Below are 210180 nucleotides of genomic sequence, written 5' to 3'. Positions count from 1 at the left end.
GAACCTAGTGCCCAAACATAGGCAAGCGGGAGACGACGATGTGTATGCCCATGCAATAGACAAAATATAGTTGATTGGGACCAAGGGGAATCTTAAAGACCATGCTCCAACATGTTCCCTAAACATATATCACTAACAATATATTGGAGGGTCTAGCGCACAGTGTGTTCTCACAGTGTACCCAAAAGAAACAGCTTCAAACCAAATGTATCAAAGAAAAAAGAGTCATCCCTACAGTGATCAAGGAGGGATGCCCATCAGTCACCACACGGAACCACCCTTCATCATTTGGGATTCCACCAAGGCCATTGCTGGGATAGCCCACCAACTGTCACGGTCTGGGGTCCTGATGTTGGGAGGAACTCCACCGCCGGGCAGTAGGGTCTAACTGGGGTCTTGCTTCTCAAATTATGAGGATGTAAATATCAAACGAGGTGGCAGCTCCGAGATTCCGTGCGGGTCTCTTGGCAGTAGCCAGCTGGCTTCGCACCAACTGCCTCCAGTTGAATGCCACCAAAACGGAGGTGTTGGTTCTAGGGAAGCACGCTGAGCTATGGGGTAACCAGTGGTGGCCGTCAGAGCTTGGTGTCACTCCTATTCCAGTGGCTGGAGTGAGAAATCTAGGAGTCTGGGTGGACTCTGCGCTCACCTTCAGGGACCACACCAAGAAGGTGGCTGCCACGTGCTACGGAATATTGCGTGGTATTAGGCCAGTCTTAAAGTACTTTGATCCCCCTACCAGACAGCTTGTAGTTCAGGCCTCAATACTATCTCGGCTGGACTACGGCAGTTCACTGTTGTTAGGGGTGAATCAAGCGGAGGCCTCTAGGCTCCAAAGAGTACAAAATGCCGCGGCACGAGCCATTGTGGGCCTTCCCAGACACTGTTCAGTGTCTGGTACCATCACGGCCTTGCATTGGCTCCCGGTCAGACAGCGAATCATGTTCAAGGCGCTGTGTCTGGCCTTCAAAATTCTGAAATCTTCTTCGCCACCGGCACTTGTCAATCTACTCACGCCCTATGTGCCGTCGAGATCCTTAAGATCTGAGGGGCTTCATCTGGCTGTCTGTCCACGCTTTAAGCTGAGCAGGATGGGTGGCCGTTCTTTTAGGGTGCTAGCGGCAGGCCTATGGAACTCGCTCCCAGTACACATTCGAGCTCTTGAGGATGTGTTCGCTTTCAGGCAGGCGATTAAAACTTTCCTCTTTCCAGTGTCCAGCTAATTCTTTTCTTTATTGTGTGTTATGTTACAGCATCTGTCAAAGCGCCAGGACGCCCCTTTGCTGGGGCAGCTGCGCGCTATAGAAATATAAATAACATAACATAACATAACATAAACCCTGGGGGACTGATGTTGCAGTGCTCAAAAGGTGTGAAAAAATGAACAAAACTGGTGAGTGTAAAATAGGATAGGGGGGTACTTATAACTTTATTCTGGTGTTACCCTACCTTCCAATATTAGTAGTAGTTAAATGACAGTCAGAAAAGAAATAAAGACCGTCTAGATGTAAGGTGTGGTCGCTGGGGGTCGCGTAACTAGCGAACCAGCGACCACACCGGCGGTGGAGTTCCTCCCAACACCAGGACCCCCGACCGTGACAGTTGGTGGGCTATCCCAGCAATGGCCTTGGTGGAATCCCAAATGATGAAGGGCGGTTCCGTGTGGTGACTTGTGGGCATCCCTCCTTGATCACTGTAGGGATGACTCTTTTTTCTTTGATACATTTGGTTTGAAGTTGTTTCTTTTGGGAACACTGTGAGAACACACTGTGCGCTAGACCCTCCAATATATTGTTAGTGATATATGCCCATGCAATAGAACTGCTCAACGAACATTACCGACCGGCAGTATGTGTGTCAATAGACCGCTACAACTTTCAACAGCGGAAGCAGGAAAATGGCGAATCTATCGACAAGTATGTGGCAGCATTAAAAAAGTTAGCGTCCACGTGTCAGTATGGCGCCCTGAATGATGATTTCATCAAGGACCAAATAGTGATCCACACAACTATGAAATTAGTACAAGACAAACTATGGGCATGCTGTGACGCCACATTGAAAGAGGTGATTGCGATAGTGAAGAAGGCGGAGTTGGCGCGGAGATGTGCGGACGCAGCGAAAAGAGAAATAGCGGCGAAGCCCATGGTTAACAGGATAGAAGAGGAAGAGCCCAAAGGAGGGAACAAGAACATGTGTGCGACCTACAAAGGACCAAACAAGTGGCAAGGGAAGCCAGGAATGCCAGGGAAGCAGATGAAAGGAAGTAAGAATTCATGTTACCGTTGCGGCAGTTGGGCCCATGAAGCACATGGCAAAAGATGCCCGGCCTTCCGGGCTAAATGCATGTTCTGCGGAGTGATGGGACATTATGAAAAGGTATGCCGGAGAAAAGCGGGCCGCAACACAGTGAAATACGTTGACATAGACCAAGAAGACAGGGAAGGAAGATACCAAGAGGAAGAGGACGAAGTGCTATGCATAGAGGAGCAAGTTCTGAGTGTGGGCACCAGGAGATCAAACAAACCGGTGTTGGACATGCTCATAGGCGGCGTGATGATAAGCACCGTGGCGGACTCAGGATCGCCATACACGTTGGTACAGAGAGCAGTATGGACGGAGAAATTCATGCCACAATTGGGTCCGAAATTTGGAACCGCCAGACATCAGACCAGTCACGTACCTGGGGGACCGCATCCCCATAGTGGGATTTAGACCGTTGACATTTGAATTCAGAGGACGCAGTGCTGATTGCAAATTATATGTACCGGAAAAAGGCCCGTCAGTACTAGGCTGGATGGACCAAGGAGACCTGGGCATCAAGCTGGACCCTGGCGGAACAGTACAGGTACTGATGACGAAACCAGAAAAATGGCCAGACATAGAAAATGAAAAGAGACTTCCCCAAGGCGTTCGGCGTAAAGGTCAGGAAATTGGAAACATTTTCACACAAGATTGTCCTCAAGACGGATGCCACACCGGTATCACACAAAGTGAGGAACGTGCCGATAGCAGTGAGGGAAGCAGTGCAACAGGAACTGCGTGAATTGGAAAGGAACGGTATAATTGAGCCAATCACATGTGCGGAGTGGCTGGCGCCCCTGGTGGTGGTCATGAAACCCAATGGCAAGGTCCGGCTGTGTGTGGACCTGCGAGAACTAAAAAAAAATATTGTGGTGGAGAATTTCCCGTTGCCCCACATCGAGGAAATGCTGGCGAAAACCAAAGGAAGAAAATGGTACTCCACCATTGATTTGACGTTGGCATACCATCAGTTAGCGTTGCACCCGGAGAGCAGGAAACTGACGTTGTTCATAACCCCCTTTGGGTGTTACCAGTTCTGCAGGATGCCTTTTGGCCTAGCGTCAGCAGCGGCGGTCTTGCAGAAGCTAATGCATCGCCTCTTTAAGGACATGGAAGGGATCCAATACTTCCAAGATGACATTTTGGTCATTGGAGGTGATCAACGAGACCACAACACCAAGTTGTCCAAGGTGCTGAAGGTACTGGAAGATAAAGGTCTGACTGCAGAATGGGAGAAGTGCCACCTAGGAATGGCTTCTGTCACCTATCTGGGGCACGAAATTAGTGAACAAAGGATCACACCAAAAAAGGAGAACGTAAAAGTAATATATGACGCTCCACCCCCTGCCAGCAAGGAAGATGGAAGGTCCTTCTTAGGTATGGCCGATTATTATAGCAAGTTCATACAACACTTCACTACCAAGACCCACCACATGAGACAGCTAACAAGAGAGAAAACGGCATTAGCATGGACGGAAGAGACTCAAAAGGAGTTTGAAGGTGTCAAGAAGGATGTTGTCCAAGCCATACCCCTACAAGGGTACGATCCACAGGGTCAAACAGTGGTAACAATGAATGCCAGTGACAGAGGACTGGGTGCAGTTCTGATGCAAGACAGGGGAGGCGGAACAATGGAAACGTTAAGCTTTGCATCCAGGGCCCTGACGGGCACTGAGAAGAAGTTCAGTGTCATCGAAAAGGAGATTCTGGCAGTCATATGGGCAATAGGCAGGTTTCGTCAGTTCTTGTGGGGCATGAGATTCCAGCTCAGAACGGACCACAAACCACTGGTGAGAGTTCTCACGTCCATTGGGCATGCGAGTGCCACTCCCAGAATAGCAAAAATGACCCTAAAACTGTTAGAGTATCGATACGATGTAGAATACATCCCGGGCAGCAGGAACAAGGTGGCAGACTACTTGAGCAGGGCGGCAGCTATGGACATTGCGGATGAAGGAAAAGAAGAGGGGGACAAAATGGTGGCATTGATGGAAGACCCGGAGAAGGTGATAAGCAACCAAGAATGGAAGGACGCATACCAAGCTGACAGAAACATCCAAGAGGTGAAAAGACACATCATAGGAGGTTGGCCTGAACAAAGGCATTTGAGTGGAGACATGAGGAAGTATTTTGAGGTATGAGAGGAACTATCGCCGGGCGACAAAGGAGTGTTCATGTACAGAGGGGACAAAGTGGTACCCCCAGAAGGGCTAATCCTGAGGCTTCTAGCAATATTGCGCGAGGGTCATCTCGGCATTGGGAAAACCAAACTGAGGGCCGAACAAGGATACTGGTGGCCAGGCATGGACATACAAATGGAACGTCACGTAAGGGAGTGTAACCAATGTCAACGAGCAGACAAGACAAAGACACTATTGAGGCCGGCCTTAGGAAAATTCGACACCCCGAAGAATCCGTGGGAAGAGCTCTCCATTGATATATTGGGACCAATCCTGGATGAACAAGGGACTCCGAAATATCTGTGCGTCCTGGTAGACAGATACTCTAAATGGCCAGAAGTGCACATCAAAGAGGAGATGGACACGGAAACTATACTAAAGTTCCTTATGGCTACCTTTCTCAGGGAAGGCTTTCCCAAATCCATATTGAGCGGCAATGGTCCCCAATTTACTTCAGACAAATGGCTCAAATACATGGAAAGGAACGGAGTCACCTCCAAACACACATCCATATATCACCCCGCAGGGAATGGACAAGTAGAACGATTCAATAGAGTCTTAATGGGATCCGTTCAGGCAGCCATCATGATGGGAAAGGACTGGGAAAAGGAAATCTTACACATGATTTGGGCATATCGCATCACCCCCACAGGTACGGGGTACAGCCCTTTCCAGATTCTTAGAGGGAGAGACCCGTTCACCAAAGACAATTTGGCATGGAAAGAGCAGTAAAGGGTCTCCTGCGATAGTACGAGCAAATTTGGAAAAAGCTCATACCATATACTCTGAACACTACAACAAGAGAAGGAATGTAAGGGACACACAATTGGAAGAAGGAGAATGGGTGAGAGTCAAGTTGGAGGTACTACAGAGAAAGGGGGACAGCAAATACAGCCGACCGCTCCAAGTCAAGGAGGTTTTTGGCCGAGCAGCACGATTGAGTGATGAAAATGTGTGGTCCCAGGATCGTATGGCTCGATGCAATAAGATAGTACAATACTCCGGAAGATCGAGAACCAGGAGTAACGGATCAGAGCACATCAGAGGACAAGCTGGGCACCCAGGAAGGAAGCATGGATGGTGTGGAACTCGGGTCGGTGCAAGGAGGCAGGGAAACTCCCCGGGCTGAGACAATAAGGCAAGAACGGGGCGAGTCAGCGGACAGAGAGAGGTCGTATGTTCAAGAGGGTAAAGAGGGGGAGTCCTTAACGCCAGTAGGAAAAGAGGTGACGTCCACCCGGTAAGATGTACGAGAGGTGGGCGATTGGTGGTGAGACCCTCCAGGTTTCAGAACTATGACATGGGGGATGGACATTGACACCCCTAAGACTGTGTTACTCTGTTTGGACAAAAATGGGGAGATATGTAGAGTCGCCGCTCTAGTGGTTCACGCTACGTCATCACGTAGCGTGAACGGCGGCCATTTTGGGATCGCGCGTCCGAGCGTGATCAGTCGGGTGCCGGAGCAGTGCAGAGGCAGCACGCTCGGCGCTCCTGTGCAAATAGTGATTTAACTAAATAAACCCCTATAAATATACACAAAGGGTACTGTCCTTATTCACAGCAGCACCATCATTACAGGATTATGCATAATCTTTCTTCACTTTATTCACAGCAAGTTCAAAGATAAAACAAAAAACACTCCTTGAACTACATAACCCAAGAACCTTAGCGGTAGCCATGGAAACCAAGTAACCAATCACAGTCCATAAACCAAGTCCATATAAGTATTCTTCCAGCGTAGTCCTTCCTCTTTCGCTGCTGCAGGAAGTTAAGCCATCCGCATTCTATTCCGCTTTGGGATCAGAACCTAGGAGAAGAGAAAACACTATAATCTCCAGACCCAGCAAAACTCATGTATGAAAAAAGCAAAGGACTATCAGGCAGAAATACCATCTAAACAAGAATACAAGCATAAATGAAGTACCCAAGAACATATTTAGGATTCTAGCAATGCATAAGGAGAACAAGAACAGTAAGGCAAAAGCTCATTGTACAAAAAAACTGAAAGCAAACAGTCAAAATACAAACAGTACTTCCCTGATACGTAGAAATGTATATCAGAACACCCAAGAAATCAGATAGATAGTCAGGGTGGGAGGCAAATAAAGATTGCCTTGGGGCGATAATCCTTGCCTCCGCGTCCTTAATAGAGTTGAACCTTTCCTTCGTGCTAACTAGGAAATTTCTCATTCTATGTCAGGAAGCGGAGGCGAGGATTATGTTTGTTCAAAGCTTACTTACCACCAACGCTGCAGCTTCGTATATTGGTTTGAAATAAAACTTTTTAAAAGTGGATTCCGAAGACCAATTGGCCGCGTTCATAATGTCTTCCAACCTGCCACCTACCTGGACAGCCTTGGAAGCCATAGCCCCCCTAGTAGAATGTGCACCATAATGCCGGATATCAATGCCGGATTCCGACATAATCCCTTTGACCCACCTAACGATGGTCGGAGAGAATACCGCCTTAAACAGTTTCTTAATGGCAATCAAGAGTTGCTGTTCACCAGGAGGCCTAACCTCCAATGTCATATCCTCGTATGATTTCAAGCATCTGACTATACACAATTTTGGAGAATCAGGGAAAGCAGGATAATTTACTGACCTTGTACTATATTTAGTTCTCATGGAAATGGTAAATGTAACCCCTTCCGGGGTAAAAATCCAAGCTGAAACGTCAAGCGCTCTGACGTCTGTCGCTCTCTTGTAGGAAATTAGACAAAGGAGCATAGCTAACTTAGCCGATATCTCTTTCCTGGAAAGAAAGTCATTATCTTGCCATTAAGTCAGCAAACAAAGAACTAAGTTAACATCTTAGAGGCCCGCATAACGGGGCTCTGGGGGTCGAGAAAGTTGAATACCCTTCAAAAGCTTACAAACCCAGGGATGTTCACCAACTGGGGCACCATCCACCAAAGAATGACCTGCTGAAATGGCCAACCTGAAAGAATTAATGGTGCAATAAGCTAGTCTCTGATGAAAGAGTTCAGCCAGGAAGTTTACTACTTCTGCAATGCTGGCGCCCAAGGGATGCAGGTGTTTTGCCACACACCAACGAACCCACCTTCTCCAGGCGGATCTGTATCGCTTGGTAGTACCCGGGGCCCAGGCCTGTTGGATAAGGAATTCAGCTTCTCTCGAAAGCCAGACGTCAGTCCATCGTCTCCTGAAATCCTCCATGCCATGAGATGTAGATGGCCTAGGAGAACCAAGGGGTGAGGTTGACTCGGGGGATCCAACAGGATTCTGTGGAATGAGGGCAATCGAAGCGGTCTATCCTAGGACAATTCCAGAAGGGACGGAAACCAAATCTGGGCCCGCCAAATCAGGGTAATCAGGATCAGAGAGGCTCTCTGTCGACGGACCTGGGCTGCGACTCGTTGGATGAACAGGAAGGGGGAAATGGCATAAGCAAGGATCCCTGACCAATCCTGAAGGAAACCGTCCACAGCCTCCGCTCCCGGATCCGGTCTCCAACTGAAAGATCGGGGAGTTTGGGTATTCCATCTGGAAGCGAAAAGATCCACTAGAGGAAGACCCAAAGGCTCGCAATCCGAAGGAACACTGCAGGGTCCAGCCTCCAGTCGCTAGCATCCCTGAAATGTCTGTAGTTCCAATCCGCCACACAATTCTGCTCCCCCGGGAGATACTCTGCCGTCACCGAAATCTGACGCTGAAGGCAATAATGCCAAAAATCCTTGGCTAGCTCCGCCAGGATTTTGGAGTGAGTACCCCCCCAGACGGTTGATGTATTGCACCACCGTTGTATTGTCCATTCTGAGGAGAACACAACAGGAGACTCTGTTCGTTGTGAAGGAGCGAATGGCAAAGGAGCCTGCCAGGAGCTCCAGACAATTGATATGAAGAAGTTCATCCTCCATCCATGTGCCTCCCACAGAGATATTACCACATCTGGCTCCCCAGCCCAGACGACTGGCATCCGACTATCACCAGATCCGGACGGGAACTGAAAATCTCTCTCCCATTCCAAGCCTCCATGTGGTCTATCCACCAATGAAGTTCCGACCTGGCTTCCAAGGTTAGGGAGATCAATTCCGAGTAAGTGAGGCCCTTCCAAAGATGCTAGGCCTTCAACCTCTGAAGAGCTCTGTAATGCCTAGGCCCCAGAAAAATGGCTTGTATCGAAGACGATAACAAACCCACAATCCTGGCCAACTGGCGTAAGGAGATTCTGTCTCTCCGGAGAACCTTCTGAATCTCCTTTTTGATCTTGGAATTCTTCGGGGACGGAAGATTCAAGGTTGCATCCCTCATGTTGATGCGAAAACCCAGAAAAATCATGCTCTGTTGGGGGACAAGATCCGACTTCTGAGCATTGATGGTAAAGCCCAGATTCTGAAGAAGTGAAACAGTAATCCGCAAGTGGAGAAGAAGCTGGTCCCTGGACTAATCCATCAAGAGGATATCGTCCAGGTAAATAATCAATTGGATGCCCTTTGTCTGGAGGTGCTCCACTACCAGTCTGAGAAGTTTGGTAAAGCACCAAGGTGCTGAGGAAAGACCAAAGGGAAGAGTTCTGAACTCGAATATCCGATCCTTCCACTGGAACTGAAGGAACCTGCGATGTGGAGGAAAGATGGGGACCGACAGGTACGCATCCTTGAGATCCAAACGAACTAGCCAATCATTTTGGAGAAGGAGGTCTCTGAGGAGGTGGATCCCCTCCATCTTGAAGTGACGGTAAACCAGCCACTCGTTGAAGGACCTGAGATTGATAAGCTGCTTAGAAAACCTCGCGGATGGAGACGCAAAAGAGAAACTGCACCTTTGGACAGAAGATCATGAACCTCTTGATCTATAAGAGACTCTTCTAGGGCTGAAAAGACCAAAGGACGTGGACGGAAAGTTAGAATGGGAGTGCCGTAGAACTTTATGTGAAAACCTTGAACTGTCTCCAACACCCAAGGGTCTGAAGTGAGAGATGCCCATTCGGCTAGAAAAAGAGAAATTCTGCCCCCCAACCGAACCGGAGAGAGAAGATTTAGGTTTACCATTGTATCCTCTAGAATTGTCTTGGCCTCCCCTACAGCCTCTGTTCTGTCCTTTGCCGCCACAGGAGGGGTAGAAGGTGCCTTGTCGACCATCATTCCAACCGTTGTTGCGTTTGGCCTGTGCTCTGTTGGGGCCTTGATTGTATTGGCAGCCAGAAATGCGACCCCCTATCTCGTCCAGCCCCACAAAAAACCATTTTGGGAAAGATCTTTTTCATAGAAGCTTGTGCCTTGTCCAAGGCTGAAAAGGTGGCAACAAACTTTCCCAATTCCTTAACAAAAGGATAGCCAAAGAGGGTGCCCTGCGCCACTGGAACGGCCTCAGAAGAAGACAACTCCCCAAGTTTGGGGTCATCTTTAACAAAAGGGAGCGGCAACGTTCAGCTGAGAGGGCGCAGTTGGCATTGCCTAAAAGGCACATAGCTCTCTGCGCCCACCCGGCGCCATCATCCGTAGGGAGAGATTGTCCAGATTCACGTGACCTTTCTGCCAACTCAATAATCTTCGTGAAGGGACCAACAATATCCTGGAGCTTATCTTGACAAGCCCTCCAAGACCTATCAATGCCTTTTTTAGGGTCTTTCATATATTTTGCAAAAAAGGTACATAGCTTAGGATCAATCTCAGGGGTAGCTGTGACACCATTAGAAAGAGAAGGTCTAGTGCACTCTGACCGGAGACGGGACCTAACTTCCTGGTTAAGGGGCTGTCGAATTTTTGCAGCTACATAGTCAGCCCCCTTCTTGTCAGGGACCAATTCCACAGATCGCGGACGAAAAATGCATGTAGGGTAAAACATGTCAGAAGGAAGTGACTCCCCTTCCCCCATATCCAAGCAGGAAGACTGGGTGCGCCAAGACTTGCTAGAATCTTGTAAATCATCAGAGGAATCATCTTCGTCCTCAAAGTCATCACCCTCTCCGCCATCGGAAAAACCCGTCATCAGGGTCAAAGTCTGGGGTGACCTCGTCACCAGTAGTCCCGGGTAACTCTTCCGCCCGGTAGGGTGCGCTTCGCAGCGTGCGCGCACTCTTATGGAAGACTTCAGTCAGCCGACTGAAGCCTTCCAGGTGCCCCGCGTCACGCTTAACAGCCCTGCATGCCACTAGGCCCAGCTCCTCCGTCACCTATGGTGCCAGTGCTAGACTGAAAGACGTGTGCAGATAACTTGTTGACACTATCCTGCAGAGGTGCAAGCGCCTGGGCAATGGCCGAAGAAAGGAGCTTGGCTGCATTTGAAGCGAGGGGCGGGCACCCGTAAAATTAAAAAACACCGTGATAAAATATGAAAGCGTTCCGCCTTCACCAGTGCCCTTTAATGGAAGTGCTCAGTGAATTGCCTGCCCTTGAATTGAAAGAAAACAAATATGTACAGAAAAAGGGCTAAGCCCATCAATCTTACCGCAAAGCGGTGTCAGGTCAAGTGGGGAGGGACATAAATACCCTGGAATGAAGCGCTGCAAGTCCCTGCGCGTTCCTACCATACGCGCACAAAGGGCGCTGTGGAGGAACAGAGAAGCGCCGGCAGCGCGGGGCGGCACCACACACCGCACTCGCGCGCAAGTCAAAGAAATACTCGGGCCGAAGCCTGCCGCGTTAAACACCCAGTGGGTGAACAGCCCGCATACAAAACAGTCACAATAAATATATATACGTCGAATAATGAACAAATACCCCACGCGTCAAATCCCCAAAGGCAAATAAGTGCGTGAAGGGACTTAACTGACGGGGCAGCAATGAAGAAAGAGGAAGGACTTTGAACTTGAACTTTGAACTTGCTGTGAATAAAGTGAAGAAAGATTATGCATAATCCTCACCTCCGCTTCCTGACATAGAATGGATAAACTCTAAGAATCACATAGGAATGGTAGTGAGTACAAGGGTCTACTTCATATACTAGGGGTTAGAGTTATCTCTATATACATATATATATACACATAGATTTTTTCAGGATTTTTGGTGAGGGAAGCAGCATGCTGGATATAGGTTGTACTGGGCCGAACCAAGTAGGCGGAGACTGCCAAGGTTAACATGGGGGCGGCCAATGCTCTCCCCCCTCCGATCCCTTATGTTTTAGATAATAACCACACCAATTGCTTCTCAGAGGGGGAGGCTTCAAGTGCGCAGATCCAGCACGGGCGTGCAGTCGCCATTTTAAAGCCAGGCATGTTCCAGAGATAATGTAGCAACTTGGCACATGTAGGGGTGCGATGACCCTCCCACCAGGGGCAGCAGTCGTCACAGGGGCACGGCCGCCTACCTCTGCACAGTGAACAGAGTGCTCCGGTGTTGTGATGCAACTCTCCTCTCTCCCAGAGGCAGCCGCTAAGTCCGACAGGCGCCATTTTGGAACCAGGCATACCCGAAGGACTATGAGAGACAGAGCCTGGCTCGAGCCCGGCCCAGAGAGGGCTCCCTCTGGGCTGCACCAGAACCGTGTCTAGGGAGGGCTCCGAGCGGGTGAGGGAAACATTTTCTAGCTTACGTGTTATGAATTTTCAATTCTATGAGAGGACCCGGAGGCCCAGATTGTGCTTCTCATTTCTTTACTTCAAAATACAGCAGTCACTCATTAAAAAGTAAACTAACCTATATTACCCATAATTGGCATATATCGCATGCCCCAATCACAATAGGACTTCCCATATAAGTACTGATGTTGTCATTTTGTGTCCGTTTCTTTACAAGATAGTTACAGATCACTCCAACGGAAACAAGGTTATAGTCACCAAAGTCAAAAGTCATCCAAATGGATCAAACAGATTCCCGGCGATCCAGCAGGGATGTCGAACGCCCAAACAGGCCAACGGCAGACCTCCAAACTGGGCCTCCAGGAATGAGGAAGGCACAATGAACCTCACACGATGTCCACTCGTGTGGGTTGAATCAACAAATCCGAAATTGAAAATTCTTGACACATACGATAGAACATTTTTCATTCTCTGTCAGGACCTGGAGACTCAGATTATGCTTGTTCAAAGCTGCAATATCACCACAGACGCTACACCTATTATAGGTTTATAATTACATCTTCAAAACGTAGATTCAGTAGACCAATCTGCCGTCTTCATAATGTTCTCTATTCAAGAGCCTAACGCATATGATTTAGATGTCATGGCACCCCTGGCGGAGTGAGCACCAAAAATAGAGATGTCAATGCCTGCTTGCGCCAGTAACCATCTAATCCATCTGGCCATGGTGGCTGAGCACACTAGTCTAAATGTTTTTTGCAAAGCAACAAGCAGTTGTCCACCCAAATCCTGTTGAACATCACAAGTAGATGCCTCGTAGTCCTTTAAATACTGAACCACACACAACTGATTATTTTCAAGAAAAGCTGGGTAAGAGACCAACCTAGTATTTGCTTTGGAAAAAAAACCCTGCCTGACAAAATTATATCCCTAACATCTGATACCCTTTTACTAGATTTTAGAAATAACAGCATGGTGAGCTTAGCCTATAGCTGTTTGTGCAACATATCTCTGTTCGCCAATGCTCCAAAAATCAGAAAAGGGATGATTATTTGGGTGTTGGAGTATTGGACATTCAAATGCCTCTCATTGACTTGCTGACCAAAGGATGCTCACCCACTGGTTTGCCCTCCACCGTGAGGTGTCCTGCAGAAATCTCAGGCCTGAAATTATTCACAGTCCTGTATGCTAAACCAGACGATGCCAATTCTGAAAGGAAATTTAGGACCATACAGTACTCTGCCCCCACAGAACCAACACCCCGTTCGTTGTACAAAGCATGCCATCTCCAAGCTGAGGCATAATGTTTGTTGGTCCTGTTTGCCCATGCCTGTCTAATGAAAACTGCAGCTTGTTCCGAAAGTGCCGGGGCATTCCATCTTTTCCTGAAAGCATCCAAGTCATCAACTTGAGTTGACCGGATAACACTAAGGGATGAGGAAGACCCTCCAGGTCTAATAATAGATCCTGATATGACCAGACTTGAATTGGAGGAGCACTCGCTAGAGCTAGGGCTGCATGGAACCAGGAATGAGCCCCCCAGAACGGAGTCACAAGAATGATCTCCAACTTCTGACATTGGAGCTACGCCAGAACCCTGGATATTATTAGGAAAGGGGGAAAGCGTAGCCCAGGAGAGAGACCAGTTCTGAAGAAACTCATCACTAGCCAGGGTTTCCAGATCCGGACGCCAACTGGAGAACCTCGAAAGTTGACGATTGAGACGAGATGCAAACAAGTCTATCCTGCATGGTCTGATAGGGCTGCAACTCACTTAGGATAGTAAGGGAAACAAGTGGCCTGGGACAATGTTGAAATCCACCCTGGACACTGGGTTTACCCACTGAATCGAGGTGGCAGGCTCACGCGAGCTGACCTGCTGACTGATACAGAGGACAGCTGCTTGCTGCTAGAGGGACAGGCTCAATTCCATGGGCTGAAGCGACCGGAGGCACAATCGTTCGACTTCAGAACTGGATAAACTCGTACCGCAGACCCAAATTGACAGCTTCTAATCCCATTCAGGATTACTTCAATGGATGGAGGAGCACATGAACAACCATAAATACTCAAAACTTTATATGGTATGAATTAATTGTTTCCAATAATTCAGTACAAGAGTAATAAATAATTCCAAGGTATTAATTCCAATAAAGTGCATAGAGTGCAATCAAAATAGCTAATGGGGAGGCATGAAAAATAAAAAAGCAGAGAAACTTATTCATAGTTTTTTCTTTCTTTTTTCTTTATTCTTAAGTTGTAAATATTCCATCAAAAGTATGTACTGCTTGATATAGATCCAATACAGCCTACTAGTTTCATCCTTTTTTCTCAGGACTTCTTCAGGGCAAACAAATCATATTTCATGCAGAACTTGTCCAGTCCCCAGTTACCCTTTGTTAGACCTGACATCATTGGCCTGAGTCTCTCCTCCATTTTTTTTCTGTTTGCCTCCTCTGTTTATGATGTTTTTGCTGGTATATTGCTTTGGGCGCTGTGCCACTGCTGATCAGTGCCACAGTGCAAGCGCTCCCTATGTGAAATTACTAAGACTCGAAATGGTTCTGGGATACCATAAGAGCCCGTAATAGGCCAGATAGCGATCTGATAACCTGTAATATCCCAAGCCAGGCGTGGGTCAAACATTTTTCCAAACTTTACACCTGTCATGGCGATTCTGATGAGGGCGGGGTGGTTCTACCATTGTTCACTCCAAATTATGTTATCCGGCCTACTGACTTTGACTTCACGATCAAGGAAGTGGAATATGCAATAAGCACTATTATTCCACAAAAAGCGGCTGGTCCCGATGGCATTCCTGGTGACCTCTTAAAGTCTGACAGCGAATAATGGGGTAAACTGATTTACTCTCTCCTTGCTGCCATCTGTAAAGGTGCCCCTATTCCCTCATCGTGGAAAGGGGCCGAGGTGGTCCCTATTTACAAAAAAGGATCGAGGGATGATCCATCCAACTATAGGCCGATCAGCTTGTTAGACATTGGCCAAAAAGTAGTCGGCAAAGTCCTGTTAGTCAGAATTTTAAACTGGGTAGAAGAAAACAAAATTCTTTCTGACTATCAGGCAGGTTTCAGAGTGGGCACTGGGACGATTGAGCAAGCCTTCAGACTTATGATGGTGTACTGGAAGGTAGTGGTCATAGGCAAAGGCAGGCTTTATCTCGCGTTTATCGATCTAAAGACTGCCTTTGACCTTGTACCAAGGGAATCTTTGTGGAAAGTACTCACCGATATGGGGCTGTCCCTACTAGTTAGGTTGCACCAAGATAGCTTTGCCCAAGTCAGGTGGGGCCCTGGGGGGGAGAAAACGGGTAGTATCCCGGTTGAGAGAGGTGTCCGCCAGGGATGTGTCCTAGCTCCTACCCTTTTCTCTCTTTACATCAATGGGGTGGTTGAGCACCTTCAGAAACATCCTTCAGATGAACCATCCCTGGCTGGTGAACGCATACCTACCCTCCTCTTCGCGGATGATACGCTTTTAATCTCTAAATCCCCAATGGGCCTCCAGAGACTTTTGGACAATTTTCAATCCTTTTGCACCAAACGAGGTCTGGTAATAAATACAAGTAAAACTAAGTACCTTGTGCTGAATCCTCCTAAACAACAAGTTCGCTCTCCCACTCTGAATGCCGAGCTCTTGGAAAGGGTAGAGGTCTTTGACTATCTTGGGATACGCCTATCGCACAAAATGGAATGGACCCCACACCTGGATAAAATGTTGATGACCCACAAGAGGATTACAGGAGCCCTTTTGAAAGAGCAACGATCCTGCACAACAAGACCTATAGCTACAGTCCTCGAGATCTACTCAGCTAGAGGTGTTAGCTCTGCCCTCTACGGGGCCGAACTTTGGGGTTCACCCATTACTGACGCTCTGCCGAGATCTGAAAACAAATTTTGTAGAGCAATTATGTCCCTCTCGCAGGGAACCCCTACACTTCCTTTAATGCTGGACCTAGGCTGTTGCCAGATTGATGATGTTGCAAAATTTCGTCCATTATTGTTATGGGCACGCATCTGGCGGGTGGAAGAACTAAGTGGATATGCCAAAGGTCTAGCAGAAATCATGTCATCACCAAGTTGGCACAAAATCAAATGGCTGAGAGACATGAAGATCTTGCTAACAAAACTGGGCCAAATTGAATCATGGTCGAATAGAACTTCACCCCCGAAGCTAGTCCTTAAAAAGTTTTACTGGGACTGGATTCGCTCGCAGAGGAATACTAGTACCACCTTGGGTAGGCTCACGGGGGATTTCCTGAGGTTCAAAGATCGTCCTAGACGGAAATTGTATCTTGATGTTATTGGAAAACCTTTTGATAGGGCCTTGTATTTTAGATTCAGAACAGGAACCCTTCCTCTTAACTCTTTCACCTCACGATGGAAATCTCATATGGAAATGTCAGAGCTATGCCCAGTATGTCTCGCCAAACCGGAGACATTGGCACATTTTATGTTTGAGTGCAGCGAGTATGCAACACCAAGGAGGGTCTGGCTTAAGAACTTATGTCGCCAGTTGGGTACTAGGAGCCATGAGGCGGCAATTAGGATACTTATATCCGATAGCCGTGTGACCTATGCTTGTGCCTTAGCTAAATTTTTATCATGGGCTTGGTCCATTCGAGCCAAAAGGCTAAAATCAACTGTTTAATTCTATTTTAAAATGTCTTAACTCAATGAATTGCCCTTTTTGTCCCGATTCTCTAATCTGTAAAAACTTAATCAATTAATTGGCTAGTTTTATTTGTGCAAACAATTATTACAGAAACTGCTGTCCTTTTTATTCTTAAGTAGACAGGCCAAAAAATTCTTTTTAGTTTAAACTCATATCTGCTTTTAATTGTACCATGTGATTTGTTGTGTTGCTTTTATGATAATTGTTTTATCGAAATAAAGCTTTTTGACTTGACTTGACTTGACTTGACTTGAAATTACTGTATTGATTGAATTCCATGTTTGGCTTATTTGGTTTACTGTCAGTCCCTAGTCTAGTGCACCAGGAGTGCCAGGGCTTGTAAATACAAATGCTGCTCGTGGGCTTGCAGCACATGTTTTGCCACCCACAAGAGCGGCCTAGTAAAAGTTTGTCTAACGGTCTGCCATTGCTAGACCTTCGTCTAGCAATGGCATCGCCATAGCCATCCCGGACACCTACAAGATAATCCGAAAAGATTGCACCAACCAAACAGGAGGAGGCATCGCCATTGTCCACAAGAACACCATCCGCATCACGACCAGTTCCGACGACAACCTTGCTACCGCCGAACACCTTCACTTCCAGATCCACACCGACCCCAAAACCACACTCAGAGGAACCCTCATCTACAGACCCCCAGGACCCCGCACACAATTCAGCAAAGACATCGCTGACTTCATCAGCCCACATGCCCTCCCATCCGAGAACTACATTCTACTGGGAGACCTCAACTTTCACCTGGAAAAGAAAAACGAAAACAACACCACCACCCTCCTGGACAACTTGGCCAATCTCGGACTCAAACAACTCGTTGACACCCCCACCCACTCTGCCGGACACACGCTTGACCCTATCTTCACCTCCAGCAAGCACATCTCCTTCGATCACACCACAGCTCTCCATTGGACGGACCACAGCTGCGTTCACTTCAACTACAAAAAGCCCACGACCCACAACCCCCCACAACCCATTCCCCGAAGAAATTGGAACAAAATCACCACCGACCAGCTCTTCACATCGCTTCACCAAAACCCCCCTGCCAATTCATCGGACCCTAACCAAGCAGCCACCAACCTCACACAGTGGATCACCCACAGCGCTGATGAACTAGCACCCTTGAAAAACCATCTAATCAAGCAAGGCAGCAAAAAAGCCCCCTGGTTCAACGATGACCTTAAAAAATCCAAGAAGTTCTGTCGTACGCTCGAGAAAACCTGGAGAAAAAACCCAACCACTGACAACCTAGCCACCTTCAAGAACGCCACCCGCAAACACCATCAACTGATCCGATCCACCAAGAAATCTGCTTTCAAGGATCGACTTGACAACAATGCCCAAAACAGCAAGGAACTATTCAACATCGTCAAAGAATTCGCTAACCCCTCCGCCGGCACTAACGACATCACTCCCTCCCAAGACCTCTGCGACTCTCTAGCCTCGTTCTTCCACAACAAAATCGCCGAAATACATAACAGCTTTGAAAACCAGTCCGAAGACCAGCCCACTCCACCCACCTCTGAACCAAAACCGCACTCTAACAACCTTTGCGCCTGGAACCCAATTACCACCAAAGACACCATCCGCCTGATGAACTCCATCCACTCAGGATCACCAACCGACCCATGTCCCCACCACATTTTCAACAAAGCAGACTCCATCATCGCACCCCATCTCCGCGATGTCATTAACTGTTCCCTCAACTCCGCTACCTTCCCGGAAAACTGGAAACATGCCGAACTCAGCGCCCTTCTGAAGAAACCCACGGCAGACCCAACCGAACTTAAGAACTACCGCCCCATCTCGCTCCTCCCATTCCCTGCCAAAGTCATCAAGAAAGCTGTCAACAGTCAGCTCGCCGCCTTCCTCGAATCCAACAAATCCCTCGACCCCTCACAGTCCGGCTTCCAAGCCAAACACAGCACCGAAACCGCCCTCATCGCTGCAACAGACGACATCCGAACACTACTGGACAACGGAGAAACAGTCGCTCTCATCTTACTTGACCTCTCCGCAGCCTTCGACACAGTCTGTCATAGCACCATCATACAACGCCTCAGCAACGTCGGAATACAAGGAAAAGCACTGGACTGGATCATCTCGTTCCTCACCGGAAGAACACAGAGAGTCCGCTTCCCCCCTTTCAAATCAGAGGCCACCGAAGTCATCTGCGGCGTACCACAAGGATCATCACTCAGTCCCACCCTCTTCAACGTATACATGAGTCCCCTCGCCTCCATCGCGCGCCAACACAATCTCAACATCATCTCCTACGCAGACGACACCCAGCTAATCCTCTCCCTCACCAAAGACCCAAACACCGCCAAAACCAACTTACACGAAGGAATGAAAGAAGTAGCCGAGTAGATGAAGAACAGCCGCTTAAAACTAAACTCGGACAAAACAGAAGTCCTCATCCTAGGGCCATCCCCCTCTGCCTGGGACGACTCATGGTGGCCTCCGGGCCTCGGAACCACACCCATACCTACGGACCATGCACATAACCTGGGCTTCATCCTGGACTCCTCCCTCTCGATGACCAGACAAGTCAACGCCGTCTCATCATCTTGCTTCAACATCCTACGAATGCTCAAAAAAATCTTCAGTTGGATCCCCACCGAAACAAGAAAGACGGTCAACCACGCACTGGTCACAAGCCGACTGGATTACGGAAACACCCTCTACGCCGGAACCACAGCCAAACTACAGAAAAAACTCCAACGCATCCAAAACTCCTCAGCCAGACTCATTTTGGACATCCCTCGGCAAGCTCACATCTCCGGCCACCTGAAAGACCTCCACTGGCTCCCTGTCAACAAGAGAATAACGTTCCGTCTCCTCACCCACGCACACAAAGCCCTCTACAATCAATCAGTGACACTTATATAGCGCGCTACCTACCCGTAGGGTCTCAAGGCGCTGGAGGGGGGGGGGGGGATGCCGCTACTGCTCGAACAGCCAGGTCTTCAGCTTCTTCCTGAAGGAGAGGTGGTCTTGGGTCAGGCGCAGGTCGGTTGGGAGGGAGTTCCAGGTCTTGGCGGCCAGGTAGGAGAAGGACCTTCCTCCTGTAGTCGCTCTTCGGATGCGGGGGACGGCGGCGAGGGCGTGGTTGGCTGATCGGAGGTGGCGTTTGGGAGCGTAGAAGTTGATTCGGCTGTTGAGGTAGCTCGGGCCCTGGTCGTGTAGGGCTTTGTGTGCGTGGGTGAGGAGGCGGAAGGTGATTCTTTTGTTGACGGGGAGCCAGTGAAGGTCTCTCAGATGTCCGGTGATGTGGCTGGTTCGTGGGATGTCGAGGATGAGTCTGGCTGAGGCGTTCTGGATCCGCTGGAGTCTCTTCTGGAGCTTGGCGGTGGTACCGGCGTAGAGGGCGTTGCCGTAGTCCAGTCGGCTGGTGACGAGGGCCTGGGTGACGGTCTTCCTGGTCTCGGTGGGGATCCACCAGAAGATCTTCCGTAGCATGCGTAGGATGTTGAAGCACGCCGAGGAGACGTTGTTGACTTGCCTGGTCATGGAGAGGGAGGAGTCCAGGATGAAGCCCAGGTTGCGTGCATGGTCTGTCGGTTTGGGTGCGGTGCCCAGGGCGGGGGGCCACCAGGAGTCGTCCCAGGCGGAGGGTGAAGAGCCCAGGATGAGGACCTCCGTCTTGTCAGAGTTCAGTTTCAGGCGGCTGGTCGTCATCCACTCGGCTACCTCTTTCATCCCTTCGTGCAGGTTGGCTCTGGCGGAGGCGGGGTCGTTGGTCAGGGAGAGGATCAGCTGGGTGTCGTCGGCGTAGGAGATTATGCTGAGGTTGTGTTTGCGTACGATGGCCGCGAGGGGGCTCATGTAGACGTTGAAGAGGGTGGGGCTCAGAGATGACCCTTGAGGGACGCCGCAGATGACTTGGGAGGCCTCTGACTTGTACGGTGGTAGGCGGACTCTCTGTGTTCTTCCGTCGAGGAAGGAGATGATCCATTCCAGCGCCTTGTCCTGGATTCCAGCGTTGCTGAGGCGCTGTACTAGGGTGCGGTAGGGGTAGGGTAGGGGTCGGGTCCTACAACCTAGGACCCGAATGCCTCAACACGCATCTATCCTTCTACACCCACTACCGACAACTACGATCGTCCAATCAAGCCCTCACCTCAATCCCGCGCATCCACAGATCCACCATGGGGGGAAGATCCTTCTCCTACTTAGCGGTCAAAACCTGGAATTCTCTCCCCACCCACCTCCGCCTTACTCAGAACCACCTCTCCTTCAGAAAGCAACTAAAAACCTGGATATTCGATAAATAAATACACCTCCCTCCCCCAAGCGCCTTGAGACCCTCTGGGTGAGTAGTGCGCTATACAAATTCTGGAACTTGAACTTGAACTTGTCTCCAAACCTTCCCTTAACGTCATGGTAGTCACCCCTATGGTAGGCCCACGGGCAGGGTGCGTTGTAAACATAAGGTAGGACAAGCCAAGCCTGACTAGGTTGGCATTTCCTAATAGTGAATTACAGCCATATTCGTTTTTCACTATTGTAAGGTTACCTGCTCTCCATAAGTTATAATGGGCTGCCAGGGTTATTAAAAGCTATAATCCTAGCTGGCTCGGGGAGCATGATACAATGTCGAGTTTGGTGTCCCTGAACTCAGGGTTTAATAACGCATCCGTTTGTGTGGATGGTTTTTGGACTCTGGGTTTGAAAATAGCACTTTTAGAAAGTGGCTATTTTCTTGTCTAACTATTACTGGTTTCTGCTGGGGCTGGGTGGCTCCAGAGTTCTGAATGAGTCAGTGTGGGGTGAGTGGGACATTTGCATTGAGAGTAGGGGAAGAGTAGCTCCTGATAGCCGGCCCTGCCTGACACAATGCTGGCTCCACCTCCTGCCGGGCGACTGATGGCTCTGTCCCTGCCAGTGACACTACTGGCTCTACCTCCTGCTGGGCGTCTGAGGACCCTGCCCTGCACAGTGAATAGGCCAGGTGCCTCTGCCTGGCTACACCCACAACAAACCCCGGATGAGGGGAATTCCCCTGCATGGTCATAGGGATCAAAGCAGAAAAGGGGTATAAGAGAAGGACCCCTGAACCAAGAATTTAGATCACTTCTGACAAGGGAACCTGAACCAAGGACAAGAAGCCTGCTGATCCAAGGACTTGCCTACCCCTTCTGCCAGTGTGCTGTTTGCTGGGGGGAATCCTGCAGTCACTTCTTTATTTTTGCCAAGGAACCAGGAGAGAGGAACTGTGTGTATACTCTCAAACTTTGCTAAGGAAAATCTCCAAGGGTTGGAAGAGTGCCAGCCTCCTGTTGAAGTCACAAGGCCAAAGGACTTCATTTATTTGCTAAAAGTGCTTGTTGCTGGAACCTGAAAATCCAGCACCTCTGAAGAATCCAGCAATCTCGACGCCGACGGACGCCGCCGAATCCAGCTCGACATCGTGAGTAACGGCTCTAGTGTCCCGCTTCCTCGACGCCGGCCGCCGGGCCCGATCGACGCCAGTAGCGACACCAGTGAGTAGCGAGTTCGGCTTCAGCTCCAAGTGACCCTGTGTTGACGCCGCCGCTGATCGCATCGACCCGAGCCCTCTCGACGCCGTGAGCGCTGCTCACTCTTGCAACATCATCATCGACATCGACGACGACACCGTATCCTGCTTCACCTCGTGAGCGCTGCTCCTGCCTGACATCTGTCGACGCCGCTGCAGATCGCCCCGACTCTGAGGCCCGATCGGTGCCGAAGACGCGACGCCGGACATCTCGACGCCGCTGATCATCGTGTGCTTCGCTTTTCCAAGGTACTGTGTTGTGGGGGGTCCGTGTGACTCCGGGCTCGACGTAGCGCTCCCCACGGTCGACGCCGAACATTTGGATTAACTTTGCCTCGACGTCGTGTGACTCCGGTGTGGGTTACATTGTTGCCAAGAACTGTGATTTAAAGAAGAAGAGTTGCTTTTGTTACTAAAGACTTTGTGCTAAGAAGAAACTACGCTTGAACTATTATTTTCCTTCCAAGGGTATTTATTAAGATTGTGGTATATTTTTGTCATTTCTTCTTGTCCTAAGCCTTATATAAAAATCCTTATTTTTATAATACTACTGTGTCGTGTCCATTTGTAGTGTATTCACTTAATTACTGTATGTGGTCATAAATGCCTAACTCACTGCCTCTGAGATAAGCCTGTCTGCTTTGCCAAGCTACCAAGGGGGTGAGCAGGGGTTATCTAAGTGTGTGATCCCCTTGCCCTGACTAGAGGAGGTGAGTCCCTATTTGTCAGAAGTGTATACCTCTGCCAACTAGAGACAGCCAAGTCTAACATTGGTGGGTCAGCGGTGGGGATTTGAACTTTGCATTTATGACCCATGTGCAGTGATTAGTGTGTGCTACATAGTGAAAGCAGACCATAGCGCAGCCACAATCTATTTTTGGTAGGATATTCTATTTTTTGTTCTCCGCTTTCCTGGTGCTTTATTTTTTTAACATGGCCAGTTTTGACCATGAGTGATGCCGGAAGCACTACCCCTGTTGTTGTGGAGGAATTTGATAGAAGTAAGATCAAAGATTACAGCAGAAAGCAATTGGACCATTATTGCAAGCAGTTGAAAGTTCCTACCAAAGGCTGCAAAAACAAAGGGGAAGTTCTCAAATCTTTGGAGGCCTGGTTAGCGGCCTGTGATCCCTCTGATGCGGTGGTGGTAGCGCCAGGGGAAGGGGATGAGGAGGTGCCAGTGAATGGGCCCGCGTCCTCTCCCGGTAGCAGTGTGTCCTCTAAAGGTCTTTCCCCTGAAGAAAGAGAAGAAAGGGAGAAGGAGCGAGCATACAACATGGAAATGGCAAAACATAAGATAGAAGGGCAGTTGGAGTTAGAAAATGCAAGAGGCAGGAGAGATGCTGATATGGAGATCAAAAGGTTGGAGTTTGAAAGAGAAAAGTTAGCTTTTGAGCGTGAGAAAATGGTGAGGGAAATGGAGCTCGAAGCTAAGAGTTTAGAATTAAATCCCTCTGGTGGCAGCATCCCATCTGTGCTTGTAGAAAGTAGGTTTTATTTTCCCAAAGATGTGATCAAAGATTTTCAGAAGAATGAAGATATTGGCCAATGGTTTAAAGCATATGAGTTAGCATTGTTGGCCCACCGGGTCCCTGGGAAGGATTGGGGAGCGGGGTTGTGGGGTCGCTTTGTGAATGAGGGGAGAGATACCCTGTTGGACATTCCTGTGGAGGATAGGATGTCTTATACTCATATGAAAGATGCTTTAATGTTGAGGTATGACCTAACCCCAGAAAAGTACAGACAAGCCTTTAGAGAATGTAAGAAATTGCCTGGTACTACGTGGGTTGAATATGTGTCATTTTTTTGCAGAGCCATGGATGGTTGGGTAAAGGGCAGGAAAGTGGAAAGTTATGATGCCCTTTATGATTTGTTTGCTTGGGAGCACTTGTCTAATAACTGTTTTCCAGAACTGCGCCAGCACCTTATTGATAGCAATATATCTAACCCTAGAAAACTTGCTGAGGATGCGGACCGTTGGGTCAGTACCAGGGTCCACAAGGGTCCAGTGGGAGACTCAGCCAAAGGTGGGCAGGGTCCCCAGCAGAAGAGTGGGGGGGGCAAGGGTAAACAGAGGGTGTTCCAGAAAGGGCCCCAAAGTAATCCCCAAGGGAACCAAGGGAAGGGTTCCCAGCCTCCCCCTGTGAAGAAGTCAGGGGCCCGACAGGTAAACCTGTTCATAGGGGCCCAATGACAAGCTACGTCTGTAAGCAGGTGGGACATCGTTATTATGATCCCCAGTGTCCCATGAGGGACTCTAATGCACCACCACGTGCACCCCCGTCAGTTGGCGAGTGTAGCCTTGGGAGGTTAGGAGATGGTTGCCCCTGGTGGGAGGGGTCCCACAGAAATGTCCCTGGTCTCTTTAGGAGACATGGAAATGGTCCCTCCACCCCCTCTGCCTAGTAACACTAATAAATATAGGCAGTGGGTGACTATTAATGGCCATAGAGTGGAAGCTCTCAGAGACACCGGAGCAAGTGTGACAGCTGTCAAGTGTCACTTGGTGTCCAGAGAGCAGGTGGTTCCCCACACATTCTACCCTGTGATAGCTGCTGACAACTCCCAGAAAGAGTGTGAGGTAGCTCAGGTTCCCTTTGAATGGGGGGGGAGTTTCAGGTACTCTTCAAGTTGCTGTAAGGCCCGCCATGCCTGTTGATTGTCTCCTGGGCAATGATTTGGAAGACTCCCCTTGGGCTAAGGTGGAGCGAGAGACACATTTGAAAATGTTGGGTGTGTCAGAGTGGGTGTGTGCAACCACTCGATTGATGACAGCAAGTAAGGGTGTTGATGGGGTCCCGGAGCCTGAAAGTATGGCCCAGGACCCAGCTGTAAAGAGAAGAGGCAGGGGGCGCGGGAAACCGTCCCCCATAGTTCCCGTGGTCCAGGAGGAGGCAGACCTCGAGGGGGATGCCCTGGAGCCCACAGGGGAACAAGTTGCTGAACTGGGAGACCTGCCCGAGCTGACCCACTGGCAGCAGGATAGTGGTCCCTCCAGGGAAGAATTTTGTGCAGAACAGAAAGTGTGCCCTTCTCTTGTGGGTATGAGGCAGCAGGCCTCAGCCCAAACAACAGGTGATCAGTCAGGGTCACATTTTGTCTACTGGGAGAACGACCTCCTGTATAGCGAGCCTAAGGCTGCTGAGCCTGGGTCAGCCCATGTGCTGGTGGTACCCCAGCGCTTCAGAGCCTTCCTACTGGGTTTGGCTCATGACGTTCCGTTAGCTGGACATCTGGGGCAGGACAAGACCTATGACAGGCTTGTCACCCATTTTTATTGGCCTCAGATGAGAAGGGATACAGATAGCCATTGCAAAACCTGTCAAACTTGCCAGGCAAGTGGGAAAAGCAGAAGGAAGCAGAAGGCTCCCCTCCAACCTTTTCCTGTCGTCAGTACCCCCTTTGACCGGGTGGGGATTGACATTGTTGGGCCCCTGGACCCCAAGACAGCCCTGGCCAACAGGTTCATCCTGGTCTTGGTGGACCATGCCACACGGTACCCGGAAGCCATCCCTCTCAGAACAGTGACGGCCCCCGTGGTGGGACGGGCACTGATGGGTGTTTTCTCCCGCATGGAGTTCCCCAGAGAGGTGGTGTCAGACCGGGGCACCAACTTCATTTCCAATTATATGAAGTCTCTGTGGAAGGAGTGTGGGGTAACCTACAAGTTCACCACTCCTTACCACCCTCAAGGTAATGGGCTGGTTGAGAGATTCAACCGGACCCTTAAAGGCATGATCATGGGTCTTGAAGAACCAATGAGGCGTAAATGGGACGTCCTCTTGCCATGCCTGCTGTTTGCTTACCGTGAGGTGCCACAGAATTCTCTAGGGTTCAGCCCCTTTGAGCTTTTGTATGGACACCCGGTAAGAGGACCTTTGAGTCTGGTCAAAGAAGGCTGGGAGCAATCTCCCAGGAAACCTCCCCAGGATGTATACAGTTACATGCTGGCCTTTAGGAACCAGACTCGGCGCTTCAGAGATCCTGCTCAGGCAAATCTGGAGGCCAGCCAGGAAGAGATGAAGCGGTGGTACGACCGGAATGCCACTCTGGTCGAGCTTCAGCCTGGTCAGAAAGTTTGGGTCATGTCCCCTGTGGAACCTTGTGCGCTCAAGGACAGGTGGACTGGACCATTTGAGGTTGTGGAAAAGAAGAGCGATGTCACCTACCTGGTGGACTTGAAATCTCCCAGGAACCCCTTGAGGGTCCTGCATGTCAACCGGTTAAAGCCCCACTTAGAAAGGTCCGAAGTGGGCATGCTCCTAGCTACAGATGCTGGAATGGAGGAGGAGAGTGAGCCTCTTCCTGACCTCCTGTATGCAAAAGAGCAAGATGGGTCAGTGGATGGTGTTGTCCTCTCTGACACACTGACCCTTGAGCAGCAGCAAGATTGTCGCCAACTGTTGGGACAATTCCCTGATCTGTTCTCCTTGATTCCTGGTGTCACTCAGTGGTGTGTCCATGATGTGGACACCGGGGACAGCACTCCTGTGAAGCATAAGGCCTACAGGGTGACTGACAAGGTCAGAGCTTACATCAAGGAGGAGGTCTCCAAAATGTTTGCCTTAGGGGTGGTGTAATGGCTGGATTTTCTGAGTAGGTGGGATCAGCCCCCAGGGGCCCCTCCAACCCAGCCAGAACGTACTCACCTTCCGTCCCCAGGACCACCTATATCCAGGCACCTGGTACCTACCTGAAGATGGGGAACTCGCAATATACAAGCTCATATTATCAAAAACACCACTAAATCTATAGGGATACTAAGAATACTCACTGATTACTAGGGATATCCATACCCTACACCACACTTATTCACATCAGTTGGTCTCGCGGCCACTCTGACCCAGACCGTTCTACCCTAGGGCAGATCTGACACACAATCTGGTGCGTCTACACACGGGCCTGCAGAACCCAATGCTCCCTTTTCCAAACTGTTCGCGATCCTGCGAAACTTACACACTAGTTCAACCACCTAGTGCTCTCATTTACTCAAGCCACAATCCTGTGGGTATCCACACTGGTTCGACCCCCCAGTGCTCTCATTAACGCCGCATATCAACGACGACCACATTCCTATGAACACCTATACATATATATATATACATATATTGGGATATTATCTCAGCTGTCTACTCGGGATGAAACTACAATAATAACTTTGAATGTGGTTCCAGATTATTGTGTATTACCTGCTCTTGGCATCAAAGGTCCACTCACTCCCTATTTATGTGATCACCACTTACCTGATTGGGATTACTCATCCATTCACGTGCCTAGCAATTACCTAGGAGGTACATTTACCTTCAGTGAACAAGAATAGGGGCTACACACCAGTTTGTTATAAACTGGGGATCTTTTATTATAGTAATATAAACATTTATGCAAATCTAACAAAGGCTATAGGTAAAACACACCGCTTGAAAGAGAAGGATAAAACATAACAGGAACACTCCGCTGAAAGGGAAAAGATTAGCAATGCAAAAGCCCAGGGGATAAAGATAAGATTAAGATGCAAGTGTAAAGTAAATTAATATAACAGGAACGCCTTCACCTTATTAGTGTGTAGTCTTGTTCTAGCTGTCATCTGGGTTCCTCTCTCGTCTGTGCCTTGGGTCATCTCAGACTCTCTCTCTCTCCTGCACTGCACTCTTGGGTACACCTCTGCGCTGATCACTCGGTCTCTGGACTCCTCTCCCCCACACGAACTGTCTCTACCTTCCGTCTTCAATCTTAATGGTTCCTGCCGCTCTGATCACCGTTCATTCCACTAGCTTATTCACTCTGTCTCTGCGCCAATGTCCAATTAACTCCATCTGCTTCCATAGGTTAGTCCACGAGCTCTCCTCTATCTCTTCTAAAAGGCATTACTTCAGACTCCAGCTATTCACACCTCCTCCTGATAAGCAACTGCTTCTGACTGCTTCCTTCAGTTCCAGCTCACTATTCAACTCAGCTCTTCTCCAGATTGAACCCTCTCTCTCTCTCTGCCAACTCCACTCCACTGCTGGACTCTCTGCTGGACTCTCTCCTCGACTGACTCCTCGACTCCCCTCTGCTTGACTGACTGACTCCGCCTCTGCACTTCACAAATATAGAATGCTGTTTCCTCATGGAAAGTTCCATCCATCAGCCCGCCGCTTACCAGGTCTCTGCATCACCTCGCATCAAGGACACACACCCAGCCGGCCGGCCTTTTGTTGTGTCTTCTACACAGAGAATAATACAGCCTACCGATAAGGGCCGGCCCAGACCGGTTCTCTCCAAGTGAAAAACAGCCTTAACTATAAACTTCGCCTTTGCCCTAAAAAGCCTCCCTGCTTCCATCAAGATGGAGTCTCTCTAGCTTTAGACCTGTAGGCCTGAAAGGGGTGAAATGCTCCTTAGCTCTGTCAGAATACCTACATAAACCATACCAATATGTCTAATATGTCAAAGCCAATAGGCAATAGACAGGTTAAAGTCAAGAATAAAAGTATATTAAGCAGCTATCCTCTTCTAGGTCTGGAAAAAGGGCTTAAAAGGGCCAACACAGGCTAAGAATACCTATACTAAATGCGAGCAAGATTAATGATCTATATCACTTCTAAGTAAAGCCAAAAACTCTGCCATAACAGGTGGTTGAGTCCTCTAGCAGTCCTTGGGCCAGCCCGGTGGTGTTGGTCCTGAAGGCTGCAGTGCCTGGTGCTTCACCAGAACTTCGGTTCTGTGTGGATTACCAAGGACTCAATTCAGTCACCAAGATTAGGTTAGGGGCTGCCCGGTACCTTAGTACGTTTGATCTAACGTCTGGGTACTGGCAGATCGCCTTGACTGATGGGGCAAAAGAGAGGTCTGCATTCTCCACACCAGATGGGCACTACCAGTTCCGGGTTATGCCCTTTGGGATGAAGAATGCCCCTGCCACCTTCCAGAGGTTGGTCAACCAGGTCTTGGCTGGACTGGAGGATTTCAGCGCCGCCTACCTGGATGACATAGCAGTGTTCAGCGCCAGCTGGGAGGAACACTTGCGCCACCTCCAGGAAGTGTTGTTGGCCCTGCACAAAGCAGGCCTCACAATCAAAGCCAGTAAGTGCCAGATTGGGCAGGGTTCAGTGGTGTACTTGGGGCACCAAGTAGGGAGCGGCAAGGTGGCCCCCCTGCAACCCAAGATAGATACCATCCTGGCTTGGGCCCCGTCCAAAACCCAAACTCAGGTGAGAGCCTTCTTAGGTCTCACGGGTTACTACAGGAGGTTTGTCAAGGATTATGGTAACATTGTGCACCCCTTGACTTTGCTGACTTCCAGGAAGCAGCCACGAAATGTGATCTGGACTGACGCCTGTCAGACGGCCTTTGACACCCTGAAAACTGCAATGTGTACAGCACCCTTACCCTTATTCTTTCTAAAGAATTTTTTGTCCAGACGGTCGCTTTAGAGCATGGCGTGGGGGCTGTTCTAGCTCAGGTGAATGAAGAGGGCCGAGACTTACCTGTAGCCTTCATCAGTAGGAGGTTACTTCCCAGGTAACAGAGGTGGAGTGCGATAGAGCGAGAAGCATTTGCTGTGGTCTGGGCGCTGAAGAAGCTAAGACCCTACCTGTTTGGGACTCACTTCCGGGTTCAGACAGACCACAGGCCCCTCAGATGGTTGATGCAGATGTGGGGTGAGAATCCAAAGCTGTTGAGGTGGTCCGTTTCCCTACAGGGGATGGACTTCACCGTGGAACACCGCCCTGGTACAGATCACGCCAATGCTGATGGTATGTCCAGATTTTTCCGCCTTAGTGATGAGGACTCCCTAGGTCAAGGGTAGTTCTCCCCACCTTTCAGCTGGAGGGGACACGTGTTAGACCTGACATCATTGGCCTGAGTCTCTCCATTTTTTTTTTTGTTTACGGTGTTTTTGCTGGTATATTGCTTTGGGCGCTGTGCCACTGCTGATCAGTGCCACAGTGCAAGTGCTCCCTATGTGAAATTACTGTATTGATTGGATTCCATGTTTGGCTTATTTGGTTTACTGTCAGTCCCTAGTCTAGTGCACCAGGAGTGCCAGGGCTTGTAAATACAAATGCTGCTCTTGGGCTTGCAGCACATGTTGTGCCACCCACAAGAGCGGCCTAGTAAAAGTATGTCTAAAGGTCTGCCATTGCTAGACCTACGTGCAGTCTGGTGCTGTCACGCAGACTGCGCAAGTACACCTACTTGCCAGTCCCTACACCTTCCCTTAACGTCATGGTAGTCACCCCTATGGTAGGCCCACGGGCAGGGTGCATTGTAAACATAAGGTAGGACAAGCCTGACTAGGTTGGCATGTCCTGATAGTGAATTACAGCCATATTCGTTTTTCACTATTGTAAGGTTACCTGCTCTCCATAAGTTAGAATGGGCTGCCAGGGTTATTAAAAGCTATAATCCTAGCTGGCTCGGGGAGCATGGTACAATGTCGAGTTTGGTATCCCTGAACTCAGGGTTTAATAACGCATCCGTTTGTGTGGATGGTTTATGGACTCTGGGTTTGAAAATAGCACATTTAGAAAGTGGATATTTTCTTGTCTAACTATTACTAGTTTCTGCTGGTTTGGTGTGTGTGCGACAGGGGCTGGGTGGCTCCAGAGTTCTGAATGAGTCAGTGTGGGGAGAGTGGGACATTTGCATTGAGAGTAGGGGAAGAGTAGCTCCTGATAGCCGGCCATGCCTGACACAATGCTGGCTCCACCTCCTGCCGGGCGACTGATGGCTCTGCTCCTGCCAGTGACAATACTGGCTCCGCCTCCTGCTGGGCGTCTGAGGACCCTGCCCTGCACAGTGAATAGGCCAGGTGCCTCTGCCTGGCTACACCCACAACAAACCCAGGATGAGGGGAATTCCCCTGCATGGACAAAGGGATCAAAGCAGAAAAGGGGTATAAGAGAAGGACCCCTGAACCAAGAATTTAGATCACTTCTGACAAGGAAACCTGAACCAAGGACAAGAAGCCTGCTGATCCAAGGACTTGCCTACCCCTTCTGCCAGTGTGCTGTTTGCTGGGGGGAATCCTGCAGTCACTTCTTTATTTTTGCCAAGGAACCAGGAGAGAGGAACTGTGTGTGTACTCTCAAGCTTTGCTAAGGAAAATCTCCAAGGGTTGGAAGAGTGCCAGCCTCCTGTTGAAGTCACAAGGCCAAAGGACTTCATTTATTTGCTAAAAGTGCTTGTTGCTGGAACCTGAAAATCCAGCACCTCTGAAGAATCCAGCAATCTCGACGCCAACGGACACCGCCGAATCCAGCTCGACATCGTGAGTAACGGCTCCAGTGTTCCGCTTCCTCGACGCCGTTCGCCGGGCCCGATCGACGGCAGTAACGACGCCAGTGAGTAGCGAGTTCGGCTCCAGCTCCAAGTGACCCCGTGTCGACGCCGCCGCTGATCGCATCGACCCCGAGCCCTCTCGACGCCATGAGCGCTGCTCACTCTTGCAACATCATCATCGACATCGACGACGACGCCGTATCCTGCTTCACCTCATGAGCGCTGCTCCTGCCTGACATCTGTCGACGCCGCTGCAGATCGCCCCGACTCTGAGGCCCGATCGACGCCGAAGACGCAACGCCGGACATCTCGACACCGCTGATCATGGTGTGCTTCGCTTTTCCAAGGTACTGTGTTGTGGGGGGTCCGTGTGACTCCGGGCTCAGCGTAGCACTCCTCGCGGTCGACGCCGAACCTTTGGATTAACTTTGCCTCAACGTCGTGTGACTCCCGTGTGGGTTACATTGTTGCCAAGAACTGTGATTTAAAGAAGAAGAGTTGCTTTTGTTACTAAAGACTTTGTGCTAAGAAGAAACTACGCTTGAACTATTTTTTTCCTTCCAAGAGTATTTATTAAGATTGTGGTATATTGTTGTCGTTATTTGGTCTTGTGCTAAGCCTTATATAAAAATCCTTATTTTCATAATACTACTGTGTCGTGTCCATTTGTAGTGTATTCACTTTATTACTGTATGTGGTCATAAATGCTTAACGCACTGCCTCTGAGATAAGCCTGTCTGCTTTGCCAAGCTACCAAGGGGGTGAGCAGGGGTTATCTAAGTGTGTGATCCCCTTGCCCTGACTAGAGGAGGTGAGTCCCTATTTGTCAGAAGTGTATACCTCTGCCAACTAGAGACAGCCAAGTCTAACACCCTTTGATTGTAGAGATTTCTCCAGGTAACCCGTGCAGTAGTGTGTCAAATCTATGTATGTTTTTGTAAATCTGAACTGTACATCATTTTTTTCACCATGCCTGAGTATAGCACAAGGTTATTTTTTTCCTTTTCTTTCCTTTTGAAGCCGTAATCTGGTATAGTGTCCTTTAGTTCACCTCCTCAGAGAACTCCCTGTTCTTTATCCTTTTAACTATGACCCCCAAAGGCTCAATCTGCATTTTGGATGCTCTGCCGCGTCCGTGGCGGGGCCTACTCCGGCAAGGTGTATGTTCTGCATGAAAAAATATGATTTGCTTGCCCTGAAGAAGTTTTTTATAACAGTTGACATAGAGAGTGAGCACATTGTTGTTGTGAATCAGATGCCAGAGTGCAGACAATTTAATGCCACAACCGTTAGCCAGTTTTTTGTACCATTCAGGATTCCCACTGGTTAGCCCCTACATTTCTACCACCCAGGTCATGGGTCGCCTGCGCTATAATTTATTCCTTTCAATTCATGCAAAACGTTGGCCATAACATTGGCCCTGTCAAGACTAGACTACGGCAACGCCTTGTATGCAGGGATCCAAGCCCAACAGCTAACAAAACTCCAGCGTCTGCAGAATGCTGCTGCAAGGCTGGTCCTCGACAATCCCAGATCTGAACCAGTTGGACATAGACTGAGGGCCCTTCATTGGTTACCCATGGAAAAAAGGATTATGTTTAAATCACTGTGCCTGGCCTTTAAAGCCTAGCATGGATCAGGGCCACAGTTCTTGAGATCACACCTGAATTGGTATGTGCCGACCAGAAGTTTGAGATCAGCCCACTCAAAACTTCTACAAGTTACTAAGTTTAAGCAGGTGAGGTGGGGCGGGGGAAACGTTTTGTTGTGGACTGACAAAAACTGGAACCTCCTTCCTATCGCGATAAAAAGCAGTCTTTTGCTTCTGCATTTCAGAAAAGCCATAAAAAGTGGCTTTCCACCTGTTAAAGTAGCACAGTTTTCTATTCAGTAATCCTCTGTGCATTGGACCTTGCGCCAAGACGTCTCCGGGCAATCGCGCGCTTTATACATTTCAAAATCACATCAAAACAGATTTGTGCCAGCCCACAACACTTCCCAAAACCTCGGACTTTTTTTAGGGTACCTACATTCTCCGCAGTTCAGTGGCCCTATTCAGGATGTTTAATACTTGATTTTGAGAAAAGCCTTCGATTTGCTGGAATGGGAATTTCTGTTTGCCATACTGCCGCTATATGGTGTCAGGGGGAGTTCCTCTGCATGGTTAGGCTACTATGTAGGGAATCAACAGTGCGGATACAAACAGGCCCTTATGTCTCTTATACAGTCTGGGTGGCCCATGAAACTCGGCAGGGATGCTCCCTGTCCCCGCTCCTTTTCTCTTTGGTTTTAGAACCCTTTACGGTGGCCTTCTGGATGCGGCACCCAGGATGGGCATCCCCCTGGGAGATGGCACGCTTGTAATATACATGTATGCGAACAACCGCCTCTTGTACGTTAAAGATATAACATCTATTTCCCCCTTACTAGCGCAAAAGTTAGGGGATTTTGCTGTGCTATTGGGCTGCAAGAGAACTCAACAAAATCATGCCTATACCCCTTTGATTTCAAGTGCCCAGAACCGGCCTACACGCCTTACGGAATTCCCACAGCCTGGCGAACTGACACCTTTTGCTATCTAGGGCTAAGGATATACTGTCAGCACGCGGACCTGTTAGATTGTCGTGTAGTTCCTATAAATCTATATAGGATATGTGTGTTTAGACAACATAAACTATGGGATTGATGTTCAGACCCACCGGGTATGTTCACCTGTATACTAGCTAGCTCATAGTGCCACTGTAAACTGCTCTTACTAAGGAGAGAATTGTTTCTGGCAACTATTGAACATGACAACCCTGACCCCTCAGGGACTGTGGAAACAGTATAATATTTTTCGCTCAGTCACTCATGCTCACTCTGTCTCAGAGAGATACACAGAATAAACGGTAGGGAAGTTTTTCAAAACGCATTTATTGAACCAGTGTCATTCTAGTCTAAAATATCTGCTGAAACAACCATAAGACAGAATCATATATAAACAATCGTAAGCACTAGAAGAGTAAATGGATGGTAGATTTCGACCATAGTGCTAAAACAAGGAAATATATTCAGGCATAAAAATACATTACAGTACTACTACGTACTCCTACAATGCAGACCCTAACTAGATGCACCCAAATGTACCTAACATGTATGTATGTGTATAGCCAAGAATCCCCCTATGATAGAACCAACCCCATTACCTGGTGTGAGAGATGAAGGACCTCATCTTGGTCTCTAGATGGACACGAGGGATGTCAGACCACTGCGTGTTGGAGTGTCTGCATGCAGGAACCTCAGCATCTTGCATTAGTGTGTCAGCATGGACTTCTTTTTCCTCTGCTTACCCCAGCAAAGATATGTTGTTTATATACCTAAAAAGGTACCCTCAGGGGTTCTACCTTGCTATGTCATGTCGACCGAGGATGACGAAAGGGATGACCCTTATACATAGTAATTATGCAGAAGATGGTAATCCTGCTGTGATTCTGACTGAGAGTCCTAGTGCATAATAAATGAGGCTAGTTTTCGGGGGGAAACCACAAGACGTTTATGCAGCACCTAACTAGGCAAAAAGTCAATACCAAAACCCGTTATGTAGTACAATGGCAGGGAAAATGTCAGTGAAAATATAGGGGAATACCCAGGCATACATTGGGGTACATTACAAATCATAACAAGATGGCAGCCTTGGGAGAGCGATGACAGCTATTTGCTCTCAGTTGTATTTTTGGGGAATTCTTCCATTGGCGGTCATGGGCCAGATGGCCCTAATCAAAATGGTGGTTCTGCAGAGACTCCTTTACTATTTTACCAATCTACCCCTTTATATCCCACCTCCCTTCTTCTGCGTACTTGAAGGAACCATCAGAGACTTTCTCTGGGGCAGCTCCTGCCATCGAGTATCCATCAATAAGATCTACCTGCCAACAAACCAGGGTGGCTTGGAAGTGCCTAATATGGAACAATACTATCTCGCTGCTCAGCTTCAGTGGGTGGCCAGGTGGATGGCTCCCAATACCAAGAACAAAACCTCAAGAGTAGCGTCTCTGACCTGGATGCAAACAGATCCAATTTAAGAGTCCCAACATCTCTTTCAAATTTCCCAAAACACTCTGTTTTGGGAAAAACACAGGTTCTGAGACAAAGGAAAGTCTCTGCTCAAGCAGTCTGTCCCTGTGTTGTCCATACCATTGATGTGAACTGCTACAATTGTAAGGAGATGCTCCGTTGCCGAAGATGCCAGTGAGAAAGCTATTCAGTCCAGTGATTGTGAATCCTGGCTTAGTGGTTGGTAGAAGTGATTGTGACTGTGATGTCGGACCTAAGAAAAATTGAAGAGGTAGAGTTGTGATTCGAAGTGACAAGTTCTGGACACAGCCATCATTTCTCTCCAGTTTGACATCTTCTATGATTTTACCCAAGTGAACTTTGTCCTGACTGACAGAGTTCCCACAGTAGCGCCTCAGTCTAGAGTGCTTGCATGCGTTTTCAAAATCTGAGGAGGATTCGGGTACACTGAATCTCCTTGTTCAGCTACCATTAAAGATCCATTTTGATTTTGAGACTACAGGAATTTTCCTCTTCAGGTCTCTTGCTGGTAACACCCCATCAAAGTGGAGGTTCTGTAATAATGGTTTTATGTGTAGTCTTGTGTAGACTTGTGCCGGATTTACTTGTTTGACTGTTTCACCTCGGGCTCAGAAAGTCGGTCCGCTTTCTTGTCAAGTCAGGACAAGACTCATGCGTGCAGTTACCTTGGGAGCACATTGCCTCCCGATGGGTGCCTTGCACCCGCCTCTCTGACTGTAGTAGAGAGGGAAAGGGGAGTGAGGACGTGCATCTGGTAGATGCGCAATCCTCTTTCTAGATTCATGAGCACGTGTCCCGCACATGCACTGCGGCCATTTCTCTGCCTTTCTTTCACTTGAAAGGCTTAAACGAATGCTGGAGCAGCGTAAAACTGCTTGAGTGTCCCAAACCCTTGTGTTTTGGGCTCCCAGTGACGTCCTTCAGATTCAGACCTGCAGGGCTGTATAATATTTGCATAGGCTTTGCCTAGAGCGGTGTGGCAGGCCCTTCCTCCACCTCATATCTTTATTATATTTGGATTGCTTGCGGTTTCTCCACTTCCCCTTGATATATTTTTGCTCCTGTTCTAGGGCATTAACCTGCATACTTGGTCATCGGTCCTCCTTCAAGTGTGATATTACAGCTGCACTGCAGTTTCTCATCATGACAGAGCATTACTGCGATTAGGAATATTTTGATGAAAAACCCTCAGGGTCTTTGGAGCAGGATCTTGTTAATGCACTAGATGCAGGGGGGCAACATTCAGTTAACAAAGCCCTAGAGTGAGCCATAGAGCCTTTGAAACGCCAGCTTTGTGGCAACACTCAGCACTGGCTCCCTGCCCAAAAGCCAGTGGGAAGGGCGTCAAGAGACCCCACGCTGCAAACTTCGCCAAACTGGCCATGAGCATGACCATTGAACATGATTATAACGTCCCTCCTGCCGAGGCGGCGGCGACGGAATCCTTCCACAATGACGATTGGGATACCTCATCATGCCACATGTCTGATCACGAGGAAGTCCCTAGACCTAGAAAACGGTCAAGAAAAGTGTGTCATGCAGATCCCCCTTCACAACCCAAAGTACTTACCTTTGAACCAGCAGAAATCCTACACCCCAACTCCACAGACTGGTTACCACCTCAGGAGGAGGCAGATTATGTCCATACTCATCTACACCAGGCTTTCGACAAAGATGTTAGAGCGAGGTTACACTCTGAGTGCCTGAGATCAGACCTGCTGGGTAAGGTGGCTGAGACCCCTGAAGTGGACCCCATTGTGGGGATTTATCTAAAGAAATATACAAAGGATCCCAAGAAGGGTATAGACAGGGCATGCCGTTCCTGTCAAGACAAACTCCTCGACCTGACAGGCCCTCTGACAAAGATCTTGGAACTGGGTTTTAGGGCAAAGGAATTTGCCTTGGCTATAGACCCAGAGGAGCTTATAGGCTGGGCTCAACTGGCTATATACCAACTAGGAAACATGAATTGCGCTACGTCCAGTGAAAGATGGTGCTCCATCCTCGTAAATTTGGACACTAAAATGTCAGAACTCTCCTCATTAGAGTCCGGTCTTTAGCTCAAGGCCTGCTTTTCGGACACCCCTTCCTCAAGGAACTCACCAGGTTTGCTGTGTCTAGATAAGGCACAGGGGTCCCTACGATACGCCTTCAGACAGGTTTTCGGCAGGGCCGAACGATATAGAGGAAGCTTGTTTGGCCTGGGTTACCAGCAAGGTGCCCCTCGTGGTCAATACCACCAGCAACGCGGGGGATATCAAGATCCCAACTCCCCTTCTTTCTACCCAACCTGACGTTCCAGTAATCGTTTTAGGGTAGCTAGATGAGGAGGAAACCAGGATGCCGGAGCCACAGGTAAGAGTTATTGTATGTTAAGAGGGGATGGTGGGGGGGGGGAGGGGCAGGATCCAATCCTTTCTGTAGGCATGGCTCACAATCTCACAAGATGCTTAGATTCTAAAGACTGCAAAAAACACAGTTGATGGGCAGAATGCAGAACAATGTCTTACATTCACCCCAGTACAAATATCTGGGCCTAAATCCATCGTTTTTTTGCACTCCACACCACCCTAGGTCAGACATTGGCTATATGCAAATCAGCCTTGACCCTGTGCCTCATGGGAACAGTCCAGCTCAAACTACCAAGCCATGTCTTTACCAGACCGGAATCAAGCATCCAAGGACTGGTTTCTGGTTATCAGCCTTCTTCAGCCTGGATAGCTTGACTCCAGTGATGTGGAGAGCCTGGTACTCTAGTCTGTGCATATCCAGCCCACTCGGGGTGAAAATTGCAAAAAACACAGTTGATGGACAGAATGCAGAACAATGTCTTACATTCACCCCAGTACAAAGATCTGGGTCTAGATCCATCGTTTTTTGCACTCCACACCACCCTAGGTCAGACAATGGCTATATGCAAATCAGCCTTGACCCTGTGCCTCATGGGAACAGTCCAGCCCGAACTACCAAGCCATGTCTTTCCCAGACCGGAATCAAGCATCCAAGGACCGGTTTCTGGCTATCAGCCTTCTTCAGCCTGGATAGCTTGACTCCAGTGATGTGGAGAGCCTGGGACTCACGTCTGAGCATACCCAACCCACTCGGGGTGAAAATTGCAAAAAACACAGTTGATGGACAGAATGCAGAACAATGTCTTACATTCACCCCAGTATAAAGATCTGGGCCTAAATCCATCGTTTTTTTGCACTCCACACCACCCTAGGTCAGACAATGTCCATCACCACCCCCTTTTGTACCGCTTTTGGCCGCCATAAGTGTGGCAGGGTATGCTCAGACGTGAGTCCCTTGCTCACTTTGCCACTGGATTCAAGCAAGCCGGGCTGAAGAAGGCTGTAATGCCAGAAACCGGTCCTCTGTAGATTGTTTCCGGTCCAGGGAAGGCATGGCTTGGCAGTTCGGCCTGGACTGTTCCCATGAGGCACAGGGTCAGACTGATTTGCATATAGCCATGTCTGAACTGGGGTGGCAGAGTGGGCTAAAGAACGGGATGGATCCAACCCAGATCTTTTGACTGGGTGTGAGTGTTTGATTGGTTCAGATGCTCCGTCCATCACCACCCCCTTTTGTACCGCTTTTGGCCGCCATTAGTGTGGCAGGGTATGCTCAGACGTGAGTCCCTTGCTCACTTTGCCACTGGATTCAAGCAAGCCGGGCTGAAGACGGCTGTACTGCCAGAAACCGTTCCTCAGTAGATTGTTTCCGGTCCAGGGAAGGCATGGCTTGGCAGTTCGGGCTGGACTGTTCCCATGAGGCACAGGGTCAGACTGATTTGCATATAGCCATGTCTGAACTGGGGTGGCAGAGTGGGCTAAAGAACGGTGATGGATCCAACCCAGATCTTTTGACTGGGTGTGAGTGTTAGATTGGTTCAGATGCTCCGTCCATCACCACCTCCTTTTGTACCGCTTTTGGCTGCCATAAGTGTGGCAGGGTATGCTCAGACGTGAGTCCCTTGCTCACTTTGCCACTGGATTCAAGCAAGCCAGGCTGAAGACGGCTGTAATGCCAGAAACTGGTCCTCAGTAGATTGTTTCCGGTCCAGGGAAGGCATGGCTTGGCAGTTCGGGCTGGACTGTTCCCAGGAGGCACAGGGTCAGACTGATTTGCATATAGCCATGTCTGAACTGGGGTGGCAGAGTGGGCTAAAGAACGGTGATGGATCCAACCCAGATCTTTTGACTGGGTGTGAGTGTTTGATTGGTTCAGATGCTCCGTCCATCATCACCCCCTTTTGTACCACTAGATTCTAAAGACAGTACAGGAGTACAAACTGGAATTGTACAGCTCTCCCAGTCAGGTTTCCCTCCCCCCAATGATGGCTTTATCCCTGCAAGAACAAGGTTTCATCTCCTCTGAAATGTAATCTCTTCCGAAGAAACGGGCCTTAGTAATCACAGATCCTCACCCAAGAGGATTTATCAGCAATATTTTCTTGGTTGAGAAGAAAGGGGAAGATCCAGACTTGTGGATGGGTAGTCTATCGACACTTCAAGATGGAGGGCATCCATCTTCTTCTCTATCTTCTCCTGGAGGGGGATTGGATGGTCCGCTTGGACCTCAAAGACGCATACCTTTCAGTTCCCATTTTCGCGCTACATCGGTGCTTCCTACAGTTCCTCCGGCAAGGAGTTCACTACGAATACAAAGTTCTTCCCTTTAATCTTTCTTTGGCACCTTAGTGCTTCACGAAACGCCTTCGATTGGTAGGAGAATCCTTAAAGGTTTGAGGAGTACGTCTAATCATCTACCTGGACGACATATTAATCGTGGCACGTTGTCCACAATTAGTGGTAACCCATCTCGAATGGTCGATCAAGCTCCTGCAAGAGCCTGGGGTTCCTTGTGAACTCACAGAAATTGATCCTGACACCGACACAATCGATTGAGTTTCTAGGGTTTGAGATCGATTCCCCTCAATGCCAGTTACTCATTCCAGCACATAAAGTCAGATTGATCAAGAGAGAGTTGAGATTGATTCTGAGCAGGCAGACGGTATCATTGAGATCAGTAGCCCAGGTGGTGGGTCTACTGGCCTCTTCGATACAAGCAATTTTTCCAGGTCCCCTTCACTATCAGGAGCTTCAGATAATCAAAATTCTGCATCTACGGAAAGGGCTCTGTTATGCAGAACAGATTCTCCTCTCAGAGGAAGCGAGGTTGGAGATATTGTAGTGGTTAATTCATATGGAGGCTTGGAACGGCAGGGCCATTTTTGGTTCCACTCAAGAAGTAGTGATCAAGTCGGATGCCAACTTTTGGGGTTGGGGAGCCCGTTGCGGACAGATCTCCACAGGTGGTCGCTGGTCCCAGGACCAACTGTCTTCACATAACTGCCTGGAGATCCTGGCAGGGTCATTTGCGATTCGCAGTCTTTCACCACGAAAGTCAAACTGTTGTATCTTACTCTGCATGGACAATCTCAGCAGTTCGATATGTGAACAAGCTGGGGGGGTGGGTGAGGTCCTGGGTTTTAGCGGAGATCACCAAGGGTTTTTTGCATTTCTGCTTACAACACAGAATTTCTGTAGTAGGGTTGTAACAACTCATTGGCGGATTAGCAATCCCGCTATCGACAGGACTTCAGCGACTGGAGACTCCATCCTCGGTTTTTACAAGTGCTGAACCATCTATGGGGTCCTTGCGACTTAGACCTTATTGCATCGGGTCCCAACAGACAAATCCCAGCCTTCTTCAGCTGGCGCCCAGATCTGGAGGCAGTTGTCACGGATGGTTTTCTCCAGGACTGGTCAACATCTCTGGGTTATGCGTTCCCCCCATTCATGAGGATTCCCAGAGTGCTGGCGCGAACTCATTGTCAACGGGCAGAATTAATATTGATTACCCCACTCTGGAGAGCGCAGGAATGCTTCCCAGTACATCTGGAAATGTTGTGTGCATCCCCGATCCTCTTTCCACATCCTTGGAACCTATTACTGGACCCGCAGGGATCTCCACATCCAATGATATAATCAGAATAACACTCTCTGTTAGCTTGGCGGGTTTCCAGTACAGATGGAGTGTCCCTGGACTTTCGACACACGATGACAAGTTTATCAGTGAGGCGTGGTCAGCTAATACCCACAAGCGATACTCATCAGCGTGGAAACAATGGTATAGCTGGTGCAGTGAACAGGACTTCAATCCCGTTAATGCACACTTTTCTCTAGTCATCAACTTTCTATCCTCCATCGCTTCTTCAGGAATGGCCTACAGAACTGTAAATAATTTTCGGTCGGCTATCTCGGCAGGCCATGATCCGGATGATTGTAAACCGATTGGAGAACACCCCTTCTTGTGCAAGCTTCTTAGAAGTATCCGGATGGTCAGGCCTCCAGGTCCGAAGTACTCTTTTCTATGAAATGTGGCCATTGTCTTAAAATTCTTGTAATCATGGCCTTCCAATAAGTATTTATCGAGGAAACAATCATCGGCCAAACTGACCATATTACTTTGTCTTATCTCAGTAAAAGAGTGTCAGATGTCCGCACTTTGGATCAAGCGGGACATAGATTTTCCCTGGTTGGAGTTAATTTTTCCATTTCAAAACTAACTAAATGCACTACCTATTCAGTATCCTATCTGGCTTTTCCGGATTATCCTAAGCTTTGTGTAGTACAATGCTTGAAAGCGTATGAGGTGAGTAACGCTAAATTTCGTGCACATATGAGGGTTCAATTATTGATTGCACTACAAAAACTTTTCCGCCCAGTGAACCCAGCCACCCTGATGAGATGGGTACTTTGGCTCATGGGCGAAGCTGGCACTGATGTGTCCAAATTTGGAGCCTACTCAGCTCGGGGGGCTATGGCCTCGAAATCTTATGCCTCGCAGACATCATGAATGCAGCTGATTGGTCAACTGAGACTACTTTTAAAACGTTTTATTACAAACCAATTGTTGATGTGGTGGCTAAGCTTTAAACAAGCATAATTGGAGGCTCTGGTCCGGATATAGAATTAGAACTTTGCAAACATTTGTGACAAGAATTTTCAATTCTATTAAGGACACGGAGGCGAGGATTATCCCACCCAGACTAAAGTTGTTTACAATGTAATAATGTAATGAATACATTTTCTTATGTTTTCCATCCTCTTTCTTTTGTCATGATTGGTGACATATGTGATGAGACCAGTGTTACAGCCTTCCTTTTCAATTCCAGATGCAGATGGCAAGTGAAGCGCTATGAAACTGATGTTTTCTACGTTTACACACTGCAGTTAGTGGAGAAGAACGCCTTCTTAACGCCAAACAGTCGTTGGACTTTGTTTTGTCCAGTAGAGAGATCCAGAATTGAGCACCGTTGAGCTCTGAGTTGGATCCTCATGGGAAAGATCTCCAGTGAATGCTGGATCAACATTTTCAAGTTTCGTGGTTGGCACTGACTTAACTGTTGGACTTTACTCAAAGAAAGAGGACTCTGTTACCTTAGAAAGGGTTTATATAGGGCTGTGCTCTATGGTTGGTCATGTGACATGCTGGTGTTCATGGAAAACGTAGTGTTATTGAAACTTTTCTTTCATTGGCGGCTCTGAATAAAGTGGTAAAGAAATGAGAAGCATAATCCTCGCCTCCGTGTCCTTAATAGAATTGAAAATTATTGTCACAAATGTTTGCAAATTTTTAACTCTCCTGCATCTTCCGTCATGGGTGGTGTTGGACTTGGCCCTTCTGGCAGGTTCACCCCTAGACTTTTTGCTTCTAATGGTAACCTGGTGATGGTGATTTTTGGGTCTGCGCACTTTCACTGTGTCCCAGTGGAAAGTGCGTGCGCACTCTGAGTGCATGTGATGAGATAGGCCTGCCCTCCCATAGGAATGCATGGGGAATGTATGTGTCCCTGGTAGTTCTGAAAATTATTGTCACAAATGTTTGCAAATTTTTTACTCTCTTGCATCTTCCGTCATGGGTGGTCATTGGTCTTATGTGCCTCTTGGTCACTCCTGAGTGGCACAGACTCTGTCCCCTCTACTTGCAGGTACTCCTCTTCAAGAATCCACCCTTGGTTTCCACCAGGTTCTTTCACCTCCTTCGCCAGTGGCATCTTCACTGAAGTCCTCCATTATGGTCTTCAGTGGTTTCCGACGTCACTTCACACCTATGCCCCCGGCTTCCCTGGTGTAGGTATCCTGATTTCTGGGGTATCCACAGGTGGGGAGACTCTCCAACCTCCCATCTTCCATGAGGGTTCTTCAGGGTCCTCTGGGAAGGGTCCTTCTTCTCAAAAACTGCAACCGCGATTTACCCATTGACTTGCATTGAGTACTTGGCTGCGTTTCCATTCTGCACACGGCCTCCGTGGTGTTTCTGGGTACCTACCTCGGGTGGTTATTGGGTTGTAGCTCTTTTAAGTCTTCTGGGTCAAGTCTTGACTTCGGTCGCAGTTCGCTTTCCACATTTTTTAGTATATGGTTTGGTCTCCCCTTGGGGACCACTGTGTATTTGTGCTACTTACCTGTTCTCCTTTTGAAATATTGTGTATTATGCTTATATCTCCATTAGGAGATATACCATTGTGTTAGTAAGTGTTTATAGTATTTAGAACTTTTTTTATAACTACACTATATGGTTATTTTTCAATTAACCTACACTACATGATTAGTACTGGTAAAACAAGCTGCTTAACACTCCTTCTGGACTAAGCCTGAAGGCTTCTCTCCCCAGCTACCCCTTAGGGAGCTTTCTATGTTGTCTGAGACCACTAAAATCGCTATAAGGGTTGTCTGGATTACTGCGGGGTGCTTCATTTAATTAAGTGTGCACCATGTACTAAGACAGCCTCCTACAATCCGTAACAAATTGATGGATAGGAACATTAATACCAGCAGGCTTCTTAATTGTCTCAGTACTGTATCTTTGGACAAGCCTGCTATTTCACCCTCTGGAAAAGCCACGTTCTCTTTAATGTGCCCCAATAATTCAGGTTGCACATCTCTGGTAATATATATCTCCTTTTTATGATGAGGCGGAGTGAGGGGAGAATTGCTCCATAAATCTGAAGCAGAAAGTGCAGAATAAATGCTTTGTTGTCCTGCTGCTTCAGAAACTTCTCCCTTCTTCCTTTATAAAAAGACCAATGTCTCTAAAATCAGTTTTGTGATCCTTTCATCCTCTACAGAGGATTTGGGCATTTTAATGGGAGGGCTATGTGAAGGCCCCGATCTATCATCTGATAACAATCAGGAGGGAGAACAGTGCTTCCTTTTATGCATGTGTTTTACTGGTAAGTTCACTTTCAGACTGGAAATAATAATAAAATGCCATCAGGATTTTAAGATTGTATAAGGGGCTTACTGCTAGCACCCAAGGAAACAGGTTCACTCTCCCTCTGCTGCTACCAAGGGACGAAAAAACATAGAAGACTAAGCTAGCAATGTGCTTGCTCTTAGTTCAGTCATACTCTCTGCGCTTATGTGGAAAGCAGATTTCACTGAGCTGAATGCCAGTATCACATACAGCAGATAATTTCAAGAAGAGGTAACAACGGTTTTCAATGTACTGCGAGTCAAAATCTTCAGGTGGTTAAATAACAAACAGGCAAAAAACGAGTGTGCCATGTTATGGCTCACTTATCATGCATACCTCAAGAACAAATGCTCCTCTGAAAAGCATAGTGCTCCCATGGTGACAATCACAGTTATCCCCTGCTCAGCAGGGCAAGAAACTCTAATGCAAGCAGGAGGTTGAAGCCCAGCGGCAACCTCCACATTCCTGATCCTCTTCATAAGAGAGGAAGTAAAAGAGGGTGTGCTGAAGGTATGCTGTTCTACTATAGCACCCAGCTGAGGATGGGGTTAGTGAAAGCATTTCCTGTTATATTTGCGTCTCAGGATTGGTGATTATCCTCATGGTTAATGATTGGGTTGAGGGATGTAGAGGTAATTATTACTTCCTGCAGCATCTCCTGATAATTTGATTTATATGCCGAGAAGCTGCTGTGTCTCTTGACGTCTTCGTACTAAGCTGTCATCAGATTCTATTACAGGACCGGAGGCTTCAGGTTATGCTTCTCTATCTTTACTGCAAAAACACAGCAGCCGATGAAAATGCATATTTTCTTTTACAAACAGTATAAACAACTACATTGCCCATGATGCAAACATATTAGCCACGCCTCCATAGTCCATAAGAACCCTCTGCGTGGTCCCATCATCCTCTTTCTTTGCTGCTCACAGCAAGAGTTAAGTGCACATTCTATGTTCCTCACTCTGCCTTGCAGGGGGGTTTATTTGTGTTATTGAGTATGTCTCTGATGTACATGGTTATTTTCATAGCATTGTTAGTATTAAAGCTATGGTTACACTTTTCATTGATGATATTGTACCTGTGAGGGACGCTCCGTTTCAGGCTTTCTTTGGGTCCGGAGCGTCGCTTCGTTTCTGGCGCTTTATTTCCCTTTCCTCATTGGGGCATTAGAGCGGTGTTCTCCCGCCTCGCTGACCGCGACGCTCCAGTCGAGTCTCTATGCACGGTCATTGACCGGCAGGGCGGCAGCCACTGATCTCACCGGAGCCTTTGTTCCCAGCATTGCGCACTAGGCGCCGGCATTGGGCCCCCTAATAGCCCTCCTCCGCCGCACACGCCGGGTGGCTCTCGGCCGATGCGCGCGCCTAAACGCTGCAAATTTGGGCTACTTTTGGGCGTTTTTTTGATAGCGTTTGGGCGGTTACCTCAGCGCGAACCCCTGCTTTGATTTAAAACGCATTATGGAGCGTTTTTCTTGATCGGTTGCCACTCTGTTGGGTTCGCCTTCACAAAAGGTTGTAAAATACTGGCCATAGAGTGGGCACGTGCTCTAAGTATCATTATTTGGCCTAGGTTACTGACCTGTTGGATTACAGCTTTGCTGATGGGGCTATAGGAGTACTTGCTTATACGGTGTGCTTGTGGGCTGCCCCCCCCCCATTACCCCTCCTGGTGGTTGTGTTTGCTGTCAAAGCATCAGAAATTCTTTTGGCTTGTAGCTAAACCACTCCACCTATAATATGGATGACTGGGTTAGATACCCTAATGAAGATGAGGAAAAGGAGGAAGTGTATGAAGGTCAGCAGGAGGCTGTCCTTGAGGATAACCTCGTAGAAGCTTTGGACGCCTCTGTCCAGTCCTCTGTAAGCAGAGCAATGGAACACACGGTCCCTCAGAACATTCAACAAGCCCTTGCGGTAGCTCTGCGACCTATTAGGAAGCAGTTGGAGGGTTTCGCCAGAAGACATGGTTATGATAAGAAACCGCAGAAAAGAAAGTCAGAAGCCTCTACTTCTGGTGAGGGCATGGTTGCCCCTAAGCAATGGCTACATGCCCAGGCTCTATCAACGCTGCCCGCCAGTGGGGCTACAGACCATTCCTATGCAGGGACTAAATCCAAGGCTAAGCTAAAGGCCTATACGGATACCGATACCACCACAACCAACGCCGACACCGACACTGACACCTCGGAGGAACCTCCTCCCCCAAAGAAGGTGAAGATCTCGCTAGCCTCAGCGGAACCTTCGAATACCCCGTTCACATTCGACCCCTCCGAAATCATGCACCCCCGATCTTCGGACTGGGTACTGCCTCCCGCGGTCTCTGACTACCTACACGACAACTTGAGAAAAGGATTTTCCCGAGAGGTGCGCAATCGTCTGAAGTCAGAGTGTCCACGCCCGGACCTGCAGGACTAAGTGGCGGAAACGCCTGAAATCGATGCTAGCCTGTTGACATTCTTAAAAAAGTTCTCCAAGGACCCCAAACGTGGATTGACCGCGGCAGGCGCGGCTGCCAAGATAAAATGCTCCACGTTGTGGGCCCTTTGGCCAAAATATTGGAGATGGCTTGGGCGGCCAAGGAAAGCACGACGCCAATAGACCTGGATATTCTTGCGGGCTGGACCCAACGGGCCATATGCCTCATTGGCAACGCGAATTGTGCGATCTCGTCGGAGAGGCGCAAGTCTCTACTAATCCGGATGGACAGCAACCTCACAGAGCTGGCAGACGCCGAGCCGGGACCCTTAGCAGTGAGTCAGCTCTTCGGAGAGCGCTTTGTCAAAGACATTTCGGAATACGTCGGTCCTTTTACATCTCTTGATAAGGCGCAGACAGGAATAAAAGGAGTCTTCAACCAGGGTGTTTTTAATCGGGCCGGACGAGGCGGGTTCCGCTCATCAGGCCGAGGATTCCAGCAAGGTTCCCAGAGAGGCGACTTTGGTCGCGGAAGAGGCGACTGGGACTCCACACGTGGGGGCACCTTTTATCCTTCCCGCAGAAGATTTAACAGAGGGCGTTTCCAGTCCGGCAACAACAGGGCGAACTTCAAGGCCCAACAATCCACAGGTGAGTGTGGTAGTCCATTCATTTCTTCCTTTGGGGGGTTGTACTCGGCACTGTCTACGGCAATGGCGGGATCTAACTCAGGACGCTTGGGTGTTGCAAACAATTCAAGGTTTTCAGTTAGAGTTTTACTCTCCTCCGTTTCAGTCAAATCTTCCCGCAGATCTCCATTTTTCCCTACAAGATCACAATTTTATAAACGAGGAGATCGCAGAGTTGCTGCAGAAGCACGCGATAGCACCGTGCAACGAGGGACCTCACGGCTTCTGCAGCAACATCTTTATTGTACAGAAGAAAGGGGGTGGGAACAGGCTTGTTCTGAACCTCAAAGAATTCAATCAGTTTCTCACATACAATCATTTCAAAATTGAGGGGATCCATCTTCTAGCGGACTTGTTGCAGGAAGGGGATTGGTTAGTCAGGCTGGATCTCAAGGACACCTACCTCTCCATCCCTATCTTCCCTCCACATCGCAGGTTCCTCCAGTTCAGGTGGAACTTGCGATGGTACGAATATTTGGCTCTTCCTTTCGGGCTCTCCTCAGCTCCTTGGTGTTTCACCAAGGTGATGAAACTGGTGGTCGCCCATCTCAGGGAGCGAGGGATACGACATAATATATTTAGACGACATCCTGATCATGGCACAAACTCAGGCCTCTCTCCTGCAGCACCTGGGTCTCACGACAACGGTGCTTCAGAGCTTAGGGTTTGTAATCAACCTGAAGAAGTCGGTGGTTGCTCCGACTCAGTTGATAGATTTCCTCGGGATCACGATCGATTCTCGGTCGGCTCAGCTTTCCCTCCCCAAGGCGAAGTTGAGGGATCTCAAGAAGGAGGTCCTGGCGCTGTTGAACAGGCAGACGGTCTCGCTCAGGGCCATTGCCAGAGTAGTAGGAATTTTGGCCTTGTCGATTCAGGCAATCTTCCCGGGTCCTCTTCACTACAGGGCTCTTCAGCGCCTCAAAATCAGACACATTCAGAAAGGACTATCCTACGCGGACACCATTCCTCTATCTCAGGAGGTCAGGACCGAATTGCAGTGGTGGCTAGGTCACGTAGACGCCTGGAACGGCAGAGCAATCTTCGGTTCTCAACCCGAAGTGGTTATCGAGTCCGACGCCAGCCGTTGGGGCTGGGGCGCACACTGTGGAGAAATCTCCACAGGCGGCTGATGGTCTCGGCAAGAGTTATCCTTGCACATAAATTGCTTGGAACTGCTCGCAGGGTCCTTCGCAATTCGGACACTGTCCCCGAAGCAGACCTCTTGTTGAATCCTCCTCCGCATGGACAATGTGTCAGCGGTGAGGTATATCAACAAGTTGGGCGGCACGAGATCGTCTCTACTGGTAGAGATAGCCAAAGACTTTTGGCATTACTGCCTCACTCATCAGATTTCAGTGATGGCAGAGTACATCCCGGGCCAGTCCAACCAGGTGGCGGATTGGAATTCCAGACACCTAAGGGACTACAGCGACTGGCAGTTGCTTCCCAAGGTTTTTCAGTGTCTTCAGTCACTCTGGGCTCCCTTCCAGATGGACCCCTTCGCTTCCAGACTCACGTGTCAGATTCCTCGATTTTTCAGCTGGAGGCCGGATCCAATGGCACAAGCGACCGATGCTTTTCTGCAGGATTGGTCGGGCGCGACACAGTATGCATTTCCCCCATTCTTGCTGATCCCCAGGGTGACGACTCAGGTGATCAGACAAAGAGCTAGTCCTAGTGACTCCGTGGTGGACGTCTAAACCGTGGTTTCCAAAATTGTTACAGTGGAGCTGCGACCTCCCCAGGTTGCTCCTGCAGTCGAGCTCGTTGTTGCTGAGTCCTCTTCAGGGGCGGCATCCCATGATTCTGGACGGGCGGCTCACGATGATGGCATGGAGGCTTTCACGGAGCAGTGGAACTTGCCAGGATTTTTGGACAAGGCTACTGAGTTTATCAGACAAGCCTGGGCACCTTCCACCAGGATAGCAATATTCCTCAGCCTGGAAGAGCTGGGTGGATTGGTGCTTGGAATAAAAGAAAAGAAGTCCCTGAGCATAAGGATATCCCTTAAGTCGTAATACAACCAGCCTCAAAAATATTGTGGAAGGCCGTAATCGACCCAAAAATAACCGTACGATCCAGTTAGAACTATCTTCGCTCACTAAATTTGAAAATAGTCACAAACGTCAGTTTGGGAACTCTGTACAATAAATCCATGCAACAATTAAGAACAATCCACTATGAAAAACAGTTAAAACCATCAGTTTATTTCTTAAAAGGTAATAACATATCAAAGCTTCAAAATCAGTACATAATTCAGACATTTGATCAAATAATTATACACAATACAAAGTAAAAAAAACAAGAGTCGACGCGGCGTTTCGGTGTCTTATGGGGATGAGCACACCTTCTTCAGGAAGTTTTTTTTAAATCACTAAAAAGAAATACGACAATTAAAATTCACTTACAACAGAGTACTAATGTATCCTCACGTTAGTAATTACATTTTTGCTTCTAGCGTATCATCATATACAATCACATATTACAGCGCCTATAGCGTGCAAATCTTTAAATTTAGACAATATCATTACATCATTGTCTGGCAAACGAACAAGAATTATACTCAGCTAATTGATCACTGTTTTCTGTAAATGGCCCATGTTATATTCTGTACCATTTATACATGTCTCATTCCTAGCAAGTGCATTTACTTGCTATTTCACCTTATACTATATGTCTCTTTATTATAAGGCATTCAATGTCACAACATACCTCGAGTTTTGAGGGATTTAAGGTAAAAGATAACACATGGATGATACGGCTTCTTATTCTTTTAGCGACGTATCTTGCAGTTTTGGTGATGTTTTTTTTTTTAATTTCCACCTAAGGGATAAGCTGTGTCAAAGCGTTTATTCAAACCCCTGTTTACAAATGCTTCCTATGACAATAAAAACTTCTATGTCAAGATGTCAAGTAAACCAAAAGGCATCCTACCTGGGTCAAAATGTTGCATTAACGTGGATAATTGCTGTACCAATAGGTACAGTCTTGAACGTGACCTTCAAAGCTTCTTCAGAAAAGTAAGGCTAAATGCCTACTTTGAAGGTAAGCCTAGAGCCCCTAGTGACAATAAATCTGGCCTTAAATCTAGATCAAAATGGACCCCTCAGGCAAATATGGTTAAAAAAGATATATAATGATCTTCGAACGCTGCGTAGAGAAGAGTATATAAGACCTTTTAGATAAAAAAAACTGGGTAGATCAAAATTTTACTAAAATGGAAAAACAAGCATTGAAATCCCTAGAAGACGATCTCACTGTTACAATAAAACCAGCAGACAAGGGAGGCAGTGTCGTGCTTATGGATACTGTGGATTATAATGCCTGTATGTACTCCCTTCTAAATAATGCGGAACATTACTGCCTCTCCAATAGAGATGAACTTAGTTCTCTGTCTGACAAAATCACAAGATTACTGCTATTAGCAAAAGAAGATGGTATTATCTATCAAGATGAATACTTTTTTCTTCATAATGAAAACCCTACCATACCAGCATTTTATGGATTTGCACGCTATAGGCGCTGTAATATGTGATTGTATATGATGATACGCTAGAAGCAAAAATGTAATTACTAACGTCAGGATACATTAGGACTCTGTTGTAAGTGAATTTTAATTGTCGTATTTCTTTTTAGTGATTTAAAAAAACCGTCCTGAAGAAGGTGTGCTCATCCCCATAAGACACCAAAACAGCGCGTCGACTCTTGTTTTTTTACTGTGTATTGGGTATAATTATTTGATCAAATGTCTGAATTATGTACTGATTTTGAAGCTTTGATATGGTATTAACTTTTAAGAAATAAACTCATGGTTTTAACTGTTTTTCATAGTAGGTTGTTCTAAATTATTGCATGGATTTATTGTACAGAGTTCCCAAACTGACGTTAGTTACTATTTTCAAATTTAGTGAGCGAAGATAGTTCTAACTGGATCGTACGGTTATTTTTGGGTCGATTACTGCCTTCCACAATATTTTTGAGGCTGGTTGTATTACGACTTAAGGGATATCCTTATGCTCAGGGACTTCTTTTCTTTTAAACTTGTTTACCCTGTCCCTTATTGGTTCAGAGGGTACCTCCCTTTTTGGTTTTGGTGCTTGGAATGACATTTGGATCCCGTGGGGTCAGAGTTACCCCACATGTTGAATTTCTTATCAGACAAAGCAGCTGAAGGTCTGGCTTATCGCTCGGTCAATAATTTTCGATCGGCCATTTCAGCGGTCATGCACTGGTGGATGGCAAACCGGTGGGCATGCACCCGGTGGTATACAAACTCCTTAAAGGAATCAGGGTTGCTAACCCACCTAAGCCCAAGTATTCAGGTCTGTGGGACGTTTCCTTAGTTAAATCATTGTTCAACCGTTGGCCTGTTAATACTCTCCTATCTCGGAAACAGCTTTCGGCCAAGTTGGTTATGTTGCTGTGCCTGTCGTCGTGCAGACGTTCATCGGATGTGAGAGTACTCGACGTTACAGGTAGAGTATTTACCCCTGAAGGGGTTTCTTTCAGTATTACCGGACGTACCAAAACATTGTCTTGTCATATTGATTACAATGCTTTCCCAGAAAATGAAAAATTATGTGTGGTACAATGTTTAAAGACGTATGAGGAATGTACAAGGGTCTTGAGACCACAAGGTTGTTCTCAGTTGTTGATTGCACTGCAGAAACCATTTAAACCAGTGACAGCTGCCACTATTGCCAGATGGCTTCGATTTGTAATGGAAGATGCTGGTATTGACACCCAAATGTTTGGTGCTCAAAATCATACATGCTGGGTTCTAACATTCAGGACATTATGCGTTGTGCAGATTGGTCCTCTGAGTTAACTTTTAAAACGTTCTATTATAAGCCGGTGGGTGATATTACTACTGTGGTTTTTAATGAGCGTTAAACTAGCATAATCTGAAGCCTCCAGTCCTGTAATAGAATCAAAAATGTGCTAGCATTCGAGCCAAGAATTTTCAATTCTATTAAGGACACGGAGACGAGGATTACCCCACCTGGCTTTTGTTGACAGTAAAAAAGCTCTCCCCCCCCATGTTCACTGTTATGACATTTGGTTTATACAGTGGTTACGTTGTCTCATTTCCTTTTTTTTTCAGGATCAGACAAGAAGTCTGACTAGACGAAGATGGTTGGCACGAGCTTTCACTTGAAGACTGGTTTATTCTTCCACGTTGGAGGAGATGTTGGATGTATTCATGTTTATGTTGGACTTGCGTTCTCTGCAAAGAAAGAGGATGGGACCACGCAGAAGGTTCTTATGGACTATGGAGGCGTGACTAATATGTATGCATCATGGGCATTGTAGTTGTTTATACTGTTTGTAAAAGAAAATAGGCATTTTCATTGGCTGCTGTGTTTTTGCAGTAAAGATAGAGAAGCATAATCCTCGCCTCCGTGTCCTTAATAGAATTGATAATTCTTGGCGCGAATGCTAGCAAATTTTTGATCCTTGGGCCTACACCGGTGTAGAATGTATGGGGTCTTAAGTATCCAGAATCAATGCATGAATAGAGTAGCGTCCTACCAGCGCATAATCAGCACACCCAGAGTAGTTAAACATGTCTTTATTCTGCTGCGTGTAAGTCACAACTCAACATCCGGAGCCTGCCTTCACCTCATCTCTCCAACCTTTGTCCCTCTTCCATTTTTCCTTTGCATTTTGGGACCTGCAGTCCTGTTTTCACACCACAAACTCAACACCAGCTGGATAAGCAAAGCCCGGACTGTAGGATCCGCTACTCCCCGTGAACCTGGGCCCTCCCGAGCTTGTGAAGTACCCAGCGGCTGTCCGTGATCCATCACCTCAGCTTCTGCGGCTCTTCGTCCCATTCTTCCTCTGGGGAGGGGCATCTCTGTCCTTCTCACGGTCCGGCAATCGGGGGCACCGAGGCTCTTCGGCCCCTCGGGGATGGGGGTCCTCGGCCCTCCTCACCCCAGGGGGGTGACAGTCAGGGGTTTTAAGGCTTTTGGGCCCCTGACCCCCGGCTCTTTCTGCGCATGCTCGTGCGACATTTGTCACCACCCATGTTGATCATAGAGCTGGTTCGCGGAAGTCAAGTGGCCGACGTCAGTTCCGGCTCATCGCCTGGCATGGGGACTAGTCCTACTTCGTTGGTTTTGGCCTCCTGAGCTGGGAGCTCTCTGTGGCATGACCATGCCTAATGTCCTTCAGCTCTGCGCATGCGTATTGATGTGTTTCCCGGTCTGCGCATGCCCATTGATTATGTCTTCTGGCTCTGCGCATGCCCATCGATAGTGTACACGACTCTGGGCATGCGCATTGGTAGTGTTCTCCTGCTCTGCGCTTGCGCAGTAGATGCTCACACCAGCGGCGCTGTCAGAACTTCCTTTGCCCCCTGAGATCTGCCACCGCGGGTTCTTGTGGAGACTTTCACCTCGCGAGGGATCGACTGAGGCCGGCGGCGGTGGTACCTGCGGAGCCCGGAGCCATGTCTCTGAAGGAGACCCATGGGGTGAGTGGATGTGCCGGGGTCCATGCTGCCAAGGCTTGAGCCTACTCATGCGTGACATTTCAGTGACTTCGGGGTGTTTATGCGTGACAGTTAAATTACTTCACTGTGCTTATGCGTGACATTCCAATGTCGTCACTGTGCTTTCAATGTGCTTATGCGTGACATTTCAATCAATCAATCGTAACATTTGTAAAGCGCACTACTTACCCGTGAGGGTCTCAAGGCGCTAAGGGGAGTGATGCTACTGCTCGAAGAGCCAGGGCTTGAGAAGTCTTCTGAAGGTCAGTAGGCCTTGGGTCAGCCGTAGGTGGGTGGGGAGGGTGTTCCATGTCTTGGTGGCGAGGTGGGAGGTGTTTATGCGTGGCAGTCCATTGCCACTTTTTTTGTCAATAAAACCAAGCCGCGCCATCCATGTAGTGGTTAATATATCACAAGGTGCTCTAGAAATGGCCATTTAACAGTTGCTCATCCCTGAAGTTCTAATGGAAGGCCACTGGCCTGCTTACCTATTTTAATTTGAGCGTCCCGGAACCCGTGGCACCCATAGATTAAGTAATTTGTTAATTTTAGTGCCCAGTCAGCCTCTACTGCCAGCTTTCAACTGCTGCTCTGTGCTGAAACAGGGTTAGCTTCTCAGTGTTTTGTAATGTTGTGTTATTAGTATTTTTTTTAAATCTGTTTTTATTGCAGAATTAGAAACAAAGCAGCAAAATAGGTCAACCATCTCACTCTTGACATTCCAAGGCACATTCTTGTCAATAATATTGCACACAGCCATTCAGCCCACATCCCGGAGGTTGGGCGGCGTATTCGTATTTTCCAGCAAAGACGTCATGGTGGCCATCTCATAGAGATGTCTGGTCAACAACACTATGTAGTATCTGCATTTTTACCCTCCAAATTCCCCCCCCCCCCCCCCCCAATTCACCGCCAATTATAGTCGGCCCGCCATTATGGGAGACACCAGTAGCATCAGTGCCCGCACTATTCGGTCCCTTCTAGTGCCCTCCCTTGGTGGTGTGTTCTGGGGGCCATCGGTAACCAATCCCTGTGTTTCCAAAGTGTTGTGACCCAGATATCCCTCCTTTCAGTAGTAACTCCAGTTCCCTTCTGCGGGCACCCCCTCCTGTCATTACTGCGGATCCCCCCCCTTACCCCCCCTTCCTCTTCCTCCCCCCAACTGCTGCTGATGTGGGTTGTAATTGTAGGGACTGACTCAGGAGGTCGCCACTTCATTATATGTATTCGTTCTTGCAAGCCCCATGGAACCCTCCTCTCCGGATGTCACTACTCTTCATCCTCTGTCATGTAGTCTTTCAGAGCCTGCACTATTGTATCCCAAGCCCTCGCCATCTCCAAGCTCTTATCGTTAGCAGTCCTAGCAGCCTGCCGCAATCTAATCACACTTTCACATCTGGACCATTTCAGCAGCTCATTCATCCATCTCCTAATTGATGGGCCCTCCTTGGATTTCCAGTGCCAGGTAATCTCTCTCTGGGCTAATATGAGTCCTAGATCAATACATTTACTTGTAATTTTCGTTCTAGTCGTGTGAGGGAACCAAAGCAGTAGGCAAGTCGCCATATCAAACTCCACTTCACGGTCCGTAACTGTGTTCAGAAGCTCCCCCACCTCAGGCCAATACGTCCCTAACTTCGGACAACCCCATAATAAATGATCAAGCTCTACCTCAGGTGCTAGGCACCTCGGGCACACTGCATCTTGTACTCGGAAGTACCGTCTAATCTTTCCCGGGGTCAAATAGGCTCTATGTAGTACAAAGAAGTGCACCTGCTGGAAGCTGGCTTGTAATGTTGTGTTATGTGTATTTGTGTAGCCCACAACTTATCCAGGACGGTATCCTGGTACTGATACAGCAGCTGTTTGTGCCGAGCCAGGGTCGGGCCACATGAAGAGCCAGCACGTACGTTTCTTGTGGAATTCAAGAACTCAGGAGGCAGCTCTGGTGTGCAGGTCAGGTTGCTCCAGTCTTTAGGAGTAAGGTAGAAGGCACGATTACCCAATGTCTTTCTTTGTAGCCGAGGTATGTGCACGAATAGGAGTTCGGCTGAGTGGTGGTGTCTGGTACATTTGTGGAAGTTTATGTGGTCGTTGAGGTACCTGGGGCCTACGTTGTGTTGTGTAATGCTTTTTATGTGTACGTGTTGAGTTTGAAGAGTGCTCATTTGTTGATTGGAAGCCAGAAGAGCTATTTGAGGTGTGTTGTGATGTGAGTGCGGGGTGGAAGGTTGAGGGTGAGCCTGGACTCAGAGTTTTGTGTAGCCTGGAGTGTTCTGGTCAGTTGAGCGTTAATCCCAGCATAGAGTGCATTGGCGTAGTCCACCTAGCTGGAGATGAGAGCTTGGATGATGTTTATGCGAGGGGTCTGAATCCATTTTGAGTGGGGTCGAAGAGGTAGTTGTCAGTGAGATAGGTGGCTAGGCATTTGTTTATCATCCTTTTCATTACTTTTAATGGGTAGGTTATCCAGGAGATAAGTAAGTAGATGTCTAGCATCTAATGGTTTGCTGGGTATTTCTTTAGGATTAGGAGTGCCATGGCATTTTTTCCAGGCATCTCAGTAGGTGGCTGTGATGATTGATTCATACAGGATTGGGGTGAGGGCTACGCTAATGGGTTCCAGTCCTTTGATGGCGATATGGTGAGGCCAGTTGTCAGAGGGTGCTCTTGAGTGTATGAATTGCATAGACGTTGGGGTTTCTAGGGTGGTGATGGTGGGCTAACTGATAAGGGTTGATCTCTGGGTGTTGGTAGAGATGGAGAGGAGATCTGGGAGGGTGAGAAATCCAATTGGGGCTCAAAATATTCTTAGATGCTTGGGATCTTGCTGCTGAAGAACAGGGACAGCTAGGTGCAGTGGTCCTGAGGGGTGCTACAATGGTGGCACTTGCTGCTGGAGAGGTGAAGTCTTAAATTACAATAAAAGTTTACCTTGGTGCCATTGGTGCTGCTTTCGATGCAATCGATGAGAGCAGAGCACTTGTTTGTTCTGATTTGCTAAGGGTGGATTTGTAGGCGCTTTTGTCCTTGTTCTGATTTTGTCTTCGTCTGCGTGCAATTTGCTTGCTTTGGCATTTGATGAACCTGAGTTCTTCCATGTACCACCTTGCTTATTGTCTTATTCTTTGTTGGCTTTGAGAGCAGCCTGGGTATCTGCCCAGCCGGTGATCCACGCGTTGGACTTAGAGATGGATTTTAAAAGGTTTCAGTGGTGTTAGAGTACAGAACACTAGGATAATTCTGAGGTCTTGTCCCAGTTTTTTTGTGAATATTTATTGATGGTTTCTGAAGTGGTGTGGGATGGGTATGTTGAAGTTGATGAGGTTGTCTATTATGATGTTGCTGAAGCTGGTGATAATGGGATCCAGTATGTGTCCGGCAGTGTGTTTGGGACCTTCCTCCTCACTGGGCTAGTCTGAGCTTGAAGAAGTCCTCCAGGAGGTTGGTCCTGTTGTGATGAGTGAAGTCTCTCAGGTGGTAAATGGGGTACAGAGGAGAATAAAGGAGCTCGGGTAGAAGAGCGGGGTGACTTAAGTCTGCAGTAGTGCTGCCGAAGTTGCCACATGGTCCCGGAAGATGGTAGTCAATGGTTCTGCTCAGGGTGTAGTTGGCGGTGATGAGGAGTTTAAAGGCCAGGTGTTCAATTTTGCTTCTGGAGCTTTCCGAGGTAATGAAGAATTGGACGGGTTCTTTGAAGGTGATGGTGATTCCGCCTCCGGGTTTGTTTATCATGTACTGTCTTATGATCTTGTATCCAGGGAGATTGCTGCAGCGATGGCAGGGGACAATGGAGTCAGACAGTTTTTAGTCAGGGAGAGCAGGTCTGGTGAGAAGTCGTGTAGTAGACCACAAATTTTGGTGGCGTGCTTAGTGGGAGAATGAATGTTGAGAGAAATCCAGTATAGGGTGTGGTGTAGTGGGGTGTGTATGGTCTTGTGTTGAGTGTGTGTGAAGAGTTTAGGGGAAGTGTGGTGGGCACTGGAGGGTACATGTGAAATAGCAGATGGTGCAGGAGAATGCACCTCTAGGGTTGGGTGTCGATGCTCAGTAGCAGTGCTGAGAGATTCAACTGGGATCAGGGTGTGGACGGTTGGGGTGTAGTGGTGACTGAGGTGAGGTGGGTGGGAGGAGGATCTGGGTTCCTGCATAAGGCACTGATGGGGCAGGGATGGATACAGACAGACTTTCCTTTGGTGCACCAGTGGTGCACCCGCTACGTGTCTGTCCTGCAGCCTTTATTACGCGAAGACATTTTTGGTGAGAAACCAGTGATGTCAATTTCTGTGCAGGTGGAGGATTGGAAATGAGTCCTCTTCCTATGCTTATTTTTTTGAAAGAATTAAAAGAAGAATCTTATTTGTGTCTGCTGTGCAGGACAGCCCAGATGCATCCCACAGGCATGCAGCTTCTAAAAGAAGAGCATGCAGGCACTGGTCTTTTACCATCCTGCCAATGTAGATATTTATTTGGCCCTGACTGGCTACAGTCCGCTATTCCTCCCACCTGTGCAACCTACGAGGGAAGCGGCCGTTGCACTGCAGTTCTCCTAGGGGCGAACAGAGTGCTGTGCGGTGAGCGATGCAGCCCGCGCGGCCCTTATCCTGCATCTGTGTCCTGTCCTGGACTTGTGTTTGGCCGCTGGGATTCCATGACTGTGCCGCCTGTGGAGATTGCTGTATGGGGTCCCATGTGAGTGCTGCAGCTGGGTCCCCTGCAGATGCCAGGATAATCCTGTTTGGAGGACCCACCTACACCGGCTCGCTTCTTGCTCTGGGAGACAATTTGGCAAGTGGAGATGATTGGCGGGGGACCCAACGGGCTCTCCGTGTGGGGCTTTTGATCTGGTGTACCAGGTTCCCTCTCCCTTGACAGCGTGGGGCGGGAAAGCATGGAACTACCCTTCAAGGGGGGAGGCCTGAGGGGACATTGCTGATGCTTGGTGTGGAGTGCCAAGGGGCCAGAAGTCACCAAACCCGGACTACCTTTGTGATAGCAACTGGGATTATGGTGCGCTCACCGGGGAGAGCGTTGCTTCTGCATCTGCATATGCCGAAAGCTTCAGCTCCAGAGCAGGGGCGACGCTTGAACAGCTCTGTGGTCTATTAGAGGACGGTGTAGTCGGAGGAGGCCCTCACAAGATGGGCCCTTGTGCCCTCCGTTGTGGGGCACAGAAAGAATGCTTGCAAAGACCTGAAGGCGCCAAACTGACCAATGTGGTAGAGTGGCACATAGCTTGACTGCATGAAGTGGAAGCACTGGCAAGGTAGGCTCTCTCACCCAGGGTGACTGGTGCTGGGGTGACCTGGAGTTGTGGGGCCCTCGGTCCAGCTTCGCAAACTGTGTTGAGTGATGGAGCCTTGAATCCTCCCCAGGCCTTACAGGTTCAGTACTGTCTATTTAGGAATTGTTACACTTGATGCCTTTCCCCACTGACCCTGTTAGAGGTTTGACTGTCCAGGACAGTCTTCAAGTAGGTTTTCTTTCACTCACAGCGGCTGTACCATAAAGTCTGATGCTTGCTGTCCTCAGGTATGCTATGTTATTTTGTAAAGCGCGCTCACCTGCAAGGCCATCCTGGTGCTGAGCAGGTGTGAGCCTAGCCCTGTCTGTAGTTGGTTAGTTAATTGAAGTCAAGAAGAGAGTAGGAGGCTCTGATCTGAAGTGAGCGGACCTTCCATACTGTAGGAGCGATGTAAGAGAATGCTCGTTCTGATCTGGTTCTATGTATGCGTGGGATGTTTGCGAGTAGGAGTTTGCAGATCTGAGGTTCTTGAGTGGATGGTGGAGTGAGATACACTGTTCAGGTGTGTGGGGCCGTGTGTGTGTGTGTGTGTGTGTGGTTTGAATTGAGTGCGTTTGTGTATCGGGAACCAGTGTAGTTCTCTGAGGTGTGGTGTGATGTCATTCTTTGTGGGAGGTTGAAGATGAGTCTGGCTACTGAGTTCTGGATGTTTTGTAGCCTTCTAATGAGTTGTGTGGGAATCCCGGCATAAAGGGTGTTGCTAGAGTCCAACTTGCTCTTTAGCATTGAAGGAATTGGAGCTTTTTGTGCTGTTCTTCAAGAATGAACTGGTGGGTTGGTTGCTTTGAGAATAGAGTGAGGTTGAAGAAGCTGTATTGAGGGGGATTGTGGGGATTGATGGGGTGAAGTGTTGTTTGGGGCACCAGAGCAATTTACTGTAAATGCTGCATTCACACCTTTATTTTGACGGTTCATGCACTTTATCTAGGTTCTCACAATGGCTTTTCAGTGACCACTGCTTCATCAATCTCATGTAGTTGTTGACAGGAAACTGTACTGGGGTAGTTACAGAGGGCCATGTGAGAAATACATAGGGTGTTGGTGGGGTTTAAACATTGGTCATTAGAGACTATTCTCTCCTACACTTTTCTCCTGATTTTGCCACTAAAGACTGCTACTTCTGTTCACTTGTTATATAAAAATTAATGCTGGCACTTCTGAAGACTGCATGAATAATCTTCCTGCTGTTTTCATGTCTTTTCTAAAGTCGTTGCCCAGCACACAGCTAATAGTCATTGTACCCTGGGGCACTTTCTCTGTACTCACCGCGCTTATAGCCTCTGTCCATATTGAATGCTTGAGTGAGTGGTTAAATTGTGGATGTTGTGTTTATCACGTCATGTGGTACAGGCGCCAGTACTGATATTATCACAGCTATTGCAGTAGTTTTTATTGGTTATGGGGCTAAGGACTTGCTTATGGCTGTATCGCTCAATCACATTGCAGGTAGCACTGCCACATTTTTTTGCCCTCACGTTTTTAATGATACCTTTTTTATAACCGTACTCTAGGGATTGAGGTGGGTAAGAGAATTGCCTGTACATATTGACATCTTTAAGATATAGGGCTGGTAAGCCTTAAACCTTCCTTACATACTCAACACTTTCTCTGCAATATTCCAGTCATCAGTCCACACTCCCATCACCTCCTTTGGATGTACCCCATGGACATTACCTTTTTGATAATACTCAGTAGACACCAAATAGATCATGGGTTTGATCTCCGAATATGAGTGTTGGGGAGGGATGGGGGTGTGAAAGGAATCCTGCAAAACATGCAAGGGACTGGAACGCCAACCCTCCTTTAACCATTAAAAGCAGCCCTTTTCATTACTTTCTTCCCTTTTCTGGCCCTTCCTAAATAGGGTGCTATAACCTTGAAGTGACCTTAACCCGTCTCAGTGACCGGTGAATTGTATGTGAGAATGATGTGTTGCCTGCTGTTTACTGTGCTCGTAGAGTAAAATACTGAATTGAAGGGTAATTCATCCTTAGTTCACGGGAGGTGTGAGGATTCCTATGTATTGAGGATTAAGGATTTCTTCACCACACCTCTGGAATCAATTTGAACAGCAAACTGAACTACACGTGTCCTACATGAGCCCTAGTGTTTTTGATGCCTTTTGTAGAGGAGTGCTCCACCACCTTTAAGTGTCAAGTAAGTTGGAGCTGAGAAATGATGGTCCTCTTCAACACACTCACATACTAGTCCCAGGGCAGTGCAGGTTTGTGGCACTCCAATAGCCTCTATGGGAACAAACTTGGAATTGGATGTCGACCTGGGTGAAAGAGAACAGGCACCATCTTCTGGTATTGACCAAAGCTGCTCAAAGCCTAGTGAGGGTGCTTAGTAGGAGCGTCCACTCTCCCTTCAGTACAACTCCCCCTGTCTTAGAGCATCTCCTGTCTTCCTGAGATATCTTTTTCAAAGACGTATCTCACTCAACATCTCAATTTCTCTCTTCACTCTCTCTGCTTATTTCACTCACAAAGTCTCTGCCTCTCTCCTTCTGCCTCTCGCTCACTGCATATAGCTCTTTCTTTCTCTAGTCTCAAGGAATTTCAGTGTCTCTGCTTCTAATATCTCCTGTTTTGTTTCTCTCATCTGGAAGATCCTGAACAGTAACAACTGCTCTGCTTTGAACAGGGCAGAGGAGCTGAGTTTGTTTATTCATTAATCAGAGAAAGAACAATCTTTGCTAAATGGAGTCTTGCTCTGTGATTGATTAGTCTTCTCTGATTGGCGGTACTGGGAAAGTGATTGAACCTTTTCTGTCCTTGCACAGGTCGCATTCCACGATGCCTCCGCCTATTTCTCCAAAGAGGAGTGGAAGCTGTTACACGACTGGCAGAAGGAACTTTACAGGAATGTGATGAAGGAAATCCACCAGGCTCTGATTTCGCTTGGTAAAATGCTATGCTTTATCTTTTGTTATATTTAGTTTTTATAGTCTAGGAACTGCAAGAGTGAGCATTCCTGAGGAGGGAACCAGCACTGCCTATAGCATCTAATGGGTTGTGAAGGAAACATTTGATTAGCGGGCAACAATGTTAGTGATTCCTGAAAGTTTTGTCATGGCAAACTTGTGGTGAGACTACAAACACCCAGGGAAAATAGATTAAAACCAGTAGGCCATTCAGATGATACTTAATCTCTCCTGATGATGTCAGCAAGAAGTCCACAAGAACCAGAGGATGGAGACAGATAAACATGAACCATAGACCAGGGTTGTAAGATGGAAATTTCACCCCTCAAGCTATTGAGGAAACATATCCAAAGACTTGCTAAATTGTATGCCATTTTTTCATTGAGATTTGTGTGGATTCTATTTCTCGGTTCAAAAAATGATTTGCTCTCAAGACACAAGATTTACAGGTTCTCTTTGTGAATCAGAGAACCACTGCCTGCTCCTTCTTATGTTTTCACAAATAGGAAACCTTTTTTTTAAAGCAGTCCCGTGCCCTTAATGGACATGTGGTTTAAAAATGTTCTCTGTTTTGGAAAGTTAATGCAAGGACTGAGGTCTGTGGTGCATCTCGAGCCTTCATTCCTGGTTTGGGTGCCAGTCAAAGAGGTATCGCAAATTGCAGCTTGCCTGATTAGTATTCATTATGCCGATTGTTTATAAATCCCCTGTGAATGGGCAATTCGAAGCGCAACCTATTAGTACAAAGGGCACTTCATAAATTGCACTCTCATTTACAAACCAATAATTGTGCCTTGGTCCCTGTCAGCCCAAAAAAATGAATACATTATTGTATAGCATGTGTATTTGTAAAGCATACATTCACTGGCTGAGGAATCTTGGCCCGGAATGAAATATTTTTATTGTTACCCTGCTCATTAGCAGTCATTTTATTGACTTCGGAAAGGTGAACAGCTGAGTGGACCTGCCAGGATTTTAATTTGTGACCATGAATTCAGACTTCTGAAGTAGATGCCAGATCTGGAGTCTCTACAAATGGCAAAAAAAGAAAAGGTGTCTCGATGTGAGACTCCAATGAAGTCCCAAAACAGACAGCGCTTCATCCATCCCCTTTAATCCAGTTTCTCTGACAGATGATCACCTGATGTGTCTGGACATTCAGTATCTGTCAGGTGACTCTGGTGCTAAGCAGGGTGAACCCGGGCCAAACAAGGTGGACACGGACCGGTGGAGCATCAGAAGGTGAAAGTGAACACATCTCTGCTAATCCTCAATCTCCTTCTTCACATTATTGTATTGTAATTACATTTTTAATGTGCTTACTACCCCCTGACGAGGCATCAAAACGCTTTTTTGGCGAGCAGCATGCTACTCCAGAACCCATAAAGGATTAGTGTTGAATTAGTATAGTGAAATATGAAGGTAATTTGAGTGGTGGATATTGTTATTCAGTTATTTGGCTTGAGAATGGTAGCGGAGGGACAGAAGAGGGAAAAAGGTATGCACGTATATATATTGCTCTTGTAACCCCTTATGTGGTGTTAAAGCACTTTTTTGGTGAGTAGCACGCTACTCCTGAACCCATTAGGGATTAGGGGTGAATTAGTATAGGGAAATATGAAAGTAATGTGAGTGGTGGATATGGTATTCAGTTATTTGCATAGAGAAGGGTAGCGGAGGGATAGAAGAGGGGAAAAAGGTTTGCATTTATATAGTGCTTGCAACCGCTGATGAGGTGTTGAATCGCTTTTGTCGGCGAGTAGCACGCTGCTCTGGAACACATAAAGGATTAGTGGTGAATTAGTATAGTGAAATATGACATTTGAGCAGTGGACATGTTAGTCTGTTATTTTAATTGAAAAGGATTGGGGAGGGACAGAAGAGTGAAGGATTTAGAATTTGTTTTTTGTTTTTTGCGGTCATAGCATTAGTAGGAGGGTTGGGATGAGTAAAAAGGGATGTGGAATGTGGAGGGGAAGAGTCAGAGGGAAGAGGTTAAAAAGGCTTGTTTTGGGGGATCGGTATAGTAATGATTCTCCCCGATTAGAGCTGACGTTCCCATTAGTTGCTACTCGATATTCGTTTTACGTAAAAATTGAATTCTATGAAAATCTTGACAAACGTCAGGCCCACAGTGCTGCTGAGGTTCTAGAGACGGGTGTCGGCACCAGGTGGTTAGAGCTCGACTTCAACCCCTATCAGCCCCTTAAGGTTTGGCATCAGGATAGGCCAGAGTAAGAAGTAGAGACAGACCAAAGGGGTTCACTATAAAGGAGTGTGCAGACCCGGGAAGGCATGTGCACATCAGCAGAGAAATGGAACCAAAGGGAAATCTAGAAAGAAAAAGACAGGCAGGGAGAAGGACAAGTGCACAGTAGTAGAGAGTGCGACATACGTAGAGAAGTGAATGAGCAGAAGAGCTAGGACAGAGTGAATGCAACCACTGCTGTTGAAAGTGCCCCTTTTTGACATGGTCTCCCCCATTTTTTGCCTGGTAAATGATGTGAATTCGACTGAAAGTGCACTGGGTTCCTGCTAACCAGGTCACCAGTGCCAAAGCACTTACCCAGCACTGTACAATTTGTCCAGCAATTGGCAAAACCTTTAGCACCCTTTAGGTCCCTAGTAAATGGTACCCTAGTATATAGGGCTTGAGGTACTAAAGAGAGCCCCTAATGGCGGCAGCATTAATTGTGCCACCCTAAGGGACCGCTCACAGAGCGCATGCAGGAGTGCCATTGCAGGCTATGTGTCTTGGTGCAGAAAAAAGTGAAAATACGACATGTCACACATGCCTGTGTGCCATGTCCCCTACCACTGCATTTAATATTTGTAAGTCACCCCTGCAGCAGAACTGCAACCCTAAGGCAGGGTGCGGAGTATTACATGTGAGGGCATACCTGCATAAGCACATACGCCCTGTGCTGGGCAGTCCTATTATTGCCAGTACAAGCGACCATGGAAATCATTTCAAAATGTGTTGGCACTGGTGAAAATGAGTTCCCCAGCCCCATGGTGGCTTTACTGAAAATCGGGATGTTTGATATCAAACTTCTCGTATTGTTAACCCCACACTGATGTCCGTGTCAATTTTACCAATACATGCACTGTAGGTGCCCCTGCTAACCTACAAGCCTCTGGTGTCCTTGCTGACTGGTTTCTACCAGCCTGCCCCCTGAGATGCTGGTCTGACCTCCTAGGGAGAGACCCCTGGCTCTCAGGAGGACCAGAACAAAAGCCTGTCCGGGAAGAGGGTGTAACACCCCATCTGACAGGATGACCTTCTGATTAGCCTCCTTCGGCCAACGATCTTCAAAGAAGTTGACACCTTTTAATGCAAATCTGGCTTCCCTCAAAAGAGAAGAAGCCACCCCCCTGTCCAGAGCCCCCTTGGCACCTGGACAGGTGGGACAGTTATCTAGTCAGGTAGATGTGCCCCTTCTAGGCTAGTACCACCCCTAAGGTGGGCTACTGTGAGGTGGAGAATATTATTCAGAAGTAGCCATCTTTGGGACAACATACTTAGGAAGTCTGGGACAGGGTTATGCCCACTTCCCACAGGAAGTGGTCATATGGGGGGCGTAGTGACCCAAAGTGTCATTAGCCCATTGGCTACTACCCTACACTCCCCTAATGCCCCTTGGTTTAATATTTAGGGGAGTCCCTGACACCAGAGAAGCAGACATGATGACCTATAAAGAGAGAGGACACCAGAACTGCTTTGATGAAAGGGAGCTTCTGAGAGGAAATCAGGTGTGACTTTGGCACGTTGATAGTGAACCCCAGCGAATGCAGGAGGTCCGCCGTAGTCGGGAGGTGTGATATGACAGCCTGGGGCGTGCCCGCCTTCAACAGCCATTTGTCAAGATAGGGGAAGACTGACACCCCTGACCTGCGCAGATGAGCTGCAACCACCTCCATCACTTTCGTGAACACCCGAGGGGCGCTTGTTAGGCCAAAGGGGTGCATGGTAAACTGAAAATGCTCATGGCCTACTGTGAAACGTACGTAACGCCTGTGGGCCGGTAAGACAGGAATGTGGGAATAGAAGTCCTGCAAGTCCAACACTACCATCCAGTCTCCAGGGTCGAGAGCAGACAGACCCTGAGCCAATGTCAACATCTTGAACTACTCCTTCCTGAGGAAGCGGTTGACGTCCCTGAGATCTAAGATAGGACGCAGGCCTTTGTCCTTCTTGAGCACCAGAAAGTAGTGGGAGTAGCAACCACAACCTCCTTCTGGCACAGGGATGCGCTCAGTGGCTCCCTTGACCAAAAGAGCCGTAACTTCATGGCGGAGAAGGGGGCAATTGATCCTCCGACATGCGGTGGAATGTAGTTGGCATGGATGGAGGGATAGTCTTGAAGTTAAGGGAGTAGCCCTTTTGGACTATCTGCAAAACCCACCTGTCTGACGTAATGTTCTGCCAGTGGGGGAGGTGATGGCGAATCCTGCTGCCCACTGGCAACTGGTGGTCCTGGAGGGTCGGACTAGGAACGTTTGGAGGCTGCTGCGGAAGGGGCACTGGTGGATTGACCCGCCTGCTGGCCCCCTGACCCATGAGGCTGGGTCCCACGTCCCCAGCCATGCAGAGGCTGAACAGTTTGCACAGGCCTGTGGCTCTGGGTGGAACGTGTTGGGGCACCCCTTCCATAGCCACGAAAGGGGCGAAAAGCAGACTGTACGGGGGAGAGGTGGTAGCGAGGCCCAAGGATCTGGCCATAGCCCTAGAATCCTTAAAGTGCTCAAGCGCATTGTCCGCTTTGTTGCCAAACAAGCGACGGTCATCAAAGGGCATGTCCAAAAGAGTTGATTGGACATCGCCCACAAAGCCAGTGGACCTCAGCCAGGCATAGCGTCTCAGGGTTTCAGACGTTGAAATCGTCCTGCCTAGCGAGTCGGCGGTGTCCAGCCCACATTGTATGGCGAACTTCGCTGCATCTCTATTCTTAGCAGCCTCACTGGAGAGGATGGCCCCTACCTCCTTTGAGCACTGTGGCAGCACCTGCTTGACCGTGTCCCACACAGAGTGGGTGTAACGGCCCAAGAGACATGCAGTGCTCACTGACTGCAGTCCTAAGTTGGCAGAAGAAAACATCTTCTTCCCAAGGGGGCCCGAAGGCGTGCCGGTGGAGTCTGGCTGCCCAAAGAAGGAGTGGAGGGTTTCGTAAAAGCTACAAAGTTGGGCAGGGTTCTCTCCGGCTCCCGGAAAAGAAGGGAGGCTCAGAGCCGACTCAACAGGCTCCGCGGGCGTAGCCGGAGGACTACTTTCCACATTGGGCGTCAGCCGATGGACGGTGAGAACGCAAAGACCGACGGTGCGTCTTTGCCTTCTTTTTGTGCTTCGACTTACCTGAAGATGAAGAATTCGCTGAGGAGTGGTGGTGATGGCTCTGTGACTAGTCCCGTGACCTCCCTCTCGAGCGGCACGGAGCCGACTGCCAGGCCTCGAGAAGCTTTCGGGACTGCTCCTGCAAAGACTTCGGGCCATGGCCGGAAAGTCAGAGCATGGCTTCGGGTCGTGGTCGCGCTCCAGGTACCAGAGGCACACTAAATGTGGGTCACTCACCGACATCAAGCTTGTGGCAGGAGTCACAAGGCTTGAAGCCAGTCTGCCAATGTGACATCCCTGTGCACCAGTAGTGGAACGACTCGAAAATGAAGTTGACAAAAGTCTAAAAAAAGACCGTTGAAAAATGACTGGAGGTACCGCTCTCTTCGGATCTGAGTTCCCTAGCTCAGAAAAAGAAAGAACTGACATCAGCGCGCATGGGTGGCGTCTAAGTAGATACCGCAACTTCATCCCGGCGATCGCGAACGCGGGGTCGACCGACACCACCTACTGACACGCAGGGGTACTGCTACAGAAAACATTCTCCGGATCCAGTCTGACACCTGGGGGTAATTCTAAGGTAAGGAATCCATAACCAATGGTCTCCTTCAGATTCGTACCATCCCCACCTGCACCTGGATTATTAGAATGCTTAATAAAATCTTCCCTCTCATCCAGCGGCCGGCACGTAAGCAGGTAGCTCTTGCCCTAGTAATGTCCTGACTGAACAACTGTAACTCGCTGTACCTGGACTCAAACAAGAATACGTAGCATAAACTTCAGGTGGTGCAGAATGCGTTGGCAAAACTTGTTCTGGACATTCCCAGAAGGCAGTCTGCTGGGAAAGGACTAGAAACCCTCCATTGGCTCCCTCTCAATAGGCGCATTCACTTTAAATCACTCTGTATGGTACATAAGGCGCTTCAGCTCCCTTTTCCTACAAGATTAAAAACCATCTTCAGCTGGCACTCCCCTGGAAGACCCCGCCACTCATCTCTCCAACTGCTGTTTGTGGTACTGAGAACCAAAAAAGAAATGGGGCGATAGAGCATTTTATGTGGCCGCAAGCAAACTCTGGAATTCCCTTCCCTTCACCATAACGGCCATCCTCCATCTCCTGCCATTCAGGAAGGCTCTTAAGACAGGGCTATTCTTCGGTTAATTCTCGGTCTGGTATAGGTGTCATGGTGAACCTTGGGCGTTTGCTCGCTCTATAAATTTCAAAATCAAAATCAAATAAAACTTCAGAAACCTAGGAGGACTGCCTGCCTTTGCTAAAGAGCAAGACCTCCTGTGTACAGCGGACTTGTTCTAAACAACTCCAAAGGAGACTCTGAGGCCTCCGGAACCACCAAAACCCTAAACCTGAAGCACCACTGCAACGGTTGCCTCCAGCACGAGTTGAAGTGAGCCAATGGTGCCAACAAGATTCCCCAGCCCCCCAGAGCTCGAGCGCCTCATGGTTTCACCCCTACTGGACTCAATTCAATTCAATAGAGACTTTATTCGGTTATATTTCACACCATAAAAGTACACATATATATAATACGATTAAAAACATTATTCATAATATTACAATAATTCATAGTCACATACAAGAATCATATTACACGTAGCCCATTGCCAATTAATTGATCCAGATACATAGTAAAGTGCAGATGGTAAGTACAACATCATTGGTCTAAGCAATTCCTTAATTTGACGGTTAATTTTAAAAATTCTTTAACCTGTAAGACACTATCGCTGTACAGAAGCTGCAAATAGAAAAAGGCAGGTTTGATTTGGTTAAAATGAAGTTTCCTTAAAAGTGCAACAAGATAACGTTTGCGGGGATATTCATAAAACCTACATAAAAACATAAAATGCAGCATATCCTGAGGAGACTTCCCGTCGCAGCCACAGGGTGCTTTAACCTTATTAAAAATGTCTGACTTCGGTCGAATTAAAAGATGATGGAAGATGTCAAATCTAAACCTAGTCAACAAGAATTTCTCATGAGAGGTGTAACTACTCATTAAGTATGGCTTCATGCTTTCACAAGTTTTTAACATCACATATTTCCTAATTCTTGGTTTCATAAGCTCCTCACTTTCCCTTTGAGCCAACTTGTCCTTATAGAAGGCTTGTTTGATTGCTGTTATATCCCCCTTTACAATTCCGCTAGGATTTTCAAACAAATTCAGGCGGCCTAGCCTGGAAAAGCAAGTTTTCAGATATTTTAACCAAGGGACACACATGTATTTGTCCTGAGATACAAGATCTCTTACAATCAAATGGGTAAGAGGTATGTCCTGATTTATCCACAGTTTCACCCAACGAGTCAGAGGCCTTAAGGAAAAAATGTCACTTAGATACTGGATTCCCAGTTCTTCATGTACTGCCAGGTTGGGTGTACTGGTGGGGACACAAAGTAGACGTTTTAGGAAATTGTTTTCGACAACCTGCAACTGTTCTCCAGCCACATATCCCCAAAGTTCACTACCATATGCAGCTGTAGCAACAGATTTGGCATTATAAAGCTTAATCATTGCGTTAGTTGGCTTCTTACCCAGTTTTGTCGCAAAGTTAAAAACAGAAGCATTAGTCCTTGTCAGTTCACCTTTCTTTTTGGCCAGGTGTGGACCCCAGTTAAGCTTGGAATCAAACAGGACACCAAGATATGAGAATGTTTCTATGATTGATATTGGGACATCATCCAATTTAAAAATAAAATTCTTTTTGGGTTTATGGCCAACATGCATAATGTATGATTTGGAGTTGTTGACCAGTAGATTTCGGTCAGACATAAAAGTGTTGAAAGCATTTAAAAGCGCCTGGAGTCCCTTCTCCGTTCTTGAAATTAAAACCGCATCATCTGCGTATAAAAGAACTGGAATACCCCGCCTGCCAACTCTGGGGCAGTCTGCCTGTACTTTCTGTAGGTAATCATCTAAATCATTAATATACAAATTAAAAAGGAAGGGGGCAAGGATGCAACCCTGACGCACTCCCTCCTTTATGTCAAAATTACCAGTGGTGACCCTATTTACAGAATATTTGACATTAGCACTGGTATTACTGTGCATATCCACCAGAAAGTAGACTATCCCTGAATCCACACCTTTCTCCCTCATGGACTTCCACAGCCCCCCCCCTGTTAACACAGTCGAAGGCTGAAGAAAGGTCCATGAAGGCAAGATGGACAGTTCTCCTCTGTACAATGGTATATTTGCTCAATACAAGGAAGAGGTTAAGGCACTGGGTTATGGTGGAGCGCCCCCCACAGAAACCACACTGAGAGATCGACATGATGTTATTTTCAGTCGCCCAGCATGTTATTCTCTGTAGTAGAATTCTCCCCATAATTTTGACCATGGAGTCAATTAATGAAATTGGCCGGTAGCAGTGAGGACTGCCCTTATCTCCTTTTTTAAATACGGTAACAATCGTTGATAGTCCCCAGGAGATAGGACAGCCCACTTTGGCAGCTGCATTAAATACCGCAGCCAGGATGGGAGCCCAGAAGTGTGGGTCAGACTTATACAAGTCTGGGGGAATCCCATCAGGCCCTGGGGCTTTTCTGGCAGTAAGTCCTTCAATAGCCACCATAACTTCACCATTAGTAAACCTAATAGCACCTCCCCTAGCATCAAGCAATTTCTCAGTTGTAACCGGTACCCCAGAAGTGTATAATTGTTTGAAGTGCAGTTCCCACTCTTCCTTGGTAATACAACAGTCCAGACCATTACCCGGGTCTTCTGCCAGGAATGGTTTTTTAATTATTGTCCAAAATCTGGTGCTGGATTTTAAGGTAGAGGGATCAAGTAACTCGTTCCACGCTTCTACTCTTAGCGACTCCTTATGGGATTTAAGAATGGACTTATATTCTCTGCGGCACAGTTTGACATTTTCCTGCACTCTCGGAATAGCTGCCAGTGCTAGCCTGAGATTACGAGCAGCTTTGGAGCAATCATGATTGAACCATCTTGGCCCACATTTTTCCACACTCATCTTTGCTGGAACCAACATCAGTTCTGACACCTTCTCCGACAGATTTTGATAAGCAGTGAGAACCCTTCGTGGGTCTGCCCCCACCTGAGTGCAGTTCACAATATCCTCAGTACAGGTATCTACAATGTTTTTATACAATAAGTCTGGAGTCACCATTGACCATTTAAGTCGCCGCCTCCCATCTGTGGTACCCAGCCTCCCGGAGTTACATATCTGTCTTTCATTAGTAAGCTAAGGTCCCTTCAGACAGATTGTTAAAGGATTATGGTCACTGAATTCGCTTGGGACAATATCAAACGAATCCAGAAAAGGCAGCAATGTCGCGGACAACAACATGTGGTCAATAAAGGTGCCCCTCCCATGCCCCTTAAAAGTGGGAGTATCAAAACATTTAAATGGATCCCTGAGTGTCATGGCCAGGGAGAGGTCCAGGTTATCTAGGAGAGCATTGCATAGTTCCCCAGCCATTGTATGATCCAGGTGGAGTCCCTCCATACGCTCACAACTTAAATCATTTATGCATTTGTGCAGAGGGTCTCCACACAAGTGGACATTGAGATCCCCCACAATCATGAGGTTATGATTGAAATCCTTTAGAGAGGAAGTGAGAAAAGCATGCAGGACAGATACGGAGTTAGATACTGAAGTGACATTGGCAGCATTATAAAAATTTACTAAACATACTCGGCAGTGTGTTCCCCATTTAAAACCAAACCCATCATACCAGGATCATTTGCATCAATTCTACTGATTTTACAGGTAACAAGGATAGAAACAAAAATTACCAGTCCACCCTTAGTTCTGCCTCTTAATGATGGTGTGGCCGGGACATAGAAGGCCTTGTACCCTTCTAGAAAAAGATCACATTCGACCAACCATGTCTCTTGTAGGCAGATAACCTTAAATTGCTTAATGTAGTTGACCCAATTTGTGTCTGCCATTTTTGCAGCCAACCCCGCAATATTCCACGAGACAACATTGCTACCACAATTTTTATCCTGTGAGTTCAGAATGGGTACCAATTCATCTGAGATTGAGATGCCCTGACCCACAGGGATCTCGTGTCAGTCGCACATGTCCAGGCCAGATAAAAGGTTGTACCTATTCTGTGTGTTGATGTTAAACCCAGGCTTAGGTTGGCCCAAAAAATTAGTCTATTCTGTGTATTGGTAACGTTTCCAAATCCCCTCGGGTTAACAATATTATACTGAAAGCGGGTGTCCATTACCTGGGTCTGAGTTTCAGCCACTGGACTAAACAGCCTTTTTGGGGGGGGGGGGGTTATGGCAGAGATGAGCATAGAAGTACCCCAGAGGTCGGACACATATACTGCTCTCGTTATATATCAGTGACAAAGCTCTTAAGAGAGCGGTGGCCACATGTTGGGGATGTTTAAAGTTCACAACAATGCAGTCTCCGCTTCCCATTTATTTCGATGGGCCCACCCAGTTCACCCTCCTGACTGCCACTATCAGAATATGCAATTGGAAAGCCACAGTTTTTATTAAGCCATGACACTGTTTTGTTTTTATATATACAAAGCCTGTCACACCAACAAGAATTATCAAAAAGAAAGTTACGACAATATTTAAATTCACAAATATAATACAAGTTTGGTAAAGATTAGACTTCATTTAATTTTTAGAGGTTTTCCTCCAGTCCAGCCAACACGTGTTTCGTCGATTGGGATGGAACCCACGACTTCATCAGGGCTGGGAAAAGATACAATACAGAGAATATTGGAGTTACGAGATACATTATCCCATCTACATTAATTATACACTGAGTCATTGTATTTCTACAGAAGCAAGTGGGCAGTGATATATTCCATATATATCCCTAAGCAGTGCGGGATCATGCGTTAGGAGAGAAAAATGAGGCGGGAGTATCAGTAATCTCCCATGGAGAGAAGGTGAGAGTCTCTCATTGTCGAGAGATAGTGCGGGTACCCCACAGTTCGTGAAGTTTCATTCTATTGTTGTGCTATACTATATCGTAGAAATGAAGTTCATGTGCTCATCCCAGTTTTTTGTAACCACGTAATGTGCTACCTCCCGTGAGTACTTGTGCCGGTTCTGATTGATCTATAAAAGACTGTGTCCAAATTGTGATCTATCAAACTTATTTGGGTGCTGAGTACATAATACTCAGGCTTACCTGATATTGGACGTTTACACACTTTACGCCTGAAATCACCAAGTAGTAAGGAGATATTCAAATTGTCAGCTTATTTAATCATCACATTTTCAAAACATGATATAGTTACCATAAGTGTTATACCAGTATCATGAACGTACCTTCTGACTGGTTCTAATTCCGACCCAGCCTTATGTGGCATGGGTAGTAGTATACTTCTGGATCTTGGTCGTTGTATTTATGAAATCTACAATTTACATAAGATTATGTTTTATACTAATGTATTGTTTGGGAGGATAAATATTCCTCTTATATCTCATAGTTATTCAGGTCAAGGGCTTACCTTTTGATTTCTAAATGTTATATTCCGTCTTGGTCTAGAGTATTCACTGGAACCCAGATTTTATCTAATCTGTCCTTCCTCCAACGTTATTATTTGAAGGGAAGTTGCTCCCTGCTGCCAAAATCTGAGAAAAACGGAACTATTATAGTGGCGAAGTATTTTATGAGGTGCGAGCGATTATGGTCGTATTCTATACTTTCCTCACGGTTAAGTGATTGATTTACTCTTACCTCCTCAGTACTGGAGTCCCGGGGCTGCGAGAACCAAGCCGTCCGTTGCGCGGTCTTCCGTGTATTGGAAGTCAGCCTCAGTAACCCGGATGTTATTGTTATATTTCCGGTTTCTATTCCGAATCGCGCTCGAGTTATTCGAGTCGTCCCAGTCCGCCTTTATTGAACGGTGTCCATCCATTGCAATGTAACACCAGGGTCATAACGTGTCAGATAGTGCTCTTAATGTTAACAAAACTCTGTGCAGACGAAATGTGCTATTGACTAAATTCAGTCAAAATATACTGATTAGTCAAAGTAAATCCGAATAAAAACAATAAAGTGAAAGTTTTCCCAAAAGTAACGCATTTGAACTGTGGGGTCTCGAGATCATAGTATTATATATGTATCCTTTGACATATATAAAATATTAGTATCCATAGACATATGCATCATCTCAACTATGAATATACATAACATTGCATATAACAAGTTAAAAGGTTGTATGTTCTTTACATTCCTTGTATATTTCGGATGTTATTCCAAAATTCACAAATTATAATTTTGGAAATACAAAATAAGAGGAACAAAAAATCATTATTAGAGGGTACATTACATATATGATGGTTATCTAATGTGTGCAATACAGTATTTATGGCATTTCAAAATATACATGTGGTGTCAATGTTACATCCACTATTATATGTCAGTCACCCAAAAAATAATGCAGTTCTTGATCAGCGTTCATGCCGTACTCAACCGCACGCATAGTCAGTATCCATGACGCTTCCCTGCGTCTCAAGGCTAGTTCTCTGTTACCCCCTCTCGGGTCGTTCTTTACCTGGTCTATTGCACAAAAGCTAATGATTTTTTGTTTGCCTTGTTTGGGACATTGATTGACATGCGTAGCAGTGTTGTATCTTGTGTCCTGATGTCTTATGGCTCTTACATGCTCAAAGATCCTCTCTTTGAGAGGTCTTATGGTGCTGCCTATGTAAAAGCTACCACATTTGCAATTAATCATATAGATTACAAAGCAGCTATTGCAGTTCAGTAGTTGTTTGATCACAAATTCCTTGCCCCTGTAATTGCGAAATGTTTTGGTTTTGTTCATTGCCATGGAACATAGCTTACATGTTCCACATTTGTGGAAGCCAATGCTTTTCTGTGTCAGCCAGTCAGGAACTGTTTTCGTGTTCATTGGGTAGGTTGGACTTATCCAGGATTTTATACTTCTTCTCTTTCTATATGTTATAAGGGGATTTTTTGTGATATACTGGTTAAGGGATTTATCATTGTTTAAAATCCACCAATGTTTTTTCATGCTGTTTCTCAATATCGTTGCAGCATCATCATAATTTGTAATTAGTCTGATTTTGTTGTTGGTGTTATCCCCTCTCTGTTTCTCACAAAGAGTCCTTTCTCTTGGGGTTTTGTCTATTCTCTGTTCTGCCTTGGTAATCATATCCATATTGTACCCCCTAGATATGAACCTTCTCTTCATATTATTTTTGCATTTTGCAAAGTCCTCATCTTTACTGCAATTTCTTCTTGCTCGAGTAAATTCCCCGAAGGGAATGGATTGAATTTGATGTCTTGGGTGTGAGCTCCCAGCATGTAAAAGGGAATTACATGATGTTGGTTTCCTGTAAAGTCTACTTTGTATTTTGTTATCTTCAATAAACAATAACAGATCTAAAAATTCTATTTGGGTAGTGCTTATAGAGTGAGTTAAGTGTATTCCCATCAGATTTGAATTTAGGTATTCACAGAATTCTAGGAGACTATTCATGTCTCCAGCCCAAATTAACAGACAGTCGTCTATATAACGACCCCAATAAATGATGTGTTCACTCCACTTAGTGCCATGTGGGCCCCAGATCCACTCCTCCTCGAACCTACCCATGAACAGGTTTGCATACGAAGGAGAAAACCTGGAGCCCATGGCTACCCCCTGTTTTTGACGATACCAGGTACTGTCAAATAAAAAAACATTGTTTTGTAGTATCAGGTTCATCATGTCTAATAGCATCTCGGTGTGGGCCCACTGAGATGCTGGTCTTTTTTCTAGAAATTTCCTGGCTGCCAGGAGACCCAGATCCGTTCTGATGTTGGTGTATAGGGAGGTGACATCTAAACTTGCCATAATCATGCCATCCTCCCAGATTACATCTGACAAAATACTAAGGATGTGCTTCGTGTCCTTGATGTATGCTGGTAAGTTACGTACCAGTGGCTGTAGAAAGTTATCTACATACTGCGAAAGTCTCTCCGTGGGGCCCCCTATGCTTGAGATGATCGGTCTCCCTGGTGGATATTGTGAGTTCTTATGTATCTTGGGTAAGGTATAGATACAGGGGAACCTTGGTTTATCTACTTTTAAGTATGTTAGTTCCTCCCTACTAATGAGGCCCTCATGCCACCATTTTTCTAAGTTGGTGTTGATGTTAACCTTTAAGTGTCCCATTGGATTTGCTGTCAGTCTCTCATAGCAAGTGTCATCCCTTAGTTGTGTGAGTATTTCAGTATTGTAATCTTTCGTGTTCATGACCACGATGTTCCCACCCTTGTCAGCCTCCTTGATGGTGACATCGGGAATTTTACATAGTTCTATTAGTGCTTTGCGTTCATGTGTATTTAAATTGTCAGCACACCTCTTGTGTTTCTTCTCATGTTTCAAGTGGGTGTATAAATCCTCAGTGACCAGTTTGTGAAACATATCCAGACTGTTACCACTCGGTAGTGTTTTGTTTTTAAGTGAGGCATGAGACTCGTCATAGGGTGAGGCAGGATGAGTACCGCAGGGAGCGACATTAGTTAAGACTACCACAAATGGCGCACAGTCAGGCGGTAAGTTAAGATAGCGTTTACTCCTGTGCGACCTGCTATCTGTTCCCTGTCTTGAAACAGGGTTAGACTGAATCTGTGGATCCACTGTTACTTGGGGGGCTGGTGTGGTTGCTTTTGTTGGTGCCATACTCATAGTGGTATGTACTGCCGTCGTATTAATGGAATTCGACTGAGTTATTCCCCGCACCATCCCTGCCTGTCTGCCTTCCCCAGGGTTATCCCTTAATCCAGTAACTGCAGCCTGGTACGAAGATACCAGACCACCAAGCCTGGACATCTCAGCTGTTAAAGTGTCTATCTTGGTGGTTAAAGGTCTCATAGCCTCCTCTACCTTAAATTCCAATTTAGACTCGAGGTTTTTTATGAGGGCAACCAGTTGTGCAATATTAGCATTTAAATTATTCTCCTTATTTCCAGTAAACACAAAGGGGTTATTAAGTGGGACATTAATAATAGCAGAATCTACAGCAGTAGTTTTTTTGTTCTGTTTCCCACCCCCTTTTATCTGTGTTCTCCTACAGTTGCGTACCGGCCTTATAACTGGCGGAACTTCCTCCAAATCCTCACTAGATGTATCTTGGTGATCTAAATGAACCTCAGCCCTTACCACAATCGGTGTAACCGGGTTTTCTCTAGCAGCACCATTGACGCTGGCCTCTCCCTCAGCGACCATCGCTATCAGAGGCGGCGTCTCAACCAGTGCTGTTGCTGGGGGCCCTTTCCCTAGAGATGCCCGACGTTCACTGTTGATCTGAGTGACTTTTTTTTACCATGTAATTATCAATAGTACTATGGCCAGTTGCAGTTTTATCATTTTTAGCCTTAGACATCCTAAATGGAAACAATACGTGTTTAAGTTGCAATGCGACTATACACAAATGTTAAAATGAATTAAAGTCTCACTTGTTGCATTAAAAAGAGGGGTCAGTTCACGTAAACCAGGGTCTCTGGCCCAGCCCATTCTCTTCAGGCCTCTGAGGGCCACAGAGGGCCCGCCCTTTGCCCAGCGTCCCGCGAGACGGGGCTGACGTTCTATTTAAGCACCTCCTGGCGCCAAACGCTATCGATGTATGCCGCTAGGGCAGCTGGGGTATGTAGTTTTGTAAATGCCCGCCCACGCTCCGCTCGGCTGCCCTACTCCGTGATGGCAAAGGAGTTAGGCGGCGGAAGGCGGGCAGGCAAAAACCCCAGGCGCTGCGCTTCTCTGGTTTGGCCCGGCTGATTCCACTGGCAAAAAGCAGGTGAACAAAGTCAATAGCGAGATTTGGTCCCCCCGCTCGTCGGAGCCGACGTTCTATTTAAGCGCCTCCTGGCGCCGAACGCTTTCGATGTATGCCGCTAGGGCTGCTGGGGTATGTAGTTTTGTAAATGCCCGCCCACGCTCCGCTCGTCGGCCTTACTCCGTGATGGCAAAGGAGTTACGCGGCGGGAGGCGGGCAGGCAAAAACCCCAGGCGCTGCGCTTCTCTCTGGTTTGGCCCGGCTGATTCCACTGGCAAAAAGCAGGTGAACAAAGTCAATAGCGAGATTTGGTCCCCCCGCTCGTCGGAGCCGACGTTCTATTTAAGCGCCTCCTGGCGCCAAACACTTTCGATGTATGCCGCTAGGGCTGCTGGGGAATGTAGTTTTGTAAATGCCCGCCCACGCTCCGCTCGTCGGCCCTACTCCGTGATGGCAAAGGAGTTAGGCGGCGGGAGGCGGGCAGGCAAAAACCCCAGGCGCTGCGCTTCTCTCTGGTTTGGCCCGGCTGATTCCACTGGCAAAAAGCAGGTGAACAAAGTCAATAGCGAGTTTTGGTCCCCCCCTACTGGACTCCTTGACTTCACCTGCAGCCTCTGCAATTAGGCCCCCTGTACCGTGCCTGCTCCTGTACGGAAACACCCGACACCTAAGGCCCTCCGTGCACCTGGCTTCCCTGGTCCTTGGGAAAGAAGGCCAAAGGTATCCTGCCCCCAATCATCACAAGGTCTGAGCCAACTTGATGGTACATCCTGACCGGCTTCCCCGGCAGAGCCTGCAGTCTCTTTATACAGTGACTGATCCCGATTGAAACACACTGTACTCTTGGCGCTGATTTGCACCCTGCACCTGACTACCCTTGTGCGGCTGGTGGTGTACTGCTGGTGCTGCCTTGGACCTCGCCCACCACTCTCCTTAACTCCTGGAGATTGGTCTTGTAAGTGGCTGTACTATACCTGTTTGCAGAGCTTGTTCTTCCTTCCATGGGATAACATTGCAGAACTCAGTAATTGCACGAAGTGTCCAGTTTTTATAGTGGAAAGAATTTATTTTTAAAAACGTACTTACCTGAATGACTTTTATTTGATGCCTAAACCTATATAAACATACTTGTTATTTTTATGAATTAGTTTGAATCTCCTTCTTAAGTGGTTTTGTAATTTATTAATCATTGTGGGTATTTGGGACTTTCACTCCTCTATATTAAGTTTAAGGCTGCTCGACCACACTATTCCCTAACAGAGCACTTTGGGATCGCATAGTAAGCCCCTGTGCACTACTAAGGGAACCCCTGGACTTTTTACAGGATATATCAGATTATTGATATATCTCATAAAGAAGCAGCTTCCTACATCTGTTCTTTGTATCTCTCAATTGCATCATCTTCACACTGAAGGAATGCCTCGGGCATCACAGAGGAAGCTGCTGTAGCTATCAGTCCTGTTAACCCATGTCTTGCATGTAGTAAACCTATTGAGAAATAATTTATTTGTTCTACATGATCCATCTATAGACATGTTTGTGTTTCTTTTTGGTAACAGGACCTCTTATTGCCACCACGGTTTCCTCATTAAGAGCAAAAGAAAATGAAGATCTCTGCGCTGCGGAAGAACTATTCTCTGAGAGTCAACAAGTGCTGGGTCCTTCTCTGCGTAAGTAAGAACAGCATCTGCAACCAGATAATAAAGCAAAGACTCCCTTATCAGAGTCCCTCTACCCAAAGGTGCAGGTAGAGCTTTCCAGATACCCGCGATCACACGCTCATACACATGTGCATGCCACTTTATGCACAGATACACAAGTGCGCAGCTGCACACTCACACAAACACACACAGGTGCAGGCAGAGTAATGAGAACAAATGCAGGAGACTACATGATGCTTGCATGCGCACACACACAGGCATTTATCAACACTTGTATGAAAGCACAACCAAACATTAAAAAACACACAAGTGCTGTGCACTCATGCACTGACGCACAGCCGCATACTCGGACACACAAAAGTGCATGTTCATTTATCCAGACGCACCAGTGCACAATCACACAACTGATGCACACTTGTGCACAAGCTCCATGCATAACATGAAGGAGCAAAATGAGGGAGGGATTGTGGGGAAGGAACAGGGAAGAAGAGGAATGGCGAGGGGGGAGAGAAACCTGTAAAAATAAGTCACAACGACAAGAACAAGAAACAAGCATTGAAAATGCAATAGGTCTCGCGTTTGATTAATTTAAAGCCATTTGCTTTACTATACAATACCCTTAGTAAAGCAAATGGCTTTAACTTAATCAAAGGTGAGACCTATTGCATTTTCAATGTTTTTTTTTTTATCTATACTTTTTAAGTGGCAAGCGCTGGACAGCAGGAACTTTACGTCTGTGTGCATACCCCTGTTTCTGAACATTTAGCATATTATTCACGTCACGTGCTTTTGCATCACCAGGACTTGAATCAAATGAAAATGTGTAAACAGTTCAACGTTATTGTTAACAAGGGCCCCAAAATATTGCTTGCCCAAAGCACCAAAACCCCCTAAAAACTCTTAGCAACTCTTAGCAGACACATCAGGATTTCACTAAGAAATAAGAACCAAATGCACCACCCATGTACCTACTGCTTTCTTCCTTTATGCTTTCCCCTATTATGTCCCTTTCTTTTTGTATCTTTAATAATGTAATGGGAAGTATCCTACCTCCTCTGTCCCTTGCACCAGCCCCGCTCGCCTTCAAACCACCATTCACGGTGGGCAGAGGCAACCTCACAGGCAAACGTGCAATCCGCTTGCCTCCCTTGACATGGCTTTAAACTTTTCCCAACTCTAGCGCACCTCCCCTTCCCTGTACCTCTTCTTATCACTTTCGTCGTCCAGAACTCTCATTTTATCGTACATTTTTCTTTCAGCCCTCCTTTGTCGTTTTCACCTTGCCTGCTGGGAAACATTTAGCTGTAACCATCGTAAAGCATGGCGACCATCTTTTAGTGTAGATGTTCTGCATTTTACAATGTGTTAATTACCAATGTAAATGTCTGAGATTTACATTTTTATAATGAACAGCTATTTACATTTTTTGACATCACAACCTTTTAGTACACTAGCCTGTCGATTTTCGAGGAACGATTCTTTGTATAATGATTTTATAGTTCCAGGTGGCACCTTCCGCGGTCCCGTCAGCTTCTTCCCCAAGCCCTGTAGGTCTACCTCTTAACTCTGCTAACACAACATCGTCCCTACTTTATAACTCGCCCACCCTGCTCCTGTCTCCTCTCTGCCCCTCCTTCTGACTGACTGACTGAGGTACTTATAAAGCGCACTTATGCCGCTGCGTCTTGGCGCTGAGTGAGTTTAGTGCAGACAGCAACAGATCTTAAGGCCTTGAGAAGAGCCAAGTCTTTATCAATTTTCTAAAAACAGCCCTATTGGATTCTAACCTGATTGTCACGGGAAGGGAGTTCCATAAGATGGACGCTTGATAGGAGAAACCCATTCCTCCCCATCTAACTCTTTTGGTTCTTGGGACACAAACCAATCCTGTGTTGGCTGACCTGAGAGAGCGTGGGTCTGGTACATTGAAAACAAAGTTTCACTACCTGCCCTGCACCTCTACACTTCTGCCTCTTCCTGTTTTTGCCCCTCTCGGACGCCTGTCCACTACCTTTAATCACTTTCCAACCTGTTTGCCCTCACCGTCCTCTCCGCCTGCCCTTTACCTCTACCCTGTTTCTGCCCTCGCTCCTCGTGCCCTACCTTGCTTCTCCCTGCCCCTGAGTGCCCGGACCTGCAGCTCAGCGGCAGCGCTCTCTCCAAAGCCCAGTGAAGCCCATCCTCTGCCCAGGGCTGTCCCAGACACCAAGGGCCAGGGGGTGTGTGCGAATGGACGCGCACTTGGGGGCCTTTCACAAACAAAAGTGACACTCGGGAGGGAGAGCTCATTGGAGGGGGTTAGGAAAGGCCAAAGTGAAGCAGTCTCACCAGCAGCCCAGGCGCTCTCCCTATCTCCGCAGAGATCACGCTGCCCCCACCCCACCCCTCCCGAGGAAAATACACACATACAACATGCACCGGGTCTGACCCGCAAGGGGCTGCTTTCCAACCCCACATAGAGCAGGGACCACCAGGGGCCTGCTTGAGAAAACAAGCACGCCAAATGGGAGGACGTCTGAGAAAACAGGCTGTAGTGGGGGAGAGGGGCCCCTACAAATCATGGAGCGTACAGGGAGTCCTCCGAGCCAGAACGAGTAGTTTAACTGGTATTAAAGGCAGAAGTGGGGGGCCCCACCAGGTGAGGTGTACTGGAAGGAAGTTCCTCAGTGTGACTGCCCTCCCCAGGGAATAGTGTCTCTGGCTTCAGAAATGACTTGAAGCCCAGTGGGAGGGGCGGGCGACGCACCCCATTCACTTGACTGAGCGGACCAACCACAGTGAGATTACCACGGCATAAAGGATGCCCCCGCCCGGCAAGATGCCCTATACTCCCTAAATAGCACATGCAGTTTATCAAATTGGGGAAAAGGTGCCTGGAGTACACCCCAAAGTAGGATCCGGTACACATCCAGAGAATGGTGCACCCCCGGGAGGGGGTAGGTGAGAGGAAATCAAAGGGGTTAAGTACAAATAAAGGGAGTAAAGCACTTCTTTTGCATTTTTATGTAGCAGCAGTTACATTACACAAAGTCACATTACATTTTTGTGGCACAGGGAGATTAAGTGATTTGCCCATAATCACAGGAGGTTGAGCTGGCGCCAAGACTCGAATCAGAGGGGTAAAACACATTCTGAGGTTAAGCACAGTTAGAGGGTTAAAGCAATGGAGAAGTAAAACAGAAATGGTGGAGGTAAAGGACAAGCAGAGTGGTAAAGCAGGTATTAAAGAGTAAAGGAGAAACTAGAATAATAAAACACAAGTCACATGGGTAAAGCAAACGTCAAGGCGGAAAACTACAAGCCACAGAGGGAAATCACAGATCAGAGGATCTGGATACGTATCGGAAGGGAGGGCTCCACACAGAGGAGCAAAGCAGTAATCAGGATGTTGGGGCACACGCTGAGGGGTATAGCACAAGTCGGGGACAGGATACAGCACACATCAGAATGGTAAAGCACAAATCAGTACTAACAAGCAACACTCGCCCCACCTCCCCTACGTGCAGCCACAACTCAAATAACTAAATACACGTATTGCGGTGTGCCTGAAGCAGGCGCACGCTCCGAAATGCAGTAAACTATGGCGTTGGCGAGCCGGGCCACAGCTGTAACATCCAGGGTCCACAGCCAACCGCGGCGGGGGAACCAGTTATGTTAGCGGTGAGGAAAGCCAGGGGATCGGGGGAATGGTTGCTGATACTCGTTGCGTATGATTGGCTAAATACAGACACTATCAGTTTTTAATTGGATGTGAGGCCCCGGAAAGCTTACCTTGGCTTACGATTGGCTAAACTAACCGTTTGACAATTGTCCGTGAAATGTGGAGGAGAGGGCAGCGGAAGCTTAAGTGCCTTTAGATTGGCTGTTGTAAGGCTTGTCAGTTTCTGATTGGTTATGGACCCAGACAGAATGCACATGCCTTGCTACAATATGTATTTTCGCTTCTGGTCTGGGCAGAGTTGGCGGGTTTGTTCTTATTTGGGATTTTTACATTGCAGGCATGTGTTCGTGAGGCTTTAGAGCACTTTACAATAAAGCTAGAACACATCGATGACAAATAGAATATATGCATGAACATTAAAGGTGGAATGATCGCAGGACTATCCTCCCCCCGGTTGTTTACGATGTGCTAATAAAGTTTAGAACGTTCAAGAACAATTTGAGCTGGCATGCCACACAGGGATGTGTGCCATTTCGTGTTTTCACTTTTGCCTGCACCAAGACACGCAGCCTGCAATGACAGTCCGTATGTGTTTGGCGAGGGGTCCCTTTGGGTGTCACAATACATGCAGCCGCCCTCATTGGTACCCATGCCGCCTGGGGTACCATTTACTAGAGACTTACCATGAGGCCAAATGAATTGCCAATTGGGGGACCGATTGTACAGTTTTGGGAAAGATATCTGGCACTGGGGACTTGGATAGCAGAAACCTACTGTACTTCCAGTCAAAATTGCATTGCATACCAGACAAAAAGTGGGGGTGTCAAAAAGGGCACTTTCCTACAGAGAATAGAATAGAAAAAGAATTACAGAAGGAGGCGCACAGGTGACGTACAGATACTAGTGAGAGACAGGTAGAAAGAGGCAGATTCTCATGGAAGGTGACCGTGGAGTAGATACGGGAGACAGAATAGGAACTATGCTGCTGATCGTGGTTAGTGTTTAACTTCTCCTTCATAAATCCCCTGTGTCTGCCGCAGCAGATGTTGGAGCTCACAGGAGGATGTAAGCCTGAGGTGCATCACTGAGTAGCATGGGCAGACACCCAGTATAAAATGTTTGCTTTTGACATACCTCTGTTCCTATTACTCACTATTATTCCCCGTAACACAGAGTTATACTCCTTGTAATCATAGTTCCTCTCTCCTTTCCTGGTAGTAACGGGCCTTTCCTCCGTGAGAGAGTGCATTTTGTGCAAAGTAGAGATTTGTGGACTGATTACAGGAAGTAGGATTATGTACAGTGAAAATTACTGATGCATTATATGCCATTATGTCTTTGCCACTCTTCTTCATGCCAATCCTAAAATGTAAGGGCTTGCCAAAGCTTCCACTTGTCCTCGAACTCAAATCCTCAAAGCAAATGCACAAGAAACCACATTTTACCACAGAAGAACAGTCACCCCCAAAACAGTTTGTAACTATGAATACAAGTTATTGTGAGGCCCATGTTGCTGCATTACATATCTCTCTGAATGACCCGTCTTGTCTTTTAGGTCAAAGATGAAGCATGCCTTGAGTCTAAAATGCATGTATTCTCGAAAGCACTGGCACTGGCTGGTAGGCTGTTGCAATCATCAGCTTTAGCGAGTCCAAAGGTTGCAGGAAGAGAAGGTTTGCTTTGCTGAAATAGCACAGTAGCAATAAAAATAAAATGCCCTGAATACAAGAACTTTGCTGCTCTCCGGGTAAAATATGCAAAGCCTGATACACATGCAGGGAATGCAGTCTTGGTTTTTCTGCCAAGGTTGGATTCTTAAAAAACTGAATGATTAAACAATGTCTTCCTTCACATGCAAGTTAGAGCATATATTCAGAAAGATCAATAGTCCAAGTACTGATAGATGATCCAGAAAGAATTACTGGGTGAGCTGGCAATCTGCCAGTTCTCTACACTAAGATTACTGCTATAAGAGCTGATGCTGTAATCTCACATTGAGGTTAAAATGTAAATTACTGCAAAACATACAGAACCGAAGGCAGATTCCACCAGCGAATGAACCACTAGACGATGTAACCCCTGAACGAGGTGAAGTGTCCCCCCCCCCCCCCCCCCCCCCCCCATTGGCTAAATGTGCTTCCAACCGTGTACTGTGCATGCAATATAAACACTGTCAGGTTTACCAAAGTGGCCACATTTACAGAACTATCACTAGACCTTGTGTTTTTGGACTGGGACAAGGAAGGCAGCAGTAAGACGGATGAGGGTTCCTATTTGGGCAGAACTAGAGCAGGAGCACAGAGACTGGAGCTAACATGGGTCTCTGACTAAAGTCTAACAAGGCCGTCCCCTCTTGTGTGCATGGAGCTCATGGTCAGCCATTTTCCTTCCCAGGTGACCCTGCTGCTGAGCTTGATGTGAAGGACAAGAACCCTCTACATATGAGAATTCCTCGACACTTAGAAAGGAAGGAAAGGGGCGATTGTATCAGCACAGGTGAGGCCAACTGGGTGGAACATGACTGTGTAATTAACATATGTGCTCCCTTTTAGTACCTACTACAGTAACTCCAAAGCTGAGCTTAAAGCCATCATTAATCTCATAACATAAGTGGTAGAGCTCACTGAAGGAACAAGTCAGTGCAAAGATCCGGTGTAATAGAAGAGTTGTAGTTTAGAACCCACTCAACGCCTTGTCATTGCAAGGACGATAACACTGAATGCCGTGGGGCCTCTGGGAAATAAAACCATTTTCTGGCAGCCCAGGGCAGATCTTCTCAGTGTTTGCTGTGACCATGATCACTATTATTGCCGTTTTATTCTTTTTTTATCCTATTTTCACAGAGGGAAGTGCTGGTCTTCTGCTCACTTCTTTTCCATCTGTCTACTAATACTAGTAGACCCATGCACAACACATATACCTCAGTTTTTAAGTCTAAGGGCACACTTTATGTTTACAGATAGCACTCCTAAATTGGTTTACTCACAGATAATATTGTACCAGTGTGATATATATTGTGTAAGAAAATGTATACCCAGGATGGGTGGCAGCATTGCAGAGTGCGAGTGCCTGCCTAAAATCTTCAGTACCCACAAACATGCCAGTGTCTTGGTATGTGCAAACTATTGGCTGCACGTTCCAGCCCTGGGTATGTTTACAGATCAACTCCTGTGAGTGTGAAAAGTAAATGTGTATCAAAGGTGGGTGTGGCGAGGAATCATCCCCAACATTGGAATAAGGCAGCGATGCACCAAGTACCGCCCGGGGCGCTCATGCAGCCCCTTTGTCACTGGTAGCACAAGGCTGCTGTTTACTCAACACAGCACTGACAAAAGAAAGATGCTAATTGGACAGGAAGGCATTTATTTCAAGGTTAATTGAAGTTAAACAAGGGAAGTAATTAGGGTGTCTTGCACCACTTAACAATAGGAACTCTTTTATTTTCAAAGACCTCTTGCAGCAAAAGTGTAAAAAAATGATAGAATCTTTAAAATTAAAGTGTATTTCATTAACATGCACAACCTTAGTACATTAGTACACCAGAATATATCAGTGCATTAAGATTTTATTTTTGTAAGTAATAGTTTTGAAACAAGAACTTAGAAAAATTAATTATTCTCCCTACCTTGACAACAATGCCTGCAGTGAGCTAAGATGCAAGCCAGTTGTTATGTGCGCTTCTTAGGGGCCGTAGGCTCCTATTATACATGAACAACATTCAAGCGTATTAAATCAAACACAAGAGAAGGTTTTGTAAAGCGCACATCCTGAACTCCTGTTTTCCGAGGTCCTTTAATATGTGATAATAAAGAAAAAGGTGGGAGAGTGAAATAAAACCATTGCCTAGGACCACACAATTTGGTTAAGTGAGGAAGCCGAGATTAACGCCAGGCTTTCTGGTTTTGCAATGTGCAATTCAGCCACTGGGGACCTCATTTATGGGGAATTGGCGTGGGGCAGCACAGCAAGTCTTTTTGCAGCGCTGCCCTACACCAATGTGAAAGTACAGGAATGCACCCTATTTATGAAATACAGTGCATTCCTGTCGTTTCCCCCTGTGCTGGTGCACAGAATACTGCCTAGGCCAAGGTAGGCCCGCTTGTTCCACGGTGCAAGGGTGCCTCAGTTGCAGGCAGGATTGTTTTTGTGCAGGAATGTTCCCCTTCCTGCCCAAAAACAATCACAAGAGGTGTCGTCCTCTTTCCATGTTTGCTGAGTGCAGCACACATAGAAACACCAAGGAGAAATTAAAATATGACTCCTTGTTACGCCTGCTCTGTGGTGAGGCATAAGGTTTTGGCACTACCCTGGGTTTACATAAATAAGTAAGTCTGGGGTGGTGTGAAAATCCATGGGTGTTGCGTGGGAAAACCCACCGCAACGCCCATAGAACGCCTCTTGCGCAGAGTAATTCAATGCAGCGACTTAATTGCTTTGCCTTACTCTATATGAGCCCATTCAGCGCCAGGCTGAGTGGCTTTGCATGGCCTCATAGATATGATTAAGAGGCTTACGCTGCCGGAGTGAGGCTCTGGTGGCGCAAGCCTCTCATAAATTAGCCCCTTGATGTATATGCTTTGCTTCCCCTACACCTAGCTTACCACAAGTACGCCGCCCCAAACTCTGACCACTACCCAGCAGACATAAATGTGGCCCTCAGTCACATCACAGACCAAAAATTTTGGCCCTTGGGAAATTTTTGTGAGTACCCATGGTAAAAGGCATGGACTCGGGAGGCAGGGTTTCTCACACATATGTACAAGTACATTTTACATTTGTGAAAATCTGTTCACAGAGGGTTAAGCTGCCATTTACAAAATAATTCAGAACTACTTCTGGGAAATTGTAAATATTACATCTTATCTGCCCTACTCATATCAAAGGAGCTACCTTAGATCTTGTCATTGGTAAGCCCAACTCCTTCCTCCTGGATTCGATCCTCTCATGTGATTGGACAGACCACTCTTGAATCACATTCCTCATCTTGGAATCAGTAAGAGCAAGTAGATCCAGCCTAAGAACCCAAAACAGTTGAAAAGATGTCTACAAACATCAACTCGCAAAATCTAACTGTTCTCTGCGATAACAACCTGCCCCCATCCATGAACATGTCGGATGTTCACGACCTTACGGCCCACTATAACCACTCAAAGCTTAATGTATTAGATGTGGTTGCACCACTACAGCTTAAAAGAATGTGGTTCAATGATGGTCTTAATACCGAAAGCAGAAATTTAAGACTTGAGGAAAGGCTGTGGCGATCCTATTCCTCCCTTGAACATCTCTACCATTCGAGATCCCTGAGAAGCATTTACAATAAACGCATCAGATGCTCGAAGGTCGCCTTTCTCAGAATTCAACTAATCCAAGCAAAAAAACGTCCAAAAAAACCAGTTCAAACTCCTCAAGTCCCAAGCCAATGGTCATGCGAACTCCGCGTCTCTGGGTCAATGGACATTGCCTAATTGTGAAGAATTCGCAGATTTCTTCACGGCTAAGACTACTAAGATTGAACCTGAATTATGCTCTGCCCTTGATCACCTGCCGATCAGTACACTGAACACCCTCCGTCCCCCAGGTTTGGATATCACTGACCCTGCGCAGCTCTACCACCCCAAAAACAATGCATCCTGGAGCCTGTTCCAAACCTTAGATGAAGGCAATATACGCAAAAAGCTGTCGACTTTGAAGCCTTCCAATCACTACAACAACCCTCCACCATCTAACCTTTTCCTGGTGTGGTAGCAAGCCCCAGCCAGGCCTACTAGTGCAATGGATTCACCCTTCTCTGTTTAGAGTCCTTAGACCAATAATAAGAAGTTGGCACAGAAACTGGAATAGAAAAGACAGAGTTTATTAAACCTCATGAGGTGGAACTACATTCACACAACACCCTTCGGTATAGTATGAGGTGGCACACTGACTAGAAGGAGCTTGGTCCTTTTATACCCACACAGGGGCTGAAATGAAGACGGTACAAGGCACAGAGTGTTGGTTTCAAATACATATAAGGTCATACAGAGAGTGTGCTAGCAACAAGTGGGAAGGGCTGACAGTTGGCTCATTCTGGTGGACACATCTTGACAGTTACAAATTTGGTGACAGCTGCATGCTCAACTGAGCATGTGTAAAGCAGAAGAGGATAAATATATCTTGTCTCTAGGCAGATTTCAAGAGCAGTTAACAGGAAGGTAGGACAGAGCACATGGCAAACATAATGGCCGACAAATACAAAATGGATTCCGTAAAACGGACAAGATAGTCTCTAAATACAAGATGTCTTCTGCTAATGCTTAACCTAATCATTGCTAAATTACGACACCGGAAGTTACATCCTCCTTACTAACACTTTGGACTACGATCGTCTATGCATCACTTCAGCAAGGTACAATTCCGGATTGCCTAAAATCTGGTCCAGTTACCCCGATTCAAAAGAAACCATCTGCTGATCCCACGGATCTTCATAACTTTCGCCCAATCTCTAACATCCCCACCTTGGCAAAGCTCCTGGAGAAATGTGTGCTCGTCCAACTCTGTAACCACATCGACCATTTCCAACTCCTGGATCAATGCCAATCTAGTTTCTGCCCAGGCCATAGTACAGAGTCGGCGCTAACTCACATTGTGGATGATGCGCTAGGAATGTTGGACCATAATGAGTCGTGCCTACTGATCCTTCTTGACCTTTCATCAGCATTCGATTCGTCAAACATGATAACCTAATTGACCTCCTGAAACACAGGATGGGGCTGTCTGGGCCTGTACTTAACTGGTTCTCTTCGTTCCTTCAGAACAGATCCCAAAGCTTCACGGTGAACCAATCCCCATCCCATCCTGCACCGGTCACGCTTGGGGTTCCCAAAGTTTCAGCACTTTCTCCCACGCTCCTGTTCATGGAGCCTCTGACAGAAATTCTGAAATCATCCAGCATTCACTATCACATGTATGCAGACGATACCCAACTATACCTTAAGGTCGCCTCCCCGAGGACATTCAATCCCTCAACTCAGTCCTGCTGGATACACAAAGCTGGCTGACACGTGACCACCTGAAGCTAAATGTTTTTAAAACGGAATTCCTCCTAATCTCACCCCACAAACAATCTCCGGTCATCGAACAATGGTTGAATCCACTTACTGCTCTTAACTGTAGACCTCACCTCATTGATTCGGCATCCTCTCTGGGTATTCTATTGGACAAAAGCCTGAATATGCAATAGCACATCAGCTCCTTCACCAAAGAAGTGAACTTCCAACTCATCATCCTCAGGAAACTCAAACCTTATCTCCCTGCTCAGGACCCAAAGGTTGCAGTGCAAGCATTAGTGATATCAAAGCTGGACTATGGTAGCGCAACGCTTTGCGGCTTGCACAGAGTAAAGACGGGTTGCCCTCAATTCTGCTGCTAGGGTCATAACTGGCACACAAAAAATTCACCCATATATCTCCGGACTTGCTGACCCTGAATTGTCTTCCATATGAAGCTCGGATACAGTTAAAAATTGCATGCATGGCACACATAGCCATCCACTTCAAGACCCCGCTGTACCTCGCTCAAAAACTTGAGCTCTCATGTGGTTTGAGAGCCTCCAGAAGCACCAGCACCCTTTTGCTCAAATCACAAAAATTCAAGAAAAAAGACTTACAATAGATTCAGGGGCCATAGCCTTTGATTTGTGGCCCAGCTGCCTGGCTCACGAGAATGTCGGACATTATAAGACTGTGAATCTGTTGTTGATTTTGTTTTGTTTGCTTGTATCCTTCTTGATGCATAGACTGTAAGGCGCTCAGATACCCTCTGGGGTCATGCTATATATAACCTTCTAAATAAAAATATAAAACACAATACATTTTTTTTTTGGTTAGGCACTGGGAGATTAAGTGATTTGGCCAGAATCACAGGCTGTTTAGCGTCATTGCCGAGACTTGAACCCGGTTCCCCAGATTCGAGGTCGACCGCCCTAGCCGTTAGGCCATCTTTTGTCTCGAGTAGGCGAGGATGTGAATGTCTACTCCTCATACTTAAGTACTAATACCCTTCTTACAAGGCACTCTCCACCCCGTTCTACAGTAATATGGATTTGCATTCTAAGCCAATTTGTACCGTGCACTATTACTGTCCGTAACATTCTTAGGCCCAGTATCATTTCAAAAGAACAATGCACAACATAAAATTAGAAACACTGCTCAGATAAGATGGCTTTCTCAATATTACTTATGCCCTAATTTAACCATCTTTTTATAGTTTAAATGTTTCATATCATGGTATTTTAGTAAAAATGAATACTATCTCATTAATATGCAATTTAAGACCTACCATATTTTCAGCCTTCATGGTAAAGGGAGATTGTACCTAGTAAAGAGGCCATCTACTATATTTACAAAGTCCACACTTCTAGACTGTGCACTGAGCAGTTTGGCTTGCACCACTCGCCAGCTATTATACATAAATTTGCCAGAGAGGGTTTATTCATTAATCTCCATAGATTGTAGGTGGAGAGCCTGTGTGGCTAACTTCCTGGGTAACTTTAGACTGAGATTCCAGCAGTTCTCCTCCAAGATCTTGTCATGAAATGTCTGATTCAGAAATCCACAAAGGCATTCATGCACGACATGTAGATGTTGCATCCCTACTGGCTTGTGATCTAGAGTAAATAAATCCTCTGAGTAAATAGTGTTTACTCGCATCATCGAAGCTTGAGAAGAAATGCAACCATGTTTGTCCTGGTGGGTTGGATTAGTGTGAATAACAATGCTGTACTGTCTTTTGTCTGGGTGTGTGCTACACAAATATCATATTTACACACATACATTACATTAAAGCCAGAACCAGAAGATGCAAACACTTCTTCAATCCATTGCATACTATTTGTATGACTTCATTACTTTTTTCAAGTTGCTAATACATTCATCATGTTGTAGCTAATACTATATGATCTGGCATGTAAACAAAGAAATGACTGACACTGAAAGGGTTACAGCTCTGTCCTTTACTTTCACAGTGTACTCAGATTCCTGACATTGACTGATTTATAATCAAAACATTAACATTTAGGAGGTTCAGGTGATGTGTGAGTAAATCTTCTTCACGAAGAGCATCAATAATTTGTTTTATTATTGCTATGGTAAAAACTCATAACTTCCTCCCCCAAAATACATTTTTGCTTGTTTTGCAGGGTTTGTTAATACAGATATTCATTCAACGAAGGACGAAGAGTCTGGAATCATTTTCATTGACAACACAGGTGCAGAGATCGAGAAAGGTGGTGTCGAGCTTGACTCAGGTAACTTGGTAATGTTTGCGAATTCTTACGATGTTGAGACTGGCCATTGAGTGATCCCAACACAAGGACTGCAGTGATGGTTCCGATTCTGTCCAATGCTGAGATTGGCCCGCCAGTGACCTCTTCCTAGCAAAATAAAAATGCAGAAATGTTTTATCCTGGGATGTTGGCAGTGATGGGCTGTTTCTCATTCCAGCTTGTTATCGTATGCTAATGAGTCATTGTGTTACGTGTCACTTCTAGTTTAAAACAATTCTTATTAGTCCCATTATTGTGCAAATCCTATCTTAATTGGCTTCATTAACAATCTGATGCCCCTTTCAGAAAAACACAGTCCCCTAGTCCAAGTCTCTGGATGGAAATATCCTTTTGATTGACAGATAACATAATGTGTGTTTGTGAAGCGCACGTTCACCTGTGGGCATCTTGGCACTGCAAAACAGATGTTTATTGTTACTCAACTCAATGGTACTCATTTTATAGACCCCAGAAGGATGATAGGCTGAATGGACCCACCTGGATTTGAACCTGTGACCAGGAGGTCAGACACAGGTCCCTCCAGGTTATGCATTTGTCTTCTAAGCCGTGTCACATATGCAATTATTTAGCATCCTTGCACCACAGTTTAAACTTCTGCAAGTCAAGTAAAACTGTCTTACACCCTCTCCCACATTTAGGACCTGACCATGTTCTGAATCTTCATTAAAAATGCAGCATAACGTGTTCTCTATTGAGTAGAGTAGTACACGTCTCCTTTATAAAGACCAACAAAAGCAGTAAAAGTAATAATAAAAAGCACATAGATTGATGTAAGACTTGACTGAACCCTTGATGTTCACCGCTTTCCTGATTGTAAAATTTGAGACTCTGCTGAACTGCTCTACTATTCACATCAACCTTTGCCCTTCTCCGGAGTTTCTTCTTTAGCTATCGTTGTACCTCCCTAGTTTGTTTCACCTTTTGAAAATGTCTTTACTTTACCGGTTCGGTCTTCCCTCTGTACATCCTTCCAGGGTTCTGATTGGTGGGTTGAATTTGTCCAGCTGTACATTGCAATGCATGTTTATTCAGATGGAGTTCTTGAAAGTTTCTCTCCAGTCCACAGCCTAACAGTGGCCAATACCCTTCTTTCTGTGGACTGTTAAACAAAAAACCCTTGTACTCCATAAAGAACCTGTAGGTATTTCTAATCTAAAGCTGTACCAGGTAGCCTGGTGGTGTACATGGTCCACGTGAAGGCCATGTGTACTGATATAGTGACTCACAGACTGGAAACAGTACGAGGAAACGTGCAGTCCAAAAGTGCAGAGCAAGTATGAGATTTTGATCCTTGGTAAATAGGAGGGGACTTTCTGTGATCATGTGTGCAAACATTAGGTATAAATAACAGAGCAACTGATCTAGCAGTAGAGTGTGACATTACAATATTACATACTTTGAGCATTTGCTAGGATAGACAGTGTAATTGTATACATACAAAAAAAATGCATCATTTGTGGAGGGGCAGATGAACGTGGAATACAGATTGCAGTGCAGCATTCCTAGGTCCTGTTCTCAGTTGTAAGATTTAAATAGGGATGTTTTCTTTCCCTGGTCACTGTGTGAATGAATGAAAAATTACTTTTATTTGATTTAGTTTAAATCATAAAAGAGCGGCACAACCGCTAATACACAAAATTCACGAGCAAAAGTACTGATTTGTTGGTAGACTCTCAATAAAATGTACAATAAAAAACAAGTTAAAACAGTGTGCAATTGATTCCTACAGTCTTGTTGATTGCCAGCCATGCTATAAAAGACGTACTTCTGAAGAGGTTATACTTGGGCTGTGCCAGGCCAGGCTGGATACGAGGAATCTCAGAGTGGCCCTAGGGCGGTTAGCAAATATAGTGATGATGTTCATTTAGAAAAGAAATATGTTTCTAAGAGACTATATCTTTGTGTTTTTGTTTCCTATATGAAATCTATTGAGTTTAGTTTAGTGATCCGAGATTAGGTGCTGATGCTTATTATGATTCCCTGTTATTTCTCCAAAGTAAAGTTCATTGTGCTGTAAACTTGTGGACCGCAGAGTGTTTAATTGCACTTTATCACCTTGCATGCCAAACCGGTTTGAGTTCTCTGTCGCTCTTTTCTAATTAATTTGCAGCTAAGCTCAAACGTTATTGCTTTACATGCAGTTGTACTGTTGAACTTCCTAACCACTTTGTTACGGCAGATCTACAAGTCCATATTTGTTCTCTTTTCATTGTTGGCCGTAGGAGTTCTGGTCACTCTGTGAGTTATTTTGTGGCTCCCCTCTCCTGAGGTCCTTCATCTCTGGAGCAAAATGCCACATGATTACCCCATGGGCTATGCCAGAAAGAAACCTAAACATTTACCAGGAAACTATATGAGAAGGGAGCTAATGCAGATTCTGCAAATGGTATATTGGTAGAGATAAGTAGGAAGCATCATAAAAGAATGGAACATATGTCAAGGCTAATTGCCTAATACCACTTAACCACCCAGGTTTTCATAAGAGTATCAACTATGGACTATTGCTATATTCTACACTGAACTAGAAATTAGAAACCTTTTGCAGACAGTACTTTTATCGTATTTTTACGGCTTTCCGAATCGATTTTGTCACATACTCCAATTGCCATGCTGCCCTGGACTATCACATATAACGCAATGTCTCCTTCCTTGATTCTCTGCATTGCTTCTTTCAATGTGCAGAAAGGATAGGAAAAGAATTGCACTCCTTTTTAGCAAAGGTTAACTATTGAAACCTCGTTTCCATGGTGTATGGGTACTATAGAGTATCACCTCATGATCTTGAGGTGTGACGATTAGATGCGAAGAAATAAGTCCTTCATCACTTGAAGGGCAAACTCATATAAGCACTCCTTTAAAAAGTCAACTCTCCATTAGTCTTATTTCACTAGGGTTTAATTCAACACATTATTCCAGTTGGGAAATATCCATTCATTTGTATACTTTCATTCTTCGTTAGAATTGAGTATTGTTCAATTCACAGGAATATCAACAAGCTCCCCGATGCATTTCTGGTCTAGCCCTTCTTCAGGGGGTTCTTTCTGTAAAACAAATGAAGTACTCATAGCTAAGCAAAGGCTATACGAAATTAGTTGCCCTCATATTCAGAGAGACAATTGAATAGGCCACTGGCAATGATAGCATAGATAAAAAGAGAAACTAAAACATTAATCATACTTTTTTTTCCCTCGAGCCTAGGCTCTAGTCATATAAGCAGTTACAATATTTAATAGCGAATACTGCCAACGGAGCGTGTTAGTGGTGATTGGGGTCTAATCTCAAAGATAGCAGAAGAAATATGATATTCAGTGCTACACCTCAGCACACTCTATGTTAAATGTGAAGTGTGTCCAACTGTTTACTGAGCACAATTTGCAGCGGTATTGCATGCGTATCTCGTACACCGAAAAAGCTCAGCAAGGATAGATGTATTGATAAGATACACATCTCCTGGTTACTCTTATTAAGCAGTCCCTCCACCTCTACTCCCCCATCACTACACCTGCACTACCCCCTACCTACACCTCTACTCCTGTCTCTGCACTTCTACTCCCCTTTCCCTTAACTTTTAACATGCTGCACAACATTCACAATGCTCTGCAACTCGCATTAAAAGCCAATAGCTCTCTTTAATCACTTATAAGTCCCCAAAGGCGAGACCTATTGGCTATGCCAATGCTTGTTATATTTACTAACGCTCGCACCCCCTCCTTGGCTACAGTTCCACTCTTTCACCCCTCACTGCTTGGCCGCCCCAACCACCTCTCCGAGGTCTGCTTGTTTTTTTACTTTTAATATAAAATATTGCGTTGCACTTAAACTCCCACTGCTGTCTCTCACCAACCTCCAACACTGCTTGACCGTCCCTCAAGATTGCAGTTTTTTTTGTGTTAAATTTAAATTAGTAGAGCCCGAACAGGAGATTAAGTGATTTGCTAAGAATCACAGAATGTTGAGCCAACGCCGAACCTCCAACACTGGTCCCCAGCTCCCGAGTTGGCAGCTCTGATCGCTGAGCCACATACTTTCCTTCTGGGGATAGCATGCTACAGAATAGCAGCTCTGAGCCTGAAAAGAAATAAAACCTGCTTTCTACAGCTCAGGTTGCTTTTCTTATATGCCAAGAGGTTTCCTTATTTTTCTTTCAATTTAAAATACTGCTTTACACTTAATCTCTCAGTGTCTCTTCCAACTGCTTCGCCCATCCCATAAAACCACTTGCCTGTCGCTACGAGATCATAGTTTTAATTAATTTGTTTAATTTAAATTAGTAGAGCACGGAAACGAGGGGAGATGGTAGAGGTGACGCTGTGTGCACAGTTGGCTTTGCAATGAACAATGTATTTTAAAACCTACTATCTGTTTCTGGTCACATGCTATTTCCCATGTGACCTCAAGACAATGCTTTGATATATATTGCACTCACTTCTTATCTCCATTAGACACGCGCACATATGCATCTTCATGTACCTATAATAGCTCCCTCATATTAATGTAGATGCCTATTACACCTGTCAGCCCTAGGGTGGTCTTACCCCGCATCTTTTACCTTTCTGCCTCCATTTTTGGCACCATTTTTTGTTGGAGCACTACTGGACCTGGGGATCCTCCGCCGGAGTATAGGCTGCTGAGCTGGGGGGGGGGGGGGAGGGGGGATGGGGGGAGACTACATTACTGAGGCTGACTGAGCTTAGGCCCTGCTGACCCCCAAGATAGCTGAGTAGTCCTGCCAGCCTGCTGACCTTGCCCAGTGTGAGGGGAACCAGGGAGACCTACTCCAGTGGGCTTGCCCGGGGCTACCAACACCCCCTCCCACTGCAACTAATTTCTGCAACTTACACTTTCCATCTACTGCCAGCGCTGAGACTGGGAAGTGCTGTGGACCTGACACCTGGAACTCCCCAACTAGCGCTGCGATTCCTGAGTGCTGGGAAACCTGCGAGCGCTGCTGCTGGGGGGATCACAAGGTAATGAGCGCTGTGTCTGCTAAGCGCTATGCCACAAGAATCCTGCTAATGTCCCCAAGCGCTGTGCGCCCAAAACCTGCCAGGAAACCCCAGCACTGAAGCGGCGAAGCGGTGCATGCCCAGAACTCGCAGCTACTGCCAAGCGCTGTGATCGTATAGCGCTGGATAGCCTAAACCCCGCCAGTGACTCTAGGTGCTGTGGTGGCGCGTTGTTTCGTGCCCAGTACCTGAATTGCTGTTAGGCGTTGCTAAATGAGAGCGCTGTGCCCGTGAACTTGAGCGCTACACCAGAATGCACCTTGGGCCCCCAAATCCCCGCCGCAGCCCAGGTGCCGCTCAGGAGGAAGACGCTGTGGCCAACAATCACCGCCGCGGCCCCTGAAGCAAAGGGAGGGCCGCTGCGGTTACTGCAGGCCCGTGCTGATCCGAGAGCGCGGAGACAAACGTTGCCGGGCAACCGGCGCGACGCCGCGTCATCGGTGCGCCCCCCGGAAGCTGCAACCGGATTGGCTGCTGCACCAGGAACTCGCCCGGAGGCCCGGCTCGCTCCAGGTTTCGTGTGTGGGGTTCTGAGGAAAGGAAGGGATCCCCGGAATTCCCCCGAAGTCACCAGCGTGCCGATCCGGCTCCACTGGTTGAAGCCCCACATGAAGTAAGGAGCGGGCTGACTGGGGAAGAGACGTCCGACGCCTACCAGAACTGACGCGGCTTTGGGCCTCAAACTTCCCCCGCTGAGACTGAGTGGTGAGTGAAGGCAACCGGGGGACTGCACACCTGGCCAGCATAGCCTGACGGCCTAATCGCTGTCTTGCCAACCGCCCTAGGCCTCTCCCCCCCTCGTCCCCCCCCCCCCCCCCCCCCCCCCCGTCGGCGAAAGTGTCTCCTTTTACTCTGTTCTGAAACTCTTGAGAGGACCTATTGCCTGCATTGACTAACCTCAGAGGAGTAATTACCTAGATCGTATCTCTTCTTCTAAATGCTCACTTCTGTGAATAGGTGTAGGAGGCATGGGGCCTAAATTGAATAAAGTTCTGCCTAGGAAGTGTCACTAGTGATGACAGGGTATCTTCAATAGAACTGCTCCCTGGCTGTTCTTCTAGAATGGGCATTGTTACTGATTTTCCCTACCTAAATGAGCCTGAATGCCCACATTGAGTAAGAGTCTGGAGAATGTTCATCTATATCGCCCAGTGGTTCAAGAGGGATTACCTGTAATATAAACACTGCATAAGAAATGTTGCCCGTGTTGATTGCATACCTGCCTGAGAGTTATTCCTTGTACTGCATATCTGAATTATGCAAAACAGTTGATGGACAGAATGCAGAACAATGTCATACATTCCCCCAGTACCGAGATCTGGGCCTAAATCCACCGTTTTTTTGCTCACCATGCCATTCCAGATTGAACCCAGCCATATGCAAATCAGTCTTGACCCTGTGCCCCATGGGAACAGTCCAGCCCGAACTGCCAAGCCAGGTCCTCCCTGGACTGGAAACAAGCATCCTAGGACCGGTTTCGGGCTTTCAGCCCTCATCAGCCAGGATAGCTTGATTCGAGTGGCATGGCAGAGCACAGGACTCACTCTGAGCATACCCGTCCCACTCAGGGTGACAAATGCAAAAACAACAGTTGATGAACAGAAATCAGAACAATGTCATACATTCCCCCCCAGTACGGAGATCTGGGCCTAAATCCATTGTTTTTTTGCTCACCATGCCATTCCAGTTTGAACCCAGCCATATGCAAATCAGTCTTGATCCTGTGCCCCATGGGAACAGTCCAGCCCGAACTGCCAAGCTAGGTCTTCCTGATGATGGATTAAACCCAGATGATTTGCATATGGCCATGTCTGAACTGGGGTGGCGGAGTGAGCTAAAGAATGATAATGGATTTAACCCAGATCAGTTTACTGGAGGTGAGTGCTTGCAATGTTCAACACTCCGTCCATCATCCCCTTTGGTTTTGCTTTGTTCGCCCTAAGTTGGCACGGTATGCCCAGACGTGGGTCCCTTGACTTTGCCACTGGATTCAAGCTAGCCTGGTTGATGATGGCTGATTAGCCAGAAACAGGACCCAGGATGCTTGTTTCCGGTCCCAGGAAGACATGGCTTGGCAGTTCGGGCTGGACTGTTCCCAGGCACAGCGTCAGACTGATTTGCATATGGCCATGTCTGAACTGGGGTGGCTGAGTGAGCTAAAGAATGATGATGGATTAGGCCCAGATCAGTTTACTGGGGAGAGTGCTTGCAATGGTCAACACCTCGTCCATCATCCCCTTTGGTTTTGCAATGCTCGCCCTAAGTTGGCAGGGTATGCTCAGACGTGAGTCTCTTGCTCACTTTGCCACTGGATTCAAGCGAGCCTGGCTGATGATGCTGATTAGCCAGAAACAGGACCCAGGATGCTTGTTTCCGGTCCCAGGAAGACATGGCTTGGCAGTTCGGGCTGGACTGTTCCCAGGCACAGGGTCAGACCGATTTGCATATGGCCATGTCTGAACTGGTGTGGCGGAGTGAGCTAAAGAATGATGATGGATTAAACCCAGATCAGTTTACTACATAGTAAATGTTATCTGTATTGTCCTGAGGTTACCAGAAACCGGTTACGCTGTTTAAATGTTATGTTGTGTTATGTTAAAATTCTTGTAAAGCGCACATACACCCAACGGTTTCCTGGCGTTAGGAGTGCCTTCCAGCCTTGCATCAAGCTACCGCGACGGAGTCGGTGGTCCCTGGGACCTTCCGGGTCTAACAATGCCTCATCAGCTTGTGCGGTTAAAAGCCTCCTTCGACAACCCTTAGGCACCTTTAAGCTTTATTACATTAGAAGGTGACCCAGTATCCGCATATTGCAGCACTATCTAAAGTAGTGAGGAGCTCCTACCCCCAAGGCTTAGTGATGCATTGCACATCAATCAATCAATATATATCTTTGTTTGGTAAACCAAATCACCATAAAAGAGTACAGATCCATATAATTAAATCAAATTCATAAAATGACAATAAAAACAAGCAATACAGTTGCTTATAAAGAAGGGAAACACATAACGCAGTAAATCAAGTACCGATTCCTTTGATGCCCAGACAGCCCGTAAAAAGAATAAAACAGTCAAAATCACCTGGACCGTTGGTAACATCTGTAAATACAAGAAGGCAGGCCTGACTTGTTTAAAGTCCAACCATTTGAGCAGAGGGATTACAAATCGCTTCCTCAGCCATCTGTAGTAAGAACAAAACATTGTAAAGTGAAGCAAATGCGGTGGAGACACGTAGTCGTAGCCACAGGATTCCCTTCCCTCCAGCCAAACCCACCCACGTGGGGAAGCCAGATAATGATGCAGTTGATTAAATCTGAACCTGCCCAATAAAAAACCTCTCATGCTGCGAGTGAACCAGTCCCATGTATGGCTCCAACCCCTGTATGTTTTTTAGAAGCATATGGTCCCTAACTGCTGGCTTCTAGAAATCTAGGCTTTCTCTCTCTAAACGGGAGGGTTCCAGAAACAATCTTTTAACACTCACCAGCTCAAGGGCGGAGAGAGCAGTTTCATTAAGAAAAGTATCCGGCCTACTTAAAGAAAAAAGTAAGCCTTAACATGAGCAAACCATGGGATACTCTGTGCCCGTTCCAGAGACCAACAGTTCTCAATAATCAGTCGGCTTAACTTCAGCTCCTCCCTGCTCCAGATCTTAATCCAGCACATTAGCAGACTTATGGCGACTGGGCCCGAGACATAATCAAGCCCCAGTTCCGCGTGCACAGAAAGGGTAGACTGGGGGACCTAGACCAGCTTGCGCAGAAAATTATCTCCATTTCCTGGATCCGATCCACGTTAGTGTATCCCCAGACCTCGCTCCCATATCACAGCTGTGAATACACTTAGATTGATAAATTTTTAAACGGTCCCTAGGTGCCCTAGAGCCAAGCCTCTGTGCAAAACTAAAAACAGTCCCCATGCATTTGACAGACTTCGATCTTTTGGCCTCCACCAGGGGTTTTCAGCAATTTTTGGCATCAAATAGAAGTCCCAGATAAGTGGGGGCATTGACATTAGACAGGGTAAATTTGATACCTTAAAGGTCTTACTGCTAGTAATTTTGGGGTCCACTAGCATTACATGAGAGTTTGAAAAATTGACTGAGAGGTCCAGGATATGAGAAGTTGGCCTGGTATATGATATCCACAATTCTAGTGGGCACCTTGCATCAGTCCAAACAACCCTTATTGATGGTAGGTTATAAAGTCAACCTTATAGAAAGCTATCCTAGTGGTAGCTGTGGAGAGCAGCCTTCAGGGTAAGACTTGGAGATGAGTTAAGCAAGTTGTTTTACCAATTATAATCTCTTGAGTGATCAAATGAAAGCACACCACACAAGGTATATATCAAATATATATGTATTTATTCTAAACACAACCCCTCTGGACTCTTTATGAGGTCAGAGGTAAAAGTACAATACAAGGAACTTAATTAGCATACGATAAGTTGCACAAAATATCTGTTATGCCCTAGAAGCCTCACAAACCTTCTACTAAAATAGTGGTATGAGAACCACATGAGACTTAGAAAGCAGGCCTAGGGCCTGTGGAATCGCTGGGGCTGCCTAGAACCACCAAAGGTTAGGATGTAGGAGGCCTACGGGAGACGCGTGCAGTGTCTAAACACAGCCGCGGGTTACCATTGACTTTCTGTGGAGAAGGAACAAGTTACAATTTTAAAGATTAAGGGCACTTCTAGGTGAACGCCGATGGAACCCTTTTAGACTAGGACACTTCGATAGTCAAGATCCACGGGAGCACCGGAGTACTCGTGTTACTTCGCCCAGGGAAGCCAGATGTATAGGTATCTTTTGGTGTCGGGTTTCGTCATCGATTCCAATGGAGAGCTGCGATGAAGTGCTGCAGGCGACCAGAGGAAAAGTGTCCGGGTGGATCGGAGATGTGAAGAACCTGAAAGCAGAGGAGACAGAGTCTGGGCCACTAGCCAGTGACCAGGATGGCGATAGGAATATGCCAGCCGATGTCGGGTGATTTCAGGTGAGAAGGTGAAGTTTGTCTCTTAAGCCACGAGGACCAGGAGGTGTTGACGATGACCAGGAGCTGGATTCGAGCTGTCCCACGAAGGATCTAGTTGACTGCGGTGTCGGTATCTGGATTGGACCCAACAAGCCTTGGCAAACGCAATCCACACAAGATGTCGAGATTGGCTTCGGTGCAGACCAGCAAGATCTGAGGAGTAGAGAGGAGTAGGAGCAAGCCTGGAGCAACCAGGAAAGCAAAGTAAATCAAGGATTGGTCTTCGTAGGGGCTCACTAGCCAACGGACTAGAAACCGCAAAGACGCGTTGAGCTGAAATGCACAAAGCGGGCCCACAGGACACTCATGGAGTGTGGGCCTCTGAGCTTCGGTACAAAAGGTGCTCGGGCTGGGGCTTCAAGCACCCCAATGCACAACTTCAGGATACCTCGGGAAGTAGGTGCAACTTGTAAAATGCAGGAAGTCCAGGAGTTCCCGTCCCACGTCTCAGCTTTGCTAGGAGCGCAGGTCAGTGTCAGAGATGTCTGGAAGTCCGTGTCCTGTGTCGCAGATTCTTCGGGATCCGGGGGGAGCCTCCAAAATGCAGACCGGCAAAGATGCAGTTGGTGCCTGTTTTAACAGGGTGGTCACTCCTTGACCACAAGGGATATTTCTTCCGTCTTCCAGTCGATATGGAATGTCGAAGGTCCAAGATATATGTTGCAGAGTTTCGTCCAGGATAATCTAAAGTCCTAGGGACTGGGGTTCTATATATATAGTAAGTTTAGGGGTTGGACTAACTCTAAGGTCCCTCCTATGGGTGGACCTGTGGAGGGGATGGTTACACCCCTTCCCCTTTGTCTAGTTTCGCGCCAGAGCTGGGGCTGAGCGCCCCAGCAACCGGTTTGAACTGGGAAATGCCTGGATCACCTTGTGTGCCCCAGGCAGTGTCTAAAATGCAATCACTGCATGCAATCCTCCCTGCCCCAATACACTAAAGCCTGTCTGGGGAGTCGCTAGCACCTCCCTGGACAGGATACCTATTGTCCAGGCTTCCCCTGCCGGAGTTTTGTCCAGCAGCAGGAGGGCAGACTTGTGTCTGTGGCAGCAGCATCCATTTTGTGATGCTGGGGCTCGGTTTATCTTTAACCGGGTTTACCAGTTACTATATGTCTTCTCCCTCTAGAAGGGTGGAATGCTACCCCCGCCGCCCGAACTGGCGGGGGGTAGTATTCCAAAGTGTTTGACATCTTACACAACATGTTTTGATAAAGCCAAACCAACGTTAGCATTAACCGCGAGGATCATAATCCACTTAGGAGTATATGGTATGGCTATATCATAGAACAGCTATAAGGGGATGGTTCCGAAAGCTACAGAGGAGCTCAGCTAATGCTAGGGCACCCTCTCACACAAAACCAAGCACTCTGCCTCCAGGATTGTCGAGGCCTGCCATAGGAGTGACTTATAGGTTACTATGTGTCTATATATAAGGTAGATATAGATATACTATATCTAAGTAAGGGATTCAGACCGAGCCACTGTGTATTTTTTGATAATTAGATGGAGATTTAAGCATTGGTCAGCTGTCGACATCCCTTCCCTAAATTCATACTGGACGTCATTCAAGATGTCATTATCTTCCACCCAGTCAGACAGCTTATTTAAAACTGCCCTCCCTAAAACCTTGACAGCGGCTTCCAGTAGTGAGATTGGCCGATAGCATTGTGGGCTCTCTTTGTTCCTCTTCTTGAATATGGGGACGATCACGGCAGTAGACCAGGAGGGTCGCAACCCCTCCTGGGCAGCCACATTTAAAACCTGCCTTAGTAGCGGGCCCAAACCTCAATATAAGCTTTAAACAAATCTGGGGGTATACGATCAGGGCCCGGCGCCTTTTTCTGGTCAAGGCAAGGATTCCCTGTTGGATTTAATCTTAGATGAAGACCACTCGGTTGCCAGTATTGGTCAGTGTCCCAGGAGTTTTGCCACCCACCCCCTCCTCATGGTTATAGATACCTTCAAAATGAGCCACCCACTGTTGCTTCGCGATGTGATGATATAAAAGCAGGCCAGAATCCTCAGAAAAACAAGGCTTGTTTACAACACTCCAAAAAAGGTCTCTATCCCCGTGTCACAGGCCTCTTCCTAGGCTGCCTCCTGTAACTTGTATCCACACTCCTTTTGGGCCGCCTTATAGACACGCCTGCAATTTTTAATCAGTTGCCCGTCCCTCGGGGACTGCTTCAAGGCTACCTTCAAATGACGCAAGGTTTGTGAACATTCCCTGTCTTACCATTTTTGGGATTGTGACTCCCGTGTGCTATTGGTTGTGACCGTCAAAAGTGTACTATCCCCCTGACTATGCCTTCATATGCGTTATTTATTTATTTATTTTACAGATTTGTAGAGCGCATGGCTACCCATGGGCGTCCCAGCGCTAATAACAAGAACCTAGTAGGGCGAGCCTTATGGGAAAAGCCATGTTTTGAGTGCTCTGCGAAATGAGAGAAGGTTAGGTTGGGCTCTGAGGTTTGAGGGAAGCGAGTTCCATAGTTTAGCCGCGTTGTATGAAAACAGTCGGCCGCCAGAGCGGGCTTTCCTAATCCTAGGTACCGAGGCTAGATTGCAGTTAGAGGATCGGAGCGTTCTTGAGGTGGTGTGAGGTGAGATAAGGTTTTGGAGTATAGGAGGGGCCTTGCCGTGCAAAATTTTGTGGGTCGTGCAGAGAGCCTTAAATTGAATTCTCTCCTGAATGGGGAGCCAGTGTAGGGCCTTAAAGGAGGGTTTGGCTGAGCAGCGGCGATGGGTTCCTGTAAGGATGCGGGCTGCGGCATTTTGAGCTGTTTGAAGTTTTGCCAGAACTTTTTTGGGGGCCCCCAGGTACAGGGCGTTGCCATAGTCCAGGCGGGATAGTACAAGGCCGTGGATAAGAAGTTTGCGGGATTGTGCCGGAAGCAGGGGTAAGATTTTTCTTGCTGATCTAAGGAGGCCATGACATGTTCCAGAGGTTTTCCGCGCCTGGGCTGAGAAGTTGAGCTCTTAGTCTAACCAAATGCCAAGGCTCTTAATTTCTGGTTTAGGAGCAGGGGGAGGGCCCATGGCTGAAGGCCATATGGATATGGAATGATATAGAGATTTGTTGCCCAAAAACATTATCTCTGTTTTTTCGTTGTTTAGCTTGAGGTGGGAACTGTTCATCCATTTCGTTATTTCGATCAGACAGGTATGGAGGTTGGGAAGGGAGTGGTCTTGCTGGCTTAAGGAGACCACCAGTTGAGTGTCGTCAGCATAGGTCAGTAGTTTAATTCCGAAAGGGGCGACAACTTTCTCGAAGGGGGACATATAAACATTAAAAGGGTTGGGCTCAGAGAAGAGCCCTGGGGTACCCCGCAACTGATGGTTGTGGGTCTGGACGTAAAGGTGCCCTCTGCCACCTGGAAGGATCTGTTTTTGAGGAAGGATTCTAACCAAGCCAAAGCCGTTCCTGCAATTCCAAGATGCCTGAGTCTTTGGCTCAGGATTGAATGGTTGACGGTGTCGAAGGCAGCGCTGAGATCCAGGAGGATCACTGCCACTGATCCTCCTGAGTCCATGATCTTCCTTGCTTCTTCGACTACCGCCAATATTGCAGTCTCGGTGCTTTGGCCTGGCCTGAATCCCGTTTGGGAGGGTTCCAGTAGTTTATTAGATTCGAGGTATTGGGAAAGATTGTGGTTGACGTGTTTCTCGGCTATTTTACTGATGCCTGGGAGTAGGGAGATTGGCCTGTAATTGCCAAGTTCCAGTGGGTCAAGGTGAGGTTTTTTGAGCAATGCTTTCACCATTGCTCTTTTCCAACTGGGAGGGACGATGCCTAGGATGAGTGAATTGTTAATTAGTTTTGTCAGGTAAGGTAAAATAGTAGATCCGACTAGTTTCAGAATGTTGAGTGGAGCAGGGTCAGTTGGGCTACCACTTTTAATGGAGTTGAGTATGAGAAGGGTAGTGTCAGTTGTAAGCGGAGTGAAGGCTGACAGCTGAATAGTAGATACTATTGATGACGGAGTGGGCTGGTTGACGTCCAGGGGGGCTGTGTGGGCGTCCAAAGAAGTAGGGGGAAGTGATTTGATGATGTTGATAATTTTTGAATTAAAAAATTCAGCAAGTTCGTTGCAGCGAGTGGCTGAGGGTTCAACCAGGGGGGCGGGGCTCCGGTATTTTGAGAAGTTTCCTGGCTATTTGAAACGTTTCTCGAGATGAGTTGGTGGATGATTTTATTTTGTCCTCGAAGTAGTTGATTTGTGCGGCTTTGATTGCTTTTTTGTAAGTGAGAAGAGTTGTTTTGTATTCGGTTTTTCTAGTGTGGTCAAAGTTTTTCCTCCAGTCTCTTTCTGATCTCTTGCAAGCTTTTTTTAGGAGCCGCAATTCGTCAGTGAACCAGGGGGAGGTGGCTTTACTCCGTGGATTACAGGAGATTTTTTTGGGGAGAGTTTTGTCCAGAGTGTCGCCTATCCATGCTGAGAATTCTGCATCAGCGCTGATGGGGTTAGTGTCAAGTGCAGGCGGGGAGCTCTCGAGATGTTGTTTCCAGATTTCTACATCTAGTTTGGACCAGGATCGTGAGGGCTTGCTGGGGGGGGCAGTGGGACGAGGAGCGCGAGTAATCTGCCAGTTTAAAGGGACTAGGAGATGGTCGGTCCAAGGGACTGGAATGGGGTCGAGGACAGTGAGATTGTTGATGTTGGTAAAAACCGGGTCCAGCAGATGTCCTAGAGTGTGGGTGGGAAGATGGCCTAGTAGTTTTAGTTGAAGGGTTTCAAGGTCCGCTATCAAGTCGGCGGTAGGTTTGGCTTCCTTTTTATCAAAATGGATGTTCAGATCACCCAGGATCAAACATGAGGAGTTGGTAGCGGCCAGAGTGTAAGATTGCTCCGTAAGGGATTCGCAAAATTGACCTAGTGGTCCTGGGGGGCGGTAGATGAGAAAGCCTGATATAGATTGACAGGGGGAGACCTGGATGGAGAACAAGACGTTTTCGCAGTCAAGGAGGGGACTGCCTTGAAAACGGCATGAGAACTGGTCTTTGTGAATTATTGCAATGCCCCCACCTTTTCCCTTAGGGCGGTCCATACGGTGAATGAGGAAGCCTGAGGGAAGGGAGTTGACAATGTCAGGGTCTGAGTCCGAGCCTAGCCAAGTTTCTGTTAGAAAGAGCACTTCTAGGTTATAATTTTCTAGCAGTAGATGGATTTCTGTCGAGTGCTTGGGAAGGGATCTGCAGTTAATGAGGGCCATTCGTATTGGGATAGGGGAAGGCAAATTAGGTATAATGGGGGTGAGTTTGTACGGGCAGTGGGAGCATCGATTAAGGGGGTGGTCAGCGAGTAGGCCATGTAGGCATGAGTCATGTACCTTTTTATTAAGGCGGAGTAGGTCGTCCCTTTCGTAACTCCGTGCCTGGTTGATGATTTCAGTAGTATGGCTTGGCTCTGCGCTCTGCCTAGCGCGGACGAGCGCAGACGAGCTTGCCTTAAGCGCGCCTTCGGCGCGCCATCGTCGCGCCCGCTGCGCTGCCTGAACTGACACATGATTACCTCTCCCTCCCCAGCTTCACTATTGAAGCAAGTGTTAAAATCGTGTAAACAGGAAGAGAGAAGAGACATTTGTAGTTGCTGAGATTCCATCTGAGCACAGTTAAGCCTTCTCTCTTTATCCATAACGGAGAAGCACGTGAGGGCCGCACTTGGCTGTAATTCTGTGCCCAAAGCAATGTCCAAGGTTAGGGATAATGGATTGTGATCACTGAAAAGACTAAAACAGATACAAAAATATAAAATCAGGAGATATAATGGTGCAGAGACAGTTATAAAATCCTTAAGTGAACCTCTACCCCTCCCTTTATAAGATGGACAAATAACAGGGTTCAAGGAATTCACCAAATTCTCCCTGGTGAAGGTCAGGTTGTAAACATCTAGGAGCTCATTTAGTTTCCGCCCCCATCCTGTGAGCCAACAAAATGTAAGCCTTCATTCGACCACAGCTACCATGAGAGGCGCCACCTTCTGGGGAGAGGTTGCAAAGGTGACAATTAAAATCGTGCGCAATGACGATTAGTGGTTGATATTCTCCCATTCCTAAAATCAAACTCAAAGTGCTATCCAGACAAGAAATTCTGGGGGCTCGGGCCGACCTCCCTTGTTAATATAAAAATTAATTAAAACCATTGGGGAATGACCAGGCAATGTAAGTCGACACAATGCAGTGTGTGAGCTTGCCAGTTAAGGTAAACCCACTCAGCTTGATTTTAGCAAACATGATTAAACCCCCTTAGCCCTACCAGCCGTGGAAGGCAATGCCAGTAAAAAATAAGTAGTAAAACCCTCCAGACAAAAGTTATTATCAATTGCCCATGTTTCTTGAAGACAAATCATATGGCATGGTTGGACATAAGAGACCCACATAGGGTCGCTAAACTTAGAAGCAAGACCTGCAATATTCTTGGGCATCATTTTAATACCCATGAGTTGCTGAGAAGGAACTATCTGGGGGGCGTTCGGGATTCTCTGAGATTAGGAATATTCCATTTGATCTTGAGTGTTATTAGACAGGAAAGATTAAATTTGATCCAATCAATCACAGGACTCCAATCCACTCAGAGGGAAACATCTATTGGCAGTGGATATTGAGGAGGGTGGCCTGATAGCAGGTAGATCATTAGTTGGACAGGGCCTCCTGCCAGAAGAAAGAGAATAAGAAATAGTGGATATACTACATGGTCTGTAAAAGAACCCCAGGGGCAATGAGGAAAATTGAATTTTATATGGCCAAGTATGTCCCCTATCGTGTACCCCAACGTTCAATGTATGTGCATGACATCCATGCATTCTCCCTCTGTGGCCGAAATGAAGACGCACTTGCATTTGCGTCCAACGTTAACATGTCATCTACCAGGCCCTCCATGAACGAAACGATAATTCAGCCTTAAAGCCTACGTTTCCAATGCATTTACATGGTGCACTTTTAAATATCGCAAAGCACACGTTTTACACGTTTTTGTGGCTCAGTCGAGCCAGACCCTTAATTGAGGCTCCGAGCCTCTTCTGTCTCTGAAAGCTGCAGTTTAGGTATGCATCCCTGACCTCTGCCTTACTTCCTGCCCAGCCAAGCGGTGCCCGGCTCGGCCTGGCCTGCCTGCCAAGACGGTATTTTGCCTACAGTTATCTGCTCAGCCTCCGTAAAAACACATTCCAGTCTAGTGAAATAGGTGAACATATTCCCGGCTGCAGAGCAAAGGGCCCTGCTTTCCTGTCTCCTTGCAAGTGATTTACTGAACCCGTTACCATGGTAGGCCCATGGCCCCCGCGCCTTGCATGAAGAACCATATGCACACACTAGCATTCAGTAATGAACGGCCTCTGCCCGAGAGACCTTTTACTTCAGACAACACATCCTCCAAACACAAGATATCAGATATGCTATAGGTGCAGGTCGTTCTGACATCCCAGACACCAAGACTCCTCTACTAGTGCTAAAATCAAGCCCCCAGCTCTCCCCAGTTACACGTCTATACCACGTCATACTCAGTTGCGCACGCATCCATGGTAAAGGTTTCTGCTGACCCTGCAAACTTTCTCTAAGCATCCACCCACCTATGACACTTCTGTGACGCTTCCAGCACACACCTCCGTGTACGCCCCTGTACACGCCTTCTTTTACGCCCATGTGTTCTTATCTCTCTCTTTCCACTTGTTACGCCTACTGTATTCATTTCAATTATACAGTTTTACTATATATAATGTGTGATGTTAATAAAACGTTGAATGTCCCTTCCTGAACCTTAGTGGTGATGGAACCCGATGTCCAGTGACTCAAGCCACTTAATTAAAGCCCGTATGACTCCGATACCACGGACTCTGCCTCTCATTTTATTGAGCTATCCTTATTGTCATTTAATGTATGGAAAAATAGTCACGGTAATTTTATTTACCACATAATCTGGCGCCCGAATAGGGACCCCTCCCCTTCCCCACGCGCCGGCGATGTAACGCAGGCCCCTGACCCCTTCTACAGCCGTGACGGACTCCTGTGCACACCTGCGGGTTTTCCTGCTAACTCCCTCAGGCCCACGGAGGAGACGGAGACTGCGACCTAGCATCCAGACGAGGCGGTGAGGAATGCGGAGAGTCCCGACCAGAGCCCAAGCCGAGAGAGCAAGGTCCGAGGTATCCGGAGGCCCACCTGTTCCGAAGCGCATGCGTAGTAGCAGCCGGATGCCGTAGCAGTCCAGTCCAGTCCAGTATCGAGTTTCCAAGGCCTTCAGTTCTGCTTCCCGGTGAGTACAGTTGTTGGGAACGCATATAGACGGGTTCATTAATTTGTGCCCGGTCCAGACGGGTCTGGGTACACAGATCCGGTCCAGACGTGTTCACTTAGGTGAATACGGTATGACGTGTCTCTTTATGGGACCGGTATGTCTGTACTGTTTTAGCAGTGCATCCAGTAATTCAGTATTCTAGTATTGTCCTTCGAGATTTTCAGAATTGTGTTTTTCTATGTACCAGGTAGTATCTGTCAGAAATGTTTTAATGTGTTTTAATGTCGTGGTATGAATGATTGTTTGCAGTTTATTATTGTGTTTAATGTGTTCTTGTTCAAGTAAGTTCAAACATGCCGCTGTTTTCGAAACTACGTCAGATAGGAACCAGGAAAGGGATACTCGAAGAGGCAGTTCCCGTCCCGCCTAGGGACACTCCCGGTCATTTTATGTACCATAAACATGGCTTAGATGCCATACTGTACTTAGACTTATGGGTTGACTATACCAAAGATCTGGAAGAGAAATATAGATGGCCTGTCTCAGGGACATGGGATGCTGATTGCATCATGAGAGTAGAAGAAGCACTTTGGAAAAAGAAAGCCAGACAATCCCAGAAAGATGCCATAGAATTATGGCGTAAAGAAGCGCATAGAAGAACAGAGAAAGAAATCAAGAAAGCAGAGAGAAGTAGAGAAGAATCCGAAAAAGCTAAAGAAAGAGAACTACTAGAAGAAGGTGAACGAGTTAAAGCAGAACAATTAGACAGACAAAGAAATGCCCTTATTAAAGGCATGTATCCCGTTCTTGCCGAGGGCCTACCCAAAGTGACCCCGGAAGTACCCTGTAAATTGCCGCCACCATTGGTCCCGACTAAACTTCGTCATAAACAGACCGCAGCGGAAATTTTTCTTTCTTCCTACCTAGATGACACTGTCCCAGAGTATGTAAATACAAATCCTCCTCCAAATATCCATCCTCACAACCCTGTTAATGACACGATTCCCCCCCACTGTTTCTCCTGCCACTGGTCCTGGCAATCCTTTTAATCCACCTGCAACCCAGGACCAACCTACATTACCTACTCCTACTTTACCAGCACCAATATTACCAGTGCCAGTGCATCCTGCAAGCCCCGGCGGCTCACATCTAGGAGCCGCGGGAGGGGGTTTCTCCACCCCTCCTCAAGTAAAACGAATATCATTACGAGACTTAGCACTGGAACAAACGCCAAAGGCAACATACGCAACTCTTAGAAAAAACCTTACTGATTGTATATATGATTCAGTACCGGGTGAGGACTCATTGGTCTTACACTCGCTACGATTAAGGCGCGTTGCAGATTATTTGATCACTTTACCAGGCATGGGAGAGAAATTAGACAAGATATATCACTTCATTAGAACGGGGGAGGGGCCAGAAAGTATACAGGAGGCCATGGCACACAGAAAGGTGGAAACTCAACGCATGATTTTACAGTTCTTGATAAATTGTTTGATCAGGGAACAAGATCAACCACACAGAGAAGTAACTAAACGTATGTTAGATTGGAGTGACAACATAGCGGTCGGAAAGCATGATAGACAAAGTAGTGTGGAGTCAATGTACAGGAAAATCCGTAAGGAAATTCTTGACATATGTGAGAAAGAAAGGGCCTTGGCACAGGCCGACGAAAACGAAACTGAGAAAGAGGATGAAGTCTCAGAAGACGAGGATATAGAAACTGAGAACCCAAATAGAATAGCGTACGTAGGTAGGGCAAGACCCTTTGACAAACCCGTACGCCCAGAATGCAAGAAACGTTTTCTTTCTCCCATATCAGAACAATGTTCTCTTGAGCATCTATTCCAAGCCACTGATAAAGTACTGAAACAACGAATAGGTTACAGTGAACTTAGTACCATGCATGAACAGGAACTAGCCCGGTCAGCAGTACAATGGGCTGGCAATACTAGTGTATATAAAGATGACTTAGTAGCGCAAACATTTTTTAATCTTTCCCCAGACGAACAGCGATTAGCTGGTATGTACATGATTCAACATCTCATTACATTGTATGAAAGTCAGCATTCTGATCCAGGTCCCCTATATAATATATTGGAAGAGTTACTCCTAGGTAGATGGAGAGGCCTAGGTACCGATTTAATTAATGTCATTCTAGAACAGCGACACAAATACAGGACTTTCCTGACTCCACATTTCGTTCCCGTTCCACCCCCAGTAAGGAAAACATTTTACATAAACAGACAGAATCCCTTACGAGAAGTTCATCCCGTGCGGACAACAGGTGGTGAGCTTGAACGAGTATTTGTTTACACCCCCTTAACGAAAATAGAACTATTGGAAATGAAAAAATTAGTGCCCTGTCATGATAAAGATCCAGCAGGGTTTCACCGCGAATTAAAGGATATGCTCCGCATGGGGGAGTATACGTATCCCGACATCATTAAAATGTTGAAAGTTCTGTTGCCTGCAGGTATTTACGAAAAACTTAAAGAAAAAGAGTGGGAGGTGGGAGAAAAAAAGATTGATTGGGCAGAATTAGAAAACGAAGATAATACACGAGTCCCTGGTACTGGTCTTGGGGAAAAAGCTAAAGCTTTGCCCGAGTTATTAGTACAAGTTTTGCCAAGATTACTAGCTACTAAAAAGGAAGACTGGGATGCTATCTCAGCCTGCAAACAAAAACAAGACGAAGACACTAGTGATTTTTATTCCAGATTCGAGAAATGTTTCATTATTAATAGCGGCCATAAGACAAGTAGTGAATCATACCCACATCTTTTTGTGACCAAATTAGTAGAGAATTCCTTACCACAAGTTAAAAATAGAGTACTGAAAGTTGAGAGTACATGGCAAGCAAATAGCCCTTCCCAAATGTTACAAATGTTACAGTACCATCAAAACCGAATTAGAGAAGAACACGAACACGAACAGAGACGTATAAAAGACACGAAAATGAAAGTGCTAGTTGCTCAGTCTGTTCCAGCTGATGGTCAGAAGAGGGGTACGGCACCGCCCGGTCATTCTGCAGCTCCTGTTAAAGGGAACTGCAATTACTGTAAACAGGCAGGTCACTATATAAACGAATGTGCCGTTCTGAGACACAATATCGCTACCGGCAAAACGAAAGAAAGACCGCGTCCACCTAGACAAGAACATGTTCCACAAAATATCCCGCAGAACACGCAACCTCCACAGAACGCACAACAGACAGTAGCTGTACCCCAACCCCAACCCATTGCTGCCACACATGTTACGCAACAAATGTACCAGTATGCACAGTCAGACTACCCAGATTATCAGCAGTACTCATGAAACAGCCTAGAGAGGGAGGTTGGCTTGCCCCTTATCGTGGGTTCCTGTAGATCAAGAGGGTCCCTATGTACATAGTCAGGTATTCGGGAAAGACAGAAAAATGTTGATTGACACAGGGGCGAGCAGAACTACCATCAGTCATGACGAGGTTCCAGGGGCACCCCTCTCAGGCTCACAGAATGTTTCCCTGGGATTTTCAGGAAAGCCTATTGTTAACGAAGTGTCAAAGCCAGTTTCCCTAGAAGGTGGTCCATTGTCTCGCACTACAGACTTGTTACTTACGAAATCATGTCCAGAAAACTTGCCTGGTATAAAAACATTGAAAGCGCTAGGAGCAGTGATATGTTGTTCTCCGGAAGGAGTGAGATTGTTTTTACGTGATTTTAAAGGACATTATGTGTTAAGAGATTTTGATCCAAGATTACAGAATGTACCCCAGCATTTATGGGCGCAAGGTCCAACTGATGTAGGTTGTATGCACATTACACCATATCGTGTTACTCTCAAACAAGGAGTTGTACTGCCCTGAATCCGACAATACAAATTACCACCTGATGCTGTAGCAGCCTTACTGAAAATTATTGACGAACTCATTGCACAAGGAGTGGTTGTAGAAACTGACTCCAATGTATGTAATTCTCCAATCATCCCGATTCTTAAACGAACTGACCCGAATGCACCACCGGTCTACAGACTGGTGATTGACCTTCGTGAATTAAACAAATGCATAATACCCCAGTACCCAGTGGTCCCAGATATTTCTTCCTTATTGACTGCCATTGATTCCGAAGCTGCGTTCTTCACTGTAATCGATCTCAAGAACGCCTTCTTTAGTGTCCCCATTCATCCGGAAAGCCAGTATCTTTTCGGATTCTGTTTAAATGGCCGAAGCTTCAAATTTGCACGTGCTCCTCAAGGGTTCACAGAAAGCCCTAGTATTTACAGTCAAGCCCTGAAACGACAACTAGACATTATTCACATGCCTACTGACACTGCCCTACTCCAGTATGTTGACGACCTCTTGATCACCGCACGAACAGAACGTGACTGCGAACGTGCATCACTGACAGTCTTGTATTTCTTGGCCGAAAAGGGGCATAAAGTGTCCCCTTCGAAGCTGCAATTCTGTGCCCAGCAAGTGGTTTACCTTGGACACTTGCTGTCCAAGTGGGGTAGACAATTGACACCAGACCGCATCCAGTTAATTGCACATCTTCCACAGCCCAAGACACAAAAGGAAGTACGGGCCTTCATTGGCCTCACTTCTTACTGCAGACAATGGATTCCTCAGTATGCATATCTGGCCAAGCCACTCATACAGTTGACAACACAGGAGGCAGCGACTTCGACTGTCCTCCCTTGGACTCAGGAACATACACAAGCTTTTGATGAACTGAAGAAAGCCTTATGTCAAGCACCTGTTTTAGCGACACCATGTTACAGCAAACCTTTTACACTTTTTGTCACTGAACGCGATGGCACAGCATTATCTGTTCTCACACAAGATCAAGCAGGAAAACACAAGCCCTGTGCTTATTTTTCTAGTACATTGGATCCAGTAGCCTAGGCGCTGCCTACGTGCCTAAAATCAGTTGCAGCAACAGCTCTAGCTATCAGACAAAGCGACTCCATAGTATTAGGACAGCCCCTGACAGTACAGGTTCCACACTCCGTGGAAGTTCTCCTGAACAGGACACAGACTCAGCACTTGACCATAGCACGATTGACAGGATATGAACTGACACTGTTTCAGCCACACATCGAGATCAGACGTTGCAACATATTAAACCCTGCTACACTGTTACCCTCAATTACAGCAGACCCTACACCACATGACTGTGTGGAAGTCATTAACACAATGATGAAACCAAGACAATATTTGACAGACATTGCATTACCCGACCCAGACCTGACACTTTATGTGGATGGTTCATGCATGAGAACAAGTACAGGAGAGTTAGTGGCCGCATATGCAGTGACCACTGAAACTGAAGTCATAGAAACACAACGTATTGACTCCTTGTCTGCCCAAGCAGCAGAGCTCATTGCTCTGACCCAAGCCTGTATACGAGCCAAGAACCTGAAAGTAAACATATACACAGATTCACAGTACGCATTCGGAGTCGTTCACGACTTCGGTGTTCTCTGGCAAGAGAGAGATTTTCTGACCTCCCACGGAGCCAAGATCCAGCATGCTCCCCTCATGCAAGCTCTGTTAGAAGCAATACACTTGCCTACAGCCATAGCCATCATGAAATGCAAAGCACATACTAAAGTTACTGACACCATTTCCCGGGGTAACGACCTGGCAGATCGAACAGCTAAACTTACAGCTCAGACTCAAACAGACATACCGACTGACACGACAAAGACTGAAGTAACTCCACTGAGGCATTGCATGACAGTCGGGGATCCCACACAAGATGTACTCGACATACAGACACATGCCACTCCGGACGAAATCAAGAAATGGACAGAACAAGGAGGGGTCCAGACAGATCAGGGATGGATGACAAAGGGAAAAGCCACATGGTTTCTCCCGACTCTATGGTTCAAGCGATCATTAATACAGCACATAGTCCAGCACACTTAGGAGAGAAAGCCATGCTAGACAGCATACAGAATATCTGGTTCAACAAGCATTTACGTGCAGCAGCAAAACAGAAAGTGCGTACCTGCATGATCTGTTGTCAGTTCAATCCAAGCAAAGGCATTCCTGTGGAACAAGGTGGATTTCATCCTCCTGACCACCCTTTTGAAGTCCTCCAGATGGATTATATTCAGATGGACCGATGTCGAGGATTCAAGTATGTCCTCGTAGTTGTATGTGCCCTATCTAGATGGACAGAAGCGTACCCAGTCCCAGATTACACTGCCGTAACCACTGCCAAGCAGTTGGTTCGTGAATTTTTCCCGCGATACGGCTTGCCCCGTGTCGTGTACTCAGATAATGGACAGCCATTCTCGTCCGAACTGATGAAACAGGTATCACTCCTGTTAGGGTACCAGGGGAAATTCCACTGCGTACGACACCCCGAAGCAGCTGGTCTCGTTGAGAGACAAAATCAGACTCTGAAAACACGGTTAGCGAAGGTCTGTGCAGAAAAAGGTGTAGATTGGATGGTAGCCCTGCCGGTTGCCCTCTTTTACATGCGTATGGTAGCTCATTCCAGAACCGGACTATCTCCTTATGAGGTAGTCTTCGGCAGACCACCAAATGTGTGGGGTACGCCTATGCCGCGCAAGATCACCGATGTTGATAGTAATATGCTGACAGATTACCTGGCTTCCTTGATGTCTGCACTACTCTCTTGTCGTTCACAGGTTGTCGCCGCCGTTCCAGACAATACCCAGGTTAAGGACCACTCCATTGTTCCTGTCGACATTGTGGTTGTACGGAATTTCGACAGGTCAAGTCCCCTGGAGCCGTGTTGGAAGTCACCAAAACTTGTTTTATTAACCACAAGGACAGCAGTGAAGGTGGAAGGACGTAAGGGCTGGATACATGCCCAACACGTCAAACGCTTCCACGGACTTAACTCAGATTCCAAAGACTGTTTCCCGAAGGTTTCTGAGAACATTTCTGATAACGACTCTAAACTCCCTTTGTTAGAGGAAACTCCGCAGCAGGAGTATAAAGCTAAGTTACGGTCTAGTAAGTCAGACAGCGTTTAATTGTTTAAGTCCCCCTCGGGTGAAGCGGTTAGACAGGTTTCTGACATGTATGAGATAGACCCAAATAGCCAGAGAGATAGGCGAAATGAAAAGAGAGACAAATATTGCAAAAGCCTGCACAGCCGATGTATTATCACTTTGATTATTATGTTTTTTCTGAGTATATCGATTATATGTATGAGCTTGATGCTACATGTTTTCTTTCCTCCTCCTGGCTCACATGTACATTCCTCTTCCAATGACACTATAGAGCACACTTTCAGTGACCTGCCACCACACGAATTGTCCTATCCTCTAGCACTGCGCAACAACACTTTTATCCGTATGTTACACCATTCTCATCAGACCAGCAATGTCACGAATTGCTGGGTATGTGGCCGACTCCCACCTTACTAGAAAATGAAGGGAGCTCTGCCCCTCTTTCCCTATCCGTTTACACATAATGGTTCGTGCGGGGCATGGTTTATTTTAATGTCCTCATTAGATAGTAAGTCCAAAGTTTCCCAGGGCAATTGGATATGGGGGAACCTGAATACAGTTATGAATCAAGCATGTTTCCCAGACAAGGACAGTCTTCCCCAAAGGACAGGGACTGATCTAGAAAATGAAATGTATGGATTAGGAACTTTTTCCCGTAACCTCATGATTCTGAACGTTCAGTCCGAGACTAATTCGGATTTGCCGTTTATAACAGTTTTACCAGTGAAAGGTGAATTATGCGTTAGAAAGAATGGTTCAGTACATCTAGGACACAGTGATTGTAATGCTGTGGTCGAATTCAGTGATAAAGGAAAGTCTACTTTCAAAGCTTCCCGCCATTCCTATTTTATATGTGGTCAGACAGCTTATGTACGTCTGCCCTTAGATTGGGATGGAACAGGTTATATTGCGTTCCTACTGCCACCTGTTTTTCTAGCCCCATCCAATTATCATCGAGATACCCATCTTATGCATGTTAGACACAAGAGAGACCTTCCTCCTGTTATCGATTATTCCGAATCAGCATGGGACCAGTATAAGGATTACATTAAAGGATACTTCTGGTTCATAGGTCCCGTCCAGAACAGTAAAATAATACCCAGGTTAACCAGAACTTTGGAAGCAGTAGTGAACGAAACTACTTCTGCCTTAGGTAACTTGACCGAAGAGCAGTCTGCTATGAGACTTGTTGTTCTTCAAAACCGCCTTGTCTTTGACGTCATCCTGGCCGATAGGGGCGGGGCTTGTAGAGTGATCGGATCTAGTTGTTGTGTGTTTATTCCTAATAACGCACCATCGGTATATAAAGCAATAACAAGGCTTCATAAAATAGCTCACCAGATGCACCAGACTCCAGGCACCTGGACATGGTCCGGTTGGCTCTGGAGTGTGATATCAGCCTGGGGATGGAAAGTACTGTCATTCCTAGGAATCATACTGCTCATAGTATTCAGTTGCTGTCTCTGTCTGCAATGTGGGCCAGCGATTTGCGGCTTGTGCGCCACAGCTTGCATTCCCCGTCCACGTTCACGTTCCCGTGCTCGAATGAAAAAAGACGAGCAAATGATGTTATACGAACAGATAGATGGTCTCATGAAAATAGATATATCCTGAAGGGAACGTAGGGGACAAAGAGGGAATGAGGAAAATTGAATTTTATATGGCCAAGTATGTCCCCTATCGTGTACCCCAACGTTCAATGTATGTGCATGACATCCATGCATTCTCCCTCTATGGCCGAAATGAAGACGCAATTGCATTTGCGTCCAACGTTAACATGTCATCTACCAGGCCCTCCATGAACGAAACGATAATTCAGCCTTAAAGCCTACGTTTCCAATGCATTTACATGGTGCACTTTTAAATATCGCAAAGCACACGTTTTACACGTTTTTGTGGCTCAGTCGAGCCAGACCCTTAATTGAGGCTCCGAGCCTCTTCTGTCTCTGAAAGCTGCAGTTTAGGTATGCATCCCTGACCTCTGCCTTACTTCCTGCCCAGCCAAGCGGTGCCCGGCTTGGCCTGGCCTGCCTGCCAAGACGGTATTTTGCCTACAGTTATCTGCTCAGCCTCCGTAAAAACACATTCCAGTCTAGTGAAATAGGTAAACATATTCCCGGCTGCAGAGCAAAGGGCCCTGCTTTCCTGTCTCCTTGCAAGTGATTTACTGAACCCGTTACCATGGTAGGCCCATGGCCCCCGCGCCTTGCATGAAGAACCATATGCACGCACTAGCATTCAGTAATGAACGGCCTCTGCCCGAGAGACCTTTTACTTCAGACAACACATCCTCCAAACACAAGATATCAGATATGCTATAGGTGCAGGTCGTTCTGACATCCCAGACACCAAGACTCCTCTACTAGTGCTAAAGTCAAGCCCCCAGCTCTCCCCAGTTACACGTCTATACCACGTCATACTCAGTTGCGCACGCATCCATGGTAAAGGTTTCTGCTGACCCTGCAAACTTTCTCTAAGCATCCACCCACCTATGACACTTCTGTGACGCTTCCAGCACACACCTCCGTGTACGCCCCTGTACACGCCTTCTTTTACGCCCATGTGTTCTTATCTCTCTCTTTCCACTTGTTACGCCTACTGTATTCATTTCAATTATACAGTTTTACTATATATAATGTGTGATGTTAATAAAACATTGAATGTCCCTTCCTGAACCTTAGTGGTGATGGAATCTGATGTCCAGTGACTCGAGCCACTTAATTAAAGCCCGTATGACTCGGATACCACGGACTCTGCCTCTCATTTTATTGAGCTATCCTTATTGTCATTGAATGTATGGAAAAATAGTCCCGGTAATTTTATTTACCACAGCAAAGCCACTGTTCTTGATACATTGCACATGTGTATCCCCGCAGACCACTAATGTAACCCTAACATGTCAGCTCTTACGCTTGTGCTGTGGTCCACTTTCCATGCTAATAGTCTTGAGCATAACGTATCCCACCATCACTGTTGTTCCTGGTGCAATTATGTGGTATAACTATATGCACTTATAGCGACTTCTTTACTCTTGATAACAACACTGTAACATTTTCTCAGCAGCACAATATTAACGGTACAACTGAATATGATGTGTTTACTTGCTCGAAAACTTGACCCGCATGAGTGTTTGCGTTTTGTTTGCTCACGGTTGCAGTCTCTCTTTTATGTCAGCCGCTCCAATGATAGGCGCATCTTCAGCAGTCACGCTGCCGCTTGTTATGCAACCACGTTCCAATAGAAACTACACACAGGCAAATTACAACGGACAAATGTTAATAAGCAACGCAAGAATACTGTCATTTTTTTTGTGCTAAAGCTTAATTATACGAGACCCTCTTTTTCCAGACAGGCTCATTCACGTCACTTTTAGTTTCAGAACATGCCGTTCTCTTCCACACATGCATGTGCGGAGCCAATTTAGGATCACTACCTGCATGTGCCACTTTTGCTTAACCTATCAGGGCCCCCTGGCACACTATAAAAACTCTGTCTCCACAGAGCACTTTAAGATTCGATTGGTGAGGCATGCAGCAGCTCTGCGAGGGACAGTTTTATACCAAGAATAGGCATTAAACAGGATGTTTGTAGCTGTACGCTCAGGAGCTATTCAATTGTTGATTTAAGTATCTGCCGAGCTTACTTTTATTGTCCTACCTTACCTGTAGGCTAAACACTTTTGTCCTTAAATCCTCCATTCTATAATAACTGCTTGAGGTAATTCACCACCTTTTCCTACCAGAAGTTTCATATATTTTCTGTTTTGCTATGAAAGCTCACTATTTTTCTGTTATTTGACGTTCACCAATGAGGTAGGTGTATATAGTCCTGAGCAACAGAAGTGTTACTTCACACTTATCCCAAACCTACAGGTTAGTTGAGAGAGAGCGCTATGCTGCGTCTTTTAGGCTTCGCCCATTGGCCCTTTTTTCACAGATGCATGTTTGTTAAGAAACATCGCGATGCTGTCTTTTAACCTTCGGCTAGAAGCCCCCCTCTTTTAACTGATGCATGTATTGTAAATACCACTACATCGTCACCAGTTATCATTCCCCTCGGATTAGATTAGTGGTTCACTGGGTGAGCTAGGAATCAGCTGCAGATTTGTACAAGTGCCACTACAAATTTTCCTGATTTCCTCCCAGTAGTAGGGCAAAGATGGCACCTCTAACCACTATTATTGCTGCTAGCTGCTATCTGGCCTTGTCTGTAATTCCTCATTCTAATTCCTCTGATCCTCTAGGCAGTGCTGCAGGTCTATCTCTCTCTTCACAATGGTAATTCCTCATTCTTAGACTTCTACACTCCTCTAGTACAAAACAATATAATTTACAATGGCAATAGCTCTAACTTTCACAAATGCGAGACCAATTGCATTGCAAATGCTTGTTTATTTTTTGAATGGTTGATTGTGTTTCTCCTTAGACTCTTTCCCGCTCATAGAATTTTGCCAGTTGAATAATCTGCTGTGAAATACTGTGCATTTCTGCACGTTGTAATGTTATTGATTTTACTGATTACAGGTCATGAGATGATTACATTTCGCGTAAAAGATGAGAATGAGACCTCTTGCTTGGGCTATGAGGAAAGTGTGACAACGGAGACAATCAGAAGGGCTACTGGTGAGTAACCAAATCAGCTTCCTGCAGGCAGAGGTCGCAGTTGCTTCATAAAATCTGTACAACCCGTGTGTCAGCCTTGTCTACTTCCATCAGTATCTGATGGTCAGTCTTGCCTTCTTCCATCCATCTCTGATGGTCAGTCTTGTCTGCTTCCATTCGTCTCGTCTGCTTCCATCAGTCTATGATGGTCAGTCTTGTCTGCTTCCATCACTCTCTGGTCAGGCTTGTTTGCTTCTATCCGTCTCTGATGGTCAGTTGTGTCTGCTTTCCTCATTCTCTGATGGTCAGGCATGTCTGCTTCCATCAGTCTCTCATCTGCTTCAGTCAGTCTCTAATGGCCAGTCTTATCTGCATCCATCAGTCTCTGATGGCCAGTCTTATCTGCATCCATCAGTCTCTGATGGCCAGTCTTGTCTGCTTCCATCAGTCTCTGATGGTCAGTCTGGTCTGCTTCCATCAGTCTCGGATGGTCAGTCTTGTCTGCTTCCATCAGTCCCTCATGGTCAGTCTTGTCGGCTTCCATCAGTCTCTGATGGCCAGTCTTGTCTGCTTCCATCAGTCTCTGATGGTCAGTCTTGTCTGCTTCCATCAGTCACTGAGTGTAAGTCATGTCTGCTTCCATCAGTCTCTGATGATCAATCTGGTCTACTTGCATCAGTCCCTCATGGTCAGTCTTGTCGGCTTCCATCAGTCTCTGATGGTCAGTCTTGTCGGCTTCCATCAGTCTCTGATGGTCAGTCTTGTCTGCTTCCATCGGTTTCTGATGGTCAGTCTTGTCTGCTTCCGTCAGTCTCTTATAGTCAGTCTTGTCTGCTTCCATCAGTCTCGGATTGTCAGTCTTGTCTGCTTCCATCAGTCACTGAGTGTAAGTCTTGTCTGCTTCCATCAGTCTCTGATGGTCAGTCTTGCTTGCTTCCATCAGTCTCTGATGGTCAGTCTTGTCGGCTTCCATCAGTCTCTGATGGTCAGTCTTGTCGGCTTCCATCAGTCCCTCATGGTCAGTCTTGTCGGCTTCCATCAGTCTCTGATGGTCAGTCTTGTCTGCTTCCATCAGTCTCTTATAGTCAGTCTTGTCTGCTTCCATCAGTCTCGGATTGTCAGTCTTGTCTGCTTCCATCAGTCTCTGAAGGTCAGTCTTGTCTGCTTCCATCAGTCTCTGATGGTCAGTCTTGTCTGCTTCCATCAGTCTCTGATGGTCAGTCTTGTCTGCTTCCATCAGTCCCTCATGGTCAGTCTTGTCTGCTTCCATCAGTCTCTGATGGTCAGTCTTGTCTGCTTCCATCAGTCTCTGATGGTCAGTCCTGTCTGCTTTCATCAGTCTCTGATGGTCAGTCTTGTCTGCTTCCATCAGTCTCTGATGGTCAGTGTTGTCTGCTTCCATCAGTCTCTGATGGCCAGTCCTGTCTGCTTCCATCAGTCTCTGATGGTCAGTCTTGTCTGCTTCCATCAGTCTCTGATGGTCAGTCTTGTCTGCTTCCATCAGTCTCTGATGGTCAGTCTTGTCTGCTTCCATCAGTCTCTGATGGTCAGTCTTGTCTGCTTCCATCAGTCTCTGATGATCAATCTGGTCTGCTTCCATCAGTCTCTGATGGTCAGTCTTGTCTGCTTCCATCAGTCTCTGATGGTCAGTCTTGTCTGCTTCCATCAGTCCCTCATGGTCAGTCTTGTCGGCATCCATCAGTCTCTGATGGTCAGTCTTGTCTGCTTCCATCAGTCTCTGATGGTCAGTCTTGTCTGCTTCCATCAGTCTCTGATGGTCAGTCTTGTCTGCTTCCATCAGTCTCTGATGGTCAGTCTTGTCTGCTTCCATCAATCTCTGATGGTCAGTCTTGTCTGCTTCCATCAATCTCTGATCGTCAGTCTTGTTTGCTTCCATCAGTCTCTGATGGTCAGTCTTGTCTGCTTCCATCAGTCTCTGATGGTCAGTCTTGTCTGCTTCCATCAGTCCCTCATGGTCAGTCTTGTCGGCATCCATCAGTCTCTGATGGTCAGTCTTGTCGGCATCCATCAGTCTCTGATGGTCAATCTTGTCGGCTTCCATCAGTCTCTGATGGTCAGTCTTGTCTGCTTCCATCAGTCTCGGATTGTCAGTCTGGTCTGCTTCCATCAGTCACTGAGTGTAAGTCTTGTCTGCTTCCATCAGTCTCTGATGATCAATCTGGTCGACTTCCATCAGTCCCTCATGGTCAGTCTTGTCGGCTTCCATCAGTCTCTGATGGTCAGTCTTGTTGGCTTCCATCAGTCCCTCATGGTCAGTCTTGTCGACTTCCATCAGTCTCTGGTGGTCAGTCTTGTCTGCTTCCATCAGTCTCGGATTGTCAGTCTTGTCTGCTTCCATCAGTCTCTGATGATCAATCTGGTCTACTTCCATCAGTCCCTCATGGTCAGTCTTGTCGGCTTCCATCAGTCTCTGGTGGCTCCCTGTGTCAGGGTTATGCCCACTTCCTTTAGGAAGGTCATATAGAGGGTGTAGACACACTAAAGGCAAGTAGCCCATTGGCTTCTACCTGTCACTCCCCGGAAGTCCCCTAAATTGAGTATTGAGGAGGCCCCCAGATGCCAGGAGCTCAGATTGGACAGATCCAGAAGAAGAGGACAAAGAAGAGCCGTGACACAATGAGAACTGAAGACTGCTGTGAACTTTTGGTGCCAATCCCTGCCTGCACCAGTCTTGACAATCACGACAGAGTGACTTGTCTTGCAGCTGAGCAACTACCAAGAACCATGGTAGACTGCAAGCCCTTCAGAAATTGCCAGCAGTCACCGTTGGAGTAGAGAAGGTACTCCTCTGCCGCAGCAGGCACTGAAGAAGCAGAGCCTAGTTTACCGTGTTGCTGCTCCTCTGCCAGACCGATGTAGGAGCTCCCATAAAGAGGTACCTGTGCTCCTGAAGACCATGGAGTCCTCACAGTCAGGCGGAAGTCTCGATCGGGATCACAAAATGTTGGACATAAAAGATCCTAAAAAATGGTTGGTGAAGTCTTTGATTATTTTTTATCAAGCTTTACAAAGTTCTATGGACAATTGCCACATTGGTGGAGCTTTTTGCATTGGGACGTCCTTGTGAACTTTGTTACTTCTGCTGTAACTTGTCACATATACTTCTTTGTTTAAGGTTTCATAAAGGTGGTTCTACATTATGAAAAAAAAGTAATTTTCCTTCCTACTGTCATTATGTAAGGAAACAAATCTCTCTATGCATTTCCCAGCATAGACTTATGATTCAAATAAGTAAGTTGTGAGGATCGCACGCTATGGGACATGTTTCCTTTGGCTGGTTCTGTTGACCTGAAAACTAGCTCAGTACACAGAGAAAATTATTTGGAAGGAAAACCGCATGAACCAAAACAAACTTAACCAGTCCTAGGCCTTACTCTCGAACATACACACCCTCTTAAATAATGTGCCTCTTATAAGATCTTCTTGAAGTAAACGCCGGCTCCTTCAAAGGCCCTTTTCTTAGTTCTCGCCTAGGCAGCGCTTGCACAGTCTCTTCGAGACAGGCTGTATTCAAGATATGGGCATTAAGCAACACCCATCTATCTAATTGGCTCCTTTAACTGTCCTTTGTAAAATGGCTGCTTTTTATTGGTTAATATGGTCGCTAGTCCCACCTTTTTAGGTCGAGCTGGTGTTAGCAGCGCGAAGCGCTGCGTCCAGCGAAAGACCTTATGTTATTCACTTGCTGGGAATGTTGGACAGGGGATGGGCACGCGCAAGCCCTCGGTGATTTCACCTAGTGGACGCACATGTACAGCCCTGCGCCGTGCACATCTCCTGTCCCACTTATGACTGATGCATCTGCGCGTGTCCCACATTCCAGCAAGTCATCCTCTCGCAATCGCGCGCGCGCTCACACAGCCACACTCACGCAAACACACACACACACACACACACACACACACACGCACACACGCACACGCGCACACGCACACGCGCACACACACACACACACACACACCCTTACCTCACAGGGCTCTTGTCGCTACGCTGGTGTCATCTCTGCATCACCTGGCACACGCGGGGCTTCCTTCGCTCATGGGAGCCCTGCAGAGCACTCCAGCTTCTCTGCCAGCACGACGCAGGGCTCTCCCCTTAGGCATGGGAGCCCCGCAGGGCTATCCGCTGGTCGTATCAGGACTCTATCAGCCTCTCTGGCTGAATCAGCGCGCCGACCTTGTGAACAGGATCTCAGCATGTGATCAAAATCACCAGGAGGCGGCTTTAGGCTAATCGGACTAATACTCTGCCCCAAAGCAGCTTCTATGACGGTTTCCGTTGCCGAAAGCCACCCGGCTTGTATGCCAAGAGTACGGCTTTTCCTGCATGTCTTCCGTCCCAGCTTCGTAGGTAGCTCGCAGTGGCTTTAGCAACAGTAGTTCGAAGGTCTTTTAAATCCCGTGGTCAAAGTTCCAGCCGAGGCTGGCTGTTAATTTAATAAGCCTGTGGTTTTGCGCGATTGTATAACATCGGCACGGCATCCTTATTATCTGATTTTGCTATGTGCAGAAAAGGCTGGAGTGCCGTACGTGTTGCAGGCACAACGCCAGGCCTCTTGGTAGCTATGCTGCCTACCCCTCACTGTGACGCAGCCTCGAGACATTTGTGCATACCGATCTCAGGTCAACCTCCCACCTACCCGATGTTCTGGAAATTATCTGACATGAATTAATTTGCTCAATGAAAGCAAGTCGTTTTATATTGCAGATTTAACATTTTTCAACTTTGGAGGGCGCCCATTACAAATGTAGGTATTATAGCATTTACATATTTGCCCTCGAGTAAGCAGTAAAGGGCCATAGATGAAAATGTTACGGTTCACGTAGAATGTCTGTAAAACATTTGTCCTGTTCTAGTTTGTTTCCTGGTGGGTTAGGAATTTGAACAAGTGTTTGCCTTTTTCCATCCGCAACAAGTTTCTGGTTGAGCTAATTGCAAGATAATCATGTTATACAACTTGAGGACATGGAGTTTCTTCTTTTGGACACTTGCGTTAGATCTGTTTTCATATAGAAGCTCCAAGTCGAAGAGCAACAGAAATAATATTTATTTGGCAGTGCCTACTCATTCCATGTAGGCTTCCTGAGCAGGACAAGAAATCCTGAGACATGCCACAAACACTTGTAAGTGATAGATGTTGGGAAAGCATAAACCAGCTATCTATCTCTGTGGATACAAAACCTCACGTTAAACGTCATTGAGAGTAATAGAATAGAAGAGAGATGATGCTGGTGCATGCAGTGTCCCTGGACGGCACACAACGTCCATTGGGCTACCGCAAAACGGGCAGAGAAATTTGGCCCTGATTATTAATTGTTTTGAATTTTCCGACCCCAGTGTAAACCCCTGTTTGTGCAGGGTTTCGAATTCCGAGGTGGGTGGCATTTACCAAAACAGGTAAATTATCAGGTGCTTCAAATATCTAATGTGGTTACATTTTGGCAGGTCAAATCTGGAATTCAACAGGGGAGAAAATATATTGTAAGCACCAAAATCTGCTATTTACCACATCTGATAAATAATATACCTCAGGGCATAGTTATTTATCTGGTCCAATAAAAATCACCTGGATTATGCCAAAATCTGAATCGGGGCCTTAATGTTTATGATAAAAGAGTTCAAACTTTTTTGTTTGTTTTAAGAAGCTTCCATTGGAGCAGTGATACTCCAAGTACGGGGCGGGGCCGCATTCACCCCTCCTGACCTTTACATGCACCCCCCCTAGTCAACTGCAGCACTGGGCTGCTGTTTACTTGATTCAGCACTAGGATTATAAAATATGTTAAATAAAAAGTCAACCCTTTATTTAAACGGCAATTGAAGTTAAAACAAGCATTTGCAATGCAATAAGTCTAGCATTTGCGAGAGTTTAAGCTATTGGCATTGTAAATGACAATGCCTTTCATTTATGTTTTAAAAACCATCACGTAAATAAAAGGCATTGCCATTTACAATGCCAATAGTTCAAACTCTCACAATTGCGAGACCTAATGCATTGCAAATGCTTGTTTTCTTTTGTAACCTTCCAAGAGGACTGCCCCTCTTACATGTGATGTTACTCATCATGTTATTTAGTATTCTGTCTGAGCAATCTTTTTTCATTTAGACTCAAGAACTCACTCACCCATGCTTGCTCCCGCTCCTCATAATTATGAACAACTGCTTTTTAGGTCGCACCTAGAGGCAGCAGGCATGCGCTGCTCTGCGAGGCATGCTGTAATGTCTCTGGGAAGTTAGAAGATGCCCACCGCTTGTGATTTGCTACTTAGTCCACCTTTCTAAATGCCATAGTTTGGGTTCGTGGATAGGGTACATTTGTCCCGCATTGTGGTTGTTTTGCTGCGACCCTGGTGTTTGTCCCTGCTGCATGGATCCTTTTGATATGGACTGTATGTTTTGGTACCCGCACTACTTTTTCTTTTTCCTCGGCTTGTTTTTGAATTTCCTGTTGTGTTTCACTTTGCTCCCGCCCCCTCCTGTTGTGTGCATTCCCATTGCTCCCGACCCTCTCCCGTTGTCCCCGTCCCCTCCCATTGTCCGTGTTCACCTTGCTCCCGCTCATAGCGCTAACTGCGTCCAGTCCCCGCTCCGCCTGGGGCTCAGTGTACCTTATTACACGCTTTCATTTCCTTTGAGCCATACATTAGTACTCCACTGACACCAATCGATACTGAGGACAAAGGCAGGCTATCACTGCAAGAGATCGCATTTTGGGCAGTGTGTATTGGGACATAAAGTGCAGACCCTCAGCTTTTCCCTGCACACAGTGTTCACTGTAGCTAGAATATCCACCACTCCCATCACTTCTGTGTATGTCTGAGAGAGAGGTTCTGGTACATATAGTAAATGAATGCAGCTACAGAGTCCTGGGACTTGCTTTTCTGTGCTGTGTAATTGCGATCAATACAAACAACTCCTGCATGACTCAATCCCTGACCTTCCCCATCATCGCGTGAACCACCCAGGGCTGGAACTGCATCTCGTGCAGGGAGATTGATAACCCCATAAGAGATGCTTCTGATGTGTCCAATGCACGCTTGCAATCCCGGCAAATCTCTAGAGTTCGGAAAAGAATCCTTCAATCTGACACGCAGTCCTGAGCTCGTGTTAAAGGAGAATCCCTGAGACAGCAGTCATCACAGGCTGTTAATCATGCACTTGATATTTTGGAGCCCATGACAAAGTCGAAGGAGGTCAAGTCGCTTATGGTCATTACCTCCATTAATTACCAATTTCCCTGGAATTATTGCTATCACAAATTGTGATCATGCTCCCATTGGATATATTCGAGCTTGAGAGGCAGGAGAAGGGACTGTTGCATCACATGTAAGCAGCATCAATCCCCATCTCCATTAACCACCCACTCCACAATCCATAGTTCTGGCGTTGTAGCACCACGGCGTGATCTGGATTAAGGCTTTGTGTCCCAGCCACTGGCTCAGTGCAGCAGGAGGGTGTGTGTGCTGTTTCCAGCAGCAAGGCTGCCTTTCAACGGCTTGCTCTGAAACAATGGCCACTGTTCATCTCAAGGTCAGGCTCTCAAACACTCTATTGGCGTTGCCAATGCTTGTTATACTTGCTAACGCTCACTTCCCCTCCTTGGCCCCAGCTCCAATCTTCCCCCCCCCAACCACCTCTCCGAGGTGTGCTTGTTTTTTCTTTTAATTTAAAATATTGCTTTGCACTTAATCTCCCTGTGCCGTCTCTCCCCACCCCCTGTGCCGTCTCTCCCCACCCCCTGTGCCGTCTCTCCCCACCCCCTGTGCCGTCTCTCCCCATCCTCCTACGCTGCTTGACCGCCCCTCCGAGATCGCTGTTTTTTTTGTTTAATTTAAATTATAGAGCCCGGGTAGGAACTTAAGTGAGTTGCTAAGAATCACAGAATGTTGAGCCGACGCTGAACCTCCAACACTGGTCCAGAGCTCCCGAGTCGGCAGCTCCGACCGCTGAGCCACAGCCTTTCTTTCTGGGGATAGCATGCTATAGAATAAGACCTCTGAGCCAGAATTGAAAAAAACCTGCTTTCTACAGCTCACGTTGCTTCTCTTTTATGCTAAGAAGTTTCCTTTTTATTTCTTTTAATTTAAAATACTGCTTCACACTTAATCTCCCTGTCTCTCTCCCAACCCCCTTGCCCCTCCCAAAACACTGCTTACCTGCTGATCCGAGATTGGTGTTTTAAAAAAAATCTGTTTAATTTAAATTAGTAGAGCACGGAAACGAGGGGAGATGGTAGAGGTGACGCTGTGTGCAGAGCTGGCTTTGCAATGAACAATGTATTTTAAAACATACTATCTGTTTCTGGTCACATGCTATTTTCCATATGACCTCAAGACAATGCTTTGATATATATTGCACTCACTTCTTATCTCCATTAGACATGCGCCATGCGCACATATGCATCTTCATGTACCTATAATAGCTCCCTCATACTAATGTAGATGCCTCATCATCTTGTCTTATATTATGTTATGTGTTGGTTCTTGTTAAGCGCATACATCGCCCTAAGGTCTCATAGCGCTAGCCTGGACTTAGAAACCAAAGGAAGGCGAGAAGAGGGACAAACCATGGGGAGGGTGGGCTTAGAATAGCCAGGTTTTCAGGGATTTTCTGAATTTCTTGTGGTCGTTCTTAGTACGAAGATGCAGAGGCAGTGTGTTCCACAAAGTGGGGGCAAGTTTAGAAAACGATCTTCTGCCGTTCTTAACAGTGCGGATCTTCGGGACAGTTAGGAGGTATTTATTGGCAGATCGAAGAGTTCTGGCTGGCTGATACCTTTTCATTTTGTTTGCTAGATAGTGGGGGCCGTGTCCACTAAGGGTTTTATGTACCAGAAGGCAAATTTTAAAATTGATCCGCTTCCTAACTGGGAGCCAGTGGAGGGCTTTCAGATTGGGTGCCGAGGGAAAGCGAGCGGGGATATTTAGAACCAATCTAGCCGCTGTGTTCTCCGGGACTTGGAGCTTTTTGTTAAGAGCTCTTCGTCTATGGATGCCAAGAGAGCGTTGCCATAGTCCAGGCGGCTAATTTTTAATCCCTGGACTAGTGCCATGCGAGAAGACAGTGGAACCCATTTAAAGATTTTACGGAGGCTAAGCATTAGACCGTAACAAATGCGGGCCACGTAATTGACTTGATCGGTCATAGAGAGTTTATTGTCAATTAGCACTACTAGATTGCGGGCTGACGTCTTAGGTGAAGGGCATATGCCTTGGGTGGGAGGCCACCAGTCATTTGTCCACGATGTTTGTGCATTACCGAAAAGCAAGATTTATTTTTTGCTAGCGTTGAGTTGAAGATGATTGTCTTCCAGCCGTGAATGTCTACCATACATTGCCTGACTCTGTTTTTGGTATCAATGGGGTCTGGACCAAGGGTGATTAGCAATTGAGTGATGTTGGCGTATGACACTGTTTTAAAGCCATAGGCTGTAATCACATTGGCTAAAGGTGATACATACAGATTAAAGAGTGTGGGACTCAGGATGGAACCCTGGGGAACACCCTTGTCAGTGGGTTGGCTGCTGGAAGTAAAAGCACCTGTACGGTGCCCTCATGTTAAAAGCCTCCTTCAACAACTCTTAGGCATCTTTAAGCTTTATTGCCGTAGAAGGCGTCCCAGTATCAACATATTGCAGTACTATCTAAAGTAGTGAGGAGCTCCTAAACACAAGGCTTAGTGATGCATTGCACATGTGTATTCACCGCAGAACACTAATGTAACACTAACAGGCCAGCTCTTACGCTCGCGCTGTAGTCTACTTTCCATGCTAATAGTCTTGAGCAAAATGTATCTCACTTCACCGTTGATCCTGATGCAATTATGTGGTATAACTATATGCACTTATAGCAACTACGCTACGCTTGATAACAACACTGTAACATTTTCTCAGTAGCCCAATATTAACGGTACATCTGAATATGATGTGTTTACGTGCTCAAAAACTTGACCCACATGAGTGTTTGTGTTTTGTTTGTTTACGGTTGCAGTCTCTCTTTTATGTCAACCGCCCCAATGATAGGCAAATCTCAGCAACAGTCACACTGCCGCTTGTTAAGCAAACACGTTCCAATAGAAACTACACACAGGCAAATTACAACAGAGAAATGTTAATAAGCAACGCAAGATTAGCGTAATTTCTTTCGTGCTAAAGCTTAATTATACAAGCCCTTCTATTTCCAAACAAGCTCATTCATGTCACTTTTATTTTCAGAACATGCTGTTCTCTTCCCCACATGCATGTGCGGAGCCAATTTAGGATTACTATCGGCACGTGCCACTTTCGCTCTTTCGCTAAACCTATCAGGGCCACCTGGCAGACTATAAAAACTCTGTCACCACAGAGCACTTTAAGATTCGATTGGAGAGACATGTAGCAGCTCTGCGAGGGACAGTTTTAAACTAAGAATAGGCATTAAACAGGATGTTTGTAGCTGTACGCTCTGGGGCTATTCAGTTGTTGTTTTAAATACCTGGCAAGCTTACATTTATTTTCCTACCTTACCTGTGGACTAAAACACTTTTGTCCTTAAATCCTCCATTCCATAATAACTGCTTGAGGTAATTCACCACCTTTTCCTACCAGAAGTTTCATATATTTTCTGTTTTGCTATGAAAGCTCACTATTTTTCTGTTACTTGACCTTCACCAATCAGGTAGGTGTATATAGTCCTGAGCAACAGAAATGTTACTACACACTTATCCCAAACCTACAGGTTAGTTAATAGAGAGCGCTATGCTGCGTCTTTAAGGCTTCGCCTATGAGCCCTTTTTTCACTGATTCATGTTTGTTAAGATACATCGCGATGCTGTGTCTTTTTACCTTTGGCTAGAAGCCCCCCTCTTTTAACTGATGCATGTATTGTAAATACCACTTCACTGTCACCAGTTGCATCATTCCTCTCGAATTAGATTAGTGTCTCACTGAGTGAGCTGGGAATCGGCTGCAGATAAGTATAAGTGCCACTACAAATATTCCTGATTTCCTCCCAGTAGTAGGCCAAAGATGGCAGTGCTGCAGCTGTGTCTCTGTTCCGGTGGTATTTCCCAGTCAACAATAAGAGAGAAGACCCCACATTTTCCAGGGAACAGGGTACTATAGACAATGAGAAGTCAAAGGACTATCCCTGGAAAAGGTAGTACGATGGAAAACGATCTCACTCACTCACAATATATACTTCAAATGTTATTCAAGTCACTGGTCACAAACTAATTTATACCGTTCACAGTCTTTTTACTAAAAAACATATTGTTTAAAAATTCAGTGTGAAATCAGTTCGATAATACTGAAAACATGTGAAATAAACATTTCATATTGTACAATAAGTTAAAAAGAAGTTTAAAACATAATTACATTTATACAGTGTATCAAACAAGAAAAGAGAATACAGTTTCTAAATTATCAACATAATCCTATCATAGTTCACAGAAAAAATTATTTGGGAAAGAAAACACATTTTTTCTACAAAGAAACCCCTACTCTAAAATAAACACCTCTTGTTGCTACGGATTGTCAGATTCACCAGTCTATGCATTAATTCATTCAGATTTCCCGTATTACAATGTGCAAAATATCAGGAATCTCCTAGGCTTGAATTCTATGAGAAAAAAGCCTTGACGCGTTTCGGTGTATCAGTGTAACATCATAAGCAAAATGTATATTCGAATGCTCATATGCACTTAACAAAGGGCTATAAACCGGTCTTTAGATTTGCACTAGCTCAAATAAGAAAATGATGTCTAACTATAAAAGTTATAATATACTTATTGATCCTTCTTTAATACACAGGAAGGATACCTGTTATAACCCCAAACTAATTGATCTGTCCTGATGAAGGTGTGACCATATCCAAGGGCCGATACACCGAAACGCGTCGACGCTTTTTTCTCATAGAATAATTTTTTCTGTGAACTATGATAGGATTATGTTGATAATTTAGAAACTGTATTCTCTTTTCTTGTTTGATACACTGTATAAATGTGATTATGTTTTAAACTTCTTTTTAACTTATTGTACAATATGAAATGTTTTTATTTTACATGTTTTCAGTATTATCGAATTGATTTCACACTGAATTTTTAACCAAGACTGTGAACGGTATAAATTAGTTTGTGACCAGTGACTTGAATAACATTTGAAGTATATATTGTGAGTGAGTGAGATAGTTTTCCATCGTACTACCTTTTCCAGGGATAGTCCTTTGACTTCCCAGTGGTATTTCCTCCTTCTTAGTCCTATACACTCCTCTAGTACAAAACAATAGGTTTATACAACCCCAATAGCTCTAACTTTCAAAAATGCTAGACCGATTGCATTGCAAATACTTGTTTATTTGAATGGTTGATTGTGTGTCTCCCTAGACTCTTTCCCGCTCATAGAATGTTGCCAGTTGATTGATCCGCTGTGTAATACTGTGCATTTCTGCACCTTGTAATATTATTGTTTTTACTGATTACAGGTCATGAGATGATTACATTTCGCATAAAAGATGAGAATGAGACCTCTTGCTTGGGCTATGAGGAACGTATGACAACAGAAACCATTAGCAGGGCTACTGGTGAGTAATCAAAATCAGCTTCCTGCAGGCAGAGGTCGCAGTTGCTTCATAAAATCTGTGCAACCTTTGTGTCAGTCTTGTCTGCTTCCATCAGACTCTGATGGTCAGTCTTGTCTGCTTCCATCAGTCTCTGATGGTCAGTCTTGTCTGATCTGCCTCCATCAGTCTCTGATGGTCAGTCTTGTCTGCTTCCATCAGTCTCTGATGGTCAGTCTTGTCTGCTCTGCCTTCATCAGTCTCTGATGGTCAGTATTGTCTGCCTTCATCAGTCTCTGATGGTCAGTATTGTCTGCTTTCATCAGTCTCTGATGTTCAGTCTTGTCTGCTTCCATCAGTCTCTGATGGTCCGTCTTGTCTGCTTCCATCAGTCTCTGATGGTCCGTCTTGTCTGCTTCCATCAGTCTCTGATGGTCAGTCTTGTCTGCTTTCATCAGTCTCTGATGTTCAGTCTTGTCTGCTTCCATCAGTCTCTGATGGCCCGTCTTGTCTGCTTCCATCAGTCTCTGATGGTCCGTCTTGTCTGCTTCCATCAGTCTCTGATGGTCCGTCTTGTCTGCTTCCATCAGTCTCTGATGGTCAGTCTTGTCTGCTTCCATCAGTCTCTGATGGTCAGTCTTGCAGAGTTCTTAGATTCCATATTGATGTTTTAAAATTATTTTTATTGAAGTTTACTTCACACAGGAGTCGTTGCCTTTCGGTGAAAGGAATGTGTGTTGATAAATAGCAGGATTCTTCGTTCCTACATGACGGAGCCGCCCTGCTAAGGTCCAGGACTCTTTAAACGAGGAAGTTGGATGATGCATGTATGTTTGTATATGTGTGTATTTGGGGGGTGGGGGCAGGGTTTGTGTAGGAAACCTTAGCATAACTATAACGTCTCTGTCACCTTTGGTTTTTTTCAGTGAATTCTTAAGGATCTTTTTATTCCAGTTCCTAACTAGAACATCCCCATACCCTTTGGATATATAGATAGATAGATATGTATGTATTACATACTGGTTTGAGCCAATTGGCTCTTGCCGTTCTGTACGCAGGACACGCAAAAGGAAAGTGAGCAATGGACTCTTTCGGTGCAGCACAGCCTGGGCAAAATTCAGATGGTGTGTTAAGCCTATTCCATGCTGCAGTCGTGCTGTTGAGTGGAAGTGTCCCTAGTCTCCACTTCATAAAAAGAGCCCTATCCCTAGGTATTTGTATGAAATCTAGATAGGGTTCTAATCTTTGAGTGGGTTTATGCTCATGGAACTGCTCAGTAAGTTTCCAACGGTTAGGATTGCGTGTGTCTCTAGTCTGTACCCATTTCCAATAGGCATTTTTAAGCTCCTGCTTAGTCGGCGGATTCTGACTGTCCCAAGCCTCCCCAAAGCCAATATCAGCTAGGAGCTACCTAAGGTTGGTCAACCATCTAATCCTGTTCCCTGTATCGGCTAGGATTAGTTCACTGAGTGCTGCTGCGTAGTTGGCGAGCTCTGGAACCCTTCTAGTGCGAGCCCAATAAAGTAATGGACGAAGAAGTGCAGTATCCTGAATAGAGCGCCTTCCCAAGTCATAGTATAGGAGTTTTAACGGAGTGGAAATAGGGAGGGAAGTAAGATCTCTAAGAGATTTGTTCTCCGATCTGACAAGTTCACCAACATTTTCAAAGCCCCATAATTCTGCTCCATAAAGGGCCGAAGGCAACGCTTTACCCTCGTAGACCGCGAGTTCAGGGGCTACCGGTCTACTCGAAGAGAGATGTTGCTCTCTTACTATGGCCCCCGAAATCCGTTTGTGACTTAGGAGCATTTTGGCCAGATGGGAACCCCATTTCATGCCATTGGAGACCCGGATTCCCAGATAGTCAAAAGACTTGATAGTGTTTAATATGGTATTGTTTAGAGTTATGTTATTCCTACAGCTTTTCGATGGATTAATTGCCACAAGCTTTGTTTTATTTGTGTTGATTATGAGCCCACGGGATTTACAAAAATAACTAAATCTATTTAAAAGATTTTGGAGGCCGCCGGGTGATTTAGAAATCAGTAGAGTGTCGTTGGCGAAGATGAGCGTTGATGTTTTTTCCCCTGCCAAAATTGGGGCATCTGCCAGTTCCTCTTGAAGGTGGCTTACCACCCCGTTCATATATAAAGAGAACAGGGTGGAAGCAAACCCGCACCCTTGGCGCACGCCCCTGTTCACTTCGACCCTCTCTGTCAGCTGCCCCTGTGAACCCCACCTAACTCTGGCATAATTATCCTTATGCAGACATTTGACGAAATCGAGGCTCTGTGGAGAGAGGCCTATTTCTTGTAGAACCAGCAAGAGCTTGTCCCGTGGTACTAGATCGAAAGCTGTCTTTAAATCAATAAAGGCCAGATACAAACTGCCCTCCCCAATTACCACAACTTTCCAATTAATCAGGAACAGTCTGAAATCCTGGTCCATTGTGCCAACCTTTTGTCTGAAGCCTGCTTGGTAGTAGGAGAGGACATTTTCGTCCACAATCCAGGACCTTCTCCTCATAAGGAGAACCCTGACAACCACCTTCTGGATCACATCGATTAAACTAATCGGCCTGTAGTTGGCAGGGTCCTCCCTATCTCCTTTTTTATAGATTGGGACGACCTCAGCTCCTCTCCATAAGTCGGGGACTACAGCTGCCCTAGCGGTTGAATTCATTAGAAGTAGAATGAACTGAGCCCCAGGCTTCGGATCATGCAGGAGGAGGTCTCGAGGGAGGCCGTCAGGGCCCGCAGCTTTTCCGGGAGAAATGCTATTTATTGCTAATTCTACCTCATAAAGTTCAAAACAATCTGGTGGAGAGGGGGTGAAGGAGATGAAATATAGGCCCCCGTGTGGACTATAGGGGAACCTTTGTTGCCAGAATATAATTTAGTAAAATGAGCTTGCCATATCTGCCCTGTGATGTGGTTCGGGATGGAATCTAATCCTTTTCTATCTCCTCTTTTAATTAAATCCCAAAATAGGGTTGAATCCCTCAGTTTGGATGCATATTTGAGTTCCTGCCAATGATCCTCGTCCCAACTACGTTTTGCTTCAGCAAGTGCCTTGTTATATGCTTTTCTCGCTGATCGAATCGCCAGGGGTACTTTCTTTTTAAGAGCTTCAGTCAGAGCCTGCCTCTTCGCCCTGCATGTTGGTGTGTACCATAAATTTGTGGTCTGCACCAGACCTCTATTTGGGCCATGTTTCCCTTCGACAATAAAGAAAGATCCTATCCTATCTGTTGTTTCTAGATAGACCGCAGGAAATTTCAATAGGCTCTCTGCTTCTCTAGGCAGACCTTCGAGCTCCATGATCTTTTGATCAAGGATTTCCCTAATGCTTGATATTTTAGATTCATGTTGGGACACTCTGAGCCACTTGAGCCGTCTATTGCAGTTTGAGGGGATTACTTCTCTTGTAGACATTAAAGGAGTTGTAGATACATCTGTGGTGAAGGATGACCAGACATTATTCATTTGGAGACCTAGTGGGTTGTGGTCGCTTACAGAGGTTGGTTTAACAACCATACCCAGAAGGTCCCTCCATAAACAAACGTCAATTAAAATGTAATCAATGCGGACGGGGAACTTATCCTATTAAAGGTATTAGAGCCCATAAGATCGGATCGTGCCCTCCCATTTACAGCTCTTATATTGAATTCCTGGGTAAGAATGTTAATTTGGACTGCCATCTGCAACCATTTTTTGATTGGGGCTAAGTTAAGAGTGGGGGCATCCCATTTGCTGTCCTCCTCAGTGGTTCTCAAAAGGTCATCTACGCTCAAGGGTTCTAATGTTCAGTTCAGGGCGCCAGCTACTATGGTGTTAGAGCGTGGCAAAGTGTTGGTCAGCTCTTGCTCCAGAGCTGATAGGGTCAAAGATGTTTGTCCTCCCACAGTTCCCCTTACATATACATTGAAAAGCTCCAAAATTGCTCCATTAAATGGCCCTCTAATGGTCAAGTGGAGAATGTCTGGAGACAGACAAGTGTGTGAGTTGACTGTCCAATTTAATGAAATACTAATCCAAATTAATAAGCCCTCAGAAAGGCGACCCTTACCTGAACTGATAGCTGACACAAAATAGGCCGTATAACCAGATTTATATATGGAAACTAGGCTCCCGGTCTCCTGAAATAACCATACATCAAACCTTTCAATGAACTCGTTCCAGTCAGGCAACGATACCTTCTTCTGGAGCCCAGCTATGTTCCATGAAAGAAATTTAAGCAGATTTGGATTTGTCGTAACGACAGGAACTTCGCTGCATGGAGTACAACCCTGGGAGCATGACTGGACATCAGTCGATGCCTCTCCCTTGCTTCCACCCATAGAAGGGGAATTTAAACTTGGAGTATTTTTCCTTCTGCTAACTACATTTAATTCAGTGGCATTAGTCTGATTTAGACTCCTATTTAGTCAATCGACCACATTCAGACTGGACTCACCTCCCGGCATCCCTAAAACTTCTTGGCCTTTCGGCCTGGATGGTGAAGGGAAAGGAAAACGTCTTATTTGAATGGCAGAAGGCTCTGGTGAGGAAGTACGGAACTCTAGGGCCAGCAAGTTCTCAGCCAGATTGGCATCTGTTAGGTCAGCTCTATACAATCCAAATGGGAATTATACGACGTGAGCCTCCTATCTCTAACAATATCATCCTGAATTATAGACCTACAACCCCGCACATGGCGTATCCAGTGTACTGCTTTATTTCGTAGGGACTCAATACTCTCAATCCCGTGCCTAGTAGAACATTTTGTGACTTTAACCATGTACACTATTGGAGTATTGTCCCCCTGGAACGTAGGGAATCGTTTTTTATGGACCCCAGCCTGGATGTTCATGCCGATAGGTGGATGTTGGTGCTGAGAGATTACATCAATGTTGGGGGAACTGGGAGGGGCCCCTGGTGATTTAATCGCGTCGACAAAGGATATATTTTTTTATAGTTTAGAATGGCGGTCTGAAGATAAGGGCCTTTCGCCTGATTTGGCAACTCTGGTTGAATCCCACCTCCCGCCCTGGGTAGGGAACTACTCTGCGGCCCGTTTAAAAAAGTGGAGTATACTGGGTCGGGAGGCTGGATCTGGAATCGGACAGCTGGATGGGGGGGGGGAGCTCAAACCTATGGTTTAGTTCCACCACCAGCTTTCTCAATGACTCCACCTCCATTTCTAATGAAATGACTATCTGTGTTAAGTCCTTGTTTAGACCTGTACATTTACATTTGTGTAGAGAACCAGCGGTATCACTAGACACTAATTCGCATGATGTGGGAAGTGAGATTTCATTATCTATTGTTTACAAGGCAGCAAACCTATTTGTACAGACAATAGAAGAAGTCTGTTTGTCTCTGGCGTGGCCTCCGGATTCTGCTAGGGCGCATAAATCTACAGATGAGGAGAGGGTTGCATCTAGGGTCAATTTCTTGGGCTGGTCGAGCAATGGGCCAGACTGGATAGGACTAGATAATTCCTGTAACGTCTTCTTAAATATTGGTGGAATTATTCGCTTAGATTTGCTGGCAGATAGCTCCTGGACATTGTTATTGAGCATATCTACAGCGGCGGTTTTTGCCCCCAAAATCTCTTCACAGTCACTGACTATCGACTCTATCCTATCTAGCAGGCACGGTGCGTCCATTGGGCCTTGAGGCGTCGCCCCCCCGCCCACACCGCAGCGCTGGCGTCTTTGAACTTAAGTAAACTGAATCTGTTTACTTAAGTTCAAAGACGCCGGCCCGAGGGAGAACGAACTGACAAACATGTCAGTCAGCATGACGTCGCGTCGGACCGCCCACCGGTCCGGCGTCATGTTGACTGACATAATGGTCAAACCAGGAGCAACAGGCAGCAGCACAAGTGCGTATGAGTGGGGGAGCCTAGAAGGAAGTTTTTAGTAAGGATCTTGAAAAACAAAAGACTTAGACATGCTAAAGCAGCCCTCCTTTTTTTGCAAAAAGCCTCAGACCCATATACTCTGTTATGTATAATAAGTTTTATTAAGGTGGCCATGAGATTAAGTAACTCCAGGGAAACATCAGCCCACATCATTTTATAGACTGAATCAATGTCTGCATAAGATTCCCAATGATCTATTGCTTGTTTTGCCCCTTTTTAGACCTATTTTTATTGCTCTTAATATGCCATTTTCAAAATGCTTTTTAAACATTGTATATATGTATTTTCATGCTCTTTAATGGTATCTTTTTAAGTACCGAATAAAGATATTTGAATTTGAATTTGAGTGGGGACGGAGGGCACCCTGCCCACTCATGCGCACCAGTGTCTGCTCTGCTGGCGCATGCCCATTAGGAGAGCGAGGGTTTTGCAAAGGCTCAAACCTCGGTCTCCTAATGGGCAGGCGGGCGAGTAGTATCTGTGCCCTTAGCCAATCCTGGCGCTGCTGGCAGCGCCATGATTGGCTGAAAGGGGTTGCCAGTGCCACCCACCTGCCAGTCCACTCCACCCAAGTGCCGTTGGAATCGTGAGGGCGGCAAGCGACTTCCCCAACATCACCCTGACCCGATCCGGCCAGCCTGGAAAGAGGCTGCTCAGTAACCGGCAAATTGGTAGGGTTAACTTTTAATTTCCTATGGCCCCCGCCCCCTCCTCCCTCCCGTGAGCACGCCGGCCGATAATTATGCACAGTGCTCCAACTCAGAATATCGTGTTTTTTTTTTAACAAACCTTTGTCTTAAAAAACTATGGCATGGTACAAGTTACACTACTACTGAGTAACTACTCGCGTTGTGTGCACTCTCCTCGCGCACTTATTTATAACTGTTTTATTTGTATGTGTATCGGAACCCGTTTCATAGGAATAAGAGCGCTTTACGTGAGCACCAGTTACATCTCAGAAGGTCGCATTCCTTTTATTTCTGGCGCGGAGAGATTGAGCGATTTGCCCAGAATCACACGCGGTGTACAGCCGCCGGCGCTGTGACTCCAACCTGGGTGCCCCATTGAAAAATCGACAGCAGTGGCCGTAAGTATTTGTCGTCTTATATAATTACCAGTGTACAGGTATTTCACCCACAGCCTCCCTCCCTTCACCGGAAGGCATTTCTCATTAATGCCATTATATACTGCTTCCATAATGACCCCCAGTGCAGCCGCCCCCATGCCCTTTCCGTTCCAGCCTCGATTAAAAAAAAGTCCCCTCATATGCATAGTATCATCTCCACCAGGGGTGAGGGGCTACTACACGGGATGGGGAGGTGGGAGGCAGGGTTGGGGTAGAAGTGCCAGGGGCCCAGAGCCGTGTACCCCATGTATGTTCGATGAGTGGGGGTGCGAATCTGCAGCCATTGGCATCATTGCTCCGAAGGGCAGAGCTGTGTAGAGGGCTCTGGGTTTCCAGCTCACCCTCTCTTTCACTCTGTGATCTCAGCTTTTCACCAGTGTCCGTGTAAACAGAGACGAGAGATCTTGTGACACACGGCGGCACCATGTGCGTGTGCAGGCCTGTATGATAAAAGAAACTACAGTTTCCATGCAGGGACTGTCATTTTTCATCCGCAGAATCACTGCAGCCGCTGTTTCTTCATTCACCCACACCGACACCAATCGACATAGTGCTGTTTGCTGTTGTGTAAAGCGTTTCTTGTAAATCTGCTGGAATTTCTCTCTTGCCAAAACATGTATTCAGCAGCTGGAATGGGCTGCTTTACCTTGTCTTGCTGGATCAGAAATGTTTTTATGGATGGAGATACATTTTTGAATGCATCTCACAGCCTTGCAACAGATGCATTAACCCACTGGAACTCTTGAGACATGAGCTTACCGAAGCACTACTGTGCCTTTAAGAGTGTTCCGTCGCATGCTGACAAGCCATATTCAATGATGCCTGTGTTTAGCTGTTAATGAGCTCCCGCTTTTTTTACACTGACTTGCGGTAATTGCCTGATTTAATGATCTTTCTTTTCTTCACAGTGAAGCAGACTCGCTCGCTTCATCAAAAGCAGTTCTTCAATTGCCTTCGGGTCGCGTTCCCACTATATAAACACTAGCACTCTTTGAAGTGCAGAGTGACTCACTCTGCACTTCAAAGAGTGCTAGTGTTTATAGAGCGAGAACGCAGACTGGTGCAGTACAGAAGCACTGGGCCAGGGCCTGACTGCACCAGTCTGCGTTCCTACTCTATAAACACGAACACTCTTTGAAGTGCTGAGTGACTCACTCTGCACTTCAAAGAGTGCTAGTGTTTATAGAGCGAGAACGCAGACTGGTGCAGTACAGAAGCACTGGGCCAGGGCCTGACTGCACCAGTCTGCGTTCCTACTCTATAAACACGAACACTCTTTGAAGTGCTGGGTGACTCACTCTGCACTTCAAAGAGTGCTAGTGTTTATAGAGCGAGAACGCAGACTGGTGCAGTACAGAAGCACTGGGCCAGGGCCTGACTGCACCAGTCTGCGTTCCTACTCTATAAACACAAACACTCTTTGAAGTGCTGAGTGACTCACTCTGCACTTCAAAGAGTGCTAGTGTTTATAGAGCGAGAACGCAGACTGGTGCAGTACAGAAGCACTGGGCCAGGGCCTGACTGCACCAGTCTGCGTTCCTACTCTATAAACACGAACACTCTTTGAAGTGCTGAGTGACTCACTCTGCACTTCAAAGAGTGCTAGTGTTTATAGAGCGAGAACGCAGACTGGTGCAGTACAGAAGCACTGGGCCAGGGCCTGACTGCACCAGTCTGCGTTCTATAAAACGTTTGTTTACAGGTTTTCAGGATCGATTGATTCTTTTAGGGTGTACAAAAACTCTTGGCAGCCCAGAAATACCTTTCTGATTGACTATAATGTTTTTGAGACTGATTCCATATCGCAATTATGTTAAGCATACCATTTCTTCTTGAATGCTGCTAATCTGTGACCTGTTTAGTTATTTGTTTAGTTGTGTGCAGTTTAAATAAAAAAAAATCTGTGAGGTTCTCAGCATTGTATCTTGAAGTCTGCTATGAAGCTCTGTGGGTATACTGAATAGGCAGCTACCATGTTGTTGTAGTATGACATCCCTTTATTAATGTAATAACTGCACTTTTACAATTGCAGTATTAACCTTCTTGCTTCTGGAATTTGCTTGAAAATGCACCATTTACCCACTCTTTTTTTTTAAAAAGGTGCTTGCCACAGTGCTCACCCAGAAACTTTACGCCTCACCACTTTCAAATGTCACCAGCCGCCCCTGCTATCTAGTATACAATTACTGGCTGCGTGCCTTGTATTCTTTGCCTTTTTCCCTTTCTTGCCCCCAGAGGATCCACCTGAGCGCCCCCTCCCCCCACCCTCCATTGATTTCCTCTTACCCATGGTGATAACTATAATACCTCAATGGGAAGTGGAATTGAGCATACAGTAGGTCGTTGGTATAGAGGTAAAGTGCCAGCCTCCACAACAAACACCCCTTTGGGAACAATGAAGGAAGGCATCAAGAGGTCCATGAAAATGAGTGCAAGTTAGGATAAAGTACCTTGGGTCCCAAAAACGAAATGTCAGGGGGGTGGCCCCGCCCTGCCTCTTCCTGGCGATGACGGGCAAGGACGGACCCGCCCTTGGCCTGGGCTTCGCCCGCGTGCGTCCCGCACTGCGTGGCACCGTCTGGACTTATCTACAGCCCTGGCGCAGCCTGATGACAGCGCTGGCAGGCGTCTGGGCTGGGGCTGATGGGAGATGTAGTTGGCCCCAAGAGACTCACTTCGCCAGCCGTTCCCCACGCTGCGCCTGGAATGCCCGGGTGCCGCCTCCCTCACGGCAAAATGGGCAGGAGAGATCATGACCCTCGCTGGAGACAGAGGATGGGTAGAGGTTCCGGTGCAAGCGCGTCCCCACAAATCTCATCCCTCTCTTAACATCTCAGGTGTGAGGTGTTGGCACCAGGACCAGAGGACTAGTCAAAGGGCTATCTGAGGGTTCAATGACCCCCAACTCCAGGATCTTTAGGACCTGCGTCCTGATACAGTCTCTGACATGGTCAGGCTGTCAGTAGATTTTACTCTTGACAGGCAGACTGTCACCTGTGTCCAATTCATGGTTACACCAGGTGGTTTGACTTGGAGTCAGAGAAAACAAGTGTGCAAAATGATTAAGGACTTGCCTACAATCAGCTTGCTGCTGGTCAGTGAGGCTGCCTGCGAAGGCTACTCCACCAACTGACCAAAACAACAGCGTCCTGAGAGAGGAGATCAGGGAGAGGATCACTCTCTTCCTCCTGTCTTAGCACTGCTTGCATTGGTCACATGGTAAAGTTGACCAAGTGTGATTTGGTCAAGAGACACCCTTTTCTCTGTCACCATTGTGACATTGGCCCCTGTATCCCACTGCTGTCACTATGTGTAGGAAAGTAGCATTTGCTTTTATGGTTACCCCTACTTTTTGCTGGTGTCAGTATGTTTTTGAGACTAGTCTGGTTGGGATCCTGCTAATCAGGACCCCAGCGACTGTGCTTCCTCCCTAACTTTGCTATGGTACGTACTTTGGTACCTTCACATTTGGCTACTGGTGTACCCATGTAAGTCCCTAGTATTCGGTACTAAGCTACCCAGGGCATAGGTACACCAGGGGTCTCCCAGGGGCTGCAGCATGTATTATGCCACCTATGAGAGAGCACTCAAACTGTGACTAAAGGAATGCCTTTGCAGTCTATGTAAGCTGGTGCTACACTGTGATTCTTTTTCATTTAACGTACACTACATGATTAGTTCTGATGAAAACAAGCTGCTTAACACTCCTTCTGTACTTAGAAAACGTTCTATGATTGTCTAAACCACTAAAATCCCCATAAGGAGTGCATGGATTAGTGCAAGGTGCTTCACTCAAGTAAGTGTACATCATATATTAAGTCAGCCTCCTACAATCATATTTACATATTGTGGTAGATAAATAAACAGAGATCCATAACCATCTAATCAAATAACTTATATTAACCCCCTGGCTGCGGCCGGAATTCTGCCCCTGTGCGGCACATTCCGATCACGGGCGTGGTCATGACGGCTCCCGGACGTCCTCAGCACAAGCCCACCGTAACTGATGACGACCGTGAGCCGTCATTAGCACCGAAGGGGTTAAAACCCTGTAGTGACCTTTATACATGTTAAGCATAAATGAATGTATGTATATATGTATATATATATATATATCTATACTACTATTATAAAGGAAGAACTTTGAACCTTTGAGGCGGGTAAACTCGGGAACCACAGCGCCAATCCACACACCCGATACATCGTTGTAATCATCAGAGTGTGCAGATGGACATAGGCTATATAAACGTAATAAATATACATTATTTAAAAAATTTACCGAAAAAAAGTAGTCCCTTGGAAGAAGCGCTGGCCGCGACGTGCGTCCTGACGTGAGGAGCGCGGGGAGGAGCGGCGTCCAGGAGCGCGAGGAGGACCGGCGGACATGGCGTGGGGAGGAGCGGCGTACAGGTGGTGAGGAGCAGCGGACAGGCGGTGAGGAGCGGCGGACAGGCGGTGAGGACCGGCGGACAGGCGGGGGGGAGCGGTGAGCGGCGGATGAGGTAGGTTATTTATTTATTTAATTGGGAGCGGTGAGCGGCGGAAAAATAAAGCAAAAATGACAATCGTGAGCAAGAGGAAGCCAACGGAGCATTACAAAAGTGAGCCAAACGGTGCATTACAGGAGGAAAAAGTTACGTGTGCAGGTTACAAAAGCGTACATCGTGAGCAAGAGGAAGCAAACGGAGCATTACAAAACTGAGCCAAACGGTGCATTACAGGAGGAAAAAGTTACATGTGCAGGTTACAAAAGCGTAGAAAGTAAACATAGAGGTATAGGAGGAAAAAGTGACGTGTGCAGGTAGCAAACGGAGCATTACAAAAGTGAGCCAAACGGTGCATTACAGGAGGAAAAAGTTACATGTGCAGGTTATAAAAGCGTAGAAAGTAAACATGGAGGTATAATACTGCAATATATGGAGGAAGGCTCCGGGGGACCCACGTACAACGTCTGGGTGGGTTGGGGCCCTGAAGCCTAATTGCTCCCGGGCAACGTTGGGACGGGCTGCTAGTGTGTATGTGTGTGTGTGTGTATATATATATATATATATATATATATATATATATATATATATATATATATATATATATATATATATATACAGACTGACGAAGGCAGAAGCTGAAACACGTTTGTCCATTGTGCAATAAATCTAAAAAGATTTAATCTACTGTGTGTGCTGGTCTGGTCAATTTACTTTGACACTGGAGATATATATATATATATATATATATATATATATATATATATATATATATGTTTCTATATGATTTAAACCATAAGTAATACACATTAATCACCTATAAGTTGAAAACTTTAAATATGATACGACAAAAAAGAGAATTGTTTTCCAAACACATGTTACTCTGGTATTTTACCGATATTGAGAAAATTGCAAAATGCCATTAATTGAAGGTATTTTTCATGTATCCAAACAAATAATGATTTTATTTTAAAGTCAGTTGATGCATGTATTTGTATTTTACATATATAGATAATACAGCACGATGCCAATATGAGTTTCTGTATTCAACAACAATATTGGAAAACGACAGTATTTTGTCTGTCAATCGCCACATCACGTGGTGTTTCACAAATGAGCACTGTCACTTTAAAATGCCTTCCATGAAAATAATTATTGTCGAGTGAACAAGCCGCGCAAGCGGTGAAACGCGTCTCTGACGGTTTTTGGGACAATAAACTAACCAATCACTAGATTTTGGGTCCGTGTCTTGTCTACGGCGGGCGGTGGCGTTAGAAGGAGAAACGCTCGTCTGCGCAGCTTGAAGTGTGATATATATATATCACTGATGTCACTGACCATGTCATGAATGATGTAATATGTGACATCATCAGCATTGGATTGCGGATGCGCGAAATATATAGTTAGTGCAACTAACTATATGTGGAATTTCATTGGTTTTATATCAATAAAATGTTGTCCAGCTAACTATATAGGAGGAATTTCACTGGTTTTTTATATGTTAATTCCTAACTATATAAGGCCTGAAACCTATGGTTTTTTCAGTGAATTTTCGAGGTTTTTTAAATGCTAATTCCTAACTATATAAGGCCTAAAACCTATGGTTTTTTAGGTCTCGGCTAAAAGACGCGCGTAAGCGCGTCTCCGCCGAGATCTTATGTTAGCGAGTAGCAGTCCCAGGAGACACTCCTGGTCGCGCGCAGGCGATTCTAAACTGGCACGCGCATTAGCACGAGCGCTGCCCGAGGCTCCCACACAACACACGCATACATACAAACACAAGCGCTCACGCACGCACATACATACAGAACCCCCCCACTCATACACACACACACACACACACACACACACACACACACACACACACACACACACACACACACACACACACGCGCGCGCGCGCACCGGCCCCCCCTCTCCCCTTTAACTTACTGCTCCGCACCGGCAGGGAGAGTTGACGCTGCGGCTCCTATCCCGGGACTCCCTCTTGGTCAAGGGAGCCCCGCAACACGCGTACAACGTCCTGTTGTCGGCCCCGGGGGCTCTCCACGCTCGCAGGAGCCCCGGGCCGCTCCACGCATTTCCTCCGCCTGCCTCCTCTTCCGGTCCGGACGCGGCTCCGCCCCCGTCACAGGCGACCTTGCCTGACTTCCGGTGCGGCCGCGGCGGAATTCCGGGGGCAGTAAGTTATTGTATATTTGGCTGCTAAATGAAAGCGTGTCCATCTGCCACTGACATTTAAATTTACTAAAAATATGTGAATATGCCCTAAATCCAAATGTAAATTTAATTTAGCTAAAAACTATTATTATTTTAAGTGAAATTAATGTTTTCATGTAAATCAAAACCCATGCTGAACAGTTTGTTTCGGCATTACTGTTTGCATGTCATATTTTTATCTTTTTGAAGGAAATGTACTACTTTTGAGTAGATAAGTAGTCTAAAGCGTGATTTAACACATGCTGCTCGAAATGTGAACTTGGCGTGGTACAGACAGCTTCAGTGTGTTTCCCTGTTTTCTCTGTTTTGACATTATGCACTAGTTCTAGCTGTGGAAGGAAGCTGTAGTGAGTGCAGAGTAGTGAGTGTGAGTAGTGAGTGTGAGTAGTGAGTGCAGAGTAGTGAGTGCAGAGTGCAGAGTAGTGAGTGCAGAGTAGTGAGTGCAGAGTGCAGAGTAGTGAGTGCAGAGTAGTGAGTGCAGAGTGCAGAGTAGTGAGTGCAGAGTAGTGAGTGCAGAGTAGTGAGTGCAGAGTAGTGAGTGCAGAGTAGTGAGTGCAGAGTAGTGAGTGCAGAGTAGTGAGTGCAGAGTAGTGAGTGCAGAGTAGTGAGTGCAGAGTAGTGAGTGCAGAGTGCAGAGTAGTGAGTGCAGAGTGCAGAGTAGTGAGTGCAGAGTGCAGAGTAGTGAGTGCAGAGTGCAGAGTAGTGAGTGCAGAGTGCAGAGTAGTGAGTGCAGAGTGCAGAGTAGTGAGTGCAGAGTGCAGAGTAGTGAGTGCAGAGTAGTGAGTGCAGAGTAGTGAGTGCAGAGTAGTGAGTGCAGAGTAGTGAGTGCAGAGTAGTGAGTGCAGAGTAGTGAGTGCAGAGTGCAGAGTAGTGAGTGCAGAGTGCAGAGTAGTGAGTGCAGAGTGCAGAGTAGTGAGTGCAGAGTGCAGAGTAGTGAGTGCAGAGTGCAGAGTAGTGAGTGCAGAGTGCAGAGTAGTGAGTGCAGAGTAGTGAGTGCAGAGTAGTGAGTGCAGAGTAGTGAGTGCAGAGTAGTGAGTGCAGAGTAGTGAGTGCAGAGTAGTGAGTGCAGAGTAGTGAGTGCAGAGTAGTGAGTGCAGAGTAGTGAGTGCAGAGTAGTGAGTGCAGAGTGCAGAGTAGTGAGTGCAGAGTAGTGAGTGCAGAGTAGTGAGTGCAGAGTAGTGAGTGCAGAGTAGTGAGTGCAGAGTGCAGAGTAGTGAGTGCAGAGTAGTGAGTGCAGAGTAGTGAGTGCAGAGTAGTGAGTGCAGAGTAGTGAGTGCAGAGTAGTGAGTGCAGAGTGCAGAGTAGTGAGTGCAGAGTGCAGAGTAGTGAGTGCAGAGTGCAGAGTAGTGAGTGCAGAGTGCAGAGTAGTGAGTGCAGAGTGCAGAGTAGTGAGTGCAGAGTGCAGAGTAGTGAGTGCAGAGTGCAGAGTAGTGAGTGCAGAGTAGTGAGTGCAGAGTAGTGAGTGCAGAGTAGTGAGTGCAGAGTAGTGAGTGCAGAGTAGTGAGTGCAGAGTAGTGAGTGCAGAGTAGTGAGTGCAGAGTAGTGAGTGCAGAGTGCAGAGTAGTGAGTGCAGAGTGCAGAGTAGTGAGTGCAGAGTGCAGAGTGCAGAGTAGTGAGTGCAGAGTGCAGAGTAGTGAGTGCAGAGTAGTGAGTGCAGAGTGCAGAGTAGTGAGTGCAGAGTAGTGAGTGCAGAGTGCAGAGTAGTGAGTGCAGAGTAGTGAGTGCAGAGTAGTGAGTGCAGAGTGCAGAGTAGTGAGTGCAGAGTAGTGAGTGCAGAGTGCAGAGTAGTGAGTGCAGAGTAGTGAGTGCAGAGTAGTGAGTGCAGAGTAGTGAGTGCAGAGTAGTGAGTGCAGAGTAGTGAGTGCAGAGTAGTGAGTGCAGAGTAGTGAGTGCAGAGTAGTGAGTGCAGAGTAGTGAGTGCAGAGTAGTGAGTGCAGAGTAGTGAGTGCAGAGTAGTGAGTGCAGAGTAGTGAGTGCAGAGTGCAGAGTAGTGAGTGCAGAGTGCAGAGTAGTGAGTGCAGAGTGCAGAGTAGTGAGTGCAGAGTGCAGAGTAGTGAGTGCAGAGTAGTGAGTGCAGAGTAGTGAGTGCAGAGTAGTGAGTGCAGAGTAGTGAGTGCAGAGTAGTGAGTGCAGAGTGCAGAGTAGTGAGTGCAGAGTGCAGAGTAGTGAGTGCAGAGTGCAGAGTAGTGAGTGCAGAGTGCAGAGTAGTGAGTGCAGAGTAGTGAGTGCAGAGTAGTGAGTGCAGAGTAGTGAGTGCAGAGTGCAGAGTAGTGAGTGCAGAGTGCAGAGTAGTGAGTGCAGAGTGCAGAGTAGTGAGTGCAGAGTAGTGAGTGCAGAGTAGTGAGTGCAGAGTAGTGAGTGCAGAGTAGTGAGTGCAGAGTAGTGAGTGCAGAGTAGTGAGTGCAGAGTAGTGAGTGCAGAGTAGTGAGTGCAGAGTGCAGAGTAGTGAGTGCAGAGTGCAGAGTAGTGAGTGCAGAGTGCAGAGTAGTGAGTGCAGAGTGCAGAGTAGTGAGTGCAGAGTAGTGAGTGCAGAGTAGTGAGTGCAGAGTAGTGAGTGCAGAGTAGTGAGTGCAGAGTAGTGAGTGCAGAGTAGTGAGTGCAGAGTAGTGAGTGCAGAGTAGTGAGTGCAGAGTAGTGAGTGCAGAGTAGTGAGTGCAGAGTGCAGAGTAGTGAGTGCAGAGTAGTGAGTGCAGAGTGCAGAGTAGTGAGTGCAGAGTAGTGAGTGCAGAGTGCAGAGTAGTGAGTGCAGAGTAGTGAGTGCAGAGTAGTGAGTGCAGAGTGCAGAGTAGTGAGTGCAGAGTAGTGAGTGCAGAGTAGTGAGTGCAGAGTAGTGAGTGCAGAGTAGTGAGTGCAGAGTAGTGAGTGCAGAGTGCAGAGTAGTGAGTGCAGAGTGCAGAGTAGTGAGTGCAGAGTGCAGAGTAGTGAGTGCAGAGTGCAGAGTAGTGAGTGCAGAGTAGTGAGTGCAGAGTGCAGAGTAGTGAGTGCAGAGTGCAGAGTAGTGAGTGCAGAGTAGTGAGTGCAGAGTAGTGAGTGCAGAGTGCAGAGTAGTGAGTGCAGAGTGCAGAGTAGTGAGTGCAGAGTAGTGAGTGCAGAGTAGTGAGTGCAGAGTAGTGAGTGCAGAGTAGTGAGTGCAGAGTAGTGAGTGCAGAGTAGTGAGTGCAGAGTAGTGAGTGCAGAGTAGTGAGTGCAGAGTAGTGAGTGCAGAGTAGTGAGTGCAGAGTAGTGAGTGCAGAGTAGTGAGTGCAGAGTAGTGAGTGCAGAGTAGTGAGTGCAGAGTAGTGAGTGCAGAGTGCAGAGTAGTGAGTGCAGAGTGCAGAGTAGTGAGTGCAGAGTGCAGAGTAGTGAGTGCAGAGTGCAGAGTAGTGAGTGCAGAGTGCAGAGTAGTGAGTGCAGAGTGCAGAGTAGTGAGTGCAGAGTAGTGAGTGCAGAGTAGTGAGTGCAGAGTGCAGAGTAGTGAGTGCAGAGTGCAGAGTAGTGAGTGCAGAGTGCAGAGTAGTGAGTGCAGAGTGCAGAGTAGTGAGTGCAGAGTAGTGAGTGCAGAGTAGTGAGTGCAGAGTAGTGAGTGCAGAGTAGTGAGTGCAGAGTAGTGAGTGCAGAGTAGTGAGTGCAGAGTAGTGAGTGCAGAGTAGTGAGTGCAGAGTGCAGAGTAGTGAGTGCAGAGTAGTGAGTGCAGAGTGCAGAGTAGTGAGTGCAGAGTGCAGAGTAGTGAGTGCAGAGTGCAGAGTAGTGAGTGCAGAGTGCAGAGTAGTGAGTGCAGAGTGCAGAGTAGTGAGTGCAGAGTGCAGAGTAGTGAGTGCAGAGTGCAGAGTAGTGAGTGCAGAGTGCAGAGTAGTGAGTGCAGAGTGCAGAGTAGTGAGTGCAGAGTGCAGAGTAGTGAGTGCAGAGTGCAGAGTAGTGAGTGCAGAGTGCAGAGTAGTGAGTGCAGAGTAGTGAGTGCAGAGTAGTGAGTGCAGAGTAGTGAGTGCAGAGTAGTGAGTGCAGAGTAGTGAGTGCAGAGTAGTGAGTGCAGAGTAGTGAGTGCAGAGTGCAGAGTAGTGAGTGCAGAGTGCAGAGTAGTGAGTGCAGAGTAGTGAGTGCAGAGTGCAGAGTAGTGAGTGCAGAGTGCAGAGTAGTGAGTGCAGAGTAGTGAGTGCAGAGTGCAGAGTAGTGAGTGCAGAGTAGTGAGTGCAGAGTAGTGAGTGCAGAGTAGTGAGTGCAGAGTAGTGAGTGCAGAGTAGTGAGTGCAGAGTAGTGAGTGCAGAGTAGTGAGTGCAGAGTAGTGAGTGCAGAGTAGTGAGTGCAGAGTAGTGAGTGCAGAGTAGTGAGTGCAGAGTAGTGAGTGCAGAGTAGTGAGTGCAGAGTGCAGAGTAGTGAGTGCAGAGTGCAGAGTAGTGAGTGCAGAGTGCAGAGTAGTGAGTGCAGAGTGCAGAGTAGTGAGTGCAGAGTGCAGAGTAGTGAGTGCAGAGTGCAGAGTAGTGAGTGCAGAGTAGTGAGTGTGCAGAGTAGTGAGTGTGCAGAGTAGTGAGTGTGCAGAGTAGTGAGTGTGCAGAGTAGTGAGTGTGCAGAGTAGTGAGTGTGCAGAGTAGTGAGTGTGCAGAGTAGTGAGTGCAGAGTAGTGAGTGCAGAGTAGTGAGTGCAGAGTAGTGAGTGTGCAGAGTAGTGAGTGTGCAGAGTAGTGAGTGTGCAGAGTAGTGAGTGTGCAGAGTAGTGAGTGTGCAGAGTAGTGAGTGTGCAGAGTAGTGAGTGTGCAGAGTAGTGAGTGTGCAGAGTAGTGAGTGCAGAGTGCAGAGTAGTGAGTGCAGAGTAGTGAGTGCAGAGTAGTGAGTGCAGAGTAGTGAGTGCAGAGTAGTGAGTGCAGAGTAGTGAGTGCAGAGTAGTGAGTGCAGAGTAGTGAGTGCAGAGTAGTGAGTGCAGAGTAGTGAGTGCAGAGTAGTGAGTGCAGAGTGCAGAGTAGTGAGTGCAGAGTGCAGAGTAGTGAGTGCAGAGTGCAGAGTAGTGAGTGCAGAGTAGTGAGTGCAGAGTAGTGAGTGCAGAGTAGTGAGTGCAGAGTAGTGAGTGCAGAGTAGTGAGTGCAGAGTAGTGAGTGCAGAGTGCAGAGTAGTGAGTGCAGAGTGCAGAGTAGTGAGTGCAGAGTGCAGAGTAGTGAGTGCAGAGTAGTGAGTGCAGAGTAGTGAGTGCAGAGTAGTGAGTGCAGAGTAGTGAGTGCAGAGTAGTGAGTGCAGAGTGCAGAGTAGTGAGTGCAGAGTAGTGAGTGCAGAGTGCAGAGTAGTGAGTGCAGAGTAGTGAGTGCAGAGTAGTGAGTGCAGAGTGCAGAGTAGTGAGTGCAGAGTAGTGAGTGCAGAGTAGTGAGTGCAGAGTAGTGAGTGCAGAGTAGTGAGTGCAGAGTAGTGAGTGCAGAGTAGTGAGTGCAGAGTAGTGAGTGCAGAGTAGTGAGTGCAGAGTGCAGAGTAGTGAGTGCAGAGTAGTGAGTGCAGAGTAGTGAGTGCAGAGTAGTGAGTGCAGAGTGCAGAGTAGTGAGTGCAGAGTAGTGAGTGCAGAGTGCAGAGTAGTGAGTGCAGAGTAGTGAGTGCAGAGTAGTGAGTGCAGAGTAGTGAGTGCAGAGTAGTGAGTGCAGAGTAGTGAGTGCAGAGTAGTGAGTGCAGAGTAGTGAGTGCAGAGTGCAGAGTAGTGAGTGCAGAGTAGTGAGTGCAGAGTAGTGAGTGCAGAGTAGTGAGTGCAGAGTAGTGAGTGCAGAGTAGTGAGTGCAGAGTAGTGAGTGCAGAGTAGTGAGTGCAGAGTAGTGAGTGCAGAGTAGTGAGTGCAGAGTAGTGAGTGCAGAGTAGTGAGTGCAGAGTAGTGAGTGTGCAGAGTAGTGAGTGTGCAGAGTAGTGAGTGTGCAGAGTAGTGAGTGTGCAGAGTAGTGAGTGTGCAGAGTAGTGAGTGTGCAGAGTAGTGAGTGTGCAGAGTAGTGAGTGTGCAGAGTAGTGAGTGTGCAGAGTAGTGAGTGTGCAGAGTAGTGAGTGTGCAGAGTAGTGAGTGTGCAGAGTAGTGAGTGCAGGTGCAGAGTGGTGTGTATTGGCAATGTAAATGACAATGCCATTTATTTATGATTTAAAGAAAAAAAAAGAAATGTCATGAGCAATGCCAATTGCTCTACCTTTAATGATGCCGAGACCATTGCATTGCAAATGCTTGTTCTGTGAATTTCAAAGGTTTTTTAAATGATAATTCCTAACTATATAAGGCCTAAAACCTATGGTTTTTTCAGTGAATTTCAAAGGTTTTTTAAATGATAATTCCTAACTATATCAGGCCTAAAACCTATGGTTTTTTCAGTGATATATATATGTATATACCCATATCCGTCTGCACTGGCTGCAACTTTAAAGCCTTTATGCTGCCTATAAATTCATGATAGGATGGCCACTGGGACTTTATTAGCAGATTTTTGAATCATGAATGCTACCAAAAATCACCCATGAAGTGTCTTTTCTGGGCATAGGTCTGGCCTGTGGACTGTAACGCCGAGAACGATGTTCCGAGCCACAGACAGATGGATGCAACTCAAGACAGCTAATTAAGGAGTCATCAAACTTTCCAAGAACTTAAAAAAATCATGATAAGCTGCTAGGCTGATGGAACAAAGCTTTTAATTCCTCATAAGTGTTCCTTAGACAATGCAGTCGGCTGCAGTCATCTGGCCAAAAAGACGAGATTTTGATAACACTGTTTGTTACAGTGTTTGAATCCTCTGATTAATTCAGTGCTCCTGGGAATCAAATCAGCGGTGTCTGCAGAGTGGGCGCCTGCCTCTGGTTCGCCCGGTGATTGACAGTCACATCAATGAAAGGTTTGTGTGACTCATGCATGATTGATAGTTTTTCCTCACAAGGAAATAAAACACAACCTATTTTCTGACGTGGGAACAAAAGACAAATTGTTTTTCTTGTCCTGGCCACCGTATATTAATTTTAGTCACTGCTGATCTGTTTGCTCTTTTATTTTGCAAGAAAAAAAATCATAGATGGATTTACAAAGAGAACAGGCAAGACTTTGAATCGGAGAATAGCCTTAATTGTTTCTCTGACTGTCATAGCTGCCAAGGTTTCAAAGTGCCATGTGTGACATTTTTAAAATTTCAGTCAAATAATGAGTGACATTCCAACGAATATGAGTGACACTTTCTCACGAGCAAAAAACATGCAATGAAGACTAGGGAAACTTCTAAATATAAGAAATTACAGACATTTGAGCAACAAGAACTTATTGAAACTGCTGCAGAGCATCAGAAATTAAAGAACACTACCCCAGAAATGAAAGAACACTACCCCAGTGCTAACGGACCCCCTCCCTCACCGGACCCCCTCCCCCTGGCCTAGCCCCAGTGCCGAGAGAGCAGCGAGTGCCAGCCAGGCTGGTAAAACTGTCACGCACTGGCCCGTAGTCTGTGAAGATACACAGTTAGTCAGGGCGCCCATGATAAGAATGAGGAGACAGAGCAGATTAAATCAGATCTGCAGATAAACCAGGGGCACTCAGAAGAAGAATCAGAAGAATGATGAGACTAAAATGATTGTGTGTGACTGAAATAATTTATTAGAGATCATGTTCAGACTGTGCGTGCCGCTCCGCGGTGGCGCTGACACAAGCACTAATTATTAAACTGCCCATAGAGGCCAAGTGCTGCCAGCTTGCGGCTGCGACAATAAGTCTCCGCAAGACCTGGCTCACTTTTTATTCCTCTGTTCTTATTATTCTAGCCCACGTAATATGTTTTTAAAACCGTTGCTTAAAAAGATGAATTTTACACAAATTAAGCCCGCACTTTTATACCTTCAAATGTTGCATGAAGACACTACTTTTTTTTATCTGTAAATTTTTAAAAACAGCTCTAAAGTATAGATTAAGTATGGAAGGATGACTCCAAATTGAATTATGTTACAGATACAACTCCGTCTTGATTAAGTTTATGCACATAGGACCATTGTATTATGCCTTTTTAATAATCGCTCAATACTTTTTCCCCTTAAGACTAATGGAAGATAAACTCTTTCTCGTTTTATGAATGAATTGTATATTATTGTATTGTGTGCTTTCATGACTGCTTTTCTGTCAGTCGAATAAAGAAACTTTTGATTTTGATTTTTATTAAACTGTCTTATGTACACTTTAAGTCTGCCTGGCGCACAGCGCTTACCATTGGCCAAAAACACTTACTTAATGAACTAGAGTTCAGACTGCTGCTGTCTCTGCTTTCCGGTCCGTCCGGCGGCCGCTGCATGAGCTGGACAGCGACCCGCAGCAGCACAGCACACTGCATGATCATACACTCTGCGCTCTTCTTCTCCCAGCAGAGTGACTCCCTGATTCGTCCCCCACCCGGTCGCACTTTGCGCCCGCGATGCCTCTGATTCCCGGCGGAACTACCATGGAACAATGCCCAGCCGTGCCTTCCAACTAATAACTGAGGAAACAAATGAACCAACAATGATAACGTAGCCCAAAAAACGAGGGTCTTTCCTGGCGTATTAACCTGTCACAGACCGCTCCGATCATATCAGCATTGACGTAAATAAAGGACATTTTCGAAACCAGTGAAGCATCTCTGAGGAGAACAGGGAGACCCTGTTACCGGAACTGCTCGTGCCACGCCAAACTCCCGCCGCCCTACGTGCCCAGGTATGATACAAGGCTCCTTTATTTTATTTTATTTTTTTAAATTTTTTGAAAACCTTTATTGTGCATGAGAAGGAGTACAAATACGGGCCTACAACCATCAGGCCGGCCACGATACTGTAGGCACAGATGTAAGCAATGCGGTTCCCCAGCGGCATCAGGCAATATAGCATCAATTAGTAGCAGTTACACTATGTGGGAACATGTCGCCAAGGAAAGGAGCAATGAAGGTTTAAGTTTTTTAAAATTTTGATCGAAATATAAGTCAGTGAAGAATAGATTCGAGGAGAACTGAGTCCATACTTTAGTTTCACAACATGAGTAGGCAGCATAATTAAGAACAACAGTAGCGATAAACACCCCACCAGTATGGCCGTATAATGCAAAACAGCAGGAGTATCAGCACACATTTACGCACCATCTACAGCGCCACCCACTCCCTACTAATCCCATGACAGACCCAGAGCAGAAAACAGAACAAGAAAGCGCAGAAATTTTAGAAAAATAAGGCCCATAGAAACTAAGAAGAAAAACTAAATCTACCCCCCCACCCTACAACAATCCGGAGGCTACGGCCTACCCCCCCCCCCCCCCCCGGTAAAGTGCCTGTCGCCCTTTAAAGAACCCGAAATATAGAGAAGAGAAAAGTAGAAACGAAAAGAAATAAAGAGTCTCACTCTTGAAGAGGAGAAAAGGCAAAGAAAAACATTCACTAGTGATAAAGGGAGCAAGGAAGGACAGTCCCAGATCTCCCAGTAAAGAAGGTGGGGAGGAGCCAATACAATAACAGAACTCCCGGACACCCAGCCAATATCGATTCCCACGCCATCGGAATCTAATAGACAAAGGCCAAAAAAGCAAGGGGGGTACAAATGCAGGTATACCCAGAGCGTGGATCGGACCCGTAAATCACCACCCCACGTGTAAAGTAGACAACAGGATATGAGCAGCTCCAATCACAGTCGGAGGTGTCAGGATAGACAAGAAGCAAATTAGATGTGAGGAGCTGAAGCGTTGATACGCGCCAAAAAAGGCGCCGCAGTTATGAACCACGTCAAAGAGGCCAATACAAGTTGACACCCGGAGCCCCCTAGCTCTATATAAGTCGTAAGCAATCATTACACCATGGTACCCGCCCGAAACCCGCCCCAGCCAGAACAAAGACTAAGATGGCCGCCCCAGGCATTGCAGAGACAAAGAGAAATAAAATGGACGCCACCCTTCACAGGCAACCCCCCGCCCCACCGAACGTTTCTGGCAAGTCAGGCACCCAAAAGAAAGTCAACAGAGCCGGCGGCTCACTAGGTACCAGGATAGCCTGTTGGAGCGCCGACTATGGCGTAAACAAGAGTGCAATGACACAAAGGATGCTCTGAAAGCGAGAGCTGAGCCATAGCCAATAACATCCAACCAGCTGGAAAAATCAAGTTACACCCTGCATGTGGTCATACAGCCCCCCCACATAACATCCGAAACCCAACCCCCATCAGGTATGAGAACCGTGCAGCAGAGAGACTGCCTAACCCTGGCCCGATTTCGGACGCCCTTCAGTACATAACCCTCCATGAGTGTCGATCCCCTCCACAACAAAGGAACAAGATGGAAGCAAAAAAGAAGGGGTAGACTCACGAATACAAAATGGACGGCGCCACATACCCATTAATGCATCGGTCACAATAAAAAGAGTCACAAAAGTACTCTGAGAAATCAGATACAACAGGGGAAAAGGCGGAGGCTCTGATGAAAGAATTTTCAAGGGGGCCAGGAGTAGAACAGACAGCAGTCCCATCTTCAATAATAACAGCGAAGGTGATGAAACAGTAGCCGAATGTAGGAACAATGTATCACAGGCAGAGTCGGTGTTCGATCGTCCGCAAAAGCCAGTCATGGCAGAACGAAACTCAGTCCCACTGGAAACACTCAGCAACACAGTATCATTAACAGGAACCATCCGGGGAACGATCAGTGGTTGCTGAGAGCAGCCCTTCCGAATCTGCGCCAGGTCCGAGGCAATGTCGTCGAGCTTGGCACTAAGCCCCTGGGAGTCTCGCAGTAGCGTCGCCCGCAGTTCACACAGGGCAAACAGGACATCTCCATAGGACAGGGTAGGCAGCTCGCCCCCCCCGCCCGTATCACCGGTGGGTGCAGGCAAGCCAATCCCCGGCCCGTCAACGGCATCACAGGCAAGGGGCAATGGCGGACGTCCATCTTCGTCCCACGGGTCAGCGGGGACATCCATAGCGCCCACAGGCCAGTCACAGGAGCCTGGGGGGTGCGACATGGGCCAGCTGTTGCTCCGTCTCCCACCGCTGCAAGTTACAATATAGCGTCGCCAGTGAGGAGCCCCCGTCAGCAGATTCAGGCAGGTAGGGCAAACGGGCGGTCAGCCAGAGTCGGGCGAGTCCCACAACGTAGGCGAGTTGTCCCCTCTCAGAACGAAACAAAGGAACCGGAGTGCCGTGCGGTCGTCCCTGCAGTCGCGTGCCGATCGCGATGTTTAGTACTCCACGGCACCCGGGACGCTGTTGACCACGTTCCAGGGAGGGCTGCCTCTTTCAGGGTGCGGGCGCTCTGCAGGCAGGATGCTCGTCCCCACTACGCCGAGGTCCGGTATTGAGCGGCGAGGAGCGCTGGGGCAATGGCGTCGGGACGGACACCAGGTTATCTAAGCCTTCCGGACGAGCTGAGAGTCCGGAGGAACATGGGCGATAGCAGCACTTCGCCCCCGTCAGAGCAGTCGATGAGTCGGGCAGGATGGTAGGCAGGATAGCTCGACGGGGCTCAAGGGCTGGCGGAGCCGGGAGCTTACACGTCCGCTCCGGTCGCCATCTTGGCTCCTCCCCCCAAGGCTCCTTTATTAGATGCTGCTCCCGGTACCCGGGAAGGAGAGCGGCCCTTCCCATGAACTAGCCCTGCCGTCACCATTGTTCGCTTTGACAATTAATTAATGTTCTGCCATGAGTATCCTGTCGGTAATCAGTCACTTACTGTAGTGCTCGGGGTGTTACGTGATGGGAGACCGGACATCGAAGGCTTCCCCCAGGCAGGGGGAAGCGGAAACCACGTCCTCCCGGCCCCGCCCACAACCAGGCGGCGGCCATCTTGAGGCGGCTCGGGCCACGGCGGTGATCTCGGGGGTAAAACGAGGGGTGGGCACCCTCGAAATTAAATTAAATACATTAAAATGAAAGAGAGAAGCCCCCCCCCCCAAAAAAAATCACGAAAAATTGCGGGATGCGCGCACCGTGCGCGCTTATAGATATATAATTGATTTCTCTTCTAATTTTCTCAGGAACTACTGGAGGGATTTACACTATTTATCAAAAAGCGTGATCTGCGTACCAGACACTACCATTTTGACAAGTTTGGTGTAATTCTCTTCAGTGGTTCAAGCTGTAGCCGTGTCTAAAGGTCCTAAGGAAATTAACATGGGGAAAACACGTTTTGGGACCCCCCTTTTTTCTCAGCCCCCACTTGACTAATCCCCCCCAAACTTTCAGGGAAGGAGAAGAGAGGAGCGGAGCGAGCCATCTTCTTTGAGAAATTTGCAAAGATTCATCAACCAGCGCCAAAGTTATTCCCAATAGAATGTTGGGGATTTCCTATGGAAACTAGGTCCTAACTATATATACCTACTGGCTACCGCCAGTAGGATGTATATATATTATATATATATATATATATATATATATATATATATATATATATATATATATATATATATATATATATATATATATATATATATATAAAATTTAAACCATAAGTAATACATAGCATTTTGAAACACAGATCTAAAGGATATCTATATACCATAAGTAGTATACATTTTATTAATGTGTATATATATATAATCAAAATATACATTTTTATTTACATGTACAGGCATATGCTGTATATCTGTGTTTTGAACATGGTGGTCATGTAGGAAAGAGCCAACTCTTGAGTAGTTTTCTGAAGATAAGATAGTTATCTGTGGCTCTTATGTTTGGGGTTAAGGAACTCCATAGTTCGGCTGCTTAAACTGAGAAAGATGTACGACCCATGTTTTTATCCATGTATGCTCGGATTTTGACGTGAGGTTCTAATCTTGAGAGAACGTTCCTTTGTTGTATTCTTTGGTGATTTTATTCCTGAGAAATAGTGGTTCTGTTCCATGTATTGCTGTGTGGGTGATACACAGCAGCTTGAAGGTGGATCTTCTGACAACCAGTAAACAATGTTTAGACCTTAAGGCAGGAAAGATGTGGGCTTGCGGCTTTACTTGTAGGAATAGTCTGGCAGCAGAGTTCTGAATTCTTTAGTAGTTTTTTCATAATTGATAAAGATGATCTGTGGTAGAGGCCATTGGCATAATAATGGTTAGACAGTACAAGAGCAATAGTAGCCTGGACCATGTGTGCAAATCCTAGGGTGTGGCAAGATGAATCAGAGTTTTTATGGTAGTGAAGCTTGATCTTGGTAACTTGTCCACTTGGGCATTATTTGATCATTTGGAGTCCATGGTAATTCCAAGATTTCTTACTTCCTTAGATATTTTTTTTTAAAACACACTTTATTATTGACTGCAAGATTGACATGATGAAACACAGAATTATGAAAGTATTAGACAGTCTTTTTCATTTTTCCCCGTCCCTAATCTGCCGGGCATATAAATCATATAATTGGCTCATTTGTAATTCAGTATATGCCTTTTACTTCCTTAGATACTAGATAATTTTTCCAGTCGCCACATGTGAGTATTTCTGTTTTGTATGCATTCAATTTGAAGTCCCTCCATGTCATCCCATGATCAACGGCTCTGAGGCAACTGAAGATTTTTGAGTTTTCAATTTCTTTGGGGCTTTTCAGTTTAAGAAGTATTTGTGTGTCATCTGCATAGTTACAGCATGTGAGCTGCAATTCATTGATCGGTGCTGGTAATGACTTCATGTCGATGTTGAAAAGCATGGGCGGGATGATAGAGCATTGAGGGGGGCCTGCTTTTATGAAGGATGGTTTGGATGTGAAGTGGGAGTATGGATAATATTTGTCATGTTTTGAAGTTAGGATGTGATCCAGTGAAGAGCAGGCCCCTCTGTGCTTGATTCGAGTGTCATGGTCAACTGTGACGAAGGCAGGTGGTAAGACCAAGAGAAGTAGTGCAGGCAGCAACCCTGTTCTGGTCTGCTATGTTTTTCAGGTCATCCCAGATGGCGATGAGGGCAGAATCTGTGGCTCTTCCTGGACAGAACCCTATTTGGAAACCAGAACATATGGAGTCATTTTCAATAAATTGTGACGTCTAGGTGAATGCTGCACTTTCTATCAGTTTGCCCAGGAAAGGTCAATTTTTAACTGGTCTGTAGTTGTCTGGGTCATGTGGGACAAGGTTTGTTCTCTTTAATAATGAGCATATGTATGATTTTTTTGAAGTCTTCTGGAAAGATTCCTGAAGTTGATGAATTATGTATGACTTTTCTTCCTGTTGTAGCAGCAGAGGTAGTTAGAAGTATGTTCTTGAAGATTTGGGGTTGACAAGGATCACAAAGGCTGCCAGCAGGCCTGCTTGCTTGACCGGATCCATATATTCACTTCGGGAAAGTTGTTTGAAGTAATGCAAAGTCTTGGAGTGAATTGTTGAAAATGGGTTGGTGCTGGTGGTTTTCCTTTGTTATAAATATACCCAATATGTCTGCTTTGGGTGTGTTATGATTTGCCAGTTAGTGACTAAATTCTTGAGTCATGGGAAGAGTTTTCTCTATGCATTTTGATTCACAAAATTCTGTGAGAATTTTTATAAAATTCTGTATTTAACATTTGGCATTTTGAATTCTGTATGAATAGAAACCCGTTAAAAAAATCTTTTTTGTTTGTTGACTTGTCTATTCTGTTAAGTGTGTGTAAGTTAAGTTTGTCGTGATTACTATTTGTTTTGGGCCAGGTACTTTGCAGCTTTGAAATGTGTTTTATCCCTTTCAGTTCTGCCTTTCTTCAAGATGCTTGTTTTCATTTGTCCTGTTCTGTTGTTTTTAGTGGTAATAGGTTATCAAAAGCTTCCTGTGGTCACACATAAAGTTTTTGAACAGAATTTAACGTGTCTAGATCTGTGTTGGAAGTTAGTAGTGTTTCTAAGAATTCAAGATTGAGTTTGTTCCTTGGTCAATTAGTGGATGCATACATGGTGGCCTTAGGTATTTTGATTTGTGGTGTTTGGTGTTGGAAAGCTACCAGATGGTGGTCTAACCATGTGACTAGAGAAATCCCTTGAAAGGTAACTAGTTCTGGATTTGCAAAAACAACAATTAGGATGTGTCCAGTGATCTGTGTGTGGGTTTGTGAAAGATCTGATGTAGGTTCAGTGGGTCTAGGCTAGTGATGATAGTTTTTGGATGGGGCCCATTGGGGTTGTCAAACCAAATGCTAAGGCCACCAAGAATACATAGGTTAGAGTGTAGTGCCTTAAGGTTAGAGTGTAGTGCCATAAGGTTAGACACGGTGTCTAGAAATGTCTCTGGGATTGTTGCATTGGTAGGTGGTGGTCCGTAAAGGAGGAAGTCATAGGAGGAAGTTGGGGTAGAACTGCATCTATTGATAAGGGCTTCACAACCTTGTATGGAATTGTCGTCCGCTTTGGTGAGATTTATTATTTCCTTGAATATAACACCTAGTCCACCTCCTCTGTTACCTCTGCGATTTTGTGTGACTGTTTGATAGCCTGGAGGAAGGCTTCATGCAAAACTGGAGCTATGTCATCTCCCAGCAATGATTCAATTATGAAGAGTAAGTCAGGTTGTGTGTCAGTAAGTTGGTCGTAGATGTGGTGCTTGTTTTTAGAGAGAGATTGAGCATTCATTAGTAGGCAGCCTAGAGATTGTGTTTTGGTGGTGGTGTGAATTTGTTTTCTAGAGGAATGAGTAGTAATCTTTGAACTTTTAGCATGTGTATTATTCATTCACCGTTTGGATGTGTGTGACCACTGACTATTATTTATTTTAGATCTGGCTGCAGTTTGTTGTAAACTTCCTGTTTCTAATTCTTTAACACATACTTACAGTGGCCTTTGAGTCTGCCCAGTGTTTTTATACTCGACAGCTTTGCTTTCTGTCTCCAGTCCCTGCTGTTTGTTTGATGGCTTTCCTCTATTCCTGTGTTTGTCCTGGCTAGTAGCATTTTGGTCTCAGTGTTTTCATTGGATAAATTGTGTGCTTCCATTGCTGAGTTTTAGTGTCTCTTCTTTCAGAACATACAGGAATGCATCTAGAGCTGTGGTAATGACTATCATCACCACCCAGTAGTATTATATCTATGTCACTATGGGCCATATGAATGAAAAAACGATTTTGCGATTCTCAGTTAGCGATTCATGGCGAATCACATTTTGAGAATCTCAAATCGGTATGTGAACAAAAAATCACAAATAGTGATTCCCTAAAAATCGCAATTTTTTTTGCGATTACCCGTTTTGCAATTCCTTAATTGCGTATTCGCAGAATTTGCGAACTCGCAATTAAGGAATCTCAAAACTGGTGATCTGAAACTCAGGTGCAGCTTGCTCACATCACAACCAGGAAGCGTGACTACCCATGCTGCACCTGAGTTTCAGAATCCGAGTGAGAGGCTGGAAGGAGTGCTGAGGCACCAGTGCACTGCAACACAGACTGGCGAAATGGCCACACAGAAGCAGCAGCAGGGTGAAAGCACAAGAAAGTGAAAACAGAAGTTTTCTGTAAGGGAGCAGGAGGTGCTCATCCAGGAGATGGTGGTGAGCCATGAGCTGTTATTTGGAAAAAATTCCCTCAGAGCACCAGAGACCCGGAGAAGGAGAATATGGGCGGAGATCCAAGAGAAGGTCAATTCCATAGGCGTACCCACCGCAGCGTCGCGGAATTGCGAAAACGCTGGTACGATATGTGCCAGCGTTCGAAGGAAAGGGTTGCAGCCGGGCTGCAGGAGGCAAAACAGACTGGTGGAGGGACATCCACTGCCCCTGCTTCCACGCCAATGGAGGAAATGGTCGAGGGGACATTGCTACAGGAGAGTGTGAGCGGCGTGGCTGACCTCGACAGCTCCGACCTACAAGGACCAAGACAAGGTAAGAAGTATGCCATCACACCCCTGATACCGACCTACTCCACCCCCACCCCCATGAGAGACCCAGACACACATCACAAATGCCAATCCAGTGCAGGCACACTCCCAACCACAGCAATGCAATATGGGAGATGTCGTCACCTTAAACAGTGGATCAGTGAAACCTGGCTAGGTTCAAGCAGTATGTGTGTATGAGTGAAGGCAATATACACACGTCAGGACCCACATAATCAACAAAATAGTGTAATTTATTGCATTACCAATGCAAGGCTGGACAGCAAATTAATGTGTACATTTACGTGCACAGCACCACAAGAAACACAGGGCCAGAGGCCTGGAGGGGAGGATGAGTCCCACAGCGCAGCAGTGCCAGGGCAAGTGGAGGAGGAGGAGGGCAGCCAAGTCAACACACACAACCGCCCATGGCACATTGCAGTGGCTCCATTGCCACCGCTGCAGGACGGAATCTGTGACACCGAGGAAGAACACAACCAAGTCCAGGGACAGTCTGTGCCACAACTCAGACCATGAGTACTTCCAAGCCCCACACCAGCCATTCCATCCAGGCGCAGGGTCCGTCCATCCCCAGGTACATCTGCGGAAGGAGAGGAGACAGTGTTCCGTGGCCTCGAAGGAAACATGCTTGAGGTTCAGCGCCTGCAGGGGAGAAGCATACGAGCAATTCAAAGACAGCTTAGGGTGGGCTTCAGGGGCATGACGGGTGCCCTGGCGGCACTCTGTGTGGAGATACGGGCGGACCGTGCTGCTAGGCGCCGTGAGAGTCAGCGCCTCAACACATGCCTTGAACTTTTCACAAGGGCTATTAACCGTCTGACCTCAGCCACCTCTATCCAGTCACGGCGCAGCATTAGCATGCAGCATGAGGTTGCCCACTGCAGTCAGGACATGGCCAGGGGATTACTCCAGGTCACATGTGCTGTGGATCAGCTGTGGACAGTTGCTACTGGTGGGACAGGAGTCCTCAGTTCACTAGAGGAGGACGCACAATCAAGCCGTAGCAGCCTCACTCCACCCCCCAACAGGGCAGGCGCCGTAGTGAGCGTCATGGCAGGTCTGCAGATGCCACTGAAGAGGGGAATGTGCACTCGGGACGCAGAGCAATGGGACGTCAGCGCCGCAGTTGAGGTGCCCGGGCTTACTAATGGCAATGGGTGGATTAACCCATTGCACAAAGACGACAGTGAACAATTTATTGTTTTTACACTGTGCATCCAACATGTGCGTGACTAACCACATTGTGTGCTACACAGACTGTGTGATATTATGAATCCTGACTTAAAGGATATCCAACACAGTTTATCATGAATACATAGAATTGTATCATCATTTCTCCCCTAGAAATAATTCTGTGGTATGTCATCTCGCCTCTGTTGCCCGGCTGCTGCTCCAATCACACCGGCTGGCCTGCATCCTGGAGCTGGTCCCTCCTCATCTGATGTGTCTGAATCGCTGAGCTCTACTGTTGTGCCTTTCCTGGTGGCGATGTTATGCAGCATGGCACACACAACCACCATCTTACAGCAGGGCTCAGGGCTGTATTGCAGTGCTCCTCCACTCTTATGCAGGCGTCTGAAATGGCTCTTGAGTATACCAAAGGTCCGCTCAATGGTACTGCGGGTGGCAGTGTGGGCACTGTTGTACCTCCGCTCCCTAGTGTTTGCAGGATTTAGGTATGGGGTCAATATGAAGTCCCGGACTGCGTATGCACTGTCACCTGTGAGGCAAGAGGAAATGGGTTACACACTGTCCTGCCACTGCTGTACTTTACTATTGTGTCACTGTTTGCTATGCAATTACCTAGAAGGTAGCCCTCTTCAAACTCGTCATTAGTGATTCGACGGTGGATCCCACTGTGGCGAAATATGAATGAGTCTTGGGTGCTGCCTTAGTATTAGGCAACAATGTCAGTGATAATGTGCTTGGAATCACACACTACTTGTATATTGAGGGAATGGTATGACTTGCGATTCCTGAACACATACTCATCGCGGGAGGGGGGATATGGCAACATGTGTCCCATCTATGCATCCTATGACATGGGGAAATTGTGCTATTTGATAGAACTCCTGCTTGGTCTTGGTGCATGTTTAGTGTCAGTGGGGTGCAGGGGGAAGTGGATGTGGTGAGACAGCCTCTGAACCATGGCATCAAGAACATGTGAAAAAAATGCAAGAATGCACTCTGTGACACCCCTCCTACTGAGGCGATCACCCCCTGGTAGCTACCTGATGCCAAGAGGTGCAGTGAGCACAGGACCTGGATGTGGGTGGGGATGGTGTGTGTCCTGTGTGTGGGGTGTTCAAGAATAGGTTTGAGTTCCTCAATTAAATTAAGGATGCTCTCTTCATCCAGCCTGTAGTGTGTATGGATGTCCTCCTCAGTCAGCTGGAACAGGGTAATGCGCGCACGGAATATCTTCTCCCGGCGTCTCCTCCTCTGTGCAGCAGCTCTGAGTCGCAGCCTTCTGGCTATTACATACAGCCCAGCCATTGTGTAAAAATCTGTTGCATTGTGGGACTCCTTAATTAGTTTGCACCTGGTTACCACCTGCTCATGCTTGGTGTTAATTGCGATACTCAAAATAGCGAATTTCGTGAATTTGCTATTTGCGACTTTTTCATACATTTCATTGCGATTTCTTATTTTGCGATATCCCGTTTGCGAATTTCGCTAACACTGAAAATTGCAAACTATGGAATCGCTAGGGAATTCGCAGAATTCATGTTATCGCAACACAAGAAATCGCTATTTTTGCGATTTCCTATTTTGCAATGCGAATGTGCCGGAAATAGAGATTTTTTTTGTTGCAAACTGTGTTTTTTTAGATTTGCAGCGTTTGCGACTAAAAATTGGTTTGATACATATGCCCCTATGTTTTTTCCACTTTCAGCAAGATACACTAATGTTAAATCTGCTCTTTTCTAATCCTTTGACATGCTGAGGCTGAAGGGCAGAGGTGGACACCTGTGGGACTTCGAGTAATTGCAATATGTGCTGCTGCCTGATTACAGGAAGGACACACGTCTGCCTCTGGGGACCCTCCTGCACCAGAAAACAAATTAGGTTTGACTCCAGTGACCTCCAGAGGTGACCTATTGCAGCCGGCCACAGGACACTATTTAAATTTGACTCCAGGATACTCTCATATTGCCATGCTATTTTACTTAAAAACTTTGATGGCAGTGAATATAGTTGTACCTCCTTTGTTCATGTGTTCTGATCTCTTCCTCTAAATTCTGTGATGCTATGTTAATGTTTATTTGTATAGCGTGCTGGAATTCCTCCAGTGATTAGAAAGTATTTTGTTTATTTGGGCAAATATTAGCAAGAATTACATTCCCATTGTGAAAGTACCTTGGCAAGCCAGGTATTTGTTATTTTTTCTTAGTGAAATGGGATTTTTCCTGACATAAATTAGCCAGGAAGGTGTCTCGGAGATTAATGGCGCCAAACGAAAAACTTTGGCCACCAACTTCAAATTTGTGAAACCAAGGCACAACCAATACATTTGTCCCAGAAGTCTTTTTAGGCTGTTAGGCTTTTAACGTGTTTTGTGGAATGAAGGCCCGTCCCATGCTTGAGATTTCTGAGCCATACACAATGTTTTAGAATAGCTCCTCTGCATAATAGGGACCTAGGGAAGAATTTCTAATATAAGAGTTGGTCAGGCAAAGCCAGGAGCTCCCAATACAACTCTCACTGCTGTATATTGTATCGCCTGAAGTTTGTGGAGCATCTTTTTCAGTACTTCCAAGTGTAGTGTGTTTGCATCATCTAATGGTGATCCACTTAAGACTGTAACTGCCATATGTCCAGCCTCTAAAGAAAGAAATAAGATCCCTGAGATCTGAATGTATTGCAGGTAGAAACAACTGTTGCAATGTGCTCCTTTGGGGCAGCTGGGAGTCAAGTTCAACTCCTAGATTCTGAGGTAGGACTAGTGCCTATTTCGCTAGGCCATTACGAATTGAACCATTGGTGGCAATGGTTGTTGACGATTATTAGCAGCATGATTTGAGTGTATTACTCCTATCGGCTGCCAGACATATGCACATTGCTTTTTGGAATTCACATTGGAAGGCGCGATTATGATTGAGGGAAGTAAAAGCTGACTATCGTCAGCAAACATCAGCCTTCTCACCCGCTCTAGTAAAACTTTCACTAGCGGCGCAGTGTATATATTAGGTGGGGAACAGGGTAGAATCCTGTAGGGACCCCACAAGTAACTGATGTCTTAGTTGTGAAAAAAGTTAATTTCCCAAAGTGCCAGTGAATCCTAATGCCTTGACAAAGCCTTATATTATGTAGTTACAAGCCAGACAGTATGTGACTAAACCTTTTAGGAAATGAGTAAAAAGTGGACCTATGATGAACCAAGACAATATGTGACCAGAAAAGGTAAAGTATCAAAAATAAAATTTTTATTATTTACGAAAACAGAGTATCTGTGTGGAGAATGTTTTAAAATGTTTTTTTAAATAATAAGAAAGGGAACAATGAAAAATGACATCAATAACAATGTTGATAGACATGCAATTTCTCTCTTGGTCTTTGTATTAAGTACAAAATGAATGTATAATTGTTGCTAACAATACTCATTCATACTTATTCATTTATATATGGCCTAATGATACATCATATTTTTTTTTTTTAATTTTTGGTAAACCTTTATTGATACACAAAGCAGTTACAATCACGGGCAGCAAATCAGTAAAAGCCATAAGTACTCAGCATTCCGCCTCCCAATTGCCCCATTGCAGCTCAGGATAATGACCGTACCATACAGGTACCAGGATGAAAGAGGTTTTTTTTTTAAAGTTTAGGGAAAACCAGGATGGGACGCCGTACAATCGAACAATCATTATATCAAGGGCTGTCAGTAATCAGGATCTTCGCAGCAGGACTAATAAAGGCAGAGCGTTGACACTAATGCGTAGTAAACAGGATAGACAATGAACAGTACAGTTCGCGCGCCAATACAGTACATGCCTGCTGCATCGTAAGTCTGTTTCAAGAAACATCACCCCTCGTGATTCGGACCAGAGAAACGTACGGTAAACAACCCATCGCTTGGTTCCAAAGAAGGAGGAGAAAGAACAAGGAATAAAGGGAAAGCCAAGAATAACAAGTGAGAACAAAGGGGCCCTAGAAACGAAAAAGAAAAAAGAAAAACAGTGATACCCCCCCCCCCCAAACCCCCCACCCTGCACCCCTGCCTATGGCTACGGCCTCCCCCTCAGCAGCGTGCCTGTCGCCCGTTATTGAACCCGAAATGTAGAAGAAAGCGGAATAGAGGTATAGCTCGACTTAAGTTAAAATCTAAAGGAGAGAAAAAGGAAAAAAGAAAGGAAAAAAGGAAAGGAAAACGGAGGAGAAACCAGGACAGACCCCCAGCCCACACTCGCCCCCCCCCCACCACAGAAGATACCCACTCCAAACAGTAAGCCGGAATGCAATACAGTACACATATTATGAGTGGGTACAATCTTTGCCAGTCTGCTGTTAGCGCCATCATTACATAGGTAGAAGGTCCCGCACCGGATCGCACTGAAAATAGCATTGCAATACTCAACCCAGGCCCGCCCAGTCCAATTTATGATTGCAACCCATTCTCTCCGTTACAGGTGTAGGTGGATCAAAGTACCAGACTGAGAAGACGATGTTTTCAAAAGGCACGATAGTACACAGTGATGTCGCTCGAAGGACGTAGCTATCCAACTGTCTAGGGGCCGTCAGGGAGCGTGAGAGATGGTGCTCAATCCTCAACATCAGCCAGAACAAAGGGAAAGAGGGCTTGTCATAGAGCCACCTCCCCCCGCCGCTATCGAGCAGTTAGTCATTAGAACCGGGTAATGCTCCCATAAATGTTACCATCGTCAGATATTCAGCCTCCGCTGTGATTACTGGACAACACCCAGCGCCACTATCCCTCTGTCGAGCGTGGGCTCATAGGACGTCACCATCTAGCCCCGAGACCACCAAGTCCCGGGGGCACCCATGAGTCGACTGCCAACAATCAACATGGCACACAACATCCAGCAATCCGCATATTAGGGCAGAAGTCGCTCCTCCTGGATGACCCCACGCACAACAGCATCCAGGTCTCTCCCTGCGGTCTCCATCTGGTGTCGTCGTGCGAACTGCAAGTAAACAATGGCCGCCATGCCATCCCCCAGCTGAAGGTTCACCATCTCACCCCCAGTAGCGGCAGTCCTCGTATCCAGCAAGGCTCCAGCGCCCCAGGCCAATCCTCCCCAGGTGTCTGATCGCGCTATTTTCGTGGCCCCAGCCGATCAGTAAAGGATCAGTATCGGTCCCCTCAGGCGCAATCGCGGGCAAGGCGCTCCCACACGGAGCGCACACCGCTAGGCGGAGAGCGTCCCGGGGTCGCTAATCAATCAGCGGGCAAACAGTCCCAGCAAGGGTATTGGGAGACACTCACCGCCGTCGGGATCGATATAATCTGCACAGGGCGCACACCCACATAATGACCAGCTGGAGGGGGGGTCGTTGCTTCAATAATCAGGGGAGAGCAGCAAACCGAATCTCAACATTGCTGTGGCGCTGCGTGAAAATCGCCGTCCAAATCAGGTGGGGCCGGGTCGTCATCCTCCCAGACTGGCACTTCCGCCGCGCACCCTGCCTTTGTTGTTGTGTTAAGGGCCGGGCAGTTGAGTACTCCAGACCCCGGCTTCAGGCAGGGGCGGGCCGCAAACTTCGAGGCGGCACATCTCCGGCTAGGAAGCCGCCAGAGCACTCGGGCGCGCATGGATCTGCGCCGCTTCATCTCCGCCGCTCGTGAGCATAATAAAGGCGCTAGCTAGGGAGCTATATGTTTTGGCAGGAGAACGCGGCCGGCGGAGCCGGGAGCCCGATCGGCCATCTTGGTCCGCGACCTGGCTCCTCCCTCTGATACATCATATTTTTTTAAAGTATGTCAAACATGATGTTGTAATTCTAGACATAAACTTATATAATAAAATGGAATCAAAGCAAAAAGTTCAATACACATTATTTTGGACAATGAAAACAGTGTGGCCATTGCTAATGTAATTTGTTTCTCTACGCTCGTTTCGGCGGTATGCCTTCATCAGGTAGCCATGTTGGTCTAATAAAATCTTATTAAATGTAGTATATCATCTAACAGTGAAGCGTACGTTGAAACTGATAGCAGCGCTAATTGTAGAAGGAATAGCCAATATTCACAAAATCGTGTGAATTTTCATCACAGCTCAGAGCTCGTGTGAATATACTGTTTTTTAAGAGTTAGTTGTACCTCCGTGAATACAGTGCAAAATGTTCAGTGAAAGATGATAAAGTTCACTCTATTTTCATTCTTTTAAAGGGAAATCCAGTGGATAAACTAATATTTCTGCCAAATGCCGGGTGCGGTATTAAAAATGCATGTTTCAGAGAGTAGTTGAAAAACATGCGATGAATTCCTTCGAATTATGTAGACCTTTTATAAGGGGATCCTGTGGATAAACTAAGTTTTCTGCCAACAGTCGTGCCATATAAAAATTGCATATTTCAGAGTTTAGTTGGAAAACAAGCGATAAATTCTTTAAACAATGTATATGGGCTGACCATGGAATGCACTAGAAAGTCCTCCACCGATGACGGTAGAAACACAGGGCTGTTGGCAGAAACATTAGTCTATCCACAGGATCCCCTTATAAAAGAAAACTCTTATATATTCATTTTGTACTTAATTCATATATCTAAATTGTTATTGATGTAATTTTTCATTATTCCTTTTCTTCTTATTTAAAAAAAAATACAATATTTAAAACATTCTCCACAAATACTCTGTTTTCGTAAATAATAAAAATTTAATTTTTGATACTTTACCTTTTCTGGTCAAATATTATTGTCTCTATTCATCATAGGTCCACTTTTTACTCATTTTTCCTAAATGGTTTATTCAAATGCAGTATTTAGGTGAACCGCTATTTTCACATATAATTACAAGCCAGAAATGCAGGTTTTGGCAATGTTTCTTTAAAAAATGTGGGCCCTGTTAGCTTTTTCAATACTTGTTTTAGTATTAATTTATCTATATAAAAAGTTGAAACATGATTGTAAAAAGCATTTGGCAGTGTATTGTTTTTCTTGTGAATTTTGTAATATGCTTGAATAGATTACTAAAAATGATACATTTTGATAGTGTATTCACTAATTTCGTTTGTGTCTAATCAGCAGGTGAGAGAAATAAAAACAGGAAAATAAAAACAGAACGCGCTGGAAAAACAGCATCAAGAAAAGACAATGTACATTTTTTTTCAAGTTCTGAGAATACGGCAAGCTGCAGTAACCAAACGCAGTCAGAGGTATCTGCGAAAACAGGAGATCAGACTTTGTCTCATGGAAGTGTTTTTAGTAATACAGCTTCTTTTAGTGCTTACCAGGAACCCTTGCTGATACCCAGTTCTGAACGATATAGCGACTGGGAGAGTGTACAGAAACAAACAGATTATATTGCTTATCAACCAGAAATGCAACCCAACTGGAGACTGCACACATGTACTGAATGTAACAAAAGCTTCAGTAGAAAGGATAGTCTTCTTAATCACAAAAGAATACATGCAGGAATAAAGCTATATGAATGTACCGAATGCGACAAGAGCTTCAGTAGGAAGGAGCATCTTATTGTGCACAAGAGAACACACTCCGGAGTAAGACCTTATCATTGCAGTATATGTGGTAAAAGCTTCACTCAGAAGGGAGTTCTCATTAGACACCACCGAATCCACACACAAGAACGGCCACATCAGTGTTGTGAGTGTGATAGAAGATTCAGTCAAAAGGGAAATCTTATTAAACATATGAAAACGCATAACAACAACAGATGACCATCTCAGAAGTAAGTATTCTATCAGCATTCTTACTCATGAGATCGATTTTAAATCGCACTAACATCACTGGTCAGTCTTGTCAGTGGCATCCTGTTGGTGGTTAAATTACTCAATCAGTTAATATCTGATGGAACAGCTCCACATAATCAGACATGAAATGATACTAGTTCAGAGCTTTGACTTCTCAAAGCAGAAACATTTGTCAGTAGGAAATTGTCAAACGTTGGAAATCTGTACCTGGCTCAATAAAGAAAACTAACAGTTTGGTGAGCAGACATACTTGGGGTTAATCAAAGCAATTGGAATCAAACACAAACCATGAAAACAAAAGACACAGAGAAATCCTATACAGTGCAGGTGATCGTGAAAACTCACAAACATTGCACAGCACAAAAAATGTAAATCAACTTGCATTCTTGTAACAATTGGCAATTATGAAAATCATTTGTCCCTGGTCACAGAAAGGTTTTGCATACATTTTAAAACACAGTGGAACTAAATGATTTCTGTATGTGGCTACAGTGTGACACATTGAACAGAAAGAATATATGCTTGTATGAAAATGTATTTTAAACTGATTTATTGATAAATCCTAAAAGATTTTTAAACATCAATTAAAAAGTGGCTTGAAAGGGCTACACGCTTATTTGATTCAGTCTGATGTGTTAAAACTATTGTGTTTATATTTCCGAATATTATTTGTGGAGATTTTGATGAGTTGTAAAAGTAGATGTTTAAGGTATACATTAATATTCCAAGTTATAGAGCAGCTTGTTACAAATTCAAATAATTCCTCAAACTACTTAATTGTATTCCCTTAACCAGCCTTCCTCAACTTTTCCAGTGTGATTGATCTAGTGTAGTAGTTTGTAACCTATAACTTCTGTGGACCCCTATGTAATCATTACTGGAATCCGGGGACCTCTACTGAATTATTACTGGAATTTCGGGACCCCCATGCAGTCATTATTAGAATCTGGGGGTCCTGACCGAAGCAATTTTGATGATTTGAACTGCAATACACAAAAATATGGAAACAAGCATCAATCAAACAAATGGAAAAATGAAGAAATATTTTATTTAATATTTATTTAATTCACAAATGTAATTAAAAAAAATTAATGGGAAGGTTGGAGCTTTCTAAATTCATTTGAGACCACACATCAACCACACTATTCTGTACGACTGCTTCCACAAATCAATTTGAGGATACCAATTTAATTCTTAGCCTCCAATTTTATATTCCTTTACAGTTATAAAATGTTTAAACATTTTTAATTTTGCTTCTTTATTCATATACAGCTTATTGATCTGTTAATATTATTTAATTGTTTAAAAAGTCACCGACCCCCATTAGGCGCTGTGGACCCCCAGGGGTCCCCGAACCACAATTTAAGAACATCCAAGGTAGTGGTTAGTCCAGATTATGGCAAAATTAGACCAAAGAAGAAATGGATCAATCCCTCCCACAGGTCCATATCACTCTTGGCTGAAAATTTATAAAAACTCAGTGATCTTGTGTACTTTGGTTCAGTAGTCCAACAAAAAAGGAAATGCAGCACCACTGCGGGAGTGAAAATAGAATGTTTCTTAGCATGGTGGGTTTATCCATACGTTCATTCACAGTTGTGCGTTTCTCTCTAAAACTTACAAAACACAGGATGCTTCGGTCAGTTTGTCCATCATCAGTGGGATAAGAAACTGATACTGTCCCATTTTTATATTTTTCAGATGACCCCGTCAGCTTAGCCAAAATAGCAAAATCTCTCCTGAGCTTGCAAAACGTAAAATGCCACTGCAAACTAAACACAATTTAAACAAATCAAAGGTTATGACATTTTAACCCCAAAACATAGCCGCACAAAACAAAATATTAATTATGGAAAGGAGTTAGTTGATTAGAACAGACGTTCAGCATACTAGGTACTATCCTTGCTCAACACTCTTTCAGAACCGCTCACATCTTCAGTGTAGTCCCCTTGGAATATGTAGCGGAAAAACATACTAGACTTTTGGGCAAGTTTGGGGCTAAAATGGTACCACAGTACGGACAAGGTGTTCAAAATGTGATCTATGATGCACTAAATAATTTTTAGAGCAAGGCACTTAGGAAAAGAGTGAAATTGATTTTCCAGCCATAAAGGAATGACAAATTCTGAAATGTTAAAAGCTATTGAAAGCCTGAATTTTCTGGAGCTTTTTTTAGCATCTGTATTTTGTTCCTATACTGCCAAGAGACCTATTCAAGTGTGTATGTTGTGCGTTACAAAATCATAACATTATATCACTTCGCTACCCATGTGTGGTCCCCTTTGAACAATACGATTGACTGGTGTTGGGTAGAGTTCAGAGTGGAGTGTAATGAGCTTGAACTGCTTTTAAAAGTGTCAGCAAAAAGACTTGCGGAAGGAGGGGAAACATGGTGGCCGGAAGCTAAACGGCCGCGGGCGAGCTCCCCTGATGCACGCTATGACTGACCCACTCTATGGAATGTAGTAAGCGTCTTTGACCAGCCAGACGATTATTCTGACATACGGGTGATGGTTCCCCCCCAACTTCTGTGTCACTGCTTCCTAATCTATTTTTGGCCACGAACGCCGCGTACTCCTTTCCCTAAGCTCTCCCTCAGTTTTCTGAGCATTTCACGGAGGCTAGTTAAGGAAGGAACTTACGCTTTCGTTTTTTTCTTTCTTTCTCGTTCTGGTCTCCCTTTGCGGGGGCATTCGTTTGCTTGGTGGCAGCTTTTTTGGTTTGAATGGTGTTTGAGGCCCATTCCTGTGTGCCGCCGCCGGAGCTCTCACCGCTACGGGTTGCCAGTGCTGCTGGAAATGGACAAACTAGCTCTCCAAAATAGAGATCGGAGAGATGATATTGAGCGTCTTGAGAAACATGCTAGGAAAAACAACTTAAAAATATTAAATGTTCCAGAGGACCTGGAGGGAGGAGATATTAAAAATGTTGTGATTTCTCTTCTAAAGGATACAATTCTTAAAGACTCCCCGGAACTCGATTTGGCTCAGGACATTCAGCGTGTCCACCAAGATCCATATAAGAGCAATCCTGCAAATTCAAAGCCGAGGAAAATCTTAGTGAACTTTTTAACATACTCCTTAAAGGAGAAAATCTTATCCCTCGCATTTAGAGCAGGCATGGTCAAATGCAATTCCTTTTTTAGCCTATTTTCCTTCTCTATCAGGTCTGATGTGTCACATATCACCTCAATTAAACAGTGGGAGCTGGGTAAAAGAATGACAACTCTGAATTCATTGGGCGCCAAGGTACAGTTAAGATTCCCGGCCTTGCTCCGAATTATGTTAAATAACCACATGTATAACATGCAACAGATTGAGGAGATAGGTAACCTCATTGAAAAAAAATAAGAGTGGCAGTGGGGTATAGTCTGGGAGGGAAGGCTAGTCCTGAGGTAGCAATTATTACTGAATCATCTTGCTGGTTCATTTAGTGGGGTCTGGTTTATCATATGTATAATTGTTTGATAACATCTAGGGGGCCTCGCCCAAAGGGCATTCGCCCGGAGTAATAGTGGGTTTCCCAGGGTAGCAAGGGGGGGTCACACGGGTTGGTATGGGTGGAGGGAGGGGAGGGAAGCACGTGTGGGGTTGCATTGGGAGTAGTAAAATTAAATGCATCTCCTGGAATATTAAGGGCTCAGATTAACACGCAGGGAATGGCTGGTTATGAAGTACCTTGAACAGTCCTCTGCTCAGGTATGTCTTCTTCAAGAAACACACCTGAGTCATTTGGAGTGTCGGACCATCTTTGGGAAAAATCGGTGGATGGAGTCTTTTTGTTCCTCTGAGCAGGTCACACATAATAAGGGAGTTGTGATTTTAATTAGATCAGGGGCAAAAGGCATTATTAAATCAGTCACCTCGGACCAGTCTGAGAGATGGATTATAGCGCAGTTAGAGATAGGGGTGACTGAGTTAACTATAGTTTCATTCTATGGCCCAAATGTCGACGATCCGACACATCTCCGTAATATGCATGTTAAATTAATAGAAACCACCACCCCAATAGTAATCGGAGGACACTTTAATTTGGTCCTTGATCCTCTAAGGGATAGATCCAACCATAATCACCATGTTGGAGCCCCACGCATTTGTAGAGCAATGGTCAACATGATTCATTATCTTGGGTTAGCAGACCTTTGGAGGGCTAAGATGGGAGATGAAACTGGTTTTACTTTTTTTAGCAAAAAAAACGGTCACTCTTTGCGGATTGACTATATCTTAATTGATAGGTTGGTCTTAGAGAATGCCGGTGACATTTCCATTTTACCCTGTATCCTTTCTGACCATGCTCCTATCTCTTTTACCTATGAAGGTGGTAGGCAAAGTCTTAGATCTCAATGGACTTTAAAAAGGGCAATGCTTTCTAATGTTTTTTTTATATTTCTTTTTATTGAAAAAACAAGCAAGGCATATACAAAACATAGAATTGCAAAGACTTTACGAGGGTCGAGCATCATATCATCAAATGTTGCAATAAAAAATATATTGATGGGGTGGGGGGAAGAGTACACAGAAGAGCAACAAAAGTAATCAATAAAAATAACGGGTCAGGGGGAAAGTGGGACATCAAGGACCGCGGTAACTGGTGGTACACATATATCCCCTCTATATCTATTCCAAGGGCCCCCGATCTTGCTCCATTTCCATGGGCGACCCCGAGCCAAGTACACAGTTTTCTCCCGGAACATACACCAGTCCATGTCTTTTACCCACACGTCAAGTGTAGGAGGCCTCTGGGACCCCCACAACTGCGCAATGTTCCGTTTGGCAATCATGGCCCCTAGAGTCACCCATTGAGTTTGTGCCACATTATGATCAGTAGGCTCCCAGACATTCAGCAAACAGCGTCTGGCCTCCGGTAAGAGAGCCACACCCGTGACCTCTTGCATTACCGCTGGGACTCTACTCCAATAGTCAAACACTTCCCGACATTCCCAGATGATATGGAGGAACGTCCCCAGTTGACCGCAATCCCTTCGACACAGACCCTCCTCCGATAGCCCCATCCGGACTAAATGGGGACCCGTGACGTATACCCTATGCAATATTTTAGGTTAAACCAATCTCAATCGCGCTGGAATCGCGACCTCCTTCGGGGAGGAGATCGCCGACTGCCAGTCTTCGTCATCAAGCTCAAGGCCCTCACGGGTCCACTGATCACGTAGCTGCAATAAAAGGTCCGCCCTATGATTAATCAATTTTTTGTACACTAGGGATATGGTACTATCAGGCATATGGCCATCCAAGATGCGATCCTCTAATGGGGTAGATTCCGGAATCTCTTCCCCCTCCGGGAAAACGGAAGTTAGTGCGTGTCTAATCTGAGCATAACAAAAGTATTGCATCCCTCCTAATTAAAACTCGGTCTGCAAGGCCGCAAATGATTTCACCTGTCCCTTCACCCATATGTCTCTGACCTTGGAGATACCAATAAGATCCCACTTGTCGAATCCTTTAGTGTTCCACAGTTTGCCAAACTTGTCAGAGCCGAAAAGTGGGGTAGCCAAAGTTAAACGGTCCTTCCACCCTAATGTACTGGTAGCATCGCGCCAGACCCGCACAGCTGTCCTGGTCAGCCCCGTCAAAGCCTTCATCACCGATTTAGAATACAGCGCATTATAATAATTACCACCAGGAAGTAACCACCTATCCATGGCGAAACCGGGATTCAACACAGGGCCATACATACCGTGATTGATGGCTGCCAACTGCGACGCCCAATAATATCTTTTAATATCAGGGAGAGCGATGCCCCCATCATACCACGGGAGCGTTAATTTAGCTAGCGCAATACGCGGTCTGCCGTCCCATAATAACTTCCTCTGTAAATCCTCCACCAAACGAAAATAACTGGAACAATATCCAGCGTGTTCTGAAGGGCATACAGAAAACGAGGGAGCGACATCATTTTAAAAAGGGACGCCCGCCCAAACATAGACAATGGGAGTTTTCGCCAGCCCGCAACATCTCGCTTTAACCGAGTCAAAGGAGGGAGAAGGTTCCTCTCGTATTGAACCGTAGGGTCTGTAGAAATATAAACTCCGAGATATTTGAATCCCTCTTGTGCTATTTGGATAGGACAGTTACGCGGCAGGATCGGTATCTCGCCACTGAGAACGTACAAGTAGGATTTCGTACCATTAAAGATTTCTTGGGGGAGGTCAAATAAAGCAGAATGTCGTCCGCATACAAGGGAATAAGATCCTCAAATTGCGGCGACCAATTGATGCCCCTCATCGAGGACTCCCAGCGGATCCAAGCCGCGAGAGGCTCAAGAGCCAACGCGAATAAAAGAGGAGACAGCGGGCAACCTTGACGAGTACCTCGCCCGAGACAAAATGGCTCCGATGCGCGACCATTAACCACGATCTGGGCAAGAGGGTCTGCATAAAGAAGGCGCACCCAGCTAATGAAATCTGAACCGAAACCAAATTTAGCTAGCACCACCCACAGATATGGCCATTCAACAGTATTGAACGCCATTGTGGCGTCCAATGACGCCAAAATGTCCGGCTCATGTAGCGTAGAGGCCCTCGCAAGAACCCCATGTAGACGCCTAAGGTTAAGTGGCGTATTTCTGTGTGGAATAAAGCCAGACTGTTCTGGGCGAACCAGATCGCTAATAACCTTTATCAGCCTATTAGGAGGAGTGTGGCTCACTGATTAGAGCGGCAGACCCTGATGCAGAGGTCTGGCCCGGGACCAGGGTTCAATTCCCGACGCGGCAGGGTCCTGAGCCCAAAAATGTCCACGGACTCAATAATTCTCGCCTCGGTGCCTACTCTAGTCATGGGGTCCCACGCTGCAACTCTGGGCAATAGCTTGCTTAATCTCCACTACGGCGGCCCACCCGCTGCGGGATGCCTGGCTTTCACCTTGGGGATGCCCAGTAGGGGTTATCTCACAGGGAAAAAGCCAGGACGGGTTCCCAAGGCAAGCGCCTTGATGCCTTCGGGTGATACGTGCGCTATATAAGTCGCAATACATTTACATTTACATATTAGCCAACAACTTAGCAAGAATCTTAGGTTCAGAGTTCAACAGTGAGATCGGCCGATACGAGGCACACCTATTCTTCGGTTTTCCTTCCTTATGGATTACAACAATCGAAGCCAATCTCTGATCACGGGGGAGGAGACCATGATCCCGGGACTCCAGGAACATGTCTCTCAAATACGGAGCAATCCTATCTGGGCGAAGCTTATATAGTTCAATCGGTAGACCATCAGGACCCATCGCTATACCTGAATTCAGGGAGCGCATTGCCAACGCTACTTCATCAGCAGAGATCTTACTATCCAGAAGGTCCCGGTCCGTCTCGGACAGACATGGGAGCGTGATATCTCGCAACAACAAGCATGAATCTTCCTCCGGTCTATCCGACACGGAAGAGTACACAGAGCGAAAATGTTCGGCAAAGCATGCCACTATCTCTTGCGGGTCGGTGACCAGAGCCCCATCTCAATTTCGGGCACCACATGACTAGCTCTGTCCTTCCTATCTAACCACGCAATTAATTTGCTAGCCTTATCCCCAACATCTTAGATGCGCCCCTGTTGTTCCCGACTAAGGGCCCTCGCACCATCCGTTACCAACGTTCTGTAATCCGACTGCTTCAAGTGCAGGACATGCAATCTAGAGGGGGTAACCTCTCGCTCCAATTCCAACTCCAAAGCAGCTATCTCCGTTTCCATCCTAACCACATCCTCTTCCTTCTGTTTTTTAACACCAACAATTAAAGAGAGAGCTTGACCTCTAATCACTGTCTTAAAAGTCTCCCATAATGATACCGAAGAAGAGACCGACCCCTCATTCTCTTGGAAATAATGGTCCAGTGCCTTAATTAGTGAACTGCGAGTCTTGGGATTCCGGAGATACCAAGGGTTAATGGGAGCTATCCTCCCTCCAGAGCCCGGTTCCAGTTCAAACCGAAACCAAAGTGGGTAATGATCGGAAATATCCTGAGCCATATGTCTGATCTCAGCAATATAGGACGCCTGTGCAGCTGGCACTAACACATAGTCTATCCTGGAGAGACTACCATGGGCACCAGAATGAAAAGTATACTGTCGTTGAGTAGCGTGTAGCAACCTCCAGCCGTCTACTAGGCCCATCGTGTCAATAAAGTCAAGCAACCAACCCTGAGCCCCCTTGAGAGCCCGAGGTGGGAGCCTGTCCAATTCTCCAGATACCACTGCATTAAAATCACCCCCCAGAATCAGAAACCCCCCAGGGAAATCTAGTAGAACCCGTCCCAGGTCAGCAAAAGTCATAGACTGCAGGCCAGGAGCAACATAAACATTTACAAGGGAAAGCACACGGCCCTCCCACCTTCCAGAAACCGCCACATAGCGCCCTCTCTCATCAAGGACTGAGGACTCCACTTCAAATGGAAAAGAGTTCTTAAGGAGAATTCCAACCCCCCGGGACCCAGATGAGAACCCCGCATGAGCCATCAAATGATATCCCATTCTATTCATGGCATGACACATATTACCCACTAAGTGGGTTTCTTGAAGTATAACCGCATCCGGAGAGTGTCGCTTCAGGAGTTGCAACACCACCCCGCGTTTGATCTTGTCCCCCAACCCATTCACATTCCAGCTCATCAACCTCAACCCCCTACCCCATCATAAAACAGAATGAAAACCCATCCCCCACCAAGTCATTCACATCAATGAAAATGTCTTGCAATATAGTGCCTTGCTGAAAAACAAAACTGAAAACCAACACCCCCCCACCTCCCCTTCCCAAAAATCCTGTTACAACACCCCCCCACCCTACACCCCTGCTTACGACCATAAAGCCACCCCAACTCGCAGTGTGCCTGTCGCCCCCACATCTACAAAAAGTCAAGCTGTGGAGGAGAGAGACCCTCCGGTAGCCCAACATACCCCCCATTCCATCTGCATGAAACTACACCTTAGATTAGAACCCACACAATAGGAAATACCCTAGCAACCCCAGGGACTGGGCATTTGATATTCATTCCTGATCCATATGTTCGCCGTCAGCCCCACCACATTGTCTCTCCAAATCTTGCTGGGCCGGCAAAGTGTCCAACCAATCGGCCACCACTTCGGGCTTATCGAAGAAATAGGTCCTTTCATTGTGTTCAATCCTCAGCTTGGCCGGAAAAAGCATGGCATATTTGAGACCCATGTCACGAAGTCTCCTCTTCACCCCAGAAAACGGAGTCTTTGTTTTTGGACCGCCTGTGTGAAGTCCGGATAAAAGCTGATAGATGAGTTCTCGAACTTTGGAGGCCCATCCGCTCGAGATGCCTGTAGGATAGCGTCCCTGTCTCGAAAATTGAAGATCCGTGCTATAATAGGCCTCGGTGGGGCGCCCACTTTCGGTCTTCCGCCAGGAACCCTGTGTGCTCGTTCCACAGTAAAGAACTTACTCAGTCCCTTGGGCTTTAGATGGTTGATGATCAGGTCTTCAGTAAAAAGATCGGCCGCTTGATCCTCCGCCTTTTCCGGAGCTCCAATTATGCGGACATTGTTACTTCGGGCCCTTCCTTCAAAGTCCTCAAGGCGACGGACAACAGTGTCATTCGAGGCCCTCAGATCTTGAACCTCTGTCTGCAATTCGACGACGTCATCAGTTAGACTCGATGTCTTAATATCTAACGATTTGACCTTCTCAATTGTCTTTGTGAGGTCCGTGCGAATCAGATTCACATCAATAGCTACTGTGTCCAACTTATATGCCAGGGTCTCCATCTGCTTACCAAGGGACGACCTGCTACTGTCAATGGCGGCCATAACGTCCTGCAACGTCAGTTCAGTTGCCGGAGCCGAGGAATCCTTCACCTCCTCCTGCGACTTACCAAGTCCGCCTGGCGACCCCTTAACCTGGGCATATCGAGCCATGACATTGGACTGGGTATATCCACCCCTTCTGGTGGTTTTCAGCCTCTGCTTGTCCCCCTCCGATTTGCTCGCCATTTCAGAACGATCTCAAGCCGGTGTCCAAGTCAGGAGAACAAGTCTCCGATCCGGCAGGCAATAGATAGGGACTCTGTTCCAGGATATCCTCCCCATGTCTCTTATTTGCCCAGATGTAAAAGACGGAGAATGTAAAATGGCCTCTGAGCAATGCACTCAAGTCAGCCCAACGAAAGGGGAGAGATGGTGTGTCCCCAGGGCCAAAGCGCGACACGTCCTATATTGTCCAGGACGCTCAGGCATCGTACAAGGGCATGAGCCGTCGCCACAATGAGACGTCTTCCGAATCAAAGAACGGTCCAAGTGCCAAAATCGAAAGTGAAAGTGAGGTTGGACCGACTGCCCTCGCTGAAACGTGCTGATGTTGTTCAATTACACCTCGGGCACCATGACAACCCAAGCGCCGGGCCTCCAGGAGACGTGGGCTGCAAACTTCACCACATCACAACTCCGGGGTCCGATCGGGACGCAATTTTCAGCTTTCAGCTCTCCTGTGGTTCATCTACTCCGAGATGTCGACAGCAGACAGGATCAGTGACAGGATATATACGGGAGGGTATGAGGGTCTCGGGAGTCCCTTGCTCACAAGGCCATCTTGGATGCGCGCGAAGCTCCTCCGCTTTCTAATGTTGAAATAATCAGGGCACTTAAGGCTTCAACAATAGACTATTTCACCCTCAATAACGGCTCAACATCCCCAGGCTTCATCTGATATGCTTATAAAGCAAACCTACGAGGTCAGATTCATAGTCTGACTTGTTCAAAAAGCAGGAAAGTCACTGGAATTTCAAAATTTAGAAAGAGAGCTAGGTAAGCCGGAAAATGAGATGCTTTGTAGCCCTCGGATATCTACTAGTAGGTTGGTACAACTCAATAAAACCTTGCCCGCCTCCCTGAAGAATATAGGGGAAAATTGGAATTAAAAGTAAAAGCTCAGTGGTTATCGCACAATATGCAACACTGGGACTATGGCGAAAGGGCAGGGGCTCTTCTAGCCTGGAAGGCGCGGACAGATAGAGCTAAGAATAATATAAGCTAATTAATTATTAATGAGAGCGGGTTGATCTCATATAAACAGTCGGACATGCAAAGGTGTCTTCTTTCCTTGTTTTCTGATCCTTATATGGAAGAGACTACCCCCTGCCCAAAGAATATCCAAAAGTGGCTGAGGCTTAAAGAGCTTCCCGTTTTGACTGAGGGTAGCTGTGCCTCTCTGGATGCTCCTATTACAGAGAGTAAAATAAAAATACATATTGAAAAGATTAAGAACAACAAGGCTGCGGGACTGATGCTCTCCCAGGTGAGGTGTATAAAATCCTCCAGGATGAATTGGGTCCAAGGCTGTGTGATCTAATTAACTATGTTTATAGCCCTGAAGGTAGAGTTCCGAACACCTGGAAGGAGGCGACGATCATCCTTATTTTAAAGCCAGGAAAGGAGCCTCTTAAAGCTGATTCCTACAGGCCAATTGTGAGAAGTTGGCCTGGTATATGGTGTTCACTATATTAGTGAGCACCTTGCACCAGTCCAAACGACCCTTATGGTGATTGGTTGTAAGTCAACCTTATAGACCAGCTATCCTAATGGTAGCGTGGACAAAGCAGTCTTAGGCTTAACTCAAGAGGGCATGTGAAGCCAGCTGTTTTACCATATGCAATCCCTTTTAATACCAAATGAAAGGACACCACACAAGTTATATATTACAAAATATATGTATTTATTTCTAGAATAATCCCCTTAACTCTTTATGAGCACAGGAGCACAAGCGTTACACAAAGAACACAGTATAACATACAATAAGCTGCACAATTATGGATAGGCCGGGTGGCCACTCAAACCATATATTAAGAAAGTGGTATAAGTACCACGTTACGAACAACGAACAGGCCTAGGGCCTTGGGAATCGCTGGGCCTACACTGGACTAACGAAGGTTAGGTCGGGAGAGGCCCACAGGGTACGGGTGCAGAGGCTATAGGCAACCACGTTAACCATACAAGTCAATGGTGCGTAAAAATCAGAAAGTTATAGGTTTCGGAGACTTCCGACTGGATTAGAACTTAGCCACTTGAAACTAGGACACTAAAGGTGTAAACCACTACAGGAGCACCGAAGTTAGATCGTTACCTCACCCACAGGAAGCGGGTCCATAGGTGCCAAAGTGTGTCGGGTTTCGTCGTGAAGTTCTATGGAGCCTGGAGAGGAAGATGCTGCAGGCGGCCAGGAGAGAAGAGTCCGATTGGATCCAAGGGTGGATCGAAGATGTAGAGTACCTGAAAGCAGAGGGGATAATGTTCAGGTCACTAGCCAGTGACCAGCGAGGAACCAGGCGATGTTGGGTTGCAATCAGGTGATGTCGAGGTGTTTGTCTCCGCTGCCACGTGGACCAGGAAGGATCGAGGATGACCAGCTGGTGAACACGTGCTGTCCCACGAAGGCTCTTGCTGTCGTCGGTGTCGGTACTTGATTCGGAGTCACCAAGCCTTGGCAAAGGCAACCCACGCAGGACTCGAAGATGTCTTCTTTATCGGACCGGGAAGGTCAGATCGATGGCTCCTTTTCAGGGGAGCTTGGGCCAGTCTGGAGCAACCAGACCAGCAGTGTAGTTTTGATGTTTCGTCGTCACAGAGGCCACTAGCCAACGGGCAAGCGACCGGACAACCCGTCGAGCAGGAAAAGTGCAAAAGGGCCCCAAGCAGCATTCAGAGTGGGGAGAGGTGATCTTTGGAGCACAGGCTGCTCCGGGCTGGGGCTTCTCAAACCCCAAAGCACAGCGTCGAGGGAATCTCTGGAGCTGCACAGGAAGCACTTCGTCGACTTTTCAAGATGGCCGGTCCCACATCTCTCGTCGCCTCCACGGGTCTAAGCTTTGCTAGGACTTCGGATCGGGCTGTTGGAAGTCTGGGAGTCCAGGTCTTGTTGGTCTGTCGTTCGAGCTCCGGCGGGAGCAACGGCAAAGAAAGTTTTGTCGCGCTGATGGTGCCTGCTTGCACAGGGTGGCCACTCCTTGACCACATGGGAGATTCTTCAGTCTTCTACGTTGAGTAGGATGTCGAAGGGTCCAGAGTTTCGTCTCAAAGTTTCAGTCAGGATGATCTCAATTGTATTGGCCCAGCTCCTACCTTTATTCCAAATCAAGGGGCTGGATCACCTGCTAGGTCCTTCCTACGGGTGGGACCCAGGAAGTGGGTGGTTACACCCCTTTCCCTTTGTCCAGTTTCGCACCAGAGCTGGGGCTGGAGTGCTCCAGCACCGGTTTGAACTGGGCTATGCATGGGACGCCTTGTGCGCCCCAGGCAGTGTCTAGTTTCATTTAACCCTCCCTGCTACAATCCACTATCTCCTGTCTGGGGTGGTTAACTTCTCCCTGTGACAGGATACCATTTGTCCAGGCCTCCCCTGCCAGAGTTTCTGTCAGCAGCAGGAGGCCAGACTTGTGTCTGTGACAGCAGCATCCATTTTGTGATGCTGTGGCTCTGGTTAGATTTAACCGCGCTTAAGCAAAGTAACATGTCTTCACCCTCCAGAAGGGTGGAATGCTATCCCCGTCGCCAGAACTGGCGTGGGGGTAGTATTCCAAAGCATATGACACCTTACACGACATGTTTTGATAAAGCCAAACCAAAGTTAGCAAGTAACCGCAAGGATTATAATGCACTTATGAGTATATGGTATGGCAATATCCCGGAACAGCTAAGGGAGTTGGCCCCGAAAGCTGCAGACAGGCTCAGCTCATGCTGGAGCACCATCTCATATAAAACCAAGCACTCTGCCTCCAGGATTGATAAGGCCTGCCATAGGAGTGACTTATAGGGGCATATGTGTCCAGATATAGGTATAGATATAGGTATACTATATCTAAGCAAGAAGTGATTACACCACCTTGCCCCAGCTGAGTGATCAGCCAGTTGTGTCAGTTTGGATAGCCAGCCAGGGGTGGCAAAAGATATGCTGCAGCCCCTGGTAGGCCTTGGATGCACCTATACCCTAGGAACCTATAGCACACTGTACAGGGGCTGATAAGGTGGCCCAATGTCCAATTGGTTAAGTACCTAATGTACATGGATGTGAATTTAGAGAGAGAACAGCAGGCTGTGGGTCTGATTAGCAGGCCCACAGCCACATTAAGTCGAAAACCAGTGAGGCAAAAAGCAAAAATTGGGGTGACCATAGGAAAGCAGACCCTACTCTCCTACATAACACCCCCCCGCCCCCCAAACGCAGGGACATTAAACTTCACTTTGACCAGATAAGTCTTCATGTTCTAAGCGGCAATACCTGGAGAGACCATCTGCATTACCATGGTCAGTCCCTGGTCTGTGTTCCACTGTAAAGTACATCCCCTGTAGGGAAATGGACCACCTGAGCAGTTTGGGATTTTCACCCTTCATCTGATTTAGCCACAAGAGGGGCTTATGGTCTGTCTGAATTCGGAAGTGAGTGCCAAACAAGTATGGTCTCAACATCTTCAGGGCCCAAACCACAGCAAAGGCCTCCCTCTCAATGGCTGACCAACGTTTCTCTCTAGGGGTCAGCCTTCTGCTAATGAAAGCAATGGGCTGGTCTTGACCATCTACATTAAGTTGTGAAAGCACAGCTCCCACCCCCAACTCAGAAGCATCTGTTTGGACAATAAACTCTTTGGAGTAGTCAGGACTCTTTAGGATAGGTACAGAGCACATGGCCTTCTTCAGGTCATCAAATGCCTTCTGACAGCTAACTGTCCACTGAACCTTCTTTGGCATCTTTTTTGGATGTCAGATCATTTAACCCTTTCGATGCTGATGACGAGCTCAGCTCGTCATTACCCACGGGTGGTGTGTGCTGATGACGAGCTAAGCTCGTCATGTAACGCGGCTTTTAAAAAAAAGCCGCACAGCGCAAAAATCGCCGCAGCAGCGATGCGGTTAATGGTGTCACAATGGACCCATAATTCTTTATAAATTTCCTGTAATACCCAGTCAGGCCCAAGAAGGCTCTGACTTGTGTCTGGGTAGTTGGAGGAGCCCAGTCCTGTATGGTCTGGACCTTACTTTCCAGTGGTTGAACCTGACCCCCACCTACCAAGTGGCTCATGTACACAACATTGCTCTGCCCTATCTGGCACTTGGTAGCCTTGATAGTCGGGCCTGCCCTTTGAAGGGCCTCCAGAACTTTCTTCAGGTGGATCAAGTGATCCACCCAGGTGGAGCTGAAGACAGCAATATCATCTAGATATGCTGCACAAGAGTCATCCAACCCAGTAAGGACTTGATTCACCAACCTTTGGAAGGTGGCAGGTGCATTCTTCAAACCAAAGGGCATTACCACAAACTGATAATGTCCACTGGGGGTTGAGAATGCAGTTTTGGCCTTTGACTCCTCAGCTAACCTGATTTGCCAATAGCCAGATGTCAGATCAAATGTGCTCAGAAATTTGGCAGAAGCCAATTTATCTATGAGCTCATCTGCCCTTGGAATAGGATGAGCATCTGTCCTAGTGACAGCATTGAGACCTCTATAGTCTAGACAGAACCTAATTTCTCTCTTTCCATCTTTGGTATGAGGTTTTGGCACAAGGACTACTGGGCTGGCCCAGGGGCTCTCTGATGGCTCAATTACTCCAAGTTCAAGCATTTTCTGCATCTCAGCCTTCATACAATTCCTGACATGGTCACGTTGCCTGTAGATATTACTCTTCACAGGCAGACTGTCACCAGTGCCGCCTCATGGGTGCACCAGTTAGTTTGACTGGGTGTGAGTGAAAACAAGTGTCTGAAAGACTGTAGAACTTGTCTGCAGTCTTGTTGCTGCTGGTCAGTGAGGCTGCCATCTAAGGCCACACCATCAACTGAACCATCATCAGGGTTATGGGATAACAAGTCTGTGAGAGGGTCACTCTCTTCCTCTTGCTCCCCATCTGTAGCCATGAGCAAGCCCATGTCTGCCCTGTCAACAAATGCTTCCAATCTGTTTACATGGAGCACCATGTGGGGGCTCCTAGGGGTGCCAAGGTCCACCAAGTAGGTGACCTCTCCCTTTTTCACAATGATGGTGTGGGGTCCAGACCATTTGTCTTGGAGAGCTGCTGGGGCCACTGGCTCCAACACCCACACCTTCTGTCTTGGCTGGTACTCAGTCAGCACAGCCTTTTGGTTATGCCAAGCTTTTTGGAGTTCTTGGCTAGCCTCAAGGTTTTTGGATGCTTTCGCCATGTATTCAGCCATCCTGGAGCGGAGACCGAGTACATAATCCACTATGTCAAGTTTAGGCTTTTTGAGAGTTAGCTCCCAACCTTCATTCACAAGACACAAGGGACCCCTTACAGGACGCCCAAACAAAAGTTCAAAAGGGCTGTAGCCAACCCCCTTTTGTGGGACCTCTCTGTAAGCAAAGAGAAGGCAGGGTAAAAGGATGTCCCATCTTCGCCTAAGCTTTTCAGGTAACCCTTTTATCATCCCTTTTAGGGTCTTGTTGAAACTTTCAACAAGCCCATTGCACTGTGGATGGTAGGGTGTAGTAAATTTGTAGTTAAAACCACACTCCTTCCACGTTGCTTTTAGATATCCAGACATGAAGTTGGTCCCTCTGTCTGAAAGAACCTCCTTTGGAAAGCCCACTCTGGAGAAAACTCCAAGTAGGGCCCTTGCCACAACAGGAGCTGTTGTGGTCCTCAGGGGGATTGCCGCTGGATACCTGGTGGCATGATCCACCACCACCAGTATAAATCTGTGCCCAGATGCTGTTTAGGGGTCCATTGGTCCAACAATGTCTATCCCCACTCTTTCAAAGGGTACCCCCACCACAGGTAGTGGTATGAGGGGGGCCTTTGTGGTGCCACCTGATTTGCCACTCGCTTGGCAGGTGACACAGGAGCGACAAAACTCCTTGGTATCTTCTGACATGTGAGGCCAGTGAAAGTGAGGGACAATCCTGTCCCAAGTTTTGTTCTGGCCTAAGAGTCCTGCTAAAGGAATATGATGTGCCAAGGTTAGAAGGAATCCCCTAAATTGCAGAGGTATAACCAACCTCCTGGAAGCACCAGGCTTGGGGTCGCTAGCCTCTGAATAAAGGAGCCCATCATCCCAATACACTCTATGGGTTTATTTGAGCATTCCCAGCAGCCTCAGCAGCAGCCTGCTGTCTGAGGGGTTCAAGAGAAGGGCAAGTTAATTGAGCCTGCCCTAGATCTGCCCTTGAGGGCCCCCCTGTCCCCAGAAACTCAACCTGATCAGGTTCAAGCTCTTCAGGGACAGTCTCCTCTTGGATCACAGAATCAGTCTCCTGTGAGGTCTGATCCTCAACCTGGGGCAAGTGGGAAGGCACTGCCTTAACCCTCTTGCTCTTTCTCTTGGGTTGTGCTTGGTCTATTGTTCCAAGATCCAGCACAGGTTCAGGTAAGCACTTTTTGGCCTGTGACCTGGTCACAGCAAGGACATGTGCTGAAATGCCTAGCATCTCTGCATGAGTCCTGTACTCCACTTCTGACCACAGTGAATCCTCTAGATCATTGCCCAAAAGACAGTCACCTGGGAGGTCTGCACTTACCACCACTCTCTTGAGGCCATTTACCCCTCCCCAGGAGAAGTTAACAACTGCCACACTATGGGGAGTAGTGACATTGCTAGCATTGGTCACCAGGTAATTATCACCCAGTATGAATTGTCCGTGATCCACAAAGTTAGGTGTCACCATTGTGTCCCTGTAGGCCTGAGCCACTTTACCATTAATCAAAGGCGTCTGCCTGTACTTGCCCAGAGTACTGGGACTCGTAGCAAGGGACACGTCCATGTCCCCCCCTCACAGATCAAGACTGCCTGAGTAGGAACTCTGACTAGGCCAGGCTCCATCTCAGTACCCATGGTTAAACCCACTATAGCTTTAGTTTGGGGACCACCACTGCTTACTGTACTAGGGGGTGCAGTTGCCTTAGGGGCTGCAGTGGTAGGGGCTCCACCTTTCTTAGTGCACTCACCAAACCAGTGAGAAACTGATTTACAGTAATTACACCAAGGTTTCTTTGGGCCATCATTCTTCTTCTTTTTTTCCATTTTGGGACCCCCCTCTTTATTACTATTTTGGGGGCCTGAAGAAGACTTCTGGTCTTTTTGTTTCTGATCTCCACCCTTCTGGTTTGCCTTCTTCTGATCACCACCTTGGTTCTGGGGTTTCTGCTTAACCCTGGTTCTGATCCATTTGTCTGCCTTCTTTCCCAATTCTTGGGGAGAGGTCAGATCTGAGTCAATCAGGTGCTGATGCAACAACTGGTTCTGGCAATTATTAAGGATCTGTTCTCTCATTATTAGATTGTACAATCCTGTATAGTCTGTAACTTTACTTCCCAGCAACCAACCTTCCAGAGCCTTAGTGTCACAATGAACAAAGTCAGTCCAGTCCTAAGTCTGAGTCTTTTGGGTATCTCTGAACAACAACCTGTATTGCCCAGTGGTTAGGCCAAACCCTTCAATCAGAGCACTCTTCAGGACAGAGTAGTTCTTAGCATCCTCAGGCCTAACAGTGAGGAGCTTATCTCTCCCTTTTTCTGAAAAGGAGAGCCACAAGATTGCTGCCCACTGATCCTGAGGAACCTGCTATACCATGCAGGCTCTCTCAAGAGCAGTTATCCATTTGTGGATGTCATCCCCATCTCTGTAGGGGGCACAATCTTACTCAGGTTTCTATTGTCATAGGACCTGTCTTTATCCTTGGGGATAATGCTGCCACCAGTGGAATCTAATCCACTTAATTTTTGCTCCCTTGCTAAAGCAAGTTTAGCTTGGGCCAGGGCTACCTCTTCCTTTTTAATCTGGAGTTGGACAGCTCTCATCCTAGCCTCATGTTCTCTTCTCTGGGGGGGAAGTCATTCCCCTTTGAGATCCCCTAGAGGCATGAGACTGGTTAGATTCCCTGGAAGGAGATCTAACCCTTCTATTGCCAGGGTTAAGTCTACTATTGGGCCTGGAAAGGTGGACACCTTCTCCATTCCCATGTAGGCTTAAGTTGGCCTGGTTCAACATTCTAACTTGAACCTGGTCCTCCTCCCCCTGATCTTCTGACTCATTTCCATCCTCATCCTCGTCTAACTCTTCAGGATCAACATCTGGGGCATCAGAATTATCAGGTGGGTTTCCCTCTCCTATCTAACTTGAAGGACCTGAAGCAGATTCCTTCTCAAGATCAGCTTTCTCTAGAATTGCTATGAGGATAGGGATGGTGGGGTTGTGACCCCTTTCAGCCCCCTTGATGTGCAAAGGGCACTCAAGTCCTTGTGGCTGAGTTTTTCATAACTGGATGGTGCTTTGTGAGAGTCACCCACAGGTAGAGAACTGGAGGGTTCACCTGTGCTTGGGATGACTAGTGAGGTGCAAGTGCTGCACTTACCTACACTATTTGTTTTCCTACTGGAACCTCTCTAGAGGTTGTAGTCAGGGTGTGCTAAGCCCTTTGGTCTACAATCACTAAGGTCAGTAGAACTTAAGTATGCTGAGCTTTGTTTATATGTACCTAGGTACTTGATGTGATCTTTCAAATGATATTGTCAAATATTACAATTGGTAAAACAACAGCAAGCTCAAATCCCAACCGCAGCACACCAATGTGAGAAGTTGGCCTGGTATATGGTGTTCACTATTCTAGTGAGCACCTTGCACCAGTCCAAACGACCCTTATGGTGATTGGTTGTAAGTCAACCTTATAGACCAGCTATCCTAATGGTAGCGTGGACAAAGCAGTCTTAGGCTAAACTCAAGAGGGCATGTGAAGCCAGCTGTTTTACCATATGCAATCCCTTTTAATACCAAATGAAAGGACACCACACAAGTTATATATTACAAAATATATGTATTTATTTCTAGAATAATCCCCTTAACTCTTTATGAGCACAGGAGCACAAGCGTTAAACAAAGAACACAGTATAACATACAATAAGCTGCACAATTATGGATAGGCCGGGTGGCCACTCAAACCATATATTAAGAAAGTGGTATAAGTACCACGGTACGAACAATGAACAGGCCTAGGGCCTTGGGAATCGCTGGGCCTACACTGGACTAACGAAGGTTAGGTCGGGAGAGGCCCACAGGGTACGGGTGCAGAGTCTATAGGCAACCGCGTTTACCATACAAGTCAATGGTGCGTAAAAATCAGAAAGTTATAGGTTTCGGAGACTTCCGACTGGACTAGAATGTAGCCACTTGAAACTAGGACACTAGAGGTGTAAACCACTACAGGAGCACCGAAGTTAGATTGTTACCTCACCCACAGGAAGCGGTGCATAGGTGCCAAAGTGTGTCGCGTTTCGTCGTGAAGTTCTATGGAGCTTGGAGATGAAGATGCTGCAGGCGGCCAGGAGAGAAGAGTCTGGTTGGATCCAAGGGTGGATCGAAGATGTAGAGTATCTGAAAGCAGAGGGGACAATGTTCAGGTCACTAGCCAGTGACCAGCGAGGAACCAGGAAGGAACCAGGCGATGTCGGGTTGCAATCAGGTGGTGTCGAGGTGTTGGTCTCCGCTGCCACGTGGACCAGGAAGGATCGAGGATGACCAGCGGGTGAACACGAGCTGTCCCACGAAGGCTCTTGCCGTCGGCACTTGATTCGGAGTCACCAAGCCTTGGCAAAGTCAACCCACGCAGGACTCGAAGATGTCTTCTTGATCGGACCGGGAAGGTCAGATCGATGGCTCCTTTTCAGGGGAGCTGGGGCAACCAGACCAGCAGTGTAGTTTGGATGTTTCGTCGTCACAGAGGCCACTAGCTAACGGGCAAGCGACCGGACAACGCGTCGAGCAGGAAAAGTGCAAAAGGGCCCCACACAGCACTCGGAGAGTGTGGAGAGGTGATCTTTGGAGCACAGGCTGCTCGGGGCTGGGGCTCCTCAAATCCCAAAGCACAGCATCGAGGGAACCTCGAGAGCTGCACAGGAAGCACTTTGTCGACTTTCCAAGATGGCCGGTCCCACGTCTCTCATCACCTCCACGGGTCTAAGTTTTGCTAGGACTGTGGATTGGGCTCTTGGAAATCTGGGAGTCCAGGTCTTGTCAGTCTCTGTCGTTCGAGCTCCGGCGGGAGCAACGACAAAGAAAGTCTAGTCGCGCTGATGGTGCCTGCTTGCACAGGGTGTCCACTCCTTGACCACAAGGGAGATTCTTCAGTCTTCTATGTTGAGTAGGATGTCGAAGGGTCCAGAGTTTCGTTTCAAAGTTTCAGTCAGGATGATCTAAATTGCATTGGCACAACACCTACCTTTAGTCCAAATCAAGGGGCTGGATCACCTGCTAGGTCCCTCCTATGGGTGGGACCCAGGAAGGGTCCTTTGTCCAGTTTCGATCCAGAGCTGGGGCTGGAGTGCCCCAGCACCGGTTTGAACTGGGCTATGCATGGGACGCCTTGTGCGCCCCAGGCAGTGTCTAGTTTCATTCAAACCTCCCTGCTACAATCCACTATCTCCTGTCTGGGGTGGTGTAACACCTCCCTGTGAAAGGATACCATTTGTCCAGGCCTCCCCTGCTGGAGTTTCGGTCAGCTGCAGGAGGCCAGACTTGTGTCTGTGGCAGCAGCATCCATTTTGTGATGCTGGGGCTCTGGTTAGATTTAACTGCGTTTAAGCAAAGTAACATGTCTTCACCCTCTAGAAGGGTGGAATGCTACCCCCGTTGCCAGAACTGGCGAGGGGGTAGTATTCCAAAGCGTATGACACCTTACACGACATGTTTTGATAAAGCCAAACCAAAGTTAGCAAGTAACCGCGAGGATTATAATGCACTTATGAGTATATGGTATGGCAATATCCCGGAACAGCTAAGGGAGTTGGTCCCGAAAGCTGCAGACAGGCTCAGCTCATGCTGGAGCACCATCTCACATAAAACCAAGTACTCTGCCTCCAGGATTGATAAGGCCTGCCATAGGAGTGACTTATAGGTGATTATGTGTCCAGATATAGGTGTATGTTAGAATTGGGGGTCTCTGGTTGGCCCAACTATTCACTTGTGACAAGCAGGGACCCTCTCCTCTAAGTCAGGGCGAAGGATGACCCCTTAGAAGGACCCTTGCTCACCCTCTAGGTGCGTGGCGTGAGCAGCTAAGGCTATTCTCAAGGTGTTTCTGAGTTAAGCATTTGTAATAACACACACAGTAAACATACCAAATCCCCCCACAAATGGACACCAGGCTGTAGTTATATAAAAATACGGTTCCTTTATGTAAAAATATATATATGCAGGTAAGACTTATCACAAGACCAATATAACGATTTTTGTTAGGCCACCAGATAATAGAAAAATGGCAAGTGTTCTTTTGAATTAATAGCTGCTTCCTTTTAGTCTCTTTTACTTAAAATAGTTCTTTTTGTGGCAGTTCAGTTACTCTTTTAGAAAGGATAATGCCACAGTTCTTGTTATGCAATATTTGGGGCCTCTTGCCCCGTTCCTGGAAGGTACGGCGCTCCCAAGCGCCTCTGTGTGCTTCACAGCGCTCCTCGGTGCTCCACGCGTAAGAAAACCCCGGGCCCTACCAAGACTCACCCATCTCGCGTGAGCAGGCGGACTCGGATTCCGACGGTGGGGGCTGAGCTCAGGAGCAGCAAGCAGGCGATGAGAGGAGCCTCGAAGAACCCAGGGCATTTTCCGGAGGTGGGGGCTCCTGGCTGCAGTGAGGAGCAGGGAGGCGATGAGAGGCCTCTCGGGCCAAGCGCAAAGGGAAGGACTTAGTACACAGTTACAGGCTGACGGGGAAATAAGAACAGTGTGGGCCCGAGCCCGTTGTCGATTTCTTGCTTGAGGCGCACTGACACCGCGAGCGGCAAATGTCCCTCGATGCAGGGGGCGGGTCAGGCTCTTGTTGCGCTTGGAAGCGCAGATGTACCTTGGGATCTGAAGAATGGCAGGATGCTTCCGAAGGCGGGGCGCGGCACGGAGACCTCCAATACGGCCAGTAGAGGTGGCAAGTCCTTTGGTTATGCGGCGCGGCCTCTCCACAGGTCAGAGGGCACAGCGGGGCGGCCGGGTGCAATCACAATGCACGGACTGCCGTCCAGGCTATGGATGTGCGCTCAGGAGACCAGGATTCCGGCGGGAGGGGGCAGATGAACCCTCCAAGTCCTCCAGTAGCGAACCGTGGCAGAGGAGCAGGCGGCCTGACCCGAGGGGCAGAGTGCAGCTCAGGCAGAGCGAGGCTCTCAACGGGTGAAATGGCAGGCAAGCTCCCGAGTGACACAGTTCTAGGAGGGGGTGAGGGGGGCGCAGTCTTGCCTCCGGCGGGAGGAAACACATGGCTCAATCACAGACGAGCCAAGGCACAGAGAACCCACTAGTCCTGGGGTTCAGATCAGGGGGCAAGCTCAGACCATCCCTTGGAGAAAGTTTCTAGCACAAGTCAGCAAAGTCTTTTCAATAAGTCTTCTCCTCTCCTTCCTCAGCAAGGCAGACAGCAGGCCAGTCCTTCCAGCTCCTTCTCCTTCTTCTAGTTGGGCAGAGGTTCGTTGTGGGAAACAGGATTCTAATTTACAAGGAGCAGGGCTCCTACTTTTATACATCATTTTCTTTGTTCTCACAGGCCAGGGGTGCCTCTGCATAACTTCATTCAGTCTCTGAGCACTTTGTTGGGTGTACTCTGGTTTCTGCTTTCAGTGTGAGGGGCAAGCATATCAGACGCTCCACAGGAGGTGGAACCAGCATTGTGGGGACAGGGGCAGCCAGGAGTACCTTGTTGACAGTGCTTCGCCTTTCCTGGGCCAGGTGTCGGCTGCGTCATCAGTCGCTCCCCAGGGGGCAGAGCCAGCATTGTGGTGGCAGAGCACAGCCCTATTCAGAGTCCAGGGGCACTCCCACCTCCCACCAAGGTGTAATCCTTGCATTCACCACCTGTCATCCACCAGCCCTGTCACTCACATAACCCAGACAGACAGATACACATCCTAGCAGAGGCGGGCTGAAATGGTTAGGCAAGCAAAGGCTAACTGTCTAAAAGTAGCATTTGCAAACACAGGATATTAAAATAAATTTTACTAAAAGATGTATTTTATTATTCTGAGTTCAGGAATACTAAACTTGACTTTCTACCATGTTCCCTGAGCCTGCTGGGATTATAGGGTGTAATAATTCCAGCAGCCCATCTTGGCCTAAGAGAACAGGTAGCCTTACAATAGTGAAAAACGAAATGGGCTGTAATTTACTATTAGGACATGCCACGCACATCAGGGCTTGTCCTACCTTACACTTACAATGCACCCTGCTCTAGGGCCTACCATAGGGGTGATTAAAATGAAGTTAAGGGAAGGTTTAGAGGCTGGCAAGTATGTGCACTTGCCCAGCCAGCATGACAGTACTAGATTGCACGCAGGTTCTGTAATGGCAGACCCTAGACACATTTTAAAAGGCTGCTTCTGTGGGTGGCGCAACCAGCGCTGCAGGCCCACTAGCAGTATTGGCATTTTCAAGCCCTGGCACTCCTAGTGCACTTTACTGGGGACTGACAGTAAATCCAATGAATCAATCATGGAAATCAATCACATATACACTTTGCATAGGGAGAGCATATGCACTTTAGCACTGGTCAGCAGTGGTAAAGTGCCCAGGGTCATTAAACCAACAAAAACAGGTCAGAGAGAATATTGGAGGAAGGAAAAAAGTTCAGGGGTGACCCTGCCAAGAGGGCCAAGTCCAACACAACCCCCTTCCAGCCAAAACGCAGGGTAGACCAATCACCACTGTGATGGGCTTCCCTGCTTTGGGCGATAGAACATGGACCTGGCCCGCAACAGCAGAGGCACATTCCAGTTCTACGCCAATCTGAACCTATTTCAAATCCTTTGTCCATACTCTCAGGTTCCACCCAGCTAATCCATGGGCACCCTTCTCTTCCTCTGTGGACACCACCTGTGCAGCCTCTAACCTAAACTTGCTCACAGGTGTGTCCCAACAGACAGTCAACAAATCACAGTGGCCACTGACAGTAGTCAGGGCTGAGACCCAGGCCTTATGCCTCTCAGGGCTCTCAAACCTCTTTGGCGTTAAGGAGCGGGGGGCAGTAGCCCCAGGTGCTTGGCACCTTTTGTCCACTCTCCCTCCTGTCAGGTCAGGTATGTCATACTGGCACTGACCCACCAGCTTCAGGCCTGTACCTGGCGGCTGGACCACAGACTGGGGTGGGCTCTCCCACACCCGGTCCTCCTCCTTGGGGCTCTGTACACTCCCACCTGGAGTGGTACCCCCCTCCAGAATTGTCAGGGCACCTGTGGCAGGTGACCTGCACAATTCTCCCACCAGTTCAGGGGTGCTATCCTGCAACTGGGGCACCAGGTCAGGGGGGACACCCTGCACCTGGCCCTCTATCCCAGGGTCTAAACCCTCTAGTTGAACCGGGGTCAGAGGCAAGGACTCCCTCCCTCTGCACCCCCTTCCAGCGTACTGCCCACTCCCAACTGGAGTGGTACCCCAGAAGTGACATAGGTCAGGACACTGATTACAGTGGTTCCCCCCTCCAGGTCAGACAACACCTGAACCTGGCTCTCCAACTCAGGGACCCAACCCTGCAGCTGAACACTTGCCTGGCGCACCAGGACTTCCCGGGGAGCATGCATGCCCCCCCTGAGGGTGGCACATTGCTCATGTGTCCTGCGACAGTCTGCCTGGCGCAGACCTCCCAACCCTTGTCCCTCTGACAGTGTGGGAAGATCCCCCAAGACAGAAGTGGTGTCCCCCTGGTCATTCTCTGGGGATGCAGCCCTGCTGGCTGGCCCCTGACCCACTGGTTCTTCCACTGGGGACTCTTGCCCCCTCTCGCCCCTCTTTCTGGACTTCTGCACCCTCGCTACTGGAGCTCTGTTTACAGAGGCTCCACGTTCTCTAGCCACTGGATCCCCCCAGAGGGTGACTCATCCGAACAGCCTAGGCTCCCCACCTGGTGTTCCCTTAAAGAGCCATCCAGGCTCTGAGGCTGAGGTTGGGCACTACCGGGACAAAACCCATTCTCACTCCTTCCCCTTAAGGACAGGACGTGAGGCCCTACACCCCTCTCACTACTACAGGACCTAGCTGGGCTACTCTGCGCCACTTCCACCACTCTCGGCTGGAAGATACCTGAGCCATTCCTCGCAGTATCACACCCCAATGCCTCTCCAGACCCTCTCGAATCCACCACAAGGTCTGCCTCCAATGTGAGCTCCCTGGGGTCAGAGAACTCACTCTCAAACAGGTGTTGGCTTAGCTCTGGAAAACTGGGACTTAAACTAAGTTCTCTCCCGCAGTTGGATTACACAGCCCCCTAGCGGGGTTAACCAAACTATCCTTCACCTCTCCATCCAGTGCCTCACACACATACTCCACACCATTCTTCTGAGACTGGCCAGACAGTAGCGGACTGTCTCTGTCACACAACCCACACTCTTCTCGGCGGTCTTTACACTCACCCACCAGAACTTCAACCATGGGGGAATCCCTCCCACCACTAGGACCATGAACTCCTACGCCAGCTACCCTATTCCCTTCAGGGACGCTGCGCACTACTGGAGCTACCTCATGGCCTTGAACCTCCTGGTGTAAGTTAACCCCCTCCAAGTCAGGTGCCATATCTCTTGGTGCGCGCACTATGCTGTCAGCACTAGATACCCGAATGTTGCTGCCCCCAGCTGAGCTGGACTCCACCTCCAACTCAGGAAAGCTCAGTCTCTGAGCTACACATATCTCTTGTTGCTGGGCTGAAGTCCTCCTGGCTTCAAGCTCCAGATCAAGTTCTCTCATCTTCAAGAAGTGATCTCTTTGGCGTTTTTGCGCCTCCATTGCCAATTTTTGCTTTTCCAATTCTATTTGTCCAGCTAACTTTGCCATCTCCATTTCATGTGCCCTGTCTGCTTCCCTGTCTGCAAACTCCTCTGGCGACAGGAACCTGGTTGCTGCCTTTTCCATCCTCACTGGACCAGGCATGACGTTTCACAAGCACATGGAGATCTCCCAGCAAAATTATAAAAATGGAAATCTGTGGCTGCGTTATAGGTCTGCTCTCACTATGTGGTGATCAGCAATTCACTGTATGTAAACTACAAATGCAAATTCGCAAATCCTCACAGCTGCGTCCAATGTTAGAATTGGGGGTCTCTGGTTGGCGCAAGTATTCACTTGTGACAAGCAGGGACCCTCTCCTCTAAGTCAGAGTGAAGGCTGACCCCTTAGAATGACCCTTGCTCACCCTCTAGGTGCTTGGCGTGAGCAGCCAAGGCTATTCTCCAGGCGTTTCTAAGTTAAGCATTTGTAATAACACACACAGTAAACATGCCAATCCCCCCACAAATGGACACCAGGCTGTAGTTATATAAAAATACGGTTTCTTTATGTAAAAATATATATATGCAGGTAAGACTTATCACAAGACCAATATAACGATTTTTGTTAGGCCACCAGATCATAGAAAAATGGCAAGCGTTCTTTTGAATTAATAGCTGCTTCCTTTTAGTCTCTTTTGCTTAAAATAGTTCTTTTTATGGCAGTTCAGTTACTCTTTTAGAAAGGATAATGCCACAGTTCTTGTTATGCAATATTTGGGGCCTCTTGCCCTATTCCTGGAAGGTACGGCGCTCCCAACGCCTCTGTGTGCTTCGCAGCGCTCCTCGGTGCTCCACACGTAAGAAAACCCCGGGCCCTACCAAGACTCACCCATCTCGCGTGAGCAGGCAGACTCGGATTCCCATGGTGGGGGCTGAGCTGAGGAGCAGCAAGCAGGCGATGAGAGGAGCCTCGAGGAACCCAGGGCCTTTTGCGGAGGTGGGGGCTCTCGGCTGCAGTGAGGAGCAGGGAGGCGATGAGAGGAGCCTCGAAGAACCCAGGGCATTTTCCGGAGGTGGGGGCTCCTGGCTGCAGTGAGGAGCAGGGAGGCGATGAGAGGCCCCTCGGGCCAAGCGCACAGGGAAGGACTTAGTACACAGTTACAGGCTGACGGGGAAATAAGAACAGTGTGGGCCCCGAGCCCGTTGTCGATTTCTTGCTTGAGGCGCAGTGACACCGCGAGCGGCAAATGTCCCTCGATGCAGGGGGACGGGTCAGGCTCTTGGTGCGCTTGGAAGCACAGATGTACCTTGGGATCTGAAGAATGGCAGGATGCTTCCGAAGAAGGGGCGCGGCACGGAGACCTCCAATACGGCCAGTAGAGGTGGCGAGTCCTTTGGTTATGAGGCACGGCCTCTCCACAGGTCAGAGGGCACAGCAGGGCGGCAGGGTGCGATCACAACGCACGGGCGGCCGTCCAGGCTATGGATGTGCGCTCAGGAGACCAGGATTCCGGCGGGAGGGGGCAGATGAACCCTCCAAGTCCTCGAGTAGCGAACAGTGGAAGAGGAGCAGGCGGCCTGACCCGAGCGGCAGAGAGCGGCTCAGGCAGAGCGAGGTTCTCAACGGGTGAAAGGGCAGGCAAGCTTCCGAGTGACACAGTTCTAGGAGGGGGCGAGGGGGGCGCAGTCTTGCCTCCGGCGGGAGGAAACACACGGCTCAATCACAGACGAGCCAAGGCACAGAGAACCCACTAGTCCTGGGTTTCAGATCAGGGGGAAAGCTCAGACAAGCCCTTGGAGAAAGTTTCTAGCACATGTCAGCAAAGTCTTTTCAATAAGTCTTCTCCTCTCCTTCCTCAGCAAGGTAGACAGCAGGCCAGTCCTTCCAGCTTCTTCTTCTCCTTCTAGTTGGGCAGAGGTGCGTTGTGGGAAACAGGATTCTGATTTAAAAGGAACAGGGCTTCTACTTTTATACAGCATTTTCTTTGTTCTCACAGGCCAAGGGGGGCTCTGCATAACTTCATTCAGTCTCTGAGCACTTTGTTGGGTGTACTCTGGTTTCTGCTTTCAGTGTGAGGGGCAGGCACATCGGAGCCAGCATTGTGTGGACAGGGGCAGCCAGGAGTACCTTGTTGACAGTGCTGCGCCTTTCCTGGGCCAGGTGTCGGCTGAGTCATCAGTCGCTCCCCAGGGGGCGGAGCCAGCATTGTGGTGGCAGAGCACAGCCCTTTTCAGAGTCCAGGGGCACTCCCACCTCCCACCAAGGTGTAATCCTTGCATTCACCACCTGTCATCCACCAGCCCTGTCACTCACATAACCCAGACAGTCAGATACACATCCTAGCAAAGGCGGGCTGAAATGGTTAGGCAAGCAAAGGCTAACTTTCTAAAAGTTGCATTTGCAAACACAGGATATTAAAATAAATTTTACTAAAAGATGTATTTTATTATTCTGAGTTCAGGCATACTAAATTTGACTTTCTACCATGTTCCCTGAGCCTGCTGGGATTATAGGGTGTAATAATTCCAGCAGCCCATCTTGGCCTAAGAGAACAGGTAGCCTTACAATAGTGAAAAACGAAATGGGCTGTAATTCACTATTAGGACATGCCACACACATCAGGGCTTGTCCTACCTTACACTTACAATGCACCCTGCCCTAGGGCCTACCATAGGGGTGACTAATATGAAGTTAAGGGAAGGGTTAGAGGCTGGCAAGTGTGTGCACTTGCCCAGCCAGCATGACAGTACCAGACTGCACGCAGGTTCTGCAATGGCAGACCCTAGACACATTTTAAAAGGCTGCTTCTGTGGGTGGCGCAACCAGTGCTGCAGGCCCACTAGCAGTATTGGCATTTACAAGCCCTGGCACTCCTGGTGCACTTTACTGGAGACTGACAGTAAATCCAATGAACCAATTGTGGAAATCAATCACATATACACTTTGCATAGGGAGAGCATATGCACTTTAGCACTGGTCAGCAGTGGTAAAGTGCCCAGAGTCATTAAACCAACAAAAACAGGTCAGAGAGAATATTGGAGGAAGGAAAAAAGTTCAGGGGTGACCCTGCCAAGAGGGCCAAGTCCAACAGTGTATATATAGGTATACTATATCTAAGCAAGGGGTGATTACACCACCTTGCCCCAGCTGAGTGATCAGCCAGTTGTGTCAGTTTGGATAGCCAGCCAGGGGTGGCAAAAGATATGCTGCAGCCCCTGGTAGGCCTTGGATGCACCTATGCCCTGGGTACCTGTAGTACACTGTACAGGGGCTGATAAGGTGACCCAATGTCCAATTGGTTATGTACCTGAAGTACATGGATGTGAATTTAGAGAGAGAACAGCAGGCTGTGGGTCTGATTAGCAGGCCCACAGCCACATTGAGTCAAAAACCAGTGAGGTAAAAAGCAAAAAATGGGGTGACCATAGGAAAGCAGGCCCTACTTTCCTACTCCAATCTCCCTGCTCAATGCCGATTACAAGATCTTTTTGAGTATTTTGGCAGGGAGATTGGTCAAGCTAGTACCACAGACCAAAAGGGTTTTATCCCGGGGAGGTGTATCCAGAAACAGACCCTACAGTTAATTGGGAGTATTGATTTGGCAGTTCCTAGGTACGAGCCCCTGGCTGTGGTGGCATTTGATACGGCTAAGGCATTCGACCGTGTCTGTTAGGCCTTCCTTCCGGAAACCCTAAAAATAATGGGATTTGGCCCAACTTTTTTACAGACACTGATTAACTGCTACCAGGGAGCCTCAGCAATGATTTTGTTGAATGGGATGTTAACACCCAGTTTCAATATAACGAGAGGAACGAGGCAGGGCTGTCCCATCTCGCCCTTTCTCTTCCATCTATATATAGAGCCCCTGGCCCAAGCTATAAGACTTGATGAATCAATTGCCCCTTTTACTGTCCCTCAATATTGCAGTAAATTAGCGCCCTCGATGCGGATGACCTTCTGCTCTACACCGATAACCCAGCTGCATGTTCTCCCTAGAGTGGAAGCCCTGGAGGAATTTGGCTCATATTCTGGATATCTTGCTAATTCTTCTAAGACCGAGATAATGTGTTGGCACGTTGACGATTGGGGTGGCAAAATAAGCAAAGAATTGAGGTATCTCGGGATAACCATAGTTAACACCTTAGAGGATATCCCCAAGATCAATTTAAAGAAGGTGTCTAAACAGATCGATTGCCTCTGTGCAAGATGGAAAAATTCTGCCCTATACAATATAAGGCAGGATGAACTTGGTAAAAATGGTTATTTTGCCAAAATTGACTTACCTTTTCAGTGCTATCCCCCTTGACTTTCTAGGTAGAGAACTAAGTATAATTCAAGGTAAAATAAGCAGTTTTATCTGGTCTAATAAAACTGCAAGGCTCTCATGGAAAAAATTAAGGCTTAAGCTTCTGAAAGGGGGTCTTGCACTGCCTGATATTCACTGGTATTCTTTTGCTTTTGAGTTTAAAAACATTCAGAGACTACTTGGCACGACGGGGGAATCTAATTGGGAGAAGCTGTTAAACGAGATGGCTATCTTTGAGGGTGGAGGAGAGGGCTTTCTATATAGGTTCGGTGCCCCAAGGTTCTTCAAAAAGGTCCGCCTGAAAATTTTAAAATCAGCATTCAATTTATGGTATAGGGTCAGGAAACAATGGGGGATTGGTTACTATTCTGACTTCGCCCCTATTTGGGATTACCCCGGGCTACCTGCCTGTTTGAAGTATAGCCTCGCATTGCCTATTAAATACACAGGTATTTCGATCTGGTCCGACCTTATATCTACAGTTGGAATATATCCCTGGGAGGTATTAAGATCAAAAATAGGGAATTCTTTCTCAAGATTTAAATATCTACAATTGGCCTCCTGGTTCATAGCAGAGAAATACTCTATTGGCGGAAACTGGGACATTGAGCTTCGGTGTCAGAATACAAATCCCATAAAAAAGGAGGTTGGGTTTTGGTATAGGTAATAGGAAGCTCCTAGAGGCCGACAATATAGATCTTGCTTTACAGCACGTAGTTTGGAACACGTCAGCTCTGGATGCTGTCGCCATAGATCTGTATGAATCCTCTCTCCAGACTCTATATAAATCAGTAAACCTGCCTCATTAAAGAAGAACCATTTTTACGTTATTAACAGACTATATTATACCCCCATGAAAATAGCTAATTTCGCTCCTCTCTCCACCTCAAAATGCCCAAGATGTGATTTTTTCCCCGCCCGATAATGTACATATATTTTATGAATGTGTCATGTTAAAGCATTTTTGGCAGAACGTGGAATGTGCTCTTGGAGCTATTTTTAAACTCAAGATCAATTTGAATTTGTCAATAGTGATATTTGGTATTGATAACAACCTGATGAATTCATTGTTGGCAACACAAAGAGGCTTGCTTATTTACTTAATTCTTATTGCTAGGAGGGAGATTTGCAAGCTATGGAAGGATCCATTGCCCCCGCTGTATGAGAACTGGCTGAGAGCTACATTAGGTATGGCATGTTTGGACTTGGGCTATTTGAACGATAATGGATGTAATATCTGGTCATAGTTTTTAGCATGGGGCAGAGAAATGAGACTGATACAAAGCCCTTAAGTCCAATGGTTACACCAAGCTTCACACAAAGAAGCTGGCCTGGTTTGGCCTTCAGCCAATGCAATTGCAGAAGCCTGGGGTGCCCCGGTCGGAAGTATGGATTCCTGCATTTATTTGCAGTTGCTAAATGGTGAGATGAGGACAAAAAAAAAGTGACAGCAAAATAACCTTGACTGAAGAAGACTTCAGGCAGGACTACAGTTGTATTGAGCAGTGATGTGTAACATCAGAGCCGAGAAATAGTGTTCAGCCGAGTTTGTGAGCTACCATAACAAGTCGCTTCTGAAATTGAAAGGTAAAGCATAAATTCAAAAAGACTGGTCTTTGGCCAAGAGGGTGTTAGTTCAGGAGACAAATTAGCCCAGAATGACTTGATTACTCAACTGAACAAATAAAGGAGGTAAGAAAAGCAAGAAGTAAGGGTCAATTTGGATCCTCCCTGGAAAGAGATATTTGAAGAACCAGGCGAATGCAGTTGTGTAATGAATTTGGGTGACATCAAGGAATGAAGACCGCTTGTATCGGCCAGCATGAATGACATGGGTTCCAATGAACTGAGATTGTGGAGGACACAAACTCACAATAACAAGTGCCAGAGTGAGTTTTTATAGGGTCTTTATACTTTTCCTTTAGCGCATGAAATCTGTGGTTCTCTGTAAACAACTGCGAGTCTGTAATAATAAGCATGCATCTGAAAGAAGTAGTTAATTATAGATTCCTTACCTTAGAATATCCCCCAGGCGTCAGACTTGATCCGGATAGTTTTTCGTCAGCAGTACCTCTGCGCGTCTTTTAGTGGCGTCGCTTGACTCCGTCCGTCGGTGTGGTCGCCAGGTTGAAGTTGCAGAAATAACTTAGATGCCGCCCTCATGTGCTGACATCAGTTCTTTCTTTTTCCGCACCAGCAAGCGCAGATCCGGAGAGAGCGGTACCCCCAGTCATTTTTTGACTGAGTTTTTACGATATTTGTCAAATTTATTTTTGAGTCTTCATTGACACCTGGTGCACTAGGGTTGCCCGGTTTCAAGGCCTGCGGTCCCTGTACCCGACTGATGTCGATAACGGATCCACACCGCGTGTGCCTCTACTGCCTGGAGCACAAACACGACCCAAGTCGTGCTCCGACTGCCGAACCATGGCTCGAAGTCTGCGCGAGCGGTCCCGAAAGCTCCTTGAGGCCCGGCAGTCAGCTCCACGTGGCTCAATGTCCCGGTCCCGGGACCGATCGCGGAGCCATCACCACCACTCATCGTCTAAGTCTTCGCACTCTGGGTCAGGTAAGTCGAAGCACAAGTAGAAGTCGAAGAAGCTTGGTCGCCTTGCGACTTCCGGTCGGCTGACGTGGCGCAGGGTACGGGTGGTTCACCTCCAGCGGCTCTACTTGCAGAGCCTTCAGGGTCAACTTCAGCCTTCCCGGGAGCGAACCCTTCCCAGCTTCATAAATTTTACGAAGCGATGCATGCCATCTTTGGGCAGCTTGACTTGGCCGGTGTGCCTTTGGGCCCAGTGGACTCGTCTGGGGGCCCGTGGCCTTCGACGCCGGCAGCTTCGGCCTCAGCATCGCAGGGCCCCCTTGGATCCAGGCCTGGTCCTGATCGACGCTGGTCGACCTAGTTACACTTCCACCGGCGCCGATTCCACAGGCACCACATCCACAGCCTACGCCGGCTGGCCCCCAGCCAGCGTCGACCCCGGCTTCCATCCGACGTGGACACGAAGCCGGACCGGCATCGACTGACGCCGGATCCGTTGCCAATGGGTACTTTTGTCCCTTTGTTCCACCCTGGCCATTTTCAGCCAGGTTGGCAGCCAGAGGAGGGTGAGAAAGACTGGGAGGGGTCTGGTGGCCCTTTGACAGACCAGCTGGAGTACAAGCCAGACTGGAGAGAGGAACTGGGGGATGCCAGTGGTCTGGATACCTCCCCAGACCTAGGCATGTTGTCTCCTCCTACCGTGGCTACGGAGGAGGGAGCGTCATAAGCAGTGGTGTTGCATAGGGCGGCCGAGGCTCTCCACCTCGAGCTTCCTACGGTGGCAGTCAGGACTAACCTCCTGACAGAGGTGCTTCAGCCGGCAGCGAGCTCTTCGGAGCCCCTGCTGCTGTTCAATGAAGCCCTAACGAACATCCTTTTAGGCACCTGGTCCAGGCCCAACACAGGGGCTCCTGTGGATAGGATGGATGCCCGACACCACCGCCCGGCCCAGGGTGTCCCCACATTCCTCTCCCAACACCCTAACCCTGAGAGCTTGGTGGTCCAAGCCTCTACGTCTAAAGGCTCCTTCCCTACAGCTCCACCTGATAGGTGATGAAGAAGCTGGACCAACTTGTGAAGATGTTTTCTTCCTCCAGCATGGGACTTCGGTCTGTTAACACTGCATGTCTGTTGGGCCATTATTCCCACTCTGTGTGGGATATGGTGGCGCAAGTGCTGCCTCAGTGCCCGGAAGAGGCCTGGGCCATGCTCTCCCTTGCAGTTACCGAGGGGAGAGTTGCAGCGAAGTTTACCATCCGCTGTGGGCTGGACACCGCCGACGCACTTGGCAGGGCGATTGCCACGTCAGTGGTCCTTCGGCGCTATGCCTGGTTGCGTTCGATTAGTTTTTCCAGGGATGTCCAATCCACACTTTTGGACATGTCCTTTGATGGCTGTGGCCTTTTTGGTGACAAGGCAGACAACGAGCTAGAGCCCTTTAAGGACTCTCGGGCTACAGCCAGGTCCTTGGGTCTCTCCACCACCCGCCCTGCGCAGTCTGTTTCGCCCCTTTTATTGCTACGGAA

The 210180-nt window shown here is 46.9% G+C and overlaps 1 protein-coding gene across 4 annotated transcripts; it reads left to right on the top strand.

The window, feature by feature from the left end:
• The first annotated feature begins 54184 nt into the window (after positions 1-54184).
• LOC147678852 (uncharacterized) lies at positions 54185-175735 on the top strand. 4 transcript variants are annotated; one of them, XM_086946278.1, is made up of 8 exons: positions 54185-54387; positions 62496-62616; positions 80276-80386; positions 86433-86534; positions 93214-93321; positions 123133-123231; positions 135690-135788; positions 174429-175735. In XM_086946278.1, the coding sequence occupies exons 1-8, from the start codon at positions 54364-54366 to the stop codon at positions 175079-175081; spliced, it is 1317 nt and encodes a 438-aa protein (XP_086802404.1). In that variant the 5' UTR covers positions 54185-54363; the 3' UTR covers positions 175082-175735. The 4 variants fall into 4 exon arrangements, with proteins under 4 accessions (XP_086802404.1, XP_086802406.1, XP_086802407.1 ...); XM_086946279.1 differs by having other exon boundaries at positions 54238-54387; positions 174432-175735; XM_086946280.1 differs by lacking the exon at positions 86433-86534 and having other exon boundaries at positions 54212-54387.
• Positions 175736-210180: the final 34445 nt, after the last annotated feature.

This window comes from Lissotriton vulgaris, chromosome 12, assembly GCF_964263255.1.
Source record: "Lissotriton vulgaris chromosome 12, aLisVul1.2, whole genome shotgun sequence".
NCBI lineage: Eukaryota > Metazoa > Chordata > Amphibia > Caudata > Salamandridae > Lissotriton > Lissotriton vulgaris.
This window is presented reverse-complemented; position numbering and strand designations above follow the sequence as displayed.

What these genes read in the sequence shown, in the direction of transcription:
- LOC147678852 (XM_086946278.1), top strand. Translation starts at nt 54,364, where the DNA reads ATGTCTCTGAAGGAGACCCATGGG. An exon ending in TGGTGTCGAGCTTGACTCAG is followed by an intron (nt 93,322 to 123,132) that starts GTAACTTGGTAA and finishes TACTGATTACAG; the next exon opens with GTCATGAGATGATTACATTT. An exon ending in GACAATCAGAAGGGCTACTG is followed by an intron (nt 123,232 to 135,689) that starts GTGAGTAACCAA and finishes TACTGATTACAG; the next exon opens with GTCATGAGATGATTACATTT.